The sequence below is a fragment of the Amphiprion ocellaris genome, chromosome 21 (assembly GCF_022539595.1).
Source record: "Amphiprion ocellaris isolate individual 3 ecotype Okinawa chromosome 21, ASM2253959v1, whole genome shotgun sequence".
In the NCBI taxonomy this organism is placed as follows: Eukaryota; Metazoa; Chordata; class Actinopteri; family Pomacentridae; genus Amphiprion; species Amphiprion ocellaris.
In genome coordinates, this window is record NC_072786.1 from 27247485 (window position 1) to 27521098 (window position 273614).

The 273614-nt window shown below is 37.8% G+C and overlaps 3 protein-coding genes and 4 long non-coding RNA genes across 7 annotated transcripts; 3 read left to right on the forward strand and 4 right to left on the reverse strand.

Annotated features, from left to right (window-relative positions):
- The first annotated feature begins 4143 nt into the window (after positions 1–4143).
- LOC111587810 (synapsin-3-like) lies at positions 4144–159318 on the forward strand. Its single transcript, XM_055006377.1, has 14 exons — positions 4144–4265; positions 25568–26040; positions 41622–41679; positions 57240–57331; positions 72173–72329; positions 74870–74959; positions 130038–130100; positions 138042–138184; positions 139673–139747; positions 140799–140901; positions 150386–150517; positions 152234–152252; positions 152349–152517; positions 153347–159318. Exons 2-14 carry the CDS (start codon positions 25628–25630, stop codon positions 153468–153470), a joined length of 1638 nt encoding a protein of 545 aa, XP_054862352.1. The 5' UTR covers positions 4144–4265; positions 25568–25627; the 3' UTR covers positions 153471–159318.
- Positions 56366–62167, reverse strand: LOC129347871 (uncharacterized). Its single transcript, XR_008600182.1, has 3 exons — positions 62009–62167; positions 57142–57376; positions 56366–56995 (listed from the first exon to the last, which is right to left on the reverse strand). It is a non-coding gene; the product is annotated as an uncharacterized LOC129347871 (long non-coding RNA).
- Positions 75071–100464, reverse strand: LOC111583098 (metalloproteinase inhibitor 3). The gene is made up of 5 exons (XM_055006378.1): positions 100141–100464; positions 87747–87829; positions 84990–85101; positions 80833–80954; positions 75071–78374 (listed from the first exon to the last, which is right to left on the reverse strand). The coding sequence occupies exons 1-5, from the start codon at positions 100268–100270 to the stop codon at positions 78177–78179; spliced, it is 645 nt and encodes a 214-aa protein (XP_054862353.1). The 5' UTR covers positions 100271–100464; the 3' UTR covers positions 75071–78176.
- Positions 159319–168753: 9435 nt separating the features above from the next.
- LOC111583100 (uncharacterized) lies at positions 168754–176872 on the forward strand. The gene is made up of 3 exons (XR_008600258.1): positions 168754–169012; positions 169112–169168; positions 176732–176872. It is a non-coding gene; the product is annotated as an uncharacterized LOC111583100 (long non-coding RNA).
- On the reverse strand, positions 175691–241494 carry rerg (RAS-like, estrogen-regulated, growth inhibitor). Its single transcript, XM_023292030.3, has 5 exons — positions 241222–241494; positions 224950–225110; positions 192600–192656; positions 181508–181581; positions 175691–177149 (listed from the first exon to the last, which is right to left on the reverse strand). The coding sequence occupies exons 2-5, from the start codon at positions 225008–225010 to the stop codon at positions 176739–176741; spliced, it is 603 nt and encodes a 200-aa protein (XP_023147798.1). The 5' UTR covers positions 225011–225110; positions 241222–241494; the 3' UTR covers positions 175691–176738.
- Positions 241495–243813: 2319 nt separating this feature from the next.
- On the forward strand, positions 243814–249323 carry LOC129347861 (uncharacterized). The gene is made up of 3 exons (XR_008600155.1): positions 243814–244096; positions 244998–245098; positions 246609–249323. It is a non-coding gene; the product is annotated as an uncharacterized LOC129347861 (long non-coding RNA).
- Positions 249324–258296: 8973 nt separating this feature from the next.
- LOC129347869 (uncharacterized) lies at positions 258297–272052 on the reverse strand. Its single transcript, XR_008600180.1, has 5 exons — positions 271406–272052; positions 270924–271056; positions 266966–267114; positions 260221–260855; positions 258297–260134 (listed from the first exon to the last, which is right to left on the reverse strand). It is a non-coding gene; the product is annotated as an uncharacterized LOC129347869 (long non-coding RNA).
- Positions 272053–273614: the final 1562 nt, after the last annotated feature.

The window sequence follows — 273614 nt, forward strand, 5'->3', positions numbered from 1 at the left end:
TAATTCCTATTTGAAGTTTTATTGTCTTTATGATGTAATTTTCTAATTAAACATTTAATTTTTTAATTAAATGTTTTGTCTTTTTAAAGGTTTAATAATCTAATTAAATGTTTTGCATTTTTTTAAATGTTTAATATTCTTGTTTAATTTTATTTTTTAAATGTTTAGTTATGGAAAATATTTTATCTGTAATTTTTAATATTTGTATTTTAAAAATTTTGTTTAATTTCATAATGCCATGTATGTTGTTGAACTATTTAATTCAATATTTTGTCTGTTTAACAGAGTTAAACATTAAATACATTTAAATTATATGTAAATATACCACCTTTTAATGTTTATTTTTCTTTTTAAATGCTTCATTGTATTTTCTGTCTAATTCGTATTTGAAGTTTTATTGTCTTTATGATATAATTTTCTAATTAAACATTTAATTTTTTTATTAAATGTTTTGTCTTCTTAAGGGTTTAATAGTCCGATTAAATGTTTTGCATTTTTAAAAATGTTTGACATTCTTCTTGTTCAATTGTATTTTTTAAATGTTTAATGATGGAAAATACTTTCTCTGTAATTTCTAATATTTGTATTATAAAAGTTTTGTTTAATAATTTCATAATGACATGTATTGTATGTTGTTGAATTATCTCATTCAATATTTTGTCTGTTTAATAGAATGTAATGTAATTTAATGTTTAACTATTAAACAGACAAAAATATTGAATGAGATAATTCAACAACATACAATACATGTCATTATGAAATTATTAAACAAAACTTTTATAATACAAATATTAGAAATTACAGAGAAAGTATTTTCCATCATTAAACATTTAAAAAATACAATTGAACAAGAAGAATGTCAAACATTTTTAAAAATGCAAAACATTTAATCGGACTATTAAACCCTTAAGAAGACAAGACATGGGTATCCATATAGCTCAACGGGTTCAGCGGGTGAACCGTGTACAGGGCTGGTCTCTGACGCAGCGTCCCGGGTTCGAGTCCCGCTAGCAGCCCTTTGCTGCAAGTCTTCCCCCGACTCTTCTCCCATGTTTTCTGTCTGTCTCTCACTACACCTATCCAATAAAAACACAAAACATTTAATTAAAAAATTAAATGTTTAATTAGAAAATTATATCTTAAAGACAATAAAAGTTCAAATAGGAATTACACAGAAAATACAATGAAGCATTTAAAAAGAAAATTAAACATTAAAAGGTGGTAAAACATTTAAAAAGAAAAACCTTAAAGATTTAATCGAAACATTAACAGACTGTCTGAAGGTTCAAACTAACAGAGAACTACTCAAGAACTTTTAAGATTTCAGTCCTCAGACTGTGTGAAGGTTCAAACTAACAGAGAACTACTCAGGAACTTAGAAGATATCAGTCCTTGGACTGTCTGAAGGTTCAAACTAACAGAGAACTACTGTGGGACTTAGAAAATTTCAGCCCTCAGACTGTGTGAAAGCTCAGGTCCTGAGGACTCGGGAGGTGTGGAGGCTTTGGAAAGTCTTGGAACTGAGGGTTCCACCCTCCAGCACAAAGGCTGAAGTCCAACCTCCTGAGAAAAACGATCGAGTCGAGACTCAAGTTAAAAAAACTCGAAAATGGCAAAAAAATAGATGATAAATGCGCAAAAAAAAAAAAAAAAAAAGTATCTGAGTGAGTAGCTCAGATACTATCTATCTGTGATAGATAGATAGATAGATAGATAGATAGATAGATAGATAGATAGATAGATAGATAGATAGATAGATAGACTATAGATAGATAGATAGACTATAGATAGATAGATATACTATAGATAGATAGATAGATAGATAGACTATAGATAGATAGATAGATAGATAGACTATAGATAGATAGATAGACTATAGATAGATAGATAGACTATAGATAGATAGATAGATAGACTATAGATAGATAGATAGATAGATAGATAGATAGATAGATAGATAGATAGATAGATAGATAGATAGACTATAGATAGATAGACTATAGATAGATAGATAGACTATAGATAGATAGATAGATAGATAGATAGATAGATAGATAGATAGATAGATAGATAGATAGATAGACTATAGATCAGCCCTATTCAATTAGCGGCCCGCGGGCCACATGCGGCCCGAAAGCAACCCTCGAGTGGCCCTAAAGCAGCTGCCGAGTGACTGGGACTTGGGTCCGAGAAAAACAGAAAAACATCTTTAAATAACACTGACAAGTTCTTACAAAAATTCCAACATTATTGCAAACATTGAATGCAACACTTACCGTAACCTAGCAACTAACCCACAATGCCTTGCGATGAGGAGACGCGTTTGAAAAGTTAACATTAGCAGTTCTATACAGGCGAAAATAGCAGCATGTCTTTTTCTATCCTGAAACGACAAATCGGCGAGGAAAACCGTCGGTTTAAGCCTGCGTGGACTGACAAGTATTTATTTATTTACCACCAAGTCCGAACGCCAAACCAATGCGTTTACTCTGCAACGAGTGCTTTGCAGCGCTGAAAGATTATCATGTCCGAAGACACCACATTGAAAAAACATGCCGCGTTTCGGACAAACTTTACCTAGGGATGTCATGAGAGAGCGGCTATATTTCAAAGTTTCACTGCATCTTACAACCGGAGCTGTACTACAATGAAGCGGACCTGCACAGCTCAGGAAAGGACCACGAAAAAGAGGCTGTTCACAGACTCAGAAACTGTGAAGGACTGCATGTTGGCCTTCGTGGATGAAGTTTTAACGGATGATAAAGTTAAGACAAGTGTGACATCTGCTATCAAACAGGTCTGACACGTCAAACATTCTCGCCACAGATGTCTTCGAGACATGGTAAGTGCAACAAAGCAGCGTGCTGTAGCAGACACTAAAGGTAGTTTTATGTATTTATGTGACTATTTTCTGGTCACTTATTAGAAGTTTAATATTTAAGAAAGACATTTTGTTTCGACAGTTATTTCACTTAGTTGCACTTTATTATGCACTTTGATGTCAGCTTTATTTCGTTTCAAAGGGATAGTAACTATCACTGTGCCTACTGTTTATTTTTTTGATTATATGCACTGAAGATGCGACTGTCTCAGATGAGACCAAATATGGACAGGGACAAACTCTGTTTTTTGTTATTTCAAAAGAAGAAAAATGTCTCAAGTTCTGAAAAGTTACTGTTAAGCAAGTTACTTTTTAATGCACTTTGAGATGTGACCAAAACAAAAGATGGTGTTTCTAATCGGCACTTAGTTTTTATGTTCATATGCACCTTAACCTGTGCTTATATTTACCTATCAAAATGTGTTGAAGTTGTGTGTTTGAAATGTAAAATTTAAAGAAGCAGTATTTCAGCACAGGTTTAGTTTAAGTACTGCTCTTCTATTGTGTTTCTGTCCTTTTGGATGTGGCAATACGTTTATAAACATCCAGTGTGTTTGTTATCTTATCTGTTTGTGTTTATTTTAAATGGTTAACTTTGCTCACTGTCTGCTAAAAACATCCGGCCCAGCTCATGTTCTTAGTCTGAAAATCCGGCCAGAGTCAATTTTTAATTGAATAGCCCTGCTATAGATAGATAGACTATAGATCGATAGATCGATCGATCGATAGATAGATAGATAGATAGACTATAGATAGATAGATAGATAGATAGGTGACAGTCCAGAATAATGCCTTTCTTTCAACATTCAAATTCTGTAATTATACAAGATACCAAAATGTCTAATTTACCAAACAAATCGATGTAAATAAGGAACCAAAACTTATTATTCTGTTGTATCTAATTCTAGCAACATATTTACAGAATTAAACTTAAACTTTACACAATAAATTTGTAATCCTATATTTGAAAAATCTTATTAAAACCTTATTTTACAGGGTTACGTGGTTTAATGCGTACATTTACAGTCTTTTTTATGAAATCTCTATAACGATGTTTTTGAGCATTTGAAAACGAAAAATCCAGTTAATGATGATTAATAAATCCTTACAATGACTGATTTTTGTATTTACAGGTTATTGGTTCGTGTGTACACTGCGGTAATGAAAAGACTGCAACCCTCATGTTCCCAGCATGCATTGAGGGAAGAGCGAGAGAGAGAGAGAGAGAGAGAGAGAGAGAGAGAGAGAGAGAGAGAGAGAGGGTCGGAGGCTGGAGGAAGACCTGAGCGCAGAAGAAGAAGAAGCATCCTCATCATCTGTAGAAGAAGAAGGAGCAGCAGCAGGGTCATCCTCCAACAGTCGCTCATCACTGACAGCTGCTCAGGTAAATTCTCTCTCTTTTTAAATTATTATTATTTTTGCGCATTTTCCCTCCAGCCTCTTTTCCTGCACGTTTGCTCTCCAGCCTTTTGTGGGAGGTTTGTGTTGCTGCTTCGGGGAACCAGCTGCTGCACACAATGAAGCTCTTTCTGTTCCGGGTTTTTTTTTTTTTTTTTTTTTTATTCATATGCTCGTTCTCGTCGCGGTGACTGGGGAGGTGCCGGGATTCCCTCCGCCGAGCCTCCGCAGCCCGTCAGTCCGGGAAGGGAGCCTGGCAGAGCGGATCCATTTCACGGCTGTGACCGGGGGAGCCGCTGCGGTGGAAAGTCAGTTTATGGCACAACGAGGCAGATGGCTGTATCATGTCAGCAGCAGTTCAAAAACCTCCCCAAAAAATAGGGCAAACCTCATGTACAGACACAAAAAAGCTCTTTTTGGTCCTAATTAAGCAGATTTTTTTCCTATGCTTTGCTTGTTTGCCCACCCAGAACAAACCATTTTGAATATTTTTAAATTTAAATTAAATTGACTATTAGTATTAAGCAAAATAACCTGAATTGCAGTTATTGTAAACCTGCAGAAACTTAATTTTTTTCCTATTTAGAGCCAGCACAAACAAACACAATGGTGACATTTTTTAGAGGTGCCTCTTTTGAGCAAATAATTAAAGTCTCGCAGGTTGCCAGGATGTTTTAATTTTTATTTATCAGCTCAAAAATACCACAAACATCCTTAGTTTCACTATGACTGTATAACTTGTGGTTTCAGTCTTGTTCTAAATTGGCTGTTTCAGTGTCTGTACCTTTAAATACAGCTGAGCTGTTGCTGTCCACACCCCCTTCAGGAAGAAGACTCTCTCTGTATATATACATTACCATTCAAAAGTTTATGGCAGCCCTATTCAATTAGCGGCCCGCGGGCCACATGCGGCCCGAAAGCAACCCTCGAGTGGCCCTAAAGCAGCTGCCGAGTGACTGGGACTTGGGTCCGAGAAAAACAGAAAACATCTTTCAGTAACACTGACAAGTTCTTACAAAAATTCCAACATTATTGAAACATTGAATGCAACACTTACCGTAACCTAGCAACTAACCCACAATGCCTTGCGATGAGGAGACGCGTTTGAAAAGTTAACATTAGCAGTTCTATACAGGCGAAAATAGCAGCATGTCTTTTTCTATCCTGAAACGACAAATCGGCGAGGAAAACCGTCGGTTTAATCCTGCGTGGACTGACAAGTATTTATTTATTTACCACCAAGTCCGAACGCCAAACCAATGCGTTTACTCTGCAACGAGTGCTTTGCAGCGCTGAAAGATTATAATGTCCGAAGACACCACGTTGAAAAAACATGCCGCGTTTCGGACAAACTTTACCTAGGGATGTCATGAGAGAGCGGCTATAATTCAGAGTTTCACTGCATCTTACAACCGGAGCTGTACTACAATGAAGCGGACCTGCACAGCTCAGGAAAGGGCCACGAAAAAGAGGCTGTTCACAGACTCAGAAACTGTGAAGGACTGCATGTTGGCTGTCGTGGATGAAGTTTTAACGGACGATCAAGTTAAGACAAGTGTGACATCTGCTATCAAACAGGTCTGACACGTCAAACATTCTCGCCACAGATGTCTTCGAGACATGGTAAGTGCAACAAAGCAGCGTGCTGTAGCAGACACTAAAGGTAGTTTTATGTATTTATGTGACTATTTTCTGGTCACTTATTAGAAGTTTAATATTTAAGAAAGACATTTTGTTTCGACAGTTATTTCACTTAGTTGCACTTTATTATGCACTTTGATGTCAGCTTTATTTCGTTTCAAAGGGATAGTAACTATCACTGTGCCTACTGTTTATTTTTTTGATTATATGCGCTGAAGATGCGACTGTCTCAGATGAGACCAAATATGGACAGGGACAAACTCTGTTTTTTGTTATTTCAAAAGAAGAAAAATGTCTCAAGTTCTGAAAAGTTACTGTGCTTATATTTACCTATCAAAATGTGTTGAAGTTGTGTGTTTGAAATGTAAAATTTAAAGAAGCAGTATTTCAGCACAGGTTTAGTTTAAGTACTGCTCTTCTATTGTGTTTCTGTCCTTTTGGATGTGGCAATACGTTTATAAACATCCAGTGTGTTTGTTATCTTATCTGTTTGTGTTTATTTTAAATGGTTAACTTTGCTCACTGTCTGCTAAAAACATCCGGCCCAGCTCATGTTCTTAGTCTGAAAATCCGGCCAGAGTCAATTTTTAATTGAATAGCCCTGGTTTATGGTCACTTAGAAATGTCCTTATTTTTGAAAGAAAAGCTTTTTTTTCAATGAGGATAACAGGAAATGAATGATAAATCCAGTGCAGACATTGTTAATGTGGTAAATGACTATTCTAGCAGGAAACAGCTGATTTTTAATGGAATATCTCCATAGGTGTACAGAGGAACATTTCCAGCAACCATCATTCTTGTGTTCTAATGCTACATTATGTTAGCTAATGGTGTTGAAAGGCTCATTGATGATTAGAAAACCCTTGTGCAGTTATGTTAGCACATGGATAAAAGTGGGAGTTTTCATGGAAAACATGAAATTGTCTTGGTGACCCCAAACTTTTGAACGGTAGTATCGTTAGTTACGTCCAGTTTAGTGCCAAACAGCAACATTAGCGGCTCAGCTATTGAGAACAGCTAAAGAGAAATTCTTTTTAGTTCACAGAAGCATAGAAAGAGAGAATATTAGACTTAAATTTGCCACATAGACATAAAAAATATTCTTAATGAACGCTAATGTAGCTCTGTATTTGCTGGGTGTGTAAATAGTTAACCTTATGTCAAGAAATCCCTTTTCAGCAAATGTTCCCAGAACGTCTTTCAGATTTTCAGCCCAAAATACCACAAAGATGGTTCATTCCACCATGACTGTATAACTCCTGGTTGTAGTCTTGTTCTAAACGGGTTGTTTCAGTCTCTGTGGCTGTAAATGCAGCGCAGCTTTTGCTTTCCACACCCCTTTCAGGAAGAAGACTCTCTCTGTGTGTAGTGAGCAGCATAAAGCACAACAGTTGACCCCACAGCAACTGACAAAGGCCACAAATATCTATTGCATCTAACTTTCTGTTTTAGCAGAATTATGTTGTTTTTAGCTCGTGTGTTTGGTGAGTTTGTCGGACGATGTTGATAAAATCAGTAATTTAGCAGCTTGGAAATGGCTCTACAGTGACTTCAGGCTAACATGTCATGTTAATGTGCTGCCCTTCAGTCATAATTTTGTAAGATTAAAGGCCTTGAAGCTGTCCCACTGTCTGTACCTTTAAATGCAGCTTAGCTATTGCTGTCCATGCCCCGTTCAGGAAGAAGACTCTCTCTGTTCCGTGATTGACAGAGTACAGCAAACCACAGATTGATCGTCACAGTTGTGTCTTTTGCAAACATCATACATAGAAATATCGCAGAATTCTCAACACCGTCGTTGTTTATTTGCTCATGTGTTTTATAAGTTTGTCAGGTGACGTCATGGTTCGAAAATCAGTAGTTTAGCCGTGCAGAGCAGCTGCTGGGACACATAAACCTGAAGCCACCATTTAGTGAAAACCCATATTTCTTGTATTTTATATGTAGGAGTTGTAAAGTATACGCCGTGAGAGTATGAAAGATGATTACTACTGCCATTCCTCCACTAGACAGACTTCTAGCTTTTTTCAGTGTACTGCTTTCAAGTGATCCATTCCAAAAGTGCAGCCACCACATGCTCCAACACGTTTATTTACTTAATAGATCTACTTCTGCTAACTCTAAAATGTCTCAGTTATGAACAAAAAAAATCACCAAATGTTCTGCTGTTGACTGCAAAAGTGAACACAAGAGTCTTCATGCACTCCCAGCATCTGAGGAACTGAAGACTGACTTTTCGTTTTGATGGCAACGTCACCGCAGCAATCCTTAGGGTTAGCACATTGTGTGGCTAATGTGACCAATGTTGTCGTTAACTTTGATCATACGTCCACAGGTGACAGTTCTGTGGAAATTATAAAGCTGAAACGGTAAACAAGGACTGTGTTACTGTGTTTTCACGTCACCAGCTGTGCTTCAGTTCAACCTGAACTCAGCTGCTGTTTACATCTGGTAGCTTCTCTCCTGCTCTCTGTGCTCACATAAAATGTATTTTAATACAGCTGAATTCCCAATAAAGCTGTTCCGATGTATATATGTTTCTGTGTCTGTTGCCAGACAACAGATAAACTATGAAATAGTGACGGAAACGCAGCTCATTATGATTATTATGTTACTCTGCAGCTAAAACACTGATTTTATAACCTTAGAACCTTAGTATTTTCAGACAAACTCCCCAAACACGAGTTAAAAGTAACACCTGTACAGTGAATTCAGAGATATTTCCATTAAATTATGCTCAGAGTCAAAGCTAGAAGTGATAGTAAACCCTGGTTTCAAACACACATTCACGTCTTTGTAGGTTGCCATGTGGTCAGCTGTTTAGCCACAGAGAGAGTCTTCTTCCTGAAGGGGGCATCGACAAAAGCAGCTCAGCTACCTTCAAACCTACAGACACTACACAGCCCGTTTAGAACAGATCTAAAGCCAGGAGTTAAACAGTCATGATAAAATGAACCATCTTTGTGGTATTTTGAGCTGAAAATGTGAAAGGCGTTCTGGGAACATTTGCTGAGAAGGGATTTCTTGACATACAGTTAGTTAACTACTTATATAACCAGCAAATACGGAGCTACGTTAGCATTCCTTTAGGGTCATTTTTATGTCTAAATGGCAAATTTAAGTCCAATATTCACTCTTTTTGTGCTTCTGTGCACTAAAATGAAGAATTCCTCTTGAGCTGTTCTAAATAGCTTAGCCAATAATGTTGCTCTTTGGAATTAAACTGGTCATAGAGCTTTTTTTGATGAAAACAGCTGCACGCCACAGACATAAGCTTTGCTAATGAGAGCCATAAGAGTCAACCAACACAATACTGGAGGGTAGGAAGATAAAAACAAAGAGCTTTAAAATGATAAAATGCCTTGTAAATCTGAAGGGATTGTAACATCTGGTGATAATTCTTTTTGGGTTCGTCTAAAAAGTGACATCTTTTACATTGCACGCTGTCTTTAGTCCATTTTAAACTTGAAAATATTGATTAGTGTAGATTTAAATGCAGTTTAAAGGCCCTGAAATCATATTTTTTTAATGTTCAGATTGCGGTCATTATTTCTTTATGCTCTTATAGCTGGACTTGAACTGTTCACCAGTTGGATTTATGCTTTTTTTCTCCCCAGAATCTAATAATGGCTGCAGGCTTATTTGTTTTTGTTTTCATGCAGCTATCAATCAAACCGAATTAGGCCACGCCCACACAAAATGGTGGTCTAAACTAGATTTTCACTAAGTTTAGTCAAACTGAACTGATTTAAAATCGCTGATTTCACCTTTAACGTTGTAAACAAAGCTTTAAGAGTCGGTCACCAACACACCGTTTTATGAATTTCAGCTATAAATATCCAGTAGAAGCCGTGTCAGACCTCAGCTCTGAATATTGACTGAGAATGACGCCATAGTACCAAACAAACACCATGAAATATTAATCAGGCCATCAGGAGGCGGACACAGGCTTTCCGTCCATAAGTAGTTATCTACTTTTCCTCCAACAGATGCTCGTCAACATGAAAGGCCAGCAGCTAATGATCCCCGTTTTCTGGCTAAACGATGATTTGCAGAGCAGCGTTGACCTTTTCGTGGCTAATGAGCTGCAGAAAACTGACCAGTTTGTCAACAACGATGCAGAAATAAAGTTGTAGTAATGCAGGGGCTGGTTTGTCCTGAATGAATCAATACGCTGCTGACGCTGTTTGTATGGAAATGATTCATTGACAACCTCTTAGTCATAACTAAGACTGGAAGCGGCTGAGTGGTGGATTGTTTTTCAGTCGGGTTGTAGTTTCATTTGAAGTGCAAAGAGGTGAAAATCTTTAGAATTACTGCATTTTACATGAACACAAATCGTTGTATTGGCTGGCTTGTTGAGCTTTAGTCCAGTATTTTGGATCCTCTGATGCTCAGCTTCTGTTCTCGAGCCAGATTCAGTTTTTTCAAATGGACCTGTCTAATCTCTGCAGCGGTCCTGTGTATGAGCAGATAGAAAGACGTCTGCAGTGGAGTGCAGTGAGGTCAGCGTTTGGTAACTCGGCTGCAGACTTCGACGCTGCTGTTGCCGAGCTCTTTCTGCCACTGCAGTTGATGAGGTTCACAGTTCAAAGGCCTCATTCCTGCTGGCTTCTCTCTCAGAGCAGAAACCAGCCAGAGTGTCAGATGAGGTCGTAAGCTTCATGGTTTTTATATTATAGGTCGATTTAGTCGTCATAATTAAGTCCAAGTTAGCTTTACCCTCTGAACTCTAAGCAGTGACTGGATATTTTTTGCTCTTGGGCTCGTTTTTCACTGCGATATAAAGTCCTGCACCTCTATGGGAACAGAACAACTAGAAGTAGAGGGGACTGAGAAATGGCTTCTGTGCTGGATAAATCATGATGCCATAAATCATGAAAAAAGAAAATTTGTTATATTTATTTGATTACTTATTTTAAAAATTGGGGCAAAGAAAATCTGGAACCAACCCGGTCTGCGAATTAGCTGTTAGCTATTGCCCTATGAACATGGCATCGGTTATTGCAACAATGCTTCTTGTTTTGTCCCTATTAAATAATAAACCTGTACAGCATTTTTCAAAGTGCCAACAGATGTTATCAGTACTGAACACATTGAGGCTCTACATCGCCTTGCATTCTCTATTGGTTCTTCTACTTGTTTCCTCTCTGCTCTGTGAAAACACTGCCTGCAGTTCAGTTGAAATGTCTCAAAGTTTTTGTCATGTGTCTGTTGGTACAGCTGAGTTAGTCATAGCTTTATGGTTACAATGAGGAGTGCAGAATTTTTAGTTTTTAACAGAATCCGGTTTAAAGAGATGGTGATGAAATATCAGTAATGTAAGCTGAGATATTTTCCCAACAGACATTGAATCAGATAAGAAGTTTGACTGTCATTGTTGAAAGTCTAATTTGTACAGTTTCTGGGGCTGATAAGTGGTGTAGTTTTGAAAACACTGCCTGCAGTTCAGCTGAATAATCCATGAATTTTTGTCAGGTGACTGTTGGTCACAGCTCACTCACTCATGCCTTTTTAATTGCAATGTAAAGAGCAGAATTTTTAGTTTTTCACAGAATCTGTTTAGTATGCAAAGTTTATTTTTGACCAATTTTTAAATGAGACATGTAGAATAAAGTGATTTTGCGAAAATACGCGATGAGGTTTTCCATCAGAAGCAACAGTCACAAATGATAAGTTCAAGAGCTGCCAGAAAGTTGAAAATCCAACAGTTCTTTCTGTTTTCATAATTTCTGTGTCTGATAAATGGCGTAGTTTTGGTGAAAGACAAAATACCTTTCTAACCCGCTCAGCAAGTCTTAAAGTTGAGAATATCGGAGCGTCTCGGTTACTTGTCCTGTTTGAAAATGTTTCCAAAATAGCAGCAGAGCATCTCGCAGCATGTCGCTTCATATTGGTGTACTGAAATCAACAGCCCGAGCCTAATAGCGTCTTCACAAGCTGCCGTTTTACAAGTTTGGCAAATGGCTGATTAAAACAAGCAGCAGGATGCCACACACACGCTCCGACAGGAAGTCAATGCCGAGGCTGAGAAGGTGGTGTGAACGATGCTGGAAAAGATGCTGCAAGACTTCTTGTATCTTCACGTTTAACTTCGATTTTTGAGTTATATTAAAATCCAGCTGCTATTTTTGTATAGAGATTCCAATAATGGCTTCCAAAATGCTAATTAAATGCTAGTTTAGCTATAATGTTGCACACTAACATGGTATATTCTGCTGAAAATGTAAAACTGGGCATTAGGGATTGTCCGATGTGGGTTTTCCATGGCTAGTGTTGATTCTTGATGATCAGCCGAGGCCGATAACCGATATTTGGATATTTGTCAGATGTAATGTTTTAACATCATGTGATAGCAGAGAACCTGCCATCCATAGCTAGTCTTCTTCATTAATGAGGGTGACTATAACTAAATATGTAAAATAGAAATAAATTCTGACGCTCTCTACTGATATTGATGATATTGACTGCAGTTCTTCTCTATTTTCTTAATATTTTTCTGTTTTATCACATTTATCGTCAATAAAGGTCAAGATCTTAAAGCTTTATTAATTATTGATTTCCAGACTCTGTTTCTGGTTAATTTGTGGCTGTCTGCTAACCTAGCCGCTAGCTGTTAGCATAGCCACTTAGCTTAGCCACTGTAAGAGAAGCTAATTTCTGGTTTGTGTTTCTGGTTCAGGTTTTGCTGCTTTAGAGACATTTCTAAGACTACAAAAGGAGGCTGCATCAGACTTGAAATAGAGCATTTAATTGATCAACAATCAGCCGGTAGAAATACCAATACAGACAAACGGGAAACCACAAAATATCAGCCACGATGATCAACCAGTCTGTTAATCGTGGTGTAGAGTCTGTTGTGGTGTGAATGTTGCTGGAAAGATGCTGCAGAACTTCTTGTATCTTTACATTTGACTTTTTCAGTTAAATTAAAATTTAGCTATTTTTGCGCAAAATTCCAAAGTGTTGGTCAATATCACAGGAATAAAATCAGTAATTTATCTTCATAACAGCAGCTTTGACGTGACTGCTGGCTAACATGTTGTCTTATGGAGCTGTTTTTCTGTCACTATTTCATCTGGTTAAAGGCCTTAAGGTGGTTTTAGCATCTGTAGCTTTAAATACAGCTGAGCAGCTTCTGTCCACGCCCCCTTCAGGAAGAAGACTCTCTCTGTTCCGTGATTTACAGCGCAGACCAAAGCAGTTGACCGCACGAACGGTGTCACAGTTGTGTCCATTGTAATCTTTTTATATGGAAATATCGCTGAATTCTCCACACAGTCATTGTGTTTTTTGTTTGCTAAAATCTAGTGTGATCTTCGTAGTGTGGAGTCTGCTGTGGCATAAATGTTGCTGGAAAAGATGCAGAACTTCTTGTTTCTTCACATTTCACTCAGATTTTTGAGTTGTGTTAATATCCAGCTGCTATTTTTGCAAAGGAATCCCAATAATGGCTTCCAAAATGCTAATTAAATATTGTCTAAGCTCTTGCAGAGGTCATATTTATGCTATAATGTTCAGTATATTCTGCTGAAACTGTAACACCGTGCATTCAGTATAACAGAAAAAATGTGAAGTTTGCTGGCTGGAGTTGTGAAGTTTGGGGCTTTTATTGTGGCGGTGTTAATGCACAGTGACAGTTTGTTGGAGGAAGCCTCTGCAGATGCTTTATTTTTCCCTCCTCGCAGCAGCATTAAGGAGGCGGCAGAGCGCTCGGCACACAGCGATGACTCATAATGTCAACATCAGCGTTCCCTGAGAAGTCAGAGCGTCGTGCTACCCGGTCGGCCTGCTGCCCTGCATGTAGGATTAACGGTGAAAAAAGGCAGCGGGTTGCCAGGCGACTGCAGAAACACTCGTCTGATGCTGTTTTGTTGCTACAACCTGAACAGGACGGTGTAGGATACAGTCAGTGGTGTGTAAAGACGAGTCTGTGTGGGATATTCCAGTTTTTTGTAAATTCAAGGCTGTTTAAATGACAGTATCTCAGGAACATTTAAATATAAAAACCTGAAATTTTCACTCTTATTTCTCATCATGTGTTTGATTTAGAATCTAGAATATTGGACAATTAGATCAAATATTCTTTGATTATGGGTGAGATGAACTATGGGGAAAATTTAAGGTGTCATGAAAAGTTCCATTTTGAGCACAAATTAACAAAAAACTGATAAAGCAGAAGTTGGTGATATTCTCTGAATTATGTTTAAGCTGACGATGCAACAGTTTGCAGATGTCTGTGAAGTTGACAACGGAGGTTTTCTACACTACGGTTCAAAAGTTTGGGGTCACTCAGACAATTCCATGTTTTCCATGAAAACTCCCACTTTTCTCCATGTGCTAACAGAACTGCAAAATGGTTTTCTCTCTTTTTTTTTTTTATTAGATAGAGACAGTGAAGAGGCAGACAGGAAAGTAGGGAGAAGAGTGGGGGGACGACATGCAGCAAAGGGCCACACGCGGGAATCGAACCCGGGCCGCTGCATCAGGGACCAGCCCTGTATATGGATCGCCCGCTTAACGTGTTGAGCTATGCAGGCACCCACATGCAATGGTTTTCTAATCGTCAATGAGCCTTTCAACACCATTAATTAACACAATGTAGCATTAGAACACAGGAGTGATGGTTGCTGGAAATGTTCCTCTGTACCTCTATGGAGATATTCCATTAAAAATCAGCTGTTTCCAGCTACAATAGTCATTTACCACATTAACAATGTCTGCAATGGATTTATCATTCATTTAATGTTATCTTCATTAAAAAAAGCTGCTTTTCTTCCAAAAATAAGGACATTTCTAAGTGCCCCCAACTTATAAAATGGTAGTGGATGTACAACTGCATGTCATAATAATACGACTCTAAACATATGGACTACGTATTAATATGAAGTATTTGATGACAAAAATGAACAAAAAGTAGATTTTGTTGAACTTTCTTAACTGACTGAGGAGGTATGACAAATTCTAACACAAAAACAAAAACGGAAGAGTTGTAGAGTAACATTTTTGCTTATTTGTTATTAAAAGACATTTAAACTAAAATTTTAAAATACTTGTGCACTCTTTGGCACAACTAAAACTCAAATGTGATCAGCAGTAATGGAACAAGTATTCAGGGACTTTTTCAGGTGGACTGGGTTCAACTGCAGGCAGTGTTACACAAAGCAGAGGGGAGAAAAGCAAGGAAGCAAATTAACAATGTATGTAGTAAAATATCTGGTGTGTAGAATCATCATTTAGTTCCAGTGTTGGTAACAGCTGTGAGGACTTGGAAATTTTTTGCATATTAATTCCATTTTTTTCCCCCAGTTTTTGTGAAATAAATAACCAAAGAAATTCATCTTTAATTAGTTTTTGTTTTTTTAAATCTTTTGTAGCACTGTGATTTTTGTCCTACTATACAAAACACATTCTTGAGTTCTCTCTACTTCCAGTCATGGTTGTTCTGTTTCCATAGAGGTGCAGGACTTTATATTGTAGTGAAAAATGAACCCACAGTGAGTAAAAATGTGACAGGAGCAAAATACTTGTGGTTAAATAGAGGAAACTCACACAGGGAGGAAATGATGGACAGAGATGATTAAGTGAGTTGACACATAATTAAAATTTAATAATAGTGATGATACAAACACACTGACGGCACAATGCAGTGAATGAATCAGAATTCCTGATTTTTGTCTTTTTAAGGGTGTTTTTGCTTCTTCAATTCAACAGATATCATGATACCATCGAGTCAAATGTTCACGTCAGATAATCTTAGATGCTGTAAATAACTATTTTACTTTATTTAAGGGGAAACGAAGAAGCCCAGCTGTCTGGTTTTAGTTGAATAAGTAGAGGAGAGGGAAGCATTAGACAGAAGCAGAAGCACAATAATGATTTCATTATTCTGAGCGCCTGGAGGCAGGACGGAGCTGCAGAAGAGGTCAAGGAAATTTAATGAGGATCCAAGAAATGGGCTCAGTCTATTTCCTGGCTGTCTGCCTTTTAGATTTCCATGTTTTTACCTTTATATACTTTTTCCTGAGTTGTTGAACCTGTTGTTTAGTTGGGATCTGTCATCCTCTGGGACCATGAATGTTAGCGTCCGTCCGATCACTGCTGGATGAAGATAGATGCACGGTAACCATGACAACAGAGCAGCCCCTCACTGTAAAATCTCAGGATAGCAACTGTCGCCGACATCCATCTGGTAGCGGGTCCCACTCGTTTATTAATAATCCCCCAGAATCCCTCGGGGCAGGTTTTCTCCGCCTCCTCGTCGCGGCTTCACATCGTTCCCACCTCAGTTTCATTTCTGAGTCCAGCCGGCGACGCTCTCTGCTCCGACTGTCATGAATAATAAAGCTTGTAGTGACTCTCTGATCCTGTAAGCCTGTTTGGGTTTAGCAGCGTTGGACAGTGACGCTGCATGTGTCGGTGTTTTTTACTGCGAGGTGTGAAGAGTTTTGTACGCATTTAAAGGCTGTTGTCCTTTCAGCTTAAGCCTCTGAACCTCAGAATCCAGCAGGAGTTTCAGAGGTAGGCTGTCTTTTCAAAAAATCACCAAAATTGCACCCTTTTTTACAGAAAAAAACTGTAAAAGCAAAAGAAATGTTAAATTTTCAACTGTCCGACGGTCCACGAACTACTCATCTGTGATGTATTGTTTCAACAGAAAAATTATTCAAGCTTATGGTTATGTTTCATTAAAATCACCTTTTTCTCCACAAAAAGAACAAGTAAAAGTAAGAAAATGAATGCATTTAAATAGTTTTTCATTTTATTCTACCACTGAAACTTAAAATTTAACCCTCTGAACCCCAAAACGTGTCAGTGAATTTAAAAGTCATGCTATCTTTTTAAAAAATCCCCAAAACTGCACAACTTGTCATAGAAAGAAGCTGTAAAAACAAAGAAAAAAGATTAGATTTTCAACTTTCTGATGGTCCTTGAACTACTCATCTGTGATGGACTGTTTCAACAGAAGTACTATCCAAGCTTAAAGTAATGTTTAAATCACCTTTTTCTCCACAAAGACAGCAAAATAAAAGTAAAACAAATTATGCATTTAAAGTGTTTCTTATTTTATGCTAACACAGAAACCTAAAATTTAACCCTCTGAACCCCAAAACCTCTTGGTGAGTTTAAAAGGTATTTTATCTTTCAAAAGATTGGCAAAATTCCGCTCTTTATCATAAAAGGAAATTGTAAAAACAAAAAATAATAATTAGTTTTTCAACTATCCGACGGTCCATGAACTACTCATCTACGATGTACTCAGGGATGAGAATTTTCCGCGGAATTCCGAGTTTTTTTCCGCCGAAAGTATAATTTTTGTGGATCGTGTAAATCCGTTGAGAAAATTGTAGGGGGGTAGGGGTAGGCAAGCGGCCGGCCGGCCGACGCGTCGCGAGCCGAGGCTTGTGATGGCCATCCCGCCGCCGACATCTTTCGGCAACGCGCATTGCAAAATCAGATACAGCTGTGAGAACGGAAATCGGCATTGCTATCTGTAAACATCACTCGCTATTTATGTTAATAACAACATCCGCCTATTTTCGGCAGCAATTTGGCGCCAGTTTCATCTGATTGTTTCCTTCCACATGTTAAATTTCGCGGATATGCAAGCACACGATATTGTTGAGTTTTAAAATGAACAGGGTATAAATATGTTGCATTTAAATGAACAGATTCCTTGAAAGGCATGAAACTCAAAAATTGAATGTACCATAAATGATAATGATCAAGTATCCCCTTGGTAGCCCACCAAATTGGGATATTGTTTTTTTAAAAAACAGGTGAAATTCATTGAAGAAATTAATGGATTTTGGGTGTTGATTGCCTTATATATTCACTGTTAAAAGTCACCAGAGAATGCCATTTCTAAGTGAATTTTACAAAAATTTTCCGTGCCCAAAGGGGGGCGCACCCCCCTTTGAAACCCCCCCATGCACGCTTTGCATGCCTTCGGCAGACATTTTCAGAGTTTTTTTCCATTTGTCATTCTCATCCCTGTGTATTGTCTCAGCAGAAAAATTAAAAGTGTAAAGGTAGAATGTTTCATCAAAACTGATTTATTCTCCACAAAGAGAATGAATTAAAGTACATACACTACTGAACACTCACTTCTTAATTTTATTCTAACACTAAAACTTACAAGTTAACCCTCTGAACTCCAAAACCTGTCAGCAAATTTGAAAGGTATGTTATCCTTTACAAAACAAAATAAAATTATATCCTTTATCATAGAAAGAAACTGTAAAAACCAAAAATATGGTCAGATTTTCAACTTTCTCGAAGTCCATGAACTACTCATCTGTGACATAAGGTTTCAACAGAAAAAACATCTAAGCTTAGAATTACGATATTTCATGAAAATCACATAATTTAAGACGTAGCCAAAATAAACTACCACAGAAAGGATGGATCTCGAGAAAGACAACAAAAGTGCTTAAACACTGAGGCCCTTTGTTAATATTCCTCTAAAAATGTTCTAGTGTTTTTTAATTTATTCTAACATTGAAGCCTAAAAGTTAATCCTCTGATCTCCAAAACCCATCTACAAATTTGAAAAGTATGCTATCTTTCAAGAAAACCAAAATTACACCATTTATCAGAGCCGTAAACTGCAAAAAAGGAGGAATTGTCTGATTTTCAACCTTGTAGTGGTACTTTAACTTATCATGTGTTGACGTTCCAAATTGAATCTTAAAGTGGTGATATTTTGTCAAAATCACTTTATTCTACATGTTTCATTTAATATTTTACCAAAAATAAACTTTGCGCTCTCAGACGGATTCTGTTAAACCAAAGAATTCTGCTTTTCACAGGCCAATAAAAAGCCACGACTGATTTAGCTGCGACCAATTAACCGAATCTAAGCTTGAAATCGTGATATTTTGTCAAAATCGCTTTGTTCATTATGATCCATTGAAAAAATCTGTCAAAAATAAACTATGTGCAACAGCAGGATTCTGAAAAAAAACAATAAACTCTGCTTTCCTCAATGCAACTGAGAAGCCATGAATGATTCAGCTACAGAAATCAAGAACTTTTCAGTTGAAGTGGGCTGAACTGCAGGCAGTGTTTACCGCAGACAGGAGGTAAATATGGAAACACATTGAAAACGTAAGCAGTATAATATCTGTAGTTTGTAGGGAAATATTTTATGCGGTATTGGTAATACCTGGAGGGACTTGGAAAATGTTTTACATCTTATTGATTCAAGTTTTTTTTAAATTTTCGTGAAATGAATAATCAAAGAAATTCAACTTTAGTTTTTGTCTTGTGGGGATTTATGGCATTTTGAAATTGTTCTGCTGTAAAAAGTAAATGTTTAAGCTTTCTCTACTTGTAGTCATGGTTGTGCTGTTTCCACAGAGGTGCAGGACCTTATTTTGCAGTGAAAAATGAGCCCACAGTGAATAAAAACATGCAGAAAACACCCAGAAACGTTCTCTTTACTGTGATATAAAATAACGGGAAAAACCAAGTCATTCTGATGATAACTCCTCTTAAACTCCCAATTTTTTATTCTGTACCAGAAATAAAGGTCCGAGCATCTCATTGGAAAAACTGCCCTCTCAAAACCAGAAAAAGAAAACTTATTTCATGGAACTTTTACCTTGAAATGAATGAAAAAATCTGCCAATAGAAGTGAAAAATGGCTTGGTAAGATTTCTTGAAATAAGATGATATTTAGACTATTAAGCTCTCAAAATTAGCAGGGAAAACTTATTTAAGCTCTATTTTACTAGGATTGTCAAGCTTAGGTGGTTTAAAATAATCCAGACAGGCTAAAAAAAAAAAAAGAAGCAGATTTTAGCTTTCATGTAACCTCCTAATTTAAGATGTATTAACCCTCCTGTTGTCCTCATTTATGAGCACCAAAAATATTGTTTCCTTGTCTGAAAAAAATCCCAAATATCAGCAAAAACAAATCCCCCAAATTTCTGAAAATTTGCAAAACCTTCAGGAAGAAAATTCCAATAATTCTTTAAAAGTCTCCCTTAAAAGTGTTATTTTTTTTTAAATCCCCGAAATTTGGCAAGAAAATTCTTGTAAATATTTTCAAAAAATGAGTAAAAATCTTCCAAAAAAATGCTAAAAATATCTAAAGTGATTCCATATATATCAGTGAAACTTCTAATATTTTCTTTAAGAACATTCACAACAATATCGCTGGATTTTGGTAGATTTTTTTGAGAATGTTCTTAGGAAAGATTTTTAACATTTCTTTTTTTCCACCAAAAAATGTTCAGAGATTTCCCAAAATTTCCCATAATTTCAAGATTGTTTGACTTAACAAGATATTTAAGATGCATTGTCTTAAAACAAGTCCCTCCATCTGCTGAAATGTCTCTTGTGAAATGAATTTATCTTAAATCAAGTGGGATGAGACATTTTGACTAAAAATAAGACAAATAGACTTGGTAGGATTTTGAGTCCTTGCAGTGCTCTGTTCCACTTCAGTTTTCCACCACTTTCAGAAAAATGTGTTTTCAAGCTGTGAGCTGCTAAAAGAGGAAGGTACTTGAAAACCTGAGTGAGGAGTCCCAAAGCCTCTTGTTAGACATCTGATAGCACCAATAAGCCACAGTATGGGATCAGTGCGAGTAGAACGGGGATATGAATGGTCGAAGAAGTCTTTTTTCACCAGCTACTCAACAAATCTAACAGGCTTCGATGTGTAAATTCACAGAACGGTGATGGATTTAACAGATTCGCAGATCGGATGTGAAAAGCGAAGGAGCTGCCGTGTTCCCTCGTGTCCTGTCTTCGTCGTTTTACAAGATTTTTAAATATAGAAACGGCACAGTGTTCATCAGCGGTGCTCTCAGTGTCTGGTGTGGTATTATCCTGCACCTCCCTGTCATCATAGCAGCGAGGAGTTTAAGGACTTAAATGCTGCTCAGTGACACTCAGCGGCTCTCAGTCTGGAAACAACCAGCATCAAATATGATCTGACATTAAAGCTGCATTGTTGAATTTTACAATGATCCTCAACAGACTCCTTTGAACCTGCCTGTGGGTTTGAAAGCTGTTTTCTTTACAAAAAAACACCAAAATTACAGCATTTATTAGAGCCAGAAACAAGAAGAGCTTCAACTTCCTGACAGTCCTACAAAATGAACTTCAAATTATGGTATTTACTCTAAATCAGTCCACATATCTGTGACTCTATGTTACCACTACTGAACACAGCGATTGTCATACTATAGGTATTTTACTACTTACATTTTACATATGTTCAATACTGTCATCTTTAGAACTTATATTAACATGTAAATTAACTGTAATGATATTGATGTATATATATGTGTGTGTGTGTGTGTGTGTGTATATATATATATATATGTTATTATTATGATTAATGGTATTTTAACTCTGTCATACTACACAAAATACACTGTACAAAATTTTACATTTTTACCGTTTTCATAAATTACAGCTAATAAATAGTAAAATCACAGAAAATATTATTACTGTTAATTTACATGTTAACCATAAAAAAGTAGGCCTAAACTGTTAATAATGTCCATATTAGAAATGTACATTTTTACAAATGGTAATTCATTTTTTTTGCAATCTTTGCAATATTACACTTAAAAAACGTAGACTAAGAATATTGTTATTTTACAAATATTTGTCATTATTTGAAAAACAAAATTATGAATATTAAATATGTCATTTTACAGATTTTACCAGTTTAAAAAAAAAATACACATAATATTTAGTAAAATCACAGAAAAAGTATTGATTTACATGTTGATTGTAGAATAAACAAACTACACCAAAGTTGTATATATTCACATAATGTCCACGTCAAAAGTCAAATGATGTAAATCATGTTACTTTTTTGTTTTTACAAACAGTAATTTATTCTTTTTACAATGTGAGAATGTAAAATGCAGCTAATTTGCTGTATTTAAATCATCTAAACATATTATTTCATAGTTTTTATACATATTTAGATTTTTTGTACCATATTTTTTACAGATTCCTGCCAGATTTTTTTGATTTTACTGTATATTTCTGAGTTGTCTTTGCTTCTCGTCATGGTTGTGCTGTTTCCATAGAGGTGCCGGATTTTTTATTGCTGTGTAAATCTGTGATTTCAGTCACTGCTTGGGGTTCAGAGGGTTAAACTACAACACAAGGATTATTCAAAGAGCATGAAGACATTGGTATTAAATTTTTAATAGACACAGGAGCTTTGCTGAATGAATCCAGAACTCTCTGTTCTGTCTTTGACCCTCTTTCTGCTGCTTGGTTTTTCTGAAAGTCTTATCGGTGATGTTTGCCACCAGGTCAGCAGTAACACCGGATTGCTCCCAGTGTGGAAATAAGAAGCCTTTCAGGACCTAATAGCTTCAGGCACAGACAGAAAGCAGCTTATGGGGTGTTGAGAAAGTGCCAGTGGTGTAAAGATAGTGATTTCCAGCGTTCTTTATCTGTCCGGGGGGATGGATCGGTTAGAAGGAGGCCGGAGCTGGCAGTCAAGGGGCATCTGTGACTCTGCCACTGTTTGTCTTCATTCTGTCTGCTTTCTAGCAATTCTCTGTCATTTGAAATAAGCCACGGCGGTTTTTCTGCGGAGGAGGAGCTAAATGTTGAGTTTAATTGTCAGAGGGAAGCCCGTGGACTCCATGATGGGATCCAGTGTTCATCCCCACAGCTGGGAGGCATCTCACATCTCCTGTCGTTACTGTTAGTCGTCACGACAACAAACATCTCCCTCACTGAAATACCCTCAGGGCAAAACACCGAAACACCCACAAACTCAAGCATTAAAGGATTACTCTGATAATTTTCAGTACTTTTATTGCTGTCACCACAACCCAGGCAGAGATAACTAATGAGGAAGAGATGCTGCTGAAAGAAGTGGGATAGTAAATAGTTTGTTAAACAGTTGCTGTCCAGATTTTCCGTTTTCTTAAATTACAGAAAAAAATATAAATATTTGAATGAGTAATTTGTTCTTCCACAACGTCTGAACGTACAATTGAACTGTTTTATTTCCATGAAATCCACTAAAAACTATACATTATATTAGATATTTGTCACTTTTTTAAAATCGTTTTTTCCAGTTTTTAAATCTTACAGTATTCTACCATTCTGATGTAATTTTTGTGGCACCCTTGCTGCCAAGTTTTAGCATTTTTTTATGGTCTAGTTTTTCAACAGTGTGGCTCAAAGTGTAAGATATTGATTCAACTTTGAGGTCAGTAATTAGTCAAATCATTTGAACGCTGCTAACAGCTCTGACCAGTAGAAGAACAACACTTTGCAGTCTCAGTACGGCTCAGATGTCAGGTTTTACCTTCAAACTAGAATCTGCAGCTTTCAGACGTCTCGATGGCGATCGCCCGACTACATTATTTTGTCGAGATGAACGTATTTTCCTGCAGCGTCGGGCTGGTTAGACCCTCCTCCCCCTTTAACTACAGGAACACACCGACTCCGATAAGAAATGCACTTTCATCTCATCCGAGCTCCATTTACTACGAGCGCAGCCCAGTTTTAATCAGGTTTAAGGGTTTCTTCTCTGCTGCATCCCTGTTTCGCTGATAGCTAATCTGTTGGAGTGTCTCCTCTCTGCCACACTGACTTCTCGTCTTATATAACTGTTTGCTTTCTCCCAGTGGGTTCTGTCTGCTTTACAATGAAATGAGCTGTGAATCCTGTCCCACTCTGCATCCTCACTGCTGTGTCACTGAATTGTTTTGCCAGCGGTTTTCTCTTAATCTTATGCAAATCAGGTTCAGCAGATTGGTGGCTGTTATTACACTCGCAGCAGAAAACCTTTTCCAGCATAACAGCAGCATCAGCTCCCGTCTGGCACCTTTATAAACGCCACTCATGAGGGTTTTCCAGGATTCCCCAGAGATCTGATGTTTGTTAATTAGTGTGAACATTAGAAAGTAGAAGAGCATCGTATTTTTAGCAGTTTCCTCCTGGGAGAATCTTCTCTGCCACAAATTCACTCCTCAGCAACGTTTGCTTGTAATCATCTACATGGTTGAACAATCTGTTGATTGTTTTCTCAATTAATCGATTAGTTGATGGTTAAAAGTCTCAGAAAATGATAACAAATGTCAAGTAGTGTTGTTATTTCATCCACAGTCAGTTTACTGTCACAGAGGACTAAATAAACCAGAAAATATCCACTTTTAATAAGCTGGAATTGGAAAATTCAGACTTTTTCTTCTTAAAACTTCACTCAAAGGGATTAATCAATTATCAGAATAGTCGTCAATTAGTTTATTAACACTCCAGAGTTATGTGATGATGTAATAATCTTATTTTACTCATTTTAGGAACTGTCAAAAACCTCTAACTTTACAGCATTTTGAACGTGACAACACATAAAACGGGAAACACAACACCAACAACAAACTGTTTCCTGTTTGTTAGCTTTTTTTTGTTTTCCACCAGTTTCTTAGAGAAATGTCTGGCTGTATAGCTGCTACTATGGCTTTAATTAGTTGCAAAAGCACATAAAAACACTGATATTGATATTTTGCCAAACTAAATCAATTAGTCAAAATAAGATGATAATGTGAGTTTTCTATGGGTGTATTTCTGCTGCATGTAGCATTTTATGTTTACTGGTGCAGCTTTATCTGATGTTTTTTCATTAACCCTCTGAACTTCCAGGACTTTCTTGGCGTTTTTTGCTCCTGTTGCATTTTTACTCACTGTGCGCTCATTTTTCATCGTAGTATAAAACTCTGCACCTCTATGGAAACAGAACGACCACGTCTGGAAGTAGAAATAACTCAGAAATGTCTTCTGTGCAGTATGGCACAGTTATAAAAAAATAAATAAAGTTGAATGTCTTGGATTTTATATTTTACAAAAAATTTGAAAAAAAAACAACAACTTAGAATCAACACTTTTTCCAGATGGCCTCAGGTGATACTAATATTGGAGAGCAATGTTGGCACTACATCCTATAGATTACTTACATTTTTAGTTTTTATTCATACTTGTTTCCTGTTTGCTCTGAGTAAACACTGCCTGCAGTTCAGCTGAAAAGTCTGAATTTTTGTCATGCTACTGCTGGTTGCAGCACAGTTATTAATGGCTTCTCTATTGTACTGAAGAGTCCAGAATTTTTAGTGTTTTACAGAATCTGGTTGGAACAAATGGCTATTTTTTGGTGAATTTTTAAATGAAACGTGGAATATAGCGATTTTAATGGAAAGAAAAACATGATTTCAAGCAGCTTGTTAGTTCAAGGACTGCTGGAAAATTGAAAATGTGATGATTCATTTTATTTTTACAATCTCTGGTTTTGACAAAAGTTGTAATTTTGCTGACAACATGCCTTTTACACCTGATGACCAGTTTGGAGATGCAGAGTTCAGGAATACTATAAATTTCTTTTAAAGCACTGTAGAATTCAGTGATTTTGATGAAAGATCATGATTTTAAGCTTTGATTTGATTAATTTTCCCAAACAAATGGAACTTTGCACACTGCACAGTTCCCTCTTCTTTTCCAGTTTCTGGCTCAGATAAATGGTGTAATTTTGGTGATATTGTAACAACAACATGCCTTTTAAACCTATCGGTGGGTTTTAGGGTTCAGAGGGTTAAAGACAGAACTCTGAGGTGAGGTAAACTCAGAAATAAAGAACTCTTCCTGTCTCGTGTGTAGGACCTCAGGTGTTCTTCCCCCTCACCTCCTCTGGCCTGACCGACCCACCAGCCCGTCACCATGAACTACCTTCGCCGGCGCCTGTCAGACAGCAGCTTCGTGGCCAACCTCCCCAACGGCTACATGATGGACCTGCAGAGACCGACGCCGCCGGGTTCGTCCACTTCGTCTCCCGCCTCTCCGGCCACAGAGAGGCGGCAGCCCCCGAGCCTCCCGACCCAGCCTCAGGGCTCCGGATCGGCCCCGGGCCCTGGTTCTGGCTCCGGTTCCGGCTCCGGCAGCTTCCTCAGCTCCTTCTCCAGCGTGGTGAAGAGCGCCCAGATGGCCCAGAACGTGGCTGCCGCTGCTCACGCTAAATCGGCGGCGGCGGCGTCTGCAGCTGAAGGCGCCTCTGCAGCAGGAAGTCAGCCGGCCAAAGCTGTGATACGCAAACCCAAGATCCTGCTGGTGATCGACGAGCAGCACACAGACTGGTGAGTGGAAGCTTTGATGGTGTAAAAATGAGTAAATTCACATTATGCTGCTGGTTTTCTGAAGATCAGTTCAACAAATAATGAACTGAGCTGTGAGGTGTTTGTTTTTTAGTGGTTCTTCCAGTTCATTGAAAGTGTTGCTCCATCAGTGAACATCTTGGCTCACTTACGGATTTCCCTGAGTGGAAGGAACATTTGAACAGTTCTGCTACGTGAAGCTGAGCAGAATCTGGAAACAGGAAATGACGGATCAAGCTTTGTTTTCTTGTTCTCCTGTCTTTCTTTAGTTGAACCTGTGTAAGACCAATTTATTAGACATGAAAACAAGAAAATATCTTAGAAGTCTGTGAAAAACTTGTTTCAAACTAAAACTTGTATTGTTATTTATGAGGCAAATAACAAACTGGAGCAACTAAATAGTCCTTATTCACATATATTAACCAAACATCTTCATATTTTCTATGACCTCCCTTGGTCCTGATAACAGCTTACATTCTTGCTGCCATCGTTTTGGTGTTCTTTTCCACAGCCTCTTTTGTTATTGAGTTCCAAATAGTTTCTAGCTGTTCCCAGAGATTTGATTTGGATGAAACTTTTGTGCCATCTATTTTCAAATTCAATAAATCCCAGATCTGTTCAACAGGATTGTCTGGACTTTGACTTGGCCAGTTCATGAGTTCCAGCTCCAGATTCTTTTTTTCTTGGTCCAGGACTCTCTGCACAGCTTTGAAGTCTGCTTAGGGTCATTGTCTTCTTGGTGAATGAACCCACAACTGTTCAGTCCACAAGGGATTCTTGTTTTTAAGACAGGTGGTCTTATAAATTTGTTAAGCACTGTAGGTGCCAGCAGAAAGACATTCACACGTATAATTACCATGCATTTGCATTTTAAATTGAGCCAGAATGTTGTTTCTTCTCATCTCTAGCAGAATAGATTATTTGGGTGCATGCACTCATTTGCTTTTGGACAGATGGAAAAGAAAATGTTCAATAGAACGTTCACTAGTTTCACTTAAATGCAATTTCAGATCATCTCCCTGTTAATGAAGCTACAAGTGACATGAAAACATTTAACAGGTTGCTTTTCGATGATATTAAACGATTAAACAACAAAGTCAGTCTGAGAAAATGAGTGCAGACGAAGAGAAAGTTGTGGATCAAAAAGGACGTCAGCTCTCCAACACGGCAAACTCATCAGATTGTCAGCTTTCCGACGCTCTTTGAACTACTCATCTGAGACACAATGTTTCACAGAATCTAGGCTTGCATTTATTTCAGAGAAATCACTTAATTATTGAAATGTTTTATGAAAAAATGTTTTGAAAAAATATAAGTTTCTGTACAAAACCAAAAAATCTTCCCTACTTGGTGCAGCCAAGAAGCCATCAGTGACTCAGCTGAGAGCAACACTTATGTGTAGAAAATTCAGGGACTTCAGCCAAATTCAAATCCAAACCAGGATTCAGATGAACTGCAGGCAGTGTTTAAACAAAGCAGAGGAGACAAGTATGAAAGCAAATTAAAAATTTAAGCAGTCAAATGTATATAAGTAGTATACAAACCACCAATTTTTTTTTTTTTTTGTATTGGGAACATCTGTGAACACTTGGAAAAATGTTGTACATCTTGAGTCCATTTAAAATTTAGTTTGTTTTAATTTTTGTTTTTGTAAAATAAAAAATTAAAGAAAATACACTTTAGTTTTTTCTCTTTTAAATGATATAATTTTTGTATACTTTTCACAAGTCATTTCATAGTTCTCTCTGCTTCTATTTATGGTTGTTCTGTTTCCATAGAGATGCAGGAGTTTTAATTGCAGTGAAAAATTGGTCCACAGTGACTAAAAATGTGACAGAAACAAAAAATGCCCAGTTTTCTCTTACTTTGACCACAGAGCAGCTTTAATATGCAACTTTAGAAACAACTTCTGAGCAAATTCTAAGCAAAATTTGTTGCCATGTGAGGAAAAATTCTCCCTGATAAGTAGCCTGGTTTGACTTTTTTTCTCTTTTTAAATGAATGATTGTTTTGCTTCAGTTTTGAAAGCGATGAGACGTCTTTTTGTTTATGACGCTTCATACGTCCTTAGCTTCAGCAGGTTCGTACATCAGCTTTGTGCCGGAACAAAAATCGTCATGGTAACGAGAGGGAAAAAGTTCTCCTCAAAGGAGATGATAGGAAAATAAATGGGCTTTAATTAGATGAGATGGGTTCATCTCATCATCATCATCGTCATCAGCAGAAGCAGCAGCAGCAGCAGCAGCAGATGCAGATGCAGCAGCAGATGCAGCAGCAGAAGCAGCAGCAGCAGCAGCAGATGCAGATGCAGATGCATGAATGCTGGAGGCCGACATCAGCTGCCTTTAGCAAGAGGAGCCAAGACATGCAGCAGCCCTGTTTATCATGTTTGTCTCCCCGGATCAATAACCTGCTCTTCCATTTCATGAGTTGTTATTCTGTTGCCTGACATTTGCTGGCAGATCGACCTCGGCGAGGCTGTTATTAGCCGCATCCAACCATTTGAATTTATTGACAGAATTAGAGGGGATCATTACGTACAGCGGGGGAGATCGGATCTAAAAATGATCTCTAAATTAAAGCTCCCCGCTGACAGTCGTGTCAGAAGCCCAGAGATTGCTCTCAGTTTTCTGTAAAGCTGGGAAGGCGGCCTCCTTTCCTTAAGCCGGCTGGCTGAAATCCCAAAAGGACTCGATTCTCTTCACGGCCAGGTGTTCCTGAAATGAATGAACCTCAGTCTGTAGAGGAGCAGCAGCTTTAATTCACCTAAACACACTCAGTTACTTAAAAAAGACACAGAATGACAACTGACAAGTGTTCAGCTGCTTTGTTTGGGTTCTTTTTGTGAAGGACTGTGGTTTGAGCAGCACCTGTGTGAGATAATGCAACCCAGAGCAACATCCTTGCAGTACAGCCGTCCTCTGTGAAGTTTTGGTTTTCATGATAGTGTCACGAAAATGTGTTGATTCACAGTTTGTGTTGTTGTTGTTGTTGTCATGGATTACAATCACAAACAAGCATGTGGTGTCCTCTTTACACTGTAGGTTGGACAGTGGCAGAAGAGTGCAATGTTTTTGCTTCACAAGTTGCTTAGATTTTCATAACTGGCGAAAACCTAAAGTCCCATATGAGGAAAATCCATTTTTGCTGTGTTTTCCATCCATCCATCCATCATCTATACACCGCTTAATCCTCACTAGGGTCATGGGGGGGCTGGAGTCTATCCCAGCTGACTCAGGTGAAGGCAGGGGACACCCTAGACAGGTCACCAGTCTGTCACAGGGCTACATACAGAGACAAACAATCACTCTCACATTCACACCTACGGGCAATTTAGAATGATCAATTAACCTCAGCATATTTTTGGACTGTGGGAGGAAGCCGGAGTACCCGGAGAAAACCCACGCATGCACAGGGAGAACATGCAAACTCCATGCAGAAAGATCCCAGGAAAGCCGGGACGTGAACCAGGGATCTTCTTGCTGCAAGGTGAAAGTACTAACCACTACACCACTGTGCAGCCCTTGCTGTGTTTTGTGGTTGTTATATCCACCACCGTTCAAAAGTTTGGGATCATCCAGGCAATTTTTCTGCAAGTTTTCCATGAAAGCTCCCACTTTTATCCATGTGCTAACATAACTGCACAAGGGTTTTCTAATCATCAATGAGCCTTTCAACACCATTAGCTAACACAATGTAGCATTAGAACACAGGAGTGATGGTTGCTGGAAATGTTCCTCTGTACACCTATGGAGATATTCCATTAAAAATCTGCTGTTTCCAGCTACAATAGTCATTTACCACATTAACAATGTCTACACTGGATTTATCATTCAGTTAATGTTTTCTTCATTGAAAAAAAAGCTGCTTTTCTTTCAAAAATAAGGACATTTCTAAATGACCCCAGACTATTGAACAGTAGTGTATGTGGAGGTCTAATTCTGTAAGAGTTTTATTCAGTTTCTACGTATAAACTAAGGAACCAATAGTTGTGGAGCTCAAACTTTTTACAGTCCTTCGCTGCTTCCAGGTGAACCATTCAGAAAGTGCAGCTGCCTCTCAGTCACCAGGTTTATTTACTGTCTAGAGCTGCTTCGACTAAACTCTAAAACTCACCAAATGTTCTGCTGTTGGCCGCAAGAGTGAACACAAGAGTCTTTACGCACTCCCAGCATCTGAAGAACTGAAGATCCAGTTGATTATTTAGATTTTTGATGGCAGTGTCATCACAACAACAGGAAAATCCTCAGTGTTAGCATGTTCTGTGGCTAATGTGGCTAACGCTACCATTGTGTATATGCCCAAAGGTCAGAGCTCTGAGGACACTGTAACACTAAGAGACATTCAGAAATGGTAGAAACTTTAATTTGAACCAATAAACAAGGACCGGGTGGTTTACTGTGTTTTCATGTGGCCTTTTGTGCTTCAGTTCAACCTAAACTCAGCTGCTGTTAGCTTCTCTCCTGCTCCCTGTGCTCACAAATACTGCATGTTAATACAGCTGAATTCCCAATTAAACTGTTATTGTTCCGTTTATGTTGTCGGACAACAGAATTAGTCTGAAATAATGACTGAAGTTCTGTCCAGAGAATTTTAGCAATGTTTCCAAGTAAAATGATGCTCAGAGAGAACGTTTGAAGCGATAGAAAGTCCTGGTCTAGCTCAATTATATGCAACAGTTTTGCTCCATCATGCCAATCACAGACACAGAGAAAGTCCAGTTTGACGAATCAGATGACAGCTGGCAGGGAAGTTGAGGAAATATACCGCCAAATTAAAGCACCGTCTGACAGCAAGATGAAGCTGTGAGAATATTCTAAATATAGCTTCAACAGATAGTGATTTTTTTTTTATTAGGGGGCTGAAATACATTTTGCTGCTGACCCCGTTCACAGCAGAACGTAGATGAGCTTCCTGACTTGACTGTGATGCACTGAATGTAGATACAACTCCACTTTAAAGGATCCCAAGTGTTCATTTAAGATGTGTACTGTGGATAAAAAAGCATCTTAGGGCACCACAACTAGTCTGCAACCCAAATGTGGTCCAGTATGCAACTTACACAAGCTTATGTGGATGTTTTAGGCATATTTTTATGTCTTCCAACATGTCTGGAGGGAATCTTTAACGTGAGATGAAGCAAGAACTTTATCAAGCATCTTTATGGCAGCTTTCTTTGTTTCCTTAAAGCAGCTTTTCATGAAAGAATCGAGGGCTGTTGGATGAAAAGATGTTTCCTAAGTCTAGCAGCAAATGTTCAGATCTTTGTGTTTGTCTGCGACAGCTTCTCATTATGTGCTCTGTCTGCCTCATGCACTGACAGATAATTTCACTTGTTTTAGTAAAATTCGGTCTGAATGGGAGATAAAAGGATGTTTGTTCCACAGAGCTGCTCAGAGAACTTTCAAATGTTTGGCTTTTTATTCCTGACAGCCAAAGTCAGAGGAATAATGTAGGAAGGCATCCTGACTGGATATATTTTTCTGCTTTTGCTGATTAGAAAAAAGCAGTTTTCAGAAATTAACATGGAAAGTGAGTTTCAGGTTATTTCTGACTGTATTTACTGAGGCTGAATAATATTAGAGGAAAGTTTTTAACTCTACTTTTTGAACAATTTACTGTTATTTAATGTTATTTTGACTATAAATTTTCACTTTTTATATGAATTAAAAATATATTGTTTAGACATATTAGCAATCTTTGAAAGAAAAATTATGTATATTGAAGATTGAAAACTTTTATATAGTTTTTTAAAAAAAGTTATTTTATGGATTTTCTGTTTTGTTAAATTACAGATAATATCTGATAAAGTCACCAAAGAAATTTTAATTTGTGTTGACTACAAAAAAAATAAAAACAGGTTAAAACTAAAGATGGTGCTTTATGAGAGATACCATTCCATATATATATATGGTATTTTGTGCTTTCTTTACTGTATGTAAATAAATTAAAAATATTATTTTACAGATATTTGCAATCTGTGAAAGAAGAACTATGAATATTAATGTAGATTAAGGATTGAAAATTTGCTTGTAGTTTTTTTAAAGCAGTTATCTTGCATATTTAAAAAATTACAGATTATGTTTAGTCACAAAAAAGCTTACTTTGCTTATTGTCTGCAAAAATATAAAAACAGGCAAAAAATAAACATAATGTCCACATCAAGTCTTTTTTTTCTTTTTTTGAACAAATATTGACAATTTTCCAGTGTATCTCCATAAATTTACTGTTTATGGTCTGTAAATTGGCTGCACACTATTACAATTTTATAGATATTTGCTGTTATTTCCACAAAATTTGCTGGTTTTGAGTGTTTTTTTTTTCTGGGACCCTTGCTGCCTAATTTACACAGATTTTATGTTTTTTTTCCTAAGTGTATGAAACAGAAAACTTGTTCACTAATGGCTTCTCTTTTGCACCAAGGAGGTCAGAATTTTTAGTTTTTTACAGAATCTGGTTCAAGTAAACAATTGTTTTTCTGTAATTTTTTTTATTTAAATGAGACATGTAGATTACCGTGATTTTGATGAAATATCAATTTCAAGATTAGATTTCTTTATGTCACAAATGAGCAGTTCAAGGACCATGGCAGAGTGAATAATCTGACAGTTATCTCTTATGGTTTTACAGTTTCTGGCTGCAATTTTACATTTTTTTTAAAAAGATAAAACGTCTTCCAAACATCCTGGTAGATTTTTGGATTTCAGAGGTTCATTAAGAAGTTGGAAAATCAATATTTTATCATTTGTACTTGAACACTAATCCTATCCTCACTATTGTTGCATTTTGCTAGCAGAGCAGCTTTTGACCCAGTTCAGCACTCAATAGTTCTCTCTTCACTCTTTCGAACTTGTAACATTTCCATTATTTGCCACAGGGCGTCACTGTAGTTCACCTAAATCCTCTCAGATCTCAGTTCCTCTGATGCTGTGACGACTCTGACCAGCAGATGGAGACGTCTGACAGCTGCTCAGGTTCATCTCAAACACTCGTCTCACTTCTCGGTCAAACGCAGATTCAAATACTTCACAGTGAAATGATTTAGAAGTTTGAATTCACCAGCAGAAGCAAATGTGATGCACTGCAACACTGGAAATAAATGGAGGTTCTGCATACTGTAGATATTTTACTAGTTGTGAACACTGCCTGCAGCTCAGCTGAATATTCTCTGAATTTTTGTCAAGTAACTGTTAGTTGCAGCTGAGTCACTAATGGCTTCACAGTTGCAGTCTGGACCACAGCATTTTTTACTTTTTGCAGAATCTGTCTTTTCCAGATGGTTGATTTTTGGGAATTTTTTTTAAAATGAAGCATATAAATAAAATGATTTTGAGGAAACACCATGATTTTAAACTAATTTCTTCCTGAGATATACCATCAAAACTAAACTAAAAGTTGAAAATCACAGAATTACTCCTGATTTTACAATTCCTGACTCTGATAAATTGTGTAATTTTGGTGATTTTCTTTTTTTTAAAAAAAAAAAAAATTTTTTTTTTCAAATCCACGTTCAGGTTTTGGGGTTCTGAGGCTTAGGGTTCAGTATCACAATAAAATGAAGAACACTTTAATGCCTCTTACAGAAGAATCTCCTCAGTCTTTAGCAGATTATGCACTTTTATTCTTCCACTCCTCCAGATCCACCTGTTCTTCAGTGGCTCATTTGTAAGGTATCATCGCCAAATGTCAGCTGTAAGAGCGTCTGTTAAAGATGCAGCAGCATCGAGGTCACGGCTCTAAATGTCCGACGCCCGCCTCGAGAACGTTTAATAAATGCTCAGAAAGCGTCCGTAGATCCCAGACCGTCCTCAGACTGTTAATTTCAAATGTCACCGAGTCTCAGAGGCCACTTCAGAGGCTGCAGGTAGAAGCAGCAGCTCAGCAGCTCCAGACGCAAGAAAAACTCGTTAAAAATCCAAATGTTTGGCTGCTGCGTTGGCAGCGTGACACGATGCGCCTCTAGGACGGTGAGAAATCTGGCTGTGAGCCACTCGGTCTGTTGATCTGTTTGGAAACACTGTTTGTTGCTCTGCTGTTGTAATCTCTGCTCACTCAAAGGGAAAAGTTAAGATAAAAGTCTCTCAGGACAAAGTTCTGATTTACTTGGTGGCCCCGTATTGATTCCAGATGTAATTTAGTTTTTATTTTTGAAGCCACATGTGTCCAAGAGGCTTCCAGCAGTCGCTCGCCTCACAGATGCGTTTGTGTTTTTCATGCATTTCCATAAATCAACATTGATCTTATCCAATCTGCGGTTGAACTGCCAGCAGAAGTGTTTTATCTGGAGGAAGAGCTGTGATGGACGGCTGAAGACGTGTCTTTACTCCTCTGCTGGCAGATGTTCAGCAGATAAGGAGTTAAAATAAACTGGAACATCCACCAACACCTTTTCTCTCCCTGGATCAGTTCTACGGCGTTTCTACTCACTTTAGGCTCATTTTTCACTGCAGTATAAAGTCCTGCACCTCTATGGAAACAGAACAGCCACGACTAGAAGGAGAGAGAACTCAGAAATGTCTTTTGTGCAACAGAATAAAATTAGAATGCTGTAAGTCATTTTAAAAAATACACGTAAAGTTAAATTTCTTTGATTATTTATTTTTCAACAATTAAAAAAACTGGAATCAACACGTAGAATAATTTCCCAGGTGCTCGTAGGTGTTTTCAGTACTGGAAGAAAAACATGGTGACTCTACATACTACAGATATTTTAATACTTGCATTTATAATTTAATACCTTGTAAGCAGTATAGTAGAATTATAATGTGACAATTCATCAAAAAACTAAAAATCTAAAGTATGTTTTCTTTGATTATTTATGTTTTTAAAATATGTTATGCAACATAACAATGTTCTGATGGCATAAATCAGATAAAAGAAATGGCAAAAATTCAATTTCTTTGATTATTTATTTTACAAAAATGTAAAAAATAAATTTCAGGAAAAAGGAAAACTTTTTTCATTAAATAAAATATGGTTATTTAAAATAAATAAATAAAATTGCCTTTTTTTTAGTTGATCAATTTTTTGTTTCTTGATTTTAAACCAAAAATAAGTTTTAGAAAACTGTCCTAATTTTCAATTTTCAGTTCAAACAACAACAAGAAAGCTGTCCCCATAAAACCATAAAAACAGAGAAACTGGGCTCATGTTTTTAATGTTAATGGACAGTGGAAAAAAAGTTTGAAAATAGAAAAACCAAATAAAACAAGCTGAGTTACAAACCAATCATTGCTCATTTTTGTAAAATTAGTTGCTACCAGGGCAGGAAAGTTGAACACAAAAAGCAGCTCTGAAAGTCCAGTAAACTCTAAAAAAAAAGTCCGACTGAATAATTAGCATTAACTGTTCGGGCTTGACTGTAACTGATGTTCATCTGTATGAACAATCCAGATTCATTAACCCACTCAGTCCACTGGGATCATTTTAAAGCCTGTATTTGTTTTGTGATAATTCTTTATCACTTAAAGTTTTTTTTATATCATTTGTGATTTAACAAATATGTATCTGGACAGTTATATAGAGATTTTTCCTTCATAAATTTCAGATTTATTTTATTTGAGCTGATTTATTATGGGCTCCTTTTATTTTATCTCTTGTGCAGTTATGGAAATTGGATGTTTGCCATTTCAGCTCTGCGTTTCCTGCACCATGATATGGAGGAACTGCAGCGTTTTGAAAAGAAATAATGCTTTGAAGGATCTAAAAATCCTGTTCTAGAAAGGTTAATCACCTCCAGAAAGTATGTAAGCAGGTGAATGTTTGAATCACTGCACAGAGAAAGGTTTAAAGTTAGTTTAAGGAGAAGATGTCTGTAAAATCCTGCATCCTGTCAGGTTTTTATCAAACTTTGTTGTAATCTGAGAATCCTGAGGTTGAATTACACAAAGAAGATCTCATCAAAATCTGATATGAGACGCTGAGATGTCATCATTTAGATGCTCAGATCTGCTCAGAAGCTGCAGATAACAGGATTAAGTTCCCCTAATTATGTCCAATACCGTCTTATCCTTGTAAGGACTTTTTAAATAGTTCTTTGCAGCGTCGGCCTGCTGCTACTTGCACTTTGCAGGTTCTGAACTTTTGCCCTATCTGCGAGGATTAACAAAGGCCAAAGTGCCAGTGTGTGGGCTTCCTGCTTCTTCTTCTTCTTCTTCTGCAGACAAACATTAAAATCAAATGACAGCCGTCTCCGTATGGCTCAGGGCGACCAGGAGGATCTTAGGGTACATGAAGAGGCAAACACGCTGCCAGAAGCCGCTGAATTGAGCAATCAGATGCTCATATCATTCAGGACTGTTCAAACACTCTGACAGCTACTTGGCGGACGCTGGTCGACGTCGGCCTGGGAGAGAGCTGGGAGGCCGAGAGGGAGACCTGGAGGCAGAAAAGGAGGGATTGTTGCCGGTTGTGGTGATGCTCTCAGAGTTGTGTACCGCTTTTGTGCATCAGTCATTGCTGGAGGCCAAAGCTGTCAGCGCAGAGCGGCGTTTCCCCAGAGACCTCAGCCTCTCCGCTGGAATGCCCAGGAGGAAAATCAGCCTCAGGAGGCAAAGGATGGACAGACGGACACCACCAGCCTCCACTCTGATACGTCCACCCAGCGATATACACAGTGTTCAGGAGAAACTGGAGAAACTGATGAGTAACATGCAAGACGTCAGAGCGAAAGTTCAAGGAAAGAACAGCTGCAGATTTTGATGATTAAATTTGGGCTTCAGGAAATTCAGATGTGTGATTTTTCACTATTTTCACTGATGAATCAAACAGCTGATTAATTTATTTAAGTGTCAGTGATGTCAAAAGAGACTTGGAAACTTGTGAACTTATAAAAAAACCTGTTAGCATGCAAATTAATTTAGATCTTACCACACATGGAAGAAGTTATTCAAAGTGCTTTACAGGAAAATGTTTTAAAAAATGTCAACAAACAAGTTATTTTATTTTAACATGATAACAATAAAAGTACTCAGAGAGCTCAGTCCTCCTCCAAGGCTGCTCAGTCGTTCTATCATTTCCCACGGATAAGTCCTGATAAGTCCTCAGTGGTGGATTTGTAGTAGGATCACAATCATGTGATCGTCAGCAGGCAGCTGATGTAGTGTTCACTGGTTGTCATGGTTACAGTGACATTGTGCCGCTATTTGGCAATGATACAGAAATCTTTAACAAATCCGTGGATCCAGACTATAAGCTGCATCACTGCCAAAATCTAATCACTTGGTCCTTGTGTCATTTCTGACCTTCCCTGAAGATTTCATCCAAATCTGTTGGTCTGTTTTTGAGTAACGTTGCTAACAGACGGACGGACAGACGGACAGATGGGCGGACAGACGGACAGACGGACGGACAGATGGACGGACAGACGGACGGACAGACAGACATACGGACGGACAGACGGACAGATGGGCGGACAGACGGACAGACGGACGGACAGACAGACATGCCGATCGTCACATAACTCCGCCATGTTCCTTGGTGGAGTAATAAGATAAAACCAGGATAAAATTAAATTACATAAATCAAAAATAGCACATACAAGTTAAAAGAACTTAATAAAAAACATGTAAAAGATTAAATCTGGATAAAATAAAAGAATCTAAGTTTATTAACGTGAACAGGTTATTAAAAGTGGTTTATAAAATTAAATAAATTACAATAAACAAACACAGTACCGAAAAGTAAAGGTGCACTGCTTTAAAGGCACAGATTATAAAAAAATCAATAAAAAAAAAAATGTAAAACATAAGATAAAAGTAAAATTAAATTAAATCAAAAACAGATTATTCCGATTATTCAGCGTGCTTTATTAAAATAAATTAATACATTTTTAAAAATGTTAAACAGTACAGATAAACATTTTATTTTGTTATTAATAATAATTACATTTCATTTAAATAAACACAGTACAGACAAGTTGAATGAAGTATTTTTATATACATTAAAAACTTTTTTTATTGTTAAAAAACAATTAAAATATGTAACATCACAGACAAAACTAGGATGAAATTAAATTATTTAAACTGAATCAAAAACAGTATAGAAAAGCTGAATAAAGTGAGAAAGTTATTCAAAATGTTTTTAAAAATTAAACAAAATAGATATAAAACAGTAGAGACAAGTTGAGTTATTTGATTGTGAAATTACAGTATTTTCAATGTATTCCATCAGCAAAAAAAATTTTATTTTACAGATTTTTTCAAGTTTTTGAAATAAATTATGTAAATGAATGATTGAAAAAAATATATAAATAATATTTGAAACCCTTAATTTACAAACTTATTTTTTTTGTTAAGTTGCAGATAATATCTAATAAAACTACAGAAAAAAACTTGTTAATTTACATAAAAACAGGCCAACAATGTTATTTGCCACAACAGTAATTTGTTCTTTTACAATCTGTGAGTAAAATGGCACAAGTTTTGCTGTGTTTAAATCAGCTAAAAATTGCATTATTTTACAGATATTTGCCATTAATTTCACTCTATATATTATTATTGTTATTTACAGTTTTTAAAAATTACAGTATTCCATCGTTGCTTGCTGCTGAATTTTTTTTGGGTTGCATCCAATTGTGTGGAGTCAATACAAATAGAAGCAAAACCCTGGAGGGAACATCAGTTTTGTCCCCATCCATGACTCATGCGCTTCCTGTTAGTGGTATACAAAAGAAGGAACAAAATCTCATGGTTAAAAAAGTCAGGAATCCAGCTTCTCTGTGTTTATGTAGTGGGTGTGTGCTGGGCTGAGGGATGGAAAGCCCAGAGCTCTCTACGGAGCCGAATGTTTACGTTTGAACATGTGTAAAAGTCTCGTCGAGGCCCGGAGAACCCAGCGGCCTGTAAATTAGATCAATGGCTCAGAGTGACGACGTGTTTTTGCAGCACCTTGAAACGCATGCTGGTCATTTTTAACTGCTGAACCTATGTAGGGTGCCGAAGATTCACGGCTTGCAAAAATTACACAGAACGAGAAAATCAAGCAAAACTTTCAAGTCCAGCAGCTGGGAGACGTTAGGATCCTCCTCGGTCGCAATGATGAATAAACGAAGGAGGCGGACAAGTGAGATGCAAAAAGGGAAATGTGTTTAGGTTCAAAGGTGCCCTAAATCCCCAACCAGCCCGTCCCACTAACCGAAGGCCTCCAGCATGAAGCCCAGATCTCCAGCCCGAAGCCCTCGACAGATCGTCCCACGCCTGCGATGGGTGAGAGTTCATCAACGCCAAGACCCGGAGATCTCTGAGACGAGGCCATGAAGACGAAACAATCACAAAAGTGCTCCTGAGAACGGAGATCTGGAATTAAACATCTAATATGCGCTGTCAAATGAGAACACACTGGAGATGTTTGGTGCAAGTTGTATGTTCACTTTTCCTCCAAATCAAACCAATAATAGAACTTTTTGCACCTAAAAAGCTAAATTTTAGCGAGATGTGTTGCATCTCTTTTCAGGATTTGAACTAAAGTCGGTCATCAGTGCATGAAGCTCGACTGTTGTTGCAAACAGCATCAGTAAAAACTAAAAATACGAAGTCTCTCAGAGGTGTTAAAGTAACCCTAATATGAATTTTATGGTACAGAAGAGGTCGCTGCAAAACAAACTAGCAGATTTCCTTCTAATCTGAACTTCAATGTGAAAAGAAAATTAGAGGTTTGTGGTTAAAGTGCTGCTGCAGCGGTTCAAAACTCTGAATTTCTACAGTGGAACAAAAAGGCCTCTCGAGAACCTGTGCATTCTTGTGAATTGTCTTTCCTTCTGCCAAATTTTATAGGACACATGCATTTCTCAGTGCTTGTGATTGTTCTTGTTGTCAATGCCTTACAGTGAAAATCCATTTTTATAGACGTAAAAACAGAGGCACCAGTAGTCATCGAGCTGAAGCTTTGCATAGTCCTGCCCCTTCACTGATCCATTCAGAATGAGCTGCTGCCTCTCAGTCCAACAGGTTTATGCACTTTCTAGATCTGCTTCTGCTAAACTCTAAAATATCTCAGCAACAAGAAAAACTCACCAATTGTTCTACTGTTAGCTGCAAGAGTGAACACAAGTCTTCATGCACTCCCACTATCTGAGGAACTGAGGATCCAGTGGATTACTGTTATTATTAACAGCAGTGTCCCCAAAACAACAGGGAAATCCTTAGTGTTAGCATGTTCTGTGGCTAATGTGGCTAACATTAGCTTTGATTGTCATAGTTCTGTGGAAACTGTAAAGCTAAGGGACATCCAGAGATGGTGGAAACTTTAGCTTAAACAAGACCTGGGTGGGTTCTGGTGTTTTCATGTCACCTGTTGTGCTTCAGTTCAACCTAAACTCAGCTGCTGTTTACATCTGGTAGCTTCTCTCCTGCTCTCTGTGCTCACAATTACTGATACTAATACAACTGAATTCCGAAAAAAGCTGTTCTCATTTACATGTTTTTCTGTTTCTGTCAGAATGAAACGTGTAAGAAATAATGAGTGAAATGCAACATATTAAGTCTACATGTTTGGCATTTGTGATGTTGAGTGAAACGTCTCAATGACTGCTGAAATGCCAATAAATGGGCTGCAGACATTCATGCTCACCTCAGGATTATTTGTAATACCTTTAGTGATGCCTTCACTGTTTTCTCAAAAATTCAACTTGTCCATTACTTTGATTTTTGACCAAATATCTGCAGAACAAACAACAGCCGCAATTAGAAAACAGTTTAGTTACTGGAAACTGAGTTAGGTTGGGTCTGAACCTTAGATTGGATGGATAACATGTTGGCAGAAATAAACAACCAATAAACAAGTGTGATTGTCCAATATACACTTAAATTAACCAAAAAAACTGACCGTGTCAACTTTCCACTGTGGGTTTTTGTTCTGTATACAAACTAGATCTTTAAATAGCGCAGAGAATCCACATGTGTGTCGGTTGGTCTAAATACTGCAGGTCTGATGGTCAGCCAGATAATTCTGCCAGGAACTGGAACCTCAGAGTCTCAAACCAAAAGCAAACCGATGCAGCAGGATGTTTTCTGTACTTTTTCCATGATTGCTAAACAATAAATTAGTGGCTGGATGCTTTGATTTGTGGATTAATTTAGTTTCACCTTGACCACAAACCAGATTATGACTGGAGAAAAAAATAGGTATAAATAACAGGAGCTATCTCTCAGTTATTAAAAAGCCTTATTTCACTAGTTACCCTTCGTCCAGAGATTCTGTTTACTGAAAACAAGGTCAGATTCTGTAATCATGGAAAATATGAGTCATTATTTTGCCTACTTGCAAGGTATTTTGGAAGGTCTGTTGAAATTTCAGCTCCACTTCAATCAAATAAACAAAGATATTTTAAGGTTGTTTTGACTATTTGAAGAGTTCGGAGCACGAACTCTGTACTGAAGGGGAAGAATCCACATGTTTAAGTGCACATGCGGCCAAAAGGGAAAAAAATCAACCTGTGCAGTATAGATTTAGCATTTGAAAGTTGATTTAAATTGCAGAAATGGCATATGTGCCGAGAAGAACCGAAATAAAATGCTCAGTTTTCTGTCTTTTCCTTCACGTTTTGTTTCCTTTTTTGATTGCAGGGCAAAGTATTTCCGAGGAAAGAAGCTGAACGGAGAGTATGAGATCCGAGTGGAGCAGGTACGGCTTATTTCTGAATAATTTAAATGCTACAAAGCTCTCTTTTATGTATTCAGATATCCTTTAATCCATTCATATGCTGCATGAGATTTACAAATGTGGAGTAAATGTGCAGATTACCTTCTGCCAGTCATGATCAAACGAAATAATTTAATAGATAATTGGAATTTATTTGAAAAGTGGTGGACAAAAGGGACAAAATCAGAAAGTAATAATGGGAAACAAGGTGTACCATGAAAAGAAAATGATGGTTTTCTTTGCTGAATGAATAATTTTTCTGTATCAGAACACCTCGGAGTACGTAGTTAGCAGGTAAAGCAAAAATCTGCTTACTGGGATCTCTAACGCTTACAGTTTCCATTTTATATCTCATTTCTTGAATCGGTACAAAACTCAAAAAACTAAATTTGTGGTTTTGTCAAGGAATGTTGCTCACTGAGCTCTACCCACAACATTTTGGCTTTGCATCAGTATTATCCGTCCATCATCTATGACACGCCAGTAGGTTTAGCCTTGAAAACTGGGCAGCTCGTCTTATTCATTAAAAGCTGCTGGGAGGTTTGAAAGGTATGTTGTCTTTGAAAAATCACACAATTACACCATTTGTCAAAGGAAGAATCTATAAAAACAGACGTGCTTGTTGTATTTTCACCTTTAGGACAGTTTATGAACTCCTAATCTACGACCCTCAGTTCCATCGCAAAACTTCACCAAATCTAAGTTTAATACTGAGATATTGTATCAACTTAACTCTATTCTACAAATCTGATTTTAAAATTCCCCAATAAAAAATCACTTGCTCTCGCAAGATTTTTGTAAAAACTGTAAATTCTACGCACTTTGTTGGATCCGAGAAACCATTAGTGACTCAGTTATGAAAAACAGTCATGTGACAAAAAATCACCGACTTTTTCAGCTGAACTGCAGGCAGAGTTCGCAGATAACAAATATATAAAGAATTTAAAAATGCAAGTAGTAAAATATCTGAAGTATGTGGAGTCACCATTTTTTCCCAGTAAAATATTCTACATGTTGATTCCAGTTTTTATTTTACGATTTTGTAGAATAGATAATGAAAGAAATTAAACTTTCATTCTTTCTGTTTGTATAATTTATGGTATTCTAACTGTCATACTGCACCTAAGACATTTTTGAGTTCTGTCTACGTTTAGCCATAGTTGTGCTGTTTCCAGAGGTGCAGGACTTTACATTGTAGTGAAAAAAGAATACACAATTAATAAAAATGTAATAACGCCAAAGGGGTTAATGGATATTTTCAATTAGATTTATTTTATCCTTGAGCTCAGAGTCTTTTTTTTTTATTGTCAGTATGCAGCGTTTTATATTATTATAGTAAGAATTACAGCCAGTTAGACTTCTGGATGTTTTCATTTCCTAAAAATAAATTTTAAAAAAAAAAACTTTTTTGCCTTTTTTTGTTTTCTCCATTGTATCAAAGTCTGACTGTGACTCCAGAACTGAGATTTTAGATTCCTCCAGTCTTTATGCTAAGCTAAGTTCAGCTAATTTAGCCCCACAAGCTTCTCCTTTAACTCTTGGATGGATTTTAATCCGTTACAGTTGGACAGTATTTCGTACAGTAAACACATAAATATGTTTATATGTCTAGACGTGCAGTATTTGTGTAGATGGGATCTAATTTATCTCAAAGAGCTTCTCGGTGATCCATGCGTGAGCTGTTGTTGAGTGGATCTTTGAAACAGAGTGGTGGCTTTTTATTGGAAAAGGGACCAGTGATTTTATAGCCTCTGTACTGTTGTGGTCACATCGTCTTTCTGGGACTTTCAGGGTTGGAGGGAGTCGAGACTTTACCATGATTTGTGATTTTTCCTTTTTTGTGGCATTCTAGTTATTGAACCCCAGTAAAAACTGGACAAATTAAGCGGATCCGTTGACTTTATAGACCTAATGAACCCCCCAAAGCTCAGCTACGTCTTCGGCTGACCTACTTAGAGCCCGTTGGACCCTCCACGCTTTCCCAGAAGCCTTTGCATTGATGATAACAAGCCAGTCGCTAATTGCCTTCAGCAGCCAGACTCTTGGTAGGCTGTTTGTGCACCTCGCTGAGCCCGAGGACAATGGAAACCCGATCTCTGTGTGAAAACTTAGCGACATGCTGAGATGAACCCTTTTAGGGGATGACAATAAAAACACAGAGGCCCTTTGCACTTTCTCCTCCTTTCTCCAGTCCAGCTCTCTTTGCTTTTACTGTCTTTAAACATCTCCACCCAGCAAACATTTGGACATTGAACTGAACTCATATTGAGGAAAGTACCGATATTAACCCTCTCAACCCCAAAAACCACCAGCATGCTAACTTCTAAAACATAATTATACCATTTATCACAGCAGAAACCTTAGAAACAGGATGTTTTGCACTTAGGCAAAAACAACTTAAACACAAACTGCAAATTTTTCTAGGAAGTAATGGCAAAGACAACTTGGACATGGACAAAAACACAGAAAATGTTTTTTTTTTTTTTTACACGGGAAATATTAAATAGGAGTTGCAATTGAACCCACTGAACCCCAGAATCCATTGGCAGGTTTGAAAATCATTTTATCTTAAAACAGTTTTTTAGTGCCAGAAACTGAAAACACAGATTTGCAACTTTCCAACAGTCCTTAAACTTCTCATGTGTTGCCTGGAAGCCAAATCTAAGCTTAACATCAGAATATTTAATTAAAATCACTTTATTCTACACCTGTCAGTCAAAATTTAGATTTTTACAAACCAATTTCTGTTTAAAATATAAAATCTGAGCTCCCTAGCGCAACTGTAAGGCCATTAGTGACTCAACTACAACCAAACTACCAAAAAATCTGGGATGTTTCAGCTAAATTAGTGTTTTGTTTCATCGTCTAAACTCCAAAATCCACTGGCAGGTTTGAATAGGTTGTTATATTTTTAAAAATGTACATATAAAAATCTTTGTATCACAACTGGAAACTAAAAAAAAGGAAGCTCTATCAGATTTTCACTTTTCTGACAGTAATGATGTGTGACTTCCGGCTCAGTTTGTAAAATAAACCAAATCTGAGCTTAAAATCAGGATATTTTTTCTCTTTATTCGACAAAATAATGAAATAAAAAATGTGAAAATTAACAGTTTGCTCTAACTAGAAACTGTAAATATTTTTTTTTAAAATTCAGTTAAATTCTGAAGCCCTGAGTGAGTCAGCTGTATCCAACAGTCACATTATGAAAATTCAATAGGAGACGAGGATGGAAACAAGCCGAAAATGTAAACAGTAAAGATTTTAATTTTACTTGGTTTCATTTTAAAAAAATTGTGTCAGTACACATGTGAGTGCTTGGAAATATGTTGTACATGTTGATTCCAGTTTTCTTAGCAATTTTTGGAAAGTAAATAATCAAAGAAATTCAATAAATTACTTTAGAACACACTCATTTTAAATTTTTGCATTTGAAACAGAAATGAAAAATGTGCCTTTTCTCTTGTTTTTTTTTTCATTTTTGGTTTAAAACCAAAAGATTTAAAAAAAAAAAAAAAACAGGTTTATTTGTTTTATGACAGAAATAAAAAGAAAATCTATTTTCTATTTTTGGTTTAAAACAGTAAAATGATAACTGGGTCTGTCTTCCTTTATAAACATAAACCGACAATTTACACAGACATTTAGCGTATTTAAATGTATATTCTTCTTTCTGATTCCTATATAATTACTAACCTGGGTTAGGGTGGAAATAAAATAAAACACCCAAAAACTGAGCTACAGCAGCAACAGTCAGTTTTCTCATATTCTGATCTCTGTCATGATGTGTTTGTCTTGTTTAAATGGACTTTCCACTCGGCCGACATGTGCCCGTTGCATTGTGGGTAAACTGTCCACCCGTTGTTCTGCAGCCATATAAGGTGGCATCTTCAGTCTCACCGCAGCATGACATGCTGCCGAGACGAGGCCTCATGAAATCTGTGTAGGAGCTGAAGACAGAGCGAGCGGCTGTGATTAACCCTCCTGTTGTCCTCATTTAAAAAAATATTGTTTCCTTGTCTGAAAAAAGTCCAAAAATTCTGCAAAAAAATTCCCAAAATTTCTGAATATTTGCAAAACCTTCAGGAAGAAAATTCCAGTAATTCCTTAAAAGTTTCCCTTAAAAGTTTTATTTTTTAAAAATTCCCCAAATTTGACAAGAAAATTCTTGTAAATATTTTCAAAAAATGAGCAAAAATCTTCCCAAAAAATCTTAAAAATATCTAAAGTGATTCCATATATATCAGTAAAACTTCCAGTATTTTCTTTAAGAACATTCACATAAAAATCAACCAAAATTTTGGTTGATTTTTATGTGAATGTTCTTAAGAAACATTTTAAACATTTCTTTTTTTCCACCAAAAAAATGTCCGAAGATTTCCCAAAAATATTGAAAATGTGGACATCAGAAGTTTCACTGTGAGAACAGATTTTTTTCCACATTTTCAAACTTTAAACCGGGTCAGTTTGACCCACAGGACGACACGAGGGTTAAAGCTGCCACCTCCACCCAGCCGCTGCCCTGTGGCCCGTTACTGTGGATTACTGCCTCTTATTTACATGACCCACTTTGAAGTTACGTTTAGTGGACGCCGGAGGTCCTGTGTCCAACGGGCGACTCCGTTTTAACCACCGAATAGATGCTCTGGGGAGCGCCGGTGGTGGTTTCTTTGTACTCCTGTAAGTGACTAATAAAAACAGGCTGCTTTTATCCCAGAATCACGACATATGTTCAGTAGTAGCTCTCGAAGCTCCCGCTGCCGTAAACATGCCAAACCTTCCTCACTGCTTGATCTCTTTAACAGCCAGGTTTTCCGACTTCAAGGCCAGATATTAAAAAGGTCCCTAATACACTGAGCGTGTCCAGAGCTGCTCTCAGTTAATCCTCGGTGGGCTGAACGCAGAGTTAATGTGCAGTCACATCAGGTCAGAGCTGATACATCACCATGAGCCTCTGAGTCACTTAAATCCACAAAAACAACAACACAAAAAAACTAAATGCTTCCCTTCACTCTCTGCTCCAGCATCCGCTTTTTTTCCTGACCCTAGTCATGTTTTTAACCAGATTAGCTGCACTAACAGCTGGTGAGGCTGTATTTAGACCTGTCTGTGCTGTGAGCTGAATGCTGATGTTTACCAGGTATCATGTCTTACCTGTTCACCTGGTTAGCTGGTTAGCATTAGCACTAATGACTATTTTTCTATGGATTGATCTGTTTTACCTTTTAAAAAAAATATTCATTTTCCCACAATAAAGCAAAATGATTGTTCCTTTAAGGTGCTTTTTGACATTTTGACAAACTAAATATATTTGTTTAATGCAACAGAGTATGAAATGTCTGTTATTTTCACAGGGTTTTTTAAATACAGCTTTTGCAGGTTATATTTTGCTATTTTTCTCATTTTTTCAGGCTCTTGCTGCCAGATTTTTTTTTTTTTTTTACAATTTATTTTTATAGTGTACACAATGTCTACATTGATAATAAGTATATTTACAAATAGTATTTTATTATTTTTTGCTGTATGTAAATCAGCTAAAAAATAGTACTTTTCACATATTTTTTTCAACGTCATCATATTTCACTATTTTAACATTTTTTTCTGGCACTCTAGCTGTTTTTCTTGTTCTTTTTTTTTTTTTAAACAAATTTCTTAATTTACTTAATTTATAACTTTTCCTTATTTATCTTTTACAGTATGCATGATGTCTGCAGCAGAAATCTGTATTTTTTACAAACAATAGTAATTATTGTTATTTTACAACGAGTGATGTAAAATCACCCAGTTTTACTGTTTGTAAATCAGCTAGAAATATAATTATTTTACAAATATCATCATTTCAGGGTTTTTTTATTTATTTGTTTTACAATTTTTGAACGATGTAGCATTCTACGTTTTTTAACATACTTTTTACTGGCACGCGTGTTGCCAGATTTTCATGTTGTTGTTGTTTTTTCTTTTTTATAATGTACATAATGTCCACATTAAACATCTGTATTTTTGCAATAAGTGACTAGAAAACTACAGTGTGTTACTCTGTGTTAATCAGCTAAAAATATCTTTATTTTACAGTTATTTGCTATTATTTTCCATGTTTTTGAATGTTACAATGTTCTACACAGTTTTTCTGCCAATTTTATCAACTTCTCTTCAGATAATTATTTTTTTTCCAGTGTAGAAAATGGTTGAGTCTCCTCTCACTCGTGTTACCTCAACACGTATGGTCACCACTTTACATTAGGAGTTGGAGGTTTGGTGCGATCATTCAGTATTCACACAGATCTCTGGAGCTCAGAGGATCAGACGTCGCCTTTTATGTCTTTTGTGCCCTTTGAGGAATCTTAGATTTGAACTTTTCCAAGTTAAAGTCCTGCTCATTTCACTTCTTGTACCCTGAACTCTTCCATAACGACGATCTTTGGTTTAAAAAAAAAAAAAAAAAAAAATTTCAAAAATGTTCTCAGCAATCAAAGCTGATCACATTTGTAATGATGCCCAACAAAAGTCTCCCAGACCAACTGCCTGTTTACTGCCCACAAGTCATAAACACTGCAATTTACACAGTTGGACAAATTAAACAGAACTGAAGAGCTCCGTTGTTGGGAAATAAAGAACAAGAGGCGGTTCTGTCGGGGTTTTTGATGGCCCATGTGTGGTTTTAGGTCGTGCGGGGCAACATCTGCTCAGCAGGCGAATGACCTCAGCGCTGTCCACATCCAGCTGTCTGGACGTTAGTCTTCTTCGGTGGGTATTTAGCCATGACACGGGGCATCTGGACACAACTCAAGACACATGATTCGGTTTGTTGTTTGCTGCAGACGTCTTGCTGCTCTTAAACCTTCTGTTGCTCTTTTTGCATTCAGCATCTGTCTTAAATTTCACCATTTAATGCCCCAGTGGATTAATTCACTGCCATACAAGGTGGTAGTGATTAGCAAATACTTCTCCGTGGGTCGTATGAATAGTTCACTGTGCTTCAGACTTCACAACTGCATCAGTGTGCGATTCAACCAAGCTTATCGAGAATTACACAAGAATTTCAGATGTAGTCAACAAGAAAGTATCTGCCCTGCAACGACTGTATGTTTCCCATGTGCTGAATCAAACACTGCAGTCTGCTCTCTTTTAGTTAATGCATAAAACTGAGAAACTACCGCACACAATGCAGGTATATTTAACAGCTATATGTTTGTTGTATTTTCTGTTCAAAGTTGTTCATCCTGGGTTTGGTTTTTCCCAGTGAGACTAGCAATAAAAGAAAGTCTTTGTTTCAGGAAAACGTCTATTTTCAGGTGAGCACAAACCACACAATAAGAGCGTGAGACGGAGCGATTTTATCAGCGTCCACTGGGAACCTGAAAAGAAAAAGAACAACTATCATTGGAACAAGGTCAGCATTAAAAGGAAAATAATAGGCATTTGTGAAGAGGAACAAAATGAAAGTTCACTCGGGTTAATAATAGCTCAGATCTGCCTAAACCGTTCTGGGAACATTTATTTTTTTAAAAATTTGCCTTTGTGGCCTCCCTAAAACACATGTTTCAACTGCTCTTTTTCATAATTATATGTATAAAGTAGGCTTTGCTTTCAGTGTTGAGTGTTTATTCATGATTTTTAAAATGAGTTTATATGTAAATATACTATCTGCAGATAATAACTTCCCTATACTGGTAGATTTCAATCCAATACCAAATTACCTAGAATGTCAGTTTGACTGATGGTTTACCTGCTTTTGTGTCTTTCTCTTCAAATTGTTGTTCAAGTACATTAATGTTTTACACTTCAAATGGCATATCATCTCCATCCTTCCATCCAACTGTCCATTTCCTCCCATTGGTTTGGTGTCTACTCACGACTTCAACTGAAACCAGGTGTTCCAGATTCCCCCCTTCCCAGCAATGGTTCCCAGTTCCTCCAGGGGAATCCCAGTATGTTTGCCCTTGTAGTGTAGTTGCCATGCAGTCAGAACTCTGGACTCGTTGTGGACATCTGCAAAGGGGTCCATGTGGATTCTTGTAGACTTGGGAAGATGCTTAAATTTACATAATTCTGATCCTTGTGGACACTTGCAAAAACTCTACAACTGACCTCCATTAGGTACTGACAGTTCAGCCTCTTTCAGCTTTTTTCTCACATTCTAACAAACTTGAACTACTTGTGCTCAAACTGACTACTCAGCTTCACGGTTTTAACTTCCAACTCAAATCTCTATTGATTTCTGCCATTATTAAACCAATTTCAGCTTGTTTCAACTCTACTCAACTTCTGCTATGCTTTGGTTTATAAAACTCTTTACCGGCTATTGTTTAACCCTCTAAATCCCAAGATGTCGCTGGACATTTGTTCCTCCACCAAAGAAACGCAGCGGAATCATGTGACGATCGACGTACGTGAATCCGTCTGTTAGCAATATTCCTCAAAAACAGACCAACGGATTTGGATGAAATTTTCAGGGAAGGTCAGAAATGACACAAGGACCAAGTGATTAGATTTTGGCAGGGATGCGGCTTATAGTCTGGATCCTTGGATTTGTTAAAGATTTTCCATTGAGATAGCGACACGATGTCACTGTTACCGTGACAACCAGTGAACACTACATCAGCTGATTGTGATCCTACTACAAATCCACCACTGAGGACTTATCAGGACTTATCTGTCAGAAATGATCCAAGGAGCAACTGATTAAATTGTGGGGGTGTTTCTGAGTCCCATCAATTCCCGCCACCTGCTACATATTTAGGTCACGTGATCCGGTATCCGTACATAACGTACACATGTAGAACACACGCCTGTGCTCAGCGTACGGTCAGGGAATAAACAGTCTGCGCTCTCTGAGTGCTTTTCCTTGTTGTTTCTGTCACATTTTTACTCACTGTGGGATCATTTTTCAATGCAACATAAAGTCCTGCACCTCTATGGAAACAACAACCATGACTAGAAGGAAAGAGAACTCAGAAATGTCTTTTGTACAGTATACCAACATTATAATGACTTAAATCATAAAAAAAATTAAAAATAAAACCAAAATTCACCCACTCTGATCATTTATTTTACTAAAAAATGAAAAAATCTGGAACCAGCATGCACAGTATGTAGCCCACAGGTGTTACCAGTACTAGTTTAAAAAACAGTGATTCCAAATAATACAGATATTTAACTACTTACATCTCCAATGTGTTTTGTGTAAACACTGCCTGCAGTTCAACCAAGAACTCCTTGAACCTTTTATGTTTTGTTTTATGTTATGTGACTGTTGGTTGCACTTTCGTCCCTAATAGGTTCATATTTGAACAGAAGAGTGCAGGTTTTTTACTTTATTTTACTGAATCTGGTTAGGTCAGTTAGGTTTAAAGGAGTGATTTGGTTCAGTTTCCCACTGAGTAGCACATCAGAGATGAGTGAAGGACCGCTGGGAAATTTAAAATCCGATCATTCTTTTTGTTCTTACAGTTTCTTGCTTGGATATATGGTGTCATTTTGGTGATTTTTCTAAAGATGCTGTGCATTTAAATATGACTTTTCATCTATGTCCAGGTTTCAAAGTTACAGTTTTCACCTACAATTATAAACACAAGCAAACACTCTTTCTTTGAGAAAGTAGTAGTCAGCTTTGCTTTAGAAGCGGTTTCAGATCATAGTTTAGTTGTAACGTGTCCAGCCCTCTCTAGTTGTTTTTCCAAAGGACAGAAGATCCTGTTGACAGTTTGACTCGTGACCAAACAAAAGGCACCTTAACCACCTGAACCTCAGTGACACCTGTGAGTCCAAATCTAAAAATACTCGCAGAGATTCCAGATGAGCTGCTGTCAACTGGTGTTTACTGTCCACAGGATCACAACACTGCAGGAATACATGACACTCGCCTGTAAATTGCTCTTCCCCTGTGCTAATATTGCCTCAGACCCTCAAACTATTTGTCAGGTTTGAGATGTTGTTAGTTAAAGCAGAGGATGGTGTTGATTCAAATGACACTGGTGTATAAATAAATGCTTGTGCTGCTCTGTTCTTTTAACACAGCAGTGATGGAGCTTTTACATGAGCTGGTAGAAAGAAAGAAATGTGTACTTTTCTAGTTGGCTTACATTGCTCTATAAACAAGTTAGGTAGCAGCGGGCAGTGAGAAAAATTTAAAGATTTAAGTTCATCTTGAGCCACAGTTGATCTTAATTCCAAGCTACTGATTAGCAAATCCTTTATTACCCTCCAGAACCCCCAAAGTGCCAAAATGGCACCAAAACACAGGCAGAAAATGTACAAATGGAATGAAAATGGAAAATTTGTCATCTTAAACTTTCTGATAATCCTTGAACTACTCATTTGTGGGATGATGCTTTGATTATGAATTCTGATGTTCAATTAAAGTATATAGTAATACTGCAGGTCTTTCTTGTTTAAAAATTTGGCAAAAATATATCATGTGCTTTAATTAGATTCTGTAAAAAACAAAAAAAATGGGCTCCTTTGTGCAACTATGAAATGTTTAGTGATTCTGCTGTGACCAACAGTCATGTAAGGAAAATTCAGTGATTTTTTTTTTTTTTTTTTTTTTTTTTTGGCTGAACTGCAGGCAGTGTTTGGAAAACCCTTAAAATATACAGTATGTGGAGTCACCATTTCTCTAGTATGAATAACATCTGTGGACTTTGGAAAAGAGTTGTACGTGTTGATTCTGGGTGTTTTTTTAAGTAAAAAATGAGCCCACAGTGACTAAAAATGTGACAGGAGCCAAAAACGCCCAGAAACTCGGGGTAGTCGGAGGGTTACTTCAACCTGAATGCAGGTCAGCAGATGAGAAGAATCAGCTCTGGAGGCAGTTGTCCTGTTTTCCTTTCCCAGGGCGAGAGCTGCTCCGGGACAAGTGTCTGAATGTGTTCCCGTGATGGTAACCATGGTGCTGTCAAAAACCTCCTGTCCTGGCTTCTGAGCCCTGCACCAGCCACTCCATCCATTACCGCCCAATGACAGCGGCCCTCTCACCCCCGACCAGCCAATCAGAGCGGCCATGGAATGCCCGGCCTCTGCCAAAACGCTGCCCACTCTCTGGCTGCAGCTGGCTGCAGCAAAAGTCACCGTAAGCTGCTGTGTTTGGACCGGTTTGGAGGGCAGAAGGTGCGGCGATGCGCACATGTGCAATGGGAGTGTCTGTGTGCATTTGGGTGTGTTGTGCATTTTCTTTTTTGGCAAGGGCCGCCGTGCACACAGATGTTTCTTTCTGGGTATCCGTAGAGAAGGAAACCAGAGCCAAGTGCATGTCCTTGAGGCACAGCGAGCGTGAGTGGCGCCTTGTTGTCCCTTAAATAAGATTATGGCATTTACTCGCCCCCTGCTCTTCCCCTGAGAGTGCAGAACAATAAATAAAAGAAGTGGGTGTTTATTTCTCCCTCTCTCTGTCTTGGCGAATAAGAAATCCCAGCTTCGTTACATTGGCACATTCTTTTCAAAGCACTCCCCCATACAGAGCTGACACGGGCCACAGCACTGGATGAAAGGGAAATTTATCTCTGAGAGAATATTGCTGATAATATTCCCTTTTTGTGTAGATGAAAGCCCATGTAAAGCTCAGCAAAGCAGGCTTAAGGTCTCAAATGACGATCGCAGCATGAGAACGTGGAGATAGCGATTCATTGAACTTGCTATGCAAATTGACAGAGCTGGGTTGAGTAGAGGGTCAGCTGCAGGATTTGCTTCAATCTCCCTCCAGTGTTGGCGTTCAGGAAGGCTGATCTGTGGGAGACGTGTTGCACCGCCGGTCTGTTGAAGTGCACAAAGCATGCAGGTTTATTGGCAGATTTGCTCTACATTGTGCAAATCGAAAATATTTGTAGATCACAACAAGATAAAGTTTCTTCAAGTTTCTAGAGAATCGTTGCAAGTTCTTGTGTGACCCTCCAAGCCGACGGGGTTGGAAGTCATGTTGTTATTACAAAATCACCACAAGTACATATATCAGAGCCAGAAACTTCAAAAACAGGAAGATTTATTGGATTTTCAACTATCTAGTGATCTTGCAATCTACTCAATTGTGACATGTCTGTTGGAAACTTGATCCAAATCTAAGCTTCAAATCATGAAGTTCTCCAAAAATGTTAATTCTACATGTCTTATTTTTAAAAATTGTCAAAAAGAAAGTAATTGCTCTAACTGGATTCTGTAAATTCTAAAAAAAATTCTGTGTTTGCAACACAAATGAGAAGCTCTTAATGACTCAGCTGCACCTAACAGTCATGTGACAAAAATTCAAGACTTTTTGGCTTAACCACTCAGCCATGACCATCATTCATGTGATGTAAATTCCACGACTTTTCGGCTGAACTGCAGGCTGTGTTTACACAGAGCAGATTGGAAATAAGTTTGAATATAAATTAAAAATGAAAGTGGTAATATATCTATTGTATGTACAGTCACCATCTGGATGACTTCACTAAAAATATGCCTAAAATCGACCAAAATGACCTTACTTATCAGAGCCAGAAACTGTAAAAACAGGAAGATTCATCCCCTTTCACCTTTTTTTTTATCACCTTTCTGACAGTCCTTGAACTAATAATATGTGACTTCTGGGTTGGTCTGTAAAATAAACCAAGGTTAAGCTTAAAATCTTAGTATTTTCTCTGTACTCTTCAGTGTGCAAAAAATATTCATAGAAAACATCAAGATAAAGTTTCTTCAAGTTCGTGTGTGAACCTATCAACTTCAAATCCCATTGGCAGATTTGGAACACATGTTGCAAAATCACTAAAATTATGCCATTTATCAGAGCCAGAATCTAAGCATAAAATCGTGATATTTCATGAAAATCGTTAATTTTACGTCTCATTTCAAAATCACCAAAAATAAAGTAATTGGTCTAACCAGAATCTGCAAAAAACAAAAAAATTCTGTTTGTCAACACAAATGAGAAGCCATTAATGACTCAGCTGCAAGCAACAGGGACTTTTTAGCTGAACTTTGAAGCTATGTGATGTAAATGCACTTGGGCTGAACTGCAGGCAGTGTTTAAATAGCATTCAACCATTCATTCATTCATTCATTCAGCTAAGTAAGGAGACAGTTTTGTGTATCATGTTATTGGATGTGCAAATTAATATTCACAGACAGCATCAAGATAAAGTTTCTTGAAATTTGTAGCATAGTTGATTTAGCTCAAATCTGCCCCAAAAAATTGCAAAAATTGCTGAATTTGCACTATTTACCAGAGCCTGAAACTGTAGATTTACCATCTCACACCTTTTTTTCCACCTTTCCGACAGTCATTGAGCTAATAGCGTGTGCCTTTGTGCTCCATCTGTTAAAAAAAAAAAAACATGCAGATTTAAAATTATAATATTTTAGTTGTGCTCTTTCATGTACAAATGAAAAAATAACATCTAGATAACATTTCTTCAAGTTCTTGTGTAACCCTGTGAACCAAATCTAAGCTAAAAATCATAATATTTAGTCAGAATCTCTTCAAAATCACTCAACTTAGTTAAAAACTTAGTTAAAAAACTAAAAAAATCTGTACTACAAAGCAAAACTGTGAAGCCATTAGTGACTCTGGTTTAGAAACCGTTTGGAAATCACAGGATCACAGCTCTGATTGAATCCACAAGTGGCAGCGTCTTCATCCATCGGGTCGACAAAACAACCAGTCTTTGCAGTCAGAAGAAACTTTCTCACAGTTCTTCAGTCTTCTCAAGTTTCTCATGCAAATGTTTCAAATGCAAATCAACTCCAAAGGCTTGGTGCTCTCGTGTTTGGTTATTTATTTGTCAAAGCCAGTCGAGGATTTAATCTGTGAACCCTGCAGCCACAAACCCATTTCTCTGATTAGCTGACTGCTACATGTCATTAGCCATGTGCTGGACATGTGTGCACTACAAAACACAAGTTTGTTTTTCTCCTTAGTTTTCCTGGAAAATGATTTTTAAAGCAAAATTAGTCAGTTTTTAGTAAATGTAATAATTCATATGGAATGGCTCTAATAGAATGGAAACATTATGCTGCAGAGAACAGAACAAGATGTTTTCCTGTACTTTTCATCCAGTAGCAGCATCTTCCGTTGGAGTCTGTTCAGTGTGATGCACATTGATCATTCTGGCTGAGCTTCTGCAGCCATAAAGCAGCGCTGACGCACACCGCTGTCGTGTTTTTGTGTTGTCTTCGGTTTCAGGACGCTGCATCTGTGTGAGAGAGCTGGGAAACAAACCCAGCTCTCAGTTTCTGCTGATGGCGGTTTCACTTGGTTATTTTCCCTTTGAGGAATCTTCCGCTCACGGTGGTGTTTAAAGCGAGTGTACGGCTGACTCAGGATCACAGATAAATGGAACGCCGCCGTGTTTCTCTGTGTTTGGTAGCCGGCCACGTCATGTCAGATTGAATTTTTGAGAGAGTCAGCAGGCTGCTTGTTTCAGGCCCATTAAATCTGAGACATTACTGTCATATCTCATCATTTAAAGTGATGTGAGGACCAGGAAACGGCAGCGTTTCATGTCTGAGGTCAGCCGGCTGCTGTTTAGGACTTCTGCTCCTGCAGCTGATTGAACTTTATAGTGACTCTGACAAAAAACAGCAACAAGCAAGAAGCATGGGACATTTTCTCATCCTTCTCAGCAGCCCTCAGCAAAACCTTCACTGCTCAGTGGATAAACAGATGCATATTCAGAGTGAAGCAGACTCTTAACAACTGTAACCAGAGTATTATTATCATAAGTAAAATTTAGTACATTTTCATATCTGCCTTTAATGGACACATGTAGTTTGCAGCAGATCTTCAACCCTCTTAACCCCAAAACTTGCCGGTGGGTTTGAAATGCGTTAAAAAATCGGCTAAATTACACCATTTATCAGAGCCAGAGACTGCAAAAACAGAAAGACTATCATCTTTGTGGTATTTTGAGCTGAAAAATGTAAAAACACATTCTGAGAACATGAGACTTTTGTTATTTTCCTGGAAATGGACACAATATAATATAAAATTTTAAGGAATTATTGAAATTTTCTTCCTGAAGGTTTTGCAAATTTTCAGAAATTTGGGGAATTTTTTTTACTGAATTTTGGATTTTTTTCAGACAAGGAAACAATATGTTTTGGTGCCTGTAAATGAGGACAACAGGAGGGTTAAGTGGTGTACAGATAATGGATGGATGGATGGGTCCCGTCTATTCCCAGAAGTGGCCCCTCCTTTCCAGTGTCTCTGGGAGTTTGTCGGAGTCATTAGGTAGCCGGGCTACGCTCTTTCACAAGGCCTGCACAGACCGAAGATAACTCAATTTGCCTTCTCCCACCAGCTCGCTCTGTCGCTGCAACTCTTCTGTGTCTAAATGAAACAGAAACATGAAGTGAAAGATTCTGTTGTAGCAAAGACACGATGCTTGTAGGAACCTTTTTTGTCAATTCAGAAGATGTCAAATGAAAGAGTCTAAAGATCGACACAAGAAAGCATTTTACTTTCACTTTCAGTACCTGTGTTTCTGTAAAGAATCCAGGAGAAATAAGAGTCAGTTACTGTGCGTGATGTTGGTGTTAGTATCCTGTAAACTCTTGTCTTTTTATTCCCTCAGGCGGAGTTCTCAGAGATCAACCTGGCCTCCTACGTGAACTCTGGATGTACGGTCGACATGCAGGTGAACAAAGGTGGCACCAAAGTGGTCAGGTGAGGAAATCATCTCAAAGCATCCTACATGGAGGCATTTTCTCTCTGCATGTTTAAGAAAACACAGATTGCACTCAGAGAAATCCAGCCTATAATGTGATTATGTCAGTGGGAAACCTACAAACAGCTCAGTGCTTATTTTTAACCTCTCTGGGTAATTTGTTGACAAAGAATGCTTCAAGATATCTAACCTCGTCACCTCTTCCACTGTTTCTTTTAATGTGCTTTTGAGAACAGGTTTTAGCTCCTACAGCGTCACCATGATGTTATTCTGCTCTGCAAAATGCTTCTTATATAACCAGGAGTTGCAGTTAAGTAGCTGATAAATCCTGTTGGGTCACTGGTTGCAATGCCAGCATCTTATCAGTAATCAGGAAGCTACTTATTAGCTAACAAAGCTGGTCTTAACTAGTATTTCTAATTAATCTGCACGGTAAAAAAACAAAATCATAAAAAAAAGGGTAACATTCCAGCTGCTGTGCTGTCAAAAAAGTACAGTAAAATAATGTAAAATAAGGTAATTTTCCATAATTATGTATAACTTTACATTAGATCAGGTGTGTTTTTTGGCTTTGTAATGTTTAATAATAACAATTTACATGCAATAATAGTAATAACAAGAAAAATGTAGATGCATAGATCATATGTATCAGATTTTTTGACAGGTTACCAGAGCTTATAGCTATTAAACACATTTATTCTACATTTTTGTTTTGAAACTTACAAGATGTTTTTCATTCCACAAACAAATCTGTGTAAAATTTCAGAAGCAATACTTATTTTTCTGTAAATTGTGACTAATTTTATGGAATTAACTTCACCATTAAAGCTTGCTCTTGTTTTTTTTCTATAAAGATCTGACTGTATATTACCTCCACAAGTGACCAACCACCAAAAAAAGAACAATGATGGAGATGGATCATTTAGCTGCTCTGGTAGGAAGCGGTGGAGACCAAAACTGTGCTAAAGTGAGAGTAAATATAACATTTACATTTTTCTTGTAGCCAGAAACACTTACTGTTAGTGTTGTGCTTCTGCTTGACATGTAAATAAGCAAACATGTCGACTTAACTTTTAAAATACCTCAAAAAGTGGCAAAAAGTCACCGCTGCAGTTTCAGGTTGTCGAAATTAGCAAGAAAATTAGATCTTTAGTTAAACATATTCCACTTGACAATTTAGTTTTCCTTCAATAATGTGTGGAAAATATGCAATTTCCCAGATATCTAACAAATTCAACTGCATATTTCAGGGGTAAAGTCATTGTCAGAGCTGTTTATATTAATACATGTGTGCACCATTCACGTCAGCTAATCTGTGTTTTTGGCCTCGACTCCACACAGTTACGAGAAATCTAGTGAGAATAATGGAGCGGCGCTAATGTGTCCGACGTTACGATGAAACCTGTGGTCGGCCGACACTGAGGTTTATTGTGTGGACTGCTGTAATGGCAGAGAAGCTGAATTGGAAGCAGATGGTGCAAATGTTTGTTTTGCTTATCATTTATTACTTAACTACAAATAATAAGACGGTTGTTTCAAGCTGGCAGCCTGATTGGTTGATATCGTTGTTATGGTCGCTGACAGTGGAGGGTTCTTTGGATGGAGGAACTGGCAACAATAACTATGATTAAGATCTTTTTATAGACGAACCTAATGATTTCTTTGTGACTAATGTGTTTTATTAACACTCCTGTTGTCCTCATTTACAGGCACCAAAAAATATTGTTTCCTTGTCTGAAAAAAATCCAAAAATTCAGCAAAAAAATTCCCTAAATTTCTGAAAATTTGCAAAACTTTCGGGAATAAAATTCCAATAATTCCTTAAAAGTTTCCCTTAAAAGTTTTATTTTTAAAAAAAATCCCACAAATTTGACAAGAAAATTCTTGTAAATATTTTCAAAAAATGAGTAAAATTTTTCCAAAAAAATCTTAAAAATATCTAAAGTGATTCCATATATATCAGTAAAACTTCTAATATTTTCTTTAAGAACATTAAAAAAAATCAACCAAAATCCAGTGAAATTCGCTGGATTTTGGTTGATTTTTATTTGAATGTTCTTAAGAAACATTTTTAACATTTCTTTTTTCCACCAAAAAAATATTCAAAGATTGCCCAAAAATGTTAAAAAATGTGGACATCAGAAGTTTCACTGTGAAAATATTTTTTTTCCACATTTTTAAACTTTAAATCGGGTCAGTTTGACCCACAGGATGACACGAGGGTTAATCAACAGAGGATTGTTTAAACACAGAGGACACATGAATCACGCTCTGCAGGATTGAACATGTGTTCAGGCACGTTCCCGTGGTATATTTAATGCAGCTTCCGGTTTTTTCACGTGTCCTCGATGATGTGTTCACTGCAGTCCGACATCTGACATGAACTCGTCTCCTCTGCTGACTTTCTCACAGTTCTGTGGTTTCACTGCTGCTCATGTCGTCAACTTTCTGTCACTCTTGTCATGTTTAGCTATGAATTAGATAAATATTAATCTGCCGTATGGTTCAATTTGTCCAATACAATGGAGACAGCGTATCGTACATGATACCTTAAGAGTATTTAACCCTGTAAACTCCATGCAGGGTGTTTTTTCTCTTTTTTCCCGTCACATTTTTCCTCCATGTGGGCTCATTTTTCACTGCAATATAAAATCCTGCACCTTTACGGAAACAGAGCAATCATGTTTAGAAGTAGAGAGAGCTCAGAAATATATTTTGTCTGGTATGACAAAGTTCCAATGTCATAAATCATCATTTTTTAAAAAAAAAAAAAATGTTTATATTCTGATATTTTATTTTGTAAAAAAAGTTAAACCTGAAATCAACATGTACAATATTTTTCTGAGTAGCCACAGGTGTTACCAACACTGGGAAAAATAATGTTTGCTCTACATAATATATTTTATTACTTCAGCTTTAAATTTGTCTCATCTGCTCTGTGGAAACACTGCCTGCAGTTCGTCCAAAAAGTCACTTTAGAGTAACTAATGGCTTCAGAGTTGCATCGAGGACCACAGAATTTTTCATTTTTATACAGAATCTGGTTAAAACTAACTGTGTATTCTTTGTTTGTTCAAAATGTTGTTGATAAATTATCACAATTTTTTAGATGTTCAGCTAAAAAGTCTTTGAATTTTTGTCACCGGACAACTGAGTCAGATGTCACTTCACCGTAACGTAGAGAACCACCAACTTTTTTTATTTTTTACAGAATCTGGTGTGAACAAACTGTATATTTTTGTTAGAATAAAATATTTTTGATTAAATATTTTAAACATTTCTTTTCATAATTGTCTACCATCCACTCTGTGTAAACACTGCCTGCAGTTCAACCGAAAAGTCCCAAAATGACCGTTGATCACAGCTGTAAAATGACACATTTCTTTGCCAAAAAAAACATTTGCTTCACGTTCTGGAAACTAACAGTTAGTTATATTGCATTAATTACTCTGAGGTGACAACAGTCACTTGATCAAAGTTCTGGGGATATTCGGTTGAACTTCAGGCTGTGTAAAGAGCAGAGAGGAGGCAAGCATGGAAACAGCAGTAAAATATTTAAATCATAAAAATATTGAAGCAGTAAAATATGTATCGTGTTTAGATTGTATATTACTCAGCTTCTATTGATTATTGCTCAGCTTCTATTGATTATTGCTCAGATTCTATTGATTATTGCTCAGCTTCTATTGATTATTGCTCAGATTCTGTTGATTATTGCACCGATTCTGTGGATATTGCACAGATTCTATTGATTATTATAGATATTCCATTTCTTTTTGCACATTTTTTATTGCTATTGCACAGAATCTATTGATATTCCACAGATTCTGTTCATTATTACACAAATTCTGTTGATTTTTTCTTCGAAACCATTAATTGTTGTGCACATTCTCTTGATTATTGCACAGTCTACTTATCATTGCTCAGGTTTTTATTGATATTGCACAGATTTTATTATTAATTGTACAAATTCTATTGCTATATCATGCAGCCTTCCTCCATAGTGCTACTAACAGTCAGCAACTCTACAGTATACCATTTAACAGAGGTTGGAAAGCCGCTGTTTAAGTCAGTTTAATGTGCTCATTTAACAGATGGAGGATGTCCTATTATTCATGCTCACCAGGAGCCAAATTTATGGCAATCAGAAGTAACAGAGGGACATTTCTGCCTTATTATCACGTACAATTTCAGTCCCTAATGTGACTGTGTAATTTGCTGTGAATATGAAGCCATACTTTAGATTAGCTGACAGCTTTGGAGGAAGCGGGCAGCTCTGATAGGTGTTTTTATTCCGTGTGTGGGCCTCGGCTGGACTGCCTCGTCACATTCCTCCGTCCCACAGATTACATTAGCAGATCCTTGTCTGATTTCTTTTTTTCCTCTCTCCTCTCTGCTTCTATTTACTTTTCTCTCCTGAAAGCTACCAGAGAGGTCCACCCACACTTTCCTCCTCAATCCCTTCAGCACACATAACAAGACTACGCTGCTTCGGTTACCTGAGGTGACAATTTAGCGCTTAGACCACACAGACGATCCTAAAACCCACTCCTTCCCCTTGACCCTCTTCTGAAAACCCATTTTAATCAGCAGAGGAACCGTCTGCCTGGAGCTGCCTCAATACCTAATACCTCAGACAGGTTCATCTTGTTACCGAGCAAATAAATCCCACTCACAGACTCGCTGGGTTCAGACGTGGCTTTAGGAGGCCTCAGGGTGGTTTCATCTAGCAGCGCTGTGACTGTAATGAAAGAACTCCACCATCTCCGCTTTTTCTAATATAGCCATGAATACAAATGGCCCCGCTAATTCACTCAAACTCCTAACAACACTCATTTCCCTTCCTGCCAGAGGTCATCAGGCACTCTGTTGGTCCTGCAGCTCCTTTCCTCATTACATCTGCCTCTCGTGGGACTCTTCTCCAAATCCTCAACGTAATCACCGTTAAGCAACTTAAACACGCTCTAATTTGTTTTGCTGGTAGCTTAAACTCTCCTGTTTAGATTTCACACGTGATTGACATGAATCTTTGTTGTTTTACTTGTCGCCGCCTGTTTTTTGTTTGTTATCTACGTGACCTTGGCTGCTTCCAGTGCTGTGTGGAGATGAGCTCTTGGGCGGAGGCGATGCCGAGCCGCCACCCAGGATCTGAGACGCTGCCAGGCTTCTCTGGTGCCACCACAGGGAGTCCTAGATCCTGGCCAGGACACCACGGCATGATGCTAGGCTGCAGGGAAGCACTGCACACAGAGACCACAAAATCTGGGTTCTCTAGGCCATGTTAGCTTTATATGTACAGTCAGACAAAAATCAAACTGCTGACTAATGTTTCACCTTCAAAAATTCTTGAAAATTGTTGAAAAATGTCAAATTAAGTCTCTGGTTTTCACTTGGCACTTTTAGGACCACAGCTGTTGCACCAAAGTGGTTTCCAGTACAAAAAAAAAGATGATGATTAATGCTACAAAACTAACCTACCAAGTTTAAATATTGGAGTTAAGTGCCTATAGTGTTATTTATATTGTGCTTTTACCTGATTAACATACACTACCATTCAAAAGTTTGGGGTCATCCAGAGAATTTCATGTTTCCCATGAAAACTCCCACTTTTATCCATGTGCTAACATAACTGCACAAGGGTTTTCTAATCATCAATGAGCCTTTTAACACCATTAGCTAACACAATGTAGCATTAGAACACAGGAGTGATGGTTGCTGGAAATGTTCCTCTGTATCCCTATGGAGATATTCCATTAAAAATCAGCCATTTCCAGCTAGAATAGTCATTTACCACATTAACTATGTCTACACTGGATTTATCATTCGTTTAGTGTTATCTTCATTGAAAAAAAAAGCTTTTCTTTCAAAAATGAGGACATTTCTAAGTGACCCCGGTAGTGCATTTTTTAGGGATAAAAGTTCTACAAAAATTAAGTAAATGCTACTTTACCTGACATTAGGAATGTTAATGGATAGTCATGAATCCTAAGATGAAAGACATACATGTCAGAGAATGTATGGTAGATTTAATGTAGTACCTGGCTGCACCACTAGGTGGAACTTCTTATCATTTAACACTAGTGATACTAGCAGACGATCTTGGACTACAGGTAGTAGTAAATAAAGAGCATTGTAGGAGTTTAGCTAATAAAAGGGCACCATGAAAAGTCTCCTGTGATGCTTAATGCCTACCGACTAACGCTGTTGTGTTGTTGGCAAATTGAAGTGCACTTAGAGCAGAAGATTTGGGAATTTTGGTCATGTGACTGTTGGTCACAGGTGAGCTGCTAATGGCTTCTTGGTTGGTCCGAGGAGTGCAGAATTTTCAGGTTTGTGCAGAGTCTGATGTCTGCACATTGTTATTTTTTTGGCAAATTTTTAACTGAGATGTAGAATAAAGTGATTTTGATGAAATCTCACAGTTTTTAGCTTAGTTTTGTTTTTTATTTCCTGACAAAACGGAAAGCCAGTGTTGGGGTCCACAGGGTTCTTAGAATATAAAAGAAAGTTCAGTTTTGCTGTGTGCCCACATAACAAATTTGGAGTTATTTTTTTCATCTAGTCTCCTAATAGGAAAGCTCAGGCTTTTCTTTCTAAGGTGCATTTCCCTCCGACGATGGAGAGCCAACGTGGCACAATGCACCATTGTGTACGAGCGCTGTGCTGATCCTCGGTATGTGCTGTTTGACATTTGTGGCATTCCTGCCGAGTTCTACCCCGATTATCCTTATCAATGAGAGACAGACTGATGCAGGAAGATAAGGCCCTCACCAGCTTTTGAGCCAGGCACAGCGCCGGTATGAGGACAAATGTTCCCCACAATTCAGACATCCCTTTGGAGCCTATTAGAAGGTCAGAGGTTCTGTATGATAAATGGATCTGGAGACAAAATGGCAGCATATTGTCCTGAGTTTGAATAGTTTCCTGCTACAGGAATGCTGATGAAAACATCCTGTTGGCATACAGTATTTTGTATAATGGGCTTATATAACTGTCAGGCTCACTGTTTATTTATAATTACACAGCTATAAAGTCATTTTTTTCTAGATTCAACCCGCTGAACCCTAAAATCTGTCAGCAGGTTTAAAAAATAATGCAAACATTACATCATTTATCACAACTAGAAACTGTGAAAACAAAAACAATCATTGGATTTTCCACTTTACAACAGATTTTAATCATGTGTGATCCTCAGTTTCATTGGAATCTAAGTCTAAATCATGATATTTCATCCAATAAATCATTTTATTCTACATGTCTTCTTTAAAAAGTTTGCCAAACATAAAACACTGACCATATTTTGTAGAAACAACAACAACAAAAATGGATCAAAAATCAGTTTCATTTTTCACAATTTTATTTGAGTCGACTGTAAGGATGAATTGTTCAATTGGCTATTTTTTTTTTAGCACAGTAGTCTCTGTTCATCTCACTTTACTATTCAAGTGTTTTATGAGTGGGCTTATGATTCCACGTGCATCCTCTCCGTCCTCGTGTCCTAATCTATAACCCTGCTATCCCCCATCAGCACCTTTTATCAGCCTTTATTGCACCATTGATAACCCATTCAAAGGGCACATTAGCATATCGCCCGTGAAGTGGTGCCTCGAGGGCCCGAGCGATTCGGATCGTAAAACACAAATGCGCTGCTTTAGTGTTAATCCATGACTCGCAGGGTGCCCTGCTTCAGAAGAGCGAGTCCGAGTGAGGGGAGACAAAAACAAAGTTAATGGGTGACAAACCTCATAACGCTCTGCTGCTATAGGGCAATGCCTCCATTAACTGGAGCTCAGTGAAAGCCATCCCACTGCGCTGAATGTCTCCTGCATCTGGCCTTTCTGTTATAATGAGGTAGCACAAAGGTCTAGTCCATCTTAGACGTGCAAGCACTTAGCAGCACAGTGAGACAACAGTGTTTCTGTGATGTCTGACAGTTAATCTTTCTGTAGTGAGGAGATCTATACATAGAACAACAAGAGATAAGAGTCTGTCTTGACTTTCTAAACGCTGCAGTGTGAATATATCAGACATTGGAAATTCTCAGTGTTGGCGTGTACAGATGTTCTTGTGAGGTCCAGGTTTGTTTATGAATGATCACCCATCGTGATCATTTTTTTTTTTGCTCCCCATCCAATCTGAGTCATTTAATATTTTGCATCTGATGATACCTGATACCATCTTCCTAGATAGTAGTACTTGGTACCTCGTATTACTTAATACTGTGGCGACCAGAGGAGATGGTCAGTTTCCTCTTGGCAAGCAGAGAGCATTACTGGAGCTTAGCTTGTAAAGGAGCACCGTGATAGAGACTTGTAAGAGGCTTACTGACCTCTGGCCAGGAAACAAGTGTTAAAATAAGCTGAAATAAAGTAGGGCAGTATTCCCATGTCTTATTAGGACATCTTATGGCTGTTTTTGTGGCACTTTTTCCCATTTCTGCATGACAACTGTGCAATGTTCTTACTTCATGTGACTATTAGAAATTGTTTGTACCCAATGCCAGGATTCAATCATGGGAAACAGGGAGTGTCTGCAGCATTCATACTTTCATACTCGTCTGTTAAGGTTGCAATGGTTCACGTGATGTAACTTCTGTTTTCTGCATGTAGCCCAACATTTGTGCAAGCATGCGGGCTGCACATGTGTCAGGAAAACACATGCTTTAAACAAAGGCGTGTTATGAGGGGATACTGTGCAAGGACATTTTTTCGTCATCTGCACCTTTATAATTCATCATTTAAAGAATAATAAGTGAAGTATCCACTGCAGGACTTTGGAGGTGCTTTGATTTGTACGTTTTCCTTCAACAGAGCACAAACACAGTATTCGTTTCTAAAGTCTCCAGAAGTCTTGTGCTATGTTCGTCCACTGTCCTACATCCCAATCTGCAACCAGCTGCTATATCCTGTGAAAAGCACAATCATAAACAGTTTTTCAGAGACATCCGTGAGAGTCCCGTGTTAGTTTTTATGCGTTTGATATGAAGGCTGATGCAACCGTCTGCAGACCAAAATGTTGTAGAATGAACAGAAACACGTGAGCTGACACCTTCAAAGTCAGCATCAGTCACACGAAAATCATGAATTCATTCGATAGTCACTGCATGCTCTCCTTGGATGCAAGTCTGTATTTTGTTTTAGCCTGATTAAGTGTAATAATAAATCTCTTGGTGAAGTTGCACAATGTTAATTAGAATGCTGCTCTCTTTTAACAAGGTGTTCGCTACAAACAGCACGTTACGTGAATGAACCCGTGTTTTTCAGACGCTAAGGAAGCCGTTGAGTCTGGTTTGGTTCTGGAGCCCCAATAAACAGCGTCCAGTATAAATAGCAGAGCAGAGTGCAGCAGCAGGGAGGAACAGCTGTAGTCGCTCTGTAGTCACTCTGTAGTCGCTTTGTCACCGAGGCCACATCACTCCTCAGCCGTCCTGCCAGTCTTTATCCAAACTGTCTCACATAAGCAGCACTTGAGGATCCTGAACCTGTCGGAGGCCCTGGCTGAAATTTCAGCTCACAAACTGCAGCCTTCTACCTCATGTGTAGCTGTGTGTGTGTGTGTGTGTGTGTGTGTGTGTGTGTGTGTGTGTGTGTGTGTACCTGTGTGTGTACCTGTGTGTGTGTGTGTGTGTGTGTGTGTGTGTGTGTGTGTGTGTGTGTGTGTGTGTGTACGTGTGTGTGTGTGTGTGTGTGTGTGTGTGTGTGTGTGTGTGTGTGTGTGTGTGTGTGTGTGTGTGTGTGTGTGTGTGTGTGTGTGTGTATGTGTGTGTGTGTGTGTGTGTGTGTGCGCGCGTGTACGTGCATGCGTGTGTGCAGTTATATTTTTTACTGTGCATGTGTGCACCTTTTGATTTGGGTGTTGGATCGTCGACTTGTGACAAACAATTTTACAGTCATTTTTACTTTACTATGCCAAGGAACGCAGCAGAGTTATGTGATGATCTGCATACGTTTGTCCGTCTGTCCGTCCGTCTGTGTGTCTGTTCGTAGCATTACTCAAAAACGGACAAACAGATTTGGATGAAATTTACAGTGAAGGTCAGAAATGACACAAGGACCAAGTGATTAGATTTTGGCAGTGATGCAGCTTATAGTCTGGATCCAAGGATTGGTTAAAGATTTCTGTATCATTGCCAGATAGCGGCACAACGTCACTGTAACCATGACAACAAGTGAACACTACGTCAGCTGCCTGCTGATGATCACATGATTGTGATTCTACTACAAATCCACCACTGAGGACTTATCAGGACTTATCCATCAGAAATGATCCAAGGAACAACTGATTAAATTGTGGGGGTGTTTCTGAGTCCCATCAATTCCCGCCGCCTGCTACATATTTAGGTCACGTGATCCGGTATCCATACATAACGTACACATGCAGAACACACACCTGTGCTCAGTGTAAGGTCATTTTTTATTAAAGATTTCATCCGTCAGAAATGATACAACGACTGAGCAGCGTCAGTGGAGAACTGTGCTCTCTGAGTGCTTTTCTTGTTTTATTAAAGCTTCACCCAGCAGAGAATTATTACAGCTCTGGAGTTCCATTAACTCTGGTTTTATGCCCGCAGGTTTGTTTTGGTTGCGTCTCACTGCTCTCACAAACACTACTTCCAGCTGCAGCAGTTGTTTTCTGTAGAAAAATTCCTGATGAACCTATTGTGCACAACCTATCCAGCACCAAACAGACAAAGTTACTAACTAGCAACAGAAATGTCTTAATTCAACTTTAATTAAGCTGTTTAATTTCTGATTTTGACTTGACAATTATTAAATCATTAAAAGATTCATACGTTATAAGCCCCTTAGACCTCTGGACCACAAATCCAGGCAGTCGGTTTAAAAGGCATGATATCTTTTCTTTAAAAAATGTCCAAATTGCACCAATTATCAGAACCAGAAGCTGTAAAAACAGAAAGTATCAACACATTGCCAACTCTCTCATGGTCCATAAATGAGTCAGTGGTTAAGTTGGGAAAGTTAACCAAATATGGAACTAAAAATCTGATATTTCATCAAAATGACTTTATGCTACATGTTTCATTTGAAAATCCATGGAAAATACCTCATTTGCATGAACTAAATTCTGTAAAAAAAAAAACTAAAAATTCTGTGCTTCTTCTTGCAACTATGAAGATTTGAATGACTCAGATGTGACCAACAGTCATATGACAAATATTCAGTGAGTTTTCAGCTAACTGGGGTTGAACTGCAAGATGTGTTCACACAGAGCAGATAGGAGACAAGTATAGAAACAGACTGAAAATGTAGGAAGTAAAATATCTGTAGTAGGTAGAGTCACTGATGTATTCTTCAGTATTGGTAACACTTGGAAAAACATGGCACTTGTTAATTTCAGGCTTTTCAGTTTTTGTAGTAAGTAAAAATTGTAACTATTGTTTTTTCTTTTTTATTATTTCTGGCATTCTAACTTCACTTCTGGACATCTCTGAGTTTTCTCTACTTCTAACCATGATTGTTCGGTTTCCATAGAGGAGTAGGACTTTATATTGCTGAGAAAAATGAGCCCACAGTGAATAAAAATGTGACAGGAGCATTAAAAGCACCCAGAAACTGCTTTTGGCTGCGGAGCTTTCAGAAACATTTCAGAAGATTTATGGTTTATTTTCTCAGGAAAGTGCAGATGAAGTAAATAAGCTCTTCTCTCATGTAAGATTTATGTTTTTTGTACACGATCCCTATAATAAACCAAACTATTATCACTATTTGCATGTTTTTTCCATGGGAAGTACAATGCTAAATCTGCATTGAAACACATGTACAACTAAATCAATGCACATACTTTAAATGCAGAGAAGTACACTGGGGTTTGTGCATTTGCATTTTTCACCTTTACTCTCCGATCGATTACAGTTTTGGGAAAAGGGTTTCGCAATGTGGAAAACTCAAGTATAAATAGTAAATGCTTGTATAATATCTTTCATCAGCTCTCCGCAGAGAAAACTGAGAGCTTCTTACCAGGAGCCAACAAGTAACAGCATGAAAGATGGAGAAAAAAAGAAGTGAATCACAGGAATCTGAGTTGCACAATGCCGGAATAAAAACTGAAAATATTACAAAAGTCAAAAGTGGATTCCCTGAAATGTGGGCTGGTTTAAAGAGGCCTGCAGGTGCTCGATGGGCCGTCTGGCACTGCTCCCAGAACAGTTTGTAAAGGAAGGATTAGGCTGTTAATTGGATAGATGGTCCAAAAAGATTAGGTGCTGTGAGGAGCGTTTCTTCACCCCTCAGCCCAGTCGGTGAATAATGGAGCCCCCGACTGTAAACACAAGGCCCAGATACAGCGTGTTAATGTGCCGACAGACTGGGAGGAACCAATGAGCTGGAGATGACTGACCTGAGCTCAGTCAGGTCAGGTGTTCAACAGAAAGGTGGTTCTCTGGCCTTTAATTTGAAAATCATCTGTCAAAAGAGACATTTTATTGCTAAATATGTCTGTAAATCCACCATTCCTCTCTAATTTAAAGGTAAAATTAAATTTTTATTGTGTTTTTGTGGCTGTTTTAAGCTTAAAGTGTAAAGTGAAAGATGTTAAGATGTGAAGTGTTACGCCCAGTCTAGGGGTTACTGAGTGGAACATGAAGTTCCATCCTGTCGAGGTCTCAAGCCGCACACACCACAGCTTTTCCCAACGAAATTAACAATTTATTTTCAATAAACGAAAATAAACAAAGGCTGTGTTGAACAAAACTAAAATTAGGGATGAACTCAAGCCAAAACAATAAACAAAACCATGCTAAGCTTTCATAAAACAAGGGGAAATGAATGAAACAAAAAGTAGCAGCTCAATCCTTTCTTTTACTAACAGACTCGGTTTGCTAAACAATGAAAGAATGAATGAATGAATGAATGGATGGATGGATGGATGGATGGTGCTGCTGTGTGCCGGTTGGGACTCCGTGAAGGATGACCCACCCAGCTGGTCCTCTCTCTGTGACCCCCGAAAGCGACGTCATCATCCAGCCTTTTACGTCCGGCTTCCTGGTAAACCTAGCCAATCCGGTGCCGACCCGTCCTTCTGCTGTCCAATCCGGTCGGTGGTGCAGCGCAGCTCTATTTATGTATTTGAGTGGCAAATAAAAAGGACACACACAGAGGGAAAAAAACCACGTACACGACCGCAGTCGCAATTTCTCAAGCCCCCCAACAACTCGATATCCTCCCAGCTTTACAGGCGAGTAAGAATTGTACTAAACTGCTACATACCAACCGATGAACCAATAGTCATTTATCTTAAACTTCGTGTAATCTTTTCCCTCCTGAGCCATCCAGAAATAGCAGCTCCCTCCCAGTCCATCAGATTTATTTACTTTCTAGAGCTGCTTTTGCGAACTGTAAAAAGTTTCAGCCACAAGCAAAAAAACACCAAATGTTCAGCTGATGGCTGAAAGAGTGAACACAAGTGTCTTCATGCACTCCCAGCATCTCGGAAACTGAAGATTCTGTGGATTTATTAAAAAAATTATTAGTGGCAATGTCCCCCCAATAATATAAAAGTCCTTACTGTTCGTGTGTTGTATGGTTAATGTGGCTAGTGTTGCTATTAGCTTTGATCGTATACTCACAGGATAGAGTTCTGTGGAAACTGACACTAAGGGACATTCAGAGATGGTTGAAACTTGAAACTAAAAACAACAACTGGGTGTTTTACAGTGTTTTCATGTCACCTGATATGCTTCAGTTTAGCCTAAACTCAGTCGGTGTTTCCATCTGTTTACTTCTCTCCTGCTCCCTGTGCTCACATTTACTGCATCTTAATACAGTCCAATTCCCAATAAAGCCATTCTCATTTTCCCTTATTCTGCTGTCAGACAACAGAACAAGTTTGAAATAGGTGCTGAAACACAGCACTTTAAGACTACATGTTAACCAGCAGTCACTTTAAAGCTATTTCTCAGCTGCAGCTCTGCAGCGTCGCCTGACAAACTTACCAAACATGAGTTAAAAGCAACAGCTGTGTGGTTCACTCAGTGATATCTCCATGTAAAATGATGTTCAGAGAGAAAGTTAAAAGCGATAGAAAGTCTTGGTCTCACACACTCATTCACATCTGTATCAGCTGTTGTGCAATTAACTGTCGATCACAGATGCAGAGAGAGTCTCCTTCCTGAAAGGGGCGGGGACAGCAACAGCTCAGCTACATTTAAAGCTACAGACAAAGCATTTAGAACAGGAATAAAACCAGCAGTTATACAGTCATGGTGAAATGAACCATCTTTGCAGTATTTTGAGCTGAAAAATTTAAATGCAAATTCTGGGAACATGTGAGGCTTTAGTTAATTTGCTGAAATGGGACACAACCGAGGACTTTTAAATGATGTTCAGAACCTTTTAGTGTCATGTAAAAGACCTAAATGCTAACAGTTTAGCAAATAGTATTTCCATATTCACCATCTTTGTTTAGTGTGTTAGCATGCTAACATTTTCACATTAGTGCTAGCATACAGCTGAGGCTAACGGGAATATTAGCTGAGCAGCTGCTGGTCAGAAATTGAAGTACTGGACTAATTAAACTGGACCTGGTCATTGTGCTAGATGAAAATGTACCAAATTTCATTTCTTTGTGATGCTATGGGATCACTAAAGTCAGTAGGAATTACCCTCTGGGTGCCGTGACTGTCAATAAAACTTTTATAGCTATCCATTTAGCAGATGTTGAGATATTTCAGTGCGTTTAATTCTGCCTCTTCTGCCTTTAATTTCACCACCCAACATTTTAACCATATGTTTCCAATCTCCCAGAACCCTGCAGACTGATGATCTAAACCTCACAGCTTCCACAGCTTCATGGTTTTCTTTCCTGTGTCCGTCTCTTTGCAGGTCCTTCAAGCCGGACTTCGTGCTGATCCGCCAACACGCCTACAGCATGGTTCCCGGTGAGGATTTCCGGAACCTTGTGATAGGGCTGCATTTCGGCGGCGTCCCGAGCATCAACTCTCTCTTCTCCATCTACAACTTCTGCAGCAAACCCTGGGTGGTAAGCGATCTTTAACAGCTCTCTGTGCTCTACTTTAACCCACACAGAGGAGCAGTGAGTTGGCCGAGCGGCTGCCTCCGACTGATTTATTTGTGCCGTTAAACGGAGCTGTAACACCTGAGTGTGGAGCCGGCAGAGCAGTCGGCCTCCAGCACCACGTTATTAGTCACTCTGTACTGAAGGGAGCTGCGGTGAAAAGCGTGAGGATGCTTGAATCTGCAGGAGTTCATAATTGCAGTCTTGTCACCTCCAGTGTGAGTTTAAAGCAACAAGAGATGACACATCATTTTGCTGAAGAAAGGGCAGTTCTTCTTCACACATTTACAGCCCTGTTAACTATCTTTCAAAGCATACCTCAAGTTTAAAAGTAAAATTCAGACCTTTGCGGTGAGTCGCCAGTTATGCACCTTGCATCTTTGGATTTATGTGGTTGTAAATAGCAGTGCTTCTTTTTATAGATGTCATTTTGCAGACAATTACACAGGAGTTATTTTTAGAGCCAGTGCAGCTGAACATTGCAGCTCTATAGTCAGGCTTACATCACACTTATTTAACCCACTTCTGAATGCAGCAAGTTTAAAACCCTCCAAACTCTAAGCAGCTTTTGGGCATTTCTTTTTTTACTCACTGTGGCATCATTTTTCACTGCAACATAAAGTCCTGCACCTCTTTAGAAACAGCACAACTATGACTGGAAATAGAGAGAACTCAAAAATGGCTTCTGTGCAGTCTGACGATGTTAGAATGCCATAAATCGTAAAAAAGTTCAAACAAAAGTTGAATTTGTAAGATTTTTTTATTTTACAAAAATAGAAAAAGCCTGGAATTAACATGTAAAATATTTTTTCAAATTCCCAGAGGTGTTACCAATATCATAAAAACATATGGTGACTCCACATGCCATAGATGTTTTGCTACTTACATTTTCAATCTGCTCTGTACAAACACTGCCTGCAGTTCAACTTAAAATTTCCAGAATTTTCATCGTCTGTCTGTTGGTCACAACTGAGTCACTAATGGCTTCACTGTTACCATGAGGAGGGCAGAATTATTAGTTCTTTACAGAATTTGGTTAAAGCAAACTATGTATTTTTGTAAATTTTTTAAGAATAAGATAGATTTGGCAAAGTTTTCTGATGAATTAGCGCCTCACAGATGAGTAGTTCAAGGACCATCAGAATGAGTTTTTACAGTTTCTGGCTGTTATGGCAGTTTAAAAAAAGCAACAGGCCTTTTAAAGCCCAGAAGATTAAACTAATATTGCAACAATTTTTTTTTAATTTTCTTATTTTGATTCCATATTTGTCTCCTATTAGCTCTTTGTAAACACAGCCTGCAGTTCAACTTAAGGTGTCCTGAATTTTTGTCATGTGTCTGTTGGTCACAGCTGAGTCACTAATGGCTTCACTGTGACCATGAAGAGTGCAGATTTTTATTTATCTTTTTTTATTTTATTTTTTTACAGAATTTGGTTAAAGCAAACTATGTATTTTTATCAGTTTTTTAAAAATAAGATAAATTTGGTTAGGCTTTCTGATGAAATAACGCCTCACAGATGCACTAAATTGTGCAATAATGGCAGTTTTTTTTTAATTTACAAAAGCAACTGGCTTTTCAAGGTCACCAACAGATTTTTCGATCAGAAGATTAAACTAGTATTGAAACAATTTTTTAGATTTTTTTTAAAATTCCATATTTGTCTCCTATTAGCTCTTTGTAAACACTACCTGCAGTTCAACTGAAAAATTATCAGAATTTTTGTTTCCAGACTGTTGGTCACAGCTGACTCATTAATACATTCGCAATTGCACTGAGGAGTCCAGAATTTTTTGTTTTTTTACAGAATCGTGATGATGCCAAAGAATTATTGTTGGCAAATTTTTAAGTAAAGCATGTAGAATAAAGTGATTTTGATGAAATATTATGATTAAAACTTCGACAAGCTTGGATATTTTTACTGATGGATACCTCATAACAGATGATTAGTTCAAGGACACTCAAAAAGTAGCATTTTTTTTTCTGTTTTTACATTTTATGGCTCCATTAGTAATTCTGATTAAACATCTCTTGATTTTAAGCTTTAATAAAGTTTCCGACTGAACAGCACATCACGGATGAGTCATTCAAGGACCACCAGAAAGTTGTAAATCACATCATTCTTTCTTGTTTACAGCTTGTAACTCTGATAAATGGTGTAATTTGGGCATTTACTTAAAGCTGGTTGGTGCTGCAGTTCAGAGAGTCCACTGAAGCTGATGAGGTGGTTTAATATACCGAATATAAATATCAGTTAATGGATTGAACGACAGGTGTTCAGGCCCACACAGTCAGAGTTGAGTCTAACTGTACCAGGACATATTTTATATGCATCTAAAAGGGTCAAAGAAAAAAAAAAACAACTCATACGATCCGAGTCCCAGATGTTGAGCTCCACTCTGGTGTTCTCTGGTTCTAAATGTGAGCACAGGTGTAGCGTCTAAAAGCTTCTTTCTAACCTCTGCCTAAACAATGACGTCTGACTCGTTTATTTCTTCTTGCAGTTTTCTCAGATGATTAAGCTCTACCACTCCCTCGGCCCGGAGAAATTCCCCCTGAACGAACAGACCTTCTATCCCAACCACACACAGATGGTGAGTGCCTCGCAGATATTATTCTTCATTTAAACCGTACAGAGAAAGCAAGGAAAATACGCTTTCACATGCACAAAAAAGCAAAAAAAAGATCACCAAAGACCACCTGTGGCCCGTTTTCATTAAATCTTTATTATAAAAATATAAAACACAGAAATTAAGTCAAACATTTCTATTACCCCTACAAGGAAACACCCCCACCCACACAGTTCAGGAATCAGTGTTTAAACACAGACTGTACACAGCTTCCTTGATTGAATTTTTCTTATTTTTCTCTGAAAGGATCAAACTTGACCGAGTGTTTCTGTGTTAAGCAGGCAGTATATTTACACGAACATGAACCACAGAAATAATGACACAGAAACGCCACATCTGGAGGAACAGCCTCAGTGTCCCATACAAAGACAGAAATGGGAAGTTTTGGAAAGTTGTTTGCATTTTTTCTTGGATTTTAGTGTATTTTTAGTATTGCCAAGCTGGAGACTAATCAGAAGTTCAGTTGGATCTGATTTATCTGTCTTCAGCTGGTGGACAAAACATTTTCACAAAAATGGGAAAATACTGAGTTTTTGTCACATTGTAAGTAAAGGAATAAAATTTAAGTAAGCATAAAAACTACAAGACTTAGTGTACCTAACATGTTTGTTGGTGTTACTCATAAATATTTGAAGGACGCACTGGCAGGCAGATTTTATTGCCATAAATCTGTTTCCTTGTATGCTACTGTAACTTAGCTTACAGTATCAGTAACATACTGTAAGCTAAGCTAAGCTAATTGAAAGCTGTCTCAAGGTTTAAATTTAGACACAAATGGAACAATTTTCTTATCTAATCAAACAAACAAACATATTTCCCAAACTGTTTTAACACTTCCTATTGGGGCTGTTGAAGTTAATGCGATAATAATCTCACTTTTAAGCAGTTAAAAATAAATTATGTCTTTAAGATTTTATTTCTATTCTGATGTTTATTTTTTAGAAATAGTGAATGTGTAGTTGGAATCCAAATCCATGCAAATCAAATGAATGAAGTGCAACGGATGCTTTTCCGTTTGCTAATAAAACAGTTTTTAACCCCTGAGGATTGTAGCGCAAAACAAGCTGCAGCATTCCACAGTAAATAACTTCTAACGTTATTATTCTCTTCAAAGTGGTTCCAGTTTCACAGAAGTCCACAAATACTGTTGCAGTAACTATGTCAGTCCAGAAAATCTCTCTATTTTTAATACTTTTCATGCGACTCTTACGGGCAGTCGTCAAACACACATGTAACTCCATTTTACCAAACTGTAAAACCTAGTGGCAAAACCAGGTACTACAGCAAATCTGTAGCATTTTCTGATAGTTAAACTTTGTTCTACTTCTTCTGCCTGTATTTTAATAAATTAAACAACAATTAATCAATATACAATTAACTCTTAACATCCATATCGCGGACTCTTGTGGATTTTGGAGAAGACAACATTTTACGTCACCCGTACTCATGGAGGTGGAAATGCTGCCATTAGAGCCAGTTATATCAATTAACATTTCTGAATGTCAAGAAAACATAATAGAGACCTAATGCGATGTTTTACAGATGTGCAAAATAGAGTGACAGTGAAATTAAAATGGATGCATGGTGCACAAAACAACAGACAGCTGTAAGTTGTGATAAATTTGTGATTAATCATGTTTAACTACAAATTTTCAGTCTGTATTCCCTGTTAGTCTTCAAAAACTAACTTGGTCAAAGCAGCAATTTTTAATACTCTTTTAGAAAAAGCAACAAAGTGGCCGTTTCTCTGTTCGAAGCGAGTCTGTGTCCATGAATGGAATGAACTGAAGGGAAATAAGAGAAAAAACCCTTGATGGGAACAGGTAAAGAATGAATTTAGTGACAATATTGTTACTTTCATTTATATATATATAATGTCCATTTCAAATAGTTAAATACAAAGATTGAATATACACTTACAAAATATTTCATATCTCTCTGAAACCTCTGCTTTTACTCCTCTTTTATTGGACTATTGGTACCAGTCGGGGGAACTGTGATCAAGCACAAAAAAAAAAAAGTACCATAAAATATTGAACTTGCAGATGCTGGTCCTTCATTGTGGATGGTTTAAACATGCTGCGCTGGTTTTCACAATGTAGTTTTGGCCTGTGTCTATATATATATATGTATATATATATATATATATATATATATATATATATATATATATATATATATATATATATATATATATATAGATATATATATATATATATATAGATATAGATATAGATATAGATATAGATATATAGATAGATATAGATATATTCTATTCGGCACATATATAACACGGTTACTGTGTAATCCAATAAACATATAAATAAATGTATTACAGAGGTTTCAGCTGAGTTGATTTCTGTAGCTTATGTTATGTACAGCAGAAAATAAAATATCACTTTCTCTGCAAGCTCTTCCCTGCATCGGCACTACATTATATTTCTTTTTGTTTGTTTTTCTCAGTGCAACTGCAAAATGAGTTACGCTACAAACACTCAGGGAAGTAGAGATTCTACCATCATAAAGACACGTTACAGCAGAAACTGAACATAATCAATGTGTACTTCACTGTGAAACAATACCGTTTTCAGAAGCCTAATAAGAGGTGTAAATTTCAGAGATCATACCTCATATGTTGGCACGAAGTGAAGATTATTGGCTGCGTTCTGTACTTTAAATCTCTAATTTACATTGTGTTGTTTTCACTGATTTTATTTCATCTTATTCTTTAACAATTATAGTTTTCAGAATTCTTGATGGTCGAAAAATGACCATAATACCATCTAAAATCTTGAATTTATGAAGATTAGTTGAAAATCCCAGTAGAGGTTGATCAAAGTCTTACATTTCTTATTGGCCTTTTGTGTCTTTGCCACCTTTTAAACACCGCTGAACCATGAAGAGACAGTTCGTTGCATGGACTGATTGTTTTGTGGAAAAACATCATAGATTTACAGGGTGATCTGTATAACAACAAAAAAAGTATTGTTTTCTGTTAGAAGTGCTACAAACAGGCACTGTAATGGATTTTCTCTTTTTTTTTGTCCCCGTTTTTGTTTGTTTTGATAAAGTGGGCGCTCACCCAGGCCAGCGAAAGTCGAAGAGTCCTGTAATACTCTAAACAGTGATCAGGGATGGAGGAACGAGGTCGGGGGACGTGGTTTTCGGGTTCGGGATGGGTTCAGGGGTCGGTGGCGTTGATGGTGGTTTTATCGCGGGCGGTCATGCCTCGGTACCAGCTGCAGTAGCCCTCCTTCTGCTGGATGCAGGCGTAGTGCCGGGACTGGTAGCCGGGGTAGCCGAAGTGGGACAGCATGTCCGTCCATAGGCACTCGTTCTTTGAGGTGACGAAGCAGGGCAGGTAGTGGCAGGGCTTAATCTACAGAGACAGAAGCGACACTAAGGATGTAGCCATGAAGCAGGAAACCAAACTATGTGCTGGCAAGACCTAATGCAGACTCACTGTTTTTATGTGTTTGGGAAATACCGGCTTTTTTGGTGAGGATTAGATGATGTTATTATATTAAGTTTGATACCACTGTCATGTCTGGAGGAGAATGGCAACAAAATCCACCTGTTTGGTAGTTTTTGTTTTTGATGTAGCTCCATGCTTCCACTTACTAACGCAAGTTCATATTTAGCCTACAGGTATGACAGTGGCATCAGTTTTCTATTGTAAATCTCAGCAAGAAAGCAAATAAGCAAATAATAATTTGAAATATGAAAACATTCCTTTATTGCTGCTTAACCCTCTGAATCCAAAGAACCTGCTGGCAGGCTGGAAATATATGTTCTCTTTAAAAAATTGTCAAAATTACACAATTTATTACAGCCCAAAACTGTAAAAACTAAAAAAAAAAAGTCAGATTTTCAACTTTCTGATGGTTCTTGAACTACTCATCAGTGAGGTGTGGTTTCATCTGGAAAATTAACTAAATCTAGGCTTAAAATCTTCATATTTCATGGAAATCGCTTTATTTTACATGCTTCATTGTACAGATTATGAAAAAGAATAAATATATTAAAATTTTGATTTAACCAGATTCTGTAAAAAACTAAAAATTCTGTGATCATTTGTGCAACTGTAAAGTCATTAACAACTAAGCTGCAACCAACAGTGACTTTACAAAAATTCAGGGACATTTCAGATGAGCTGCAGGCTGTGTTTACAGAACAAGTAGTTTTTGGAAATTTAACTTTTCCATTTTCCATTACAACTCACTTCTCCTGCACAGAAGACATTTCTGAGTTCTGTCTGCTTCTAGCAATAGTTGTGCTGTCTTCATAGAGGTGCAAGACTTTATAATTCAGTTAAAAATGAGCCCACAGTGAGTAAAAATATGACAGGAACAAAAAGAAAAAATCACCCAGACACTGTATGGAGTTCAGAGGGTTAAAGATTCGCTGATCTTCTTTTCTAACGTTATCAGAAACTTTCACAACAGTGAGTCTACAGTACAGAAGTTTGTGCAACTAGGCCAAAGTGGAATTAGCTGAATGATAATTATCATATGAAAAAAATTGGATCATCAAAGACAGAAAGTGATGATTGAAATAGTGAAGGAGGGAACATGCACTTAGTGAAACATCCAAAATGTGCACTTAAATCTTTACTCTACTGCTTTTCAGCTTTTCAGCAGATTAACAGATCAGGTGTAAAGGAAAAAAAGGTTTTTCAACACTCAAGCACAAAACCATAAGCTGGCATTCTGTGCAACATTCAATGAGCTTCAGCCGCCTTCCTGAAGCCGTGACGTTTGTGTAGTTGCTTAAGAATTGGGTTAAAATCTCACTCAGCCCCTAGTGCGTCACTACTCCAGGTGCTCTCACAAAAAGCAGCTTCACGCATGAATAAACGGCAGGAAGATTCACACAAACCAGAGAGGTGATGAACGGAAACGCTGCCTTCTAGTGATTCATCGGCCGCAAAGAGCTGCACTTATCTGGATCTGAATGCGCCGGCAAATTCAATTAGCACATGAGAGGGCACACTTCCCATTTTTGGCTGTTTTTTTTCTTTTTTGAGTGTGTCCTCCACGGTTCAGAGACGTTCGACGTGGCTTCCTGGTTTGAGTGGTTTCAATGATCTGTGGAGAATAGTTTCCTAACTGGTGCAACACACTCGCTGCCTCTCAGCACAGTAAATCATGTTTTTTGCAGGAATGCGGCGTGTGTTTAATAAGTGTGATGATGTTTATGCCAGCCTGCGCTCACCGGCTCTCGCTCTGAAGCCTCGCTTGATCGATGGGCCTCTCCGGATGCCTCTGGGCTGCTGCCACGTTCACTCCGACCACAGTCTACAGGCTCTGGCCCGCATTGGGAACAAATTTGTCTCTCTGCTAATCCACTTACACTGATAGGGGCTGAGTGTGTTAGCAGATGTCCAGGACACTGCTGTACAGTAGGACGTTTATGAGGCGGGTCAGCAGCTGCACAGCAGCAGGCTACATGATCCACTCACATGAAACTGGGAATGAAAACTTGAGCCGATTCCAGATTTGTTACTTAATAATTCCCAGTGATAGTAGTAAAACTTGTTTTTTTTCTCCATCTCTGTCGCCGCTGAACATCCGTGATGTATAATAGTGGAAACTCGAGTCTAAAAAAGAGTTCATATTTCACTTCTAAGAAAACTAACATCTCCATTTGCTGGCTTGAAGCAGTTACACAGCCTGAACTGATTTGACCCTTCACACACCATGAACAATAACAGATTTCCTTCCCCCCTACTGGTCGAACAGCAGTTTCGTGTTGAGTTTTTTGCAAAAAATCCTCTTGATCCTCCTCCTGCCATCTTTCTTGTCCTTGCCGGCCAGAGGCAGTCTGTCCTCACTCACCCTGCAGTTGCAGCCCAGCTGGTAGCGATGGTTGATGCCTTTCTTCTGGGCCAATGACAGACGCTCCCACCGCTCGTTGAAGTTGCACAGCCCCGTGTAAACCTTGCCGTCGTACACTCGACCTGCAGAAAGGAAAAAAACGAAGAGAATCCGTGAGCTGTGTTTGTGTTTGGAAAGACATTTCTGAAGTGCCACTTGAAGATCTGCAGTGGAACTTTTTCTCAGAGTTTTGACTGTGTATGAAAACTAAAACAGTGTCAGTCTCCCTGAAATACTGGCTCTGGAGTGTGTGGATTTTAAAAAGCCAGACATAGTGTTGTAGTATGCACATGGACAATAGATAGTAGCCCTGTGTTTCATTGTTTCAATGCTTTACTTGCTGGTCCCATCTGATGAAAATCTATTTCTGTTGTGTTTGTTAGAAACTTGGAGTCTACTTCGTCTACTTCTGTCATTCTTCAACAAACTGCTGCGTTCAAAATGACCAAGCAAAAGTCATCGCGGTTAGAATTTGTATAATGCTGCCTTCACTGTTGCTGCTTGCTCACAATTCACCAGGTTTGTTTACTTTCTAGAGCTGCTAACTCTAATGCTAGCATCGAATGTTCTGCTGTTGGCTGCAAGAGTGAACACAAGAGTCTCCATGCACTCCCAGCATCTGAGGAACAGAAGATCCAGTAGTTTACTTAATTTTTGATGGCACTGTCTCTAGAACAACCTTAATGTTGGTGTGTTGTGCAGCTAATTCAGCTTCAATGCAACAACTGTTAGCTTCTCTCTTGCTCTCTGTGCTCACATATCACATAAAGAGCAACTTTATGCCATGAGTGCACACATGCTATTTCATCATTTGTCTAATTTAATAATCTCTCCCGTGTAACAGGCGATACTGTAAACACAGCGCTCCAGCGGTCCGGCTTGTTTATCTTCGGTAAGACAATCTCATACAGTAAGCCCGTATTAAACCAACACCCCTATTTCTGAACACCTAAAGGTCAGCAGACGTCTATTCTTAGCTCTGGACAGTTTGCAGCTCCCCGGCTGCTGAGCAGGTGCAGCCCGGCGGCCCGAACATCACGATTTGTCACTGCGTGTCTCCTTCACGGTGTTGTCACCACGTGGGACTCTGTCAGCTCACAAATATGTGCTTCTTTGACCCCCCGTGAACCTCCCTCCTAGCCAGCATCCCTCCCAGATTGCTGGAGTCGCTGGCGGGCTTATTACATGGTGTTGAGTGTGACATGCTCCTAAAATACTAATCAGGGCCTGCAGCGCTCGAGGCTCGATCAAAGAGAATCAACCGGGCCTCTTGTGCGTTTAAATTGCGGCCCCCAACTTATTATAGACGCCCTGAGAGCAGAGAAAGACACTGGTGATGTCGCTCGCACCCAGAACCGGGTAAACATAGCCGCTGCTGCCTGGCAACGGCGCCTCGTTGGCCTGTTCTTACAGTATTTACAGGTCGGGACTTAGCGACGTTATACACACCGAGTGCTGCAGGGTCCAAAGTAAACTGCACCTCTGTTGGAAATAGCAACTCATAAAACGCTTCTGCTGGAAAACGCCAGTCGCTTCCTGCTGCCTGTTAATTACTAGTTGTGAGAAGGAGAGAAAAATCTGCTGCTTCTGGCCTGATGAGCTAAAGGGGGAAATTAGTGCACAGAAATTAAAACAACAAACAAGAAGAGAAAGAAAACGGCTCCTGCTCTGAGTCCTGCACAGTGGAGAACGGGAGGATATAAACAGTGTCACAGGACAGATGAATCAGTGGTTGGAGGGGAGGTGGAGGAGGAGGAGGTGGAGAGGAGGAGGGGGAGGAGGTGGGGAGGAGGAGGAGGGGAAGGAGGAGGAGGAGGGGAAGGAGGAGGAGGAGGAGGAGGTGGGGAGATGGAGGAGGAGGTGGGGAGGAGGAGGAGGAGGAGAAGGTGGGGAGATGGAGGAGGAGGAGGGGAAGGAGGAGGAGGAGGAGGAGGAGGTGGGGAGATGGAGGAGGAGGAGGGGAAGGAGGAGGAGGAGGAGGAGGAGGGGGAGGAGGAGGAGGTGGGGAGGAGGTGGAGGAGGAGGTGGGGAGAAGGAGGAGGAGGAGGAGGTGGGGAGGAGGAGGAGGGGAAGGAGGAGGAGGAGGAGGAGGTGGAGAGGAGGTGGAGGAGGAGGGGGAGGAGGAGGAGGTGGGGAGGAGGAGGTGGGGAGATGGAGGAGGAGGTGGGGAGGAGGAGGAGGAGGAGGAGGAGGTGGGGAGGAGGAGGAGGAGGAGGGGAAGGAGGAGATGGAGGAGGAGGTGGGGAGGAGGTGGGGAGATGGAGGAGGAGGAGGTGGAGCAGGAGGAGGTGGGGAGGAGGAGGTGGAGGTGGAGAGGAGGAGGAGGAGGAGGAGGTGGGGAGATGGAGGAGGAGGAGGAGGAGGAGGAGGAGGGGAAGGAGGAGGAGGGGGAGGAGGAGGAGGGGAAGGAGGAGGAGGAGGGGGAGGAGGGGGGGAGATGGAGGAGGAGGAGGGGAGATTGGGGAGGAGGAGGAGGAGGAGGAGGTGGGGGAGATGGAGGAGGAGGAGGAGGGGGAGGAGGTGGGGAGATGGAGGAGGAGGAGGAGGAGGAGGAGGAGGAGGAGGTGGGGAGATGGAGGAGGAGGAGGAGGAGGAGGAGGAGGGGAAGGAGGAGGAGGGGGAGGAGGAGGAGGGGAAGGAGGAGGAGGAGGGGGAGGAGGGGGGGGATGGAGGAGGAGGAGGGGAGATTGGGGAGGAGGGAGGAGGAGGAGGAGGTGGGGAGGAGGAGGAGGAGGGGGAGGAGGTGGGGAGATGGAGGAGGAGGAGGAGGGGGAGGAGGAGGAGGTGGAGGAGGAGGAGGGGAAGGAGGAGGAGGAGGTGGAGAGGAGGAGGAGGTGGAGCAGGAGGTGGAGGAGCGTGGGGAGGAGGAGGAGGAGGTGGAGGAGGAGGTGGGGAGAAGGAGGAGGAGGAGGAGGAGGGGAAGGAGGAGGAGGAGGTGGAGAGGAGGAGGAGGTGGAGCAGGAGGTGGAGGAGCGTGGGGCCAAACAAGCTGGTGAGGCTGAAAGAGCCTCTGAGAGGAACAAGCTGATGCTGGCAGCAGAACGCTAACGAGGACATTTTCAGCAGCTCGCTGGTGGAAACAGATTCTGTTGGGAGAGTCGTGTTGTGTAACCTGGTTGAGAAAGCTGTTTATACTTTAGAACACTCAGGAGTTCTGCAGACGTATTGGCAGATTTTTTTAGTTGGGCTTTGACCTGACGATGATATAAAACTCTTTTTACTCTTTTTCTTTATTAGTGGAGTTCAACTTTAGCCTTCACATTTTTTTTATCATATCTAATTCTAAATCCTTTTTTTTACTCTACATATATGTATATATATTTAAGTCAATTATATATTTATAAAATTGTGGTTTTATGTGTGTTTTTGTGATGTGCAGATTGCTGCCATTTCCCTTAAGGATTAATAAAGTAAATATCAATCTAGCTATCGGAACTCAAATTTGACAGGTATGGTATCGTTTTTTTAAAAAAATCAACAAAATTATACAATTTATTAGATCCAGAAACTTTCAAAACAGAAAAAATTGTCAATTTTTAACTTGTCTAAGATCCTTAAATGTATCATGTGTGACTTTCACTTTCTTCAGGAAAATTAACCAAATCTGAGCTTAAAATGGTGATATTTAATCAAAATCACTTCATTCTACATGTTTCGTTTCAAAATTTGCCAAGAACTAATCTTGTGCTGTAACACAATTCTGCCAACAACAAAAAATTCTGCACTTTTCAGCACAAACAAAAAGCCATTAGTGACTCAACTACGACCAGCAGTCAAGTAGCAAAAATTCAGAGGCTTTTAGACTGAACTGCAGGCAGTGTTTACGCAGCACATATAGGAGGCAAGTATGAAAACCAATTAGAAATGGAAGTAAAATCAAATAAAATATCTAACAGTATGTAAGCTGCCAGTTTTCAAGTATTGTTAACACCTGTGGGCAGTTCATTCCACTTTTTAACATTTTTAAAAGAAATGAATAATGAAGGAAAGTAAAATTTTGTGAGTGAAAAACAAACAGAAACTGCTTCAGAGGGTTGATAAAGATCCAGTTGGCTGCATACTAACACACAGTAGAGCAACATTTAAGGATTTATGACCTGAAACTAAAGTCAGCTCACCTGTGATCAGATACTGGTACTTGTTGATGTCAAACTTGACGCCACACAAACTCTCAGAGGCGTCTGTGTAAATGTGCTGCACATGCTGGACTTTGTCGAATCCTTTGTACATCTGTAAGACACAAAAATCAACAGTTTAATTCAATAAAGTAAAAGTGAAACGTTGCCCTCACCGTGGCACTGCAGCTCTGACTTAACCGCTGCACATAAATAACGAGGCATGGAAACAGCTCGCTGGCTTCATCAGATAACGTTACTTGAGGAATTCCTCGGGGGAGAAGCAGTATTAGGCTCTGCCCTTAACTAAATCACAGATAACATGGTTATGTTGTGTAATTTGCTTCGATTTTGATGCTGTTTTGGCAAGGTCACCCCTGATCTGTGGGCATCAGCTCCTTCCATTCAGCTCAGGTATGCAGAACCCAAAAGTCACTGTTTACTCTGAGAACTGTCGTGTTTTTTTTCAGAGCAATTTATTTGTCTGGGAACAACAGGAAATCCCTGTTGAGACGTGTTGCTCCCAGAAAAGCAGAACAAACCTTGGCTTGAGCCAGAAACTATGCAGTGTTGGGAAAGCCAGAGGCTGCCGTCTCATAGGATTTGTTGAAATTTTGGAGGGAATTGCGTTCTTTCCAAAGGAAAACCGCTGTTTGCAGTACAAACCGGCAGGCTGTAGTGCAAATAAATAAGCGAGGAGCTGCAGAGGTCACATCTAATGCCCGAGGATAATCCTTCCAGTGATAATTGCTGCGCTCCACCAACAGGAGGCCACTTAATGCTTTTGTTACAAACTGGGATTGTACTGGTGCAGTGCATGACTGTGTTGGATTGTTTGCACTCAGAGCGAGGAGTTTGGTTGAGCTGTAATGCCCGTAAGCCCGCTAATCCTCCAGCCTGGCTCCTGTCTGAGCAGCAGGCCGATGTCAGCATCTGTCAGAAATATGCAGCGTTATGTAAGAACACAGAGGAAGTGAAGAACGGGCTTTCAGGCTAAGATCCCCCAACTGCTTTTCAGCTATTACACAGCAGTTGAAGGGGCGGAGACACAGCAACCAACACTGACTTTATCCTGTTTGTATTCAGTCATATGTCACTAGAGTTTCACCCGGAGACCAAAGAGTGGAACTGAAAAAAATGCTAAAGAAGCTGCAGAATGCACCAAGTCATTACAATCTGTAGCCGAATACAGCCAGAAAACATCCTCAATATTTTGAAGATGCATCTTTGTTGATGGATGTGGCTCCAGTTTCAGGACCACATTTCCAGGACGTTGTTTTTCGGTCAACTAATGGAGCAGCATGAACGTAAATCACGCTGTATTTCTTTAACACCAAAGACTTTTCTGATGTCTTCTGTTGGACAGAAAAGTTATTGTTAACTTGTTAGCTTGAGTAAGTCTTTAGGCTGTGAAAACAGTCAACGTTCAGCTAATGACAGATCAAGACGCTGATAAAAACCAGTTGAAATGATTAATGTCTGTCACTTCAAGTGTGAATGTTTGTTTAATAGCCATTGTTTTATTAAACTAAACTTCTGGGCTGGTCGAATAAACCTTTAAAACTATAAGTACTTGGATATGAAGTAGTGTTTTGGGTGGGGTATATCTATACGCCAGTAATTTATTAGTCAGAAGGTAGTATTTTGGATGCAACAAGCCTTTAAAACTACAAGTACTTAGACAAAATGTAGTGAGTCTGGTTGGCATAAACCTTATAAGCTAGAATTTCTTGAAAAACCTTTACAACTATAATTTATTGGATATAAAGTAGAATTTTAGGTGGCATAAACCTTAACAACTCTAATTACTAACCAAAAAGTAGTAGTAGATTCAGACAACTTTATTTGTCCCCAGGGGGCAATTAAAACAGCTGGGGAAACAGCTAGCTAACACTTTAAACTGATGTTTAATTACTTAACCCTCGTGTCGTCCTGTGGATCACAACTGACCTGGTTTAAAGTCTGACAATGTGGGGAAAAAAATATCTTCACAGTGAAACTTCTGATGTCCACATTTTCAACATTTTTGGGAAATTTTTTAACATTTTTTGGTGGAAAAAAGAAATGTTAAAAAAAATTTCTTTAAGAACATTCACACAAAAAAAATGGATTTTGGTTGATTTTTTTGTGAATTTTCTTAAAGAAAATATTAAAAGTTTTACTGATAGATGTGTAATCGCTTTAGATATTTTTACAATTTTTTTGGAAAATTTGCCAAATTTGGGGATTTTGTTAAATAAAACTTTCAAAGGAAACTTTTAAGAAATTATTGGAATTTTCTTCCTGAAGGTTTTGCAAATTTTCTGAAATTTGGGGAATTTTTTTTGCTGAATTTTTGGATTTTTTTCAGACAAGGAAACAATAGTTTTGGTGCCTGTAAATGAAGACAACAGGAGGGTTAAGTTATATCCTGTTTTCCAATTTGCTGCTGAGCTAAAGTGTATGAGCTAAATATGAATCTAGGTTAGCGTAGCTTATCAGAAAACAGCTTGGGGAACACATTTAACCACTATTTAATTAACTAATTACGTCATATCTTGTTTGTATGACGTGTTAATTCGTGGGTTTTACGTATGAAACTGGGCTGGCATTTCTACCTTTTGTCCAGTTTCTATGCTAAGCTTCTTATTTATCCCACAGACTGGTATCAATCTTTATCTTGTTCTTCGTAAGAAAGACAGAATGTGCGTTGGACCAAATTTTCCTGCATGTCTTTTACAGATCTAAGAGATTTGGTGTCTTGCTCGTCGATGTTCTCACCTTCATCTGCTTCACTGTATAGCGCATCGTCCCAAACGGTCCGTCTCTCAGCAGCTTCTTGCCCACAACTTTAGCCCGAATCACTGTGAAGAAAAAAGAAACGCATTCCTTTTAGCACTCAGGTTTTAGGCTTCGTTTCCAATCCATCAAATACCGCATCGCCTCGGCCAGTAGGAGGCATTACCCCTGATAAATACCATTTCAGGACCAGGTTGGCACCGCAGTTAATCTGTTTATCCGATTTTCTGCATTGCTGCATTGTTTGCCAAGGAGGGCCGATGGGGGAAAAACACTGAAAGGACTTTGGAGTTTGATACAGAAATTATGGGGAAAACAGTGAAAGAGGCGGCGTCCAAGTATTATGAAACCATAAAACCACACGGATCTGCGGCTCAGATCGGATTTTCTTAGATGGCTGCACATAGCAACGTGCAGCAAACACTAGAACATCACTTTATTAACTCTTTCATCGCATATGTTCAGTAAAAATGGGACTCCAAAATTATTTTTTTGTACCTCAAACCCATTTGAAAGGCACGTTATCTTTTACAAATCACCAAATTACACAATTTATCGCAGCTATAACCTGTAAAAACAGAAGGCAGTCATCAGATTTTCAACTTTCCAATAGTACTTGAACTACTCATATGATATGCCGTTCCATCACAAAAATTTCCCAAATCAAAGCTTAAAATGCTGATAGTTAATCAAAACCACTTTATTTTACATGCCACAGTTTGCAGTAACCAGATTCTGTAAAAAATTTTTAAAAATTTCACCCTGTTGGAAAACTTAACGAAATTCAAGCTTAATATTGTAATATTTAATTAAAATCAATTTATTCTACATGTCTCATTTAAAAACCTGCCAGAAATAATCATTTTACTCTAAACAGATTCTGTAAAAAAAAAAAAAATTCTGCATTCATTCACACAAAAGTGAAGTCTGTTAATTTTGCTGCAACCAACAGGCACATGACAAAAATTCAATGACTTCTCAGCTGAACTGCAGGCAGTGTTTACTCACAGCAAATAGGAGACGAGTGTGGAAACAAATAAAAAATGTAAGCAGCAAAAAAATCTAAAGTATGTAAGGTATGCTTTTTCAGGATTAGTAACACCTGTCTTTAAAAAAAAAGGAAAAAAGAAACATTACACTATTTTTCAGAGCCAGACACACTTGCTGAACATGTTAACTGCACAAATTACACCATTAATTAGAACCAGAAAGAGTCAAAAATAGAAAAAAATCATTGGATTTTCAACTTTATGATGCTCCTTCAATTTTGTGTCATATTTTTTCTAGTATTAGTAACACTTGTGGACACTTTGAAAAGTATTTTTACTTATGACACATTATTTTTATGTTTATTTCAGGTTATTTTAGTTTTAGTAAAATAAATAATCAAAGAAATTAAACTTTTTTTCTTCTTTTTTTTATGATTTATGGCTTTATAAGTTTGTTAAATTGCGCAAAAGAGATTTCCGAGTTCCCTCTGCTTCTAGTCATGGTTCTTCTGTTTCCATTGAGGTGCAGGATTTTATATTGCAGCAAAAAATTTGTACACAGGTGACTGAAGCAACAAAAAAACGCCCAGAGGCTGCTTGGGGTTCAGAGGGTTAAACGGGTCTATATCGGGATCAGGGCTTGAACACGATCTTATCTACGTGCAGGACCCTCATGGAAACGTCGGCCAGGTGAAAACACTGGGTGGAGACTTTGATTGTTTGCTTTCACTCGTGTTTTGTGGAAGGTCTGGAGCAGGGAGTGTAGAACTAAGCTGCTGGATGAGGCTGAACCGGAGCTGCGGGACCCTCATGAGCACCGGATCCTCTGAAGTTCACCTGCTGCTGAAGCCCAGCGGCCGCAGACACAACTAACACCGGCCATGTTTGTTATCTTCTCCCGCTGGAATTTCCTTTACACATTCTTTGGGGGCTCACATTCCCCCAAAAAGGGGAAAAAACGAGCCGGCTTTCATTCTTTTTCAACTGGAGAAAGAAATGAGGCATGTGGCATCTTCTGCTGGGTCGTCTCTACTTCGAGGGCAAGTGGAAATTGGGCATAAAAATATAACTCAAACAGGAAGCAGTTCCAGCAAGGCCACCCAAAAAGTGGTGACCGCAGATTTATTTTGGACATAAAGGCCTCGATTTGAACCTGGAGTTTATTTAAATAATCCCAAAAGTCTTATTTTGAGCGAGTATGAACTGTTTAAAGAAACAGCAGCTTACCAAGACAAATACAGAATTCCTGGGTGTAGTTTTCTTTAATCTGATGCATTTAAGGAATGTTTCTGACCATCAGTGAAAGTGTTAGTATAAAAAAAGTTATTTTTTGAGACAATGGTTTTAGTCACACACATGGAAGTAGTCCTGTAACAGTTGTTCTGTACATGAACCAACAAGACATATTTCTACTCACTGTGGGATCATTTTTCACTGCAGACCAATCAAGACTAGGAGAAATAACTTAAAAATGTCTTTTGTGCAGTATGACAGAGTTATAATGCCATAAATCATAAAAATAAAAGCTGAATTTCTTTGAATATTTAATTTACAAAAAAAAACATTAAAAAAGCTGGAGTCAACATTAAAACATTTCTCCAGATACCCACAGGTATTACCAGTATGAAAAAATATGGTGACTCGACATACTGGAGATATTTCACTGCCTACATTTTTATATTGTTTCCATACTCATACAGTAGATATTTTACATATTGTTTTTCCATACTTGTTTCCAATCTGCTCTGTGCAAACACTGCCTGCAGTTCATCTGAAAAGTCTCTGAATTTTTGTGTCATGTCTGTTGGTCACAGCTGAGTCACTAATGGCTTCACCTTTCTGCTAATGAGGGCAGAATTTTTTGTTTTTTACGGAATCTAGTTACATAATGTGGTTTATTTTTAGCAGATTTTTAAATGAGACTTATGTAATGAAGTGATTTTGATGAAATATCAGAATCTTAAGCTTAAATTTGGTTACGTTTTCCAACTGAGTGGAATTTTTTGTTTTTGTTTTTTGTTTTTTTTTTTTTACAGAATTTGGTCCAAGCAAATGGTTTATTTTTCATGATTTTTGAATTAGACATATAGAATACATGGATTTTTATAAAATATAATGATTTTAAGCTCAAATTTGGTTATGTTTTCTGATGGAACAGTGCCTCACAGATGAGTAGTTCAACGATTGTCGGAAAGTTGAAAATTCTTTCAGTTTTTACAGTTTCTGGCTCTAATAAATAGCGTAATTTTGGCAGCTGTGTAAAGAAAGTTAACATCTTTTTAGACTCATGTTCCGCTGGTGGACACTATTGTTCCAATGTTAAATGTAGATTTATACCTTTTATTTTGCCATCAAAGTGGGGCAGTAAAAGCACCACAAGTGAACACGAAGTCAGTTCTATAGTGTAGTTTAGAAAAAAGGCATCACAGGTTTTTTTTTTTTACATAAATCCAAACAAATTGCACGTTATTTTTCATTCATATGAAGTCGATCTTTTTCAGTAAACGCCTCATTCAACACCAGTGGTGCTTTTCAGCTTCAACCATCCACTCAAAATGCAGCACAACTGAGCTGCAAAATGCAAAAGCTTTCAGACTGCATGTGAAGTGGCTCTTTGAGCTCATTGGAAATTTTTTTCCCCACCTGCCAGCGTTCTGTTGTCACTTACTGACTTTCACTGACAGCTTCACAAAAAGAAAAAGCCGAGTCGTTTCAGGATGAGCGTCCAGAGCCTTCTGACCCTCCACAACAACCTGCTGCAGAACATTCGATCCATTAATCTGTCAGCTCGTTTCATTATGAACCCAGGAGCACCGTTATGTGATCGAGCTCTGCTAAATGCACCCAAATGCCGTTTGACAGACGCTGCAATTATAGCAGAAGCGAGGCACAATTACGCAGGAATGTGCCGATAGAACAGGATACTTTGGCCTCGGTTAAACACACTGCTGTCGCTATTTTCAAACATCACCCCAAAACCTAGTTTCCTCCTCTGCCCTGACCTCGAAACCAGCCCCGAGGGGAAACAAATGTTGGTGTTTGAAGCCCCACAGGTCAGCGGATTGGACTGAAGTGTGTCCAGATAGGAGCCCTCTTGTTGGCCGGCCGGCCGGCCATGGTGGCATCACCCGGAGGAATGTGTGAAGGGCCTCGGCTTCTCCGGAGATAGAGGATTTGTGTCATTCGCCTGCAATGACCTCCTGACCTCCTCCGCATTCAGCAGTTATATTTACACTCGACCGCAGGGCCGCCGCTCGCCTCAAAAAGTCGACGTTACGAGTGTTTATTTAACCCAGTTTCATAATGTGATCTCACATCACCCCGTTTCAGCAGGAAACTGTGTTGATAAAGCATCAATTCTACTTTGTAAACTACCCCACCTGTACTGAATTTACCTCTGCTTGGACATGTCGGCTCTCATTGCCTTAGCCACCAAGTTGCACTTGCAAAAGTTTGGAACTGACACTGACACTGCTGTTTCTCCTACTAAGTTCCTACTGTAGTTAGATTTGACACTAGACATATGTTTAAACACACACAGTGACACAGACATTTGCTTAATAACCTCATTTACACAACGGATTATAGAAAATATAGGGGCTCAAAAGCTTGTAATTGTAACTTTAAAGCCTAATATGTAATATTCTTCCCATTTCAACAAACTAATATAAACATCTGAACCCCTAACTTTAAGCGCAGGTTTGAGAGATGTGTTATCTTTTTTTAAATTGCCACAATAATCATATTTGTCAATCAGAAAGAGCAAAAAAAAAAGAGAAAAAAAATCGTTGGATTTTCAACTTTCTGACTGTCTTTGAACTACTCATCTGTGACAGATTGTTCCATCAGAAAAAATAGCAAAATTCAAGCTTAAATTGTAACACTTCATCCAAATCACCTTATTTTATATATGTCATTTAAAGATTTTCCAAAACTAAACCATTTGCAGAAATCAAATTCTGTAAACAAAAAAAAAGGAAACTTCTGGTCAAATCATTTTATTTTACATGTCTCATTTTGAAAAATTACCAAAAATGAGCCACTTGCAGTAACCAGATTCTGGTTAAAAAAATAAATAAATAAAAATTCTTCTCTCCTTTGCAGAACCATGTAGCCATCAGTGACTCAGCTGTGACAAACAGTCAATTGGAAAAAAATCCAGAGACTTTTTGGCTGAACTGCAGGCAGTGTTTGCACAGAGCAGATAGGAAAATATAGCAGATATGGAAAAGCAATATGTAAAATATCTACTGTATTTAGAGCCACTATATTTTTTAATTTCAGGTTTTTTCAATTTTTGCAAAATAAACGAGTAAAGAAATTCAACTGCAACGTCTTTTTGTCCCCTTTTTAAAAGGATTTATGGTATTTTAATTTGGTTATACAGCACAGAAGACATTTTTGAGTTCTCTGTACTAGAAAACTGTTTCCAAAAAGGTGCAGGACTTGATATTGCAGTGAAAAATGACACCACAGTAAGAAGAACAGTGCTATATAAATGAAGTATTATTACTGTCAGTACTTCAGGAATAATACACTTGAGATAATAATGTAAATAATCAGGAAAAACACTCAGTACAGTTGTGGTTATAAACTGTCTCTCCACCTCCTTACACTTGTATTCTGAGTGTATTTCATTTCAAAAAGGGGAAAAACTATTAGACTTTTTCAGATTTTGCTGAAGATATCCATCAAACACAGTAAAGTGAAAGTCTGATTCCACTACACTGAAATCTAAGAGTGGAACTGCAGGCCAGAGCTGTGATGCACGAGGATTCATCTTCTGCAGAGGATCTGACACACATTTTCGAGAGTGGGAGGTTTTTTTTGTGATAAGAGAGGTAACCAGGGTCTGACAAGGAATATAAAAAGAAGAAGTGAATCCATTTTTCGCTCGGTATCTCAGTGCCCAAAGCAGGGGATTACGCAAGCGTGAATTGCAAATGCTAAATCTTAAGGTGAGCGTGTAATTCAGTTCAACATTTATTTCTGCCCACGTACATCGTGGCAAACTGCGAGCAAGACGGGAATAAGGTCACTCATTTTGTGTGTGAAGGATTGAGAGGGAGGGTGACGGCGGTTTCAGGATGCAGAAAGTTGTCCAAGCTCGAGGAGGCGAGTGGGAGGAAGAGGAATTCTCAGGACGACACACTACCACGCTCAAAAATAAACACTGAAACCGAATCCCTGCTGTAGAGCTTCGTGTCGGAGCAGAAAGAGTCCACTTCAGAGGAAGCTTAAAGCACAAAGTCTGTTTATCCAAGTCATTCTGACACCTGAGTTGTTGTAGTGAAATCAAAACGTGTTTAATTGAGCAAGAATGCACTTTATTACTTAAAAATCAATTTAAAAGATAAGGAATTTGCTATATCTTTTGCCATTTTGCTAAGTTGTGGTACACAGAATCACCTGGTTTGTCATTTTGAATATAATATAATCAATAAAAGACAAACAAAACTATGCTGTAATGAAAAAATACTGATACACCAGTGAGTAAGCTGCTTATTTTAAATTAGAAGCATCTTCAAATGGATATAAATATGTAGCATTTGCAGGAAAGGTCATCACTACACCTACAAACTTTAACTTCACCAACCAACTAGTCATTTAACCCTCTGAACCACATAACGTTTCTGGATGGTTGTTTACTCCTGTTGCATTTTTCCTCACTGTTTGTTCCTTTTTCACTGCAATATAAAGTCCTGCACCTCTGTAGAAACAGAACAACCATGACTAGAAGTAGAGAGAACTCAGAAATGTCTTTTGTGCAGTAGAATAAAGTTAGAATGTCATAATTATTTTTAAAAAAATACAAGTAAAGTTGAATTTCTTTGGTTATTTTAGTTTACAAAAATTGAAAATAAATGGAGTCAACATGTACAACAATCTTCTTTAGGTGTTATCAATACTGGAAAAATACTGGGAAAAAAGGTGACTCTATATGTTATATTTTAGATATTTTACTACTTACAATTACAGTCTTATCCCATAGTTTTGTCTCAATGTGTATACACAGCCTGCAGTTCAACCAAAAAAGTCCTAAAATTTTTGTTACACGACTGTTGGTCACAGCTGAGTCATGAATGGCTTCATAGTTGTGTTGAGAATTGCAGAATTTTTAGTTTTTTACAGAATCTAGCTAAAGCAAATAGTTCACTTTGGTGATTTATTTTATTTGAAACATGTAGAATAAAGTGTTTTGATGAAATATCACAATTTTAAGTGTAGATTTGGTTGGAATGGCACGCCACAGATGAGTAGTTCAAGTTTTTTTCTGTTTTTCCAGTTTTTGACACAGATAACTATTGTTTTTGTCTTTGTCTCAGATGGAACAATGCGTCATAAATGAGTAGTTCAAGGACCGTTGGAGAGTTGAAAATCCAACTATTCAACACATTTTTACAGTTTGTGGCTCTGATAAATGTTAAAGCTGAAACTGGTGCCTTTTAATACTCTTTGGTTGGCCTACTGCTAAACAATGAAGCTGTTTCTCCACAGTAACCAGCAGCCATATGAGCTCTGCAAACAGCTGGTCTTATCTGTGCATCGCTGCTGTCTCACCACCTGCTTTGCATTTACCTCTTTAACTGCCTTTTCTTTTTACACTCATTGCACAGATGATTGTGTAACTGCTGTTGAAATGTCAGTAATGTTGAACGGAATTCACGTCTGTTGTTGGGTTTTACTTGGATGCTCTAGTTTTGTCTGATTCTGGTGTTAGATTTTTAAGTTTGTGGTGTATTAGTCCGGTTTTTTAATGTGCTGGTCCGCTGTGCGTCGCTCCTGTTTGGGCCTCTTGTTTGAAACCGAGCATCCTGGGAGGCTGTGGTCATCAGCGTAGGGAGGGTTGGACTGGAGATCTGATACTCCTGACTCAGGGGAGGAACATCCCAAACTTGTACGGAATCCAGATCCCTTTGACATCTTGTTGTATTTTAACTCACTTTTGGGAAAAGTCCGGATCCGAGCTTACACAATGCATGTCTTACTCCTGGCTTTGTTCAGGTTATCACCTGTCACCTGCTGACCTGCGATTTAACGGCACCAGGAGAGCAAATCACAAAAACTCCAGATTTCACTCAAAGCTCCTCTTGTGCACAACGAAATCTCCACAGCAGGTCGGCCTGATAGGAGAATAAACACACATGACGCTAATCCTCGGCCAATAACCCGCTTCTCGGTGCGAGCATGCAAAGGTTTGCCGCCACCAACCCCGAGCACTTGGGAACGTTATATTAAATTTCAGGGTCAAAGCTTAGTGCCGGGCCTCTAATCTTGCTTTGGGAGGCTTTGGAAAAACAAGCGCTGCTCATTTCCCCCCTTGTGAATGGATTCCCTCAACCCTGATAGGAGCCAACTGGGTCTCTGCAGCTGGTCAGTGTTCAGGTAGAAACTCAGACGTGGCCAAAGTCGCTCACCTCATTAGTAAATGGTCGTCGATACCGAAAAATAACCGAGACATCAACGAGAAACTTCCCCGCGCACCTTCAATATTTCAATTTTCTCAAGTAAAGAGACTCCAATAACCCAATTTCCAGCCCTTTTAACCTAATTGTGATTCATCCAGCGGAGTGCCTGCGGCTGATTATGGGTCAGAGCCAAGAAAACAAGAGCAAAAAAAAAACAACTCCCCTGCGGGTCTTAAATCGGGAAGATTCAGGTCCGCTGCCTTTGATGTCAACGGTGAGAATTACAGGGTTTCTCCCTCATCGCATTAGCATTTCAGCCCCATTCCTTCTTTGTTTTCCACCGTCTCTGTGTTTGTAACTAGGCTGGCTGATGAAAGCACAAGTTTAAAGTCGCAGGGAGAAAAAAAAAAGAATTTAACACAGATTGAAGGATCAGGTTTGTTAGTTAACAAATAAGAACATGTTCTCTACATGTTCTACCTGTGACCTGAGGCAGCTCAGCACATTCAGGCTTCATTTGAATTTAGTTAATTCCACTTAAGAAGTTTATCACAAGTTTAACTCTCTGAACTCCAAGAAGTTTCTGGATGTCTCTTGCTTCTGTCACAGTTTTGCTCACTGTTTGCTCATTTTTCACTGCAATATAAAGTCCTGCACCTCTATGGAAACAGAACAACCACAAATACACGTAGAGAGAACCGAAACTAATGAAAATAATGGTGTGTCTACATACTATAGATATTTTACTACTTATATTTTTAATTCGTTTGTGTAAACACGGCCTGCAGTTCAACCTAGTTCAGCTGAAAACTTCCTGAATTTTAGTCATGTGACTGTTGCTGTCAGCTGAGCCATTAATGGTGTCACTGTTGTACCAAGAAGCATCCAATTTATGTTTTTTACAGAATCTAGCTAAAGCATATACGGTTTTTTTTTTGCAATATTTCAAATAAAACATGCAGAATAAAGTGATTTTGATGAAAAATCATGATTTTAAGTTTAAATAAGTTTAGATAATTTTCCTGATAGAATGCATTGTCACATATGATTAGTTCAAGCACTGTCAGGAAGTTGAAAATCCCACAAATATTTCAGTTTTTACAGTTTCTGGCTCTGATAAATGGGGTAGTTTTGGCATTTTTTTAAAAAAAAAACATGCCTTTCAAGCCTGCCAGCAGTGTTTGGGGTTCAGAGGGTTAAATGCAGATGGAACTTTGATTAAACTCGACCCAGATTACTTAATGAAACCAGCAATGTGACCTCTCAGTGCATCCAACCAGTGTTTCAGCAGCGTTTCCCTCCGAGCACTGGGGTGTAAGAGGGGCCGCATGCATTCAAAGCACATCTCGAGCTAAGCCAGGACCTTGGAAATGGGATTTGTGGAGCTCACGACTGATCGCTGCCCTCATTGAAGTCAGGCCCAGATTCAGCGCTGGCAGGTCTCAGCGGGCGCCAACACCACAAGCTATCTGGAGATGTGAAGGACTGTGAGAGGCATCGCAGGAGTGTTTGCGGAAGCGGCATTTTCACTCAGTCCAACCAGGTCACTTGGCTGAAGAAGCACCCAGAGTTTCCAAAGAGGCGCAGAGCTGCCGTTCGGTCTCAGTATCTGGATCCATTTCAGGCTTCCCTTTATAAAGGTGGATCCTCCAAAGTCTCCTTGGCTAAACCTGCACCTCCTCTCGGCTACGCAGGATTCACCAAAGCATCATCGTGAGCTACCGCCCACCTCAGAGCTACATGAAGTGATTCACGCCCACAGAGACATTCTGGTTGTGTCCTCTAAATTTGGGCAAAGAAGCCTCGTTTTCACATTCTGGAGACGCCTTTGGAAAAAGGAAACGCTTGTAGAGCGATTATGATGACACATTGGGAAAGGAAAGTGCAGATGAAGTGGCTTTTCGAAGGCAGGCTGTGTCCCTAATGTCAAGTTTGTCTTGCTGTAGGAGGATTAAAACATGTAAACCAAGCAGTAGATGGGTCAGGGAGTGGACTTTTTGTCTCATGCTACAGAGCAGAAGAATTGTTTAAATAAAATGTTGGAATATTATTCTAACCCTCTGATTCTAAAATCCACTAGTGGGCTTAACACTAATGTTGCTTTCATGAAAATAAATGCCACAATTGCACCATTTATCAGCCAGAATTAGTAAAAACAGACTGAATCCATGGATTATCCACTTTCCAACGGTCCTTGAACTCCTCATCTGTGACACACCATTCCATCTGAAAACTGAACCAAATTCTTCCCATTAAAAAATTGTCAAAAACAAACTGTTTTCTTTAGCCAAATTCTGTAAAAAACTAAAAATTCTTCCCTCCTCAACGTAACAGTGAAGCTACTAGTGGCTCAGCTGTGACCAACAGTGACATGACAAAAATTCAGAAACTTTTCGACTGAACTGCAGGCTGTGTATTCACAGAACAGATAGGATAAGAAAATAAACAAAATGTATGTATTAAAATATCTGTAGCATATAGAATCACCACATTTTTCCAGTATTGGCAACTCTTATGGGAACTTGGAAAAATGTTAAAAATGTTGATAACATTTTTTTTTGTAATATAAATAATCAATGAAATTCTACTTTTGTTTTGGCTTTTTGTTATGATTCGTGGCATTATAACTTTGTTAAACTGAAAAAGATGCTTATGAGTTCTTTCCATTTCTAGTAATGGTTGTGCTGTTTCCATAAAGGTGCAGGACTTTATAAAAATGAGGCAACAGGAGTAAAAATGTGAGAGAAGCAAAAAAAAAAAAAAAAAAAACGAGGGTTAAAATTGCACTTGTTCTGACACTGGAATTAAAGACAGCTCAGCAGCAGTTTATTCTTGCTTAGAGTCAGAACTTTGACATGATTTTTGAGTTTTTATGTTAAAAATGAAGCTTAAAACTGCAGAGTTAGCTTAGCTTAGCAGGAAGACTGGAAATCAAGGGAAACAGCTAGCGTGGATCTGCCCACAGCCACCAGCAACATCTCTAGAGCTGTTTATCTACACATCAACTGCAATGATAAGGAAATGAAAAACATGTGCCTTTGTTTGGGTATTCAACACCGAGCAGTCTTTCATTTGATGTGAAAGCATCACTGAGAATCTGCCGTCGCTGTCAGCCTCTACTGGTGACCGGCTGTAAGTGTGATCCCATTAAAGTGTGCGTTTGCAGAAACTAGTAACTTCACCAGCAGCAGGGATTAGGGCGAACACAGTGCCTGGGTTCGGACTGAGAGATTATTGTTTGATTGTGCGTCAGGAGCTTTAGAGCGTCTTGTGACACTTTTGCATTTTTGGGGTCAAATGACATGAAAATGAAATAAGCTTCACTCAGGAACACCGTTGGGTTGTGACCCTGCTGCAGAAACGGTCTCATCAGGAACACCACCATAAAAATAAAAAAAACACAGGCTCTGCTTTCCCTACAGGGCAGATCACATAATCCTCCAAAAACAGAGGCCGGGTTGGAGCCAGGAGTTCAGGGCAGTAAAACAAGCCTCCTCCCTGCAGCTCTGTTTGTGGAGTAGAAGGCTGTCAAACTACAGAAACACCAGACTGTGCAGATAAATAAGCACGATTTGTAACTTATTATCAACTGGTGTCACATCACAACAGTTTGCACAAGATTTAAGCTGCATGGAGACACTAAAAGAGCAAAACAGAGGGATAATTTAGAGAAAGTGATGATCTGAGGTAGAAAAGTGATGTAGTGGGGAATTAAATGCACGGCTTTTGTTGTATTAGTGTAAGAAGCATCACTTTTTAAGCATCTAAAGTGGAGAAAAGCAGCACAAGTTTGTCACATTGCAGGATTGGTTCTATTAAATAATGCACTTGGCTGAAGCAGAGCAGTGAATCTGTGTTTTCCTGACATCAAGTCTTTAATAATTCCTGCTCTGCCTCAGAGACTGCAGCTTTATGTCACCCAACAATGAAAATCCAGCGGTTTTACCCGGTAACAGGCTCCATATCAGGAGTCCTTACCTATGTCGGAGTTGCAGAATGCGTCCTGCGGGTGCGTCAGAGCGCACGAACAGCCCTCCGTCAGCTGGTGGACCTGCAGGCTGCTGAAGACGAACAGCAGGCTGATCAGGTGCTGGAACACCGACTGCATCGCTCCAAAGTTTCCCCGCTTCCTCTGATAAACTGTACGGAGTCCGTTCACCGCGCACCGGCCCTGGTCTGCTGGTCTGCGGGTCGTGGAGGCAGCGGGACTCTGTGCGTAACGTCCAAGTGCTTTGTGTCGCTGCCTTTACTCGCTGCTTCTGCTGCTGCTGCGGCTGCTTCTCGCCTCTGGAGCGTCTCTCTGGACCCGGACACGAGCACAGCCGTACATATAGCGCGCTCTGGAGACGCGTTCACGCCCCCTTTTCCACCTCTGCAGCTCGCGGCCGCAGCGTCCAATCAGAGGCCGGTGATGCCATTAAGACAGAATGACAAACACTGGACTTCACCCTGTTTCCTCCTCTTATGTTCCCAAATAAAAAAAATTTAAAAAGTGCATAGAACAAACAGCAGAAAAAATATATTAATGCATGAATCTTTTTTTTCTAGTGAGTTAATTTTCTCCTTTGCTGCTTTATAAATAACAAAATATTCAATCATGGGAAGCAAATTGCATTTTTATGATTTAAGTATAAGTTATAAATGAAATAAACTTGAAAAATTCAATTAACTGTTGACAAATGTGCCATTAAAGGTGCCAACCTTATCTGCCTTTCTGGTATGTACACTATAAAAAGTGAAGGTTTTTGATGAATTACAGATAATTACCAGTAAAATTGGAGAAAAAAATACAAATTTACTTTATAGCAATAAAAAACTGGCCAAGATTGTAAATAACGTCCACATCAAAAATACTGATTCTTTTACATGTGACTTCATTTTTCTACTTTTTTTACTATTATTGAAATCAATAAAAATATATTTATTTGTATATATTTTTAAACTACTATTTTCCATTTTTTCCTGTTATGGTTAATTACAGATAATATCTTGAAAAAACAAGCAAACAAAAAAAAGGAAAAAAGCTTTTCATTTACATCTTAACTGTTAAAATAAATAAATAAATAGATAAATATAAAAACTGGCCAAAACTGTCAGTATGTGGACATCAAAAATGTATATTTTATAAATGGGAATTCATCCTTTTACATTTAACTGTAAAACTATGTTTTTGTTTTTGTTTTTTTACTGTATTTAAATCTGTTAAAATATTGTCATTTTACAGATTTTCTCTATCATTTGAAAGAAAAATGTGTATATCTATAATTGGAAAATGGTACAAAAAAAACCTGTTGTACAGATTTTTTTCTGTTTTGGTCAAAACAGATAATAGCTGACATCACAGAAAAGATGTATTAATTTGCATCTAAAACATAAAATAAACTTTTTAAAAAGGAACCACAACAAAGGTCTCTATATTTTTGTAAATACTGTAGTAATTCACTTTTCTGCTTTAGCTTAGAATTGGCTCTGAAATGACTGTGGATAAACTTTTAGTCTTCATTGGATGCATTTCAGTCATTATTTCATATTTGTTCTGTTGTCTGACAACAAAAACAGAAAAACATATAAATCTGAACAGCTTTTTTTGGGAATTCGGCTGTAATAAAATGCAGTAAATGTGAGCACAGAGAGCAGGAGAGAAGCTAACAGACGTAAACAACAGTTTGGGTTGAACTGAAGAACTCCAGGCAACATGAAAACACAGTGGGGGCGTTTTTCTGAGGGTTTTTCATTTTGTGACATCTTCTTTGATCTTTAAAGTAATCCTTTGGTATTTTAGTTCCTCTGATACTGGGAGTGCATGAAGACTGTGTTCACTCTTACAGCCAACAGTAGAACATTTAGTGTGTTTTGCTCGTTGCTGAGATATTTTAAAGTTAAAAGAAGCAGCTGTAGAAAGTAAATAAACCTGGTGGACTGAGAGGCAGCTTTTAGAATAGATCACCTGGAAGCAGTGAGGAGGCAGAATTATTCTAAGTTTTATCTCGACAGCTGTTGGTTCCATTGCAGTTCAGTAAACTTCTTAGTGGTTTGTAAGGCTGGGAGACTTTCTATTGATTGGTGGCTTGCCAAATGGCAGAAGTGGACATTTTCATATCTGAACAGCTTCTATTTTACCCTTCCAAGTATACAACCACAAAACACAATAAAAATGGATTCTCACCATATGGGACCTTTAATCTTCTCCCTCCAATAAAAATGAATAAACACCATAAACCTGTCAACACTTTATTACCTCATAAAACCATAGAAACAGTAAATCATAACAGTTACAAAGCGAGAACGAGGTAACGATTAATCAAAATATTAGAGTTTAACGACCAATGGATAGATGGTGTCGAGTTCAATCTTGGGAACACAGTTTTCTTTCTGAAATGCTTTATTCTTTTATTGTGCTCCGAGCGTTTTTGTTTTTGCTTACTTCCCTCCCAGGAGTCGCACTTAGTCATCCTGCCCACCGCCTGACGCCCCCTTAATTAGTAATACTGATTGAATCCAGCCTGCTGCAGCCGTCAGAGGCAAACAGATGACTGTTTATCTCCAAACAGAGGAATCACAAGATGTGAATTCAAAGGAAGACGTGCAGTTCTTTTTTTTTGAAGCAGGTTTTTTTAGTTTGTTTCATCCCTCAAGTTACTCATTAGACACAAATCAGAGAAACTGGCCGATTTAAACCCTGTTTTCTTTCCTCCCTGGAGTTGTGCTATCGCTGCTGAGGCTTATCCGGGAGCTATGTTCAGAGTCGACGCTACTCTTGGTTACATAAGCGACCCGGAAATTATCAGGTCGGGACCTCTGACCCTGAACGTGCCCTCATTAACGGCTTAAAGAAGCTGCACGGCCACTGAAAAGCTGCAAATTGTGGAGTTTACATCTCAAATAAAGGCTTTTTTTCAATCATTTCGTGCAAGAAAGTTCAACCAGCTTAAAATAGAAAGATTAACTTATGATAATATTGTTTAAACAAACTAAACACATTGATTAAGTTTGAAATAGAACATTGGACAAGTCATCCTTCACCAGTGACTCACATCATCTACTCTCAGTTTGTCCTTTTACTATGACTTAGAAAAATAAGCCGGTGTTTGTTCAGCGGTGCGTTCAGGTGCAAAGCATCCACTCATTTCTGTTTTCAGACCAGCAGAGAAGAAACTGTCATCTTCACAGAGTCCAGAATGAGCAACTCCAGCAGACTTTAGCAGAAATATTCCAGCTGCTTGGCCCTAGTTAACCATTAATGACTTCTTATTTCAGCCTCCAGCCGTCAGCAGGAGCACAGAGATTTGTGACATTCCTTAGTTATGCATTGGTTTTAAATGTTGGACAGCCCAAAACAGGAAGGCTCGCAGGAAATCGCAGTGATTCATTAGTATGGCTTCAGTCACACATAAAGAGGTGAAACGCCTGCATTCCGAACATACATCCCAAAGATAACAACCTGAAAGAAAACCTAATAAGGCAATTACTGCGATTCAGACTGCTATAACCCCAAAAACCTGCCAGCAGGATAGAAAAGCATGTTTTCTTTTTGAAATAATCACCAAAAATACACATTTAACAGAACCAGAAACTTTAAAAACTGAAAGACTTGATGCATTTTCAGTTTTCCAGTGGTCCTTGAACTACTCATCTGTGGCACACTGTCCCATCTAGAAACTTAACCAAATCTCAGCTGAAAATGTTGATATTTCAGTGGATGATAAAGTCGTGTGGATGATAATCCAGCATCGTGGCATGACTTTAGTAGAATTTAAATGGGTGAGTTATATAGAAATCTGTCCTTTGTATAGTTATCATACTTCATAAGCTGTAAACGTGTTTATTTCTGCTGTTTAATGAGGCATTTTAACATGAGAGTCTTAACGAAAAAGAAAGCTGTTCATTTTTCTTTTTATTTCATAGATTTTTCTTGGATTTTGGAAACACAAAATTTGTTAAAAGTACAAAAATAGGCAATTAATTTATATGTCAGGTTTAAAATAACATTAAAAGCCTGCAAAAGTAAGTAACCATAACATTTCCATTTTTTGCAAATAAATAATTTTTTTTATATATATAAATATGTGACTCAATATATATTTGCAAATTAATCATAGTTTCACCTTTGTATATTAAAGATGTACCCATCTCAGTTAAATACTTTAAATATTTTTCTGAATTAGTTCAATTTACTAATCAATAACAGATAAAGAAATTTTCACTCTAGAATTTTACATAGGTTTGTTTTGTTGTATAATTCCAGGTTATCCCAGTAAAAATGTTGAATAAAAAATGAATCATTTTTCTATAAACATTGATAATCAGTCAACATACAGTTTTTTTAAAATCATATCTATCATTTTATCATTGCATCTGTCTATCTAAATATGTTTTTACACATATAAATATCCTTCAATAAATGTTAAAAAGTCAAAAAATACACAAACTCGTAAAATTAAGGCTAGAAAATATCTTAGTTGTGGAATATTGTGTATTTTTATTAGATGTTTTTTTCTGTAATTATACGTTTTTTTTTGGCTACCAAACTGCTGGAATATGACCAGTTTTTCACATTTTTTACAGTGTATTTTGAGTGACTTGCCTTTGGAGCTAGCCTCAAGTGGACATTTGTGGAACTGCAGTTTTTGTCTTTTATTTATTGGCTTCATTTTTCAGACCTGCAGTCTGATGCTGGGTTTGTATGCTGATGTCACTGTTTAGCTCAAAGCAAACTGTGTAGAACCACTGCAATAACTACTTGCACACGGTGACTTCATTTTGTTGTGGGACGGATTGTTTCCTCTTTATCTGTTTGGTCCTTGTAGAGTTGTCTGCAGACTGACGTGATAAAGAGCTATAAATGAACTTGAACTTGCGCCGCCTTCCAGTCTGTTTATTCTCTCTGTAATCTGGACAGAAAGCACCAAGCGAACCTCATCGTCTGGTTTCTGTCTGCTGGAATTCTACAAAATGTAGCAAACTGAAGGTGCGCTGATGGAAATGGAAGCAAATTAGAGCACAATACGTTGTCGCACAAGGCTTTTTGGAATGTAGGAAGTATCAGAAAGTGATTTTTTTAGGTGTGCAAACATTGTTTTGATGGGTTGTAATGACATAATAATGTTGGTAATTACTCCAACTTAATATTGTGGGTCATTTAAACACAATTTGTCTGCATTATTTGATTTAAAATGGGATTCAAGCTGCAGTAAAGTCATAAGATTTGCGAAGGCAAATTCTTCTCAACCTTGAATTCAGGATTTCAAGCTTGTATTCATCCTGCCAATTATTAGGTAACTGATAATTAAAAGACACCATTGATTGTAGAAGAAAAGCTAAATCTCCTAACTAAATATAGTTGGATGCAAAAAGCACACCATCGGACTAATAAAAAAAACAAAAAATTATGTAGAAGAATTTTTTGTTTTGTTTTTTATCAGTCCGATGGTGAACTTTTTGCATCGAAATTTCAGTCATAACGTGCAACAACTAGTGTGTGTTCTGGTTGACAATAAAGTGGCTGTTCTGTTCTGTTCTGTTCTATTCTATTCTGTTCTATTCTATTCTGTTTTGTTCTGTTCTATTCTATTCTGTTCTATTCTGTTCTGTTCTATTCTATTCTATTCTGTTCTGTTCTATTCTATTCTATTCTATTCTGTTCTGTTCTATTCTATTCTGTTCTATTCTGTTCTGTTGTGTTCAGTTCTATTCTATTCTGTTCTGTTCTATTCTGTTCTGTTCTGTTCTGTTCTATTCTATTCTGTTCTATTCTATTCTATTCTGTTCTATTCTATTCTGTTCTATTCTGTTCTGTTCTGTTCAGTTCTATTCTATTCTATTCTGTTCTATTCTATTCTGTTCTGTTTTGTTCTATTCTATTCTGTTCTTTCTGTTCTGTTCTGTTCTGTTCAGTTCTATTCTATTCTATTCTGTTCTATTCTATTCTATTCTGTTCTGTTCTGTTCTATTCTGTTCTGTTCTATTCTGTTCTATTCTATTCTATTCTATTCTGTTCTATTCTGTTCTATTCTGTTTTGTTCTATTCTGTTCTGTTCTATTCTATTCTGTTCAATTCTGTTCTATTCTGTTCTGTTCTGTTCAGTTCTATTCTATTCTGTTCTATTCTATTCTATTCTGTTCTGTTCTGTTCTGTTCTGTTCTGTTCTGTTCTATTCTATTCTATTCTGTTCTATTCTGTTCTGTTCTATTCTGTTCTATTCTAGTTAGTTGGGTGAACATAATTTCATTTGAATTTGTCACAACTCAAAGAGACTAATGCAAACTGTTTTGTTGGCCAAAATATTTGTTTTTAGAGTGCATTTGCATGTGAAGAGCTGCTCACATGCTAATGTGGTTCCATTCTTACAACTGAGAACTAAATATTGCAATAAATAAGACTTTTGCACACTTAAAAAGCCCAAGTTTATACACATATACAGATTTTTGTGGTCTACTAGGATATGTTGACATGCTTTAACCCTCTAAACCCTACGACCCATCAGTGGGTTATTTCATTCTAAAAATCCATCAAAATACATCATTTATTAGGACCAAAACCTGTTAAAATGGAAAAATAGATTTTGATTTTTAGCTTTCTGATGGACCTTGAACTTATTATGTGTTAGTTATGGTTTTGTCAGGAAAATCTAAGCTAAAAATCTATATTATGTGTGTGGAATTAGCTTGAGCTGTTGTTGCTGAATTATTCAGCCAGAAGTGAGAAGTTTGAGTAAAAAAAAAAAAAACAAAAAACAAGTTAATTATGCTTTAACCTCAACAGTCACGGGTCAGTTACATGGAATAACTGCTTGCTCTACTTTAAGTTTACTATCAGAAATGGGACACGGTCACCAGGATATTCTGGTTATGTGTGTCTCTCACAGCTTTCACTGCGACTCCATCCACACAAAAATAAAAAATAAAAACTCAGGGCCCCTCTGGAAATGGTGTCGCTAAAGTAGGACAACATACTGTAAGCACAACGCAGAGCAAAGTGTGTTTCATCTGAAAACGTCCCATTATAGTAAAAAGGTCTGTTTGGAGGTCGGCCGGTTGCCGGGGAGCAGACGGCAGCATTGTTCAGGTCTTTAAGCCTCTGCGTGGTTCTGCTGGACTAAAGAGAAGAGAGCAATGAGTCAGAGGAAATACCTTTCATCCGACTGACTAAAGAGACAGGAAGAGGCGAAACTTGAAAAGATAGCGACCACCGGGAGCGACGGTCACCGAGGGACGGCGTCCAGATCTGACTCACTCATGTCAGTCCGGCTAACTGGGACGGACAGACGACCCTGGAGCTCAGAGGCGGCGGAAGTCGGGTCACCAGAGGCCAACGTTAATTGGATGTTTCCGAGTCGCACAGAGCGTTTGGTTGCAGGACGTGAGGAGGATTTGGGATCTTGTGATTTGGATCTCTCTCGCTCACTTGCTGGGCGGTTCTGCTCTGACAGAAAGGAAACACCTGTTGTGGAGTGTAAAAGTGACCACTGATATCAGCATCTAACAAGAAATATTGGACTGATGATCGAGTCTTATCAACAAGAAGTAATTATTGCAATAAATAAAACTTTGCATGCTTAAAAAGCCCATTTTATGGACATGAACAGGTTCATGATTTGATTTTTGTGGTCTTCTAGAATATGCTTACATGCTTTAAACCCTCTAAACCCAACAACAGCATCATCAGCAGGTTGTTTTATTTCAAAAATCTATCCAATGACACCATTTATTAGACCCAGAAACTGTAAATTTTTTTTAAATTATTTACATTTTTAGCTTTCTGACTAATTTTGAACTTATCATGTGTTAATTGTGATTTTGTCAGGAAAAATAACCAAATCTAAACTAAAAATGGTGATATTTTATCAATATTAGTTCATTCTACATGTCTCGTTTAAAAATTTGTCAAAAATGAAGTGTTTGCATAAAACTAGAGTCTGTTGAAAACAACAAAAAAGTACACTTTTCGCTGCAAATGAAAAGCCATGACTGACTCAGCTGCAATCAACAGTCACATGGAAAAAATCAGGGAATTTTAAGGTGAAGTAGGCTGAACTGCAGGCAGTGTTTACACAGAGCAGACGGGAAACATGCGGAATTAAGAATAGCAAATATAGTAAGTGCTGTTGTGTGAATTTTGCAGTTTCAGTAAGAACATTAACCAAATCTGAGCAAAGAAATTCTGATATTTCATCAAAATTTACTTTATTCTACACCTCATTTAAAATTAGCACAAAATAAAATGTTTGTAGTAACTATATTCTTTAAAAACCAAAAAAAAAAAAAAGCTTTTATTGCAATCAAAACAAGATGTCTCACTGAGGTGCAACTAACCATAATAATAATACATTTTATTTGGCAGCGTCTTTCATAACACCCAAGGTCACTTTACAGAGGATAAAAACACAATAAAATAAATAAAACAAAACAGCAGACAAAAGTAACACAACAGTTAAAAGAAACAATGACAAAGCAGATAGGAGAGGATATAAGCCAAATTGAAATGACTTGACCTCCCAGCTGAATAGAAACATGTATGGAGGCCCGGTGGTGCCATTGTTAGGCCTCCAGTCCGTTCACTTCGCTGAGCATTTCAACAGATGCTCACCGGTTTCCAAACTCCAGCACGTCTGTCATCCGATGGTGGAGTTAAGACATCAGAGGAGGAAACACAAACATGGCCCTGACCCATGAGCCGGCTCACAACGGGACTCCCCCTGCAATAAAATATGATGAACGGTCAGTAACGTCCTACTCAGTCGGGCCAAATGCAACCACAGCTCTCGCCGCTCAGACGCAGGGTCCCCTGCTGTACTCTACTGTACATATTTGGTGTGTGTGCGGTCAGGAAACCCCACAAAATGACTATGTTGTACTACGGCATGAGACAATGAGACACCAGGCCTGACCATAGACACGGCCGTATGACAGCATGGAAATAGCTTTGAAGAATTCCTTCAGCTTGAGGGAATGCCTAAACCGGTCCGATGCTGAGCACGGTAAAAACAAGATTGTAGGGTTTTAGTCTTTTGGTGCTTTTTCTCTGCAAAGATGCTCTAAAACTAGGTCATGGTGGCATTATTCTGTCACATTTCTGTGTCAATAAACGTGTACTTTTTTATTTTGACTGTTAGACGCATTCTTTAGGGTAACAGAATTACAGCAGAGAAGTAAGGTTGTGGAAAACGTGCTATCAGGTGTATACAGCTCAGTAGTTTGACAAAAATGTAAAGAACAAGTAGATAATAAAGGATCAAAGCAGAAAATATGTGAAAAAATATAATTTTAAAAACTTCTAATTGATATGTAGATGCTGCTAGAGTTGTTTTGTGACTGCATAATATAAAGAGTGTCACTTGTAATGACGAAAACACTGAAAATTATCACTTGTCTCTGCAATTCCCCACAGCTCTTTTTAGTTAAAAACTTTAACAGCTCTGTGACGGTTTAGCATCTTTTTAGTTAAAAACTGTGACAGCTCTGTGACGGTTTAGCATCGTTTTAGTTAAAAACTGTGACAGCTCTGTGACGGTTTAGCATCGTTTTAGTTAAAAACTGTGACAGCTCTGTGACGGTTTAGCATCGTTTTAGTTAAAAACTGTGACAGCTCTGTGACGGTTTAGCATCTTTTTAGTGAAAAAGGCTAACAGCAGTTTAGCAAATACACCTAAAATTGGATGAGAAATAGAATTTTTCTGCTTGTAGTGAAGTTCAGAGTGGACTGGAGAAAGTTGGCAGCTGCACTTCATGAGTCGACAAACCAAAGAAGATGACATTTATTTTATTGGTCACATTTTTCATTTGTTCATGTCCTCGTAAAAAGATGCAAATTAAAGGCTGTTTGTCTAAAAAGTACTCAGACTGTTTTGAGAATAGAGAACAAACTGAGAAGAGTGTTTACTCCTATAGCAGTCCTTGCTGTTCTTTTGCAAGCGTTGTTAAAATCAACTGTTCCTGGTGGAGTTCATCTGGCAGTAAATCGTGCCAGATCCTTCCATTGAGAAAACTGTAAAACAAACAAAAAAGGCCAGTGATTCCCAGAAACCTGAGCAGCAGCGGGAAGGTGTACGTGGGAGGAGAGAAAGTTAATTTAGGGAAGACGGTAGGGTGAGTCATGGACAGGTCACAGGTCGAAGGTGTTGGGAAGAAGCAGACATCAGGGTTACATTTAGGCATTACATCACTTTCTTCTTCCGCTTGTCCAAGCATACTGTAAGTTAAGTTTCATTTCAAAACTATTTCAGAGCTTCAGTGGCGACCCGACATGTTTAACAGGAAACTGAGATCACTGATGAGTTACTGTTTGAAGAGTGAGTTATCCAACCTCTGCTTTAAGAAGAGCGATTATCTTAAAAATAGCATCGTTTCATTGTCTCTGTGGGAAATGAAAGATGCTGAAGAAGTGACTGTTCAACAGTGAACAAGAACCAGATGGGTCCGCTAACTGCAGGGGATTACCGATTAATTCAAGCAATACGTGTACAATGAACTGTATGCAACATTTCTTTGCTCCTGTCACATTTTTACTCACTGTGGCCTCAGTTTTCACTGCAGTATAAAGTCCTGCACCTCTATGGAAGCAGAACAACCATGAACAGAAGCAGAGAGAACTCAAACATGTATATTGTGCAGTGTTACGTTTTTATAATGCCATATATGCTAAAAAAGAAAAAAATAAAGTTGGATTTCTTTGATTATTTGTTGTACAGATATTGACATGTACAACATTTTTAGAACTGCCCATAAAGGTGTCACCAACACTGGAAAAATACACAGTGACCCTACATGATACAGGTATTTCACAACTCACATTTTTGATTTGTTTCCTTACTTTTCTCCCATCTGCTCTGTATTCACTGCCTGCTTTTATGGTTGTGCCAAGAAATGCCGATTTATTTATTTATTTGTTTTTTTACAAAATCGGTTTCAAACAACCTCTTTCTTTTGTAATTTTTATGTAACCTTTATTTACACATGTAATAGGTAAGACACAGGGTCTCATTCTCAAGAGAGACCTGTCCTTAATTTTGACTTTTAGAATAAAGTGGGACAATTTTATGAAATAGCATGATTTTAAGCTTAGATTATATGTCACAAATGATGAATTTCTGATTCTGGTTATGGTTCTAAATGGTGTAATTTTATCAGTTTTTATAAAAGACAATATACCTGTCAAACTACATCTATCATGTGACAAAATTTTATGCGCTTTTCAGCTGAACTTGGCTGAACTGCAGGCAGTGTGTAGAGTCACTTTGGAAGTTTTTTAATTTTTTGTAAAATAAATAATCAAAGAAATTCAAAATTAGAGTTTTAAAAATTATTTACGACCTTATAACTGGCACTTTTTATGTGTTGTCATGGTTGTTCTGTTTCCATAGAGATGCAGGATTTTATATTGCAGAGAAAAATGAGTCCACAGTGAGTAAAAATGTGCCAAAAACAACCAGAAACTGCTTGGAGTTCAGAGGGTTCCACATCTTTAGTAACCCCAAAAGAGTTGAGATTCTTCATGAGACATAAAAAAGTTTAAGAGAATTTCGTGTAACAGAAATATCTTTTTCTGTCTTATTTATTTACAGATTTTGTGACCCCTTAGATTTACTTTAAGTTCTCATATTTTGGGAATGTCGACATCCATTTTCCAAAAACCATCTTCTGCTACATAAATGTCTAAACATGACGTCTTACGTGCAAAATAAAATAAAATACCTCATCGGCGATCTCCCACAAATTTCACCAATATTTGTTCTGAGCCGTGATAAATGGCTGTAGGGAGTTTTCCCTCGGTTTGCATGGCTCAGTGTTTCTGTGGGCAGCGATGAGGCGTCCCTCGGTGAGACCAGAGGGTGTTGGTTTTGTTGTCCGTCGCTCACCATGACTTTACTGCATAAACCGCAGCAGGAGGTCAGTCATCCCACATTTATTTTTATGGCTGGAACCCCCCATTAACCAGACAGGAGACTCTACACAAACATTTATGCACAGCACGGAAACACGGTCACGTTACACAACTGTTTTCATAGCTGCTACGAAATGCACAATAGTGTTTAGTTTCCTGAAGAAGGGATCGCTACCTCTAATCTAAGCTGTATCACAAACACTCAACCCTTTGGTATTTTCGTTTCTGTTTCCTTTTTCTGTTGATATGACACAGTGTTTTATCATATCTCTAAAGTAGTGGTTCCCAACGTAAGGGTCAGGGCCCCCAAGGACTGTCACAAACCAGTCCAAGGTCCTAAGAAACGAGAAAAAAATACTCTACAGTCCATTCTGTGAAGGTTAAAACTGACTTTCAAAATGTGTTTAAATAAAGTATTCAAGAAAGGAAAATAACTCATGTAATTGCACAGCATTCATTTGCATGCAGTCTGTGATGAAGGGTCTGACGGGTTTTTTAAGACAAAAATATGAAAAAGAAATGAATATTCACCATATATGACCTCGATGTAAAAAGTGTTCCTTAGCTAAAGACTATGGACATCATCCAGTCAACATGATGTATCGTGGTGCAAATCCAGATGGAGACTTTATTTTCTTAACGTTTTCTGGTATTAAAATATATTTAGACTGTTGCAGCTGCTGCTCGCTGTCCAGTTGAGTTCAGTTTCTACTTAATTTATTAATTTTGCTGCAGTATTTTACAGAGAAGCACCCATTTCTGCAGCTGAAACAGCCAGTATAAATACTGATTAGCCTTCCCACATCCAGCTGTTCCAGAACCTCTTCCTCCTTGATGCCCCCCCTCTGTCCTCCCTATGTACCGGCTCTTAATTGAAAACAGTAGCGGTGCTGACATTTGGGCTGGGCCCTGGTATGTTCTCTGCTGCAGCCCGCCTTTCCTTCCTCCGCTGTCAGAAAAGTTGCCGACTCCTCCTCGCATCATTTACTGCATCTTATCAGCAACACAGAGCAGGAAATGTTTTATTAATGCGTCACTCTTTGACGTGAGTGAGCCATTTCAATGTAGAACTCCAGAATGCAGCTTCTGTTTTTGCACCTGTTGCATTTTAAACGTCAAAATCAGTGTTTTATTCGTTTATTTACACTAACTCTGCAGACTTTAATCAGTTAGAATAAGCCTTTCTTAGTGGAGGTGTCATAATAGAGCCTGAGTCGCCTTGCACCTTTTTTCCCTCACATCCAGGGTATAATGAAGGCCTGAGAAGACCAAAACAATGTTGTAAAACCTCAAAGTGAAAGCCAACACAGTAATTACAGTACTTTGAGAAAAGAAGCTGAAATATGCAGAGCTTTCAGAGTGTGCAGCCTTTAGCGAATGCATTTAAAGCATGTAGTGATTATCCCAGCAACCTCTACAGGTGAAAGGGTTCAGATTTAGCATAGATTTACTTATTTATACAGACTTAGCAACAGTTGCATTAACCCTGTAAATCCCAAAACCTGTCAACAGGCATACTAATTTTTTTTTCTAAAAATCATCAAGATTACCCCCTTTCATAGGACAAGAATCTGCAAAACAGAAAAAATCAACAGATTGTAGGCTTCCCAATGGTCCATGAAATATTCATCTGTGAGGTGGTATCACATCTGAAAAACAAGAAAAGCACTCAGAGAGCGCAGTCCTCCGCCAAGGCTGCTCAGTCGTTGCATCATTTCTGACGGATGAAATCTTGAATAATTTGTGGCAGAAATCACGGCACCATAGAATGTGTCCATTTAATATAGATGTACCCACAAACAACATGACTTTGCACTGAACACAGGCATGTGTTCTGCATGTGTACGTTATGTACGGATACTGAATCATGTGACCTAAATATGTAGCGGGCGGCGGGAATTGATGGGACTCAGAAACACCCCCACAATTTAATCAGTTGTTCCTTGGATCATTTCTGATGGATAAGTCCTGATAAGTCCTCAGCGGTGGATTTGTAGTAGGATCACAATCATGTGATCATCAGCAGGCAGCTGATGTAGTGTTCACTTGTTGTCATGGTTACAGTGACGCTGTGCTGCTATCTGGCAATGATACAGAAATCTTTAACCAATCCATGGATCCAGACTATAAGCTGCATCACTGCCACAATCTAATCACTTGGTCCTTGTGTCATTTCTGACCTTCCCTGAAAACTTCATCCAAATCCGTTAGTCTGTTTGTAAGAAATGTTGCTGACAGACAGACAGACAGACAGACAGACAGACAGACAGACAGACAGACAGACAGATGCCAATCGTCACATAGCTCGACCAAAGCTTTGCCTCCTTGGCGGTGTAATTATCAAAATCTAAGCTTAAAACTGTAATATTTTCAACAGAATGACTTTATTCTTCATGCCTTGTTTAAAAAAAGTGACAGAATTTAAACGTGCAGAATCTAGATTCTGTAAAAGACAAAAACATCCTCGTTCTATCAACAGTATCAGTTAGTACTCAGCTGTGATCAACAGTTAAATAGAAAAAATTTATTGACTTTTGGGTTTAGCTGCACTCTGTGTTTACACAGAGCAAGGAGGCAAGTACACAAATGAAATCGTATGTAGTCAAATATAGTATACAGTGTCAGTATGGACAATTGGATAAATGCAGAACATGCCATTTTTTTAATTATTGTAATATAAATAATGAAACAAATGTAACTTTTGTTTTGTCTTTTTTTATGATTTGACGAAACTGTGTCATTCTGCACACAAGACATGTTTAAGTCCTCTCTTGTTCTATTTGTGGTTGTTCTGCTTCCATAGAGGTGCAGGATTTTATACTGCAGTGAAAAATGAGCCCACAGTGAGTAAAAATATGACAGGAGCAAAAATTTCCCAGAAACTACTCAGTGTCAGGGAATGACAGCGAATTAAACCACTGATTGTTCTAACAGCCACTTCGGGGTTTAGATTTAGCTCGGATTTGCTTCCTAATTGAATGAATTTACTGGTAGAACAGTCTGAGTTCCCACTCGGCCCGTTGCTGCGTTTCAAAATAACTTGATACCAATTTTGGGGGATTTAATTTATGCTTTGGCGAGCTGTAATTTTCTTGACAATGTTGCATGAAACTGTGGCAAACCACGGAGTCCAAGCCCAGCGTGAACGCAGTTAAAGCGACACTCCATCCACTCTGTCAAATCCAGACTCTTAACATCTGCTTTACATCCTGAACGTTACAATGAAGCTGCATATTTAGAGCGTCCAGCTTCCTTCGTTTAATGTACTTTCTGTGGAAACAGGATATTGGGCTAGGACATAGTGCAGGAAGGAATTATTCAAAGAAAGAAACTACATGGACGTTTTCTTGGAAATCACACGGTCAGAGAGAGGAATAGGCAGCTGAGTGGCTTTAATGGCGACTTCCATCCGTGACCTCTGACCTCGTGAGTGTATACCGACATGGCTAAAGGGAAAATGAAACATATTTGACCTCGTGAGTCAACAGTTTGTTCATTTGCGTACTCATTCACGTGTCACGTTGCTCACAGGTGCAGGTTTTCTGATTGTTTTTGCCAGCATCGCTGAGCTGAGAGGATTGACTGAATGATTCCATTCAGCCCATGCATCATGTGGGACAGGGAATCCAGAACTGCACACAGCCACCTCATTTCTGCTCAGCCTTTTCCAAGCCCCTGGAAAATGGGAAAGAAACATTGCTTTTCTCTTAGACTGAGAGGAATGTGGCACAGCGTTGATGGGTTTTGCAGGATTGGCTTCGCCTGAGGCCCGTCTGTCCTTTTTCTTCTGAAGCAGGAATGTAGGTTTGTGAATTGATTATCGCTAATAAGGCCTATCCAGGTCCCTATTACAGCTGGACCGCAGAGAAACCAGACCTAAATAGCTCCACTTCAGTACAGTCTGCACATGTACTTAGCACCGACTTTCAAACAAGTCTGTGTTTATTTAAAATGAATGGACTGGACTCAAGAGGTGGCTGAGTTCTGTTATTAAAACATATTGGTTAACCATCTGTAATATTAACCACCTGAGATCACTCACATATTACATGTGAGTCTCTCATAAGAAGAACAGTTTTTCTCAGTTGTTAATGTCCTCAGAGATGGGGAAAAGGGACATTTATAGTTGTGCTTGAAGGAGTTTTGATGTCGCTTACAGGCCTCTTCAATAATGTAATTACAAGTCAAGGCTGCAGCACCGACGGTACAAAGAAGATGTATGTACATAATCAATCATTGCTCTGTTTCACAAGGTAAATGTTTAGTCTAGAACCAAAGCAGCGGCTCAGGAGGTACAGCAGGTTGTCCATGTGTTGGAGTGTAAATGTTCAAGACACTGAACCTCAACTTGCTCTTGTTTATACTTCTTGAATGTGGCATAGCTAGCAGTTAGCAGCTTTATCAATCAATAATTGATTAATCGGTAACACAAAGTGAACTGTGGACATCAGTCCGTGTTCTGCTTTGATAACGTGGACATGGGTTCGCTCTGACAACATAAACAACTAGCAACTAGACTGCAACGATAGTGCATTTTATCTTATATACAACATATGAGGCATTAAGCGACACAGAAGACATTCTCATGGTGGCCCTTCACTAGCTAAACCCTTACAATGCTCTGCTTGCCAACGCAGTACTACTGGTAGTCTCTACAGTGTTAAACACTTAGAGGCTCCCCCTGGTGGCACAACCAGATCTGCAACACATTTTCTGACGTACGTGTCCTTCGTCTTCTGTCTTATCGGTTGATATAAAATTAATCTGTTATATTATTAATGGTAATTAACCAATAATCATTAATATTTGCAGTGGAGAGTAAAAAGTGTGCTGTTGTTGCCAAAATAAAGCGACTGATGCAACTGCAGCTACCCAAATGCCACAGTTCAATAAAGAAAGATCACAAGAAAGAAACAAACTAAATTTATTGTAGAAACATCAGCATGCCATGTCAGTATTTCAGCAGTTAGACTCCGATGACAAAGACAGATGGAGGTGAATAAGGACAGGATCACCCAGAGTCTAGATGATGTTGGTAGTGCAGCAAAGTTAGCAGATGGCTGTTGACTGACTGAGAAACACCCCCCCCCCCCCCCATAAATTGTAAAATAGATCAAAGAAAAGTTGAATGTCTTTCGTTGTTTGTTTCACAAAAATTGAAAAGGCATTGACTCAACTTGTATAATGTTTTTCAAGTGCATATACAGTACATTACCAATACTGTAAAAAAAATAAAAAAGTGTTGCTAAATATTATAGATATAGGTTTAATGCAATTCCATACTTGTCTCCTATCTGCTCTCGGTACACAATGCCTGCAGTTCAACAGAGTTTAGCAAAAAACTTCCTGAATTTTTGTTGTGTGACTGTTGGTCACAGTAAAATCTCTAATGACTTTCCAGTAACGCTGAGGGACATAGAATTTTTTGCTTTTTACGAAATCTGTTTTTAGAAAATTATTTATTTTTGGCACATTTTTAAATTATACTTGTAGAATAAAGTGATTTTGATCAAATATCACAATTTTAAGCTTAGGTTTGGTTTTGTTTTCCCACTAAATGACACATCACATCTAAGTAGTTCATGGATTGTTGGGAAATTCACAATTCCTTCTGTTTTACAGTTTCTGACTCTGACAAATGCAGTGATTTTGATGATTTTTTTAAAACAGGATTTTCAAGTCAGCTGACAAGTCATTGCATATCAGAGGGTTAATTAAATCCAGGACTGTTGCATTTTCACAATTATTTTGTAGGGCAAATTATTCTATTTAGTTGGAAATGTTGGACATTATCAAATACAAGGACAATAAAAAGATGTTCCACAAGCTCTCAACTCTTCACAACTTTTGCACAGGCAGAGTCAAGTCCTGTATCAGCAGAAAATCCAAAGCTGCTGTCCTTTGCTTCCCCTCCCAAACACCAAACAAGTGGTGATGACAAAGCAGGTGGCTTGACCACCAGAAGACACCACCGACTCCGTCTGTCACGTGTCCATCAGCACCTCAGCGCTGTTGGGAAGCATCCGCCCTGGAAACTTCCATCCTAGGGAATAAGTTGTGTTTTCCAGACAGCTGCCCGCCTCATGGAAACACACCAGGATGGATGCTAATGGAAGCCAGATGAGCCTAAATTTCACAACAATAATTACCATGCAGCATTAGACGGCTTTTACTGTACGTCCTTTAACACAATGGGCATCTGCTGCAGTTTTGGGCGGATGTTGTCCTGGGGGGTTGCTATGGCAACTTGTCTGTTACAGGGGTCATATCCAGGAACTACTGTGTGTGTCATGCTGATGTTACTGTTAGTTTGTGAACACGTGTTGAAGTTGTTTTGATGGTTTACAGTCGCAGGAGTTTAGCCCGCTGGTCTTTTGTGACAGCTTATTAAGATCCATTTGTAAGCGAGTATGAAATCGTGCCTGAAATGCAGCCCATTAAGACAACATGTTAGCTGACAGTCACTTTAAAATTATTTTCACGTTGTCTGAGAAACTCACCAAACACGAGTTAAAAACAGCAGCTGTGTTGTGAATTCTGCAATATTTCCATGTAAAATGATCGACCAAAGAGTAATTCAGAAGCAATGAAAAGTCCTCGTCTTTACTGATTCACATCTGTATCGGATGCCACAGGGAGAGTCTTCTTCCTGAAGGGGGCAGGGATAGCAGCAACTCAGCTGCATTTAAAGAGCAACAGCAATGTACAATGTGATTTTGTCATTAGACTTCCTAATTTTTCCTTTGATTTACTCTATAATCTCACTGGAAGAAAGCAGCAGTTGAGTTGCAACAGAAAAATGTGGAACAGTTACCTTAATGTTCGCACTTTTACTAAAATTAGGAAAACAGAAACAGTTTAAAAGGACAAAATAGAATTTGAAGTTGGTCGAATCCACTAAAGTAAACTGTCTTCACCAAAGCAGAAAGGAAAGGTAGATTCAAGCAGAACAGCACATCAACTACTGCTCAAATGCACTTTTTACAGTGTAATAATCAGTTTCATTATTAAAAACATGGAAGTCGGCCCTTAGAATCTACACCTGTGTCCATCACCGCAGCTCAAAGAACGTCTTACCACAGACTTTTGGTTTTTTTTTATCTAATTGCCATCTCTTCACTCTGTATTTCATTTGAAACCAGTCTCAGGTTTTCGTGCGACACTTTCAAAGCGAGCTGAATCCTGTCAGGTGCATGAATCCAGTCGGTAACTTTGTCCTGACTGGCGTGATAAACATTCCTGCTCTCTGGAGGCTGTTAGCCCTCAGGCAGGGTTTGATGTGGGCAGGCTGTCTTTGGTCCCAGTGCGGTCGGACTCTTGAAAAGGATTCTGGGTCGGGGTCCCCCTGCTCTCGCCGTCTGCCTAAACCTCATGTCTTCCCCTTGATGTGGCAGCTTTGAGTGGCCATAATAAAAATTAAGAGATCATAAATGCAGGATGGATGCACCATGTGTTTTGCTTTATAATGCATGTGCCCCCAAAGAGAGGGTTTGACTCCCACCACCAGCTTCTCAGTGGATCTGGTGTGTGTGACCCATATTCACTCACTTTGTGTTTTAAGCTACATTTTTTTGGTTTTACTAGACGGGTTAAATTGGCAGTAAATACCAGTTTTATCGCCTTCTATAGAACAAAATGGCCATAATTCTAAGGAACTCAAAGGGCTGTTGATCAAATATCAGGCCGATATTCAGTTTTAGAAATACAGACGTAAATTTTAGGCTTTTCTCTCCCACTGTGACGACATTAAAGTCACTGACAGACTACAGTCATTTAGTATAGTAATCGTTATAGAAGTCAGTTAACCCTCTGAACCCAAAACCTGCCAGTGGGCATAAAAGGCATGCTGTCTTTTTGTTTTTGTTTTTTTTTTAAAAAAATGCCTAAATTACACGATTTCTGAGAGCCAGAAACTATAAAAACTGGAAAAAATGTTGAATTTTCAACTTTCTGACAGCACTTGAACTACTCACCCGTTACATGTGGTTCAGTGTGGAAAATGACTAAATTCAAGCTTAAAATCGTGACATTTCATCAAAATCATTTTATTCTACTTGGTTAATTTTAAAAAATACCAAAAATAAGCAGTTTGCTCTCCCTAGAATTGGTAAAAAACAAAAAATTCTATGTTTCTCGTCCACCCATGAGCAATTAGCGACTCAGCTACATCCAGTGATCATGTGACAAAAATTCTGACTGTTCGGCTGAACTGCAGGATGTGTTTTCTGAGAGCAGATAGGAGACAAGTATGGAAACCAATTTAAATTTAAAGTATTAAAATAACTCTATTATATAGAGTCATCATTTGTTTTCCATTATTAACAACACCTGTGGGCTCTTGGAAGAATGTTTTACATGTTGATTCCACGTTTTTTCAATTTTCATAAAATAAATTTTCAAAGTAATTCAACTTTTGTTTTTGCTTTTTTAGTGTTTATGGCATTCTAACTTTGAAAAACTCATCTGCAGTAATCAGATTCTGTAAAAACAAATTAAATTAAATTCAGCATTCCTCTCTGCAACAGTCACATGACCAAAATTCTGACCTCTCGGCTGAACTGCAGGCAGTGTTCAAAGCAAGCAGATAGGAGACAAATGTAAATGTAAAGTATCTATTGTATGTATTATATGCAATACAACTTCATTAACTTTATTAGTGAGTAGAAACTTGTCTGAAAGAGCTAAAGTTTGGAATGTTAAGTGAACTTAAAGCTGCATTCATGAACATTTTGTCATTGGTTACTTGTAATTTAAGAAAGTGTTGAACTTGTGATGAACCCACAGTGAATTATCACCTCAGTTTGTAGTTCAGTGGATGTTTTTAGCATCTTTCAGCAATTAGTTTTGGTATTTCAGCTTCACTGCAGCTTTGATATTTCAGTCCAGCCTCACTGTTCTGAAATTTACATCATTTGTGCCCTCACAAGATTAATTTGAGCCTTTTTCTGAATGACTTTATAGACATTTTCATTTTGTTGTGATCAGTTTTTGTCCATTTTACAGCCGGGATGCTGTTATTTTTGTGTATTAGTGAGTTTATGTTATGTTCTCACAGATGCAGCACAGATGGTAGTTTCCAGAAAGGGAATGTCACATGTAGATGTTTTGAAGATACGGAAGCGTGATTCACCTCAGACACTGACCTGAGCGACGATCTCTGCCTGACTCACCACACCGAGCCGGAGGGAGGGAGGGAGGGAGGGAGGGCGGAGGTTTGGAGAGGATGGGTTTCCCTGAACTATTTCCATCATGTGCCAGGTCTGATCGTCTGGCACGTTTACTGAAAAAACAAAGGCAGCCTGTGTGTTTTCGAAAAGAAAACCAAGACTGCTGAAATCACCCGGCATATAATTAGCTTTTTCAGCATGTGATTTCTTAACATCTTTACCACACTGGATGCCTTTTACAGATTTCTGCTGGGAACAAAAGGCTGAGTGGAACAGATGAAACAGAAAGCTGAAGTTTTAAACCAAAATTTCCACATCTGAGAGCCTCGTGGAAGCTAATGGCCTCCGAGGCTTTTTTTTAAAGGACGGAAACTTGTTTTGTTGAACAATCTCGTTAAGAGAATCAATCGCTGTAAAATGAAGACTCTTCCCATAAAATAGACTCCCTCATGTCTGAAGGAAAGGTTACAGACACACATAAAAACAGCTCTAAGTTATTTAAATTACAGTTCTTGAATAAAAATTAGACAAAACTTCACAAAGAATCTCAATGTAGAAAAGCTTTAAGAAATTTAAAACTGTTATATTTTTGCTCTCTGTGGACTCGTTTCGCTGTAATATAAAGTCTTGACCTCTATGGAAACAGAAAAACAATGATCAAAAATCTCCTCTGTGCAGTAGAGCACACTTATTATGCTATAAATCATAAAAAAGAAAAAACTAAATTGTATTTCTTTAATTTTTTTAAAATGAAAAATACCTAGAATCAACGTATAGAACATTTTCCAAGTGCCAACAGGTGAAAACAATACTAGAAATACAGACATACACAATACAATAATAGAAATAGTGACTCTACATGCTATATATATCCTTACTTGGTTTTGTAACACTGTCTGCAGTTCAGCCCAGCGCGACCAAAAAAATCCCAGAATTTTTATCACAGGATTGTTGAATGCAGCTGAGTCACAAATGGCTTTACAGTTGCAGTAATTAGTGCAGAATTTTTTGTTTTTTACAGATTTTGGTTCAAGCAAACAGTTCATTTCTGACTAATTTCTAAAACAGACATGTAGAATAAAGCCATTTTGATGAAATAACATGATTTTAAGTTTTAGATTTTGTTCATTTTTCTGGTACAACAATGATTAGTTCATTGACCATAGCCCAGTTTACCATCTGACATTTCTTTCTGTTTTTATAATTTTTTGCTTTCTCTGATTGTCGGGCTAATTTTGATGCTTTTTTAAAATGATGACATGCCTTTAAAACCTTGCAGCGGGTTCAGAGGGTTAGGCAACAGTGGAATTATTTGCACATAGTTTCGAGACAACTGTGGGAACTTCTTGTCCTCTCAGTGGCCAAGTTTACTGGGTGTTTATTTGGTGGGTCGCACTCGTAGTTTTTAATGACATCCATCTCTTGTTCCATTCGACTGTGAATGCATGTATCACAAGTCGCCTTGAACCAGAGTATCTGCCAAAGTAAGTAGGACGATGTAAAGAATCTCAAAGCTTGACGAGCACTCGAACGTGTTTGGCTTGACAGCATGTTTTTAGGTATATTTTGAAGTATTGCGTTTAAAAAGTGAATGAAAATGACTAAAGTTTGATAAAAGAAATGCATGATGAAGTTTTTAGAGTTTAGGAAAACCATCGAATGGCTTTAAAAAGTGTCTTATTTTCAAAAAAAAGACACCCAAATATACCATTAATCAGGGCCAGCAACTGTAAAAAGGAAAGAATTGTCACATTTTCAACTTTCCAGTGGTCCTTGAACTAATCAACTGTGATGTGCATCTCAAAAGGTAACCAGATCTAAGCTTAAAAGCACGGTATTTCATCAAAACGACTTTATTCTATGCATCTCATTTTAAAAAGCTGGAAGAAATAAACAATTTGCAGTAACCATATTCTGAAAAAAAATCTAAAATTTCTGCACTTTGCGACACAACAGTGAAGTTACCAGTGACTCAGCTGCAACCGATGGTGATGTGACAAAAAATTCAGGGAGTTTTCTGGTTTGTTTTACTCTTGAGACAAGTTAAATTTGCATTTTCTTTTTCTTTTTAATGTTATGTTTTGCGGCATTTTAAAAGTTTGCCTGACACTTCCTGGAAACACAACTACAGATGCACAATGATACAGATTATTAGAGGTATTCTGAGTAAGTGTTCTTGAAATGAACCAGTCTAAAGTTTCATTTCTACTTGTATGGCGTCTATAATATCAGTTTTTGTGATCAGTGAATCGGCCAGAAGACAATAGCGAGCTGACGCCTCCGTCTGAAGCTCCGGTTTCACCCAGGCAGGAGGATGTGGTCGTCTGCCGTCACTGGCAGGCTGATGGGAATGACTGGGAGGAACGTGTCCAGACAGAGTGGGAGGTTTCCACCCAAAACATACGTCCACGCCGAGCTGCTCCTCTCAGATACTGGTTGAACCTCAGGCAGCTTATCGTTCGTCACACACATGTGACTGCTGGGCAAGTCCTCAACTCCTAGCCTCTTTAAAACAGACAGAACACATAAATCTAATTCAGATGTGAACCATTAAATCAATGCACTTGTTGCTAATTAGGACAGTATACATGATGGGACGTTTTAGTTGAATCTCCTGAACATGTTGGAGTGATGAGGACGTGTTTGATCGTGCAACAGCAGATCTGCAGAGATGAATGGCCAAATATGGCAATGGGAGTTTTTAAGAATGAATTCTGTCACTGAGGGAACAATAGAAGTGACGGCAAAGGATGGTGTGGGATGGAACAGCAGGAATTTACCCACAGAAGAATAAAGACAAAGCACAGGGATAAAAGATGTTCCTTATTGAGCTGCTGCCCAAGTTTTATGTGCAAATGACAAGAGTGAAAGTCGTGAAAAAGTTTAAAAAAAAAAAAGTAATTTCCAGCAGCATAGGTACCAAAATAAATGAATAAGTACCGGAAAATAACAGAAATTAATCATCTTGTAAAAATACAATAATTTTCCATAGTTAAACTACATTTTCTAGCATTAATTTTACACTAAATCATATGTAATTTCTGTTTGGTAATGTTGAATAAAACATATTTACATATGTGAAAACAAGGAATTACCTATAATAAACAGATAAATAGGTTAAACGATAAGATGAAAAATTATGTACATTATGAAAAAATGTATTTTCACTGGTTATTAGCGCTAATAGATATAATAAATGATTGAAACATGTTTTTTTAGACATTTTTGTTGTGAAAAATGTCTCCAATTTTTTAAAAAAATCTACATAAAATAACGAAACCAGTCCTTCTTCTTTAATCTGTTCATTGTCACTAATTGCATTCAACTTTACAATTATATTTACAGCGTGAAACTAGCCCTAACCTTATTGATTACATTTTTAAAAATTATGATAAATTGGCAAACGTATTTTAAACATGTTTTTGTATTTATTTAAAAAAATAAGATTATTTACATCATTTAGTGTTTTTATATATTCGAAATGTACATTCACTGTTTATTTTTGTAATTTTATTTATGTTTTTGTGCATTTCAAACGTGGGGGAAAAATTGTGAAGTTTAAAGGAAAAAATCAGTAAAATTACAATGTTTTTTAGCAATATAGGGTGACTTCTTTTCATGCATAGCCCCACTTATGTAATAAAAAGAATATGCGAACCTTATTCCAGCTCTGTACAACGTATGCAGCTTGTTGATTTTTCAGTGCCACTGATGGCTCTATTTAGGTACAAACTGTGTAAAATCAAACAAAATGGTGACGGATTGTGGCACGTAATTTCATACCTGAAGTTAATGACAGTTAATATTGTGCATTTTCTTCAGTGAGTTTAGGATTCAATCAGATGTTCTCCACTAAATATGAAAACTGCTGGTTGATAACCAATTGAGGGCTTTTTCTGAAGAACCTGAGTCTGACTTCAGTAAGGGGTTAATGATTGAAACCTTGCAGTCATTCTTGGTGCCTGAGTTCACAGAACACTTCATACATTCTGTTAATCCCCTGGAAGTGGATGACAAAGTGGACTTCTCATTGCAGCCTCTCCTCCCTTTTCTCTCTTCTGGCTCTTGTAAAACGATAATGGAGACAATTAGAGCTTCACTTTATCTTGGCAGCGCGTCGACCGGGTCTGTTCTGTCAGAACCTGTCAGAGTTTTACTCCCTCAAGCAGCCTGGTGTCAGATCGAGGCTGGGCTCCAAATGAGCCGACAGCAGTTAGGACGAGCCGTCAGCTATCAGGGAGGGTCTGGATGAAGCTGAAGCAGCTGTTGAGGCGTTGGCGTCCTCTTCACAGGTCTGATCGCATGTTTCCAGGCAGCGGTTGGCCTCAACATCTTCGGTTACCGTGTATGTTTAATTGGGGGGTTCGTACGTAGGTGTGTGCAGAGATAATCGCTGCCAACATTGTGTTTTGATTCTAAAAGTACAGAATGTGCAGCTCTGTTTGAACACAACACAGATGGGGCACGAAAGCTGCCATAAAATGATTATTATTCTGTCGACTGGTTGATGAATCTAAAAGACATCTGAACTGCTAGGAAACACACTGAACAAAAAGATGTCTACTACTTCACACTTGGAAATAACCTGAGTAAGAAAATATGAAACACGAGTGTGCAAAAGTGGGATTAAGAAGTAGAAATAATGTGCAGACAATTAATTTTCCACCAAAAAAGAAAAATGACCATCACATTTAAGTTTTATTTCTACAAATAATGCCGCACAGTATGAAAAGTAAACAAATGTTTACATATTGAAGTGAAAAACTGTAGTTAAAGTGATAAAATTCATCCAAAAAAGAGCTTGTTATTTGCATCACTTGTTCAACTCCCTCAAAATATTTAACTTTCTTTGACATGGTGGAAAATTTTTTTTATTTTTGTGATCAGGTTTTTCGTATTACAAAGTATTTTGTATGCTTTCCTTTTTATTATTGTGACATTCAATCATACATGGTTCAGGAAACATCACCAGTTGACGTCTGCATTATCATTTTTTTAGTTAATTTGTGCTCAAATATGAGACTTTTCATGACAGCTTCAATTTTTTTTCATACTACAACTCACCCATATTCAGTGCTGATTACTTGTTCAATATTGCAGATTCTGAATCAATAAAAAGATGAGAAATGTTGTGAAAATGTCATGTTTTTACCTTGAATAGTTCCTGAGATATTGTTGTACAAACAGCCTCAAATGTCCATTTCAAAAAAAAGTGCTGAAAGTGGGTCGACCATCAGGTTTTTTAAAAAAAATTATCTTAAAAAGTTACGCTAAAATGTTACAAACATCTTTATAAATATTGATGTTTTATGCTGTGAAAAATTCAAGCAATCAGAAAAGATCAAGCAGAAATTGTTCTAAAATTTGGATGATTTGCGATGGAATGAATGAGCACAGAGAGCAGGAGAGAAGTCAACAGATGTCAAATGTTGTTTCTCCTCAGGTTTTCTGCATTGGGATGGAAACTACAAAGAGTGTAAAAACCAACTTTTTGTTTTCTGGTAATTTGAAGCTCTCTCATGCTTTTGAAAGCTTGACTGGCTGCAGCTGACCAACGACTGGAGCCAAAAACAGTGGACATAATGATGCAATAATTTCATAGTAACGCTGAAAAAACACTTGTATAATAAATTGAAGAATAAATATACATATTTAAACAGAAACCAGCTTTGTACAATGTATAGAGATCTAAAATAGGGATATTCCTTTAGATTTCATGTCATCATGTGAAAAATCATATGAAAACTGCTGCATTTAGAGAAAATCGACTCTGTCTAGAGAATCGGTTTCAGAAACTGGGTTCAGAAGACATTATAGTAGGTCAAAGCTCAGTGCAAATTTGGGATAATTTTGCACATCTGTATTTCAACATCCCAGTTGCAGTGAAGTCGACCTAAAGGCCTCCTTTATGTAACTTGGCTTCGCTGCCTGAAAGCTATTTCACACCAGAGTGGAGGAAAGTGCTCCAGAAACTGGAAAAGTCCCTCTTTAGATTGCGTCCCATTTACAACGGTATCAGTAGATTTATCAAGGGGCATTTAAACCACAGGGAGGTTTGAAGTAATCTGTTGATGTTTCATCCACTGCAGCTCCACAAACTATGAGAAATGGCATGTTTTCAGTCCGTCTGCTTCGTCCCAGTGAGATGTGGTCTTCCACCCGGCTTCCCAGAACCTTTTTGCGTAATAAACCGACATTCTTCCGACTTCTCCTCGTGCCTCCTAAACAGGGCAGCTTGGGCTCAGTGGGATGGCATGAGAGGAGCCGGTGAGCTTCTTTACAAGGCTTTGGTTGTGGACGCTTCGTGTACACATCCGATCAGCTGCAGAGGAAATAGTTGTCCGCTTTTGGTCGTGTCTCAATGTGACGTTTACCACATGTCTGTCTAATGTATGTTTAGAGGAACGAGCACAGTTCTGAACGTCCCTACTTAGTCTGATGTCCTTTTCCTGCATATTGATGCTTTCTTTGATTGTGTAGCTTCAAGTCCGACCCCAATGAAATGTTACATCCCTGTTTTTCATTGTTCTTTCAATGGACTGGCCTTTTTTTTAAAGAAGCAAAAATAAACATGTTAAAAATGCACTGACCAAATTGCAGTTTTCAGTAAAAAATAAATGTGATAAACCCACAACATACATCAAACACAATGTAAAAGCTGACAAAGAGCTCCGTGTTTCCCTCAGAGCTAAATTAGAGTGAGTATTGGATTTATTTTTAACAGGAGTCCAGAAACGTGACACCAAACAAAAGCTGATTTTGCTCCATATCTGCTTGATGTTTGAAAAAGCATCAGTTTGCTAAGAAGTCATAAATTACTTTATAGCTTGACGATACATCGCTGTTGCGTTTCCATCTTAGTTCTGGAGTCCCCAGTGGCCAAAAATGATACTGTGATTGTGCACAATTCCACAAAAATACAACAATTTTATCTGCAAGACGTCGATCAAGCAGCTGTAGCTGATCCAGAACACAGAGTCCTAACTAACACCAGGAAACTGGACCATATGTATTTTTTATTTATTTATTTTATTTTTTATTTTACCAGGTAAGATCAGTGGAGAACAATTTCTCATTTACAACAATGACCTGGCAAGAGGGCCCAGCAGGAAGAAAGATAACAAATAAACAAGTACTTATACAAAAAATGACACACAAGTGTCTGAACAGAGATTAAAAACACCCTAAATTAATGCTATAAATTCAGTGTGAACATTCAGCATGTGCAGTGGTCAACAAGGGTCTGCTGCAGCTTCTGTTTAAAAATGTAAGGTGATGGAAGTGATGGCAGTTTCAGAGATTTTTGGAGGGAATTCCAATCGATCGCTGCAGCAGAGCGAAAGGAATTCCAGCCAAAGACAGTGTGAACCCTGGGGATAGAGAGGGTTAAGATCTCTGGACCTCAGCTGGTGGTTGTTATAGAGGGTGGAGGAGGTTGGAGAGGTATTGAGGTCTTCCCTGATAGGGTCTGGTAGATGAGTAAAAGCCAGTGTTGGAGTCTCCTGGTGTAAAGGGAGGACCAGCCCAGCAGTTAGTAAAGGTCGTAATGGTGGTGGAGCATTACAGCAGTCATCACATCACTGCACTGGCTTCCTGTTAGTCAAAGGATGGAGGTCAAAATCTGACTCCTGGACCACAAAGCCCTGAATGGTCTGACCTAAATACATCCTGGACTTATAATCTCCATGTGAAGCATCCAGAGCACTCAGGTCATCAGGGACAGGTTTACTGAACCAGAACCAGAACCAGAACCAAGACTAGTGAAGCAGCATTCAGCTCTGATGCTCCTCACCTGTGGAACAAACTTCCTGAACACCTGAGTTCTGATCAAACTGTCGGCTCTTTTAAATCAGGCCTGAAAACCAGACTGTTTACTGCAGCTTTCTCTTAGATGCTTAGATCTCTTTTCTGACTTTTAATGTACTTTTTTGATCTTAATGTCTACTTTTATGTCTTATTTCTATGATTTTAATGTATGTCTACTTTTAAATCATTTTCTGAATGTATTTCTTTGCCATTGTAAAGCACTTTGAATTGCCTTGTGTATGAATTGTGCTATACAAATAAACTCACCTTGCCCACAATATAACTGGGTGAAAAAAGAAAAAGAAAACATGAATATGATTCATACCAACGCTTTGAATCCCAAACCCACCAGTGGGTTTAAATTGCCAAAATTACACCTTTTATCAGAGCAACAAACTACAAAAACCTTAAGAATCGTTGGACATTTAACTTTTCAATGGTCATTGAACTAATCATCTGTTACATGCCATGGAAAATTATCCACTTCCAAGCTTAAAATTTTGATCTTTCATCAAAATCACAACAAAATGTATGAAAAATTTACCATTGCACGAACCGGATTCTGTAAAAAAGGAAAAAATTTTGACCTCCTCATTGCAGCCGAGAACCATCAGTATTTCAGCTACGACCAACAGTCACAGGGGAGAGAATCAGGATCTTTTTAGCTGAACTGTCGGCAGTGTTTACACAGAGCAGACAGGATGGAAACAAATGGATATTTCATTAAATGTGTAATATCTGTAGTATGTAGTCACCAATTTTCCCCCAGTTTTGTAGCACTTGCTGGCACTTGAAAAATGGTCGACATGTTGAGGTTTTCTTGTTTCTTTTTTTATGATTTATGGCATTCTAACTGTTTCACACAGCACAGAAGATGTTTCTGAGTTCTCTCTCCTTCTAGTCGTGGTTGTGCTGTTTCCAAAACAATGGTGAAAAGTTTGTGTTTGACCTTTAATCTCCTTGTTGGTGGCTAAAGAAGTTTCTGATTTTTGCAGTTAAAATGTGATTTCTTTTGTCTGCAGGTTACAACTCCTACCTATCCTGTGGTTGTCAAGATGGGACACGCCCACGCCGGCATGGGAAAGGTGAGTTCCTCAACGAAATACAGTCAAACACATGAATTTTACTCGTATATCTGAGTTGCAAACCCTGATTGTGTCTAAACCTGGAACTGAACTGAATTGAATTCCAGAAAACAACCTGGATTTGGGGTTAAATTGCTCCAAAGTAATTTAAACATTATGTTAACCCTAAATCCAGATTGTTCTTTGGATAGGCATTAAATCTTAAAACAACATTTTAATATCACAGATTAACAGCAGATGTGAATCTTTTGTTAACATCTACCATTACATCCTTGTCAGAATGAGAGAATATTAGTTGCGTCAAGACACATTATTTTAAATGCAGCTGCTCTGGCTGGATGGCATTAAATGTCGTGAAGTCTCTGTCATGGTGCCCATTGCTGGCTAGACTTCCACAGTTCTCTCTGCTTGTCAACATGAACATGACAGGCCTGAAGTTTAAACAACTAAAAACATAAGAAAACTTAAAACTACACTTATCTTATGAGTCCTGTTGATTGTTGCAAAATGCATTCTGGGATACTTCACCATCAAACGTTTACAAAAGTCTGCTGCAGATGTATTCTCGATTAAATCTGAAGTTTAAATTTCAATGAAATGAACTGTTTAGCAGGTGTCTAATGTTCATGAACAGCATTTTGGTCAACTCATGCTGTTTTAATACATGTTGTATAAATAAACCTTAAGCCTTAAGTCTTTTAGCTGAACCGATGGACTTAAGATTTCCTTCTTTACCACCAACATCAGGCTCACACATGGATTTGTCTCGATTCCAGTCATGCAAATTTAAACATGATATTATCGCGACTGGTGTGTATCTTCAGACATGAGGGCCGGAAACCCAAACCCCCATCTGTTCCCGTCTGTACAGACCTTTGTTGTCTCTCTGTGGTCTACAATCAGACATCGTGGCTAAAATCGCTGTTGTAATGAGGCTAAAAAGTGTCTCTGAGTTTACTTTCACTGAGCAGATTGTTCCAAAGGACTGATAAAGTCTGAGTACAGTCAACCGGTAGTCTTACATTCACCATCAGTAGTAGACTGATGCTTGTCTCTGCTGATTACATCATGAGAAATGAGCAGTGTGGACCTTTTCCCCACCAGAACTTGTTCAGTGTTTATGATTTATTTATTTGAAGACATTACAGAATTCTTCCTCTTCCAGCAGTTCTTTAAATGCCTGTTGGCCTCGTCTGTCTGGATGGGCTTGGTTTCCTGTTCGGCAGCCAGACATGCTATAGAATTTCCCATAATGCTAAAGGGGGAACTTGGAAGGAACTTCTAGAGCAGGACCTCGTTTAACCCCTCAGACCTCACAGAGCTGTGAGTGGGCTGGAACATGTGGGATTTAGGTCACTGCTGTTCTGCTTTTGCTTTTTTTGACAGTAACTGGAAATACATAGAAATACTTAAGTAGAACAAAGACTATTAATAATATTATGTCAAAGCGACCACAACGTAACCCTCAAAGTTAAGTTTGAAACCCAGCGGTGGGTGTGAAAGGCATGTTATGTTTAAAGAACTGCTGAAATTACACCATTTATCAGAGCTAGAAACTGCAAAAACAGAAAAAAATGCAGACTTCTCGACATTCCAACAGTCCATGAACTGTTCATCTGTGATGTGTCGTCATGTCAAAAGAATTAATCAAATCTAAGCTTAAAAACATAATATTTAATCTAAATCATTTTTATTCAGCATATCGCATTTAAAAATTTGCCAAGAATTTTCTAGATTGTCTAAAAACTACAAAATTCTTTATTCCTCAACATAGTTGAGGAGCCATTAGTGACTCAGCTGTAACCAACAGTCATGTGACAAAAATTCAGGAACTTTTCAGTTGGATTTGGTTGAACTGCAGGCTGTGTTTACACAGGGCAGATTATTAACAATTATGGAAGTAAATTAAAAAGGCAAGTAGTAAAATATCTATAGTATGTACAGACATCTGTTTTTTACAGTATTGCTAAAACCTATGGGCACTTGGAAAATGTTGCACATAGGGATTCCTGTTTTTTTTTTTCAATTATTGCAAAATAGATAACTAAATTCTCACCTGCAAAAAAAACAAGTTCACACAAGTCTTCTATATCCTGAGCCGATGTCAAGGATCAGGATAATGGCCGATCGTGATATTTTTTAACTTATTGGCATCAGCTTTTTTCTTAGCCCGGTCTTTTGTTGATATCTGCCGTCACACCCATGTGAGAATGAGAAAACAAGCATCCAGACACATTCATTTAAATGCAGTAGTTCGGGTCGGATGGTGTTCAGCTACACAGAAGTCTCTGTCATGGTGCCCCTTGCTAGCTAAACTCCCACAGTGCTCTCTGCTTGCCAAGTTGAACGGCTCTTGGTCCGACTGACCACCTCCTGGGGTCACTACAGTATTAAACAATAAGAGGCTCCACCTGGTGGCACAATGGGGTACTACAGCTAATGTTCTGACATGCATGTAGGGAATGCCGGATTTTGCCGTCTTTTTTCGTCATTTCAGTTCTCTAGCACATAAACTGGATTGATTTTAATAACTTAATCGTACTTGAAGTGTGTAATATTTTGGAACATAATATCAGATTAGGAGTTTGTAGTGGCAGGCACAATTTTCTAAGCAACTTGAATTCGATCAGGAAAAAAAAATAAATGGAAACATCCCTAACAAGAATGCATGTTGAGAAACCTCCATGGTTTCGTTGGTAGTTATTTTACAGTAAAGTCAGGCACAGTGTTTTCTTGTTTCTTAATGTAGTTTTCATCCTAAGGTTGCCATAAGCAGTGCGATGTTACTGTAAGTTCTGAGATCAGTAAAAGAGCTAACAAATGCTAACAATACACCTGTATTAGCATGGTGATGTTACCTGGATGTTATTTGCATATTTCTGACTCAGTAGTCTCTAAATGTAGCTGCTCATTCGACCTTTTTCCATCTGATTGTTGACACCAGTAGCAGCTCTTTACCCAGTTTTCCCATTGCCTTTTTTGCACCAGTGAACCTCTGTTTTGTTGTAAGTGTGTCATCTTGTCTGAATGTTGACCAGCATGACGTGACTTTTTCCACCGGGCGCCGTTCTTCTTCCTCCATGCCAGTGTTTCACCTTCTCTGGCTTACCTTCTGCTTCTGCTTGGATCATTGTGGTTGGTTTGGTTCCTCAGAGGAATTGTGTAATTCTCTGGACGGGTTTTGGTGCTTACAGCTCAGAGCTGGACCTGCTGCTCGCTATCAGGTTCTACCTCCTCAGCCATGACGTGAACTGTGACTCACATCCCTTCATTCGGTTGGTTGTGTTGTTTCTTCTTCTGCCTGCTCGCTGTAAATGGGAAAAGGTTCAGTGCTTGGATTTGAAGGTTGAGACATTTTGCGACACTCACAGTATGAAAGAAGTGACCTGAATGCCTTCATTCACATACGTCTATATCCATCCATCCATCCATCCATCCATCCATCCATCCATCCATCCATCCATCCATCGAGGATGGACAATAATACACATGACAAACTATTTTCTGTCCAAGTATTTAAGGTTTGAAGAGTCTTTTCCAATAAAATTGTACTTTTTTTAGCAACAAACAATAGTTTTAAAGGTTTGCTCCATGCAAAAATATTAGTTTCTGTCCAAGTACTTGTAGTTGTAAAGATTCGTTCCACCCCAAAACAGTACTTTCTGTCCAAGTACTGATAGTTTTAAAAGTTTGCTCCACCAGTAGTTTTAAACTAACAAGTTATGGTTTTGAAAGCTTATTCTAACCAAAATGCTATTTCCTGTGTGACTGCTTGCACTTTTAAAAGTCGATTCCACCCAGATATTATTTTATGACTAACAAAGTATGGTTTCAAAGGTTTATTCCACCCAAAATACTACTTTATGTCAAAGTACTTGTAGTTGTAAAGATTCAGATTTGCATCCTTACAACTAGTTTTGCAGACAAGTACTTGTTTTAAATGTTTATTCCACCCAAACAGTAGGTTTAAACTCACAAATTATGGTTTCAAAAGTTTATTTCAATCAAAATACCACTTTATGTCCTAGCACTTGTTTCAAAAGTCTATTCCACCCAAATACTACTTTCTAACTAACAGTTTATGGTTTTAAAGATTCATTTCACCCAAAATAGTGCTTTGTGGCCAAGTACTTATAGTTTTCAAAAACTTATTCCACCCAAAATACTGTTTTCTGTCTAAGTACTTGTAGTTTTAAAGTGTTTTTTTCCCACACAAATAGCACTTTCAAACTAACTAGTTATACTTTTAAAGGTTAATTCCAACCGAAGTACTAGTTTCTGTCTGGTAGTAGTATCGTAGTTTCTACTATACTATACTGTACTGTACTGTACTGTACTATACTATACTGTACTGTACTATACTATACTATACTGTACTGTACTGTACTATTCTATACTATACTATACTACAGTAGTTTCTAAATAACTAGTTATACTTATAAAGCTTTATTCCTCCCAAAGTAGTGCTTTCTACCATAATATTTATAATTTTAAAGATTTATTCCATTGAAAGAACTACTTTCTTCAAATGACATAGTTCTAAAGTTTTTTTTTCCACCTAAAATACTATTTTCTTTCCAGAGCTTCTATTTAAAACTGTCACTGTATTCCATTCAAATAGGACTGTCTAATAACTAGTACATTATGGAATTAAATTTTTTTCCAAATAAAATTGTACTTTTCTTATAATTTTGAGTTTATTCCACCTACTTATTACTTTTACTACCAAGTTATGGCTTTAACTGCTTATTTATACACGTCTTATCTGGGAAGCCAATTCAGAGGTTTAATGTCTCTTTCACCCTTTAAATGCTTCTTTTTGGGGTTGAAAACACAAAAATTCCCACATCTGAAAACACAAAATTCTCAAAATTTAGCCAAAATCTTCTTTGTAGAACTTGCTTTTGGGTTTCAGATGATAAATAAGTAAAGTCCATTTGCACCTTTAAATTTAAATTCATCTGACGTGTACTTCATGTACTTGAAGATATTTGCTCGTCTTTCTTCTGAGCTCATTTTAGAAACTTAACTGATTTAGTCGTGTTTCCACAAGCACATTCATGTTTTTACCCTTCAAAGTGTCAACACTGTTTACTGAACCACATAAACCATCAAAGGTACTCTGCCTTCTTTTAAAAATTCAACCCTACATTTATTGTTTCTCTGCCATTCTCACTCTTGCTAAGTTTCCCTTTATTTGTTTTCCTACAATCAGTTCTCTTCTTCATTTTCTGGTGAAGGTTGCATCATTTTTAAAAGGGATTTCTTTGTTCCACCCAGATAATTTGTGTGTCTTTCTCAGCGGTTTGGAGGATTTGTTTGTATGTGAAAGTGCTCTGAAAGTGGAATCCTTGTAAACGTGCTGTGAAACTGTTTCACAAACTGTCACATGTTGACGCAAGTGTCCTGTGTCTTGGGTTTCCACTCCATCTTCAAAACTCCAAAACCTCCTTTATCCCGTCCTTAAAGCACATTAACAGAGAGACAGACACAAAGTATCTGTCTGACAGCAACAACCATAACAGATTCTGGATTGTCTGTGTGTTGACCTGGAGGCGAGACAGTATTTACTCACGTTCTACACAATCAGACTTTGTGGCACAATGCAGAAAAAGGACATAAAACCTGGTTTGGATCAGTTTTCTATTCCGCAATTAAGTGAAGAGTTCAAACCCCAGAGGATGAAACAGGATCTTCGGTTTTTCTTATCTGGTTTGTCTTTTTTCACGATGGCATGTCGCTGTTCCCACTATTTCCTCTGTGATGATACCAGTGAGGAATATGGTTGATGAGTGACTGGAAGCTCTGGACTGAATCATTTTAGCATCTCAGACATCGATCACTGACAGTTAGCCGTACATTAAAGCTGTCCATTGACGGGTTTGTCTGCCGAGATGAACCATTTCCCACGACCTGATGGAATACACCTTATAAATCTTTGCATTAACTTAATTAACCCTCTGAATTCCAAGCCGTTTTTTGCTCCCGTCACATTTTTACTCACTGTGGGCTTATTGTTCACTCTAATATAACGTCCTATACATCGATGGAAACAGCACAGCCATGACTAGAAGTAGAATTTTTAAGATTTTTCATTTTCCAGCCACTGGGGGGAAAAAAGTAATCAACATGTGAAGCATTTTTCCCAAATGGCCACTGGTGTTACCAATACTGGAAAACACAAATGATGACTCTACATGCTGTATATATTTTATTACTTACATTTTTATTTAGTTTCCGTATTCGTCTCTTATCTGTTGCCTGCAGTTCAGCTGAAAAGGTGTTGAATTTCTGTCACATGACTGTTCAGTGGAGTCAATCATGGCGCCACACCTGGATGTGCAAAATTTTTTTTTGTCTTTTATAGAATCTGGTTAGTGCAAAGGATCTATTTTTGGATTTTTTAATTAAAAATGACACATAGAGTAAAGCGATTTTTAAGAAAGTATTTTTTCCTTAGAAATTAACCAAAATTTAGGTTGGGCTAATTTTCTGGATAGAATTACACGTAGTTCATGGAATGTTGGAAAGTCAAAAATCCAACAACTTTCTCCATTTTAACAGTTTCTGGCTGTGAAAAATGTGGTCATATATGTAAAGTAAGGCAATATTGATTAAATATCCTGATTTTTAAGCTTTGACTTCGTTAAGTTTTCTAACAGAGCAGTACATCACATATGAGCAGTTCAAGAACCATCAGAAAGTTAAAAATCCAACAGTTCCGACTGTTCTAACATTTTCTAGCACTGATAAATGCTCATATTTTAGCAATCGTACGTGTAAAATAGCACAATTCTGAAGAAATATCCTGATTTTAAGTTTTGGTTTGGTTAAGTTGTCCAACAGATGTCAACGATTAGTAGTTCAAGGACCATCGGAAAGTCTGCCCAAATACGTCTAGTTTTTCATGTTTATTCCTCTCTAACAGTGTTTTCAAACTAACAAGTTATGGTTTGAAAGATTTATTTCAACCAAAATGCTATTTTCTGTCCAAGTACTTGTAGTTTTAAAAGTGTATTTCGCGAAAATAGTAGTTTAAATAATTATTCATAGTTTTAAAGGTTTATTCTACCCAAATAGTGCTTTTTAACCAGGAAGTTATGAGATTAAAGGTTTCTTCCTCCCAAAGTAGTGCTTTGGGAGGCCACCACAGCACTTAGTACTTAGAACATTTTTTTTCGATAAATGCTCATATTTTAGTGATCTTACATGTAAAATGATGCAAATTTGAAAAGATAGCCTGATTCTAAGCTTTGGTTTGGTTTCATTGTCCAACAGACGTCAACGATGAGTACTTCAAGGACCATTGGAAACTTAAAAATATTGCAATTCTTCCTGTTTTTATGATTTCTGGCTTTGACAAATGGTGTAATTTTGGCATTAGTTTTTAAAGAGAACATTGCCATGAAGTTTTGAGTTCAGAGGGTTGAAAAGAAACCATGTGTAGAAACGTCATCCAAAGAAAAAACAAATCAGACTAAAGCTTTTTTAACTGACACGTGACTCCTCTTTGAATAAACAAGAAGTGTTGTAGATCAAAGTAAATGAAGGTCTTAAGTTCTGACAAATATTTGCCCCTGAAGTACCTCTGAGGGGTAAATATTTGTGTCAGCCTTACGCAGTCACACCTGTTGTTACCTCATTATCTAAAGGCTACGGTGAAAAAAAGTTGCTTAAAATTTATGCGACGGATGTGTTTTGTGTTGCCGGGCAGCCATTGCGTAATTTCCCCTCCGTCTGTAGTTTACTGTCTAATAACTTCATGGGAGTGAGATGACGTAGTTCAAAGCCGCCGCTGGCAGTGTTTCCATCCAGGGACCCTTCATTATCCCGGCCTGTGTACAAGTGTGAGATTCCTGTGGGATCCTGAGCGGCCGCTGCCAGCTTTAACGGCATGCTTTGTAATTAGCCGCTCGCTAACAAGTGGCGTCTCTCCTGCAGATTAAAGTGGAAAACCAACAGGACTTTCAGGACATCACCAGCGTAGTGGCGCTGGCCGGAACCTACGCCACCACCGAGCCCTACATCCAGTCCAAGTACGACATCCGCATCCAGAAGATCGGCAACAACTACAAGGCCTACATGTAAGACTGCCACCGGCCGGCATTCGGTTGATTACAAAGTCAGAGTGTGTGGAGGTTAACAAGTGCTTTTACAGGCTGTCACAGATGGAGTGAAGCTGCCTACGAAGCTCCTGTTTGGATCCACTATCTGTCACGTTTTCAGCATTTTCACATAAGAAATTTAGGGGGACAGAATCATATTTAAAAATTTAACAAAATATTGCAAAATGCCATCCTGTGAGAACAAGAATAATCTCCAATATGACCACAGGTCAACTTGTTAGCATGAATTTAGTGATTGAAACCATAGTGACTCATTGAAATAGAAATATTGCTCAGTATTTTTCATGAGAACTTGATGCATTTTCAGTTGAAGCAAGGGATTTTTAGACTCTAGTGGCCACCAGTGGAATTGCAGGTGTGTTTTACAGCCATGAAGCAGCTTCTTGAATTTGATGTGACCATTTTAGTTGAAGGATTTGACAGTCAGGTAAATTAGTTATCAGGAAAGTCAGTGCATTCATAAAATATCATGTTAAAGGTCATATAAAGCTTTGGTATATTGTATCCTGGAAGAAAAAACTATGAATGTGTTTGTTTTCACCTTTCCATTGGTCTTTAAACCACTCATCTGTAGTGCTGTGCCTATCGGCTCTGTGTAAACACTGCCTGCAGTTCAGGTGAAAAATCCTAGAATTTTTGTCTCATAGCTGTTGATCACAGCTGAGTCACTAATGACTTCACAGTTGCGTTGACATGAGCAGAATTTTTACTTCTTCACACAGTCTGGTTAATGCAAACTCTTTATTTTTAGGAAATTTTTAAAGAAGATGTAGGATAAAGTGAAGAGTCAGCAGTGAGTAGTTCAAGGGCCTTCGTAAAGTTGAAAATCCAACAATTCCTTCTGTCTTTACAGGTTCTGGGTCTGATAAATGCTCAAACTGTATACCTTTCAAACCTGTTGGCAGGTTTTGATGTTCAATGAGATAAAAATAGAGAAATTTGATGCCAGTTTTGTCAATAATGTATTGCAGGGGGAAGTAATAGGATACTACTGCTGTAATATTTAGCCCCACCCCTAATTAAACACACACACAGTTACACTAAAGCTCTCTTCTTAGATTTCTGCTCCCGTTTTCAGCATCAGTTTCTGCACTTTCATGGTCTAACTCCTTCTTTAAACACTCATTTGGAATCAAGAGACGTCGCGCCGCCGAGCATTTAGTGACGAAGAATCTGAGTAAACATCCTCTTAATCATTTTCAGGTCTCTGTATCTAAACACTTGCCCAGCCATCTCATCTTGCTTTCCCACGGCCTCACCATGAGAAATGTGTTTAATCGGCTCTGACACAAACATGGAGGTGCAGACGGTGTTCGTGGTCACTGATGAACAGACGATAGATTCTCCTTTGAGGCTTTCTCTTCAGATGTTGTGAGTGACTTTCATGTTGTCCAGAGGCAGGTTGATTCATATCCTGATGCTTATTTGTTTGTTCTAATTTTTCAGGAGAACGTCCATTTCTGGTAACTGGAAGGCAAACACAGGTTCAGCCATGTTGGAACAGATCGCCATGACTGACAGGTACGCTGACTCAGAGGCTTTCTGGGAAATGAAAATCTGTTTGCATGATTTGGTATTTTTTTCATGATTCATACCTGAAACAAAGGGGTCTTCAGTGAAACACACACTGAACCAACTTTTGAGCACAAATCTGAAAGTGAAATTGTCTCAAACTTCAACAAATGTTTTTTTGAACCCTCTGAACCCCAAAACCCACCTGCATTTTTAAAAGGAAACCTGGATCTCAAAAAAAACCAAAATTGTCAAATTTATCAGAAACAAACTGTAAAAACTGAAAGAATCATCAGATTTTGAACTTTCCAACAGTTTTTGAAATACTCATTTGCACTGTGCCATTTAGCCAGTAATCCTAACCAAATCTAAGCCTGAAGATGTGATATTTCAGCAAAACCACTTGATTATACTGGACACGTTTAAAAATTTGCTAAAAATACATTGTGTGCTCTAACCGGATTCTGTAAAAAGCTAAAAATTCTATGCTTTTCTGCACAACCGTAAAGACATTAGTGACTCAGTTACAAGCAATATTTACATCAAAAAAATTCAAGGATTTCTTTAGGACTAAACTGAGTTTCACAGAAAAGATAGTAGAAAAAATATGGTCTCCTAACAAATTAAAAATGCAAATTTTAACTTATATATAGTATGTAGAATCAGCATTTTTTTTCCACTGTTGGAAGCACCTGTGGGTGTTCTGGAAAAAAATTTTACTTTAATTTTTGTACAGAAAATAGTACAAGCAAATTCAGCTATTGTTTGTTTCCTTTTTCCATGATTTATGGCATTATAACTATGTCATACTGCACAAGAGAGATTTCTTAGCTCTCTCTGCTTCTAGTCATGGTTGTTCTGTTTCCATAGAGGTGCTGGACTTTAAATTCTGGAGAAAAATGAGCCCACAGTGAGTAAAAATGTGACAGGAACAGAAAACAGCCAAAACCTGCTCCAGGGCTACTTGTACTGCGAGTCCTCTAAACCCAAATCCATCCTTCTAGAGATGATTGTTGGTTTAGTTACTGGTTTATCAGTTATTGGTGTGACTCTGTTCCAGATATCGGATGTGGGTGGACTCCTGTGCCGAGATGTTTGGCAGCCTTGACGTCTGTGCTGTGAAAGCCGTCCACGGAAAAGACGGCAACGACTATATCATCGAGGTCAGTGTGTTTTCAAATGCTGAGATTACAGCTTGTGGAAGAATTTGCTGCCAGTAAAATACACAGAATATTTTGCACTTTTAGCGCATTTTGGAACACAAAACACCAAATATGTATCTGAAATGTTCCCTCGAATGCCGCAGGGCTTCATATTAAAGGTTCTCCAGATGTTCTGGATGCTCAGGGCAGCTTTTTGTAGATTTGCACGTCCGAACACCAATCAGTGTAAACGCTACCTTGGATTCAGTGTCTATTCCTCCTGATAATACTTCCTATCACAGTGAAGTCTGCAGGGAAGGGTGTAGCCAGACTTTGATTGCACATGATCATCGGACCCTTGAAAGAACGATTATCCCGTAGACCAAACAGGCAGCAGGACCAAAACAGCTCCGAGAGTCTGAGTCACTGTTTCTGCTAACACAGCCTGTTTATTTGAGTCCACGGGCAAAGTTTGGCGTCGGACTTGTCCTGCAGTTTGTAGACAAATGAAATTGCGGTGGCACGACCTGACACAACCAATCTGGTCGGAGGTTTGGGGTTTCATTCCCCCGACTGCATGAGCACAGCAGTAACGCTGCCTCGGTTAAAGATGCTAAATACATACATTCTAGGCTGAATCACGTCACATCATGCAACATGAGCTGAAGCTGCTCTAGTCAGAGTTTTTATTGTGACGCTCATCAGTGGACACTGTAAAAAACATGCTCAAACTACTGGCCAAATCTGCAAAATTAAAGTAAAATGACTTGATTTAAATGTAGCACAAAAACAGTAAATTTACAGACATTTTCATTATAGGACTTGTGGTGAAACACTGGTAAGTTACAGATTTTTCTGAATTGCTAAAATCAAACACCTTCAATAAACTAACACATCAGAAAGTTTTTTAAGAGTTTCATTCTGCAGGTTTGGCCTAAATTATTACTATCAAATACATTAAATTAAGTGTTAACATATTCTTAAGATTGATAAATATCAGTCTTATTTTGGAAAACAAATGAATTACACACCACTGTTGATTCTAAAGCACTTTTTGTTTAATGTATTCCAATAAAAATGTGTTATATCAACCAATTATTCACAAATATTTCTGCAGAGCCCCACGTTAGGAATATTTTTGTGTTATGACCCAACTCATGTCAACTCTGAAGACATTTTCTGTTCCTGTTACATTTTACTCACTGTGGGCTCATTTTTCTCTGCAATATAAACTCCTGCACCTCTATGGAAACAGAACAACCATGACTAGAAAGAGAAAGAACTTAAACTTGTCTTTTGTGCAGGATGATACAGTTAGAATGCCATAAACCATGAAAAAGGCTTTTTTTAATTATTTAACTCAAAAAATGAAAAAACCTGGAATCACCATGTCAGATCCTCTTCCATGTGCCTACAGATGTTAACAGTAATGGGAAATAATGGTGACTCCACATGCTATAGATATTTAACTTCTCACATTTTTAATTTGTTTCCTTAATTGTCTGCTCTGTATAAATACACGGCCTGCAGTTCAGTCGAATAGTTGATTAACTTTCATTGTGGGACTCTTGGTCACAGCTGAGTCAGTAATGGTTTTATGATTAGTCTGAGAAACGTAGATTTTTTTGGTTTTTGCAGAATCTGGAATCTAGTTTTGGCAAATTTTTAAACGAGACACGTAGAATCGTAATTTCAGTGAAATATCACAATTTTAAGCTTAGATTTGGTTAATTTTCCCAGTGAAACAGAATGTCACAGATAACTGGCTCAAGAATATTTGAAAAATTCAAAATCTGTACAATTCCTCTGTTTTTACAGCTTGTTGCTGTCATAAATGGTGTAGGGTTATTTTAGAAATAAAGTGTGTGCTGCAAGTGTTTTGTGGTTTAGAGAGTTAATAATTTAGTGCCAGTTTATTGAGAATGTATTGCAAGTTGAATCTGTACTACTTAAATTCACATAACTTATTGAAAACCAACAATTGTTTCTGTTTTTACAGTTTCTGACCCTGATGAATTGTGTCAATTTGGTGTTTTTTTAAAGACAATATTCCTTTTAAACCTGCCCGTGGGTTTTGTGGTTCAGAGGGTTAAAGATTAAACTGAATCAGGAGACAAACGGTTGCATCGGTTTTGTTTTTAGAGCAGCTTCCTATGTTTCAAATCTGAGGAAACAGGCTGGTCTGGTGCGTCTGACATTCCCATTTTAGGCTGAAACATGACATCAGTCCTCTGTCTATCTGCTGGGTGGGTGAGGTCAGCAGCCTCCGTTTTTAAACTCGTTCTATCTCAGGAAATATCTAGCAGCTCCCCTGGGGATGTTCTCGCTGTTTGGACAGAGAAACCGGTGACACAGTGGAGTAGAAATGTTCCTCCTCCATGCGGCCGCATCTCTTTCTGGAATTTAATTAACCGCGACAGGGAAGAGCTGTCTGTCCATGGCGGTGGGAATCTGCTGTATTGTTCGAGACAAAAGACAAACAGCCGTGACACCTCTCCCTAATGAAAAGTAATGAGCTGCTCAGAGGTGCATCATTAACAATTTACTGCAGCTGCTTTTAATCTCCAGCAAACTCAGCTTCACAAGTAAAGTGTGCAGATAATGGAGGTGCCGTTATGTAAGACGATGTGCAACGACGTGACACCACAAGCACAGTTTAATGACAAATGACAGGACGGCAAAGTAGCACGACTTGAAAGTATGGTCGATCAAAAAGTTCCAGGACCGGTGTGGTGCAAATAGAATAAGATAAACTCTGCCTTTATGGGGGAAATTCACATCTTAGATACAAATGAGGCATTGAAAAAGCACAAAGGTACAATAAAGCTCAAAAGCTCAAAAGCTCAAAATAATAGTGTAATATATATATATGTGTGTGTGTATACACACACACACACACACACACACACACACATATATATATATATGATTTTTTGCTCCACATCTTACCTTTATTGTTTTGTGATGTATTTCATACATATTATTCCAGTATATGTTATAATACCTTAAATTTACACCGTTATGTTTTCAGTACATGTTTTAATTCTGGTCTTCAGTCTAACAGTATTTTCCATAATTATATCATCTCTTATTTTTAGCTCATCGTACCCAAAAATATTACACTACATTATACAGAATATTAGTGCTACATTTCTGTTATTGCACTCATAAAGTTATAGGGAGAAAAGACCAGAGGTAGCATGATAGAGTGGCACATGAAGAGCTGTTTTTAATTGTTGCAATGTGACATTTACACTATTGTTCAAAAGTTTGGGTCTCTTAGCAATGTCCTTATTTTTGAAAGAAAACCATTTTTTTCCAATGAAGATAACATTTAGTTAATGATAAATCCAGTGTAGACATTGTTAATGTGGTAAATGACTATTGCAGCTGGAAACAGCTGATTTTTAATGGAATATCTCCATAGAGGTACAGAGGAACATTTCCAGCAACCATCACTCCTGTGTTCTAATGCTACATTGTGTTAATTAATGGTGTTGAAAGGCTCATTGATGATTAGAAAACCCTTGTGCAGTTATGTTAGCACATGGAGAAAAGTGGGAGTTTTCATGGAAAACATGGAATTGTCTTAGTGACCCCAAACTTTTGAACAGTAGTGTAAGTATTTCATTAAAAAATAAATATTATATCTAGTGTCAGAGTCTCAGGAGTCCAGTCAGTCACTTGCTACCCAATCGTTAAACTATCAGAAAATTTATAGAAATGTCAGGGCTCACCAAAATTAGCAATCATTCAAGAACTTGGAAAACATGGAAAACATGAAATTGCCTGGGTGACTCCAAACTTTTGATCAGTCGTGTATATTGTGAATCTGCGCTACATAAATAAAATTGAATTGAAACCGACTGACAAGTTTTGATGTTCAGACAATTAATATTTAAGAGGCAAATACTGTAGTTTTAACTGAACTACATTCATTTCACTGATAGTTTGGATTTCATTGGTAAAAGATTCAAGATTATGCATAAAAACATGCATGAAAAATGGTGTATTTGTACAGATTAATGCCTCAGAGCATGATTAATGTAGTCCAATAACATCAGCCGTTCTGTGTCTTAATTTGAGTCTGAAACATTAAGAACATGAAGCACAGAAGACAGGACCTGACACAGTAATGTTCTGACACTTTGCAGGAGAGAAAACATTGGTTTTAATGATGAAATTATGCAGGATAACACATGACGTGAGCAAAAAAAGTGGCAGAAGAGGATCATAAAAGTGATTAATGTACCAACAGGGAGGAGTGCAAGACGCTGCTATCTAAAAGCTGGAGTTGTTTTCCCAGGAAAGCGTAGCAGCTCTGCCGCTGCACCATCATTTTCACATGTTCTGCTGGGTGAACTTTCCCATGCAGCCGGCTACACTGTCCAGACAGCTGCTCAGTCAAAGTGCAGAACAACACCTCAGTGTTCCAGCGGCAGCTCCAGCCTGCTGCTCTGCGACTCCGTATCCTAATAAATCAGCAGGGTGGATCCCGGCTCTGCTCGCCACCGCACGCCGTTTGAAGTGGAGGCCTCCGCTCGCCCTGCCAGGCCTCCGCTCAGTCCCCTGTGGTCGTGACTCAACCGGCCAAAAACACCGAGCCGCGCCCCGCCTCGCCTCGCCTCGCTGCCAGATCCTCGCCGCCAGATCCTCGCCAAGACGCTGGGCAGAGAGAGGAAGGGCTTTAACGGCTTCTCCGGTCTGGGTTGTGGTTCTGTACAGGACAGTATGAACCCAAACAGATCTGAAAAACAAAATAGATGAGTGAAAAACAGACAGGTGGATTCTGAAAGATCAGATGAGTTTCTTGTATCTTAGAAATGGAGATTTTGATTTGAGGTTTTTCTGCATAAAATATAAGCTACCGTTCAAAAGTTTGGGGTCATCCAGACAACTTCATGTTTTCCAGTAAAACTCCCACTTTTATCCATGTACTAACATAACTGCACAAGGGTCTTCTAACCATCAATGAGCCTTTCAACACCATTAGCTAACACAATGTAGCATTAGAACACAGGAGTGATGGTTGCTGGAAATGTTCCTCTGTACCTCTATGGAGATATTCCATTAAAAATCAGCTGTTTCCAGCTAGAATAGTCATTTACCACATTAACAATGTCTACACTGGATTTATCATTCATTTAATGCTATCTTCACTGGAAAAAAATGCTTTTCTTTCAAAAATAAGGACATTTTTAAGCGACCCCAAACTTTTGGGGTCAGTAGTGGAATGTTGGAAGAAACTTTGCTTTTCTCAGAAAGGGCTTGTAGATAACTTGGTGAGTTCATATTTTATTGGATGTGACTTTTACATACTCTACTGAGTATATAAAGACCTAAACATGCTGCAAAGAAACAGACTGAGTGGTATTTTTATTCACTAAAGCAATAAATCCTGCAGTGTATGATGCAGCATACTGCGATTATTTCAAGGACAGAACTTCTTCTAACCTTTAAATCTGTTATTAATTATCAAATTGACAGAAATGTAACTTTTTTACAATAAAAGATGAATTGTCACTCAAGTTTTGTAACCCTCTGAATGCCAGTCAACTGGTGGGTCCAAAATAATGTTATCTTTTTTTAAGAATCGTCAAAATTACACAGTTTATAAGAGCCAGAAACTGTAAAAACTAAGCCTGATTTTCAACTTTCCAACACTCCTTGAACTACTAATGCTGTTCTATCTGGAAAATTGTCCAAATGTAAGCTTAAAACTGTAATTTTCTGTCATAATCACTTTATTCTATATTAAAAATTCATCAAAACCCCAGGAAGCCACAACCCCATAGGGTAAAAAGCAAAGAATCTATGAAAAGAAATGAAAAAATCAAAAATCTGTTTTAAAAAAATACAATAAAAATATTGCAGCAAGGGTGGAAAAAAGTACATTTAAAACCGTGGAATACTACTGTCAAGTCCACCTCTCTTTCCGTTCAAAGGACACGTGGACAACTCAATTCAAGTTTCCAACTCAAACTTTTATTTTCCTTTTAGTTGGTTGGTCACATTGTTGCAATAGGTTGTAAACCTTTAAAGACAGAAACAAAGTTTACATCATCAAACACAGAACCAAAAAGTTGCATATTAACCATTTAAATGAATCAATCACTTAAGCCTTTTAAAGCACATAAAGAATCATTTTTATTGTCAACATTTTAAGCCTTTTAAATTGAATAACAAATAATCAACATTTTAGCAAAGTTTAGTAAAGTTAACATTTAACAGAACATATATATATTCTATATTTTTACTTTACTTAAACTAAAAATGAAATATCTTAATTCAGCTCATTTGACATAAAATCAATCAAGTAAATGCTGCAGCTTTCATTAACCAGTCACACAGCAGTTAGCATAAACTTGACCATATTAAGAAACATTTCAGAACACCAAGAAAGCAGATAAACCTTTCACCAACCATGAATCCATGAGTGGACTTGGATCTCCTCTGAAGATTGTTCCACTGAATGACTGAGCTTCCCCTAGTCCTTCCCAGGTGCTCTAAGTCAGTCTAAGTCAGTGATGACTGATCAGGTGTCAAGCACCTCTTAGCTGCTGCTGGTGGATTCTGGGAAGTGTAGTATTTAGGTCCCATGTCCTGAGGTTCAGCTCAACAACTACAATATTTAACACTGTAAAAAATGGTGGAAAAAATATGTAATATATGTAATATTATCTAATAATCTGTAAAAATATATATGTGTATTTTAAATAGAAATTATAATTAAATAATTATATATATATATATATATATATATATATATATATATATATATATATATATATATATATATATATATATATATATATATATATATATATATATATATATATATATATATATATATATATATATATACAGATTTAAATGATTTTACTAGTTTTATGTAATTTAACAAAAGTGGGGAAATCTGTAAAATAATAGAAAATCTTTTTTTACTGCTGGTAAAATTCTGTATTTTTATAAATAGTAATTTGTTCTCTTACAACGTTTGACTGAAAAAATTTCCTTTTTTTTTTTAACTGTTTTTAAGTTAGCAGAAAAGTTGTTATTCTAATTTACACAAACAGGCTAAAACTGTAAATGACGTCCACAGCTAAAATCTGTATTTTTATAAATAGTAATCTCTTCTTTTACAACTTGTGACGGTAAAATTACTTTTTTTTTTACTATTTTAATAAGTCAAAATGCCACTATTTTACAGATAGTTGCCGTTGTTTTTTTTAAGTTTACACTATTCAAACATTTTAATGTATTTCCCCTCTTTTTGCAAGATGGCATCATTTTGCTATGTTTAAATCAGTCAATATTACATTATTTTGTAAATATTTTCTATTATTTTAATCATTTTTACAGTTTTTTTACTTTACATTGTCCTAACATATTTTAACGTATTTTCCCCCTTTTTTGCATGATAGCAAAATATTTTTTTTACTGTTTGAGTCAATCAAAATGTCATTATTTTTTACAGATTTGTGACATTATTTTCATAAGTTTTATTTTTACGTTACTTTTTTTTTTTTTTTTTTTTTTTTTTTTTAGTGAAGCTGCAATATTTTTTGCAGTTTCACCAAATACTGCACCAAGTGATGTTGACAAAGCAGCTGAACCTGAAAGTTTTCTGATTCTAATTTACCGGATGACAGAATAAAAGGAGCGTCTGTGAGGTGAAGCGGCAGCTCGCTACCGGACGGTGGATCAGTGTTTACGTCCTCGGGTCGCTTCGGGTCTCAGCCTGGTCACCACATCTGTATTAGCATCTGCAGCCACACTGCTGCCGTTTGTTTTCATGGTGAGTCTCTGAGCTCCATGTGCTCTGTGGTTCTGCTGCGCACGTGAGAGCGCACGTGAGCTCCTGTGGTGGGACGCTGTGGTGTTTTCTGTTGGAGGTTAATTGTTTGTGTGGCGATGATTCGATCTGAGCTTTAAAAAAAGTTCTACAAAGGCATGGAAGAGCTGCTTCAGAGGAATATTTTATCTGCTGCACAGTACGAGTACTGTTACTGCTGCTAGTACTACTATTACTATTACTTCTAATAGTAGTACTAGCAGCAGTAACAGTACTAATACTGTTACTGCTGCTAGTACTACTATTACTATTACTTCTAATAGTAGTACTAGCAGCAGTAACAGTACTAATACTGTTACTGCTGCTAGTACTACTATTACTATTACTTCTAATAGTAGTACTAGCAGCAGTAACAGTACTAATACTGTTACTGCTGCTAGTACTACTATTACTATTACTTCTAATTGTAGTACTAGCAGCAGTAACAGTACTAATACTGTTACTGCTGCTAGTACTACTATTACTATTACTTCTAATTGTAGTATTAGCAGCAGTAACAGTACTAATACTGTTACTGCTGCTAGTACTACTATTACTATTACTTCTAATAGTAGTACTAGCAGCAGTAACAGTATTGTTACTGCTGCTAGTACTACTACTCTGCTGCTACTACTACTACTACTACTACTACTACTACTTACTCCTATCAATACTCCTACTAATATGACTACTATTCCTACTACTATTATTATTCCTTGTACTACTCCTTGTACTATTCTACTAGTACTTCTTTTACTTCCACTACGATTTCTACTACTCTTTGTACTACTTCTACTAGTGCTTCTCCTACTCTTACTGCTACTCCCCTTAATACTCCTTGTACAACTACTACTCCTACTACTCCTTGTACTACTCCTATACGGACTGCTTCTACTTCTTCTACTCGTATTACTCCTCCTCACCTCCTCCTACTTCTACTCCTCCTCCTACTGCTAATCCTATTCCTACTCCTACTATTCCTAGTACTAGTTCTACTTCTACTCCTAATACTACTACTCCTACAACTACTAATCCTACTACTACTGCCTACTACTAGGACAGGTGAAGTCAACAGTGTATTTATTATTTTCCGTACTCTTCTGTAAACTTCCAGTTCCTGCCTCAGCAGCAGAATATTTCAGATGGAGCCACATTTTATCTGCTGCTTTCTGAACTTCTAACTTTGGTTCCTTTCTGTGATTCTGAGGGCGGCAGAGAAAAACAGAGGTTGGAAAGATTAGACGAGCGTCTTCAAATAGACCTGTTGAGTTTATCCAAAGCCTAAATGGAGAAGAGGTCAGAAAGTGTCGACATTTTCATCTTGGGAATGAAACTAAAGAACAAGTTTCTCTTTTTTTACTTCAATCCATGTGATTCAAATCATGAAAAATGGTGGGATGGATGCAGGATGAGGGGTTTTCTGACGAGAACAGTCGGTGTCATGCTCAGTGCATCCGGCCTTTAACTGGATTTAAGGGTTGCAGAGCTTCTACCCTCTGACCTCCACAGATCTGCACTCAATGACTCATCATTTGTGGCACCAACCAGTCCATTATCAGCAGCTTCTTCAGCGGGTCTACACGATAGGAGGGGCAGCGCTGCCATCTAGTGTTGGATTTATGTAGGTTCAGTTGATTGGTGGAGGCTCATTGGATGTTCTGGTCTCTGCAGGTGATGGACAGCTCCATGCCTCTGATTGGAGAACACGTGGAGGAGGACAAACAGCTGATCACGGAGCTGGTTATCAACAAGATGGCCCAAGTGCTGCTGGGAGTTTCCACGCCTCAGCCTTCCTCTGTTAAGGTGCAGCACCGTGAGACGAATCACACACACAGAGACAGTAGAAATCACCAGAAAAATACTTTAAAAAGGCTCAAATTAGCACCAAACGTCTGTAAAATAATTATATTTCTCACAGATTTGATTGCAGTGAAACTGTGCAATTTTATTGTTGTGCATTGTAAAATTACTTACAATAAAATACAGGTTTTGGTTGCCGTTAGTTACAGTTTTGTTTGTTTTTTCACAGTCAACATGAGTCAATACCTTTTTTCCTGCAATCTGTTACTTAGTGGCAAATGAGAAAACTTGTGAAATAATATTTCAACTGATTAAAATCCATAAAAAATACTGTAATAATAATCATGTAATATTGTTGAATTAAAATAATTATAATTAATTCATAATTATTGTTAAAATATCATTGTTATAATAATATCATATTATAGTATAATATTCTAATAATAATAATAATAATATTCTCATAATAACAGTAATAATAATGTCATACATTAATAATGATAGTATAAATGTCACACATTTCTACTTAAAGGTGGAAATTATTTCAGTTTTGACTTTATTTATTTCTTTATTATATATTATTTTATTGTTATTAGATGCTCTCTGTAGTTTAACAAAAAAAAGGAAAATTTGCAAAATAACTACCACTTTCAATCCTTAATATACATATGGTTTCAGGTAAACAGCAGATATCTGATATTTTTAATGATTTAAATACAATAAGCAAAAAATTATTTAATTTTAGTCACACACTGTAAAAGAAAAAATAAGTATTTCTAAAAACCAAATGATTAGAGGTGGACATTATTTACAGTTTTGGTCTGTTTATTTCTTTGTTTGTTTTTTCACAGATAACATATAAATCAATATCATTTTTTTTCTGTGATTTTACTGGATGTTATCTGTAACTAATTGGAAAATCTGTGAAATTCTAATATTTTTGATGATTTAAATCTATATAAAAAATCATGTAATATTATGGTCACGTTTCTAAAAACACATTTTAAATGTGAACATAACTGTTTTAGTTTTGACCTTCTTTATTGTCACAATCAGCACATAGATTTTACTAGGTATTATCTATATTTTAACAAAAAAAAGACGAAAATTCTTTAAAATTTTGATGCAGACATTATAGTTTATATACAATTTTGGCCTGTATTTTTCAGTCAATATATGCTTTTATCTTTTTTCTTTTATTTTACTTGATATCATCTGTAAATAAGCACAAAAGGGAAAAAAACTGCAAAGACACTTTTTTTTAAATAGCATTTTCAATTCCTAACATACCTACATTTTCTTTCAAATAAACAGCAAATATATGTTAAAAAAATGTAAATTTGTATTAACTTCGGTGCAGTAAGAAATAGTGTCATTTTTCGTTCACACAATGTAAAAAAAATTATTAATACTTTAAAAAAAAATACAGATTTTTTGGGGGGATGTTTTTGAAGAATTAATTTCTTTTTTCTTTTTCTTTTTTTAAAAACTATATACAAGTAAATTAAAGCAGTTTACATTGATTTTACTAAATATTACCTGCAATTCAACAAAACTGAGAAATATCCAAAACATAGCTGAACAATAAATCAAATGGATCTGTTTTGGAGACTTTGTGTTGGTAGAGGATGTGTTGTACTTTTGGTTGTAGAATGCAAGAAGTTGTTTTTCAGTATTTGTCATATGTGTTTTTGTGTGTCTGTGTCCCTCCATATGCAGACCACACAGCCCAGACGAGGTAAGAAAACTGTTCTTTATTCCAGCTGTTTGAGCCTCTGCAGTAATGAACGGTGGCATGATGAACATACATGTTGTGTATGTGTTCGTCCTGCAGGGGGACACCGCTCCGCCTCCGCCTCCGCCTCCGCCTCTCCATCCCAGTCGGCCCAGGGCTCTCCTCAGAGAGCCCGATCAGCCACCACCTCTCCCAGCCAGGCCTTCCAGCCAGGTCCCATCCCAGCCTCCTCCGGACCTGGAGCTCAGAAACAGTCACCACAGCTGAAGTAAGTCCTCACTGGAATTACTATCACGTCACATTTTTACTCACTCTGGGCTCATTTTTCACTACATTTTAACATCCTGTACCTCTATGGAAACAGAACGACCATGACTAGAAGTAAAAAATATTTAAACAAATATTTTATGCATTGTTTTAAAATTATATTTCCATAAATCATAAAAAAGTTGAATTTCTTTGATTATTTATTTTTACAAAAATGGAAATAAAACTGGAATCAACATGTCCAACATTGTTCCAAGTTCCCACTGTTTCACAATACTGAAAAAAATAAGTATTGGCTCTACATATAATGGATATCTGACTACTTTCATTTTTACTTTCTTTCCATGATTGTTTTCTATGTCCTCACTGTAAACTCAACTCAATTTTTGTCATATGAGATTCAGTCACACTTGATTCAATTAAAGTTTTAGAATTGTGCAGAGGTACGATGCAGTTTTATTTGTTACAGAATCTGGTTAAAGCAAATTGTTTATTTTTGGTACATTTTTAAACATGATATGTAGAATAAAGTGATTTTAATGAAATATTGCGGTTTTAAGCTTTGATTTGGTTCATTTTCCCAAAGAAATCTAATGTCAGAAAGTTGAAAATCCATCAATTATTTTAGTTTTTGCAATTCCTGGCTCTGGTAAATTATGGAATTTTGGTGATTTTTTTTCAAAATAACAAACTTTTCAAGCCTACTTTTAGGTTTTGGGGTCCACGTTGGTTTAAGCGGATATCAGCGGAGTTAAGCTGACTCTCAGAATGAGGGATTTTCTTTGCATTTCAGCTTTAGTAGCTAAACTGTTGTTCTCTGAATTCCACAGCAAATCCCAGTCGCTGACCAACACCTTCACAGAGACGTTACGAGGAAGCCTGACCGACGACGAGGCCAAAGCTGAGACCATCCGCAGCCTCCGACAGTCCTTCGCCAGCCTCTTCTCCGACTAGAAGCTTCCTCGTCCTGTCGGTCGTCAGGTTTAAAAAGATAAAACAAACAAAAAAAACCCCACAAGAAACCCAACTACTTAATCTGTTACAGAGTCGCCTCTGTTCTCCAAACCTCAAGTCCTTTGGTCCTCCTCCATGTTTGTGAAGTTTAACACCTGGTGCAACCCGCTGTCCTCAGACCAACGATGCATTTAACACTAGAAAGGCCAATAAGAAGAGATGTCATCGAGTGTAGGTGCAGAAATAAACCAAACTCCATCCATTTTTCCACAACTTTCACTGTTTTCTGTTACTTCTTTGCCATTTATGCCACTTATAAACCAATGAAAATCAGTTTCCACCATTATTCTGTCAGTCTTTATCTACATTTTCCTCCTTAAACCCGTAATATTTAGTGTTTTTGTGAAGCATGTTAGAGAACTGATACATTTTGTTGCTGTTAAAGTTGAAAAGCATCAACTGAAAGTTCAGATTGGCCTTTCTAGTGGTAAATTATGTCCGTAAATACTCATATTCTAGCTCGTACTGCTTGATATTTAGTCGTTATTCTGCATTGTCTTCGTCCAACCGGTGAAACTTTTTCTGTGTTCACGCTTCTACACTTGTTTGCATCTACCGTCATTCTTTTAATTGACACGCAGCTTCCGAAATAGAGATATCTACGGCAATATCCGCCTAACTTATGAAGAAAAACGAATCCTCACGGTTCACCAGCGATCTTCTCGAAGCATCTCAGCCAGCAGACGCATCTCTCAGACATCGGTGTGCTGTAGGCGCATATTGGCTCCTCTACCTTGGCCTAACATTTACCAAAGTGCTTTTTAATAAAACATAGAAAAAACACCCCCATCCCTTTTCACCTCCTGCACTGGGTCAAGAAAACAGCTAAACCTCTGTGATTTTTACGAGGTGCAAACGCTGTACTGGTTTACAACCGTCGTCTTCCATCCCAGCTCAGATCTTCTCCTGCAGCCGTTGCTTTTCTTAACGTTTTGTGCTTGCTGAATAGCACTATGAAGTATTTGTGGTGGGGGGGGTTTGTACCATAACTTCTACTGCTGGGTCTCTGAAGGCGAACAGTGAGGATGGAATATTTTGAGACTTAAATTTTCCACTGAGACAGAAAACGGTTTTGCTTGTTTAACATCTTCTAGCAGTTTCAGCTGTGATTGTAGATAATTCATCGTTTTATTGTTTTTTTTTTTGTTTGTTTGTTTGTTCTTTGGTCTGCAGCAGCTGGAACATACACTCATGTATGTTGTAACTGCAGTGGGAGCAGATTTCTGCATGTAAGTGAATGTTGTATGTAGAGTTGAACTGTTTTTGTTCTTTTTATGGAAAACCAACAGAAGCTCATGATTTCAATTTGTTACCGTTATGTTAGTTATTCTACGGGAACTCTCATTCATTTACAACTCCTTAGAACGTTCCCTGGAAAGAAAAATGATTGGTTTTTTTGTTCAGATTATAGTGAAATTACATTATAGAGAAAGTACTCTGAGCCTGTTGTAGATGGATTTTCAGATGTAAAGATGGAATGTTCAAACACAACAGAGCCTTGAAAGAAAAATTCTGATTCAATGGATGAAAAACAGACAAATATCCCTTTTGTTTTGAGAATTTTATTTAAACTGTGCCATATGCTACAACTTTGTTTTCTTCTTTTACCAACTGTCTTAATTTTCCTTATAATTAGTACCAAAATAAGTCTATTTTTAAGCAATTAGAATACTAATTAAATGCTAACGTTAATTGCTAGCAAGCATTTCTTTTTCCAAAATAGTCCCTCAGTGCAAATGCTGTCGCATCCAGCTCACAGAAGCAGACAAACTGCATATTTGGCTTTCAATGCAGAGCACAATCACAATCTGATGATCTATAAATTGGTCCTTTTGCAGGAAATTATCAAGATGCCTGGTAGTTAGCTCCATAATTATATTTCCCTCCCTGTCTATTTAATCAATGATGTGTACAAAAACAAATGTAATTAGACTACAGAGCGTAGAAATAGGATCTTTGAATGTCTGTGAGCAGTATTCAGGAGTTTAAAAGGACCTGTTATGATCAGTAATAATAATATTAATAAGAAGAATAAGAATGGCCCCTGTTTTACAGTAAAATTTATTCAAATGCATGAAGGTGTATAAAGTTTTGTAGTGGTGTGTGTGAGAGTGTATGTGAGTCTAAAGTTGTAAAGTTGCTGTGATTATGATAATACCACAAAAAAATTTCCTTTGCAATAACTGTATTAATAATAAGTTTGACACCATTTTCATTTTAACTATGAAACTTGACACTTTAGGAGAAGCTTTTATTTTTTACCAAATATTTATTTGGGACTTTGCCTTCCTGTCTCTCTGGTGAAAACTTTTTTTTAAAGAAGAAAAAAAATTGTTTTACTTTTACGAACAGCTTCGCTGAAGGCAGAAACGATCTGATTGGCTGCATAAATCAGCAGTGGGCGGGGCTACAGAATCCCAGGTGTTAGCTTAATTACTGCTGCTCATGATTTCTGGTCTTACAAGGTAATTATTCAGTTTACAGGCTGAACGGTGATAGATTTTTTGTGAAATAGCAGGTCCTTGACTAGCTAGCTTGATGATTATCAGCTAGCATGATAACGGTTGCTAACTGGATAGCTAATTACGCTAACGTCAGTTCTACAGCCTGATTTTACTTCATGTTTCCAATTCAGTTGGTACAGAATAGCGATTAAAAACAGGGTATTATGCTAAATGACTGAAGCGAAACCCCATCAGATGCTAGAAAAAAGTCACAATACAAATAAAGACAGGATTGTTCCTGTGTCATAGTGCTATTTATTGCAAATTAGCTGTACACTGTTAGTTTAGTCAACATTAGTTTGACTAAACACTGTTTAGCTGCTTAGCTTGCAAACTTTGAGAAAATATGCTTCACAGTTTGTATATTCAGACTATGTTCCAATTTAGTCTTTTGAAATGAAAACAAAGCAATATTTTTAACAAATGCAATGTTTTTCAGGGTTTCTTAACTTTTGAATTCCCAAAATCTAATAGTCGGACAAAGTAGGTTTACTGTCAACCAGATAGCTGTTGTTATGCAATGTTGTTAAACCCTGAAAATAGAAGCTATCACAGGTTTTCCACTGTAGGCAGTGAGCTGTTTCCTTTTTCGTGCTAAGATTAGCTGTTAGTCACTGTTAGTCAATTTAAATTCTTTTAACTGATGAAATAGAAGATGTGTAGTTTAAGTGTCAGAAAATGTTGTAGTTTGGCTGTAGTAACTGGCTGTGCCACCAGGTGGTGCCTCTTCCTGTTTAATGAGATGGAGTTACAGGTGTGTTTGCTGACTGCCTGTAATGTTTACATTAAACAAACATCTTTCTTGCTCTCTAACTGATAACTCTGGCAGTCATGTTGATGAACTGTGTAGCATAAAGCTATAAAAATGTAGCTCTGTGGTTTAGACTTATGCTAATGCTAAGCTAAGATACTGAAATGCTAACAGGCTGGGAGCTTAGTGTCTGTCAGCAGAGAGCAGCAGCTTCAACCAACGTTTGGATCTAATGATGATATCAGTGATATCTCTGAGTATAAATACCTTTTAGAGGCAGCAGTAAGTACTGACAGATTTCCTGGACTGATGAAGTTTCTACAGCAGTATTTGTGCACATCTGTTCAAGTTGAGCATCAATCCATCGTGTAGATCAGCGACGAGGATTATGTTGATATCAAACTGCTGTGATGAGAAGTATCAGTGGGTAATACGCTTTTATGGAGAAACGTTCACTGTAATTCATTTTAACAATAAATTGATTATTGATTGTTGACATATAAAATAGTTCAAATTTGCATCCTGAAGACTCATTTAAAATCACTCCACCCTCTTTGCATTTGGATTATTGCTTTTACAGTCAAACACAGAAATCTTCAGCACATAAATCCAAAGTTTGCTGTTCGGCTTGGTGAACTGAAGCAGCCTTTTATAGCAATAGCTGTGGTTCTTTAGCTTCCTGCAGTCATCGATTGTAGTTATTCTGCCTTTGAGGGTTGTTTGTAAAAGTAAAAGTTCAGTTCTACAATCAGATTCGTCTCTGAGTCAATGCAACCTTTTGTCATTGAGCACTTTTGCAAGCATTTCATAACCTTTGGCACTGTGTCAAGAAGGACCAAATTAGCATCTCATTGTGAGACCCCTTGAAGGTTTAAATCATATCGTTGTGTCTTTATTGTAGAGAATATTATCACGTAGTGTGTGATACTGCAGTGCGATAAGCCATAACCAAACCATGAGGATTTACTGTCCCTTATGTGCCACGCAATAATGGCTGTGACATCACTGATAAACTGACATATTGATCACTGTGTCCATGGCCTGTCCTGCCCTGCAGAGACAAACAGCAGTTACTGTTTTTGATTTTGAGTTAAAAATTGTGATACCACAGAGTTTAATTATTCGCTCCTCGTCCTTCTGCCAGGATGAAAGACAAACCTTGATGTCACTTTTCTCCGTTTTACCGCACTTTGGGTTTAAAATGCAGTTTAGGATCTTGCTGATGCCATATGTGTACTGATCTGTTCAGTCAGATTGTAATCAATGACCAGACGTCAGCGTAGATTTGCTTGTTTAACTCACTTGGCTGCTTTAGCTTGACACACCGGATTCATTTATTTGTTTTTGACTCAATTGGAAATGAGGTGCAAAGTTTACTAGTAACTACCTCAAGTTCAGCAGTGCTCTGCAGAAACTGACTACAGAGTGGTAGTACTGGACAAGGTTTTGTGAAATGAGCACAGTTCCCTTCACCAAAAACTACAAATATAGTGTCTGAGGTGTCAAACCGAGGATGATCAGCATCTGGATTTCATGTAACATCCAAGAGTCCAGGTGTGCTGCATGTAAGGACTACTCTACTCTACAAACACCTTCTTCTATAAGTCTTAATGTCCCCTTAATGGACATATATTTAGTTTCATAGTTCTGTGTGCAACATTCAGGAACACTGGATGTCACTAGAGCACCATCATTTCAGGGAAAACAAACAGCCCCCCCATGCCATATCGATGCCAGTTGTTTTCTTTGGGTTCAGAAATACCATATTACTGTTTATTGATTTGGAGGAACAGTTCAGAGATCATTTCCCACAATAAAAATAATAAGGCTTGAAGAGAGGTGTGTTTTTGGTATTTCGTCCAATCACAGCACCAGTTCTGCTCAAAAACTTTCACAGTGTTCTTAGAATTTGTGCTCATTTCACTAAACATTGTGAGACAGAGTTGCATGGCTTTATCCCCATCACATGGTTTCAGTTGAATATGTCACATCATTTGGAGAAAAGGCAATACTCTGCTCCAGTTTTGTGTTTTGGATCATGACATGGTAGAGCTGTCAGGATCCACTCTGGGTGTGTTGAAGCGATAAATAGCCTAACACTGAATTAATATGCAGCCACAGAGACTTGCCATTGAATACAGCTAATACTGCAAGCTAACTGGCGTCCACTTTTAACGTGGCGCATGTACACGAGAGAAATAATGTCATTGCACGGGTTTATTTGCCGATCTTTCAGCCCACTGTGTCCCTTCCTCTCTGCTGAATGGTGGGTGGTATTGTTTGGTACTTTCAGTGTATTAACGTTCTGTATATTGGTGTAAATGTGGCATGAAAACCGACCCCTCTTGTGTGCCTCAGGTGTGTAAATTTGGTCGTTACGTGATCTCAGTGTCTGGCTGCTTATTTGTGAGAAGTGCGATGCATCTCATGTGTTTCTGTAATTTATTTGTATTAATATTATTTCTGTACTTTTCTTCTTTTGTCTGAAAATCAAGATTTCTGTTATTAAAAGTAACAACTTTTATTAAACCCACGGCTTTGCATTCCAGTCTCTATTAGTCATCCATGGGGCTCCACATGAGGGGATTTCAATGTTTTTTCTCCATTTATGGTCACTGCAAGAGAAGTCTTTGCTCTCACTCCACTTGTAAAAAGTCCAGTTTGAAAAACACAACTTTCAGAATGTGTAGTGATAATCCCCAGATCCCTCCATCATGGATTAGTGGCGTATTTTATTCCTCTTGGCATGAAGCTGAGGGTGTTAAAATCTGACTGGCAACACAAGGCCACAGAGGGAAACCTGCTGGACTCTGGCATTTCCTTTCATCTGCTGCCCACTTCACGTCAAGTTGGGGAATTAGTTGCGTTAAGCGATAATATGAAACACATTCAGTGATGGATGTATCGCTGCACACATGCTCATACACTCATATTATGGCTTTTCAAACAATGCCATCATCACTCGGATATTTCTGAGACCACTTCATGTCTGAATGTGTCCACAGGATTCAAGATGTTTAGTATTATTTTTAAGTAGAATACTCAGCTTTAACCCTCTGGACCTCAATTACTGACTGGTAGGTTTGAAATGAATGTTATGTTTTTAAAGAACCGCCAAACTTGCACCATTTGTCAAAACTAGACTCTGTAGAAACAGAAAGAATAATTGAATTTTCACCTCTCCAACGGCTCTTCAACTACCATGTGTGACCTGTGGTTCTTTTAGAAAACTTAAAACTGTGGTATATTATCAAAATCACTTTCCTATTTTAAAATTAAAAAATAAAGCATTTGCTCTAACTCGATTCTGTAAAAAATTAAAAATTCTGAGCTCTGTGACACATCCATAAAGTCACTGGTGACTCAGCTGCAAACCACCATCGTGTGACAAAAATTCAGCACATATGAAAGTAAGTACAAAGAAATATCTACGGTATAGTATTTTCACCTTCTTTGTTTAAAGTATTAGTACAACCTATGGGCACTTGGAAAAATGTTGTTTTAAAATTTTTCTTAAAATAAACAGTCAAAGAAAATCTGCTTAAATGATTTAAGGCATTATAACATTGCTAGACTGCAAAAACAGACATATCTGAGTTTGAATTGAAGTGAAAAATGAGCCCAGAGTGAGTAAAAATGGAGCCAAAAAAAGAAAAACACCCAGAAACAGCTTGGTGTTCAGAGAGTTAACTCCAAACAGGTCTGCAAATTAAAGTTTCTTCACATTCTCTGCTTTTGTTATCACGCAGTTTGATGTACTTCCAGATTATCTCTAAGAAATCTGACTAAGAAAATAAAGTGATGACAAGTTAAACATAAAACACTGTTTTGTTAGAGCTAAAAACACCAGACAGCAGACCACCCTGATTATCTTCAACAGCAGCCTATTTACGGAGTGATTTAGAGATAAAATACAGTACTATATAGCAATTTACTACATTATGCGCCTCCTGGAAACGCATTTATCTCCAGCTTACATCACATAGTTGCAATTTACTGCAATGTTCACCAAGTATTGAGCTCATATGTTGATTTATATCCTCCTATCTGGGACGCATCAGTCGACCTGCGACCCCTGAAACTTCCTCTGAGTTTTGTCTGGCGTTTTGCATTTGTTTCTCGGACCAGAGACGCGTGCTGCATACCAGACCACTGGCAGCCTGATGGTAATCTGCTGCCAGTGTGATTTCTGGCATTCTTAAGGTGGAATGTCAAATCTTTCATCTGCCACAGGTCCCTGCATGCCTGCTTCCCTGCAGCCATCACTACAAACACTGCAACTCAGTGACAGTCTGTCCACTCAGCATGGTAAATGTGTGTGAATATGTTCTGAAAAAGCAGAATTATAAAAACTCTACCTGTTATTTTATGCTTCCATAGTGGATGAATTAAACCAGTAGGGGGCATTGTCCTCCCAATAAACCCCTTCTTCCTCCTATCCATTGTTATTCTACCTTCTAACTACAGGATTGAACATTTCAATTATTTTCCATTTTTCACTGCACAATCATGTCAACAGAACCCAGTTTTATGGTACAGTTAATATAAAGAGGATTGAAGACAGTTATTTTATGTAACAGATTAGAAAGACATGAAACAAAATGAACATAGAAATATTGGAGCTACGCTAATAATAGCTTTTTGAATGAAAAGATAGAAAAAATGAACTGCAGATGCACAGAATATGTCACCCAGCTCTGCCAATTTACCGTGTTTTTCATCTCTTGTCCCTGTTTTTGATAAATCCTCACTCCTCTGTTCAACAGCTCTGATAAACTCTTTGTACGCACAACTAAACAAAGTTAGTCTGGGGGGAAAAAAGGCAAACATCTAATGAGGATCTGTATTAAACAAAGTAAACAGCCTCCTCCCTTCACTTCCATTTACAGCCAAAAGGGTTATGTACACAAAGCCAACAAAAAATAATCCATCCGTAACCTTTAGCCCACTGTAGCTTTGTAAAACACACTGAACGGCTGGAACAAGCTGCTGTCAGCTTCAGTCTCAGTGATATAGCTGCTCTCCTGTGGTGTAGAAGAACAAAGAGAACCACAAAACAGCAGGAGAGACTTTTACACTGAGCTGACATGAAACAAGTACACATGAAACAGATAAATAACATAAATAAGATGCTTTGCTTTTAGTCCTCTGAACCCCAAAACTTGCTAGTATGTTTGAGAGGCAGGTTAGCTATAAAAACATGCTAAAATGACCCCATTTATTGGAGACAGAAAATATAAAAACAGAAAAAAATGTTTTGATATTCAGCTTAAAAACAACAACAAAAATACAAAATCTGCAAAAAAAACAAAAATTCTGAAGTGATTAATGACTCAACTTAAACCAACAGTCACGTGATGGACATTAATTGATTATTCGGCTGAACTACAGGCAGTGTTTACACAGAGCAGAGAGGAGATAAACATGGGAAACACATGTAAATAGTAAAATATCTATCATATGTGGAGCTACCAATCTTGTTTTCCAGTGTTGGTAACACCTGTGGGCCCTACAGAAATATTGTGTGTTTATTCCAGGTAGTTTACATTTCAGTAACATGAATAATCAAAAAAGAAATTTTTTATTTGTGCTTTTTGTATGATTTATGGCATCATTCCTGTTCAATTCTCTACTTCTAGCCATTTTTGTGCTGTTTATTACTCTGCCAAGGAACCTGGTGGAGTTATTTGATGATCGGCATACATTTGTCCTTCTGTCTGTCCGTCCGTCTGTTTGTCCGTCTGTCTGTTACCAACATTACTCTAAAACGGACAAACAGATTTGGATGAAATTTTCAGTGAAGGTCAGAAATGACACAAGGACCAAGTGATTAGATATTGGCGGTGATGCAGCTTATAGTCTGGATCCACGGATTTGTTAAAGATTTCTGTATCATTGCGAGAAAGCGGCACGGCGTCACTGTAACCATGACAACAAGGGAACAACAAATCCAATGCTGTGGACTTATTGGGACTTATCTGTCTGAAATCATAGGACTGAGCAGCCTAGGCGGAGTACTGCGCTCTCTGAGTGCTTTTCTTGTTGCTTATATTTCCTTTTTTTGTACTTGTCTCCTATCTGCACTGTATACACATCCTGCAGTTCAATCAATAAAATATGCTGTTAACACTTTTTTGTTTTCTAAAGAATCTGCCAGCAAATGGTGTATGTTTGCCTAAATTTGGCAATCAAGTGATTTTGAAGAAACATCATGATTTTTTTGCTTAGATTTAGTTAATTCATTTTCCTAACTGAACTGCATGTAACAGACAAATAAAAGCTGTTGGAAAGTTGAAAATCCAAACATTCTTTCTGCTTTCACAGTTCCTGGATCTATTAAATGGTGTAATTTCAGTAATTAAAATAAATAAATTAATACAAATCACCTACCTTTAAAACCCGCCAATGAGTTTTGGGGTTCAAAGGGTTAACGCTCTATTTATGTTCAAAATCTTGCATAGTACACTTTTAATTACACATATAAAGCAAGGAAGCAACTTTTATTTGTCCACACTTTAACTCAATGTGATCAAATGTTCTCTACTGATAGCGTGTCAGTAAATAAATGACATTTTTTGCAGTATATGTCATTGGTGCACAGTATAAACTGAAATGAGGTAAATCTATGCTACGGTTCGAAAGTGTGAGGTCACCCAGACAACTTCATGTTTTCCAGTAAAACTCCCACTTTTATCCATGTGCTAACATAACTGCACAAGGGTTTTCTAATCATCAATGATCCTTTCAACACCATTAGCTAACACAATGTAGCATTAGAACACAGGAGTGATGGTTGCTGGAAATGTTCCTCTGTACCCCTATGGAGATATTCCATTAAAAATCAGCTGTTTCCAGCTGCAATAGTCATTTACCACATTAACAATGTCTACACTGGATTTATCATTCATTTAATGTTATCTTCATTCATCTTTCAAAAATAAGGACATTTCTAAGTGTCTCCAATCTTCTGAACAGAAGTGTGAATGCACCACCTTCAATTTTAGCTAATTTTGGCCCCGTCTAATAAGATTAGTGTGTCCAAATATAGATTTATTGTTGGATCGTTATTATTTTAATTAATATTGAGCTTATTATTCATGCTACATATTGATCTCTTTATTTTCTTTGGGTTTAAAGGCTCGAGCTTCCTGATGGGGACTTAAAGGCAGCAGGATGAATACATTCATAGAGGGGTCAGCTGGGCCACCGCTCCTATTTTCTCCAAGGCGCTCTTATTACGACCCTGGTCTACTTGCTCCATCTTTATTGCTTTGGAGGAACAATTCAGAGATCATTTTCCATGATAAAGATAGTTCAGCTTTTATGCCACTAAATCTTCGCACAGCAGATTGGTTTGCTGCTGCATCAATGCCATATTTATGTTCAGAATCTCATATTCTTGCACCTTTTCCTGATGTTTTTTAAAGAGTTGATAGAGTTCAAACCACCAAGGCCATGCAGACAGCTAGAAATGAATGCTAATGCAGCACTCTGTCTGCTGAATGCATAAAAAGCCCATATCAGCAATATGTCAGACTCTTCCAAAAAAATTCACTCAAGCAGCTTCAGTCCAACAGCACTGAAGTTGGAGTCGTCCAATCAGTAAATGTGAGCAGCGAGGATGTATATATATATATATATATATATATATATATATATATATATATATATATATATATATATATATATATATATATATATATACATATATATATATATATACATATATATATATATATATATATATATATATATATATATATATACATATATATATATATATATAATTTGATCAATCTTGAGACTTTCAGGCACACACACACACACTTGTGAGTGAGAAATCCCTTTTGTGCACTCTCAGACCTGCCTACTATACAACAGCACCTTGGTCACCATAGCAAGTATCTTTAAAACAAGGAAAGACCTTGGTTGTCATGGCAACTGCAATGCTTCACAGAGCACAGATGGGCAGAGGAACATGGAAATCCTCCACTTTAGTTTCTACAGTTTGTTGTATTTCCACCGCTGACAGTTCTTGTTTCGCACAGAAAAGGATTAATGCACTTCTTGGTGAAAATGTAAACTACATTAACGGTGGTACTTTTACATAACTAGACGTGTGATATTATGGCTTTACGTTTGGAGCGACGTCTTACCCAGATACGAGCTGGAGGAGCTGAGGATTGAACTGCAGCCAGTGGATGAGCTGGTTTACCTTCCACTGCAACTTTAATGTGATGTATCTCCTGTTTGAGTAGGATGTTGGGTCAAGGCATAATGTAGGCAAAAGAAAAAAGGGGTTGGATTTTTTTAAAAAAATGTTTGTTCACATAAATCACATAAACTCACATCCATTATTTCCAAGGATGTCACACTGACTTACATTCGTTTCCTGGAGACTCAGGCTACATCCACACTAACACATTTTCATTTTAAAATGCAGGGGAAATTCATTCAGCCCCATCGTATTGGGTTAGTTGCACTGTAAAAGAAATGTTCATAAATTTTATGGTGAAAAACTCTGCAACCATGACGGTAAAAATCGGTCAACTCTTAAACAGTTTGATGCTGTTTGTTTCACACTGAATCACCGTAACTAAGGTAATCAGGACAAAACTGTGTTTTTTCTCTTGAACAAATACATTTCCCTACTGTTGCACAGTTATTTAATGGAAACATGCCGTAATATGTACACTATAAAATAGAAAAAAAAGTTATTTTTATGGGAAAATTCTAGCAGCTGTGGTTGCCAGAAAGCTACTGTAAAATTATGGTAGAACATTTCCTTCTTAAAAAATGCATTGATACTGTTGACTTTATGGTTTAAAAAGTGCCTTATTCCATATTTTACTGTAAAAAAAAAAGTTTGAACCTTTAAAGAAATTTTAGTTTTACTTGAAAATTTACATAAAAATACCTAAAATAAAGTTTGTGTGACCTATTATAAATATTACAGCATTTTTTTATGATCAGCACAATAGTTGGTGTATTTAACATTTAATATAGGTATTTTTTAGCAACAACATATATGAAAAATTCAGGTCATGTAGATATATATATGTATATATATATAATATGTCTGTCTGACAGGTACAAACTGTATTTTCTTTACATGAAATCCATGCAAAAACCGCCATGTTACAGTCGAAATCTCGAAAATAACCCCTCAAACCGAAACTACAGAAACAACCACTGATGAAAGAATGGTGCTGTTTGGTAGTGGATTTGGTCTGTGGATGTGGACAAGGACATTATCCACAACTCGTGATGTATTTACCCTGTGAAATAATTAAATAGCATATCTTTAGGCTGCAACTTCCCAAAGTAAATACTTGTATATTGGTGTAACTACAAATGCTTATTTACTGTCATGTCCCTGGCAGTGTATTTCTATTTCTATGGAGGAAATCCATTTACAAAAAAACTCAAAAATAAAAAAAAAAAGCTTTTTTCTCCTGAGTTTATGCTCTAAATGGGTAGTTTCAAGTGTCTTTGTGTGGTGTCTTCAAGAAACCAATCAGACCCACTGCTCACTTGTCATATTGGGTTTCAAAAGACTAAGATGACTAAATTCTAAATTCAAGACTTAAAAATTGGCAGTCCACAAACCAGTTGATAATGCCACAATGGTTTAAACCATCTTTTATGTGCACTGTATTACTTTGTTACAGTTTCAGTCAATTCCATCAGAACGGAATAGAAAATAGGCACTGAATCATCCTCGTGGGATGATGAACAAACATACTTATTTCATGACACATTATGTTTGGAATTGTTGAGATGCTTTGCCTTCGGGTACTCCTGCTAACAGGATGTTTTCATTTCATTATAACCACTGAAAAATGCCATTTCATGTTTGATTATTTTGTAAGATTGAGTGGCTTCAATAGAATAGTTGGATTTGGTTGTGGAGCAGACATTCATTAGTCTGTGTCTAAATGTTTCACATTAAGATTTCCATATGTGGAGCATAATAATAATAAAGGATCATTATATCACTGTGTATAATATAGTCTGAATTTGATGAAATTAGATTTTTTTCAAAAGGTTTTTACAGACTCTGAATGATGAAGTTTTTCTCCCTAAATCCAACGAACTGTGGATCACTTTGGAAATAAACTCTTCCAGCTCAAATTAAACAGCGTGTCAGTGTATCTTCGGCCCACTCAGAGAAGAAGTATGCATTATTAGCAAGAGACTGGACCGAAGAGGAGGGAAGAGCTTTGGAGAGTCGGCCTGTTTACAGAGAGAACGTTACCCCTCCATGAATGCCTTTCATTTCCTCTGCTATGAAGCTATCGTGTTTTTTTTCCTCCTCTGCTTTGTAAAGGAAAATTTCATCAAGAGGGTCTCCAGAACATGTCTGCTACCAATTAAGTTCTTAAAAATAAACATGCAGTACACAGGAACATCCTAAATCACTTTTTACTGGCTAATTGATTCATATCTGGTTGTCTGCAATGAATGATCAGCCACTCCGTTTGAATCTCACTCATGCTGCCTGTCAGTCAGAATTCTGTCATGGTTTCCAAAATCGCTGCAGAGCTCATTTTCCCCATGGTTGCATATCTAAACAGGATGTATGGGGACATCAGCATCTGCAAGGATATGGGAATTATTTTCACTCTAGAGACGTTCAGTTCCCTCCAGACATATTAGCAGCTTCGGCAGTGAGAGGTACGTGCTTTCCAAGAGTGAATGCTGAATGTTTTTCCTCTTCCTGAGCACAAAAGACTGGAAGTCGGATAATGATAAACATCTTTACACAAAGCACCTCAAGGTCTGTGTACAGTAGCTGTTCTGGAGCTTTTAATCATGGCACAGTATCTTCATTAGCAGATAAACAGAGGTTATTGTGCCTGCTGTTTCCAGGGCCACAAATGAACAATAAAACTCAACTTATATGCCAACAATGGCACAGAGTCCAGGAAAAGAAGATCATTTCAACACTTGCAATGCCATGATGCTGAAGTAGGCCACTGATATTACTCCTGTTTGAATATTTTATCATTCTTTCAGTTATGCTTTTGTATTTTAGAGTCGTGCCTATATAAACCAAAAACTGCAACTGATTTAAATTTGGCCAACACCTCCATTAAAGTCATCTCCATGTGCAGCGATACACCGCTCCCAGTGCTCCTGCAACTTTTGGAATGCTTCCTGGAAGTCTGGTTCTAAAAACATGCCAAGCGTCGTCTCTATTAAATGCTGAATCCCTTAAACTGTATCAAAACAGTGACCCTTCAACTTAAATTTCACATTAGGTAAGAAGAGGAAGTTGCAGGGAGTTAAATCTGGCAAGCATGGCAGGTGAGGAGTGATGATTGTGTAATAGGTGATAATTGCCACCATGACTGAACCCACAGCACATTTAATCTGAATCAATGGGACGATGAGAAACGGCATGGGAAATTTCAGACTTTTGCCTTTGAGCGTTCCTAAAATATTGTCTTTTACACATATCAAATTTTAATGTGCAAGAAAATGCACTAAAAGTGGGTCGATGGGCAAATTCTATTTTTAAAAAAGTCCCTGAAAGTATTTAATATAGCAATCTAAAATTACACAGATACCATTTTCAATATCCATAATTTATGCTAAAGTTTCAAGCAAATCAGAGATGCACAAAGTCCTTTCTACTTTAGGATAGAATGACGCAAAGATATTCTGAACTTGCTTCTTAGTACATCCAGCCTTGTCCACTTAATGGATTTTTTTAAACACATTTTTAGTTTATAGATGTATATTTTTAAATGTTTAAATGATGTTGGTATAACAATGTCTGTATTATTAGCAATTTATTAGTAACTGAAGTTTCCTTCGTTTCGAAAAGTCCTTGAACCTGGTGTATCTGTTTGCTTTGTCGTAATTGGTCAATGAAGTGTCTGTCTTATGTATTAGCCAATCAGTGATCAGCACTGCAGCTAATAGCTTCCTCAGTAGGCGGGGCTAAGAAGGTACAGGGAGCTAAGCGGAAACGGTTGAACGCTGACTGTCAGCGTCACGTGTGTAAAGTTAGTGACTGTTAGTGAAATGAGACTTCTTTTTGTCGCTTTCTAACTCTATTAAGTCGGAAAGTAAGTCTCTAAAGGAGCCGTTTTCTGTCTATCCTGTCACTTAACCACTTAATTAGCTTAGTTAGCCGTTAATTAGCAAATTTAGCCTCTAATTACCTAGCTTCGGTAGCTAGCTGTATGCTTTGGAAACACTTTAAATAAATGAGTATGGTGAGTATGGTCACTATCTACTCTATTTTTTGTGTTCATATGGACATTTGTAAACAGAAAGATAAAAGTTTTATCAGGTTTTGTTTGTTTTTTTTCAAGATGATGCCACAGAGCTGCAGTTAAAGTGTCAGAGGAGAGAATCTGCTGCTGGGAGCTGTGAGTACAACACACCTGTGCTACCTGTGTGCTTTCAGAATGCTAGACTGAGGCTGTGGTGTACTTTTAGTAATGGGAGATTCTTGTACTTTACTCAGGGGTTCTGCAGGGCATTAAAAAGCATTAATTGTCATTAAATTGATTTTGCAAAAATTAAGGCCTTGAATGGTATTAAAAATCATTAAATTTGATTCTCGGTGGCATTAAAAATTCTTCCTGCTGTTTTCAAGAAAAATATTTGATAATAATAATATATAATTATAGACTGCGATTCGTCAGATATGTGCATCTGCGTAAACATGCCGAAGCATTGCGATAACTGTTCCGGCCGGTCGGGTACAATTGCCAAAAACTGCATGTTTGGAAAGTGGAGGAGAGCTGGGAAATGGGAAAATGCAAATTCCAGCAAAAATGGCAAGAAAACGTGTAATTCAGAGAATGACTGCAGCCCGTGGGTGGTCAGGGCTGGTTTCCAGATTCAGAAATAGTGAAATGAGGGGACAGTTTTCATATAAAAATCACCTTTTCAAAAAAAAATAAACCCATGTAATTTGTTGAGTTCATGATCACAGCATTCAATTTTTACAGTCTAGCATTAAAATGGCATTAAAAAGCATTAAATCTAACTGGCCAATTTCTGCAGAAACCCTGTTCCTTGAGTACAAGTACGTCAAAATGTCATTTTTGGTCTTTGTTTGGTGAAAACAAGACCAAAGTGTTGTCTGTCAACAGGCCAAACTCTTGCACCTGCATTTCCAAATGCTTATAAATTTAAATATTTTAAAACAGACTGTCATGTGTAAAGCTTATTGCTCAGAATGCCTGCATAGAAAATGCAGAAGTGTGCACAGCAACAGCAGTCATTTTAAGTCATTGTATGCAAACATATAGGTAAGTAAACTGAAGTTAGGTCAAAGGACTAACTGTGAAATCTTATTCAAGACAGCACCACAGCTGCCACGTTGCTTTCTGCACAAAACTAGATGTTTCCGGAGCTCCAGTGGCTGCCATCCCTGTTCTGCATTATGGCAGCACTCAGCAATAGATGCTTTTATTCTGGAGATCTTTTTAAGCTTGTAAAAAGATGTCTTTCTCCGCTGCATGTTATGAGATGTGCAGTGTGCTTCTTCACAACTTCTAGGCCCGATGATAATAAGTTTAAGAGGACAAAAATGTGCTATTTACTGTATTTCCAGTGTCACTAGGGTTGTTTTAACTGCAGGAGTGAGTACCCCATATGCACTGAAATACCTGGATGACTCTAGTCTTCCATAGCTTTAAAGTTTATCGCAGTATTTATCTTTTTTAACAGAAGTCAATATCGGAAAGTACTGGTCGTTTTAAATGTTTAATTTTCATTGAAGACCAAGAGGAAAAATGCTTAATTTGAATTTTACTGGCTTACTTTACCACTTGAGCCTATTTATCAAGGCACACAAGTAATAATTTTACCCCAGAATACAATCTTGTACTTTCTACTCCACTGCATTTCTCTGACGGCTTTCGTGACTTTCAGGATCAATATTTTATACAGTGGATAAAGTAAGAAGCTTTTTAAATTCAATGCATAGTTAAAGATTAAAGCAGTAGTTTTTCCAGACTTTGTGGTTTCTTCCCAAAAGCTGTGTGTAGTTAGTCTCACTTTTCAGATATCTGAGTTGTTAACAGCCCACCAAATAATATTTAATTTTCCCTTTAAGCTTCTCACATGGTTTCATTTCAACAAATGTTCCAATGTTTCAGTATATAACAGCAAAAATCAAAGACTAGAGAAACACTGGAAGTAGATTCATGTTTCAGAACTTCTTCTAGCCTCTTCCATAAATCATGTGAAGAACCACTAAGATTTATCTGCTGTCCTTGTATGTACAACTGCATATAAAGTAGTAAAAGTGACTCCAAATGCAGCAGCTACAACATTAACGTGCTGCTGACACACTGATGCTTTGCTATTAATAATCTAACGATGTCGTTATAATAAACTATCAGTCAGATGAACCCAACTGGTACTTTAACTTCAATACTTTAACTTCATTTTGGTGCTTATACTTGTTATTCTATCAAGTAAAGGATCTGAATACCGCTTCCTTTTCATTGTATTATTATTTAGCCCTGAGCACAAATAGTTTGGAAATAAATATCTAATTCTGTTAGTACATTTACGCCTTTACGGTATAATATTTTTGCTCGTTGCATATGAATTTGCTCTTTAAAGCTCAGGGCTGTAGTAGATGCTGAATGACAGTGTGCGCACTTTTAAGTTGTTGCCAGTATAGCTTTATAATAAGCTCAGCGGGCCTTTCTGCACTTACTTCATTCATCAGTCATGACCTCAATTTGTTGTTTTAGACACATCCTGAATCTAACATTATAGTGGGAATTAACCTGTCATTAAAAGGTGCTTATAATCATTTTTAGATATGCTGCAGTCTCCTGTTAAATTAAAAATTGTGTGGGTGGGCTATGCAGACAAGGAGAGGGCTGTGAGGTTTTCTGCATGACATAAATCATCTGCATGAGCTCTCTTTGCTGCACTCCCAACATTACTCGCAAAGTGTTCCCTGTGCAAACCTAAAGGGAACCATTAGGAGTCATTATTACAGTTACCCAGCAACGGATTGCAGCTTCAGAAGTGTTTCTGTGCTCCAACAAATGCCTATTGTCTACCTGAGACGGTAAAATATCTGCCTTGGACAAAACCTAACCCTATGTGGGACTGTTGGTATTTATAGTATGAAAAGTCACAATTTCATTCCAGTATCAACGGTAGCAATAAAATGCCTAGAAACTGCTTTGGGTTCAGAGGGTTAATACATAATAACATAATCAAATCATTGAGCACCCCAAAATACAATGTATTCAGCTCAAAAACTGTATACAGAGCAGCAAGTTGTTGGAAGATACATTGAGCATGGTGAAACATCTTCTACATTCAGTGTGCATGAGTAGTGCGTAGTTTGTTGAGGTGTAAAAGTATGATTTGGTTACACCTGTTGGTCTCTTAGAAACATGCTGTACAAGTTAATTCTCTTGTTTTTCAATTTTTTTTTTTTTTTTTTAAAAGTTATTTTTTGGCTTTATTGTGACAGGCATAGTGAGAAACAGACAGGAAACGGGGAAGAAGAGTTGGGGAGAAGACATGCAGTAAAGGGCCGGGAGCAGGAATCGAACCCGAGCCGCTGCGTCAGGGACCAACCCCTGGACATAGCTCGCAAGACTTGGTTTAGCAGTGGTGCTCGGCAATGCCAAGGTTAGATGTTGAAACTCAGAAAGTTGCTCTTTCTCCTTCTGGTTCCTCTGTCAGAGCCCTCAGTTTGCTATTTGGTTGCTCCCTCCTCTCCAAAAACTTGTTGTTGTAAGTTGCAGTTGCACATTTTGTTGCTTCTGTTGCCCAGAAGCAGAAAAACTCTGCAGGCAGTGAGAATGTGTGGGCTCACTACATGCTAGTTCCTCAAACTATCAAAGCATCACGCACTTAAGTTCAGCCGTCATTCTTCCATCTTTCTGGAACGTTTTGATCGATTGCTTTTTTTCCATTTGTAGTTGATGGATACAGAACAAATGTTGTAGCCATCTGTATGTTCATATGTGCTCATTGAATTGAAAGATTTTGATGTCAAAGCTGCGATAAACAATGTTTTTACTTTAACAGTTAATAATTTCAAGAGTCATCACACACCTTTTGACATTTCAGCATCATCAAATTTACTGTTGCTCAGTTTAAATTTCATTAATAATTGTTCAACAGTAATGTTAAATCAACACTAAATTTCATGTTAATTTGTGTGCATTCATGTTAGCTTTGGTTTAATTTCCAAAATTAGAGAACTTCCCAGAGGCAGGAACTGTAAAATGATCAAACAGTGTTGGAATTTCAGCTGTTAAACAACATTTCACGCAATCATTTGTGACTTAAGAGTTTAGTTGGGAAAATTAATCAAGTCTGCCCTGAAAATTGTTGTATTTTCTCAAAATTCCGCCATTTTACATGACTCATTTTGAAAAATTGACAAATATAAACTTAACAATAACTAGATTCTGTTAAAAACCAATAAAATCTGCACACCTCGGTGCAACCGAAAGGCCATGACAATCTCAACCTCAGTCAACAGTCACATAATAATAAATCAGGTATTTTTGAGATGTTAACTAATCATTTAACATCCAAAATTAGAAATGTAAATAGTAAAATATCTGTAATATGCAGAGCCATTTTTTTTCCCAATATTAGTAACATGTGGAGACACTTGAGTCCAGGTTTTCAATTTTTTGAAAATAAGTAATTGAGGAAATTCAACTTTATGTTTCTTTTTAAAGGATTTATGGCTTGACAACTTTGTCACGCTGCACAAAAGACATTTTCGAGTTCTCTCTTCTTCTAACTATGGTTGTGCTGTTTGGGGTTCAGAAGGTTAAAATTGGTAGTAAGCTGAATATTGTTGTTTTAAGGTTGTTTGAGGCCTCAGATGATTGTAAAAGTAAATCTTCATATTCATATTTGGAGGTGACCCTTTGACTGGATGCTGGTATTTCAGAGCTTTAGGAGCCTTCAAAACCACCAGCGAGTGATGGGATTTGATGGACCTGCTGCCTGTCAGAAGAGAAAAATACTGCAATTTGGCCACAAAAACTTAAATTTATCTCTTGCGTCACTAAGGAAGACTGTTCCCATTTACAGTGAATCTTTACTGCAGTACTGCAGTGATGAGAAAACCTGAAATTGTCGTTTTCTGCAGCTGGTTGGGGCGAGGAGGAGCACTGTGGTTCCTTTTTACTGGCTATTATGAGATTTTCTTCTCCAGTAATTATCTGCCAGATAGCTGTGCCACTCCTTTCTGCTTCACCCAAACTAAAGAAAGCCATTTTGGTTCTTCTGTTCTCTCCATCAGCCTGCAGTCTATTTAAAGTAACGGGTTTTATTCAGTGGGAGGTTTTGTTTTTTTTTAAGCGTCTGTCAGAAGTGGGTAACCCCTAAGCTTTGATTTTCCTGGGTTCTATAGAGTATGTGGAATGGAGAAAGACTTAAATAGGATGTTACTCCAGGCCTAAGTCCACTGAACTCCAAGCAGTTTCCGACCATTTTTTGCTTACATTTTTACTCATTGTAGGGTCATTTTCACCACAATATAAAGTCCTGCACCTCCTATTGAAACAGCATGACCATGGCTAGAAGAGAGAAGTGTCAAAAATTATCATAAAATAAGAAAAACAAAGGTTGAAATTATCAGATTATTCATTTAACCCTCGTGTCGTCCTGTGGGTCGAAATTAACCCGTTTTAAAGTTTGAAAATGTGGAAATATATATATATTTTCACAGTGAAACTTCTGATGTCCACATTTTCAACATTTTTGGGAAATCTTTGAACATTTTTTTGTGGAAAAAAGAAATGTTAAAAATGTTTCTTAAGAACATTCACATAAAAATCAACCAAAATCCAGTGAAATTCGCTGGATTTTGGTTGATTTTTTTGTGAATGTTCTTAAAGAAAATATTAGAAGTTTTACTGATATATATATGGAATCACTTTAGATATTTTTAGGATTTTTTTTGAAGATTTTTACTCATTTTTTGAAAATATTTACAAGAATTTTCTCGCCAAATTTGGATGATTTTTTTTTTTTTTAAAATAAAACTTTTAAAAGAAACTTTTAAGGAATTATTGGAATTTTCTTCCTGAAGGTTTTTGCAAATTTTCAGAAATTTGGGGATTTTTTGGGCTGAATTTTTGGATTTTTTTCAGACAAGGAAACAATATTTTTTGGTGCCCGTAAATTAGGACAACAGGAGGGTTAAACCCTTGAAAACCTGGAGCCAACATATCCAACAAGTGCTTCCAGGTGTGGCTCTACATACTATAGATATTTTACTTCTTACATTTCCATGTTTCAGATGTTTCATTTATAATTAACATTTCAAAAGAACCCTTTGTGCAATATAACAGGTTAAAACAAGTTATAATTCCATAAATCCTGAAGAACAAAGTTAAATTTAATAGATTTTTTTGGGACCGGTGCAGAAAAAACGCACCTAGAACTTGTTTACTTGGAGTTCAGAGGGTAAATAAAACATAAAAGCATCATTAGATCATTAAGCTTCCCAAAATCATGTTGTGAGGCTTTTCACTAATGTTTTCTGCATCATCATGATTTCAGTCAATGCACCTATTAATTATTTTATCTCTGTAGCTACATTGAATAATTTGATGTGCGAAAAGAAGAGCTGTGAGATTTAACATCAGCATTTCTAACATAGAAAACTAGATGAACTCAAGGTTGCAGTTGGGGATATAGGGTTTTTGTTAAACAGTCGTTGCTCTGCTCATCTGGAGATCGTCACTATGTAAATGTGACATTTGATGGTCCTCCTCCTGACATTTATTGGTCTGGTTGAAGGCATCTGTATCAATCACAATGATTAGTATTTGAAGCTTAATGCGCTGCTAAGTGCCTCTGCTGAATATCATGCACCCCGGGATTCCATTTGCATCGATGAAACATATGGACTCGTAAAAAGCAAGAACTGGTGGAATATACCAGTTTTTAATTACAAGTGCACAGCTGATTGTTTTGATCAGAGACAGCTCACATAGATATCACATTTATACAATTACAGTATCTCCTACTGTAGATGCCTTTGGGTTCTGTACACACCTAAGACACGGCATCGCTTATATGCTATATCATACACGCTGTAGTTTACAGTATTAACATTACAGCACATGAAGAATATCCCTAAAATGTGATGTTGCGTCCCTTCGTACCTTTGGAGAAAACGGCAGAAATGTTCACTCTTGAGCCTCGACATGTTCTGGACCTGTGCTTTAGTTCCTTGAGGAAAAGCTCTTGAGATTATGTGTCCTGGACAAACACAGGGAGTCTTGACAGTCCATCGCAGAACAGCTAATGTCAACAGAACATAGCAGATTCATCACAAGGCTTGGACAGACATCAACAACTCTGGGGGTTTGTCTGAGATTGACATAAAGCACAGAGGATCTACCTTTATCTAACAGCAGTTCTCTGATCTGAATGTTCTTTGACCACTGTTGGCTGAACGGTTACACATGTGAGCAAGAAGCACATCACAACATCCCTCTACAGACAACATACAGAGAAGCAACCATAAATCCTCCTCGTCGGTATTAATACATTTTTGGATTCCCTGCATGCTGGATCGGACGTTTTGCATGCATCATTTTCAGACTGTTCTCTGGCTTTTTTAATAGTTTAAGGAGAGATGAATGAGCTATTAAAAGAAAGTCAAGAACCTTTCCGTGTTACTGATTCATCTTGAGCTCCTCAGTATTCAGAATTATTTAGGTCCAAGTGAAGTCGGGTTTTAAATAAGGAATCATCTGCTACGGCTCCCGTGCCGAAGTGGCAGCATCATTTACCTCCTCCAGAGGGAAGAGACATTGCACTTGGGACTTTTCAATCAAAAATAATGAGAAAACAGCAAATAAAAGCATATTCTACATTAAGTCAGTCATCCATTTTGGAGGGAATAACTGTCCAAAACATTTCCATGAGAGAAATTAAAAATTTTTTTTTGTTATTTGCAGCTCTTCCCTAGCTGCTGATCTTGGTCAGCATCTTGTTGATGGCCTGTTTGACGTGGGTGGTGGAGCTGCGACGTCTGGCTTTTCCCTGCACAGCTTTGCGGCGTCGCACCTCTCGGCAGAGCTCGTGGAAAGCCTCAGCCACAGCGCCGCCCTCATCAGCGCAGGCCGAACATTCGTAGAAGGCACAAGCCATTTCAGCTGCCAGTCGCTCTCCTTCCTCGGTGCCGACCTGCCGGATGTGGTCCAGGTCGGACTTGTTGCCCACCAGGACCAGAGGGACGTTCTTCGGCTTCTTCACCTCCTCCAGAAGGCTTCGGAGTGGCCCCACTTCCTCAAAGCTTCCCCGGTCTGTGATGTCGTACACAATGACGAAGCCGTCGCCCCAACGCATGTGGCCCTCCTTCTGCTGGATGTCCTCCTGAGATGGAGACCAGAAATACAGCAATGAAACGGCTAATTCCAAGGTTTAAAGATTCTTAGAAGAATATCAGTCGACATTTTGGGAAATACACTTATTAGCTTTCTTGCCCATTGTTAGAATAAGGAGGGACCAATTATTGGATCCAATGTTCAGCATTTTGTAGTTGTTTTTTGTTTGTTTTTGGGGGTTTTTTAACCAATTTCCATTAAAATAGTTTACATGTGTGCTACTTGGCCTTCTTCTATTTGTAGTCACCACTCTGCCCCACCATCAGTGCTGTCTGATTGGTTACATGTAGGAATGAATAGCCTAAAAACATTAGAGGATACATCATGAGAAGTTCTCTTTTAATAAAACATATGTAACCCATGAATCAACAAAGTTTAGTGTTGAGGGTTGTGTTTGTCTAAAATTTGACAATGGGAATTTCAGTGTTACTGCAAATGTATATCAGTTTTACATTTCATGTTTCACTGCTGTTAATAATTTAACTAATTACAAAAGACTGGAAAAATGTAATGTAGCTGTAGTACCTGGTTGCACCACCAGGTTGAGTCTCTTCAGTATTATTATGAAGGAACAATTCCGTTGTAGCCCAAGGAGAGGGTTGCTCAGGCTATGGGCAGTTCCATGTTACTGCAAAAAGCATGGGAATGTTGATGTTCCAATCAAAACTGTTAAATGAACAATTTTGGGAGTGTTATGTCAGTAGTGTTCTTTAAATTTGTGTTTTTGTGCACAGGGTAAGTGGCTATTTATGGTTGTGTGGCTGAGCGTATTTAACAAGAGGGTTTAGCTAGCAATGGGGCACCATGACAGAGACTTCTGTAGCGGTTAATGGTGTCCGGATGTTTATATCCTAAGTGTGTAGCTACCACAGTGAGCTGGTTGCATAAGAACTAGGAGCAACCAAACAGGCTTTGTCTTCATCTCTAAAACTCAATGATAAACATGCTAAATCTTGTTTGTTTTGCACAAAACCTCTGTTGCTGTGAACTTTAAATAAAATCTTTCCAGCTGTTCCTTGTTCTGAGGTTTCACGGTAGGCTAAGCTAATTGTCTTCTGGCCTTCTGGCTGTTGCTTCATATTTACAAACTTAAAACAACATGTTTGTGTTGTGGGAAACCAGACGAGATGAAGGAGAAAGACATTAAATGGTGATAGGACATGTTTAAAGGTTAACCGTTTTCAGACTTTGTTTTTGTTTGTTTTCCTTGAGTTAACAGGTTTCTAGCTGTAGTTTTATTATTGTAGTTCGCCAGAGAATTGATTTTAAAATTGCTCTCATGGTTTTCAAATGTCTAAATGGCCTGGCGCCTTCTTATTTGTGTGACTTACTGTCCATTCGTAAACCTGCGAGAACTCTGAGGTCCTCATCCCAGCTACTCTTGGATGTTCCCAGGACCAAATTTAAGAAAAGCAGAGGTCAGCGAGCCTTTTCTTTTGTCGGTCCCACTCTGTGGAATAGTTTACCTCCACATGTCAGAGCTGCTGAGTCACTTGAGCACTTTAAATCTCTTGTTAAGACGCACCTTTTCTCCCTGGCTTTTTAATCATCAGATGTGCTGAATATGTTATTTTATTTGCATAGTATAATTTATGTTTTTATTCTATTTTTATGACTTTGCTAATTTTAAAGTTATGTGTCATCTTTTAGTGTATTTTATTGTTGTGAAGCACTTTGGGCTTTTTTAGTTGTAAATGTGCTATATAAATAAAACTGACATTGACATTACTGAAGTTATTGCTTCACAAGAAAGGAAACTTCCCAAAATATCTGAATTTTCTTTAAGATTTTGGGACTCTTTAGAACAAGCTAAATATCTCCAACATAATCCAGTCATCAAACAAGGGTTTTTCCTAATCGGTCAGAAATGGATGATGGCTTGCACACATCTTTTTCTGCGTTTCTGTGTTTGACCACCAAAAAGCACAGCGTATGTAAAACATTTAGTTTCTCTGTGGAGAAGCTTTTGTTTTCAGCTCCTGAATTTCTCTCCGCTGTCTCCTTCACCTCCTTAAGCCATAAACTGAATTGTGCAGCCATCTGAGGAACGCAAACAGTCAAGCATGTGCTCCTAATTTGATCATGTCGAAGCAGAAACAGTCCTTTTGGTTGTAAGAGGACCTAACTGGTGGTGTGGCATGCTTGAAATCACAACCTGACTGTGAGGAGGCACACAGACTCTGATCTCATAGTTATTGTTTGGAAGAAGCTTTAAAAAAAAAACACCACATTCCTCCAGAGGACGGATGAGGGAATTTGACGTTTGTGTACCTGACCGATTTCTGAACCAGGAATTTATGAGCCATCGAGAAAAACTCCACCTCCACAAATCATGAGAGGTAGCACAATGCTTTGATGCAATCAGAGCCAGGAGAGGCCTGACATCCACTGATGCCGTGTGTGGAAACATTCAGACCTCATCCTGATGCCGACTGAAAATAGACTCCAGTGTAATGAGAGAGATGACTTGGCTGAAGTGTCGCAGGGGAAATCAGCAGCAGCAGAACACCTACGCAGTACTGCAGCATAGTTATCTCCAGCCCCAGGACTTACACAAGCTCTCCCTCATGGTCAGAACCAGCCGCTGCTTTTGTTAGACTGCAGGAATTTACCATCTTTAAGTGCCATTCACTCTCATATCCACTCCAACAATGATTCAAACTGGAGCTGAGTATCTCCAAGAAAGGCAGCAGAGGGGGAGGATGACACCTGAGCATCCTGATGACAAGCTTTTCCACATTAAAACAAGTGGAGCAAACACGCTTTCTTAAAACAATATTAGAGTTGAATATTCAAGACTTCACATGTTTTCCCATATGTTTAAAATCCATTTTTATTGTGTTTTGTGCTTGGATTCATATTAAGATATGAAGATGTTCTGATCTTCTGCTATTCCTCAAGCCCCCTAAACAGGGCTCCAGACTTGTGGGGGAGTGAGTTAAAATCTTTTGTGATCACATTCATTGAAGGGTTTTATGATAATTAGGCTGCTCTGGAGACATTTCAGTCGGCACAGGCACCTACTACGTTGGCTATTGTGATTGAAAATGGTTCTTTTTCTTCGTCACAGGCTCAGTCAGTCCACTGGAGTGAAACAGTCCATTCGGGTGTTACCATTATCCAAAGATGAAGCGTCTACAGCTAGTTATTTTAGAAAACAATAGAGAAGAGGCTGGTGTAGATGGAGAGATCCAACACACCTGATGATAAATAGTTCAGACATGTTCACTGACCAGTAAAGAAAAACTACTGCATTTAAATGTCTAATGCAGTGCAAAATTAAACAAATATTAACAGCGATCAGGATTTTGACTTGTCACAATTAAATTAACTTGCTCGACGGTGGTATTGATATTTAAAATACGCTCCACACATCGAAAACTGGTTTCAACTTGGGAAAATCATAGATTAGAATGCCATATTTCACTATTTTCCTGCAAACTTTTGGTCCGGTGAACTGCGGCTCCATGCCTGTCGTGTAACTTAATCTTACATGTGAGGCATTTAAGGAACATTCGTTAATTGTATTGTCCATAGATAAGCTAATGTTTAGCAAAGCAGGAGTTTGTAAAGGTAAGATCGGGCAAAACGAAAAAAAACAGGTGGAAACACATATTTATTGTTATTTATTTATATCATTTTCTGATTAAAATAATGTACAAATATTTAGTCTCAAAGCTAGATTGGATTAATTTGGAAAGGAAGGTGGATTAATAGTTATGGTGATGCTGTACCATAATGAACAAGGTAATTTAATATTTTCAGGTTCGAGTTTCAGGTTTAAGCCTCCAGTTTTGCACTTGAATATGTTTCTCACAGTAAAATGAATGTAAATATAGATTAAAATGGTCATTTTACTTTTTACAAGGAAAGTAAATTGTTCAGTAAACGGACTAATCACTAAATCAGTCAATAGATTAATTGATAGAAAAATGGTCAGTAGTTGCAGCCCTGGATTCAGTGGTACTTTAAGAATATTTCACGGTATATAACTGTGCCTGTTTCATCACTACTTAGTACTTTTCCGAGAGGCAAACAAGGTTGTTGGTCTCATTTAAACCAAGACATTTCTGGTTCACATGGAAATTAAAATAAACAACTAGCGGATTATATGCCTCAGTATTCAACCAAAACACTTCATAACATGAAAAAAAAATGTGTCAATTACAATTTTAAAAAAGTCCTATGTTCAGCAAACTATGTTTTTAATATGAATGAGAGTTTTTGTTTTGCACGTTGTTTGGTTCCAAGTGTTAGGCATATTCAGTGGAGCCAACAGTTATCTCATGTTTGTCTTTGAGTAGGTGCTTCACTGTGAGTAATGACGACTCTGGTAATTTGTCTCACCTGCCCTGCAGTGTCCAGAATCTCCATGGTGACAACCTCATCATCGATATTGGCTTGGTGACGATATGTTGATTCTGTAAGACAAAGAGATAGTTAATTAGTTTTTAGGAATGATGACGGTGACACCCAACAAGGGAGCAGAACTCATTAAAATGCTTTTTTATGTGACTGAATGTCACATCACAGTGAAGGTAGGCAGATTTTCAACATGTTTACAAAAAGTCATCACCACTGGAGAGGTGAATACAATTCTGCCCATGGTTCTTTTCAATATTCAGAGGTTCACACATAAACTGACGATTACTGTGTGTACATCGGTGTTATGCTAAACCACTGCTTCTTACCTAATCTTCTTTAATGCTACAAATATTATTTGCAGTGCTGCTGCAGAGAAAGAACCTGATTAAATGATGCATCCTAGAGCTTCACTACAGCTTCTTCACTATTAATGTGGTTGGTCTGAAAAGAAGCAAGTGTTGCACATGCTGGACAGTATAAACTTATGTGTACCATGGATTTAATTCATAATTAAATTCATAGTTTTAGCCAGACTTATTTCTACAACACCTTGTCATCTCTGGAGAATGGTCTGATTGCCACCATTATCATTTTGCTTTAAGCTCTGGCTTGTTTGTATTTGTTTAAACCAATCACAGTCGTCTTGGGCAGCACTAAGCCCAGGATACAGTGATGGTGCCCCTGCAATACCATTTACATACTTAGAAAATTAAAGTTTTTCCATAATCAGTGGACAAACATTGAAGAACTTTCTTGCTTTACAGCAGAAGTTGGAAAAGTATTCTTTGCAAAGCTTCACAACCATTTACTGAATAAACCAACCTTGCCTGCCTTATAGCAGGATCCAAATCTTTGTCAGAATTTGCCATTTTCTGTGTGCCAGTTGAGGGCTCAGAGGGTGTTGTTATTGTTTCCTGTAGAGGAAATACACAGCTTGACTTCTACCCACAGTCTGCATCCGTTAAGTCATTTCATTTTATGGTCACGATTTCATTTACCCGTTTTTCTGAGCTCAGGAATAAGTTTAGTCAAGCTGCACTTCATTTGAGTTGACAATGTAATTAGGATAATACAATGCGATAAGCCTTTATTAAGCCCACAGTGGGAAAATTTGCATTGTTACAGCAGCAAAAAATATATATATAATAAATAAACCAACAACATGCAAGTACGTGTTTGGTTTCCTCTGGATATACATGTCATCTCTTATTGATCACAGGCCTCTGAATCAAATTGAAATTATATCGTGGTTGTTCATTGAACTGATCCAGTATTGTATCATGATGAATCCTGGGTTTGACACCTGTAGTTACCCAGATCATTGCGCCACCATAGCTGATGGGTTAATGCAAACCCATGTTTCTTAGGAGTCACTCATGATGCACTTTCATGTCTACAGTGAGGGATTTTCTGTTGTACGTAAAACCAGAAGACACGGTTGTTTCTGTGCGGCTCAGAGAGGTACTGCATTGTTTGAAAAAAGGACATCATGTTTTCTCCTGCTGCTTCTTCCATTAAATCATTATCTTATATTTTGGAGCCGAGTGCGTCACCTTCTTGGCAGCATGCTGTCGTAAGCTGCTGGTTACTGGATGACTCCTTCGCTGACCTGAGACCACCCGAGCTTCACCTCAGGCTGATTTGAAAAACAGAATAAGAGCTTCACAGGAGCACAGGTGTGAACTGTGATCATGACCTTTCGTTCTACCTCGGACAGGAGTTATCTTCCTGGATTGCCCCCTTGTAAAAACCCCATCTGTGTAAACACTCCACTGAAATCCTTCTTCAGAAGATGGCTACTGCTGGATTTTGTTGTCATTTTCACCGGAGGGTTAAAGGCGGCACTTTCTCAGAGCTTTTCGACTGTGATTTAATGTGGTTGTTATACTCGGTCAAGAAATCCATTTTGTGTTTGGTGTTAAAATGCATGTTGATGATTAGCGTTGGGTGAAGAGGAGGCTTGTTCTGGAAAACCTTTTTTCCCCATTTCCCATTTGTCTCTTGATGATGGAGCTTATTCATTACACCACAACTCTGCTTTTGATAGCTTTTACGGGTGCAGCAGGAAAATTATAAGCTTGTGATTTCCTACCAAAATGCAACTCAGCTGTCATAATTAACCTCTCAGCAAATGTTTGAATGTACGCAGACTTTTACCTTTTAAATTAAAGAACAAGATAATGCCCGATACGGTTGATTAAACCCTGAGAGTGCACCAGGCGTCGCTCACACAGCAGCATGACTGTGCATTTTATCTTTTGTCATAGTGTTTTAGACAGAATATTACTTGTTGATGCTCCCAAATACTATAAAATGGAGTGGAAACTGTGTGCAAATAAAGCATGGTGGTGTTTCAACCATCGCTACTTCTATTATGAGATATATAACGAAAAGAAAAAGCTATGTTGATTTGTTTTACTCAGGCCTCGATATGTATGCGGTATTTTGGCTTCTGCAGATTTTTCAGTATTTAGTGTTGTACACAAGTATCAAGTGATAGTAAAGCAACATCTTTTATTCTCATAAATTAATCATTGTTGAACTGTAGGCTTGATAAAGCTTAAAACGCTTAAAGTCATAGTACTGTGACAATGATGTTCATGCTGCCCGTATGTAATTTTTATAGTAAATGTATTTAAAGTAACAAGAAAATCTACTTGTTTGTAGGTTATATCACAACAGTAGCAGAAAAAGAAAATAAGCTGGAGGCATACAGTTCTTTCCATCAAAATACAGAGCACTAACAGGCACTAAATGTAGGCCTATCAACCCAACTACAGCAGCAAAGTCTGCAGGAAGCCAGGAATAGTATTTAAGCACTTAATCTGTACTCTGGTACATGAAAGATTTAACCATCTATCCTCAACACTCCTTAGTAGCCTCTGTAGTTAAACATGTATGGAAAGTAGAGGGCAGTAAATATCTACAAGTGCTGATACCTGCAATACTGACAGAGTTTAGAAAGTTTTTATATGCATTCGTAAGGCTGACGGACAAAATTCAAGATGGTAGAGGCCTTTATCAGTGTTGGAGTAGACGGTTCACTATAAACCTATAGTTCTATACATGTTATAACCATGAAGGGAACTGAACCTTCAAAGCTTTAATTCAACCCTCTGAACCCACCAGTAGGATGAAAGGCTTGTTATTTTTTCAAAATTGCCAAAATTACACCATTTATTAGAGTAAGTAAGTATAAAAACAGGATTGGATTTTCCACTCTCTGGCGGTCCAGACTTTGGTTTCAACTGGAAAAACAACCAAATCCAAGCCGAACAGTGGAATATTTTATCAAAATCACTTTATTTTACATGTCTTATTTAATAATGTTGTGACAAGATTCAGTAAAAAGCTAAGTGATTTGCTCCTTGGTGCTACTGAGATGCCATTAGTGGCTCAACTCTGACCAACAGTCGGAATTTGGAGACTTTTCGGCTGAACTGCAGGCTGTGTTTATGCAGAGAGAAAGTGTAGAAAAGGAAAAAATCACAGGACTTTAATATTTCTGATGGTCAGTGATGTACTGATCTGCAGCACAATATTCTGTAGGAAAACAACTAAATATAACTTTAAAATTGTGATATTTCCTTAAAACATTTTAAAATGTCACAAAAATAAATAGTTTACAACGGTCTGTAAAAATAATTACGGTAAAAGTATTCTGCTGCCCTTGGTGCAACTGGGAGGCCATGAGAAGACGTTTTTGAGTACTTTGACCTTCTAGTCATGGTTGTGCTGTTTCCATAGAGGTGCAGGGTTTGAAAATACAGTGAAAAATAGGTAAAAATGTGACAGGAGAAAAAAACGTTTGGGATAAGGTGTTTATATTAAATATAAACTTCTTTCTCCTCATCCTTATTTAAAAATTCATATGAAATTATAAATATTCATCAGTATCAAGTGAAATTAAGCATGTATTTATAACATTTTCAGCCCTGGTCATAAATACTAACTCGCTAGACTGAAGTGAACCTACTGTGACTCCTGTAGCGATAAGTTGAAAAGGTGAAGCCAGCAATGATTCAGGAAAGCTGTCAGACAGATGTTCACATTCTCAGTGACGACAGAGTTAAAGACGGCAGATCCTGCTCCACCACCCTGCTGTGTCTCAGGTGTGTTCGCTTCTCCTGGGGAAAAACTGACGTAAATGAAATGCCACAGAGGACCGGAGGCAGCAGCATTAACAGATGTTTGACTGGAGGCAGGAGCAGCATCTCTGAGGAGGACCAGAGTCTAATACTGCATCTTCTGGGACAGTTTATTTCAGGAGGCATCAGTCCTTCAGCTGCAGCTGCAGCCTGTCTGTCCTCCATCAGTGTATCTGTTGCTAAATGCTTTGATAAGAGAGGACTGGCATGATTTAACCAGCCCCACCGGCTCTCTGAAGCTCTCAGAATTAGAGAACCCCACCAGCTCTCTAAAGGTCTCAGAATCTAAAACCCATTCAAAAAGAATTCAGAAATGTCTTCTGTGCAGAATGACATGAACCATGAATACAAAAGTTGAATTTCTTAGACGAATCATATTACATAATTAGACAAAAACATTTGCCAATACTGGAAGAAGTAGAGACTGTACATACCATAGATATTTATATATTTAACTATTTACATTTTTACAAAATCTACAATCTAGGAGTTTTTTTCTACTTCGCACATCAACTCTACAAAGATGTTTCACCATGCTGAATGTGTCCAACAACTTGCTGCTCTGTTCACTGTTTTTGAGCCACGCTGCATTTATTTTATTGATCAAGTATGTTTTATTTTGCTCTCAATCTCTCTAATTAGTTTCCATACTTGTATCAGTTCTGTCTGCAGCCTGCAGTTCAGCTGAATGTTCTGGATAAGACAGGAAAAGAAAGTGTCAGGCCACACTGTAAAACTGTAAATGTAGACGTTTTAAACAGTTTTTAACAGTAACCGTCGGAAAGATTTACTGTTATTTCACAGGATTTCCCTGTTTTGTTGAAATTTTTAAAATTGTTACATTTTTAACATAAAAAATCGTTCCAGAACTGTAAATAATGTCTATATCAAATATATATTTTTAATAAATGATAATTTTAAATAAAAATGTGCAGTTTTTACTGTATTTAAATAAATGAGCAAAAAATCATTATTATTTCACAGATATTTGCCAATATCTTACAGAAGAAATATGTATATTATGAAATGAAGAATGCAAAATAACTTTCTTCAGCCTTAGTTTAAGGGGTTTTCCCTGTTTTTTTGTCTTGTTTTGTTTTGTTTCAATTACTGATAATATCTTGTAAAATTACATAAAATATTAATTTACATTTTAAACATAAAAAATCAGGCCAGAACTGGAAACAATGTCTATATCAAATTTTTTTTTTTTTGATAAATGCTAACATTAAATAAAATTCCACAAGTTTTACTGCATTTAATTACAGTTTTTCTCAATTGATAAGACATTGTTCCTGAAAAAATAGCACACATTTCCCAGCACACTGCACACTACTTTTTTATTTGAACACAATTCACAAAGCACTGCACACTTGTCTCAAAAGCGCACTTTGTTGTCAAAATCTGAACTTTGTTTTCAAAATTAAGACACATGAAGCAAAACTAGGACACTGCACTGCTAAATACAAAACACTCCTCTCTCACTGTGTTTTCACATGAAGTATAAAAAATGATACAGTCCTCAAAAATGACAACTTAAACACAAATGCATCCTATAAATGACTCAGAGGCCATTGCAGTGCCTGACTGTACATTATAAAATAAAAATAATGTTAGACAACAAATACAGCACTGTATTGTACACAGTACAGTCTGCAGATATTTACACCACGTCTGCATCAATTCTTTCAGCCTGGTCAGACCTCAGGACCTCATCAACATCACTAGCTATGTTTTCTCTGGAAAGAAAGATCTAGTGTGTCTGATCCAGCCCTGACATGCATCAACAGAAACATCACCACATGCCAAGACCACTGATTGATAGAGATTTTCCTGAATGTATGGCTGCTGCTCATATACCTTCTACCTCCATGTAGAGAAGAATGCTTCTATAGGATTCAGAAAGGGACAATATGGTGGCAGAAAAACCACAATAACTTGAGGATTCATATTGAAACATTCCTGAATCAATAGTCCTCTATGAAATACTACATTGTCCCAGATGTATTCATGTGTATCATCAGAATCCAACTGAAAAACTCTATGGAACAAACCCACACAAAACAGAGAAAAAGTCATTCATGTACACTTTCTGTAATTTTACCAGCACTTGTGAACCAGAATGTTGCATTAGATTTTTTACAGTGTTCTCAGAACATTTCTGACTGCTTGTATTGTTCCAGTATAAACATGTCACTGAAGAGACAAACAACATTTACATACATGTAAAGTAAACCACAATAAACCTGAAACCATTTACTTTATGCACCATATTTACCATCTGCTGACCTTAACAACAGATTACATTCTGAACAGCTAATTCTGCTTCCCAGCAGGTTTTATTGTGTGCAGTTCATTGGTAAAAGTGTTTTCAGTTTTGACCTGTTGTGTCTTAATTGTGACAGCAGTGTTGGAACAGTGTCCCAGTTCTGCTTCCTAGTGTTCACTGTTTGAAAAATGTGTGCTATGAGTGAAAAAATGTGTTCAAATGAGCAAAAACATGTTCAGTCTTTTGCAAAAAGAGTGCAAGAGTTTTGGAAACTGTGTGCAAACCATGAATAGTGTCCAAAATGTGGACAGCAGAGTCCTGTTTTTGAGAAATGTGTGCAGTCAGTTGGTGGCTGTGTGCAGTGAATGGAATTTAGTGTCTTATCAATTGAGAAAAACTGTAAATGAGCCAAAAACATTGTTATTTTACAGATATTTGCCGATATCTGATGGACAATATATGTATGTTAAGAAATGGAAAGTGATAAATAATTTTCTTAATGGTTACTTTCAAGATTTTCCCTGTTTGTTTTGTTTGTTTGTTTTTTGTATTCATTTACATTTTAAACATAAAAAATCTGGACAGAACTGCAAATAATGTCCACAGGAAAAAAATCTATATTTATGTAAATGGTAATTAATTCTTTACAACATTTGACCATAAAATTACACGAATTTTATTCTATATAAATGAGCAAAAAATATTATTTTACAGATAAGTGCAGTTGTTGAAAGAAAAAGTATTGCATGTTATTTTAGAGATTTTCTCTATTTTCCTGAATTAATTAATATCTGGTAAATTACATTAATTAAAGTTACAGATATTTGCAATTATTTTCACATTTTTCACAGTTTTTAACTTACCTTTCTGGCCAGCTTGCTGTCATATTTTCACTGTTTTTGTGTGTTACATTTGGAAAAAATCATTTTTTCTACATGGCTCTTCAACGCATGTTTCCATACACTGTTATTATAAATCAGAGATAAATATTTTTGCTCGCACGTGCTTTACATTACTTTTCATCACCAAAATGTTCACACAAAGATTCCCTCTGCATTATGTGATACAAGCAGCACCAAGTTCATTTGTGTGAGTGGAGAGAGATTAGATTCTGAGGCTGGATGGTTTGCAGAGACAGAACTGCTGCAATATTGTGGCCATCTGTATCCTGAACAGTGCCTGTTCTCTGTAGTGCCACAGGAAAGACATCCAACTGGTCATCTTGTTTTTACAGGATGACACACTCGCAGTATCTGCCAAGAACATACGTCAGCAGATGGACTTTATGTAAGTGCAACAATCACCTTCCCACAATGTTTTGTTTTTTTGTTGCATTAATTATGATGCAGGTATGCTGAATATCACACTTCACTGATAGGTGTGTGATAAGTAAAGATTATATAAGGTGGTAACCATTATGTTTTTAACACATTTTCCCTCCTTGGAGCAAAATGTGAGGTTAGATTTGGAGTACCTGCCATTTATAAGTGAGAGAAAATGTAAATGTATTCTCTTACTCAACTTGATAGAAATACTGGTGCGTGTTTTTTTTTTCAGTATCGCTGTGTAATTGTTACAGCATGACGTCAGATGTTTGAGCAAAATCTGACTCAGTTCAGACTGAACATCTCCAAAGTTTCAAAAAATTTAAGTATTTCAAACTGTCCAAGAGAAAAATGGTTGTTTTTAAACTGCAGAATTTCAATGACAAACTACAGCACCTAAATAGAAAATAGAGAATAGAATAGAATAGAATAGAATAGAATAGAATAGAATAGAATAGAATAGAATAGAATAGAATAGAATAGAGTTTATAGCCATTTGCACAGGTACATCACAGTACAGGTACTTTGGAATTGTTGTACGTGACTCCAAGTCAAAATAAGAATAATTTAGCAACAATTAAAAAGAAACAAGAACCCTGCGATAAATCACACTAAAGCACATTATCAGTGCAAATATTAGCATAAATAGATAAACAATAAACAGAACAGTCAATAAAATACTTGTTTGCAAAAATATTTATTGCACATTGTGAGGGTATTGCAGATTTGTCCGTTATGTGTGTGATGTTGCGATATTTTGATGTTATGCCGTGTTATAGCACCTCCCCTCTTTGGCCCAGCTGAGGCTCTCTGAGATGTTCAGGCTCAGGAACTTGTAGCTGTCAGTTCGTTCCACCGTGGTGTCTTTGATGGTGAGTGGTTGCAGAGGTTTGGCTCGTCTCCTGAAATCTATGATGAGTTCTTTTGCTTTATCTGTGTTGAGTATGAGGTCATTGTCCTCTCTGTAGACAGTTGTTTTGTGGATCTTTGTTTATTATACAGACTGAACTTTTTGACTTCGTTGAAGGTTTGATGGTGAGTTTCGGTGAAATAATAAGCAGTATTTTTATTTTTATATTGATTATTTTTTTGTCATGTCAGAATTCAGAGTTTAAGTTTTGAACTTGTCAACTGTGCTGCATAATACAATTATTTGCAGTTTGTCGGAATGAAATAATCTTGAATTAAACGGTAATTTAGACGAATTGACTAATTGGTGAAATTATCTGAGGGGCAGTAGTTGTCCCCACAGGTCTTAATAACAGCTGATGTGGATATGCTCTGTACCAGCTTACTGTAAATATATTCATGTATACTGATGAATCCCAACAAATAGCAAGAATTTCCAGCTCAGAAATGCTAACGTAGGTTCGAGATAATTTAGAAACAGTGGCTCCGTTCCATAGGATTTTTGTTTTTCATTTTTCAAACTGGCACATTTACACACCTGTGCTCGGGCAACGAGTCTGTGCTGACCATCTTAATCAGCTGCCATGCTCCTTTGTTACAATGAAATTCTACATGATATGTGATTTCTGAGCCCTGAGCTGACAGGAATCCATCTCCCAGCAGGCCTGCCAACATCAGTGGGATTTCATTGCCTGAAACAACATCTGAGCCTGTTTCTACACCTGATGCAAATAAATAGTAGATAATAAAGGAGGACGAATGGTGAGCCGTCACCACTGAGAGGCAGATTGAGATAGATGCAGCGGTAATATTGTGTTTGTTACACCAGCAGTCTCCCCATATACCTGTGTGAGATGCCAATAATTGTGTTTAAATTATGGGTCAACCACTTCTTTGGTAATTTCAGTCTGATTAGTCACAGAAACCCTCTAATGATGCTGTTTTTCCCCATTATGGACATCGATCTGTGCTTTTTGTGACAGCGACTCTTGTGGTAACCAAGGAAGCAGCTGTCGCTCTTTGTTGATTTCTAAACCACTTGCACCACTTGGAGTTTATACAGCAAACCCAGTATTACGCTGCCACTTCTAATGTTAAAAGGCACCTGAGTTTTATAATTCATGCTAAGTTTTAATAAAAAGCTGCAATATCTCGGTAATCTCCATGTATTGAGAGGTGATGCAGAGGACATAAGATTGCAATCGTCATGTTGTTATGTGAAGACTTAGACATGATAAATAGTGTTTGCACTCTGCTGCACCTCACGTCACCAGAAGCAGATGTGCCATTTAGAAGATCTCTATAAGACCAATCCAGAGACTCTGACCTGCCATGTGCAGCCAGGAAATGAAAGGCTCCTGACCAAGGAAGCGTGGTGCCTTTGTGCCCTGTAATTACAGTGTAAAGAACTGGTTCAACTGCGTCACCGTGTTAAAAAGGCCACATCTATATTATGCTCTGGTGAGGGAAAAGAAAGGCCTTTTTTGCATTAAATGGCGGTTGTGTCACTTCCAGTTTTGCTTTCGAATAAAGCAAATCTTGTCTAATCCAGAGAGGGTAATTAATGAATCGTTAACCTTCGGAACCCTGAAACCTTCTGGCAGCTTTGACAGACATGTTAAATTTATTTAAAAATGGCAGGTTACACCATTTATCAGAACCAGAAGCTGTACAAATAGAAAGAATCATCATATTTTCAACTTTTCAAGGTTTTTGAACTTATGTGTGATGATCAGTTTCATCTGGAAACCAAATGTTTAATCGAAATCACTTCATTCTGCATGTCTCATTTAACAGCTTGTCAAAAATAAACTATTTGCATTAATCAACTTCTGTAAAAAACAAAAAAATCCGTGCTTTTTGGTGCAAATATGAAGTCACAAATGACTCATCGGCGACCAACAGTCACATGACTGAAATTATGGGAGTTTTCGACTGAACTGCAGGCAGTGTTTACTCAGAGCAGACAGGAAACAACTAAGAACACAAAATTAAACTGTAAATATCTTAAATATATAGAGTCACATTGTTTTTTCCCCAGTATTGGTAACACCAGAAGGCACTTGGAAAATGTTGTACATGTTGATTCTCTGGTTTTCAGATTTTGTAAAATAAATAATCTAAGAAATTCAGCTTTCATTTTTTCTTTTTTTAATCATATATGTCATTATAATTGGTTATATGGCAGAGAAGCCATAATTTTTCTGTTCTGTCTACTTCTAGCCATAGTTGTGCTTTTTCAATACATATGTCACGGAAAAATGGATAGAGAGTAAAAATGTGATGGGGGTAAATAAAAAAAAACGGAGCAACCATGTAAAGATCTAATATATATACAAGTAGTGGCATACTTAGCAGTCAGACAAAAACTGTTGTACTATCAGTGGCAGTAGTAGGAGAAATATTTGTTCTGCTGGTCTTACCAAGTGTTGGGTCATACTCCCAGATGAAGCGTCTGGTCAGAAATCTCACCACCAAAGCTGCAAAGAAAGTCAGAAAAAATTGTATTTATTCTATGAAAACAGAGCAGGAGAACCTGAGCAGGCTGGCAGTCTCATTTTCTGTATTTAGTCTCAATGTATGAAGTACATGATTTTGTTATACAACACATTATGTTGATTTAACAACCTGGAAAATTAACTGCCTGACCATTAGTTCATAATAGTGCTGATTGTAAAAGGCTGCAGCCCTGATGTGAACATTGTCTGACATGTCTGAATCAGTAGCTAATCAGCTTTGGACAACCCACCAAGAGGCCGTAGGAAACCGCTTTAATGCACTTTTCATCTAAATGCTAATACCTATTTGAGCAGTTCCAGATGATTGAGGCATTCAAACTGCCTTCAGGAAGAAACACCGGCTTGCTTCTTATAAGGGATAGTTAGTCTGCCCTTTATAGCCACAACCGTCCTCAAAGACAAAAAACAACATCCCAGTGAGACAGTGAGTCACCGTCCTAATGGTTTACCATCAACAAGTAATCTGCTGCACGGAAATGTTGACATCCATTCAACAGAATTACACAGCTATCAAACCAAACAGTCTTATCCTTTTTGTGAGAGTTAAACTACCAGTAAACACAAATGTAAAATGTGCCTTTTAGTCTAAACGCTGCAACATTAAGGAGGCAAGGTACCACTGAAAATATTGGTGCTTCAGGAAAGAGCAAATATAATCCTAAAAGGGAATATGGAATAATCTATTATATCAGTTTTCTTTATACAAAGATGCAGTGGAAAACATGCATGTCCTGGCTTTGTGCTTCTAACACCATTTAACCCTCTGAACTCCAAGCAGTTTATGGCAGTTTTTTGCTCCTCTCACATTTTTATTCACTGTGGGCTCATTTTTCCTGCACCTCTATGGAAACAGCACAACCATGGCTAGAAGTAGAGAAAACTAAAAATATCTTGTGCTGGATAGAAATGCTATAATGGCGTAAATCTTTCAGACAGAAATACATTTTTGTTCTTTGATTATTTGTTTCACAAAAACTGATGTCATATGCCCACAGGTGTGTCTGATACTGGAAAACAAAGGTGACTGTATGCTGTGGATATTGAACTACTTCTAATTTTAATTCATCTGCAACAGTTCACAGTGAAACAGAAACGTCCCTGAATTTTGGACTTTGCTTGCTGCCGAGTCAAGTAATGGCTTTCAGTCCATGCCAAGGAATGCAGAATTTTGAGTTTTTTGCAAAATCTGATCACGGTAATGGATTTATATTTGGCAAATGTTTAAATATGACATGTAGATTTAACTTGGAATGAGTTTTTTTTTTTTTTTGCCGAAATCAAAAATCTCACCTGATTAGCTCAAAGATGATCCAAATATTGAAAATCCAACAATTTGTCCCGTTTTTATTGTTTCTTGCAATTATAATTGATAGAATTTTATGGATTCTTTCAAAAATAAAAGAATCCATAAACACGCTGACTGGTCAACCTAATACAGGGGTGTCAAACATACGGCTCATAGGGCCAAAAGAGGCCCATCAGAGGGTCCAGTCCGGCCCGTGGGATGACTTGGCAGCGTGTAAAAAGATGCCAAGTTTCAGGAGCAAATGAAACCGTGAGTAAACCGACTTAAGACAAAATGCTGCTTCAGACACTAGTGCACCCTGAAGAATAGAGTTCTGTGAAAATGAATCCTTACTGTGGAAATATTTAAAGACGTTGAACGTGTGATATGTGCGATTTGATGTCAGTCAGGTTTAATGGAACCATATTGTTCATGCACTGCAGCAACTTTTATGTTTTTGTATGTATAAATTTTATACATTTACGAGGCAGGGGGACTACTGGACCTTCTTCCTTAATAGTGTCAGTTCAGGTGGTCAGGATTACTACACAGATGTGATTTGCACTAAAACAAAGGGAAAATTAGTTATTTATAGGTTGCTATGCTGTGTTTTACTGGTCAGTTGGATCAAATTGGATCTGTGTGTGGTCCCTGAACTAATACATTCTTTCATTCATTCATCACTGCTGTTCCTCATGAGCGTGGCGGACCAGATAAGTTTTGTTTAGACATCTACCCAGGAAACGGTCGCCGTTTGAGGGCCTCGGCTGCCTTTCATCTGGCATGTCTCTCGTCCTCATCCTTCCTCCAGTTTCTTTCAAAGGACTTCACACCATCATGAGCTGTTCTACTTCACACTAGACTAGTGGAGCAGAATCTCACAATCTTTGAAGATCTTTTTGAGGGCATCTTTACATCTCTTCTTAGGAACACCAGTGCTTCTGGTTACTGATGATAGCTGGCTAAAGAGAAGCTGTTTAGGTAGAAGAAGCACATCCATTCTAACCATGTGGCCATACCATTGACATCTGTTCTGATGTCACATAGCTTTGATGCTTTTCACAGAGCACCAGTCAAGAACCTCGGCATTGGTGACACGATCAAACCATTTTATAGTCAAAGTTGTATGTGATATCGTTGATGAAACTTCTGTTGTTGTTTTACTTGGTACATAGTCCATGTTTTACAACCAAACACTCATTGACCACTTTATTAGGTACACCTTGCTAGTATAAGGTTGGACCCCTTTTGCCTTAATTCTTCATGTCATATACTTTCAACAAGGTGTTGGAAACATTCCTCACAGAGTTTGGTCCATGTTGACATGATAGCATCATGCAGTTGCTGCAGATTTGTCGGCTGTACATCCATGATGCCAATCTCCCGTTCCACCACATCCCAAAGGTTCTATTGAATGGAGATCTGGTGGAGAGATGGAGGCCGTTGGAGTATAGAGAACTCATTGTCATGTTCAACAACCCTGTTTCTAGATGATTTGTTCTTGTGACATGGAGCATTATCCTGCTGGAAGTAGCATCAGAAGATGGTACTCTGTGGTCATAAAGGGATGGACATGGTTAGCAACATTACCCAGGTAGGCTGTGGTGTTTAAACGATGCTAATTGGTATGAAGAGGCTCAAAGTGTGCCAAGAAAATATCCGTCACACCATTAGACCACCACCAGCAGCCTGAACCGTTCATCCAAGGCAGGATGGATCCATGCTTTCTTCTTGTTTACACCAAATTCTGACCATCTGAATGTCGCAGCTGAAATGGAGACTCATCAGACCAGGCAATGCTTTTCCAGTCTTCTATTGTCCAGTTTTGGTGAGCTTGTGAGAATTGTAGCCTCAGTTTCCTGTTCTTAGCTGATGGGAATGGTGCTCGGTGTGGTCTTCTGCTGCTGTAGAACATCTTCTTCTTCAAGGTTGGACGTGCTGTGGATCAGAGACGTTATTCTGCATTCCTTGTTTACAACCAGTGGTTACTTGAGTTCCTGTTGCCTTTCTATCATCTCCAACCAGTCTGCTCATTCTCCTCTGATCTCTCACATCAAGACATTTCATCCACACAACTGCCGCTCACTGGATATTTTTTTCTTTTTCTGACCATTAGATCAGATCTGATCTGATCAGTAGATCAGCAGTTTCTGAAATGCTCAGACCAGCCTATTTGGCACCAACATGTTCAAAGTCACTTAAATCCCCTTTCTTCCCCATTCTGATGCTCGCTTTGAACTTCAGCAAGTTGTCTTGGCCTCGTCTACATGCCTGAATGTATTGAGTTGCAGCTGTATGATTGGCTGATTACCTATTTGTGTTAACAATCAACTGAACAGTACCTAATAAAGTGGCTGGTGAGTGTATGTTTTAAATCCTACAGTATATAATACAGTGAATTGTTGAGGCCTAAAAAAATTGATGCCACTGCAGCCCAGTGGTTTGTGCTGTCAATCAGCCTCTCTGCTGGAGCTGTCATGTGACTGAGTAGTTTCCAAAGGGAAATCTGAGTGGCCCTCTTGAGTGCAGGCGAATATCTGTGTCCTCATGTCAAACTCTCTGAGCTGCTGCTGTGGGAAACAGACAATAAGGGAAATAGCTTTGCCTTTGAAAGCCGCCTTTGAACTGTGGAAAAACATCTGTCTCAATTAGGCCTGTTTTCTAATAAACCACTACAAGGAAAGGGAAGAAACCCTATTATGTCGGCCAGAGTGTCTCTGCCACGTTTCATTACACTCCTAAAGAAGTCACATCCAGGCTTTGTGCACAGGATGGAGGTCGCTGACTGACTTTGTGCAAATAACACTTGCACATAAGGAGTAGCTCTTTTTATTAACGGCATCTTGTTGCTTTTGTTCCTTAGTAAACTACATCCAGCCTTTCTTCCCTAACACACTTCATGTGTTTTCAGGCAAAAGAAGCCTGTGTCATGCTACTTTCAATTATTGGCTAGAAGCAGAACAGCAGCACATAATTTGTCCTGCTGTTCAGAAAACAGACTGACGTGGATGTTTCCTCTGTGGACACGTTTGCTTCCTTGATGGCCCTGAATTTCCCACTGAGGTTGTTTTGTGTGGTGTTTCTGCCCACAGCGGACTGGATTCCAGGTAGACAGAATGACCAATGGGGTGTGAAGTCCTTTCCTCATTAGAGGTAACTGTATCTGCGGCTTTTCACTGCCACTGGAAAGAAATGTACACATAGCAGAGAGGAGCCTTTGTTAATGTGCGTCAGTATGGACATTGTGGGCCAGATTTAGTGAAGGATTGCAAAGGGAATAATGTGCACTCTATCAGCAGGCAGACCACATCACAGAGAGCTGATCACAGTGCTGCTCAGAAAGGATTACTTCTGGATGGATCCCTCCACAAACCAGTCAAGTTGTAGTTTACAACCATGTCAGTCTACACTGAAATATGCAGAGAAGACTTGACTAACTGACACTTGTGTAAAAGAAAGCTTGCTTTTTTTTTTTTTTTAAAGAAAAGTAGAAATTGTCACTACTGTGTATGATTCCAGTGAGAAACGTACTAACTTCACTTAAACTATGGATTTTGCTAGGAAGCTACGCATTCTAAAACTTAATTAACTTTCAAGTTTGTTTATTTGCATTTCGACATGCAGAGTTTTTGGCAGATTAATCTTGTTTCTCACAACCCCAAGTGCTAATACAAGATTATACACAAAAAATGTAAACATGCAAAAGTACAGCTCTTTGCAAATACCATGCGCTGTGAGGCGCAGTAGTAATGTAAATACTGCTAGGTAAATAGAAAATAAACTGAAGAATATCACATAAAACTACACCAGTGTCACAATTGTTGAGAATTGTGAATATATATAAAGAAAAATATCTAGCTAGTGATGTTTGAGTACATATCTACAATACTGTTCAAAAGTGTGAGGTGACTTATGTCCTTATTTTTGAAAGAAAAGCATTTTTTCATTCAGGGAATGCGTTTACTGCCCAACAACATTTAAACTGTCTGTCTGCCTGCATTAGGCTGGCAGATGATATCAAGAGAGATGTTTTCTTTTTCACAGCTGGTGTTCTCCTGGTGATTCATGACTCAAAAAGCAGTTTACTGACATCATGCAGCTAAAATAGTCATTATGTGGTCTCTTCTGGATGAGCCGGGACAACACTCTCAAGCCGGAAAGTGACTGGTCAAGAGGGTTTCGCACAAACCCACTCATCACTGTAGAGCTGCTCATATTTAACATGGGATTTTTACCTGTTGTTTACTAAAAAATAATAATTATACTTTCACCAGTAGCAAAATAAAGAGCAGAAAAAAGGCATGCTGGTCCATTACTCTCAGAAGAGCAGTCACGCTAATTATGCCCCACATCTCGTTAAATGAAATGACGTGTAATAACCAGAAATCCGCATCCCTGAGTCACTGACGAATATACAGGCTGGGAGAACAAAGCGATGAGTCAGGTGTTGATAAGTAGCCAGCTGAAATGTGATCAGGAGAACGAGAGGGAGGATGACATTTCTTCAAGTATTTTGGAACTAGACGTTGTTTCAATCATTTTCAAATATGTGTGAAAGGCAGAAAAGCTGCATCAAGTTGTATTTTGTCAATTTCCACCTGTGCTACATGGATAATAAAATTATAAAAGGTTGCACAGAGACAAATGACTCACAACAAAGAAGAGCAAAGTAAAAATACCTGAGGTTCATTCGACTATTGGCCAAGCCCCTTCCTCTAACTGACTAACTGTTGCACAGATGTTATTTTCTCAGCGATACATACATTTTTTCTACACTACAACGTGACAATAATGTGCATGCTCATCATCACTTCTATAGCCTAAATATTTCTATACACCTGACTAGGGCTGCACAATTATGTCCAGAATGACAATCATGATTATTCTGATTAATACGCTGCTGTTCAAAGGTTTAGGGTCAATTAGAAATGTGCTTATTTTTGAAAGAAAAGCAGCTTTTCTTAATGAAGGTAGCATTAAATGAATGATAAATCCAGTGTAGACATTGTTAATGTGGTAAATGACTATTGTAGCTGGAAACAGCTGATTTTTAATGGAATATTTCCATAGAGGTACAGAGGAACATTTCCAGCAACCATCACTCCTGTGTTCTAATGCTACATTGTGTTAGCTAATGGTGTTGAAAGGCTCATTGATGATTAGAAAACCCTTGTGCAGTTATGTTAGCACATGGAGAAAAGTGGGAGTTTTCATGGAAAACAGGAAATTGTCTGGGTGACCCCAAACTTTTGAACGGTAGTGTATCAAAGATAAATGGGGGTATAAATGAATATATAGTGCCGGATTTAACCGACGCTTCACCTCAGCTGCACAGAAAATTTATACAGTTTTGAGATCCAGGATTAGACTCACCAGATTAAACCAAATGTGAAATACGGAAACAATCTCTCGTTCTGTTCCCCAGTTATGGTGTTGAATAACAGCGAGGAAAGTGTCAAAAAGTCAGCACTGCATGGTTCTATTCCACTAGACATTTATGTGATTTTTTTTTTAATTCTTTCAGCTATGGCAACAACAACACACAAAAAAAGTGTTTGTGAGTTCACAGTCTCCTTGGATCAATAAATTAAAATCAGTTCATTGTTGAAGTGAACGTTTGAGCCAGGGTTGAAGAAAAAAGCTCAAGGTGTTCCTGAGGAATATAAAGGCTCCGACCTCAGCTGCCACTGAAAAGAGCAGCAACACAACGGTTGCTATGATGTTTCCACAGCAGCAATATGTGACAGGTGTAATGAGATTTCTCCTCCTTGTTCTTTTTTAATCATTATTTTATCCCGTACACGTAGAAACTACCTATGTTTCATTCTATACTGCAATGTCATTAGTAAAAGTTGACATTTTTCTCTGTTTTGACATTTTCTGGTGTCATTTTGACCAGTTTTTCAAACTTACTGCTGAGTTCTGGGGCTCAGGAAGTTAATGTCATTACGTTGCCAGACTTTTCTTTCATGCTAAAGTCTGGATTTACAGTTTGAAAGACTCTTCAAGTTCTTGAATGATTGCTAATTTTGGTGAGCCCTGACATTTCTACAAGTTTTTGATAGTTTAATGTTTGGTTAGCAGGTGATTGATGGTAGTCCTGAGACTGTGACATTAGATATAATATTTATTATTTAATGAAATACTTACACTACCATTCAAAAGTCTGGGGTCACCCAGGCAGTTCCATGTTTTCCATGAAAACTCCCACTTTTATCCATGTGCTAACATAACTGCACAAGGGTTTTCTAATCATCAATTAGCCTTTCAACACCATTAGCTAACACAATGTAGCATTAGAACACAGGAGTGATGGTTGCTGGAAATGTTCCTCTGTACCCCTATGGAGATATTCCATTAAAAATCAGCTGTTTCCAGCTACAATAGTCATTTACCACATTAACAATGTCTACACTGGATTTATCATTCATTTAATGTTATCTTTGTTAAAGAAATGCTTTTCTTTAAAAAAAAATAAGGACATTTCTAAGTGACCCCAAACTTTTGAATGGTGGTGTAATATATATATTTTAATGAAATACTTGGATTTTGCCATTGTTGTAGTGGAGGAGTTGTGGAAAATGCAACACATTTTGCATAGTGGTAGAAAGTAAATCAGGTTGGAGTAGAAGCTGCTGTTGGTGTCTATTCTCCTTCAGGGCTTCATATGTCTGACTAAGAAACTTCCTGCCTGCTAACCAAAGCCATATGATATCTGGTATCTGGCAAAATCAATACTCAGTCGCCCTCTGAAAGCAGCCGACTGTGTTTGTCACACTCTCAGGCTGCACGCTGGGTTACCACAGCTTGGTATTTCTCCACAAATACAGCAGCGGAAGTCGATTTTTATCAAACTCTGCACTCCAGACTTCACAGAGCCGCTGTGAGGTGATGGATGGATGGATGGATGGATGGATGGATGCTGAGTTTTCAAATTGCCGTCAAACACATCATCGGAGGGAGGTGTTTGCCAAAAAGCTGCTTTTATCCAAAGTGACCTGATCACATTAGCGGCACAATGTCAGACTAATTGCAAACAAAGCACGAGCAATTAGCGGCGCCCATGGCCCTGTTCTGAGCTGGCGCTGTGTTACTCATTGAACGGCGTCTATTGATTCCCTGCCGCCATCAGATGGACACCCACGGCTCTTTGGTTCCCTTCGCCCACAAAAACATCTCTTTAGTGGCTTCCCAGCGCTGTGCTGCTGCAGTCTGGTTCTGGTGCTATTGTGTTGGTGTCACACAGGGTCATGTCATACAGCCAGCTGAACTGCCACTGGAACTGGCTGAAGGAACTGACAGCAGTAGATTAAAAACTAATGATCAAATAAGTTGTTATTGTGGGAAACAAATGTAGAGTTTCTGTGACTGAGTTGTTGCTAGGTAGTGCTAGGTAATCTGTGAGCTCTGTGAAGCCACATTTATTGCAGCATATTACAGGAAAACAGCAAACTAGACAGCTCATTTCAGACAGTTATATCATCAGATGTGTATCTGGTGAGATGGCTAGCCTTAGTTAACATGGATGCTAGAAAAAAATGTCACTTTTGATAAACCAGAATACGACTCTACCTAGGTTGATCTTCATAAGTAATAATACTGAAGGATTTTAACCTGAATATTCATTTTAGTCAGATAAATGTGTATTTTCTATAATCGTTTGCAAGTTTTTAATCCCTAATCTTTAAATTGCTCAGGTAAATTTACAGCACAAATAACATTGTAGGTTTATTTAAACTTTATAGATGGCATTTTTAAGTGAATATTATATTTCTACTGGAAAGCTCTAAAGGTACTTTATCTGTTGTATAAATAATGGTAGAATGAAGAGAAGAAAAATAGCTAAGCTACTGTTAAACTTAATGTAAGTAGCAAGTCTCTAAACATGTCTGTGCATTAGACTCTGATGGAAACTTTTTTAATTGAATATTACTTTATTATCCTGTTTCAACCCTCTGAACTAAGTTTTCAGGTGTTTGCTCACAGTGGACTTGTTTTTTTTAACTGCGATATAAAATCTTGCATCTCGATGGAAACCGAACCATGACTAGAAGCAGAGAGAACTCAGAATGTTTTCTGTGCAGTGTGAGACCGTTAGATAAATGATAAAATGCAAAAAAAGTAAACATTGAATCTCTGATTATTTGCTTTTAAAAGTGAAAGTGAAAAAACAACAACTAAAATCAACATGAACATTATTTTTCCAAGTCCCCCAAATTGTGACCAATGCTGGAAAACAATGGAGGCTCTACATTCTGTAGATATTTCATATCGCGAGTATTTTCATTTTTGTGTCATCATAGAATTAGTTCATTGCACTTAATTGATATTTCACAGCTGAGAAACTCATAGCTTCTTGGTTGCATTGAGGACAACTGAATTTTTTTGTATTTAAACAGGATTTGAATTGAGCAGTTGGTTTATTTTGGGGGAGTCTTTAAGACTTGAAGAATGAAGACATTTGGATAAAACATCACAATCTAAATCTTAGTTTTGTGTAATTTTCTAAATAAAACCAAGAGTCACACGTGAAAAGTTCCAGGACTGTTGGAAAGTTGAAAATGTGACAAATATTTCTGTTTTTGCCGTTTCTTGCTTGGTAAAATGGTGTAATTTTGTTAATTTTTAATACTAATAGTATTTGGATGAACAATAACGGAGCATAATAGTGACACACAAACACATTTCTCTATAGATTCTGTTTGGGAATATTATCCAATAGAGTTTAAACTGCCACTAAAGACTGTTTTTCTATTGATTAATCTGTTGACCATTTTACCAATTAGTCAATTAATCTTAACCATGAACTTTCCTCCAAAAAAAAGCAGAATGATCTTTTCTAACAAGCTTTATAGCTGCTTCCCTTTGTGTTTTATTGGACAGTATTGATGAAAAATGTGTATTAACATCGTTTATTTAATATTTATGTCCAGTATTTGGACTTGCTGCTGTCAGTAACATTATGACCAACTTTAATAAGCATGTAAGAGCTCAGAAATGTGAAGAATGCAGGAAATCAGTCAAATCAACCAGAAATAAAATGCTAGCATTTTAGCGTTTGATGTGATTTGGACGGTGCTACTCGGTTGTGCTGATCAAGGCATCAGACCTGTTGTAAATGTGCTTCTCTGTTGGCAGGAGATGATTTTTTTCAGAGAAGAAAGTGCATTTCTCATGTTTTATGTGAACAGAAAAGGGCTGAATCATTAACCAGACAAGTCGTTTCTGGGGTTTTTATGGCATTTCTGTCAGAAGAAATGCAGACGATCGCTGCCCCGCTGCTCCGTTGGCAGACAAAGAGCTCCAGTTTACACACAACGTGGCCTTGAGTTCTTGTAAAGGACTAAAGCTCTGAAATACGACGTTAGCGGGAGCCTGAAAAACAGAGCTGACATTTTTGTTCCAGTTCTGTCAAGTACTTTGAGACTGGAAGACTCATTACTGCTTCTAATGACAATGAAATTACTATTTTTGCAGCAGCGCCTCACCTCTAATCAATATCCTCCCCATTCATTAACAGATACGTAGACAACAGGACCACAGATCGTAGCACTCCGAGCTTCGCCTATTGATTTATGGTTTCCTTTCAAATCCACTCAGCAGTTAAAAAGGAAACTGAAAAATAAGACAACATACTAGCGGCTTTACAGAGCCTGTTTTGACGTAGTTGAGGGATTAATTCTGTGTGTCTGAAAAGCTTCTTCACCAACGAAATCACTTAATGCAAAGGAACCATTAGAGAACCAGCATAATGTGAACCAAAGGACAGACAGAAGAGGCAGCAGCTTACAAGGAAAATGAAAGAAAAACAGGTTTTCCGGGGCTCTTACAGATTTATTCACCTGTTTGTGATGGATCACAATCACTTTTTAGTGCTGCGTTAAAAAGTGATGGATCACAATCGCTTTTTAGTGCTGCGTTAAATCTGTTGGAAGCTGCCAGCAGCAGTTCTTTCTTTTATTATATCTCCTCAGAAATGACAGATGGAGATGAATTTTTCTGTTTTATTCAGATTATTTTTGGGTCATTTTTGCTCTTTATTTAACTGTGGCAGTAAAAATAAAGTCTGGAAATGGCCAGCACAAATGATTCGGCCAAATTTCTGCATTTTTGCCTTTTTCTAAATAATAGTCAAATGAATTTTTGTGACTTAGCTATTGATTGGAACTGAATGGGAAGCTCAGAATTTTTTGTTCTGTACAGAATTTATTTATTTTTGGCCAAATTTTAAATGAGACATGTTGAATCAAATTTTCACTTTTCAATTCATTTCATGTCGACTGTTTTTTGGGTTCACAGGATTAAATATAAATACTGGTAATATTTGGACCAAGAGTAACTTGGAATATCAAAGACATACAAACACTTTTCTGTGTAGATTCCTGTGCCATTTTGGGAACATTATCCAATGATTCTGGTTATTTTTGGGTCATTTCTGCTCTTTATTTAACAGTGGCAGTGAAGATGGAGACTAGAAATGAAAGACAAAAGAGTTGGAGAATGACATGCAGTAAATGACTTGGCCACATTTTTCCATTTTTGCCTTTTTCTAAATGATATTCAACTGATTACTTGTGACTTAGCTATTCATTGAGTTATTTGTGGCTTCACACTTGCATTGAGAAGCACAGAATGTTTTGGTCTTGATGGAATTTCTTAATTTTTGGGAACAATTTTAATGATTTTGATGAGAAATCACAATTTTAAGTTTAAATTTCTGTAATTTTCTGAGCAAGACCGAAAGTTGCACATGATAAGTTAAAGAACAGCTTGAAAGTCGAACATCTGACAATTTTTCTTGCTGTAATAGATAGATTTGGACTTTTTTTTTTTTTTAAATAGTGCTTTTTGGGGTTCATAGGGTTAAAAATACATGCTTATAGTATTTTTATGTACAGCAACATAGAATAATAGAAGAATAAAAGACCTACAAAAACATTTCTCTGTGGATTCCTGTGGCATTTTAGGAACAATGAGAGCATTTCTCTTTTTTTTCAGATTATTTTTGGGTCATTTTTGCCCTTTAATAGTGGCAGTCGAAAGAAAGAGACTGGAAATGTGAGGAAGAAGAAAGGGGAATTGACATGCAGCAAATGACTTGACCACATTTTTACATTTTTGCATGTTTTCTAAATCATACACAAGCTTTAATGCCTGTCTAGTTCTGTGGAGATGCATACATTATGGTATGGGATAGCTTCTTCACATACGGAGAAGTGACAGCCCTACTGCAAGAAACAAGCAAACAAATGAGCTAGAAAAGCAGCCAAACCACTTCCTGAACAGTAGGTCAGGATACTATTCCCAGTCTCGGAGCTTTCCCAGAGTTCCTTTCACCACCACGCTCTCCCTGGGGCACGTCTGCATCCCAAACCACCAGCGCCAAGCCTCCATGGAGCTGCTGAATAGACCTAAACTATTTTTCTCACTATGAGGAGATAAATGTATGTCTGTCCGGTTGGCACCAGGGGAAACATCCAACCTATGGACATCATGTCAGACGTCTCATCGTCTCCGTCCCTTTCCAGATCAGATTACAGGTCGCCACATTGGCCTCTGTTCATTTTTTTTTTTGTGTGTGTGTGTTCTAGGGTTTAATAAATACCCTAAAAGACCGGATGTGGGGAATCTGAAGTGAGCAGAGTAACAATAACACACAAGGCAGCCGTAAACTTGTCATCTCCCAGGATTGATGGCGTCACTGACTGGGCCAGTCGGGAACGAATGTTTCACTTTGTACAGGCAGAAGTAGAGCAGAAGAATTGAGAGCCAAACGGCAGTTTTCCATGAGATGCGCAACAAAAAATACATAAAACAAAGCCTACATGATGTATATATTTTCTGTATCTGCTACTAGTCACATTGTGGGAAGTAAGGCGACTTAACTGAACTTAACTTTTTGCTGCTTGATACAAAAATAAAACTCACATGATTCTTATTTTCCATGACTTATCTACAAGAGAAATCTGTGCATGAGTTTTTAAAAAAACCCAAAATTATTTACAGGACACAGAATTTGTTGACATGCAGGCTCCAGATGTGCACAGCAAAATGAGGGAGGAAGAGGATACAAAAACAAAAAAAGTCACAAAAGACATGAAGACACGTTGCCTGCCGGGTGCCACAAGTAAATTAATATTAATCACGATCATGACTTTGGCTTCTTACGGTTACATGAACATGATTAACTGCGATACTGACACTTAAAATGCTTTGCACCAAGAAAACCTATGTAGAGAAAGTCACTCGGTTTCAACTTGGGTAAATCTGGTATTAAAATGCCTTATTTCTGGCCTTTTAAAGTGCTTTATTGACTCACACCTGTTTGAGTTGCTGCAGTAACTGAATGGAGACTAGAAGCTTCTCTGTGCACAGCCAACTTAGCATCTGTGCTATCCTGCAAGTGAGGCGGAACAGGTGAATTGTAATGTGAATCAATAAGCAAATGGTCAGCGAATGGAGGCATATGGGCTGCAATTTTATTTCTATTTTATCTCAAGAATATGCACGGAAATCACTAATCATGATTCAAATTTCGTCTTTTTAAGCTTAACCGAACATGATCACTTGCGATACTAACACTTAAAATGCTCCGTTCAAAGAAAATAACCATGTATAGAAAATCACTTGGTTTCAACTTGGGAAATCTAACATTACGACACTTATTTCGCTCATTCTTGGTTTTACATCTGTCTGAGCAGCTGCATACAGCAACTTAGTGGAGACTAGAAGCTTCTGTATGCACAGCCGCCTAGCTAGCTGCTAATGTAGCTCGTATATGAGGCGTAGATGGAAGCAAGTGAGGCATTTTGGGTCCAATTTCTCTCATATTTTGCCTTTAGAAGATGCTTTGAATTCAGGTGAAAATGACTTTGATGCAGATTTGTACAACATGGAAGCAGCCTAACTGTAATTTTAATACACTACCCTACAAAATTCCCACTTTTCTCCATGTGCTAACATAACTGCACAAGGGTTTTCTCATCATCAATGAGCCATTAGCTAACACAATGTAGCATTAGAACACAGGAGTGATGGTTGCTGGAAATGTTCCTCTGTACCTCTATGGAGATATTCCATTAAAAATCAGCTGTTTCCAGCTACAATAGTCATTTACCACATTAACAATGTCTACACTGGATTTATCATTCATTTAATGCTATCTTCATTCTGGACATAATTGTGCAGCCCTAGTCAGGTGTATAGAAATATTTAGGCTATAGAAGTGATGATGAGCACGCACATTATTGTCACGTTGTAGTGTAGAAAAAATGTATGTATCGCTGAGAAAATAACATCTGTGCAACAGTTAGTCAGTTAGAGGAAGGGGCTTGGCCAATAGTCGAATGAACCTCAGGTATTTTTACTTTGCTCTTCTTTGTTGTGAGTCATTTGTCTCTGTGCAACCTTTTATAATTTTATTATCCATGTAGCACAGGTGGAAATTGACAAAATACAACTTGATGCAGCTTTTCTGCCTTTCACACATATTTGAAAATGATTGAAACAACGTCTAGTTCCAAAATACTTGAAGAAATGTCATCCTCCCTCTCGTTCTCCTGATCACATTTCAGCTGGCTACTTATCAACACCTGACTCATCGCTTTGTTCTCCCAGCCTGTATATTCGTCAGTGACTCAGGGATGCGGATTTCTGGTTATTACACGTCATTTCATTTAACGAGATGTGGGGCATAATTAGCGTGACTGCTCTTCTGAGAGTAATGGACCAGCATGCCTTTTTTCTGCTCTTTATTTTGCTACTGGTGAAGGTATAATTATTATTTTTTAGTAAACAACAGGTAAAAATCCCATGTTAAATATGAGCAGCTCTACAGTGATGAGTGGGTTTGTGCGAAACCCTCTTGACCAGTCACTTTCCGGCTTGAGAGTGTTGTCCCGGCTCATCCAGAAGAGACCACATAATGACTATTTTAGCTGCATGATGTCAGTAAACTGCTTTTTGAGTCATGAATCACCAGGAGAACACCAGCTGTGAAAAAGAAAACATCTCTCTTGATATCATCTGCCAGCCTAATGCAGGCAGACAGACAGTTTAAATGTTGTTGGGCAGTAAACGCATTCCCTGCATCCCAAGAGGGTATTATGGCAGCTAAATTGGTTTTGCCGCCTCAAGCCAGGTTCTCCTTATGAATCAAACTGCAATTAAGCCATCAGCTGTTGCAGTGTTTTACTTTCCTGAGCTATTAAGTCGTTTCCTCTATGAATCTCTGATGCTGTGGGATTTGGTGCAATTAGATTTGCCAGTAATGCTGCTAAGACGGGGAAAGATAATGACGGTACTGAACGGTCCAAATTCAGATTGTGTCTTTCAACACGTGTATAATTGAGGATTATATATGATTATATCACCCAGCCTTGTGGTTTGTCTCCGGTCTACAAAGCGCTTTGGCTTCTTTTGGCTTATTGTTTTGGTTTTACAGCTCTCAATGCTCTCATTAAACTCTTCATTATTGGAAAAATTAGTCAAATAAATATAGCGTACACTAGAGGATCAGCACGAAACAACAGACAAAGTTAGCAACGAAGTACACAATGGAGAATGAAGCTGCTGAAAGGTCACATATTTGTCAAGGGAGTTAGTCAAAGTCATGATTCTGGTAAACTAATAGACCCAGTACAAGATTATTTTAGTGTTTTGACCCATCTAAACTACTGTAGTGAGCAAATATCAGTAATTATGTGATTTTGTTTGGTAAAGCTGCTTCTAAATTGCATTTTCAGACACATAATTGAGAATTATTGTATAGTATTAGCCTGGGCTTTTTGTTTTTGCTCCTGTCACATTTTTAATCACTCTGGGCTCATTTTTCATTCCAATATAAAGTCCTATACCTTTTGAAACACAACAACCATGACTATGGAACTATGAAAAGGGACTTTCTCAGTTATAATGCCATAAATAATTAAGAAAAACAGAAAGCTTAATTTATTTGAGAGATCATTTTACAAAAAGAGTCAACTTTTTTTTTCCAGGGACACTTGTTACCAGTACTGGAAAAAAGGAAACTCCACATTATATAAGTTACTTAGAAGTAATTTACAGTTTACTTTTCTAATTAGTTTCCATACCTGTCTCCTGTCCTCTCCATGTAAACACAGCCTGCAATTCAGTCTGAATTTTTGCCACATGACTGAGCTATCTTTAGAAAATTTGTCACAGCGAGAAGCCACGAAAATGTGAAGAATTTAGGGATTTTAAACTTTACGACAGTCTGTGAACTAATCGTGTGTGACATAGCATTATGTCAAGAAAACTGTCCAAATCCTGGCTCAAAATATTTAATCAAAATCAGCTAAGAACAAACTGTAGACTGCAGAAACTACTGGAGTTTCAGATGGTTAATTACAGCTACAGAGACACTTCTTACCTGTACTGGAAAAAAGGAAACTCTACATAATAAAACTTACTTATAGGTAATCTACAGTGTACTTTTCTAATTAGTTTCCATACTTGTCTATCCTCTCCATGTAAACACAGCCCGCAATTCAGTCTGATTTTTTTGTCACATGACTGTTATCTTTAGAAAATTGTCATTTGTCAGAATCAGAAACTGTAAAAATGGGAAGAATTTTCAACTTTTCAACAGTCTGTGAACTAATCATATGGACATAGCATTCCTTCAGGAAAACGTTCCAAATCTAGGCTTTAAATATTTGATCAAAGTCACTTTATTCTTCATTTTTCATGTAAAGATTTGCCGTAAACAAACTGCAGAAACTAAAGGTGCTTCCAGAGTTCAATAGCAGCTTCATCAGCATCAGAGCCATTATGAGAGAACTAGCAGCTCTCCAGACTACATCATATTCTCCTGATCAATAAACACATTAAGTGGTATAGTCCAGCACGAAACCAACAACGAGACGCTTCACTTCCAACTTTAATGTGTCTGAAAGTTTCCCTCTACACCAGTCTGCTGCATACAAAGCCTCAACTTTTCAGTCCCTTTGCTTAAATGCACTTTGCCTCCTTGCTGTGAAGACGGATGTGTCTTTGTTTGAGCACAACAGCACATATCAAGTTCACTTTGAATGACAGTAAAGGTCAGATAAACTCCCCTCCGCTCTGCTTTGGACGAGCTCCATGGACACAACAATAGCTGAGAAAGAGGCAGCGATCCTCCTCAGAGCCCCGTGGCTCCGTAAAATGGAACAGCGGAGAGGCTTTGATTTCACGTCTCCAAAGATGCAAAAAGGACAGAAGGAGGGCTGCACTCGCAGGGTTATAACAGGAAGGGCGTGAGGATCCAAGCGCTGCATTCATTCCTTTAATTTAGTGTCTAACAATAGCAGGGCAGCACAATTCCTCACGGAGGAGGAGGCCACACCTCAGAGGGCGATACTCACCGTGATTACAGGCATAAACGTGAAGCACCTACTTTCACCAAGAATACCGTCAGTCTGGGGAATTACAGCTTTTATACAATGGCACACTGAAAAAAGTCAAAATCTTACCAAGTCTATTTGTCTTATTTTTAGTCAAAATGTCTCATCCCACTTGATTTGAGATAAATTCATTTAATAAGAGACATTTCAGCAGATGGAGGGACTTGTTTTAAGACGATATCATTCAGTTCCAGATACCAGTGACTAAATCTGTTGTCTTTGCAGAAACACTGCGATCTGTAAGTTGGAATGTGTAAATGATAAACTGAATCATAATATTGTTAAAAATGCACTTATTTTTCTTAAGAAAAACAGGTTGTTTATAATGTTATGTAAAAAGATAATTCCTTAAATGTGAACATTTTTGCACTAAACCAAAGGAGCCATTAGAAGTTGTGGTTATTTATAGGTTATTATTCTGTGATTTTACTGGTCGACTGGAGATCAGACTGGACTGAATGTGGAACCTGAACTAAAATGAGTTTGACACCCCTGCTCTATAGCAATTCAGTGAAGTTCAGTTTTACTTATTTATCATGAAGTCCTGACAGATATCCTTTCAGGGTACTTTATATAATAAGGTCAAGACTTTATGGTGTTGCTGAAGTGGTTATTTGTGGTAGTTGTGTAGTTTGTGCAGTATTCCCTTAAGGTAGAAGTATATCTAGTATCCTGCTAACAGGTTCTGTGTTGCTCTAACAGCAGTATCTTCTATATCTGCTCCTCTCAGCTGTCATTTTTCACAGAAACAACACAAGAAGGATGCTGTTGATTGATCCTGGTTTGGGTGTTGTTAGACTCTGACAGTCTGTCTTCTCACAAAGTTTGTCTGAGGAACTAAGAAAACTTCCTAATTGCCTTCAAAAGCACATGAATGAATGAATAAATGAATGAATAAACGAATACATGCAGAGTAATGCTTTACACTAACATTTATTGATGAAGAAGTGAAGCCCTGAATATTAAACATTAACCTGAACTCCCCTCGGCCGATAGCGGGGCCTTCAGGAGCAGAAAAGAAACTACTTAATGGATCCGTCATGAATTTTTAAAAGCGCCGCTAATCTCCAGAGAGCCGGCTTGTTTAGAAATAACCGGCGATGACTCACACGGCGGCCGAGGACAGTGGTGGCCGTCAGAGCAACACGAGTGGAGGACGGACAATGTGTGGAGGCTGAGGAGAGTCGGAGGTGTTTTCTAAAAATAGTCCGGCAGAAGAAATGAGCACGACCACTCATGAAGCCCACCTTCCTGTGGCACAATCTCTTCCCTTTATGGCTCTGCAGCATCTTTGTGCGAGGCGAGGAAGCAGGACTGATTAGTTCGCCGGTATTTATACCGACAGAACATTGGCTACCTCCACTCCAGAAATACGTCCTTTCTGCAAAAACCTCATATTGGCTGAACCTGCGTGAGTGTGTGTCAGGTGAATAGAAGCTTGCAGGAGGTTTGAAGAGGAGGAAAAAAGGAAGCTGAAGATGGAGGAAGTGTGGGCTCGCTCAGGGAATTTAGGGTTTTTGACATTTTAGTGAAGCACAGAGCTAATCGGTTGAGGTAGCACTCATTATCTGCTGTCCAAATATAACATTCTGCATTTTGAGGATTTCATACACTGGAAAAAAATACCAAAAAATATAAAATCTGTAAAAAATTTTTAAAAAAGTTTAAAATGGTTGGAAATCTGGCTGCAAGGGTGCCAGAAAAAATATGTAAATGTATAAAAACATTTTTTTAAAAACACTGAAACTGACATCAAATATCTTTAATTATATTTTTGTTGATTTCAAAAAGTAAAACTGCAATTTTATGGTTAAATGACATACAGATTTTCAATGTGGGCATTACTTAAAGTTCTGGCCTGTTTTTTGGGTTGTTTTTTTTTTTTAAGTCAACATGTAAACTAATAGGTTTTTTTTTCTGTGATTTTTCTAGATTATTTAACAAAACAGGGAAAACCCTGTCAAACAATAGTTTATAAAGTTAATTACCACTTCCCAGACTTTATTATATATATTTTTCTTTTAAATAATGCCAAATATCTATAAAATAACCACATTTTTGTTGATTTAAAAAAAGTAAAACAATGTACTTACAGTCACAAATTGGAAAAAAAACATTACTTTTGTAAAAAATACAAATTTTTGATTTGGACATTATGTACAGTTTGGCTTTCAACATTCTTTCAAATTCAATATAATATTTTTACATTCAATCTGTCAAATTACAGTTAAAACAGTTATTTGCCATTTTTCAGTCTTTAATATACATAAATATTTCTCTCAAATAATGAAAAAAAATACGTAAATTAATCGTACTTTTTGTTTATTTAAATACTGTAAAAAAATCATTTTATGGTTGCATGTAAAAGAACAAATGAAGATGATGACATTTTTTACAATTTTGGCCTTTTTTTTACAGTTAACATGTAAATTTACACTTTTTATGAGATTTTACTAGATATCTGTATTTAACAAAACAGGGATAATCTGGGAAACAATTATTTACCATTTCCTAGACTTTATTATATATATTTTTCTTTTAAATAAAGGCCAATATCAAATAACCATGTTTTTTGTTGATTTAAATAAAGTAAAACAGTGTACTTATGGTAACACATTAGAAAAGAACTAATTACTTTGTGAAAATGCAGATTTCTGATTTGGACATTATGTACAATTTTGACTTTTTTCTTTTTTACATTCAACATTTTACATTCAAGCCATCAAATTACAGTTAAAACAGTTATTTGCCATTTTTCAGTCTTTATTATACATTAATTTTTCTTTCAAATAAAAAAAAGATTCCGTAAATGAATCATATTTTTTGTTGATTGAAATAGTGTACATTTATGGCCATATGTAAAAGAACAAATGAAGATGATGTTGACATTTTTTACAATTTTGGCCTTTTTTTTGTTTTTTACTAATTATTATATGTATTTAACAAAATAGGAAGAATCTGTGAAATAACAGTAAATTGCTCATTAAGATTATAGTTAATATTCATGTATTGATTCCTGTATGAATGTGTTTTCAGACAGAAATACGGTGAATTTTAGTTGAAGCTTAGGTTACACATGGAAACATGTGAGTCAACGTAAATCCACCTCAGTCAGTAGTGAATTAATGTTAATTGAACACAGTGCTTTTTTCCTCCTGTCACATTTTTACTCACTGTGGGTAAATTTTTCACTGCATTATAAAGTCCTGCACCTCTTTGGAAACAGCATGTCTAATCACACAATCTGCTCTATGCAGCCTCTTCCTTAAATATACTGCAGCAGGTTCCTGTTTTTTTGTTTTACTCACTGGATCTTGGTTAGACATTCGCATGCGTCTGCTTGACTTTAAATTCCAAACAGCTACAAGATGACAGAAGCTTCAAAAACAAAACATAAGCACAAAACTCGAGTGTGAAGTTTAATAAAATCTTATGTAAGGCACTTCAGTACATAAAAGTCACTTAGCGGTGTGTGCGGCTCGTCTCTTCGCGCTGTGAAAGCCACTTTGCAACCTTTTCAGATCGCTTATCTAAAAGAGTCAAATCTACCTCCGCTGGCTGATTAGTGCACTTGTGCTGTGGCATAATGCATCGGATGAGTCACACCTTGCGGCTGCTCGGCATGTTCGGCATGCAGGGAGAAGTCAAACAGCTGTGGGCTCTCGGAGCTGTCAAAGGCTGAAGACGTGGCTGGAATCCCAAGCAGCAGGACGGCGACTCTGCTTCTGCTGCATCCTGGTTGTTACTGTGCAGATCCAGGAGCTGCACAGTAATGCAGCTATTTGATCACTCTCCAGGCCTCTTATTCCCCCAGTAGACAGCACAGATAGTTGATTTTGGAAACAGCAGGGTCACTTTAGCAGTTATTCGAGTGTAGAGGGTTGAGTATGCCAGCTTTCAGCAGGAGGTGTGGTTTTAAGGTGGCTATCATGAGCTCTCAATGTGTCAGATTCATTGTCTTCTTCATAGAGCAGGACTCCAGACCAACTTTCTCAACTGGTCGAACCTTCCACCTTGTCACAGACAAAACATCTGCTTATCGACAGACACAGCAATTTACCAATGTTCCCTAAATGCTCCACATTGCTCAGACAGGTTGATGACCAAAATTGACCTTGAAAAGAGTAAAGTAAGGCGTGTCCGAGATAAAACCGAATGTTTTTTTTCTACATTTTCTATGAGTGGATGAGCACGTCGAAACAAGAGAAGCACTCTGAGTGTGAAATACTCCGCCAAGGCTGCTCAGTCGTTCAATCATTTCTAACAGATGAAATCTTTAATAAAAAATGACCTTCTTCTGAGCACAACCGTGTGTTCTGCATGTGTACGTTACATACAGATACCGAATCACGTGACCTAAATATGCAGCGGGCGGCGGGAATTGATGGGATTCAGAAACACCCCCACAATTTAATCAGTTGTTCCTTGGACCATTTCCAATGGACAAGTCCTGATAAGACCACAGCGGTGGATTTGTAGTAGGATCACAATCAGTGACGTTGTGCCTCTATCTGGCAATGATACAGAAATATTTAACAAATCCATGGATCCAGACTATAAGCTGCATCACTGCCAGAATCTAATCACTTGGTCCTTGTGTCATTTCTGACCTTCAATGGAAATTTCATCCAAATCTGTTAGTCTGTTTATGAGTAATATTGCTGACAGAGAGACAGACAGAGACAGACAGACGGTGATCATCACATAGCTCCACGGAGGCACCACCTCCTTGGTGGAGTACAAAAGTCACTCAGTGTGCTCCACATTTCAAGAGAAGACCACATTTTTCAGCGTAAATACCACAGTACATAGTGTTCATGTAATGATGCCAGGCTAAAATCATTATTGTGTTTAATGGTCATTTAACTTTGCAGCCCTGCTGCTGTGTAGGTGAATGAATTGCTTTTTTCCTTCACCGGTTCAGTATCTTCCTGCCTCCACCTGCCGTCTGATCATCAGGTGTGTCTGAGTCGGACCTCTCTCTGTCTGCCTTTCTTTTTAAATAATCAGCTACACATCACTTTATCTTTTTCACACGCATCAACTAAACAGCTTGTTTTACGCACTAGGCAGGGACAGACTGACGGCCACCAAAGTTATAAAAGTAGTACAGCAACATTAATACAGCTTAATGATCATCATTCACTCGCAGGAATGCGACCAGTTGGAATTTCAACCCGCACACTCTCAAATAAAGGTTGTAAATGCAACCCTTCTGGTCACAGTCTGGACCCTGGAGAGTCCAACACAGCGGCTGTCTGTCCTGTTCTGTTTTTAAGGGTTTGTTCGGCCCATCTTTCCTCTTGTTTATATCCCACTCTGAGCACTCTGTCCTGGCACTGGAGGTGGTAAACAGTAGTATTTCTCAGGCCACATGTTGGCCGACTGCTTTGTTATTGTTCTGCCTTCTGGCCGACAGACAGGCCGAGAGAGAGAGAAAGAAAAAAGGAAAACGAAAGGAGGCGGTTTGTTCGAGGAGCGACGAGACAAGACTTTTTACGAGCCAACACTTTACACTCCATGAAGTTAATTTCCTACATAAACTTCCAGACACCTCCAAAACACACTGTTAATTGTATCTGAATGTAAATATACACAGATTTTAGTCCTATTCCTGGATGAAAGTCAACTTGTGGCTTTTTATTAGTATTTACTAGTTTGAATTACGTCTGACAAAAGATAGAAAAATAGATCTTTAGTTGTCGTTGTACAGAGTGTCTCTCAAGTCTGGACACATAGGAAATCTTATGAACTATAATTGTTTTGTCTCCACAGATTAAATATGACTTTATCGAAAGAAGAAAGTATTGAACTGGTACTTCTCAGTAGTATCGAAAGATAGGGTTAGGATTAGAGAAGTGATTTTTTGGAGGGCTATGACCACTTGTTTAGTTTCAGCTGATCCATTTGATCGTCCAGAACAGGGTTTGTCCAGGACGCTGCCTGTTTCTTTAAACTTTTTAACCACCTTCAGTGGAATCCTCCTTAGATGACGTGCATTAAATTCATCTGCTGTCTTTCCATATGTCCACCCTTCACATCTACTGAGAAGTACCACTTCAACTCTTTCTGCTTTCAACATACTCATATTTAATCTGTGGAGGTAAAAAAATAGATTGAGATTTCCTTTGTGTCCAGACTTTAGGGACACCCTGTACAAAATACAATGAAAAACGGTTAAAAACTTCAGTTAAAAAAGTGGAATCAATAAATGGTTGAGATAAAAGTCACAATAAAACACTAAAAATTACAGTTTGAAAGGGCAGAAAGTGATCAATGCATATTTGATATGTGATAGACTTCAGTCTCTTGCAGTTAATAGAGGGGAGGAGGTGGGATTATAGTTTACAATTTACAGCTTTTGGAAAAACCAAAACAATATATTTTAGTCTGTTGGCTCTGCATTTGATGGCTCTATATCTTTTGCCTGATTTAAGGGGAGAGAGAGATTTAAGGATAGTGTTTAAGGTGGGATTGGTCTTTTAGGTAATGAAAGAAAAGGTGGAAAACATTTTAAACTGTTTTATTCCATAATATGCCCCTTTTCAGCAAATTAATGAAAGTCTTGCATGTCCACAGAATGTGTCTTTGAATTTTTCAGCCCAAAGCACCACAAATATGATTAATTTCTCCATGATTATATGATTCCTGGTTTTAGTTCAGGTCTAAACTGTCTGTTTTTAGTGTTTGTAGCTTTAACTGCTGCTATCTGTTGCTGTCCCCGCCCCCTTCAGGAAGAAGACTCTCTCTGAGTGTTTCTTTCTCTTTTAACTTTCTCCTTGAGCAGTTGTTTCACATGAAAATATTGCTGCAAAGACGGTGGTTTTAAGTCAACGTACAGTTTCTCATAACCACAAAACACAATAAAAATGGATTTCTAACACATGGGACCTTTAAAGCTGCTTTAAAATGTTTTTTTGGCAACTAAGTGAGCACAACACTCACATATAACCACCATATAAAGTAGAATGATTCAATAGACAGCTGTAAGCTAAACTGTTTTTACACAGCAAATTGACAATAAATGAAATTGTTTGTCTACCTTTTTGAATTTCAGTACGATATCTACTCCCCTCATTTGTCTCTGCATACATGGGTTACATATTTTACTATTTTTTGTGAAAGCCTTGACATTGAGAGAGAATTTAAACTGTAATAATGCCATAAAACAATGTTCTGAAAGATGCTAAAACGTTGAGTGGAACCAAAAGCAGTTGCAGAGTTGTGCTAGTTGTCAGTAGGTGTGTCACTACTAGCGATACCTTTTTTTCCCCATGTCCCCTGTGTTGTTGTTGTAACAGAAATGCAGCTTTAAATGCACATCTCATCTGTTCAAGAGCAGCGTCATTGGCAGTGCATCAAAGTTTTACCAGACTACAATAATGAGCCAATTATAGGATATTGATTTAGCTTAATATGATGAATAAAGTGTCATTGGAAGCAGCAGAAAGTCTGTAATTTAGTTCTGTAAACCTTCAAACACTCCAGGCCTGTTGAAGGAACAGAGACTGGAAGTGGCTCTAAGGTCCAATATTGATTCAGGATCTTCGCAGCGCAAAAATCATCTGCAGTCATGTGAATAAAAGTCAAAGAAAACAGAAATAAACATGGCTGAAGGACTGAATGCTTTCTTAACTTCTCCATGACGCAGCTGCTGAAAACCCTGCTGGACGCTATATTATGGGGTACATGTGGGTGTGCAGCAGGGACTATGTTGGAGGTTCAGCAATTAGATAAATTTATGTTGTTTCCGGACTCCACTTTCTTTCCTCTGAGTCGGTGAAGCACCAGAACAGCCCCGCTAGAGTTAATGCACCATGTGCTAGATGGCTCTGCAGGAGTCCAGCTCAGACCGTCACTAAGGCCCCAGAAACCCCCCAGCAGGTCTGCAGCTGCTCATTAGGAATCATTACTGCTAAAGAGCAAATGCCCTCAAGACCCGGCTGAAACAGGAAACGCTGGCGTCACTAACGTACCGCTGTCCAGAGTAAAGATGGAAACATCAACGCATGGCAACGTGAAGTCTATGTGAAGCCTGAGCTGTAGGAGGTGTTGTTAGAAACAGTATTTATTGTCTACGTCTGTACTCTTTAATGCTGTTGCAGATGCTGATAGCCATCAAACGTGTACAGATGTGGCAACAAGTGTTATTATTTGGGGATTTGTGTATTTTTTCACATCAAGGTGGATTTTCCTTTGAAATATCTTTATTGTAATATTTGATAGACATGCTAAAATAACACAAACAATACTGTGGGCTCATTTTTCACTGCAACATAAAGTCCTGCACCTCTATAGAAACAACACAACCATGACTAGAAGTAGAGAGAATCCCATGTCTTTCATGCAGTATGACAAAGTTTTATTGGCATTAATCATCAAAAAAAGAAAAAAAATCCAGCTAAAACTGATTATTAATTTTACAAAAAAAAAATGAAAAAAACTGGAAAAAACATTTTCTGACAGATGTTACCAATACTGGAAATAAATTGTTTCTCCATATATTATGAGTATTTTACCTTTTTAATCTGTTTTAATACTTTAATGCTTTGTGTAAACACTGCCTGCAGATCAACCAAAAAGTTTCTGAATTTTTGTGAAATGACTGTTGGCCTCAGCAAAGTCACCAATGGCTTCTTGGTTGCGTAAAGGGAGGCAGATTTTTTTGTTTTTTACAGAATCTGGTTAATGCAAACGGTTTAAATTTGGTGAATTTTTAAAAGAGGCATGTAGAAAAAAGTGAATTCACTGTTTGGGAGTTGATAATCTGACAATTCTGTTTTTAAAGTGTCTTGCTTTGATAAATGGTGGAATTTTGGCATTTGTTAAAGATAAAATGCCTTTCAAATCCCACTGGCAGGTTTTGAAGGTCATATAGTTAATATTTCAATCTATGAAACATTTCCCTCATCTTATTCCAGAGCTTCATTTTATTTGATGTTGCTCGTTTTTTTCAACAAAAGGTCCATTTGCAACGATACAGAACAGAAACAAAAACGAAAAACTTCATGTTTGAGAAGAAAAAATCAAAACAGTTGTAGCATTTTTGCTTAATAATTGACTATAATTCTATCATGAAATATAAAAAACATTTCCAGTTAAGCGTTGAGATGGATTACGGCACGTTTAGAAATGATTGTCTGGTTGGAGAACACTGCATTTCGGTTTGTCGATGAGAGATTGTTGAAACCCCCACAGCTTAAACAGCAGCACAGCTCATAGAGATTTATAAACTATACAAGAGAGCTCACTTTAATGCATAAAAGACACAAAACAACATGTGAAATCTGGTTAGCGTCAACGTTTCCCTCCCTCTTATACTCTCCGTGCGGTATAATTTATTGCCCGTATCCAGATGTTTGAGGAGAAAACCGGTTCATTTGCATTATCTGAGTGTTTCCGCTGAAAGGGCTCTGTTTGGATGAAAGCTGCTCATTGTTGGAAATGATCACTGGGGCTACGTGTAGCGTCAGACGTGACAACAGTGACTACTTTCTGTTTTTGTGCATGAATAAATGTAGAGAAGCACGCCGGTGACTGAAGAGGATCAGGAAGAGCTGTGTGAATCAGTGAATCAGGCGTCCATGTGAGAGGAGAAGCCGTTGCTGTTGTCCAGGAGAGTTTTCAGTGAGCAAATAATGACTTTACCACCAGAACAGGAGTGGGCGGAAAACTAGAATTATTGACACCCCTGTTTGACTTGAGGCTTCTTAGTTCTTGTTCCCTTTAGACTCAGGAGACAGAGAGACAACTGAACTGTCTGGTCTTTTTAGAGCAGTTTGCTCTATTTATGCCATATTTTATTAATTCCTTTTACAAATTTAGGGAGGAAGTAATATATGTGGGTTTTTTGGACACTAGCAGAGTAGCTGTAGGGATGATAGTATCACTTAGTATGTGGGTCAGCAGTTCCAGGCTGTACTTTCACTATTGATTGGGTTCCTGTTGAGTTTTGTGTGGAATCTGTGGTCCTGAGAGGATGAAGTCTTCTAAATTTAGTGAGCCCTGACACTCACAGAAAGTTTAATATATTGGAAACCATAACTAGGGACTAATATGTCTCTTGTCTCGTGTTTTTTTTTTTTTAGGGCCGATACAGATGCCATTTATTGGTAATCAAGAAAGGCTGATAACAAATATTTAGAGCCTATATATGTTAAATGTAATGTTTTAACAGCATGTGATAGAAGAAAACCTGCCACTCATAACTAGGCTCCTTCATATAACTGAATATGTAAAAGAGAAATAGGAGGGATTAAATGAGGATGTTCTCGGCTGAGATTAGTCAATTCGTCTCCTGCTGTTCTCTTTTTCCTTAATATTTCACTGTTTTATCACTTTTATTGCCCACATCTAAACTACCGGTAGATATCAAAATTAACTGCTCAGTACAGAAACTCTAAAAGCAGCAGAAAAATGTTTTGTTCTTCTGGTACATAAATACAATAAAAACCATGATTATACATCCAGTATTTATTACAACAAAGAGGGAGGCAGAAAATAAGCGCAATATAGGTTAAAATGCACAATAACAATAAAACCAGTGGCGAAAATAAAAGTAGACCAGAGCAAGAGACCTTTAAGATGATACTAACATCTCCAGCTGCTGTTTTAAGAAGCTTTTTTAACTTGAAAAGCTAAAAATTTGTGGGCTGGGTTAAAATCCCAACAAGCCTCTGGGCTCAGCTGGTTTATTTTTAGTGCTAATTAGCTGATGCTATCCAGCTAAGCCACAAAGATTAACATGATAATCAGCAGCATTAAAGTAATGTGATTTTTGAGTTTGTTAACATCCTAATAGTCGTATTTAGTCCAAACCACCGCTGTGCAGAACTATAGATATTTAGTTTATTTATTTTCATGATGCCACAGATTTCTGAGAGAATGATAAGAGTATTTGCCCAGGGTTGAAGCAACTTGCAGCATTTCTTCTTTTTATCACTTTACTGGTGTCAGGCTGCACACTATAGCTGTCTGTGGAAATGCTTGGTTTAACAGACCATTTTATCAAACGTGTTTTATCTACACAGACAAGTGTGAGCTCACAAAATACCTTTCAACTGCTGCAATAATGGCGAAAAATCACTGTTTTGACTTTTCCCCTCAGGCTTGCTGAGGGATCACTGAGTGTCATGGAGGAACGTACTGAGATCACAGATGGGGCTTTATCTGCCTCTAGCATGACTATATACCTGCACAGTCAGATGCAATGCAGCAGATTCCCATCTTCTATATATTCTACAGAAAAATGATCATTAGTGATTTTCAGTTATGTTTTAACTTCAGCTTGCAAGTTTTGAAAGTCAATAGTTGTCACTGAGGTGCTGCTTTTACAGAAAATAAGCAGTCATCTGAGTAGAACAATACCTCGGTCGACCGTTTCCAGAATTTCAAACGCTAAGCTGGAAGCTACAGAATAGAAAGTCACACTAAAACTGAGGGTAAAGGAAAAAACAATAAAAGCACTCAGGGAGCGTAATACTCCGCCAAGGCTGCTCATTCCCCCACATGGCACTGTCAGAAATGCAGCATTTTTTTATAGAAATGCAGCATTTGTTTATTAGTGATTGATGATCAGAAATCACAACAATCAGCAACATAGAATGTGTCCATTTAATATAGATTTACCCACAAACAAAATGACCTTACACTGAGCACAGGCGTGTGTTCTGCATGTGTACGTTATGTACGGATACCAGATCACGTGACCTAAATATGTAGCAGGTGGTGGGAATTGATGGGATTCAGAAACACCCCCACAATTTAATCAGTTGTTCCTTGGATCATTTCTGATGGATAAGTCCTGATAAGTCCTCAGTGGTGGATTTGTAGTAGGATCACAATCATGTGATCATCAGCAGGCAGCTCCAAATCTGTCTGTTTTAGAGTAATGTTGCTGACAGACAGACAAACGTACGCCGATCATCACATAACTCCGCCAAGGCACTGCCTCGGCTATGATGGCAATGGGGAAGCTCCTCAAGATGACTGACAGGTTTTAACAGGATGACATTCACTAAATGAGGAGAAGGTGAACAACACGGTTCTTAGTTCTTGGAGGGAAGCTGCAGATTTGAACTCTGAGTTTTCCCAAACAAAACCTCAGACTTTCATGATGCCGTCACGGTTTCTGTCATGTTTCTCAACCGCACTTCTTTCAACTGAAGGTTATGAACTCCTCCGTCATTACACTTTGCCGCGCAGCACTTCAGTTGACCTCCTCCGTCGTTTTAATGGAACATGGAAGAGATCCCGAAGCATGTTTTCTAACATCTGCTGCACAGAAAAAGCAATCTGTCTTGTTTCGCGGCCAGCAGGAAACACATGGTCCATGTTATTGTGGAGAAAACGTACAGCCGAGCTGCTGCTGTTGCAGCTTTTCAGAGGAATGCCGAAACCAAACGATAGTGACTCGACAGACTTATCTGTGGGAGTAGAGGCATTTAAGCCAGACCAAAAACAACCACCTACTGTAAAGTCGACAACGCAAAGAAACTCAGCAGGAGGAAAATTTACAGCAAGCATAAAAATACTGACGAGATGATGGAGGAGGACAGTGGAAAGCACAAGACGCACAGTGGCGACATAACTGAGGCGGAAAGAGATAAAAAACACCCACAATCTGAAAACTGTAGATACTCAGCAACATGTTGGAGAGTTTAAGTGTCTCTTGGGAATGAGTTTAACCCTCTGAACTCTGGCCACTGTCACATTTTTACTCACCGTGGGCTCATTTATTACTGCAATATAAAGTCCTGCTCCTCTATGGAAACAGTAAAAAGAACTAAGAATGTCTTTTGTGCAGCATAAAATTGTTATAATACCATAAATGTTAAATTAAAAAAAGCAAAATTAAATTTTTTGATTCCTTATTTCTGCTGTGTAAACACTCCCTGCATTTCAACCAAACAATACATAAAATTTTGTCATGTGACTGTTGGGTGCAGCTGAGTCACTAAAGGCTTCCCAGCTGGGCTGTATGGCACAGAGTTTTTTTATTTTTTATAATTTCTGGTTAGTTCAAATGGTTCATTTTTGGGGAAAGAAGGAAGAATAAAAAACAGTTCAAGCTGGCTTGCTCTCGGGTTCAGGCATATGGGTTCTCTAAAGCCTCTTGAGACAATTTGACTCTAATTGGCGCTATATAAATAAAATTGAATTGAATTTAATTAATTTCTTTGATTGCTTATTTTACAAAAAATTAAAAAGCCAGGAATCAACATGTACCATGTTTTTTCAAGTGCCTATTGGTGTTATTAATAAGGAAAAAAATTGCAACTCAACTTGCTATTGATATTTTAGCTCTTCCATTTTTAACTGACTTCCATATTTTTAAACACAGCCTGCAGTTCAGCCAAGTACCCCGTAATTTTTTGTGATGTGACTTTTAGTTTACCAGTTGCACCCATTGGTGTAGAATTTTACACTTTCTACAGAATGTAGTTGGATCACATTCTTTGGTTTTTGATTCATTCTTTTCTTTAAATGAAACAAATGTCAAATAAATGGATTTTGATTAAATATTGTAATTTTTAATTTTTCGATTTGGGTAAGTTTCCTGACCAAACTGCACATAGTACATGAGTATCTCAAGCATCATCAAAAAGCTGAAAATTCTAGCTGTTTTTCCGGTGTCTGGCTCTGATAAATGGTGTAATTTTTGGTAATTTTGTAAAGACAAAATGCCTTTCAAACTTGCTTTTTCAGAGGGTTCATATCCAGCCTGCAGTTCAAACATTTCAGCTGAAAATCCCTGAATTTCTGTCATGTGACTGTTGATAGTAGGTAAGTCAGTTATGGCTTCCTAGTTGTACTGATGAATCCCGAATTTTTTGTTTTTTTACAGAATCTAGTCAGGGCAAAGGCTTTATTTTTGGAGAATTTCCAAATGAGACATGCACAATAAAGCTATTTGATGAAAAATTATGGTGTTAAGCTTAGATTTGGTTGCGTTTCCAGGTAAGTAGCTTTTGGGCTGTCGGAAAGTTCAAAATCTAATAGATTCTCTCTGTTTGTACAATTTCTGGTTGTGATAAATGGTGTAATTTTGGCAATTCTGTAAAGACAAAATGCCGTCCATACTTGCTGGTGGGTTTTGCGGTTCAGAGGGTTAATATCCAGTCTGCAGTTCAAACATTTCAGCTGAAAGTCTCTGAATTTTTGTCAAGTGACTGTTGATTGTAGCTAAGTCAGTTCCTAGTTGCTAGTAGCTTCCTAGTTGTACTGATGAATTCCGAATTTTTTTTTTTTTTTTTTTTTTTAACAGAATCTAGTCTTTATTTTTGGAGAATTTTCAAATGATGACACATAGAATGAAGTGATTTTGATTGAATATTTTGAGTTTAATTTTAGATTTGGTTGAGTTTCCAGGTAAGTAGTGGCAAGTTTTTCAGGTTAAGAGGTTAAAATCATTCGAAACACCAAACTGAATCAAATCGGCCTGCTCACAGCCAAATAAAACAGTCCCACTGCTCTGAATCAAAGTATATTTGAGCAGAAAGAAAGACTTGAAGATTCTGACAGCATTTTGAAGGACAGTACACAGACAAACACTGCAGTTTACCTGACTTGCCCACGCCAGCTCTGCCGAAGACGGCCAGCTTCACCTCCGGGCTTTTGGCCATGACAGCAGCTGCGACCAGCGACCAGCGAAGCTCAGCGAGCCAATCAGAGAGCTCCAACGTCAGCCGAACATCCTCTCACCAGCACAGGAGGAAGCAGCGTCTGAGGAGACACGCAGCGATGATTTTCAGGACATGTCAACCACTGTGCCTGCACACACTGGAGTGCAGGATTCTCCTTTCTGCAGGTGAGATTTCTTGAATGTGCTTCTACTTTTAGCTCAACAAAAGATGTTTCTTCCTCCACCGTTTGTGAGTCATAGAGATTTGTCAGTGTCCTCCAAGTAACAAATGTCAAACTATGACTGAAAAGATCAAGAAACTTGCAGAGAAATACCACAGTTTGGTTTAACAAAGTAAAGTCATGTAAAGCAAAGAGCTGTAAATTGATTTTTAACATGACCATGAAACCTTGTGCTGCGAGTGTCTAGACATGAACCATGGAATGCAATATCTAGCTGGATTTGGATCAGATATTTCAGATACTTAAAGTGTGAATATTTCCTCATGATTCTGACAAAAATCGTGTTTCTATGTCATAGTGTGTCTGAATTAAACATCCCATATTTTCCATGTTTTCAACAAAATCTTGAAATCCCACAATGTGTATTTCAGTTTTTAAGCTCAAAACAGCACAAAGATGGTTCATTTTAACATAACTCCTGATCAATGGGCTCCTTCAGTGTGTGTAGCTTTAAATGCAGCTGAGATGCTACAGTCCACGCCCCCTTCAGGAAGAAGACTCTCTCTGTTTCTGTGATTGACGGCACTACAGTTAAAAACCTCTAAATAAAGGTGACAACTGGTTAACATGTAGCCTTATAGTTGAATGGTTTTATTTCGGTTACAAGATTCTAGTACAATAATTTCATTTTGCGCGTTCAAAAAAAAAAAAAATCCATTCTTGCAGGACGCCCCCCCCCCCCCCACACACACACACACACACACACACACAAAGAAAGAGGATGAAAAAGAAAGGAAAAAAGACAAAAAAATACAGAACAAAAAAACACAAAAATAATCAAACAAAAAAATGTACATATATACAATAATTTCTTTTTTCCTTTTTCTTCCTTTTCCTACTTCTTTCTTCTTCCCCCCCACCTTTTTTTTCACAAGTTCTGTAAACGAAACAATAGTGCTGCATTTGAGTCGCTTTTTCATACTTTTCATTATCTCACAACAGAACAGGAAGTTAAATCAATGAGAATAGCTTTGTTGAAGATTTGATTATATTGAAATGCAGTTTAAGTGAGCATGGAGAGCAGGAGAGAAGCTAACAGATGTAAACACCAGACGATTTTAGCATGAACTGAAGCACAACAGCTGATATTAAAACATAATAACACACCCCAGCCTTGTTTCCAACATCTCTGAATGTCCCTCAGTGTTAGAAGTTCTGACATTTTGACATAATATCAAAGCCAATGTTAGCCACATTAGCTGCACACATGCTAACACTAACGATTTTACTGTTGTTGTGGTGACACTGGGTTAAAAAATAAAAGTAATTAAGTGGATCTTCAGTTCCTGAGATGCTGGGAGTGCATTAAGACTCTTGTGTTCACTCTTGCTGCCAACAACAGAACATCTGGTGAGTTTTCTCATGGCTGAGACATTTTAGAGTTTAGCAGAAGCAGATCTAGAAAGTAAACAAACGTGTTTTACTGAGAGGCAGCTGCTCATTTTGAACTGATCAGTCTCTACATAGAAAATGAATGAAGTTCTGATTGACTTGTCAAGCTGGGAGGCTGTTGAGTGGGGTTCGAGTCTAGTTTTCTATTTTATAAGACAAACAAAACCCAATAAAAAATGCTTTTTCTTATTGATTGTAGTATCTAGTTGTGATTTTTAGGTCACAGGCCTGATAAGGTGAGAGGCCTGTGTGCATAGCTAAGAGATGATTGGTCTATTTTCATCTAAATGGGCACAAAATCAGGACACGGGCAATTTTCTTGGTTTTTTATTTGCAATTTTGGTACACTAGCAGGGGCTGCACAGTGGTCTAGTGGTTAACACTTTCACCTTGCAGCGAGAAGATCCCTGGTTCACGTCCCGGCTTTCCCGGGATCTTTCTGCATGGAGTTTGCATGTTCTCCCTGTGCATGCGTGGGTTTTCTCCGGGTACTCCGGCTTCCTCCCACAGTCCAAAAATATGCTGAGGTTAATTGATCATTCTAAATTGCCCGTAGGTGTGAATGTGAGAGTGATTGTTTGTCTCTGTATGTAGCCCTGTGACAGACTGGTGACCTGTCTAGGGTGTCCCCTGCCTTCACCTGAGTCAGCTGGGATAGACTCCAGCACCCCCATGACCCTAATGAGGATTAAGCGGTGTATAGATAATGGATGGATGGATGGATGGTACACTAGCACAGCATGGTTCAATCTGAGAAAAAGAAGGAGCACAATGAGGGCACTGTCCATCAATAAGAAGGCTGAGGGGGGCTTCAGTAGCATTTCCTGAGTTGCAAGCTTATTTTTCAGTGCATATATATTCTATTGTTGTTATTTTACAATAATTTATGTTACCTTTCTCCTCAAGTAATGGCCTGAGACACTTGATGCATCTCTTTTTGTCTGTTTCTCTTGTAAATTAATAACAAAGAAAGTTTTAATTTACTTGTAAATATTGGCTTCATATCAACTTTTCACTTCTTCAAAGAAAGTCCTGCCTTCTGTCCTTAATAATGACGGGTTATAACTTTAAATTCTTCATGCTTTCACTGGTCTCAAACACTGCAGATAAAACACTCATTGTTTTCTTGCTGCTGTTGTGTCTGACTATAGAGACTTCATCAGCCGAAGGTGACGAACCTCACACACCTCTGACTGTCCATCCTCAAAGATGATGAATCAATAAAACAACAAATTGAGAGGTATGTAGGATAGAGACGGCGTTATCAGTCTGTTTTTGAGAGTTGTTGACCTCAACTTAAATTGAAGTTTCCATGGAAGATAAAGCAGAAGACAGAGACAGCGTTGGAGCGTAGAGCTGAAACCATCCATTCAAAGAGAAAACACAACTGCAGCCCAATTAAACAACCAAGTGTGTTTAATAAGAAAACAGTGCTCTGTGAAGCTATCTCGCCTGGTAATTGACTCTAAACTTCTGGTCTGAATGCACTCTCATTTTTCTGCCGGCTTCTGCTCCAACTTTTAAACCACAAAACAAACAGACGCCGATGACGGTCTAATTGAAATCTATATCTTTGTTGACTCCAGAGGAATCCTGGGACAGACTGACTGGAGGACGGTTCATTTCCAATTAGCAGCGACGCTGACAGAGATGATACAACAACAAGCAGCAGCCCGATGGGGAAATGTGTTTATAAAGGGGTCACAGTTCAGAAGCCCTGCAGCTTGTGGCTGAAGAGAAATTCTCATTTTCCTTAAAATGAGCTGCAGAACAGTGCAACAACAAAAACCCTGACTAGAATACGATGGAAACGAACGTCCTCCACGTCGACCTGATGAAATCTGCAGTGTGAACCAGAAGTGAAAGTGCTACTGCATTGCAGCTGGAAGAATAAAACATTTTTGTAGCAGGTTACGCTGCAGAGTAGCTACTCGATAATAACAGCACATTGTTAAAGAAAGCAGCTTGCTGTGTTTAAACAGTCACTCAGGATTACACTTAGCTCCTCACTTCTTACTGCGCTGCTCACGTTTACAGTTTGAACATTTTTGTAATATATATTAAAAAAAAGTAGTTTATTGTTTATTACTCAGCCAAGGAACAGCAGAGTTGTGACAACTGTCGTACACCTGTCTGTCTGTCTGTCTGTCTGTCTCTCTGTCTGTCTGTCAGCAACTTTACTCATAAACAGACTTACAGATTTGGATGAAATTTCCAGGGAAAGTCAGAAATGACACAAGGACCAAGTGATTAGATTTTGGCAGTGATGCAGCTTATAGTCTGGATCCACGGATTTCTTAAATAGTTCTGTATCATTGCCAGATAGCAGCACAGCATCACTGTAACCATGACAACCAGTGAACACTACATCAGCTGATTGTGATCCGACTACAAATCCACCACTGAGGACTTATCAGGACTTATCCATCAGAAATGATCCAAGGAACAACTGATTAAATTGTGGGGGTGTTTCTGAGTCCCATCGATTCCCGCCACCCACTACATATTTATAGTCATATACATAGTTATATACATAGTCACGTGATCCAGTATCCATACATAACAAACACATGCAGAACACACACCTGAGCTCAGCGTAAGGTCATTTATCTTGTGGGTACATCTATATTTAAAATGGACACATTCTATGGTGCTGTGATTTCCACCGTGATTTTTTTTCAAGATTTCATCCGTCGGAAATGATGCAATGACTGAGCAGCCTTGGCGGAGGACTGTGCTCTCTGAGTGCTTTTCTTGTTTATTATGATTTTTGCCCTTTATTATGCTTCGTGGAAGACTTTTTTGTGGCTCACTGTAAAAAAAATTTCCTTTTCCTATTGCCAGTTTCTGTAAAAAATCAAAAATTCTCAGCTTTTTGTCTCGACTAAGAAGTCATTACTGATACAGTCATGTGACTGAAATCCAGGGACATTTTCAGCTGAACTGCTGGCTTTGTAGAATCGAATTGCTTTTCCAGGATTGATAACATCTGTGGAATTTTTGTCATGTGACCTTTGGTGGCAGCCGAGTCATGAATGGCTTCCTATTATGTCAAGGAGCTCAAACTTTTTAGTTTTTTTTTTGAATCTGGTTAGTGCAAACCATTTATTTTTGTAAGTTTTTTTTTTTAATTAGATGTGAAATATCACGATTTTAAGGTTAGATGTGGTTAAGTCTCCTTGTAGATAATTAGTTCAAGGACTGTTGGACAGTTTAAAATTTGACAATTCTTTCTGCTTTTACTGTTACTTACTGTTTTGTTTCATTGTTATAATTTTGGCAATTTATTGATTTAAAAAAAAAAAAAGCTTTTAAACCTGCTTATGGGTTTTACAGAGGATTAAACTTATATCATCAATAGCCCTAATTTTCAATAATAGATGACGAAGCTTAGGAGTTATTGGACACTTCGAAAAAATGTTGTACATGTTGATTCCATTTTTTTTCAATTTTGATTAAAAAAAAAAACTTACCAATGCGATTACACCTTTTTTTCTTTTTTAAATATCAAATTTTTCATTCTGTCTCTTCTTTGTCTTAAGGCACAGAAGATATTTTTGACTTTTTGAATGAACTGCAGGCTGTGTTTACACAGAACGGATAGGCATGGTGCGCTGAGGCAAAATATAGATGTCAGTTAAGATGTAAGTAATTTAACCTCTACTGTAAATCGAGTCACTGTTTTGTCAAGTAATCATAACACTGATGGACACTTGGGAATAAGTTGTACGTGGTAAATTCCATTTTTTTGTTGTTGTTTTTGTAAAATACAAATCGAAGAAATTGAAATGTATTTTTTCTTATTTAAGATTAATGGTGTTATGCACAAAATACATTTTTGAGTTCTCTCTAGTTGTAGCTATGGTTGTGCTGTTTCTGTAGAACTTTATATTGCAGTGAAACATTAACCCATAATGAGTAAAAATGTGATCTGAGCCTTCAATTATGCTTAAGTTTAAGTCTCAAAACACTTTAAATGAGTGAATTCTGTAAAACTTCACCCCCTGTACAGTTGTCAGGAACAGGAAAATAAACAACAGAGACAAAACCATTTTTTTTTACCAAGCTGTAAACATGTTTTTTTTTCTGCTGTTAAGTTGGGCATTTTAACATGGAGGTCTATGGGATTGACTCTCTTTTGAAAGCAGCCTCTAGTGGACATTTGAGGAGCTGCAGCTTGGCTTCATCTTTCAGCCCAAGATGTTTCTATTTGATGGAAACTCTACTATCTAACTGTTGAAAGATAAAAATGATTCCTTAACTAAACTGTGTTGAGTAACACTCTAATGAAACACCAAGTAAGCGATTGCAGGTGACAGAAAAACATTTTCTAATCACAACTAGTTTATATCCTGCTTCAGTCTGGCTGCCATGTTTGTGAAAAGATCCATCACCAGCAGCTGCTGTGTACATTAAATCAAATAGGAAAATCTCTTTGCTCATCTCTCTATCAAGATAAACAGCAGAGAAAATGAGAGAAAACTGAAAACAGATCACAAGTTCGGCACACTCTGCCCAGTTCAATAAAACCTGAAAAATGTGTTCGTGTGTCTGTGTGTGTGTGTGTGTGTGTGTGTGTCTGTGTGTGTGTCTGTGTGTGTGTGTGTGTGTGTGTGTGTGTGTGTGTGTGTGTGTGTGTCTGTGTGTGTGTGTCTCTGTGTGTGTGTGTCTGTGTGTGTGTGTGTGTGTGTGTGTGTGTCTGTGTGTGTGTGTCTGTGTGTGTGTGTGTGTGTCTGTGTGTGTGTGTGTGTGTGTGTGTGTCTCTGTGTGTGTCTGTGTGTGTGTGTGTGTGTCTGTGTGTGTGTGTGTCTGTGTGTCTGTGTCTGTGTGTGTGTGTGTCTGTGTGTGTCTGTGTGTCTGTGTGTGTGTGTGTCTGTGTGTGTGTCTGTGTCTGTGTGTGTGTGTGTGTGTCTGTGTCTCTGTGTGTGTGTGTGTGTGTGTGTGTGTGTGTGTGTGTGTGTCTGTGTGTGTGTGTCTGTGTGTCTGTGTGTGTGTGTCTGTGTGTGTGTGTGTGTCTGTGTGTCTGTGTGTCTGTGTGTGTCTGTGTGTGTCTGTGTGTGTGTGTGTGTGTGTGTGTGTCTGTGTGTCTGTGTGTGTGTCTGTGTGTCTGTGTGTGTGTGTGTGTGTGTCTGTGTGTCTGTGTGTCTGTGTGTGTGTCTGTGTGTCTGTGTGTGTGTGTCTGTGTGTCTGTGTGTGTGTGTGTGTCTGTGTGTGTGTGTGTCTGTGTGTGTGTGTCTGTGTCTGTGTGTGTCTGTGTGTGTGTGTGTGTCTGTGTGTGTCTGTGTCTGTGTGTGTCTGTGTGTCTGTGTGTGTGTGTGTGTGTGTGTCTGTGTGTGTGTGTGTCTGTGTCTGTGTCTGTGTGTGTGTGTGTGTCTGTGTGTCTGTGTGTCGGTGCCAGAAACATGTTTGCCAACTTCACACTGGTTGAAGTTATGAAGTGGCAAACTTCCAGTTTTCTTCTCCTTCATTCCAGACACACACTTATCCACACAAACACACTCAGGAGTTTAACCTTTTTCCTTTGGTACCAACACACACTTTGCCCATACATGGTTTGTCTTCGTGGCTCAAGTGGAGGTCCATCATCCATCTATGTTTCCAGCTCAGACAGGTCATTGTGGCAGCCGGCGACGTCTTTAAATATTTGTTTTTGTCATTAATAATGTGGGCTCCACCAACCAGACAGCGCAGTCAAAACAATGAAAGATACCCTGGTAATGTTGGAATAGTGGCAGCCGTAACATTTTGTTCCACCCGACCAGTTTGGTTTGAGGTGTTTGGGGATTTGTAGGCGAAAGATGGTTCCATCACATCCTCCAACTAGCTTTCAAGACATTGTGATTCCTCATTTTGCAGACGGCAATGATTTGTAGCACCAAGAAATGACATTTAAACATTAAATCTGGCTCTGTCTAAAGCTGGATTCACCTCCCAGCTATAAAGCTCAGAAGATCATGTGTTATCATGTGTAACCCTCTGAATTCAAAGCCATTTCTTGGTATTTCTTTTTTTTGTTCTTGTGGGATTTTTATTCACTCTGGGCTCATTTTTTTACTGCAAATAAAGCACCTCTATGGAAACAGCACAACCATGACTAGAAGTAGAGAGGACTCAAAAATGTCTCTTGTGCAGTATGATGAAATTATTATGCCATAAATCATGAAAAAATTAAGAAAGGAAAGTAAAATTTCTACCAAAAATTGAAGAATCCCGGATTCAGCATATATACAACAATTTTCCAAGTATCAACAACTGTGACCAACACTAGAGGAAAAATATAGACTCTGCTGTTGATATTTTATGACTTATATTTTTATTTTTGTTTACATACTTGTATCTAGTTTGGTAACACTTCCTGCAGTTCAGCTGAAAAGTCCCTGAATTGTTGTCATGTGACTGTTGATGGCAGCTGAGTCACAAATATCCTCCCAGTTACGTCGAGGAGCGCAAAATTTATTGTTTTTTACAGAATCTGGTTAGTGCAAACTGTTTATTTTGGTGGATTTCCTTAATTAGACATGTGGAATTAAGCGATTTTGATGAAATATCACAATTTTAAGGTTAGACATGTTGAAGTTTCTTGATTAAAAGGCAACTCGTAGATGATTAGTTCAAGGACTGTTGACGGTTCTTTCTGCCTTGTTAATTTTGGCAATTCATTTTTGCCTTTTTTTTAAAACTTTTGAATCTGTTCATGGGTTTTATGATTTAGAGGATTAAACTTATAAAATCAATAATAGCCAGCCCTCATTTTCAATAGCAGATGATGAAGCTTAGAAGTTACTGGTAAGCTAATTTTGTTATCATTACATTGAATTAGATTGTGTCCCCGTATATACAGTCTTTATGCTAAGCTAAGCTACTCAACTGCTTCACAATTAGCTTTTTATTTCATCTGTAGACATGTCAATGGTATCTATCTTCTTAAAACAAACACGTGTATTTCCCAAATTGCTAAATCACTCCTTAAACAAATCTGCATCTATAGAGTTTTGACAATTTGCAGTTTGTCAAATTCAGATTTTTAGACACTCTCAGTCACCAAACACAAAACTTGACTAAAACCTGTCAATTGTCTTTAAAGCATTTATTCACCTTAATGGAACTGTACCTATATGAGTATAGAGACATGCATAAAACCACATTCCATCCTTCCAGCAACTGAAAAGTTGTTGAGTTGGTGAAAAAAATAGATATTTTCATGTTTTTCTGTGGTTTTTTTTTTGCATTTGCAGAGACTACCACAAGTGTAAACCATAGCAGCACATCCTATAGGAGGGACTGGAATAGTAGAAACCCACATCAATCACCTGCACGGCTCTTTTTAGATTGTTTGTTTGCCTTGTTTCTCACGTTTACTTCCCCGTTTCCTGTCTATCTGTTTTGCATCTCCCACGTATTGCAATAACCCGTCATACACCACTGCAGTGATCCCTCGCTCTCCCACGCAGCAGCAGGGAATCACCAGACAGGAGGAAGACCGACTCACAGCAGTGTTTTCCTGCCGACACGCTCAATTTGCCTCACATTTTTCCATTTATGGCCTCCACCCACTCCACCCATCAGCTGGACTCACACAAACACACCTCAGTCCCGTCATGAAGTCACTGGATTTACCACTTCAGTGATGCTCAACACATGATGAACAGCAGCTTCCATCAACACAAGACAAAAACAAATAAAAACCTTGTTTCAGCATCAATCTCAGGCCAAAATAGTAACATACAACGTGGCTGCAGGATCAGACGGAGACAAAACCAAGTGGGGTCCAAGACAAACACTACAGCAGCAGACGTCATTGATCATTATCAACTTTATCTCAGCAGCATCCAGTAAAGAGTTGGAGCCGTCATGACAAGTTTAGCCGAGCCTAGCGCCAAAACTGGAACCAGGGGTTAGCTTAGTGCGAGCAACAGTGCATTTACATGTTCTGTCTTGTTGGGTAGCAGGCTAGCAAAATCCAAAATGTAAATACATTCTCATGTTTTGTTTTATTCTGTTGTTTTTCAGAAGAATTTGAAAAAAAAAAAAAGCATCTCTGTGAAGATGAAGCAAGAGCTGGACGACACATGACTGCTTCTGAAATCACAAACAAATGGATATCGAGCCTCTCAGATGACTTTTGGGATGAAAAACAAAAATTATTTGATGCAATATTTTATGTTTTTGTATTATGCAGCACAGGAACGTAAATAGACGCCTATTTTCCCAAACTATTCCTTTAAATTGCATTTCTCTTAGACTACCGTTCAAAGGTTTGGGGTCTTCCAGACAATTTCATGTTTTCCATGAAAACTCCCACTTTTCTCCATGTACTAACATAACTGCACAAGGGTTTTCTAATCATCAATGAGCCTTTCAACAGCATTAGCTAACACAATGTAGCATTAGAACACAGTAGTGATGGTTGCTGGAAATGTTCCTCTGTACCCCTATGGAGATATTCCATTAAAAATCAGCTGTTTCCAGCTAGAATAGTCATTTACCACATTAATAATGTCTACACTGGATTTATCATTCATTTAATGTTATCTTCATTGTAAAAAAAACAGTTTTTCTTTCAAAAATAAGGACATTTCTATGTGACCTCAAACTTTTCAGTGGTAATGTATGTTTAAAAACCTCTTAACGAATCAACTGAAAAGATATGAAAACAAGTATGATTTGATATATTAGAGCTGCGACTGATGAATAATTTCCTATTCTTCCCATTTCATTTACACTTTATTTTGACAAGCTGGATGTTATTTTATAATGCAGCACTGGAGAATATAGGTGCCTGTTTTCACATAACTACTCCTTCAAATTGAGTTTCACTTTTATTTCAAAACCTCTTAACAAATCAACAGACAAACCCAAGATAAACATCGGAGTTAAAAGGCAGGAAAGTACCAAGTATTAGCTAAATTGCATTACATAACTGTCTACAGAGCCCATGGAGTCTCAGTGCATCTTACACTAAAACTATTCCCTCTTACTTTCGTGGAAGAAGAAAAGACGTTTATCCTGAAATAGAAGAAACTGATGGACCTGATGCCCCCCATGCTGCATCACAACTTTTTCTCTTCCCTGGTGGACCTCTGCTCTACAGGGAACCCGTCCAAAACTGTCAAACTGGGCACGTGTGTGTTTTTTTTCCACCGTATGCCCAGCTGGCTTTTGTGTCATTTATACCCTGAGAAATGAATCTGGGTGGTGGTGCTGTGGCTGAGCGAGATTACAGACTTCAGAGGTCCAAACCATGGGAGGAGACCTGCTGCACCACAGGCTATAGAAAGACGGCAAACCGCAGGCCTGTCATCAAAATACGTACGGGGAAATGGTGTGCTGCTTCTGGAGGGAAACGACTGGGATAAAGATTTCTGCAATGCCCTGCTCTAACAACACAGCTAAATGATATTTCAGTCGACTAAAAATAGAGCTACAAGTCTAAAAATTGCTCAATTTCAAGTAAAACTACAGATTAAATCTCAAAAATTACAAAAACAAATTATTTAAATTGGGATTGATAAATGAAAATTTAGTTTTTTGCAGTTTAAAAAGATTTACTACAGTCACAGTAGACAGTGTTGTCAGCTGGTGGTAACACGTCTCTCAGATGGCCTCTGTACTGATATTAGTATACAATAGAAGTGAGTACATCCCTAAAACAAATATTTTACAAAGACTACATCAAAAACACAGGCCCCAAAATAGAAACTCAACACAACAAAAGTGACTGAAACAAATCGAGTGCACTTCTGATTTCCAACCGGCCTAAGTGCATGAGCATGGTTCTAAAATAAACTGTGAACACCAGAACTTTATCAGGTTCAAACCTATGGGCTGTGTCCATCTGCATGTTTACGTCATGTCTCAGTGTGGTAAAGAATTACCAGAAGAACTGATGAAGATTGGTAAGCAACTAAAACTCATCAATGGGAACGCAGTAATCAGGAACTGTAGAAGGAGACATAAGTACCATTAATCAGATCTGCAGTGGACATCTATCTATGACCTGTCTCCATCTGCATGTCTACATCATGGTTTCATGTGGTCAAGAATTACGAGAGGAATTGATGAAGATTGGTGAGCAACTAAAAATCAATGGAAACAGTCATCAGGAACTGTAGAAGGATCCATAACATCACCAATCAGAGCTGCAGTCATCATCTATCTATGACCTGTGTCCATCTGTATGTTTACATCATGTCTCCATGTGGTAAAGAATTACCAGAAGAATTGATGAAAATCGGTGAGCAAATAAAAATCAATGGAAACACAGTTATCAGGAACTGTAAAGGGAGCCGTAGTACCACTAATCAGAGCTACAGTGGACATCTTTTTAAAATGAAACCTTGTATAATGAAGTAATTACACATTCTAGCTGTGACTAACAAACTGGCATCTTCTTCAGACTTGGCTCAGGAGTAGTCAACGGAAATCATTTCTGTGAAGCTCAGACAGTGTGAAGGACACTTTATAACACCAACCTTAATGAACGGAGGCCAAGAAAAACACCTTCACCTGCTGCTGGGAGCAAAACTACACTAACAAGCTCTGCTAAATAACACGAAAAGAAGCCCGATGAATGCTGGGAGCGCATTCTTTTGGTCAGAAGAAACTAAGGTAAATTTCAGCACAGATGGGTTGCAGGATGTTTAGTGTAAATCTGTTTAGCACTCCCACAGTGAATGCATAGTCCTGACAGTGAAGCACAGAGGTAGCAGTGTGATCATATGAGGCAACAGAGATGTCATTTATACATAATACTATAATTATTCAATTCAATTCAATTTTATTTATATAGCGCCAATTACAGTCAAATTGTCTCGAGACGCTTTACAGAACCCATATGCCTGACCCCCAGAGCAAGCCAAAAGGCGACAGTGGCAAGGAAAACACCCTTTTAACAGGGAAAAAAAACCTCGAGCAGAACCCGGCTCTAATGTGGGGGGACCCATCTGCCTGCTGGCCGGGCGGGTTGAGAGGGACAGAAGAAGTAGAGAGGTAGAGATAGAGGGGTAGAGGTAGAGATAGAGGGATACAGATAGAGGGGTAGAGATAGAGAGGTGGGGGGGTGGGACACAAGGACCATAAAACACAGCCACACATCTGCAGCATCCAGCATCCAGCTCTGGGACCAGGGACACTCGGAGAAAGGACACAGAAAGAAACAGAGTGAATGTAATGCAATAATGGTATATATAGTAAATACATAGGTAGTTAGAGAAGGGCTCAGTGCATCCAGAGAGGTTCCCCAGCAGCCTAGGCCTATAGCAGCATAACTAGGGGCAAACTAAAGGGACGTCAAGAGGGGAAGTCAGTTGTGCAAATGAAAACACCAGCTCACCCCGTCAGGGTCACCCAGTCAGCCCTAACTATAAGCTTTGTCGAAAAGGAAGGTTTTAAGCCTGGTCTTAAAAGTAGAGAGGGTGTCCGCCTCCCGAACCCAAACTGGGAGCTGGTTCCACAGGAGAGGTGCCTGATAACTGAAGGCTCTGCCTCCCATTCTACTTTTAGAGATTCTAGGAACAACAAGTAAGCCTGCAGTCTGAGAGCGAAGAGTTCTGCTAGGGTAATATGGTACTATCAGATCTTTAAGATATGATGGAGATTGGTTGTTAAGAGCTTTATATGTCAGAAGAAGGATTTTGAATTCTATTCTAGATTTAACAGGGAGCCAATGAAGAGAAACCAATATAGGAGAAATATGATCTCTCTTGCTAACTCCCGTCAGTACTCTGGCTGCAGCGTTTTGGATCAGCTGTAGATGTTTCAGAGAGCTATTGGGACAACCTGATAATAAGGAATTACAGTAGTCAAGCCTAGAAGTAACAAATGCATGGACTAGTTTTTCTGCATCACTCTGAGACAGGATGTTCCTGATTTTCACAATATTTCTCAGGTGGAAAAAGGAAGTCCTACAGATTTGTTTTATGTGCGAGTTAAAGGACATGTCCTGGTCAAAGATAACACCGAGGTTCCTCACAGTAGTACTGGAGGCCAATGTAATGCCATCCAGAGTAACTATATGCTTTGAAAGCAATTCTCTAAGATGTTTGGGGCCAAATACAATGACTTCAGTCTTGTCTGAATTTAGTAGTAAGAAATTATAGGTCATCCAGGTCTTTATGTCCTTAAGACAATCTTGCAGTCTAGCTAGCTGATTAGTTTCATTTGGCTTCATAGATAAATACAATTGAGTGTCGTCAGCATAACAATGGAAATTAATACAGTGCTTCCTAATAATGTTGCCTAAGGGAAGCATGTATAATGTGAACAGTATTGGTCCTAAGACGGAACCCTGAGGAACTCCGTGATTAACCCTAGTATGCTCAGAAGAGTCATTGTTGACATGCACAAACTGGAACCTGTCTGATAAGTAGGATTTAAACCAGTCCAGTGCTGTCCCTTTAATGCCAATAGAATGTTCTAGTCGCTGTAATAAAAGTTTGTGGTCGATTGTATCGAATGCTGCACTAAGGTCCAATAAAATAAGTATAGAGACCAGTCCATTATCTGACGCTATGAGAAGGTCATTAGTAACTTTCACCAGAGCTGTTTCTGTGCTATGATGCACTCTGAAGCCTGACTGAAACTCTTCAAACAGGCTATTCCTTTGTAAATGTTCATATAATTGATTTGCAACTGTTCTTTCCAGAATTTTAGAGAGAAATGGGAGGTTGGAAATTGGTCTATAGTTGGCTAAAACATCTGGATCTAGAGTGGGCTTTTTAAGTAAAGGTTTGATTACAGCAACCTTAAAAGCCTGTGGTACATAACCTGTTACTAGAGAGAGATTAATCAGATCTAACATTGAGGAATTAATTAAAGGTAAAGCCTCCTTGAACAGTCTAGTTGGGATAGGATCTAAAAGACATGTTGATGGTTTGGATGTAGAAACTATTGAAATGAGTTCAGAGAGATGTATGGTAATACGCTCACCGTAACGTCAGACGTCAGCAGGCAAAACAGCATTCTGGCAAAACCAATTTGAATTATCTGTTGATATACTGAAATACTGACTGATAAAATGGGTCCAAGTCTGCAGAAGCTTTGCAGAAGAGGAATATTCTAGCATGAAAATGATCCAAAGCACAAAATGATGCAAAAGTTTCTACAGAAAACAAAAACACCTTTGGAGTATTTTAAAGAGAAAGTTAGAGCAACACAACTCCTCAAATAATGAGGAGCTGGGAAAAAAATTACAAATTTAAGTATCTTCCAGCTGAAAAGGGTCTATTCTGTTATGAAAAATAAATGTTGACATATTAAGTATTCAAAAAATAAAAGATTTGTGTTATAGAATGATGTACAAAATTTTGTTGCATTGAGTTCCTACTGTGGGGCTGTATTTTTTAGTTTTCCATTTTACATAAGAACAAACGGATGTTGTTGCACTAAAGCGATGCCATTAATGTAACGTGTTGAATCATTTGACATTTAAGTGATATTTAGTGCTATACTGTAAATCCATGTCAACACAAGTAGAAATGTCACAATGTAAAAACAACCTGTTAGAAGACTTCGATTTAATCTTACTTAAGCTAAAGTTCACACGTTTTTGGGTCATAAATGAATAATTTAAAGGTCAAGTTTTGTTTATGTTCAGTGGATCCACCCATGAAGCATTGCTAAGTGCCACTGGGTGCCTTTAAAATGTTAAAAGTCATAGTATTTATAATGCAGAATGACTTCCAGAGCATTATACATCATATTCTTTATGTTTAGTAAAGAGCACTTGAGGTCGCAGTTGGTCAAAGTTGAGATATTTAGGAGTCTTTAATGTTGCTAATTGATAAAAATGTGTTATATTGTGCAAATGATATTTAGTATATTGAATCTGAATCGAGAAAATAACTTGTAAGTGGAGTGTGAATAGTGTTAGTTAAGTAGCCCTACCTTAGAGCAGTAAATCTTCTCAGGGTTGCTGTAATTTTCCCTAGAAGATGTTCTGCTATCTCACCTTCATCATCTCCTGGTGCTGATTTAAACTCAGTGACTCATCTCTACCATGAAAACATTGAGTGTTTTTGCTGTGATTTTGCCCCTAACCTTCCTCAGGACCCCTCAGAGTCCTTCAGACTCCAGCTTGGCAGCACCTGAGTGGGTTTGTGCTGGCTGACCTTAAATCCCATTGAGATGTTGGGTTGTTATGCAACACTGGGAGCAGCTCCTGAATGTCAATGACATCCTGGAACCCAGGAAGGGAAGGTGGAGAGAGATCCAGCCAGATGAAACTGCATATTCATGAGAATTAAACCTGTCATTTCCACACTTTACCTTGGATTTACTCCAGTTTAATATCTGAAATGAGTCACTGGGAAGATGCGTCCAACATCTAAAATGGGGTTTTTCACTTTTATTATCAGAGATGTTCTTAAACTGAGCATCAAATGGAGGATTTAAAGTCTTTCCAGGAGCACACGAGGATTATAGAAATGTTATTTTTTTGCCGTGCCTGGTGTCAGAGGAGACAGGGAGTATGTCGTGACCTTTGCTAAAGGTCTCCTCGTGTTAAAATAACACCTGAGACCTGCTGGCCTGCTGTCACCTGAAGCGACGCAGCTCAGACTAACACCGGCAGAAGACTCACCAATGACGGCTGGAAGCTGGAGCGATCCCCCGGTGATGAAGCCAGGTGGAGAGGAAAGTTGGCAGGTCCGCTGCTTGGAATAATGATGTGTGTGACCTTCCCGGATGCAGATGCGTCGCACCGCTGGACGGGTTTGAGAGATCCGCAGCTGGACCGACGGACGGCGTCCGGACAGACCGAGCAGCAGCTCCGACTGGGATGAATGAATCCTGGGAGGAGGGTCAGAGGGAATACACGGAGCGGAGCTGCTGGAGTCCCCGGTACTCTGCTGCCTCTGACCGACTGATGCTGCGTCAGGCACCGAGGGAGGACAGCGCCCTCCAGTGGTGGTAGGTGGGAGCACAGGAACCTGTCCAAGAGGCAGCGGTGTCCAACTCATTTTAGTTCAAGGGTCCAGTTTGATCTCAAGTAGGCTGGACCAGTAAGACCACAGCATAATAACCTATAAATAACCACAACGACAAAAGTTTGTTTTAGTGCAAAAAACAAACCAGAAAATCATTATTATACATATACAGCATTCAAACCTCATGTGCAATACTCTTACGTGCAATATTGTAATCTACAAATGTTCTAATTTATTACAGTGCTTTGACACTTACTTTTACACAGTACTTCTTACATGTGTAGCATTTCTTAGTTAGAATTCACAGATTCAGATTTCTTTATTCTTTTACTATCTGTTGTCGCTACGTACTGCTCTCTGTACATCAAGTCAGATTCCTTGTGTGTACTCACTTGGCAATAAAGGCATTCTGATTCTGGTTTAATGAACCGTCTTTTTACAAAACATTATGAACAAACTGAAATTTCTTAAGAAAAATAAATGCAATTTCAACAACATTACCCCTCATTTTATCATTTACACATTACAACTTACAGATCACAGAGTGCCTACAAAGACACAACACATTTAGTCACAGGTATCTGGACCTGAATAATACAGTATTTTGCGTTATGATCAAAACAACTTGTCAAGATCTAGAAATGATTTTAAATTTACTTTCATTTCCACATCTGTGTAGTAATCCTGACCACCACACCAAACAAACTAAATGGGAAGTATTAAGGAAGAAGGTTTAGTTGTGCTTCTGCCTTGTAAATGCATAAAATTTACACATAAAAAATACATAAAAGTTGTACCAGCACAGTGAACAAATTTGAAATAGCAGTTTTTTTATTGAAAAATTGCAGTTAATGCCATCTCTGTAATTTTTACACTACACAGGTCAGAACAGCAACTCACTGTTGAAAAAGTGATGTTTTTGGTTACAAGGTAAAACTAATGCTTTTAAAGGTTTTTATTACTATGAAACTGAGATGTTTACAAAAGAGTTTGATCACCCTGTGAAACTAAGAGCCTTTTACCTTGGTGATGAGGTGAGAAGTGAAGAGCTAAAGGGAACTTGGGTCAAATGTTCACTGTAAGGGTCATATATATGTATGTATGTATGTATCCATCCATCCATCCATCCATCCATCCATCCATCCATCCATCCATCCATCCAGAACTGCACATAATGTCCAATCAAACATTATTTTCTTATAATTGTTCATTTATTATTTTTACAATTCTAGACAGTAAAATTCTGCTATTTTCACTGTATTTAAGCAGCAAAAATGTCAAATTAACTGAAAAACGATTTATTTATTCATTCTTTAATTCAATATAATTAATTTTTCCTGTTTTGGTAAATAACAGTTACTATCTTCTAAAATCATAGAGAATAAATAGTTTTGTTTTTGTTTGTAATTTTGGTGATTTTTTAAAAAATATGTGCCTATCGATGCCTTTCAAACCTGGGTGGGTTCTGAGGTTTAGAGAGTTGATGTGACACTCACACCAAGTAAAATCCAAAATAAAGTTTGCTTTATCAATAATGAATGAGTCCCTACTAGACTTTTCCTTTTTGTGCCAGCAGAGAGTGCTGTTTCCTACATGTTGTACATGGAGATATCCTTCCCTTGATCCAGCCTGCTATAGCAGAGCAGAAACCGTAATTCTTGAGACAATATTTCTTAATCTGAACAAAAAGCATAATGATTTTCTACAACAACATTTAGTTAGCAGGCAGTAATGATTAAACTGATTTTTTTCAGTGTTCCCTGAATACAAAGAATACAGGTCTCTGCATAAATGATCTGATACTATGTTGCTACACAATAAAACAACAGCCGTATTTTATATTTCGGGTTTAAAAATCTAGAGCAAAAAAACAACGCTGTGTTTTTTTCATTAGTTAAATAATACATTTCTACATTTAGGTTTAAAAAGCGGAAAAACAAAAAAACATCGTGGTTTATTGTTTTTTTAGATTTTATTTTGAAACGGAAAAACGAATGAGTGAACCATACACGGATTAATTTTGGCAATTGGATTTTCCGTTCTGAAACGGGTATTGGAAAACAAAAAACAAGTGGTTATTTGATTTTCGTTTTAAAATACAAAAAATAAAATTGAAATACAAGGTGTTTTTCCTTTTCATGATCAAAACGGGATCCGCGAAATTTTAAAAAATGCTTTGATTTTGATTTTATATTTAGAATAACAAAAAAAAAATAAAATCAGTAAGAGACAGAAACGAAAAAAGGTCAGTTTTTTCATTTTCTGAGACCGGAAGTGGTCATCAGCAAGTGTGGAGCCAAACAGAGTACGGTGCTGCTGCGGCTGTGCCAGTGACGACAACAATATTCTCAGAGGGCGGAGCAGAGAGCAGTGATTGGTCAGACTGACTGAGAGCCAGAGAGCAGTGATTGGACAGACCATAGACAGCAGACAGCGGGCTAGCGGATCTAGTCTGCTATATGTATCTATGGTCTGAACGCCTGCTAGCATCTCTGGCTGCTGCTGACCTGGTTTTTGGAGTAAAACACGGTAAGAAGATAAATACTTCTAACCAGTAGCGTTGTTTTGTTGTACGTTAAGTCAGCGACTTGTGAAGAGTTGTGTTTTGTTGTGTTTGAGCAGTTGGTCCGGACGCGTTAGCTAGCTAAGCGGCTAAGATAGCTAGCGGGCTAATTAACGCAGGTGGCTAATTTACCGCTGAACACCTGTGTTAGTTGCTGTCGCAGCTGTCCTCATTATTAGTGAACTTCTCAACCTGTATTTCTCTGCTGTGTATTTTAGCTTTTAAAAAAGTTATTTTACTTTAAGATTAACTGAAACCCGTTCAGCTGCACTGAAGTTTAGCATTCAGCTGGTTTGAATTAAACTGCGCTTAACTTAACATTGCGCAACATTACCTCTCTGAATCTCCATAATTTCATTAAATTCCTTCTCTCTTCCACTGCTCAAGTTCAATCCAGTATATAAAGTGACATTAATAGTGAATAAACTAACAACCAGCCATTGTATGTATTTATTATTGCATGTATTTGTAGTAAAACATGAGTTGAAACATCCTACTTTTGGATCTAGAACTGCACAAGCCGTTCATTTTCAGTCACCTGATGCGTTAAACTCCCCTTTTTATGTGAGGTTGAAGCAGAAAGTCTGAGTTAACAAAGAAAGTTGTTTATAATTTGTGATACCTGTTATCTCTGACTGAGGCTTTAGTTTTTGTTGAGCCAATTTACACGTAGAAACTTTGTTCAGGAAGATTTCTCAGTAGCTCAGAGGACTGGCTGCTTTTTACACAACCTTGTAAGAGAATGTCTGTCAATGCTTTCAGCAGAATTTAGAAACACAACACTTCCTAAACAGATATTTTGAGGCTTGTGAGGTTGAATGTTTGAGAGTCTATCAGTGTGTTTGTTTGTGGTCTTTGTGTTTCTAGGTGGAAGCTGAATTAGTGAGGATGACTCCTGCTCCTGTCATCTCTAAGCTCCTCACACATCTTTACCTGCACATGAGGAAAATCACTCCTGTAGAATGCAGGTATGTTTGTCATTATTATAAAAAGATGTTGCCTGGTAACCTGTCAGAAACCCATCATGCAGAGTCAGCCAAAATAATGTTTACACACATCAGGAAAAGAAAAACTAGCATAAATATTTCAATACCAAATTTATTCAGTCATCACCAGATTAATAAAAGTTATCTTTGGCCTCTACAATTACAAGAGGTGCTCAAAGTGGAGGCCACTGGCTTCCAGACATTTCTGTTGTGTTGTAGACGTCACTTGTTGATGCTCCATTCATGAGGGTAGCGCCATCTGTTGGGAAAACATCGTACAACAGGACACAGAGTTATCGTGATTTGATCAAACTTAGAAAGAGGAATCTATATGTATAGAAGTACTTATACAAATAAAATATTTATGAAAGTTTTTCTTTTCCTGATGTGTGTCTACATTATTTTGGCTGATTCTGACTCTGTGAACTTAATGAGAACAAAACTGTCATTTAATTGTTGCTCTGAAAGCTTCTTTAGTGAAAACCGGCTGGTGTTCTGCTTTGAAACAAACTGCTGTTGAGGTCTGTGTTTTTAGGTTTAACCCCACAGTTTCTGAATGAACTGATAGTTGTTTTTTTTTTCCTGATCAATGTGGACGCTATAATTGATGGTAACATTTACTGATCATATAATCACCATGACAATATAACAGTAGAACATTCTGACCACCTGACTAATACTGTGTTGGTCCCTTTATGCTGCTAAAACTCCTCTGACCCAGTGGTTCATCAGAACCTCTGGGGATCGTGTAGATTCTGTGGATCCTGTGGGTTGCAGGGTGGGTCCTACCTAGACCAGGCTGATCCTGGACCATCCCACAGATGCTCCATCAGATGTGGATGTGGGGAGTGTGGAACCCAGGTGAACAGCTTAGCTCTGTCGTGTTCCTCAGACCACTCCTGAGCTGTTTTAAATTGTCCTGCTGAGGGAGGCAGCTGGCATCAAGGACTGCTGTTGCCATGGAGACTAGGGGGTTGTTTGTCCTGCAGTGTTTAGGTGGTGGTACATGTCAAACATCCACATGAACGTCAAGGTTTCCCAGCAGAACGTTGCATTAGAACAAGATGATGGATGTTGTTCTCTTCAGCTGTCAGTGGTCAGAATGTTGTGGCTGATCAGTGGATCTGTCTCAGTTTCAGTTCATGTTTTAGCAAAATATGTTAGAAGATCTTTATTGTCATTGTACATGAAATTATCTGCAAACCAGCAAAGTGCATCAGTCTGAGGTATCTAAAAATAAATAAGTTATATGTAATATTTTGAGGGAATATTCTAAAAAGGAAAGAAAAGCTCCATTCTCACTCCTCTCAGGATAAACTGTCATTAAAATTGACTTTAAATTTAGCTTCAACACAAGATAAAAACATTTACTTTCATTACTGATGTTGTCAAGTTTTAATAAAGTTCATGCTACTTTTATAAAATGATGAAAGTGAATAAACTGTATTTGTGTGATCTGTGTTTGATTTCTGTCTTTTCTCCTGTCATCCAGATGTTCAGAGGGAGATGATGCCACATCTGGTCCAGCTGATGGAAGGTCTTGAAGTTCTCTGACTGGCCTCGACTGAAGATGGTCGTCTCACTGGATTTAAGGTTCAGATGCTCAGTAACAAACTCCACCAATGAGCCAACAGGGAAGCTTTAGGTTTATTAAATGTTGCTATGAAGGTTTCGCTGTTTTTCTTAGTGAATGCAATGAGCTCCAACTGAAACTTGAATTAGAACTTAGAAGTAAATCCTTCCATCTGAAAGGATTTAGTTGCATTAATAACCTCATAACATTCTAATTTTTATTCCAGTCTTGGTTGGAAATAGAATCTCTGTATTGATTCAGGTAAAAACTGAACTTCACAGCATGTTGGAGCAAAACAACCAGATGAAAACTGTGATGGTGTTGGATTGTCAGACCGTAATGTTGCAGCTCAAAGCAGCTTTTCTATCTCAGTTCATTCTGACATTCAGCTATGAATCAACACAGCAGATGGTGATCCATGCTGTGGAAGTCTCACATCTCCTGATTTAATGGAGCTACTTTGCACTTTTTACACTGTTTATTCACCAACACTTTATTTAATAAAAGTCCCATCTAGTTTTCATGAGGAATGTGGTGTTTTAATTTCTCTGTGAATAACTGCAGTCTAATGCAACAGCTGGAGTTGTAACATCTGTCCTGATATTGATCATGAAGTATTGATCAGAATACTTATGGTTAGCAGTCATCCCTGAAGTTTTACATTCAAATCTTTACTTGTGTTGTGAACTTTGGTAAGAAGCAGAAACTTTAGCGTTGCCATGGATACATGAGTGTTAAATTCTGTCCATGTTTCCATTTTGGGAAATTCAGTCCAGCAGATGAGTTTGTTTTTACTGCCAGCTACCATTCAGTCTGAGATATTAAGAATAAATAAATGTGCATAATGTGGAAATGAACAGATTCTATTTTTATTTATTCCTACAGCTGCTGTGTGGAAAGTTCCAGAATGTGGAGGAATTTAGTCTCATTATTGTTGTTTATCAGCACAATACAAAAAGATTCATGTTAGAAATATTCCAGTTAAGACTCTAGAATACCATGATTTATGTAAATTTACCTCAATAATATGAATGTTCAGGTTAAGATTGTGCAGTGATATTTATTATGTAAGTTTAGCTGATTAAAGTTTATGACTCTGCACTACAATATTATTGATTATTTACATTTACATCATTATTATAATATTTAGGGTCAGACCCGACAGTATTGAGATTAAGAAATCAAATATTCTATAAAATGTAAATACACTGAACTCATTTGGATATATTTAAGTGAGACTCTACAATATTATTTGACACAAATCTATCTAAATCAAAATTTTACTCATTTTTACTCCAAACATTTACTGGACTGATTTAAATATTAAAATCACTCCTTTCTAATCCTCTGCTGTACGTTCAAACCTGAGGCCTTAAATAGAAACACACAAGTATCTGATTGAAGGAACTTCTGCAGAGTCCTGGTTCCAGAACATGATGATAGAATTATAGACAAACTTTAACAAAAGCTGCCTGAGAGTTTACAGCTTTTTATGTTAGATTTCTTCAGTAATTTAATGAGTTATCAGCAAAAATCAAGTGTTCATTTGATGAACTTCATTTCCTAAAACATCCAGAATTGGAGCTCATATCTTTGGCAGCTGTAAAGTTTCTGCTCCTTCAAAGTTCACAACACAATGAATGAATTCCTAAAACACTCTCAATGCTGGAGAGCGTTTGTGATGCTGAAGCAGTGAGCAGTTTTTCTGTTTCTTCTCTGGAGATGCACAATGAGGGACGTCTGCAGAGACTGAGAAAGAGTCTCACCACATCCTGACATGAGGAAAAAGACTTTATTGAAGACTACAATGAGAAAAACTATCAGACAGCAGACGGCTGCATTCAAGGTGAGCTCTGAACATTTGATCTGGAACAGGAATTCAGTAACGGCAGCATGAGCTTCATTTCAGTCTGTAGCTGCTGAATTCATGGATGAATCATCTGGCACTAGAGAGGAAGACCATCAAACATCCACGTCAGCTGATGGAGGTCCAAGAGTCTCACCAAACAAACAACCTACAGAGTGAAGACCTCCAATCTGATTGGACGGCCTCCTATTCAGACACGTGTGAACAAATGCCTCTAAACTGATTTGTTTTCTAAAATAAATCTAGTTTGAGTCCTAATCTATGCCTGAGTGTTTGCTTCTTTACACCGCTGTTAACAGTTTAGGCTGTTAGATTGTTCCAGATAAGACAAGTACAAGATTCTGGAATATTCCTCCATACTAACTTTTTTTGTCTACATTGAAGGATTTTTTCTAAACCACCCTTTGGGGTCTATATTTGAGGTTTTAGGTGGAATATTCCTTTTAACCAGCCCCTCAGGTGTCTTTGAGGATTTTGGATGGAATACTCAGTTAAAGCAACATTTTAGGTGCATGTCCAAGGATTTTTGGTGGAATGTTCCTTTAAGGTGGATGTGTGAGGACCTTGTAGGTGGAATACTTCCTGAAACCAACCTTTTAGGTCAACATTCAAAGATTTAAGGTGGAATATTCCTTTAAACCAACCTAAATTTCATGTTTTGATCATTATCAAGTGAGAAACCTCAATCCAGACTCCTCATAATGACGTTTGAGATTTATGCTGCTGTTATTTGTCTAGTCCAGACTAAATGACACAAATCCACAACTGTAATTTTATTTCAGGACTGTTATTAAATGTCAAAACAATCCATGTGACTCTAAAAACTCAACAGCTTTACAAACTCTAAGATTAAACTCTCCACAAGGATCCAGAATAAGTTGGACTTCTACATGAGAGCTTTAATTATTCATCTACTTCCTGAAAAGTTTGGTCAATAAAAAAGACAAAAACTAATATTTTCAGCTGAACTAAAGGCAGACTTTGTGATTTTTCTGCTCACATGTTGTGTTGTTGTAAACTTACTCTTTCAAATAAATATCCTCCTAACCCCCTGGAAACCAGCGTTTGTCCTGTTTTTGTGTTGCTCCTCAGTGACCCTAGACAGCCAGGTCCTAATGTTTTTTGAGCAACACATGATGGTTCTACTATGGAACCAGTTTGACATGTTCAGGTGTTCTTTGTGTGAAAATTCAGAGATTTCAGGGATCAGAAGGTGGTTTTCAACTTTCTTTGTTAACTTTCTGCTTCAACTTTAAACTAAATTTCCTTCACTAAGCCAGCCCTCTGGACTTCCAGGAAGCTGTGTTCCTATTGGCTGTCCAGGTGGCAGCTTGGTGTTATCAGTAACACCTGAGCAGCTCAGTGTCTTCCTGCTTTATTTAGCTGCAGACAAACATTTCCTCTGTTTCTCTTCACCAGTGAACTGGGTTTGGTTCCATTGCTTTAGTTTGTTCTTTAGGCGTTGGCTTGCAGCTTCCAGCAGTAAAATCATCTTTAATGTGTTTCTTGGTGTGTTTTTGGGCTTTGTACTGGATAGTTGTCTTGGTAAATGTGGTTCTTTAGCCACAGTTAGCACATGGTGCTAATGTGTGCAGTGATTAGTGGATTTGGTGCAGCTGAGTTGTGTCTGTATCTTGGCTGTAGTGAGTCTTCAGAGGTTTTTGGTCAGACACATTCTGTATTCTTGTTTGAGAACCAGCATTGGTTGTCCAGAAGGTAAGAGTTCCTGTCCTGATTCTCTGTTCTCAGAGGTTCTTTGGTAGGCTGCAGGAGACTTTAGTGTTTGGGTTGTGCTAGTTTGGTTTTTGTATGGTTTCATTTGGACGACTATCTTGAGGCCCCTCCATTTGGTTTAGTGAGGTTTTCTGGAACAGTTCTACAAAGCAACCTGCAGCAGAAGAGACTTTGACAGTTTTTAGGAAGTTCTGGAGACCAGACTTTAGAGCAGCAGAAACATTTGTCAGCAGTTTGAGCAGGAGAAGGTGAGCTTCAGAGTAGAAATGAGACAGAAACCTTCTTGACCCGTGTGGTGAGGTCCTGTACCAAGAGTTTGAGCAAGTTGTGAAGAGTCTGTAGTTCTTTGGTCTGAAAGCACAAGAAGAGTCGACTCATTAAAGGAGAAAACAGGAGATATTGTTGGTTCTTCTGTCACTCTGTAGTTTCCAGTTTCCTTAGACTGAATATCAAGTTTATATATTAAATGATTCCCCATGTGAGCCCAAGAAGACTTCAATAAACTCCCTCCATCCCCTGAACACAACAGATTTTATTACCATGTTAAATCTTTTTTTAAAAATATGTTTTTGAGTTTTAATCATAGTTTTAGCATAGTTTTTTCTCTTTGCTTGTTTAGTTTTGTCATCTGTGTAAAAGGTGCTAAACAAATAAAGTTGAATTGATAAAGTGAATAATTGACTAACTCATGATTGTGACAACAGAAGTATTTTCATTGTGATTTAATGGTTTGTTTCATTTTTAAGGTTGGGGTTAAAATCTTGACTGAAAAAAAGATTAACGAAATAAACTACATTAAAAAAGCAATTAATACAATAAAACTTAAAAAGAAAATTAAACTTAAATACAATTAAATTAAACTGACAAAATATTTAATTAGATAATTAAAAAGAAGATACAAAACATGTAATTATGAAATTAAAGTTTTTAAACAAAATATTAAACATTAAAAATGAAATATTTTTATCTAACATTTAAACAATACAATTAAAAAAGAAGAATATTAAACATTTAAAAATTACAAAATATTTAATTAGATTATTAAACCTTTAAAAAGACAAAAAATGTAATTAAATAAATGTTTAATTAGAAAATTAAATCTTAAAGACAATAAAACTTTAAATAGGAATTAAACAGAAAACACAATGAAGCATTTAAAAAGAAAATTAAACATTAAAAGGTGGTCAAACATTTAAAAAGAAAAACCTTAAAGATTTAATCGAACAATTAAACATTGGAAAAGAAAAGGACATTTTTCAAGCAAGCCGATAAAACGTTTGAAAAAACAACAATTAAACATTAAAAAGACAAAACATTTGGAAATCAAATCAGATATTAGAAAAGAATAAAAGGTGAGAAAAGAGAAAAACTAAACCTTTAAGAAGAATCAAACTAAAGACAAAACATTTGAAAAGACACCAGTTAGACTTTAGACGATCAAATTAAACAGAAGAGACAATAAAACGATCAAAAAGAGCAAAAGTGTTTTCTAGTCTGAAATGAAAACATCAAGTTGTTTCTTCAAACATTTCCTCTTTCCATGTTGTTGGTTTGATTGTGGACAGATTTACTAAGAACTCATTTCAGAAAACTGCTTTCCAGATAAAGTCTACTAGTAGTTGAAGGCATGGATCAAACTAATGTTACCTTCTGATCTCCACAAACTTTACTGTTCAGTGAAGAGAATCAAAATTTGTTGAGGATTTCTAAAAAACCCACAGGTGAAGGTCTGAGAAGAACTCAGATGGATGATCTAAATGTGAAATCAAGACTCATGGTCACAAGTTTTAAGGCTTCTGTTAACCACAAAGTTCAAACTAACAGAGAAGTACTGAGAAACTTTTAAAATTTCAGTCCTCAGACTGTCTGAAGGTTCAAACTAACAGAGAAGTACTGAGAAACTTTTAAAACTTCAGTCCTCAGACTGTCTGAAGGTTCAAACTAACAGAGAACTACTCAGGAACTTGGAAGATATCAGTCCTTGGACTGTCTGAAGGTTCAAACTAACAGAGAAGTACTGTGGGACTTAGAAAATTTCAGTCCTCAGACTGTCTGAAGGTTCAAACTAACAGAGAACTACTCAGGAAATTAGAGGACATCAGCCCTCAGACTGTCTGAAGGTTCAAACTAACAGAGAAGTACTGTGGGACTTAGAAAATTTCAGCCCTCAGACTGTGTGAAAGCTCAGGTCCTGAGGACTCGGGAGGTGTGGAGGCTTTGGAAAGTCTTGGAACTGAGGGTTCCACCCTCCAGAACAAAGGCTGAAGTCCCACCTCCTGAGAAAAACGGTCGAGTCGAGACTCGAGTTAAAAAAAAAACTCGAAAATGACAAAAAATAGATGATAAATGCGCAAAAAAAAGAAGAATTAGTATCTGAGCGAGTAGCTCAGGGGGATAAGAGGAGAGACTGCAGAGCGGGAGGTCGCAGGATCGAGACCCGCCAGCGGCAGTTTTCTTTCTTTGTCTTTGTCAGGATTTTGATAAAACTTAAGAAGTGTCTGGTCTTGAACCAGCGACCTGCAGCTCCATAGGCAAATCCTTAACTCACTGAGCTACAGATCAGATGAAAAGAAATAAATTCGTCGTCCCTTTGGCATCGTAGTTCCTCAAGTGACCACATGGGTGGAGCCAAGGCGGAGTCTGGGTGGAGTCAGGGCGGAGAGTGGGTGGGGAGGTGGGAGGAGTAGAGAGGGGGAGTCGGCCACCCACCTCCCCGCCTACTCTCCGCCTACTCTCCGCCCTGACTCCACCCAGACTCCCCCACCACCCACCACACCTTCCCCCGCCCGACGAGTTTTTCGAGTCTCCACGAGTTCTTCGAGTCTCCACGAGTTCTTCGAGTCTCCACAGGTTTTCCCGAGTTTCTGGAGTTTCCACCAGGTCAGAGGCAGAACAAGTTGTCATGAAGAGGTGTTGAAGTCGGCCAGGATGGACTGACTTTTTACATTGACTAGAAGGAAGATGACTAGAAGAGCAGGTCTTTAACCACCATCCATAAAATCCATGGAGTCGCTCCAGAGAAATGAAGGCAGGTCAACTTTTATCAACCTCCATCCAGATGTTCAACTTCATATCTTTACTTGGAGATTTTTAGTACCACAAATCTTTAGTATCACACTTTATTATCCTTTATTAGGACTTTAATGGAATCCACCAGCAGATTTAGTTTTTGTTGACAAACTTTATTCTTGTCATCGTGGGACAGCAGTATTTAAAACTCTTCCTTCTATTTGACCTCATGTTTATTAGTTTTAGTGGAGAAAGTTATTTTAGTTGTCCATTAGTCTCTTAAAAACCAAATAATAAGCTGGATTAGTCAAGAGCTTTAAATTTCTTACTTTGTCATATTTTAAATATGACAAAAAAATATAAAAATAAAGCGTCTTGAGACAATTTAACCTGTAATTGGCATTATATAAATAAAATTGAATACAAATTGTATGTATCTTGTAATGGAGTAATTCAGCCATATATCTTGGAAAATACATTTTCTTTCTCCATTAATCTGTTGATTGTTTTCTCCACTAATTCATTTCTTGTTTTGGTTTATAAATTGTCAAACCCAAATATATTCAGTTTACTGTCGTAAAAACCAAAAAGATTTACATTCATGATGCAGGAATCAGGCAGTTTTTCACTTTTTATCTTAGTTTAGTCAGAAAGATAGTTGATAATGTGTGAATTGTTGCAGCTTGTGAGCCGTAAAAGGTTTTAATCTTTGGGGCCGAGTGTCAGAAAACATTTAGAAACCAACATCAACAAAACACTCAACAAAGATTTGAACATCATTAAAGGGAAATCCAACTTTTGCATGACAATGTTTAATTAAAGGACATTTATTTCCAATGTAAATGTGTGATATTCATCCTCTGGAGCTTTCTCTTCACATCGTCTTCCACCTGGACTGGTTTGGTCGGGAGCACGTGCAACAAACATTTGAAAAACTGCACTTTAACATCAATGAATGACACTGAAGTTTAATCTCTACATAAATGAGACTGAGTCTGGATGTGCTGCTCTGTCATTAACTCCTAAGTTTAGGGAAAGTTCAAACAAAAGAGGACAGTTCAGATCAGACTTGAGAATAAGCTTATTCTGAACAAACATCTCAGACTTTCTGAGCTTCAGCACCTCTAGCAAGATATTTTAACAACAAGCAACTCAAGAGATCCAGAAGTTGGAGAGAGTTAGCTTTAGCTGAGCCAAAGAACATGTGGGACGCTAACCTAGCAAACATTTCAGACTTTTCTCTGTGAATTCTGAGAAATAATTTCCTATTTAATGACAGAGCTACACATCTTAACTCAGTGTCATTAAAACAGACTCTAATTCAGTGTCATCCATCCATATTAAAGTGCAGTTACCCAAAATGTTTGCTGCATGAGCTCCAACAAAACCTGTCCAGGAAGAAGGCCACTTTGACAAACAGGAAGTGGAAGATTCCAAGCAGATTTATAGAAGGGGGAACCGGACTGTACTAAGTGTGGTTGAGTATAGAGGGGTGTTTTGCGGGTTTTTAAGGCTGATAATGATTATTAGTGAGACATCTGGAGTAGATATTCATTTGTAGTAAATGAAAGTATTTAAAATCTTGGAGTTAAACTTACAAGAACACAAACTCTAACAGAAAACTTTGTTGATATGTTTTTGTTTTGTTTACAGATGTTAAGTTAACCCTTAAACATCCTCACCAAGAAAAAGGCAATGAAAAAATTATTTCTTTATATTTCTTATCTCTTTGGGGCACTAATAACAACAACAATCGATGGTTTTTTTATGAAGAGACCCAGCGATTCTTAAAATATTGACCTCTACAAAACGGTTGAGAAAAATTATTTTACCCTTTTAAATCTTTTGTTTTCAACATAGTATACTATGGCGTTTTTTTGTGCCAGAATTCTTTTTTTTTTTCAAAGAAAACCTTTCTGGAGTGTTTTTCACAGCCTCCTTTACATTATTTCATCATATGGCACGTTTTTACATGATGAAAAATCACATTTTTTTTTCGACATAGTATACTATGGCGTTTTTTTTGCGCCAAAATTCATGATGATTTTTTTTCAAAGAAAACCTTTCTGGAGTGTTTTTCACGGCCTCCTTTACATTATTTTATCATATGGCTAGTTTTTACAACATGTTGAAAAATCGCATTTTTTTCCGACATAGTATACTATGGCGTTTTTTTGCGCCAAAATTTATGATGATTTTTTTTTCTAAGAAAACCTTTCTGGAGTGTTTTTCATAGCCTGCTTTACATTATTTCATCATATGGCATGTTTTCACAACATGTTGAAAAATGGCATTTTTCGACAGTATACTATGGCGTTTTTTTGCGCCAAAATTCTTTTTTTTTTCAAAGAAAACCTTACCATAGTGTTTTTCACAGCCTATTTTATATTATTTCATCATATGGCACGTTTTTACAACATGCTGAAAAGTCGCATTTTTTTCGACATAGTATAGTAAGGCGTTTTTTGCGCCAAAATTCATGATTTTTTTTTCAAAGAAAACCTTACCATGCTGTTTTTCACAGCCTGCTTTACATTATTGCATCATATGGCATGTTTTTACAACATGATAAAAAATCGCATTTTTTTTCTACATAGTATACTATGGCGTTTTTTTGCGCCAAAATTCATGATGATTTTTTTTTTCAAAGAAAACCTTTCTGGAGTGTTTTTCACAGCCTCCTTTACATTATTTCATCATATGGCACGTTTTTACAACATGATAAAAAATCGCATTTTTTTTTCGACATAGTATACTATGGCGTTTTTTTGCGCCAAAATTTATGATGATTTTTTTTTCTAAGAAAACCTTTCTGGAGTGTTTTTCATAGCCTGCTTTACATTATTTCATCATATGGCATGTTTTCACAACATGTTGAAAAATGGCATTTTTCGACAGTATACTATGGCGTTTTTTTGCGCCAAAATTCTTTTTTTTTTCAAAGAAAACCTTACCATAGTGTTTTTCACAGCCTATTTTATATTATTTCATCATATGGCACGTTTTTACAACATGCTGAAAAGTCGCATTTTTTTTCGACATAGTATAGTAAGGCGTTTTTTTGCGCCAAAATTCATGATTTTTTTTTCAAAGAAAACCTTACCATGCTGTTTTTCACAGCCTGCTTTACATTATTGCATCATATGGCATGTTTTTACAACATGATAAAAAATCGCATTTTTTTTCTACATAGTATACTATGGCGTTTTTTTGCGCCAAAATTCATGATGATTTTTTTTTTCAAAGAAAACCTTTCTGGAGTGTTTTTCACAGCCTCCTTTACATTATTTCATCATATGGCACGTTTTTACAACATGATAAAAAATCGCATTTTTTTTTCGACATAGTATACTATGGCGTTTTTTTGCGCCAAAATTTATGATGATTTTTTTTTCTAAGAAAACCTTTCTGGAGTGTTTTTCATAGGCCTGCTTTACATTATTTCATCATATGGCATGTTTTTCACAACATGTTGAAAAATGGCATTTTTTCGACAAGTATAGCTAAGGCGTTTTTTTGCGCCAAAATTCTGTGTTTTTTTTTCAAAGAAAACCTTACCAGAGTGTTTTTCACAGGCCTATTTTATATTATTTCATCATATGGCACGTTTTTACAACATGCTGAAAAGTCGCATTTTTTTTCGACATAGTATAGTAAGGCGTTTTTTTGCGCCAAAATTCATGATTTTTTTTTTCAAAGAAAACCTTACCATGGTGTTTTTCACAGGCCTGCTTTACATTATTTCATCATATGGCATGTTTTTACAACATGTTGAAAAATCGCATTTTTTTTCGACATAGTATACTATGGCGTTTTTTTTGCGCCAAAATTCATGATGATTTTTTTTTCAAAGAAAACCTTTCTGGAGTGTTTTTCACGGCCTCCTTTACATTATTTCATCATATGGCACGTTTTTACAACATGATAAAAAATCGCATTTTTTTTCCGACATAGTATACTATGGCGTTTTTTTGCGCCAAAATTTATGATGATTTTTTTTTCTAAGAAAACCTTTCTGGAGTGTTTTTCATAGCCTGCTTTACATTATTTCATCATATGGCATGTTTTCACAACATGTTGAAAAATGGCATTTTTCGACAGTATACTATGGCGTTTTTTTGCGCCAAAATTCTTTTTTTTTTCAAAGAAAACCTTACCATAGTGTTTTTCACAGCCTATTTTATATTATTTCATCATATGGCACGTTTTTACAACATGCTGAAAAGTCGCATTTTTTTCGACATAGTATAGTAAGGCGTTTTTTGCGCCAAAATTCATGATTTTTTTTTCAAAGAAAACCTTACCATGCTGTTTTTCACAGCCTGCTTTACATTATTGCATCATATGGCATGTTTTTACAACATGATAAAAAATCGCATTTTTTTTCTACATAGTATACTATGGCGTTTTTTTGCGCCAAAATTCATGATGATTTTTTTTTTCAAAGAAAACCTTTCTGGAGTGTTTTTCACAGCCTCCTTTACATTATTTCATCATATGGCACGTTTTTACAACATGATAAAAAATCGCATTTTTTTTTCGACATAGTATACTATGGCGTTTTTTTTGCGCCAAAATTTATGATGATTTTTTTTTCTAAGAAAACCTTTCTGGAGTGTTTTTCATAGCCTGCTTTACATTATTTCATCATATGGCATGTTTTCACAACATGTTGAAAAATGGCATTTTTCGACAGTATACTATGGCGTTTTTTTTGCGCCAAAATTCTTTTTTTTTTCAAAGAAAACCTTACCATAGTGTTTTTCACAGCCTATTTTATATTATTTCATCATATGGCACGTTTTTACAACATGCTGAAAAGTCGCATTTTTTGCGACATAGTATAGTAATGCGTTTTTTGCGCCAAAATTCATGATTTTTTTTTCAAAGAAAACCTTACCATGCTGTTTTTCACAGCCTGCTTTACATTATTGCATCATATGGCATGTTTTTACAACATGATAAAAAATCGCATTTTTTTTCTACATAGTATACTATGGCGTTTTTTTTGCGCCAAAATTCATGATGATTTTTTTTTTCAAAGAAAACCTTTCTGGAGTGTTTTTCACAGCCTCCTTTACATTATTTCATCATATGGCACGTTTTTACAACATGATAAAAAATCGCATTTTTTTTTCGACATAGTATACTATGGCGTTTTTTTGCGCCAAAATTTATGATGATTTTTTTTTCTAAGAAAACCTTTCTGGAGTGTTTTTCATAGCCTGCTTTACATTATTTCATCATATGGCATGTTTTCACAACATGTTGAAAAATGGCATTTTTCGACAGTATACTATGGCGTTTTTTTTGCGCCAAAATTCTTTTTTTTTCAAAGAAAACCTTACCATAGTGTTTTTCACAGCCTATTTTATATTATTTCATCATATGGCACGTTTTTACAACATGCTGAAAAGTCGCATTTTTTTCGACATAGTATAGTAAGGCGTTTTTTGCGCCAAAATTCATGATTTTTTTTTCAAAGAAAACCTTACCATGCTGTTTTTCACAGCCTGCTTTACATTATTGCATCATATGGCATGTTTTTACAACATGATAAAAAATCGCATTTTTTTTCTACATAGTATACTATGGCGTTTTTTTGCGCCAAAATTCATGATGATTTTTTTTTTCAAAGAAAACCTTTCTGGAGTGTTTTTCACAGCCTCCTTTACATTATTTCATCATATGGCACGTTTTTACAACATGATAAAAAATCGCATTTTTTTTCGACATAGTATACTATGGCGTTTTTTTGCGCCAAAATTCTTTTTTTTTTTCAAAGAAAACCTTTCTGGAGTGTTTTTCATAGCCTGCTTTACATTATTTCATCATATGGCATGTTTTCACAACATGTTGAAAAATGGCATTTTTCGACAGTATACTATGGCGTTTTTTTGCGCCAAAATTCTTTTTTTTTTTCAAAGAAAACCTTACCATAGTGTTTTTCACAGCGTACTTTATATTATTTCATCATATGGCACCTTTTTACAACATGCTGAAAAGTCGCATTTTTTTCGACATGGTATACTATGGCGTTTTTTTGCGCCAAAATTCATGATTTTTTTTTCAAAGAAAACCTTACCATGCTGTTTTTCACAGCCTGCTTTACATTATTGCATCATATGGCATGTTTTTACAACATGATAAAAAAAAAACGCATTTTTTTCGACATAGTATACTATGGCGTTTTTTTGCGCCAAAATTTATGATGATTTTTTTTTCTAAGAAAACCTTTCTGGAGTGTTTTTCATAGCCTGCTTTACATTATTTCATCATATGGCATGTTTTCACAACATGTTGAAAAATGGCATTTTTCGACATAGTATACTATGGCGTTTTTTTGCGCCAAAATTCTTTTTTTTTTCAAAGAAAACCTTACCATAGTGTTTTTCACAGCGTACTTTATATTATTTCATCATATGGCACGTTTTTACAACATGCTGAAAAGTCGCTTTTTTTTTCGACATAGTATACTATGGCGTTTTTTTGCACCAAAATTCATGATGATTTTTTTTCAAAGAAAACCTTACCATGGTGTTTTTCAAAGCCTGCTTTACATTATTGCATCATATGGCATGTTTTTACAACATGATAAAAAAAACGCATTTTTTTTCGACATAGTATACTATGGCGTTTTTTTGCGCCAAAATTCATGATGATTTTTTTTTTCTAAGAAAACCTTTCTGGAGTGTTTTTCACAGCCTGCTTTACATTATTTCATCATATGGCACGTTTTTACAACATGTTGAAAAACCGCATTTTTTTTCCGACATCATATACTATGGCGTTTTTTTGCGCCAAAATTCATGATGATTTTTTTTTCTAAGAAAACCTTTCTGGAGTGTTTTTCATATTTCATAGCCTGCTTTACATTATTTCATCATATGGCATGTTTTCACAACATGTTTCTAAGAAAACCTTACCATGGTGTTTTTCAAAGCCTGCTTTACATTATTGCATCATATGGCATGTTTTTACAACATGATAAAAAAAACGCATTTTTTTCGACATAGTATACTATGGCGTTTTTTTGCGCCAAAATTCATGATGATTTTTTTTTTCTAAGAAAACCTTTCTGGAGTGTTTTTCACAGCCTGCTTTACATTATTTCATCATATGGCACGTTTTTACAACATGTTGAAAAATCACATCTTTTTTTCGACATAGTATAATATAGCATTTTTTTGCACCAAAATTCATGAGGATTTTTTTTTAAAGAAAACCTTACCATAGTGTTTTTAACTGAGTCTTTTACATTACTTCATCATATGGCACGTTTTTACAACATGTTGAAAAATCGCTTTTTTTTTTGACTCAGCTGCATGCCTTCGTCCACCCGGCCTCCATTGACTCGTCCCGCCTGCCGTCTCTGGAGCTGAAGCTGGATTGGAACAGACCAAAGTACAGTCCAATCACGATGCCAGCTGCCTCTCAAAAGGCTCCTTCATCTGGCAGGTGGCAGCACTTCTTCTGAGGGGAAGCTGAGGTGGCCCGGCAGAACTTTGGAGATGTGTTCCAGTGGTTGGTGGATGTGTGGGGAGATAGAGAGGGACCTTTGAATTGTTCAGAAAGGAAAACAGGGAACCCATTGGTAGTTTTAGTTTAAAATAAATACGAGTCTAACCCTCTGGAAACCAGCATTTGGACTGTTTTTGTGTTGCTCCTCACCTACTTCAGACAGCCGGGACATAACAACGTTTTGTGGACTAAAGGCTTTTCTATGACATTTTTAGAGCGACATGCTATACTATGATGTTTTTAGAGCGACATGTTAAACTATGACGTTTTTTGGACGACACGCTATACTATGACGATTTTTAGAGCGGCATGCTAAACTATGACGTTTTTGAAAGCGACATGCTATACTATGACGTTTTTTACAGCGACATGCTAAACTGACGTTTTTTACAGCGACATGCTATACTATGACGTTTTTTACAGCAACATGCTATGCTATGACGTTTTTTGGACGACATGCTATACTATGACGTTTTTTAGAGCAACATGCTAAACTATGACATTTTTTGGACCAAAGGGTATACTATGACGATTTTTAGAGCGGCATGCTAAACTATGACGTTTTTGAAAGCGACATGCTATACTATGACGTTTTTTAGAGCGACATGCTAAACTGACGTTTTTTACAGCGACATGCTATACTATGACGTTTTTTACAGTAACATGCTATACTATGACGTTTTTAGAGTGACATGCCATACTATGACATTTATAGAGCGACATGCTATACTATGACGTTTTTTGGACGACATGCTATACTATGACGTTTTTTAGAGCAACATGCTAAACTATGAAATTTTTTGGACCAAAGGGTATACTATGACGATTTTTAGAGCGGCATGCTAAACTATGACGTTTTTGAAAGCGACATGCTATACTATGACGTTTTTTAGAGCGACATGCTAAACTGACGTTTTTTACAGCGACATGCTATACTATGACGTTTTTTAGAGTAACATGCTATACTATGACGTTTATAGAGCAACATGCTATACTATGACGTTTATAGAGCGACATGCTAAACTATGACGTTTTTTAGAGCGACATGCTAAACTATGACATTTTTTGGACCAAAGGCTATACTATGACGTTTATAGAGCGACATGCTATACTATGACGTTTATAGAGCAGCATGCTATACTATGATGTTTTTTGAATGACATGCTATACTATGACATTTTTAGAGTGACATGCTATACTATGACGTTTTTAGAGCGACATGCAATACTATAACGTTTTTTGGACGACATGCTAAACTATGACATTCTTTGGACGACATGCTATACTACAACGTTTTTTGGACGACATGCTATACTACGATTTTTTTTGGACGACATGCTATACTATGATGTTTTTAGAGCGACATGCTATACTATGACGTTTTTAGAGGAACATGCTATACTATGACGTTTGTAAGGCGACATGCTATACTATGACGTTTGTAAGGCGACATGCTATACTATGACGTTTTTAGAGCAACATGGTATACCATGACGTTTTTTTGGACGACATGCTATACTATGATGTTTTTTGGACGACACGCTATACTATGACGTTTATAGAGCAACATGCTATACTATGATGTTTTTAAAGTCACATGCTATATTATAACTGTTTTAGAGCGACATGCTATACTATGACGTTTTTAGAGTGACATGCCATACTATGACATTTATAGAGCGACATGCTATACTATGACGTTTTTTGAACGACATGCTATACTATGACGTTTATAGAGCAACATGCTATACTATGACGTTTATAGAGCGACATGCTAAACTATGACGTTTTTTAGAGCGACATGCTAAACTATGACATTTTTTGGACCAAAGGCTATACTATGACGTTTATAGAGCGACATGCTATACTATGACGTTTATAGAGCAGCATGCTATACTATGATGTTTTTTGAATGACATGCTATACTATGACATTTTTAGAGTGACATGCTATACTATGACGTTTTTAGAGCGACATGCAATACTATAACGTTTTTTGGACGACATGCTAAACTATGACATTCTTTGGACGACATGCTATACTACAACGTTTTTTGGACGACATGCTATACTACAACGTTTTTTTGGACGACATGCTATACTATGATTTTTTTTGGACGACATGCTATACTATGATGTTTTTTGAGCGACATGCTATACTATGACATTTTTAGAGGAACATGCTATACTATGACGTTTTTAGAGCAACATGGTATACCATGACGTTTTTAGAGCGACATGCTATACTATGACATTTTTTGGATGACATGCTATACTATGATGTTTATTGGACGACATACTATACTATGACGTTTTTTAGACCAACATGCTATACTATGACGTTTTTTGGACGACATGCTATACTATAACGTTTTTAGAGCAACACGCTATACTATGACGTTTATAGAGCAACATGCTATACTATGATGTTTTTAAAGTCACATGCTATATTATAACTGTTTTAGAGCGACATGCTATACACTGACGTTTTTAGAGCGACATGCTATCCTATGACGTTTTTACAGCAACATGCTATACTATGATGTTTTTAGAGCGACATGCTATCCTATGACTTTTTTCGGATGACATGCTATACTGACGTTTTTAGAGGGACATGCTATCCTATGACGTTTTTACAGCAACATGCTATACTATCATGTTTTAGAGCGACATGCTATCCTATGACTTTTTTCGGATGACATGCTATACTGATGTTTTTAGAGGGACATGCTATCCTATGACGTTTTTACAGCAACATGCTATACTATCATGTTTTAGAGCGACATGCTATACTACGACGTTTTAGAGTGACATGCTATAATATGACGTTTTAGAGCGACATGCTATACTATGACATTTTTAGAGCAACATGCTATACTATAAGGTTTTCGGAGGAACATGCTATACTATGATGTTTTAGAGCGACATGCTATACTATAATGCTTTTAGAGCAACATGCTATACTATGACGTTTTTTGAACGACATGCTATACTATGACGTTTATAGAGCAACATGCTATACTATGACGTTTATAGAGCGACATGCTAAACTATGACGTTTTTTAGAGCGACATGCTAAACTATGACATTTTTTGGACCAAAGGCTATACTATGACGTTTATAGAGCGACATGCTATACTATGACGTTTATAGAGCAGCATGCTATACTATGATGTTTTTTGAATGACATGCTATACTATGACATTTTTAGAGTGACATGCTATACTATGACGTTTTTAGAGCGACATGCAATACTATAACGTTTTTTGGACGACATGCTAAACTATGACATTCTTTGGACGACATGCTATACTACAACGTTTTTTGGACGACATGCTATACTATGATTTTTTTTGGACGACATGCTATACTATGATGTTTTTAGAGCGACATGCTATACTATGACGTTTTTAGAGGAACATGGTATACTATGACGTTTGTAAGGCGACATGCTATACTATGACGTTTGTAAGGCGACATGCTATACTATGACGTTTTTAGAGCAACATGGTATACCATGACGTTTTTAGAGCGACATGCTATACTATGATGTTTTTTGGACGACATGCTATACTATGACGTGTTTAGAGCGACATGCTATACTATGACATTTTTTGGATGACATGCTATACTATGATGGTTTTTGGATGACATACTATACTATGACGTTTTTTAGACCAACATGCTATACTATGACGTTTTTTGGACGACATGCTATACTATAACGTTTTTAGAGCAACACGCTATACTATGACGTTTATAGAGCAACATGCTATACTATGATGTTTTTAAAGTCACATGCTATATTATAACTGTTTTAGAGCGACATGCTATACACTGACGTGTTTAGAGCGACATGCTATACTATGACGTGTTTAGAGCGACATGTTATACTATGACATTTTTTGGATGACATGCTATACTATGACATTTTTAGAGCGACATGCTATACTATGACGTTTTTTGGTCAACATGCTATACTATGTTGTTTTTTGGACGACATGCTATACTATGACGTTTTTAGAGCAACATGCTATACTATAACATTTTTAGAGCGACATGCTATACTATGACATTTTTTGGATGACATGCTATACTATGACGTTTTTTGAATGACAAGCTATACTATGATGTTTTTAGAACGGCATGCTATACTATAACGTTTTTTAGAGCGACATGCTATACTATGACATTTTTAGAGCGACATGCTATACTATGACGTTTTTAGAGCGACATGCTATACTATGACGTTTTTTGGACGACATGCTATAATATGACATTTTTTGGATGACATGCTATACTATGACGTTTTTAGAGCAACATGCTATACCACGATGTTTTTAGAGTGACACGCTATACTATGGCTTTCTTGAGCGACATGCTATGATATGACGTTTTTAGAGCGACATGCTATACTATGACGTTTTTTGGACGACATGCTATACTATGACATTTTTTGGATGACATGCTATACTATGACGTTTTTAGAGCAACATGCTATACCATGACGTTTTTAGAGCGACACGCTATACTATGATGTTTTTTGAGCGACATGCTATCCTATGACGTTTTTAGAGCGACATGCTATAGTATGACGTGTTCTGGACGACATGCTATACTATGACGTTCATAGAGCGACATGGTATACTATGACGTTTTTTGGACGACAACCTATACTATGACATTTCTTGAGCAACATGCTATACTGTGACGTTTTTTGGACGACATGCTATGACGTTTTTTTTTACAGCAACATGCTATACTATGATGTTTTTAGAGCGACATGCTATCCTATGACTTTTTTCGGACGACATGCTATACTGACGTTTTTAGAGGGACATGCTATCCTATGACGTTTTTACAGCAACATGCTATACTATGATGTTTTTAGAGCGACATGCTATCCTATGACTTTTTTCGGATGACATGCTATACTGACGTTTTTAGAGGGACATGCTATCCTATGACGTTTTTACAGCAACATGCTATACTATCATGTTTTAGAGCGACATGCTATCCTATGACTTTTTTCGGATGACATGCTGTACTGACGTTTTTAGAGAGACATGCTATCCTATGACATTTTTACAGCAACATGCTATACTATGATGTTTTTAGAGCGACATGCTATCCTATGACTTTTTTCGGACGACATACTATACTGACGTTTTTAGAGGGACATGCTATCCTATGACGTTTTTACAGCAACATGCTATACTATCATGTTTTAGAGCGACATGCTATACTACGACGTTTTAGAGTGACATGCTATACTATGACGTTTTAGAGCGACATGCTATACTATGACGTTTATAGAGCGACATGCTAAACTATGACGTTTTTTAGAGCGACATGCTATACTGACGTTTTTAGAGCGACATGCTATACTATGACGTTTTTACAGCAACATGCTATACTATGATGTTTTAGAGCGACATGCTATACTATGACGTTTATAGAGCAACATGCTATACTATGACGTTTTAGAGCGACATGCTATACTATGACATTTTTAGAGCAACATGCTATACTATAAGGTTTTCGGAGGAACATGCTATACTATGATGTTTTAGAGCGACATGCTATACTATAATGCTTTTAGAGCAACATGCTATACTACGACGTTTTTTGAGCGACATGCTATAGGGTTTTTTAATTGACATATTACTATGACTTTTTTTTAAAAGTTTTTTAGCAACATATTATCAGAATTTGAACAGTTTTAAAAATTACTATACTTTTACTTGTGCAATGAAATATTATTCTGTCATTTTTTAGACAACATATTATACTCTGATGTTTTCTTGAATTACATACTATTTTGACAATATACTGCACTATGACTTTTTTTGAACCACATATCATACATGACAATTTTGGGCAACATCCTATCATTTTGTGCTTTTTGAACCACATGATAATCTCTGGGGGTTTTTTTGCCGACATGCTATACTATGAACTACAGGCCATACTATGTTATTCTCGAAAAGTATACTATACTTTGATATTTTCTGAACTACATCCTATACTATGGCGTTATACACAGAGTGCTTTGGTTACATGTTGATTTATAATCTAGATTTTTTTCTGTTTTGTTTTTTGACGGGATTACCACAGACCTGACCGTGAACACTGTTGACACCCACCTGAGGGAGACGCTGCCTAAGATCTCAAGGCTGCTTGGTCGTGGTCTTTCTGGTCCTGCTCCAGAATGCCTTCATCAACTACGTCTTCTTTTGAAGAGGCCCTCAGATGCTGCAATCTCTGACCTTCAGGAGGAACTGCTACTTTCACTCTGTAACGAGACGGTGGTTATTTTAAAGACTCAGCTCCTGGCGGCTTTGAATGAAAGTTTAACATCCATCAAAACAGAACTACAGACAGTTAAATCTGAGCTGTTGGTCAGTATTTCAAACATCAAGTCTGACCCGGCTGCCCTAAGGCACGCTGGGGGTGAAACAGAAACTTCACTCTCCACATCACCGATGACATCGTCACACTCCAAAGCAGAGCACCTGTCTGCTGAACTTTTAAAAGTGGACAATAAATGTGAAGAATGTGAGCAGCAGCAGCCTGTGAGCAGCGGAACAGATGTGATCAGAAAGAAGTCATTTTCTTTTTTCTTTTCTTTCTGGTTGACTTGATGCTGTCAGATGCAGATGTTGGAGCTGATTCTGATCTTTCAGGATAAAAAGCTGCTTTTCCTTCACAGAATTTTCAGGAAATTATTCTCTCAGGTTTTCTCTGCTATTTATATTTTTATTATCTGTGGTTATTTCATTATTGTAAAATAAAGTTTGAGGCATAAAGACTCATTTAGTTATTTTATTCCTGAAATCTTTGACGTAGAAGAACTAAACTTCCATTTTCCTTCTTGTACTTCTGATACTAGAACTAAACGGATCTTCAACACGGATCATCTGGTTTTAATCAATCAGCAGCAACATCACAACAAATGAGACAATTTTCAACAAATTAATGAAACTGATGTCATTTAAAACTATGAGTCTGTTTTAGTGTCAAATTAAAGCTGATTACTGACAACTAGAACATTAACGTTACTGTTTTAATCACATTTAAGTTTCCTGAACGTTACATTAATGCCAACCAGCCACAGTGTTATGAACTTACTGAACCACATTACAGAAACACAACACACTTCAGCTGTCGGCAGGAAACAACACAAACATCGTTAGCTTGATGCTACATTTAGCTGCTAATCAGGACTGAGCAGCTAGCTTGGTTAGCATTGCTAATTCACATTAAAGCTAATATTCAGGATGCTAACTCTCTTCTCTGGTCAACACACACAAATAAACTCCACCAACTCCTGGGGTTCACTGCTCACATTATATCTGACTCTGAAGTTGAACATAAAGTTCATTAAAACTGACACCGATCAGTAAATTAGCATTTATTACCGACCAGCTCTCGGAGTCCTTCAGTGTCTGTTGGTCCAATCAGCCGAAGGACTGAATTACTGAACTGAAAACTAATTAAAACAAGACAACGGACAGTAAAACTGTCTGTGGAAAATGTGCTGCTGCTCCACCGATAAATACCAACAAACTAAAACAAACTTGGTGGAAGTGTTGCTTTTAGTGATTTATTTCATAAATAGCAAATATGAGGCTTTTATTTTTCTGGAAGTAAAAGGAAACCTTGCTTATTCGTAGTTTTGCTAACTTAACTTTAGCTGCACTTTCACCATGTTCTAACTGATAGATCATTTTTTATATTAAAATAGCTGCACTTCCTTTGTATATTTGGTCGTTTCTTATGTTGCTGCTGTTTCATTGCAATTATATTTTCATAATATCACTTTAAATACAGATAATTGAAAAGAAAAAACTGGCTCTGAAATACTCAATGAACTGATATGTCATCTAGTGTTAAACTGAATAACAATTCTTAATAATATAAAATGTAACTGACTGAGCTGTATTAATTAAATCGAGATATTTCAAATTTAAAGAAACACATTGACAAAGATTTCAGTCAATTAAACCTTAAATTCATTTACCTGACAAAACCATCCTTTAATGTCTTACCTTAAAATGACCTACGTTTTTAAAATATAGCTGCAAAGTAAAAGTTTCACACTAAAGATGAATCACTGATGAACATTTAATTGCATGAACTAAATTATTATGAGGAAACAGAAATCCATTTCTAATATTTCTATCAAATATGTTTATGTCTATAAAATGTACTGGACATCAATAAAAATGTCTGCATAGTGAAATATATGAAGTCCATCTGCATTTATACATCACATTGATGTTTAAATAGCAGGAACTGCAGCCCACGTTCAGTCAAGTCAGCGGAATTACGGATAAACGTTTCCAGGTATCTCTTTCAAAATAAAAGCTGTGATTTGTTTTACGGAAAAATTACGTGATTTAAAAAATTTGATTTTGAAAATATAAATCAAACTGTAATAAGCGTTAGCTAGCTGCTCCACTTGCTCTGAATATTTTTGTTCTAGTCTTTGTCAAGTCTAAAGGAAAAATGAATCCATATTCTGGCTACATTACCGACAGCAGCGTCCCTGCAGTGACCGGAAAGGTTAGCCGACCTAGCGGAAGTGCTAATGAGGTCTGCTCTGGCACGGATTATTACCGTCACATATGTAGCTTTGAAAATAAAACTTCTACAAGACACAGAGCTGTAGCTCCGTTTCAGTGTGAGCTCTAATGTTTCTCTGTGACTGACTTCCTCTAATAAAATCCTCCTGATCACTGTGAGCTGCAGCTACCAGAGATATGAAAATCTATGTATGGGTCAGACTGAGAGCCGGAGAGCAGCGATTGGTCAGACTGAGAGCCGGCGAGCAGCGATTGGTCAGACTGAGAGCCGAAGATTCTCTGTCCCGCCCACATTTACGGCTTCCGCTGTTTACCTGCTGCTGCTAACAACGTTAGCCTCCAAAAGTGAAGATGAACTCTACAGGTAAGTCATGTTTGTAACTAGTTGTACTTTTCTCCACATCTGGACAACATCACATATAAAGCAGTGAAGTTACTGTAAGTTAACATTAGACTGTAACCTCTGATATAAACATGTTCTAACATCAGGTTTCAAAATTGTTCCATAAATCTGAGGTTTCCTCATTCAGTACTAACGCTGATACTACATCAGGTTAGTCAATGTCATAAACTAGTTAACCGTCAGCTGTAGCTAAGTTTCTTGCAGATCACAGCTGATCAATCATAACAGATCAATAACTGCTGTTTTAATGAATCTACGTTAATGTTCCTCCACAGAACTGTTACTGATGAACGTTAATCTCTCAGTTCAGCTCTGAGTTAATATCTCTGTTCTTTGCTTCAGTTTGTTCTCTACAACAGTCTATGATGAGATAACTGTGGAGCTCATGCTAATGATACATTAGAATAAACTTTATTGTCCATCTAAGGCAGTAAAATGGTCTTTAGCCTCAACCAGGAAAAGAAATATTTCAATAAGATTAAAAAAATAGAACAAAATACAACACTCTATTGTGTTCCATTCATATCCTGATGTGTTCACTGATATTTAACGTTCCAGCAGTTGGAATGAAAGAACCTTGTGGATCGTTTTCTCACTGTTAGTGTCTTTTCCTTCCAGCCTTGGTCTGGATCATTGGGAACATCTAGTCTGATGGACTGAGAGCTCCAGAGAACATCCAGCTGTGGTTGTCTGAAGAGTCTTTTGTCCGTCATCACTGTGAGGAAGAGCAGCACTGATGTCCTCCTCATCCTTCCAGTAAAAACAATAATGCTGCAGATTCATCTCTTCAGAATACTACTTGTCTTGTGACTGTTCAGTTTTTACATTTCACTGTCAGCATCAGATTATTTATTTCATCCATTACACGTGTTTACACAACTTTACAGTTCACAATAGTTAAACAACATAGTTTTTTCAATGTGCAATAAAGGAAATAATGAAGCTCTTGACCTGAATGTGTTGATGATTTAATGCTGCATATCTGCTATAAATAACATGGACTTTTTATATTGTATTTCTGCTACAACAGCAGAGATGAAGTTAAATGTGATAAATAGAACCCCTGAATACTAAGAACAGAGAATAATAAACTACTGAAACAGTGGGTCTGACCTTCTGTAAGTGAAAGCTAAACAGGAAGTGGTTCACTGAGGATGTCGTCTGTTCAGTCTCCTTCTTCACAACCAGATGAGGTTTTCCTTCTGTTGGCTTCACTCAGAAGATCCTCACAGTGAACATGAGACACCTGAGATGAAGACAGACATCACAGTATCTGCATCAACAGCAGAGGTTCATTTTAAAGTGACCCTGGAAAGATTTCCTCCGTCATATATAGTTTTCCAAGCACTGAAAGACAGAAAGTGTTACGGGGGGAGCAGGAGAACCCAAGCACAGACACAAAAACTGGCAGACCGGTGAATAACGGAAAGAGATTTATTCAATCAAATAACTAAACCAATACATAAATGGAGAACTGAACTGGGGGGACAGAACTAAACCAAAACTACTAAAGCTCTACAAGCAAACTCTATGAATACAAAAACGGAAGTCTACAAAACTGAACTGAATGAACTAAACTAAGGAGCGGTACTCACAAGATGGGGGAACTGACAACCGAGGGGAAAACAAGCTGGGGAAAATCCATGAACAGACAGGAGCAAAACAGAGTCCAAGTGCGGGAAATCCAAAGCGGACAGGAGGTAGCAGACTTGGTGGGGAGAAACAGATGCCAGGAGGGCAACAGAATCTATGGTCCAACGGGGAATGAGTGAAAGAGCAGAGTTTAAATAGTGAACAGGTGATATTGTGGGCAGGTGAGCTGATTACTGCAATGTGAGTCACCTGCAGTAATCAGCTGAGTGCAGACAGGTGAAGCAGGGAGAGACAGGGACGAGGGAGAGAGATAGACAGAAGGAGCCAAAGGGAGACAGATCAAAACAGGCAGACAGGAGGAAGGAGAGACCAGGAAGGAGAATGAAGGAGAGAAACAGGGACTAGAGCAGAGACCATAACAGAAAGGCCTGCAGTCACTTCAGCTTTAGAGGAGAGGATTTTATTATCCAGCTTATCTGTGCTGTAATTTAAACGTAATAACTGTAGTGTTAATCATTACTTTGGTCATATTCTGGGAGGTTATTTTTCTTATCTGCACTAAGATGTACTACAACATGTGAATCAGTCATTAAACAACATTAACCATTATAGAGTAGATTTACTGTTTTCTCCAGTTTAACTTCAGAGACTCAGCAGATATTCAGGACTACTGACAACACAGAACCTTAACCTCACTTTTTTAATGACATGTAGGTTTTCTAAACATTACATTAATGTGAACCAGCATCTCCATGAACAGTTTTATTAACTAAATGCACCACATTACAGTAACACAACACACTTCAGCTGTTTACATGAAACTCAGCACAAACATCGTTAGCTTAATGCTACGTTAGCTTAATGCTACGTTAGCTTAATGCTACGTTAGCTTAATGCTACGTTAACTTTAATCAGGCTAGGACTGAGCAGCTAGCTCGGTTAGCATCGCTAACATTAAAACTAATATTTACCGGATGCTAACTCTCTTCTCTGGTCAACACACACAGAAATAAACTCCACCAACATCTGGAGTGCATGGCACACGTTATATCTGACATTAAAGCTGCATATAAAGTGCATTAAAAGCGGCACCGATAAGAAAATAAACATTAACTTACCAAACTATCAGAGTCCTTTCAGTGTCTGTTGGTAGAATCAGCCGAAGGTAGAAAACTAGTTAAAACAAGCCAACGGGCAGGAAAACTGTCTGTGGAAAAGGTTCTGCTGCTCCACCGATAAATAAACCAACAGTTATTATATCAGAATTAATCCAAAGGAGGAGAGCAGAGTCTCTGCTGCCTCCTCCATAGGACCTGTCAATCATTCCAGACCAGACTGTCAATCAAGTATCCCCGCCCCCTGGCTTCGCAAAACTTTAATGTTCTATAAAAAAAACAATATTGATTTATTTTAAGATCGGCCACCTGATCTCTTATTTTGACCACGAAAACTAAAGAAAAAAATTCTATCCAGTCTATGCACCGAACTCTGTTTGGCTCCACACTTGCTAATGACCACTTCCGGTCTCAGAAAATGAAAAAACGGGCCTTTTTTCCGTTTCTGTCTCTTACTGATTTTACTTTTTTGTTATTCTAAATATAAAATGAAAATCAAAGCATTTTTTAAATTTCGTATATCCCTTTTAGATCATGAAAAGAACGCCTTGTATTTCAATTTCAATTTTTGTATTTTAAAACGAAAATCAAATAACCACTCGTTTTTTGTTTTTCAATACCTGTTTCAGAACGGAAAATCCAATTGCCAAAATATACACGGACCCTAATCGCTGTGAGATGACATGTTGTGAATCTACACTATATAAATTAAATTGTACTGAATTAAGCTTAGCTCAAAATAAAGGCTGGAAACAAGGGAAACAACTAGCCCTTATGGCTAGCTTAGCTTAACCTAATGGCTGGGAACAGGGTAAAAAGCTAGTCTTTGAGGCTAGCTTAACTTACTGTAAAGGCTGGGAGCAGGGGAAACAGCTAGCTTCTGTGGTTAGCTTAGCTCAGAACAAAGGCTGGACATTGGGGAAACAGCTAGCTTTTGTGGTTAGCTTAGCTCAGAACAAAGGCTGGACATGGGGGAAACAGCTAGCGTTTGTGGTTAGCTTAGCTTAACATAACAGCTGGAAACATGAGAAACAGCTAGTCTTTTGGTTAGCTTAGCTTAGTATAGAAACTGGGTTAGCTTAGCTTAACATAAAGA

Excerpts from the sequence above, each read along its gene's own strand:
- LOC111587810 (XM_055006377.1), top strand. The coding sequence starts at position 25,628 with ATGAACTACCTTCGCCGGCGCCTGTCAGACAGCAGCTTCGTGGCCAAC. Across the intron at positions 72,330-74,869 it reads TCTGCAGCAAACCCTGGGTG|TTTTCTCAGATGATTAAGCT; the intron begins GTAAGCGATCTT and ends TTCTTCTTGCAG. Across the intron at positions 152,518-153,346 it reads AAACAGTCACCACAGCTGAA|CAAATCCCAGTCGCTGACCA; the intron begins GTAAGTCCTCAC and ends TGAATTCCACAG.
- LOC111583098 (XM_055006378.1), bottom strand. The coding sequence starts at position 100,270 with ATGCAGTCGGTGTTCCAGCACCTGATCAGCCTGCTGTTCGTCTTCAGC. Across the intron at positions 85,102-87,746 it reads ATACAGTGAAGCAGATGAAG|ATGTACAAAGGATTCGACAA; the intron begins GTGAGAACATCG and ends TGTGTCTTACAG. Across the intron at positions 80,955-84,989 it reads GTACCAGTATCTGATCACAG|GTCGAGTGTACGACGGCAAG; the intron begins GTGAGCTGACTT and ends TCCTTTCTGCAG.
- rerg (XM_023292030.3), bottom strand. The coding sequence starts at position 225,010 with ATGGCCAAAAGCCCGGAGGTGAAGCTGGCCGTCTTCGGCAGAGCTGGC. Across the intron at positions 192,657-224,949 it reads AGCTGGCGTGGGCAAGTCAG|CTTTGGTGGTGAGATTTCTG; the intron begins GTAAACTGCAGT and ends CTTTCTTTGCAG. Across the intron at positions 177,150-181,507 it reads TTCTGGACACTGCAGGGCAG|GAGGACATCCAGCAGAAGGA; the intron begins GTGAGACAAATT and ends TCTCCATCTCAG.